The following is a 273,962-nucleotide window of genomic DNA, read 5'->3' as shown; positions in this document are numbered from 1 at the left end:
CTCCCGTCTAATACGGCGCCCCGTTGTTTGGGGACGAGTATAGAGTCCCGCGGAGGGAGCGTGGAATCACGCGCGTCCACAAATGACAGGTCGGGCCTGCAAACGGAGCCACACAGGGTTTCGCAGGGAGCGGATTTAGAATTAATGCTTTTTCACCGCGGAGTGCGATGACAATCGGGAAACAGTTTGGCTTCGCGAGGCATTTATTATTTAAACCGAATAAATCAAGCGTCGCCTTTGTGCACAACTCACTGCCGCAAGAGCCGGAATGCCTCTTTTTTTCAATTTTTTTTTTTTTTTTTTTTTTTTTTTATGTATGCCAACACATTCATAAATGAGCTGATTTGGACGGCCATGGGTGTGAGGATCATGTGCTGCAATGTGACAGACAGTGAATGGCCGGCTGTGTTAGCTCACAGAGGAGGAGACTCGGGGATGCCGTTTACATGAAGGGCCCTCTGTATCTCCGCCGTGCACACAAGTATGCATCTCATTACCCGCCCCGGACTGAAATAACTCCACAGTTCAGCGTTTTGGGCTCCAGGCCTCCTCAGCTGAGCCGTGACCTACAACTCCATGCGCCGACATCATTTGTGATCCCCTCGCCCCGCACGAGCCGCGCCGCGGTTAAAGGAGAAAAGGGCAAAGTGCGAGTCTTGTGGAAAAAAAAGCCTCGCTCATCAGCAGAATATTTACCGTCTGCCGAGGAAACATTGAGAGCGTTATCTGATAACTCGCCGCATGATAAGAAATGAGACAAAAAGTCGTTCATACACACTAACTAGGGTCAGTAAGAACAAGTGCTCGGGGCAAAAGTGTCCTTGAAGGTTTATATAAAGCCTGTAAGATAAAGGCACAAAAGGCACCCCAGTTAATTAGGGGTAGCCATTTTTGCATTTCGGCCCGCTCCTGTTTCTTTGATGGGTTGTCAAATATTCATGCTGTCTCCCAGAGGCGGCTAAAGGTGTCTTCAGCAGCTTTTGATCAGATTCCAGCACTGTGGGGAGGCAGCTCGGGGATCTAATTGGCCCCCCATTAACGTCGCGGGGAATCATACTTTGTTTTAGGTTAACGTTTGCCGATGCCGCCGTCGCCACCGGGCTCGGACTTACATCCGGCATTGGAAGGTCGTCGGAGTCCGCGTGCGGGTAGGGAGATGAAACATCGGCCGGAGACCGCGCAACTTCGACATTATCGACCCGCCGTTGACTCCCCTCCACTGCCCTGATCCTTTTCACCGTTTTGATTCAATAATTCAATGAGAGAAGAAGATTTATCCTTTCATACAAACCGCACTTTCACTTTTGAGTAAACGGCATGGACACTCCGGCTTATAAGCTCAGCAAGCAATAACCCAATGGCGTGATGATTGTTTCGACCTTTGGATATCAGCATTATAATTATTATTATTGCTTTATACATTATCTATACGTCTTATCCTGCCCTCCTGATAGGAGCCTATCACGGCTTTCATCGGGCAAGAGACGGGCTTCACCTTAGACCAGTCACCTGTCAATCACCTGTCAATGTATACAGAGACGTGCATCCATTCACCCTCTCCTTCACACATCTGGACAGTCCGGGGTCTTCAATGAAATGCTGCATGTGTTTGGATTATGGGAGGAACCTGGAGAACACGGGAAAACCCCACGCAGAAGCGTGGAGAACATGGAGACTCCTCAGAATGGAGTTTTTTGCTGTGCGGCAGAGGCACTAACCCGCTGTGCCGCCCTCGATCCCAATATTCGTCTCCAAAATGAACGAGAGGCTAATTTTCTGGAAACCAAACAAAATAGTACCGTCATTTTCAGATTATAAGCCGCTACTTTTTTCACACGCTTTGAACACAGCGGCTTAAAGAATGATGAGGCTAATTTATGGATTTTTTGGGGGCTCACAAGCTTCATGCCGACAAAACATTTAGCCTCGTCGCATCGGACCAATGAAATCACCGTGAAATCCGTGGGCCGTTTAATTCCGACAACGAAGAAGGCGACGTTAAAGGTCTCATTGCGCGGGAGGAAGACGAAGATAGTGATTTTCATCAGCCCTGTTACAGGCACTGTTCGGAAAAAAAGCATTTACATTACATATTCGAGGATGTTACTGGTATGTATTACATAAAAAAAAAAACTAAAAAAATGGTGTAAATATCACAAGTGCAGCCCATATATGTACATATATATTTATTTTGTTATTTTTAGCCGGTGCGGCTTATATTCAGGTGCGCTCAATAGTCCAGAAATGATGGTAAATGCTGACCCAGAGACCCGACCGCGAGTCAAAGCCTGGTTTTCGTGAATGTCTCCCCCCCCGGTGTGTGACGGCCGTGCCGGGGATCACATTCTTCACGTTAGCCGTGCTTGTTAACAGCCTGACAGAAGGGACAAAGGAAACAAAGTGTTTAAATGCTGTGCTTCTAAAAACCATGAATCTCTGTCTGTCCGGAACTGTCAACGTATTCGCTCTTTCATTTGTCAAACATTCACTATTTATGGGAGCTGATAACTGTCTGCTTTAAGGCTCGTGATGTGTTCTCGTCCGGTTTCGCAGCCTCGCCAATTTACATGTTTATCATCCGGTCCATGTGTTCACCCGCGGCAAACGCGCCGATCGACGCGCCCGTGTCCGGCGCCGCCGAAACACCATAGATCTGTTCGGAGACCTCTTCTTCCTCCGCCTCAGCCATGTGACGGAGACCCACAGCTGCTGCGTGGATGCCTCCATTGCTCACTGTCAAAACATGGCACTCTCCCAGCAGCTATTCAGTGCAGAGGCTTACTACCTGGGAGCGTTGCCAGAGACTCAGCAGAAAGATACTGTATGTACAATAGCTGGAGTATTTGACATTAATCCCTCCTCAACTGTATTACATGTGTGTGTATGTGTGTGTGTGTGTGTGTGTGTGTGCGCGCTTTCCCTCCTGATGTGTTTTGATGCAGGCATCTTCTTCCATTTCATGCGATTTGGGTTTCAACGTCCAATGTTTCTGAGGGATTGGATGTTTTGCTCAGCGTTGCCTAAAAAAAAATACCCCACCCCTGTCTTCGAGACAAGACAAGGCGAGATACGAATATTTATAAATTTATAAAAACCCGGCGCCAAAGCTGAGCCACGATTCAAAGATAATTGATCGCGAACCAGAGGCCATTAGCTGAAGGCGTTATTAGCTTTCAGCTGGCGGCGTGTTGGAGGGATCTGAAAGAATTTGCTGAATCTGCCGGGTTCGGGCGCCCTGGTCTCATTGGTGGGCCGCGCTGTGCAATAACCAAGACGCAGATTGGACGGGAAATCTTCACACCCATGCCGAGTAAGGAGGTAAATGGGATTTAAAATGATTAACCTACATAGAAAATGTTAAATGATGAATAAAGCTATGCTAAGCCAGCGCAGCTATTGTCCATATTAAATCTGCACACAGAGTCCTCCCAACAGGCGTGTTGACCTCGGGGGAAAACCCACCATGCTGTTTGTGTTCTTGAAGCTCCCTCTTTCAAGATTTCCAATTTAAAAAAAAAAAAATGGAAGCGAACACCAATTTAGTCACAGCTTGTGAACACGCAAATTTGACAGATATTGGATTGAGGAGAGCTTAAACATGGTTAAAAAAAAACAGATAGCGATGTCTCCAATTAGATAATGAAATGATGTGTCGGGGGCTTCATGTGGGGTCCCGCAGGGATCTGTACTGGGTCCACTATTATTAATTTTATACGTCAATGACGTCTATAATTCGTTCAAGCTATTAAATTCCAATTTATTGGCATATGACACCAATTTACTGTGCTCCGAAAAAAAATCCGGGGCACTTCTGGAAAATAATAAAGCCAAGATTCTAATATTAGTATACCGTAAAACCTTCAAACAAACACAAATTATTATTCAAATTATGTGTTAATATTGAAACAAAAAAGTCATTATGCATAAATCAGAGGTTATTATAGATGATAAACTAAGCTGGAAGCCACGTAATAAATCCTATTCAGATTGAAATATTAAAATAGCCGTGAAATGCTCCCCGTGTCTGACGGTGAACGCATGAAACCATCCTAAAACCAATGTATTAAAAAAATCGGGCAACAAGGATAATCAGCAAGGAACCAACAAACCTATTCATCATAAACTTACAGACCCCAAAGTCCAGCCGTCCGGCGGATTTGAAATCATCTATAAAGCAAATAACACTTCCGGAGAGCGTCCAGAAGATTTAGGAGAACCAGGGCCTGACGATCGTTGCAGATGCGGGAAAGGCAAAACTATGCAAACAACCCTTCGGTTTGCCTTCCGGAAGGAACTTGCTCGCGTTCCCTCCGGCCTCCCGAAGGCCCCGACTATCAGCCAAACACATAAACCCACTAGAGATGTTTCAGTGCTTAAAACTCTGGTATCCTGTTTAACAAGTGCTCTGGACGTCCCGCATGTTTGCAGGTATGAGAAGCTTGCTTGAACCGCAAAGCCCCTTCAACCACATCGGCAGCGGCAGAGGCATCCCCGTACAAAGATCGCTTATTTATTATCCCTAATCTGCAGGATTTATCTTTAGGCTCGGACGTTTGCGGGCCGGTCTGACGGGCCCCGGATACCGCAGGTGTTAAGCCGTCACGGGGGGGGGGGGGGGTTCACCTGCCTGGCGGCTGTCACCTCGGGTCGAAGCCCCGGCGGTTCTCGTGAAACCCCGCGTTCAGCTGTGAGAATTCTCCGGAAAGGTTACGACTTTAAGGCGAAGTTGCAGGTGCGTATGAGTTGCTAATTGTCGGCGCAGCTACCCGTCTACCCGCGCGTGGGCGCCTTTGAAAGGGCGTCGCGGCCTGAAGCTTCACGTGTACGCGCTCCATGTGACGTACCTGTTATTGACACTAAGCATTCAACAGGGTTCCTGCAGGACCCTTGAACCTGAGAGGCAGTCCCTGGGAGCAGCGCTGGAGGGCTGGAGAGTTCAGCGCAGTTAATGTTCAACTCTTTTGATCTCTGCCGAGAAGTCGCATTCCCTGAATTCCTCACCAGCATTTCCAGTGGCGGGGAGACTATGAATGGCTCTATAGAAGACAGTTAACACTCAGCCACGCATTCTTTTATCCGTACGATGGAAAAGCACAGGGGGAAAAAAAGCAGGGTTGTTCCACTTTCTTATTGTCATGTGAAGCCATTTTAATTCACAATTTTCCTGCCAAAATATGACTCAATAACGCGGGGTTTTTTTCAAACTATGTCACAATCCCCCTCGGATAACATTAATCATTACACGGTGAGATCATGTGTTTGTTGTTTTCTTCCTTTCCTTTCCGTTTATTTCTCAAATAATAATTTGCGGAGCCGAACGATCCGGTCAGAGTGACCCGCTTTGTTGAACTCTCGGTAATTGAGCAACGGGTCGCTCGCGTTATCTGGAAAGAGCGGGAACTTTATCGGCGACCTGCGCCGCTGCGAGGCAGCGCCGAGCTCTTGCACGCCACCGGGCGTTCCTGAGTTCCAGCCTCAGACATCAAAGCTGTGGTTTTCCTTTTTTTTTTTTTTTTCAAATGACACTAAAGAGATCACACTGGCGGCGAAACACGTTTGGTAATTTGCTTAAAACGTCCGCCATGTGGACGCCAGACGTCACTCTGAAACTGCGCAGATGTCGCAGCAGAGACAACCAATTTATCAGCCATATGTATGATTCTGCGCCTGGCACGGGGCCGTCTCCGCGTCGCGCCATAAAATGCTAATTGATTGTGTGCGTTTTTTTTTCCCTATCGTCGACTTCACTGTGGGGGGGGATCGACAAATGGAGGGATGAAATCCCAAGCGAGAGTCTGATGTCGGACAAAAAGCGAAAACCTCAAGTAAAGCGGATCTTGGTAGCCTTTTGGACTCTGGACTCGGGCGCCAGATGCTAACTCGACCGTTGGGTTCAGTGCCACAGGCGTCCCGACATAACATTTAGGGTTTTCTTTGTTTCTTAACATGCCGTGTCCTACGTTGGAAAAGATCGGCATGTACAAGTTTGCGTGCGTGCGTAAATAACTGTCGTCAATGGGTTAGTGATTTGCTTGTAGAAAATATAGAGTCGACCAATCTATCAATAAACTCATTAGCACAGCTCCAGATTAAATTTGCGGAGGGCGCGTCATCCCGAATGTCATCTGAGGGGAGGCCCTGCCGCCTCCGACTTTGAGAACACGTCTATTTCTGTCCACAACCCTCCCTTGTGAGGTCGGCGGACGGACGGACGGAGCAGTCAAACACTCAAAGCTCATTAATTTCTACTTCTTAAACTTGACTTAGCGGGGAAAGTGAAAAAAATAATCTGGAACCGGGGAAGTATGGATGAATGTTAATCCTTGAATTAGGAAATTCATCTTTTTGGATCCCGGGCGGCGCGTCCTCGCAGCCGCTTCGCTTGGCTACTTTTGCAAAGCCGTCGGTGGAGAGGTGCAGCAAAGAGGATTGACTTATCGACTTTTAAGGTTGGACTCTTGAGCTGATCGGGAATAAATGACAGTTTGGAGAGGAAGTTCTCCTCAAACCGGGGGTAACGGGGGCACCTCCGCGTCAAAAAAACAAATGGCTTTATACGGCACCTTTATTCACACCATATGGGCTTTTATTTCCTGCGGGCAGTTTGTCAGTTGTTCTGCCACTCAAGCCGCCAGGAGAGAGTATCGAGCATCTGGACATTTGCGAAGGCCCTGCCGGTCGTCCGCAGCCCGAGGGAGAGGGGTCAAACCTGGGAACACATCACCAGACTGGGGCTGGGTGGCACCATTCAGGGTGAGGTGAAGTGGGGTTAGACAAGAGGGGGCCTCTAACGCCTGGCTTTACAGTGACATCAGGGGATTGGTGATATAATCCTCTTACAGTGTACTGTATGCTGTAGTGGGTTGGGTTAACTGTAGATAGACCTCTCCGCTTCTCTGTCCCGCAGAGCCACATGGGCAACAGAGACAAAGATAACTGAGGGCTCGGTGTTTACGCAGTCTGAGATACTTTTGTTCCCCGGCTTCCAACGAAGGATTCAGGAAACGCGGCTAAACCCTTGGCAGGTGCCAACCCTTTGTGCTGCACCTTCTCCATGTAGGGTTTTAGACTTGTACCCGACTTGTCGTTGGGACGTGGATTTAGTCGATACCGTTAGCTTTACGACCATCTGCGTATTAGAACTTCTTGTACTTACAAGTATTCATATGCTCAAGATGCGGTACGGATCATTTATCCGCATGTGATGTATGTAAACGGGTACATACCTTTCAGAAGCGGTCAAACATCAATGCCCAAATACTACCCATGCGTGCCGCAGTTGTCAAACAACACGTCCACAGGAGGGCGGTGTGGAATTCAGAGTTCACTTCTGAGTTTAGCGCAGCGCTCCAGGCGGTGGAGGCCCGAGCGGCCGTTAAAAACAAGAAGTTAGAATTCTTACTCCGATGTCTTCTTCTTCTCTATTCCTTTCGCCGGTTGCACTGGAGCATACAATGCAACACTGCCACCTCAGGACCTCCAGTGACACTGCGCCTTTTTTGGCGTTTGGCTAACGTACAGACGTAAGATGACAGAAGGTTCAGCCTGTATGATCGCTGGAAGTTGAGCATTAATGAGCTCGTAGAGAAACGGTAGTTTTACCTTGGAAACCCTTAAAGCTGCAGGTAACTTTTCTTTTCTTGGAGGACTTGGATTATTTGGAAAGTCTTGTTTGTTGTATGCCGTTATCTTGAAGAAAGTCATCAGAGAAGATTGACTGATGACTGATATGTTGTCCTCTTAGCCAGCTGACTCATCTTGGCTCAAGGACTTAAACAAAATGGAGCTGGCGGGCCATCCCTCTTTCCATTCATACACAAATCAACTTAGCAGAACCTCTTTAACCCACAGATTAAGGCTACGTTTACAGTCTTAAACAGATGTGTGTATGTTTATACGTTCTGGAATTTGTATTTTAGAATTGTTTTAAATGTGTTGCAAGACTTGCAACATCCACCGCATGTGGTTGGAGCAAGAGAACCGTGACAGATGACCACATTATTCACCGCCGAGCGGGGTCGGCAGAAAAGCAAAACATAACTGAAAAGAAGCCTCAGACGATCTGTTGCGATGAAGTTGAGCCACGGGCCGGTGGCTGATGCACAACCTCAGACGGGTTTGGTTGTGGTCTATGCCTAGCATCGACGGTTCCATGCAGACCCTAAATGTATGCAGTGCTCGAACTAAAAGTAGCCCATGATGCTTTCACAGTTTGTTAGTTCACTTTAACCAAAAACCAAAGAGTGAACATGACGCCCATTGCCCTCCCGTGGCAGGCGCGTGTCGGACAGTCGCATCGCATATCGGCAATCGTCTAGTTGAGATAAGGGCTTGTTCACGCTCAACTTTTAATCCGCCTATGGTCGACCCTTCTTTGCGTCCCCGGCACTCATTTCCTGTGTAATCTTGTCTTTTCTTGCGGAGCTCGCGGATGCATAGCCAAACGGTGCAGTGCCAGCGGAAGCAATGGTGGTCAGTGTTATGCGGTATGCTCGAGCGCAACCAGCGCTATCGCGAGGTAGAAGAATTCTCCATCCACCATCGACCGCGCCGCAAAAGGAACGCGGAAATCGGAGCTCGGAAGCGCACTCTGAACTCTGCACCGCCCCCTCATGGATGTATCGTTCATGGACAGTGATGTTTGGCAACTTTTGGAGCACTGGCAGGCGTTGCCTGCGAAAAACTCAACGTACTGTCAAAACATTTGTTCAGCCGGTTTAAAAACTCTGCCCTGAGGACTCCATATCTTGCTGTTCCTTGATGACAGACCTGTCATACCGATAGCATAGAGACTTAATGCAATGAGTCAATTTGCGCGTTCTGACGCTGGAAGAGTTGGTTGATAGCGGCGACTCAAAGCGTGTTCGGGAGACGACGCGGCCCGTATCTACAGCGTTATCCGGCGTGATCTCCCCATACCAAAGTCAGCAGAGTTACAGTCACTATATAAACGCCATCAACAAATTATCCCGTTGGCCCCTGTAATGAAACGTATGTTTACATTATTCACACAAGAGCTCTGCCAAATAAGAATTCTGGCAGCAAACCAGAGCAAAGTAGATTCAACGAATACAGAGGACATGAGATAACTTTCAAAGCATATCTGGAAGGATAGTTTTGCATCTTTTCCACAGCTCCCCGCCTTCGTCTGGGACGATCCCGGCTGGGAGGGCCTGACTCGAAACCTCCTCGGGGTGCAGTCCAAATTGCCGCTGTGACAAAAAGCAATTAAAAGCAGTGGAATTTCATCCAGGGCAATTTCTGCCTCTCAGCAAGAAGGTCCCTAGTTGGATTCCAGCAGGGGGCCCTTTCTGCGTGGAGTCTCCATTTTGTCTCAATTGTGTTTTTGTCCCTATATCTGCACACTGTTGCTTTCCAGAGCGAGGATGGACAGTCTGCACCCCCCCCATTATGAATGAGTGAATGAATAAATGAAAAAAATGACAATTCTATCCCTCATCAAGCCATTCGGTGACTGACCGTGTGTTTATTTTGCTGAGATCCCAGAGGGCGAGCCTGCCCAAACTTAGCTGCCGAAAAGGCCCGATTCATTTCAAAGATTACAACCGTTCACGGTTTTATTTTTAAGCGTCGCTTCCCAGTGCGCGGTTGCAGACACGGTTTAACGAGCCTAGCATTTTCACGAGATATGGCGCGCACGCTGGGAGGCATCAAACTGTGCGGTATGTTATACTTGAGTATTTTAAGAACTACAACATTCACAAAAAGAAAGAAAGGGGGAAAAAAAGAAAAAAAAAAAAAAAACCAAAGCATTGCATCCCCGGCCTCAACGGCTTTCCAGCAATCCTGCTTCAGAGGAACGTGGGAGTGGTGGTGGCGTGGGTGTTGTGCGTGGTTGTAGGGGGCTGCATTCTGCCTCTTTGAGGACTCTCCGCTGCTGCAGCTGCTGAATTTCTCACAGTAGCAATTTCAAGGACGCCAAAATGAATTACACATAGGAGTCCACGTTTGGTAAAATCTCCCCGCCTAATCCGCGCAATCCCGTCCTCCGCAGCTAATTCCACGGCAATTCAAAAAAAAAAAAAAAAAAAAAATGCTACACACTCGCAAAAAACCCGCTCCTGCATTTCCCCCCTAAACCTCTCACAAACACACTTGTGCTGCCTCTTTATCTCCTTTTTACCAAAAAATATTTTCCAACCGTGATCTGTGATTTGCCGGCGCAGCAATTAGGGGGCCCTCGGGGGGGATTTTGAAGCGCGGCGGAGGACGCGCACGCAGGGAAGTGTTACTCAAAAAAGGCGACGGGGAACAATTGCTCCATGATGCCGCTTCTTGACACATCATTATACAGGCTGGTGAAGTCAAAAAAAAAAAAAAAAAAAAAAACACATGACAAGCAGAGGACAGCTATCACAGAGGCTGCTGCGGCGCAGGAGGGTGTGTAATGTGTGTGTGGAGATTGATACCACAGTGTCGTGTGCATGCATGCATGCGTGTGTGTGTGTGTGTGTGTGTGTGAAACAGCAGCCTGTCTGTATTTGCTCCATCCTTCACCCTGCTCTTATCCCACAAGGCCTCGGCGCCTTTCTCCTCTGCCCGGCGTCTTATCGGGGGACGGCTCGTCAGGGACACACGTGCCATCGTTCTGACACTGACCGCGGGTCATTGAAATGCAAACAGGGAACACACTAAACCAAATGGGGTCGAAGAGCGGCAAATATTTGGCCAGGGTCCTTTTTTTTTTTTTTTTTTCACTGATGGAGCCGGCCATGTTTATGGTCGATGGAACAAGGTTAGAGCAGATGGTCGTCGGCATCAGGGAGCTTCCCTTTGAAAGCGTCCTCGGTCAGGTACGGTTATTGATATTCACGGCTCCGAGTCGCTCCGTAAAAGTCGGATGGGGGAGGGAGGGAAAGAAAAAAAAAAAAAAACGGCAGGGCTCAGGTCGGAGAGGCGTATTTATGAAACGTCATCAAACTGCAGGTTCTGAGCGTCGGGCGAATAACAGGAAAGCAGCTCCCTCTATCTACCGGAGGCGAGCCAGAGGCCGAGTGTCCCAAGGAAGCCCGGACGCGTCTCGGCAGGGCGGGCTTGTCGGGGAAACCCACGGCCGGGTGCCCCGGCGGCAGACGCCGGAACGATGCAGATACGAGACTCCTGACTGTTTTTTTTTTTTTAAGTGAGAGAATGAAAGGAGGAGACGGCGGTGCCTCCAGGCAGGAGGGGAGTTATGACACTTTCGGCACAATAAAATGTTTTTTTACGAGAAGCCAGAGGTGCAAAAGGTGGGTCAGCGGGCTTCATCGCTGTAAAACTAAATGAGTTTACAAGGGCGACAAATGAGGGAGAAGGCGGCCGGGGCGTTGTTCCTTTTTCTGGCGTTTCAGTCCGAAAATCAAGTCTTAAAAGCGAGAGGAAAAGAGGTGTGTTTATGATTTAATGCTTATATAGTAGAAATTGCATGAAGCTCTGTGGTCGGAGGACGGGCTGTTTTGCTTTTAGCTACGCTGGAATCCAAATAGAGGAATGTTGTTACACTCCTTCCTTTGACGGGACACCGTGAGTGTTTAATGCATCATTAAAAGTGTGAGCTCTGAACCGGAGAAGCTGAAAGGTTACCACGGTGGAGAAGATTCAGATAAACTAATGAGGAATCGGTTGCATATCGACAGAGGGTGTAACCATGCTGGGAAATAACAATTCATTCATTATCTGCACCGCTTTTCCTGCTGTCTTTGGGGGTCTGGAGTGATCGGGAGGAGGGACGATCAACCCGGACCGGTCACTGGGCCACATTCACACAACATATAGAAACACGCAACCATACACGCTAACACTCACATGTCATAGACAGACATGCAGCAATTCAGACTCTCATTCAATTGACAATTCAGGGTCTCCACTGAAGCCCCTGCATGAGTGAGGAACCTTGAGAAATGCAGGAACTCCCGCCGCAGACATGGGCAGAACATGCAGACTCCATACAGAAAGCCCCCCCCCCCCCCCCCCCCTTGTTGCTAATGGCGCTAATAACAACGCCAGATACTAATATTTATATTTATATGATAGCGCAAACCTCTACAAGCCTTCCAGTGGGGAAGGTGCACCAGAAAGCACCCTGGTACGCCAAGGAACGCCGTGCAGGGGGCGGCCCTCTCGCGGGGAAATTCTCCTGAAGTCACCGCTGCTTCGGTGAGACTATTTGTTTCCCCCCCTGCATCCATTGTGATGTCAAAGCGTTTATTTATCTATTTATTCTCGACGGGGTTAATCTCGGCGGCGCACACAGCGACGCGGCCGAAGCTTTCCTCCAATTTCCTGGCTCTCCAAAGGCCTCGACTTCCTCCCGCCTGCGGGGCTGAATGACACGAATGCGCGTTTCCATTGTTCTGCTCATGAGAACAGGGCCTCGGGCTCGGAGCCGCCGAAGTTCTTCTTCCTCGTTCTTGTTAATGGAGGTGTGCTATAAGTAGGCTCGATGAAAATCTCCTGGCACGAGGCCCGCGGTTTCTCCTCCGTCCACGGCATCTGAATCCCCCGCCGTACGCAAGCCAAGAGTAAGCAAAAATGATGGAAAATGAAATAACAATGTCAGGGGTTCACGTTTGAGACTGTAAATCGTCCTCCCGTCCCAACGCCTACGCACTTTCAAACAACGACAGTGAGAAGAAGCGGATGTCCGAGCGAACATCTCCAGTGGGCGTGAGTGTGTCTGGAAACGGCCTTCGGGCTCTTTCGCGCTCTTGTTACGAACGAAAACAGGTACGTCCATTTAAAACGTGGTCAAACGTCACCGGCCGCATTCTTGGCACGCGTGCTTTACGACGCCACGGCTGTTTAGCAGGACGTCCATTAGAGGGCAGCGCAGAGTTCTGGCTTCTCTTCGGAGGCCCGTGTAGGACGGTAGCCGTCTATGCGTCCATTTAATACAGGAAAATTCTTCCAGGTTATACAGACGCCATGCTATCTTCTTCTTCTTCTCTATTCCGTTCGGTGCTTGCGTTGGTGTACACCGTGCAACACAGCCCCGTTTAAGGCTTCCAGCGCTACGTTTGCTACGTTGGGCTACTGGCTCCGGCACAGGATCACGCAGGAAATGAACGCAGAGAAGCCTCCGTCCGAATGCCGATTTAGCATTGAGCATGGTGGCGACTAGCCACCTAGCATTCTCGACTTTGTAACTTTTCCTTTTCCATGCAGCTTCATTTTACTGACTACATTTGAGATTTGTAAATTGACACCGAATTTGTGAATATAGCAAATATCTTAAACTACCACTTTAGATTTATTGTCTCTGTCCTTTCATACATTCATTATCCAAACCGCTTGTCCGGCACTTGGGGCCACTCGGGTGCTGGAGCCTCGCCCTGCTGCCATTGGACAACCGGACGGGTCGCCAGCCAATCGCTGGGCCTCATATAGAGACACTCACTCTGTCATTCACATTTCATATAGAGACAAACAAGCTTGAGAAAAAAAAGAAAATACATACAACCGTCCACCTTTTCATCCGCATGTCATAAGGAGACGTACGAACAACACAGGGAAGCCGCTTCATTCTGGATTCATCCCCGGATTTCACAATGAAGATCCCAACACCGGCTGTAAACAAAACACGTAGCGGCCCCGGCCCCGGCCCACCACGCCAAGGGAAGGGTTCACGTGGAAATGAAATATAAATTTGGGGGGGAGGGGCGTGGAACGACGTCGCTCGTCAATTTCTGCTTTGATGGCCGCCCCGCATAAAAGCTGAGTCTTCCTCGCAGCGACTTGTTATTACTGTGGTATAAACAAGTAGATTCTGAGGAATGGAAAATGATCAGGAGGTCGGCCAGCTGTAACTATTTTCTGTCATAACACTTCTCCTGTCGAGCTCTCTGTTGATCCAACACCTCACTCCCCGGGAAATGATGCTTTTGACATTTATAGCCACGGCACATCCATCCCTGACGCACACGTTGTTTGTTCCTTGTTTTATTGAACATGATGAGTCAGTCTTTCCCTACTACTGTCCGGCGCGGCCTGGATCCGTAACCATGGTGATATATCCTCCAGACAGTGCCCGCAGCACGATTGATCTAACGGTCGATGCGATTCGACGGTGGCACAAAGGACATTAGTCACAGTTTCTTTTAAAGGCCCGGTCGAGGTGGATCACTGATGAAGAGCTTATTCCTTATTCCGGTTTCTATATCTTAGTTCTCCAGAAGGACCTGTTGGCCATCAACCACGGGGGCCGGAGCTGGAGGTGGGATTTGCTTTCCTGAAGTTAGAAATGTCTGTCTCTTCACGTCATGGAGCTTGTGATCCTCCTTAAACTGGAACTAGATGTCTGAGCTTTGCAGCTCTGACACACACCTGTGGAGCTACACACACACACACACACACACACACACACTGGTGTTGAGTTCCGGCTCACGCTGCGATGCTGCGTCCACCAACAGTTCACAAACGTGCAGAAGGTTAACTGGACACCATGAATAGTCTAGACCAGGGGTGTCCAACTCAAATACACAGAGGGACAAAATTCAAAAAAGGGACAAAGCCAACATTGATATTTTTTTGAAAAAAATCTTCCTCCAGATATAACAATGAACCTTTTCATACGGACCCAAACAAGTTTTGCTTAAAAACTAAATACGGAACAAGCATAGCTTAATACTGTATGATATATAACTTAATATTGCGCACATGCAAAATCCTGTTTTCTGCACAAGTAGCAGGGTGCCAGTATTAGCATAAGGTCACTATGACTACTGTCAACAGAGGAGAGGGCGTTTATGGCTCCTGTTGTGATTTTTGTGCCAGAACACCAGCAGAAAACTCTGGGATTTGTAGAATTAGCAATACATGTACTGTAGACTATACCTGGCCAAATATAAATACAATGCGGGCCAAATTTGGCCCGCGGGCCAAAGTTTGACACCTATTGTCCAGACTTGTGAATGACAGGGTGAAAGGTTAGTTGTCTCCATGTGAGGTGAATGAGAGGGTGAGTGTAATGACGTCTGTATGTGACATGTGAACGACAGAGTGAACAGGTGCTTTTCTTCATATGACTGTGAATGTTTTTGGACAAAAATGAGAGAGTGATTGCTGTATGTCTCTATATGTGACCCTGTGATGGATCCAGCAGGGGTTAGGCTACAAAAACCCTGCCACCCTGACTGCAAGGTAAGCGGTGTTGATGAACGAATGATTGAATGAATTTTTGGCTAAAATCCTTCACGACGCTGCGCTTGCGTCCCGTGAATCCTAGTTTAGGGACGCCGCGGAAACACATCTGACGCACTCAGATTCATTTAAATGCCGGCAACAGCCTTTCATGTCCCTCATGAAAGCCGAGGCGCAGAGGATCTCCTGATGGCTCGGTTCTCTGAAATTCCGTCCGGAGTCATGTTTTCCGCTTTCGCGGCACAACGCGGCTCTGCGTTCTCGCTGCTACATCAGAGGCCGCGGTGTTACAGCCAGACCTGATGAAACTACATCAGCCAAAGATGAAAAGGCCCGCCGGTATGTAGGACATGTAGGGCAGGAGGCGAGCCGGCATCTGCGTCCCGCGGAGCTCGAACGCACCCCCAACCTCCGAGCCTCGGCTTCCGCGTCAGGAGTCGACAACTTTAGGGTCGCGGAGCCCGCAGGTACGTGCTGTGCACGGATAATGAAAAGGTTATCTCTGTATTTTCGCCTTTTTTGCCCAGCATGTCTCTAGTTTTAATATCCATATTTTTGCTTTGGCAGATACGATCATGATACCGGCCTTTCTGCTCGGCTCATGTCTGATGATTGATAAATGAAGAGCGTTTATCCAAAAAGCGAATAAAGTTTTCGTCTTCCCCCGCTTCCCTCGGGGGGTCCGTCTGACCCAGATGACGGAAGAGGGAGCCACCAATCATCACGGAAGCGGCCCTTCTGATCCGTCTGAAGGGTGAACTTCCCTTCCACGGCTGCCTCGTCCAAACTTCCGCCCTTGGAGTTTACTAAAATGATAAACGCGGTGTCTTAAAAAGGCTCTTCTTCCAAACCGGTCTCATCCTGCCTCCCACAACATTTGCTCATTAGATTCTGCAATATCGCTCCGCAGAAATGATTGTGTTTTTACGACATTTGCTCGCGTTGAACCTCGATAGCAATCCCGCCTCCGGTTTGTTTTCCCGCCTCCTTTAAACAAACCCAGACCCGCCTACGTGAGTCCTCGGGCACCTGGAAGCGTCCTTTCTGCAGCAGTGACCTCCAGAAATCACATTTCAGCTTTGATAACTAACAACCTGACAGAGTCACAGGTAGCGTTAGCAATGGAGGTGAATAGCATCCTAACAATAAAGACTCCGGATACAACAATCGTTCATTCGATCATCATCTATATGTCTTAGCTTGTATTTAGGGGCTCGGCTGGACTGGCGCAAATCTCAGCTGTCCACCACAAGGATACTTATAGTGACATCCATTCACCCTTTCATTCACCTTCTCATGAAATTTCAGAACCAGCAAACATTCACCCTCTCACTCTCAAGTCAAATAGAGACTTACAACCCTTCACCCTCTCATTCACGTCATGAAAAGAAACAAACATTATCCTTTCAGTCACATGTCATATAGGGACATTCACACCCCCGGACAATTCTTGTCATGTGATTTTCATTGTGTTGTCATTGTCTGAGTTTTCTGGGTCCTTGGGTATTTTCAGGCTGCTCACTGATGTTATTAATTGTATGTTTGTTTCCCTCCTCCCAGCAGCCCATCTATAAACTGAAGAAAACTGTATTTTTTATCCAGGATATTGTATTGGGTAAAATATACCCAACGTTAGCGATGGTGTTACTTATTTTAACGTTAGAGTTCCAGGGTTACATCCTTTTATTTTCTTTTTTCTTTCCCTGAATCACTTGCAAGATGTTAATTTCAACTCAATGATAATAACAACGATGTCCTCGGTCATCCGGGTCATGGTGAATTCTCAAATCCCCCCCCAAAAAAAGTGAAGAAATGAAAGTATGTATATGGTTTTGAGATGGCTATTTGGTAGAGTGGTCACTTCTGACTTCGGACAACTGGTACTTTGGATCTTCGGTGACTGAATTGCACTTTTTGTAAGTCGCTTTGGATAAAAGGCTGTAATGTAATGTAATGTAATGAATTATTGTCGAAACCTTCTTGTCGTGGCAACTGGACTTGGATTTCTTCACTAGAAGACGTTTCACCCCTCATCGAGGAGGCTTCACCAGTTCACTGGGGAACTTACACCCAACAAGAAGATAATAATGATATATAATTGCGGAGCACTTTCCATCAAAGTGCTGTAAGAGAAAAGGGAAGGGGGGGACCCTGATGAATAACAGCACATGCATTTATTCCCCTTTATTCTGTGGTGAAGGGCTGCACGGGCTTCCAATGACCCATCGGCGTTCACCCTCTCATCAAATGTCATATAGAGACATTCGGCCATTCACTTCCGTTCACACATCGTATCGAGATAAACAAACATTCACCTTCTCATTCACATCCCATAGGAACCTATAATTCACTGTCATTCATCCATCATATAGAGATATTAAACCACTCACTCTCTCATTGACCTGCTGGATTATCCAAGGTCCTCAGTGAACCTCCTGCATGTGCTTTGGACTGTGGAAGGAACCTTGAGGAACCCCACGCAGACACATGGAGAACATGGATACTCCATGCAGAAAGACCTCCCTGTGGGAATCCATGCCGGCAGGAGGAAGCTAACAGTAGAAGGCTAAACACTCAAATCAATGACTTCAGACAATAATGAAGTTGTGTGTTCACAGCAGGTCCAAACACACAAAAGCCTCTTGCAAAGTAAAATTAATCAACTGAATAAAAACTTGTATTTCAGAATTAAGTCTTTTTTTTTTCCCCACCCCCCAAGAGTCGATATGGATAACCCTTTCACACAGCCCCCCCCCCCCCGTACAAAGTATTTTCCCTTTTGTTTTCTTTGGCCGAATTACAAATGTCTGATCTTGCGAAAAAAAAAAAAAAAAAGGAATTCGGCCTTTGTTTGGTTATGGTCTGTAGCCTGTAGTTTTAATGAGGATACCACACACAGGCAGCATTTTAACGGGCTGTTTTAATTCCTAATGATGGGCCTGCCGGGTCAGACCGGATGGCAGTGCGGCGACTGCTCAGGATCGCCGCCTGCCTTCCATCTCCCATTAATCAGCACATTCCTCTCTCGGCTTCACACACTTTCTATTTTGTCCCTATCACTCGCAGTCTCTCTCCTTTTTCCCTCCCCTGTAATTACACCGTAAAAAAAAAAAAAAAACTCCCCGCACACAGTCGAGCGTAGATGTTCCTCAGAACACACACACACACACTGTGGCACTAACCGCACGTTAACACACTTTCCCTCATCCTGTCAAGGTACATAAGCAAGAGGCCATTTCCTCATCACTCTCTAAGTGGTGTTGCTAAGTGATATGAAGGGAGGCAGAGGCGGAGCCGCTCAAACAGACAGCGGCGGCAGAGATAGCCATTAATGGAATATCTTGGGAATAAGTGCGTCTGGGCGAAAGACGAGGGCTGTCGGTGTTTCACTTTCCTGCCGGCGCAAATCTCTCGGTTAGCGGCGCGAGCGGCATCCGGTCCTTCTGCGGATTACGTGGATGGAGTTATGGGAAGCATGCAGGTAATATCCTGTTCCATGTAGCATCATGCGTGACATCACAAATATTTCACAAACAAGACGCATCCGTGCAGATGTCAGGTCCGGACAGAATTTTATTTCCACGGCGGTGAATCACAATGCTTTAAGGGGGCGGGGGGGGTGCTGAACCCCGAAAACCTCCCGGCTCAATGGGGGCGGCCTTCTGTCTCAACCTGTCGTGCTAGAAAACCCCAGATCCAAGCTGTCGCTCAGTGTATGGTTTTAAAAAGAGGAGGGGCTTCGCTCCGGCCATAAATGAAGTTCAGAGTAAGTGTAGCAAACGTTACATTCAGCAACACATTGTAGCATTAAGTGTGTAGCCAGTAAGTTAACGATAGCGAAGGAAAAATGAAAATATTCCGATCTTCATGGTAAATCCACTTAAAAAACGACTTTATTTCTGTAATTTCTCTTTTATTATGTATTTTTGTTTTTTTATACAGTATTTGTACAATTTTCCTATTTGAAGACAAGTAACAAAACACAGGGACAGGAATGGATTTGTTGTGTTTTTATACATTTTAATGATGAAATTTAATTTGATTTACAAAGCAAACTGGATTATGGTCAAATAACTTAAGTGCTTGGAATTGTCTTATTTAGTTTTTCCTTTTTTAGCACTACTAGCGAGGACATTATTGCCAAAACGCCTCTTCCAAACTCCGATATTTTTGAAGTCCGTTCAGTACTTAATCGGGACCGAGGTGAAGATCTATAATAGCTTGGCTGAATGTTGGAGTTAAGAGTTAAGAAAGGCGTTCAGACGGTTGCTACATTTCACCACAACTGCCTGAGAAGGATATGACGCATCTCGTTGGCCGAACAAGGTCAAAAATGGGACGCCGCGCAAAAAAGACCTAATGAAAATCACAGAGATCCAGAGAGGAGGACTCGGACGGCCGGACCACGAGCCGCGGATGAACCTCTATACTTGGAAGTGCAAGGAAGGGGAGCGCGGACCTGGATGCTCCAAGGACAACACGGAGTAGGTGCCTTCACCTCAGAGCTGGAGGAGGCGGAAGATTCATAGCTGCAGGTTACAATGAGGAGGGGTGGAGGAGCACCAGCGCGGCCTTCGGTGGAGGATAAAAACCAAAGCGTGCGTTCGAGCCGTTGTGCCTATTCTGATAAAAATGGCCTCACTCTTATGCAAAACAGGCATTTGTTTTTAAATGCCGCCGCCATGGTGACACGTTTAAACCGAAGCCGTTTACAGCGAGTGGTAAATAAGAGTGCGGATGAGAAAAGCGGCACGGAGGAGCCGTCGCTGAAGACCGACGGCGCTCTGAGGAGCATGGATCTGCAGAGCCGCCGGAGAGAGGTGGCAGACAAACCCCCTCCCGCCGCACCCCGATCTGACAGATGTACCACATAAAACTCAAAGTTTATACATCACCGGCCTGTAAACCTGTCACGTCCTCACGGTATAAATCTCTCCGACGGCGGTGCAATTAGCCCGGGCGGCGGCCTGATACACTCCCGCTCATTTACCCCGCGGAGGGAATCATAAATTCATGGCACCAACCTCCGTTCCAATATCACTGCTTCTCTCCAACGCGTCGCTTCGGCAACGGCCGGAGATCCCCTTCCAATTGGTGGATTGGTTTGCGCGTGATTGGGGGCGAATGCCATCCAGTGCAAAGATATTGTAACTATTTAATTCATTTATTCACTCAATGCATTCATAATCTGCACCACTCATGGACACATTCACCCTCTCACTCAAACACCGTATAGAAATATATAACATTCACCCTCTCGTTCACACATCACATGGACGTTTAACCATTCCAGCTTGGATTCATACATCATATAGACATACAACCATTCACCTTCTCACTCATACGCCATATACTGTAGAGATATATAACCATTCCCGCTCTCTTTCAGACGGAATATAGAGGCGTACAACCATTCATCCTTTCATTTGCACATTATATAGAGACGTATAACCGTTCACCCTCTCAGTCACATGCATACAGAGACATACAACCATTCACCCTTTTATTCACACATAATATAGACATAATCATTCACCCTTTTACTCATATGTCATATAAGTACACAATAATTCACTCTCCCATTCATTCATTTATTCATTATATAGAGACAAACAACCACTCACCCTTTCATTTACACATCCAAACAATTAATATCTCTATTATTATTGCAATTCTTACTATTATTATCATTGTTTTTATTATGAATAGTGGTAGTTGTAGTGTTAATATTAATAGAAACATTATTCATATTTCCGTTTTCCGTATTTATAAAGCACTTTCGACGAAGGTGTAATAAGAGCAGAGGGATCGTCTGACAGGAGAGTCGCTATGTGTTTGTTCAGCAGAGGAAGATGCTCACTTCTTCTCCTGACGACCGGAGGGTCAGTACTTGAAAAAAAAAAACGATCAATCGAGCATCCTCCTCCTCCTCCGCGATCTCACCGTCCCAGCGCAATAAAGGAGCGTTTCCCGAGGCCGTTCATTAGCGCGTCTGGGAAATCAAGCGAAGACAAAAAGGAGACACGAGCGTGACACTTGTTGACGGCGCTGCAAAACAATCAATTACAACTTCACCGCTGATTTCTAGGGAAATTCTTTAACTCGGCAATTATGGCCCAGATTTCGCCGGGAGCCGCGACAGGTGTGACAGTTGGTATCGATCGGGCTTCAAAAGCTCGTGTGAATAGCCAATAGCCATCGGCGGCGCTTAGGAACACCCTCCAGACTGACTGCTGGGAAGCAGGTGGGCGTCAGCTGCCCTCATACATCACACCACTAACAGCCTCTTCTGCAGACATTGGAGGGGGGGGGGGGGGCAAAGGGAAGGGGGGGGGCTGGAGGCGAGAGCGCGGAAAAAATAATGTCAATAGAAATGGGAGAAAAAAGAAAAAGGCGGGACGAGAGGAGCGAGAACAGAGGACCTGCGAAACGGATCAGAATGGAAAGAGGCGAGGCGGTGATGTAAGGAGAAAACGCCGGCTGTAAGAGAAACAAAGGAGTCAGCTGCTGGAGTCGTGCTGCAACAGCTGGTGCCAAAAACAGAGGCGAGGACAAAGCGGGTTCTGTTTGGACTGGAGACGGGCCAGGGCTGGACCGGGTGAGCGGGGGAGCGCAGAGGAGGCCCGCGGCAAGATCATTATATAACCCAGAGGTGAAGCCTCGCAGGCGCGGCGGAGATGCTCTCCGATCCCTCATGACATGGCTCCGGTTTGAAACTCGTGTCAGAGGCGACGCCGCGGAGACAGAGAAGGGCTGCTATAAAAAGACCAGGAGAAGAGAGAGGAGAATTGTGGTTGTTTTAAAAAAAAAAACAAAAAAGAAAACGACTTCGCCTCGGAGGGCTTCGTGCGGCGTGACGTGGTGTAATGGAAGCGGTTGGGGGGGGGGGGGGGTTCGCCTCTTAGCTTGGCGGCAGCGCGGAGCAACGCTCCTTCCTTTTTTATCAGATATTTGACAGGACGCCAGCCCTCCGCTCGTACCGCCAAGTTTGGAAATAGCAATTGTACGGGAGCTCCTCATTTATCTCCGGCTGATGTCCTCCGCGGGGGATGTCCAGCTCCTCTTCGCAGAGGATACGGTTTCACTATCGGGAAACAAAACGCCCGGGAACGATGTGCTGAAGCAGTGAATGGACTCCTCCGAGCTGATCTCCTCAAGGGCCACAGCCAATCACCTGCATCCTTCTAGCTCACAGCAAATCACGTGCCTCCGTCTAACCTTCTTCTCTCACACAAAACAACTCCATGTCCTCTTTCCCTCCAAACACAAACCTCGAGACCTCCTGCCCGGCAGCTCCAACCTCGGCACGCTTCCACCAACATCTCCACCATCCCTCCTCTGTCCATGTCCAAATCGTCTCAACTCCGGAAATGCGCCGTCCCACTGATGGACTCACTCCTGATCCTCTCCATCCTCCTTGCTCCCTCCAAATCTTTGGACCTCAGGGTGTCCAAACCTCTCACCTCCGTCTTCTCCACCGATCCCAACCTGCCTCTCTCTCCTCCACCTCTCCGTTGCTCTGGACTGTTGACCTTCTTTTCTCCCCGCAGCCTCACCCTTGCACTCCCTCTCATTCACACACAAGTTCTGTCCTAGATGTTCCTCCAGCCGCCGTTGTCTGAAAGAGCCCAGACTCCCAACAGTCGGTGGATTCCTCGCTACACCTTCCATGAGCCTGCCGAAGGGCCGGCGAGGAGGACCTGCCAGGACTCGTCCCCGATTGCGCATCGGGGGCTTCAAACATTCTCCCCGTCGCCCTCCGTCAGCAGAGATTTCGCCTCTCAATTATCCTCGATAAGGTGACGTGAAGGCGATGGAGCTGAAAGCAGTCTCAGACACGAGCCTGACAACGTTGTATCGGAGACTCATATAACATTGGTATGTAAACAAATATGTACATATATGTATATACGCAGACATACCCTATATTCATTCATTATCTATAACGCTTTTCCTGTGAGTCAGGGTTCACCCTGGGCAGGTCACCTGTCAACATTCAGTCATTCATTCACAAGTCATATAGAGACAAATAATCGTTCACCCTCTTATTCATATATCAAATAGAGACATAAAGTATTCACTCATTCACAAGTCATATTGGAACATACAACTATTTATGTGTAATTCAGAGACATATTGTCATTCACTGTGATTCATACATCATATAAATACGTACAACCATTCGATTATTCATTCATTCATACAGCATAGAGAGACAGTCACCCTCTTATTCACACATCTGAGAATCTTAGGATCGATGAACGTCCTGCATGTGTTTGGACCCGGAGAACCCGAGGAACCCCATGCAGACACGCAGAAAACATGGAGACTCCTGTGAGGAGGAAGCGCTAACGGCTGCACCGCTTTCCCGCCCTCTCACGTAATAGCCGACTTCAAATGATGTCCGTTTAGCACCTTTCTTTTACTCCCTCTGTTTTGCAGGCGACAGCTGGAGTCGGGCATAAAACACTCAAATGGATAGCAAACTGGGAGAGTCGGCGTTTCATATGCAAAAGTATATGAAAGCAGAAGGGCGCGAGCCGCCCGCCGCGACACTCCATCACATCCTGCCATGATTTCAGAGCCGAATATGACAGTAGCAAACAAACAAAGTCTGGCACGGGAGGCGGCTGGCAGGTGGAGAGACGGACCACGGTAAATCTTTTGTCTTTTGTCCGTGAGCATAATTCACCTCGTCTATGAGCAGAAACCACAATGTGACAAAAATACGCAGGTTCATTTTCCGAAGTGCAAAGTCCCCGCCGTGCATTTGCTTCCTCCTCCCGGCAAGAAGGTCCCCGGTTGGATTCCCGCAGGGGAGCCTTTCTGTGTGGAGTCTCCACGTGTTCTCCACGGGTCTGCGTGGGGTTCCTCAGGGTTCTCCGGGTTCCTCCCAAAACCCAAACACATGCAGGAAGTTCAGTGGAGACCACTGAATGAGAGGGTGAATGGTCGGAGGTCTGGATATGATGTATTGATAAAAAGGAGAAAACGTGTATGTGTCTATGACGTGTATGACTGAGGGAATTATGGGGTTTCTATATAACTTGTGAATGAGTGGATGAATGGTCGAATGTCTCCGCATGAACTTTGAATGACTGAGTGACTGGTTGTATGTCTCTCTAACCTGAATGACCGAGTGAAATGTTGTCTTCTATATAAATTGAAGATGAGAGTGTGAATAGTTGAATATCTACATGAAGTTTGAATGACTGATTGAATGGTTGCATTTCTCTAAATGACAAAGAATGAGTTGAATGACTTTGTATGCGTCCCTGTGACTGCAGCATAAGCAGTGCAGCTCATGAATACATCAATGAATGAATGAAGATCAAAACAGGACATTTTATCGTCCGTAGTAAAGGCCGTCCGAACATCAGATTCAAAGTACTGTCTTAGAGTACAAACCCAACAGACGGCAGCGGCTGATGCTCTTCTGGGGAATCCAAAGGAAAGGAACGGCTTGTCTTACAAAAGAGTCGGAACATTCACCCGTAGAGGCTTTTACTTCATCAGGCGTCTCATTCTACGCGAACCTCACAGTTTCCTCCTTCAAACTGTTCCTGCTGCAGATTGTGCGTCTAACTCGCAGACGTCCAGGAGCTCCGTGACAGATAGCGTGACGTGTGACGTCGCCGGACTTTCTCAACATTCTCTCTTGACATTTCGCCGTCTCTGCAGGAGGCGCTACGGAGGGGAGATAAAGGTACGAGAAAAGACGGCAGACTCGAGCAAGGCTTTCCCGCGTCAACCTTTTAAAGGTCAAATTTAAAGGTCCCACTCACGCTTTAATGTACCAAAAAGACTTGAACGGGGCCGGGCTCTTTTCTTTTCACCGGTCACACCGCACGTATCCTCTTTCGCCGTCAAGTCCAAGGCTTCCGTCCGCAGGGGGACTGGACCGGGGTTGGCTTTCAAAACTTTGCGATGTCATAAATCATTCTTATGGGGGAAATTACCGACGTTTAAAGAGCAGCGGCCGTATCGCGCTGACCGACGCCAGAAGATTTGTAGCCGTAGCTACACGGTCTGGCTTTTCAGGAAGACGCAGAAGATCAACAGAGGACGGTTCTTCTGTTTAGTTGTTGATAAGACCGATTTGGATGGGATATGATAGGATGCACTACTTCCCGCAATATTGACTGTTATTTTATTATTATTCGCCGGCGATCATATGGGTAGATCCTTGTTGTAAAACAGTTTTGTAACCGTTCTCGTAAATATTATTTGTTTGCTCAACCCACCTTCTGCGCCGTGCCGTTTGCTGGCGCAACGCTTGAATTTCCCAACTGCAGGATCAATAAAATTGTATCTCATCTAATCTTAGGATAGGATAAGATAAGACAGGATAAGATAGTCCTGAGATTGTTCCACAGCGGGGAAGTTCCCAACAGTAGCGAGGACAGCGAGGGTAGGAGAAGTAAGAGTTTATGAAGGTGCTGCACAAAAAACACTATATTTTTTGGCTAATTGGATAATAACCCAGTTCAACTGGAGATTCTTTCCTTCCTGTATGACGCCCGGCCGCGGCGGACCCACGCAGAGAGCCCAGCAAATTGCCTTGTATTATTTTTCCTTTTAATCCTTCGCTTTGGTGCGGCAAGCTTGTCACTCATGCAGCTCACAAGCCCAGCGGGCCGGGAGATCGGCTCGTAAACGGCGTCCCTCCGCAGTCAGCCGACTCGCTCAGCTATGCCACAATCCCCCCTTTGTTTCCTTTCACTCTAATGGCTTCTTTATAATTTCTTCCTCTGTTCAAAGGGCACGCAGTACTTGACTGGCTGTAAATCTGTTTGGAGACTAATCTGCCACTACCTACCAGCTGCTCTCCTGGCACTTACCAGGGCCAACATTCCCGTTGCCATGGAGATAACCAGTCATGCCAGTTACCCATAAGGCCTGGCGCCGAGCCGAGCGGGCCGAGTGTAGTGAGCTTGTGTGTGCGCATTCGTCGTTCGCCTGGCTGTATTATTAGAAGTCAAACCTTGTAGTCTGTCAACTGCCAAAAAGGTTCTTGATTAACTGCCATTACCAGCTGTTTGCCAGGCTGGGCTAGTTAAGTGGTTGAGGACTGGACAGTAACCCCCCACCACCACCACCACCACCACCTCCCTACCCACCCCCGCTCCCCTACCCTCCCTCTCTTTTCGGGCTTTGCACAATGTGCACAAAAGGGTTGCCCCAAAGTCAGTTGAACGTAGCCTTTTGTCCAATTGTCTGCCGGCGGAACGCAAATTCTGTGCAATTCATCCCGTCTGCAGGCGCCGGACCCACGGCCGGGAAAACAGAGCGAGGAATGACGCTCTGTTCTCACACGAGTAAAGGGGCGGTGTGAGCCACGGGGCGTGTTTTTTATCCCGAAAATAAATGGACAATAAGATAATATCGGCCGTTTCTCGAACGGAACCGAACAAGATCAAATTTGTTTCCAGGAAGTCGCCCCCCACGGGGGGTACTTTTCATTTTAGATGCCCACAGGAAGTCATGGACCAGGGTGGGGTCCCTCACCGGAGGTGGGATCAGCACCGTCGAAGAAGAAGAAGAAGAAGACGAAAAAGAAGACGAAGATGACCGGGGACGGTTAGTTCATAAGGACAATCTGGCCGCAAACCACCAAATCGTTTTTGAAATCCCATTCTACCGCTGTCAAACCAGTCTGACCATCGTAGCTGCCTCTGAATGTAACGTCCAATCAGCGAACGGTGCCGCTCTGTGGGGAACCGCCACTTTTGGGGGGGCAATAATCAGCGACGTAGATTTTTTTTTTCCCAAAAAACAGGAACCTCAAAGTAGTCCCTATGGTTTCTGGGAGGGCTAGCACATACGTGCTTTTGTCATTCGGCAAATGGAGTCGGCCTTTCTTTTCCAGTGTGTTTTCTAGGTAGCGACGAGCCTTTCGCTGAACGGAAGGATGTGGTCGGGCTGTAGCGTAAGCCAGGTGAGAGAGCGTGTTGTGTTTGTGTGTGATGAAATCACACTCTTTCCTTGACGTCGGCTTGGCTGCATTGACAAGCGATGAGGCGTGCGGGGGGGGGGGGTCATGTATGTTTGTTTTTTTTTCAAAGGACCCTCATAAGCCGCAGAGAGAACGCGTGAGAAAATATGAACGCTGTTGCTGCGAATGCATTTGCAACACATTTGGTCCCTGCTGTTTTGCATGTTGTGTGTGAGACTGTGGTTTTACCTACATGAATTAATCAAATCATCCAATTAGATGGTTTGTGCAGCAGCTTTATATTATCCCCGCATCTGTTTACAGAGGGCGCCGTGCAGAAAAACACAAACGATTACAATTCATCAATTAAATTATTCATTATCTACGCTGCAAACTGCATTGGGGACTATCCCAGCTCTCATTGGTGGAGAGGGTGGGTTCACCCCGGACCGATGGCCAATCACAGGGCCACATACAGAGACGTGCAACCATGCGGCCTCTCATTCACTTGTCATATACAGGCCCACAACCATGCACTCTCTCGTCCACACATCACACAGACAAAAAAACATGCACTCTCATGTACAAACCATATAAAGACATACAGCCATTCACTCTCACGTCATATAATGATGTACAAGCATTCACTCGCTCATTCGCGCACCATAAACGTTTCCATTTCCATGTCGTAAAGTGACAAACCACCACTCTCATTCTCACGTCATATGGGGACAAAAAACAGTCACAAAAAAATAAAGAAAAAAACGATGAAATGAATGTATGAATGTATGTATATGGTTCTGAGATGGCTATTTTGGTCACAAATTGCACTTTTTGTACGTCGCTTTGGAGAAAAGCGTCTGCCAAATGACTGTCATGTAATGTAATGTAATGTAACGTAACATCATATACAACCATTAGAGAGACATGCATTCACCCTCTCATTCAGACCTCATATAGAGACATTCACTCACTCATTTGGGGGACACACACGGAAAACACTCCGATTGTGAGAATCCGACCAGGGACCTTCTTGCTGCGAGGTGGAAGAAACTAACTGCTTCTCCACAGCGCCGTCTAATTGCAATTCACATTAATCCACTTTAGAGTTCCTTCGCCGCTCTGGACCGGCGTCCCTCGAACATCTGAGGAAGAGAGACACTAAGTGTGACTGGTAGAAGGTGAGATTCCTCTCGCACCTCATGTAGAGCGTTTGAGATGAAGGCGCTGGATCCTCACGGTAGAATGAAAGCGGAACAACCGCACGATTATAATTCGGCGTCCAGAGGTTTCTAATCTGGATGTGGTTAAACCTTCACCAGACCCTGGAGAGACCCTTCCATCCCGCTGCTGGAGTTCAGCGGGTGTCACCGGGGCTGCGAGAACCCAGGCTCGGCTGAGGAAAGCCATTACGTCGCCATGCTATTAGCAGAAGTTTCACAGCGGCATCAATTTGCGAACCTGCGCCGTACCTGCCGAGCGTCCGCAAGAGCGATTGAACGGATCTGAGATTACAGAGTTCCATCTTCTAAATGAATCCTCGATTGGTGTGCGTTTACCCGCGCGTTGTGCAGAAGACAGCGGCGGAGCTTGTTAGCCCCCCGGCTCCTGGCCCGGAGCCACGGCGGAGAATGCCCTCGCACGGCGGCCCCCTAATCCCCCCTCCGGCCCAGCCGCGGGGCTCGCTCCGACACCGTGGCCCCGTCTGTGAGGTCCGGCCAATCTCCTACCTCCCGCCCCCTAAAGCAGGAACGCCGGCCCGCGCTGACCAGGTGGAACCCACGACACAAGCCGTCGCTTCCTATGGAGGCTTTTCTTCTGGAGCGCTGCTATAGGCTGACCTTCAAGCTGGAGAAGAATTGTTTTGACTGTAATCTTCCTTATTGTTGCGATCAGATGATAGGAGAGGGAGAAATAGCGCTTGGCAATCAAATATTCCCATGCCATGTCGTTGGTTTGCTGGCGTGCTTCTTTGAACCTTCTCGATTCGCATGCATTCCTCTCCCAATGGGAGCTGTCACTTTGTGTGGACATTGTCCCGTCGGTGTGTGTGTATGTGTGTGTGTGTGCGGCTATAGGGAGCGTCTGATGTCCACTCTGGGCCACTTGTCTATGATGTGAATGGGAAGACAATGAGACCCCCAGTGGCTCCTTCTCCCCGTGACCTGCCCGGGCTCTGATTTGCCTTGGCAAGGGGGACGGAGGCCCGAAACAAAGCCGAAGGAGTCTCCGGCAAAAGGGGTGCAGAGGTCAGCCCCGACGCCCAACTAACAGGCCTCGTCCTCTAGTTTGCGCTCCTAAATGGTGAAGGGGCACAGAGGCGTAGAGACAATGGGATAAAAGGGACCTCCAAAACCATTAAATTCTGAGGAAGTGATGGCCATGAATGATGACAGAGGGTGAATAGAGACTCTTAAGGTGGGAGGTACGCTCCATTAATGACCATGGATGCTCCATTATGGCAGCCCTGGGAGGTAGTGATGAGGTGGTACATTTTTCCCATTAGGCGTCTCTTCCAGCTACGAGACTCTTCCAGATTGATTCAGGAATCCCGCTCGGGCCTCAAAAGACCCCTGCCGCCAAGCTCATCGGAGGGAGGGGGTAACCTGACACCGACCGGGCCCCTCGGAGGCAAGACGAGTCACGTTGCTGTTTGCGTAACGTCAAGCCTTTCATAGTTTCAGCGCGCCGCCGTTGACGGACTTCTCCTTTAATTTCGAGGCGAAGGGGCGAAGGAGGGGGTTTGCGTTTCCGCGGGCGAGGATGCCGACTTACATCCTCCGGAGCGACCGGATCTAAGTTCAAAAAAGATCGCGCCATCTGAAGACATCATACACTACCTGGCAGTTCTGTAACTACTTTAAAGACTCGTAGAAGTTAAAAAAAAAGTTACCCTTTGACTACCTGTTCCATATAAATTATTAGCGAGGCAATTCAATCTTGTCGGTTTTTAATTCCCGGTTCCGTATCACGTTTTCACCACTTCGTGCAAATATAAGATGGCTCTGTGCCGTCGCGTCTCTGGACTTCGATGAACCGCTTCTTTTCACATCTGAAACTTTGCATTTTATTTTTCCATTATTCCACATGATTTGGACTTTATGTAAAAAAAAGTATTGTTTTTATGACAGTTCATGAACATGCACAGTCTTTTAGAACTTTTAAGTTGGATTTCTAGTTAAACAATTAGTAATTAATTTATATCTCAATAAAGTCAGCACTTCCACTTTTTGAATGAATTGATTTTTTAAATTTAGATTTTAATTGATTCTATAGACTTTAACATCACCTCTTTTTTTCCTATTTTTAACAAGACAGTTTAACATACTTATCCAAAGTGTCAGAAATCCATCTTCCTGAAATCGTTTACGTCTGATTTCAATATTTGAATGGTTTGGTTTCCTCCACGGGTTCATCACAGAAACCCTAAAAAAAATGGCACAATATATCAAATACAATCATAAACGCTGGATTTGGCCATTCGGAGGGCAGAGCACGCCAGGCACCAACCGGGCCTTCGGGAGCAACCTTGCAGGGCATCGAACCGCCAACCTTCCGATCGGAAGCCACCAGCCTGTCCCGTCTTGTATGGATTTAATTGCCGGTGGTCGAATTCGGATGCGCTTTTCCAGCGGACGCGTGGTCACACTTGCGTCCGTGACTCGGAGTCTCAGGAATGTCCATGCAAACCCCAAGTGCATATCCATCTTCGCGACACGGACGGATTTACGCGAGTAATTAAATGGCATTAAAAAGGAATCGAGAGAGTTAAAAAACAGGAGCGCTGTTTCCGCTCCCCCCCCCCCCCCCCCCTCCCGGAGGAAGTTCCCGCAAACAAACACCGGCCGCCTCCATCTGACGGCGGAGATGAAACGACGCCGGGCCGTTTAGCGGCAGTTTACGGAAGAAGCCCGTAGCCTGAGCCGCAACGACAGGATCCCGTTATAAAAGGAGTCTAGACTGTAATCAAGCAGTCATAAAACCTTTGATTTAAGAGAGGCGGCCACATGGTCCGCTGTAAATTCTTCGGCTCGGTACCTTAGCCGGCTGCGGCGGCGGCGGCGGCGTTGTCTGGAGGGTCTGACTGTTTTCTGTCAAGATGAAAAATGCAAGTCCAGAGCCAAAAATAGGTCCTCCATCCTGTCAGGAACCGCTAGCGGGACGACATTGTGAAGCGTAGCAGCGGGGGCCCCTGCGGCAGGCAAGATAATTCACTAGTTGTAATATGCTAATCGCTTAGTCCCGGGCGATGGATGGCGTTGGGATTTAGTCTAACCAAGTTGACCGAGCTCTGATTTCCTCCGGGAGACGCTCGAACGGTACGGCCGAAGATCCCGGAGAGGCGCGTCCGCTCATCATGACTCGCGCTACGGTCGCTTACGTCATAATAACAAGCAGAATCTGATGAGTGAGTGAAGAAGATCGACGCGATATTAAGTTGGTTTATCGGGGTAAGTAAATAGGATTAATCCTCCACGAGCACCCAGACCTTTTCGGGATGGATCTGTTTTTGGAAGAATTATAAGCCCGACCGCGGTGGATGTCCTGCTTGTTGCAGGGGCTTTGTTTGGTAATTAAATTGCGAATCTGCTTTTGTGTCCGGTGCACCGCGGCATACGTAATTTAATTTTACATCCATAATAACCCCCCCCCTGCAGCCCCCCAGCCAGGACTGGTGTCACGGCCCCCGGTTGGGTCGGGTCGGGGCGGGCAGGGCGGACCTGCTTTTGATTTGGCGGTAATTAGAGTGGACTGATGGACAATTAGTTTTGTCTAATTTCCAAGATGACAGTGGTCTTCTTCTCACCTTTGACACCAGTCTGACCTGCTCTGCCCGGCCCAGAGCCGGCGGTTTGGGGGAGGGGGTTCTCCGAGCCCTGACGGGTTCCTCATCCCTCAAAGACTCGTGCTGCGTCGACTTGACGGATGACTCCTTTTTGCTTTTTATTGCAAATGAAGCTTACCAACGCTAGCGTGGTTTGGGTGCCACCCAAAAAATGCCGCTGTGCCTTTGTGACATTTGACGAATAGATAACCGCACGAAAAACAGGAAGAGGCTTAGTTCTTCTATTACTGCGCCGCTCTTCTTACACATCACAACTGATAGAGATCGGTTTACACTCGCCGACCTCTCCGTTCTCCTCCGTCATCAAGGTGTTCACGACTCAAATTAGCAAAGGATGCCAAATGACCTCCGGCTTCCTCCCGCGCTCCAAAAACATGCAGGAGGTTCAGTGGTGATCCTGCAAGAGCCAGACATGTGAATGGTTGTATCTCTATATGTGGGCCTGTGATTGGTCCAGGGTGAACCCAGCCTCATGAACCCAGCCACAGTTGGGAAAGAATAAGCAGCACAGCAAATGTGTAAATGAATGAATAAATCTATGAGTGATTGAGAAAGTTGTGTCAATATGAGGTGTAAAGGAGAGGGTGAATGGTTGGATGTTCTCGTCTATCTGGCCCCGGTATTGATCCTTGGTGGACCTGCAAACTTGCCCAATAATAGCTGGGATTGGCAGTGCAAGCTATCTGTTTTCACATCCATCAAAAACGCGGGCGTCCAAGTTATGCTACAAATCATGTGGACCGACTACCGGGACAGCGGAGAGTCTTTATGAATGTTGGGTTCAGATGTCGGCTCTTTCCAAGAGCCTTTCCTGTTGTTGAAAAACACTGCGGCTGAGAACTGACAGCCTGCAAATAAGCCGTGAGTAGGACTAAAAGGAGCTCTGCCGTTATTAAGTGTTAGAACTCTGACAAAATGACAGCGTGCGGCTCCGGAGCGAGGCTGCAGAGAGAAACCCCCCGAATGGGTTGTTATCTCCGACCATATGCCTGCCGCTCTGAGGAGACCAAACCCCCTCGCGAGGCTGGAATTTATTCAAAACGTGTGCGCCTTTCCCTTCCCGACCCGCTCTGCGAAAACATTCAGACGGAGCCACATCTGGACGGCAGCAGCAGCAGCGGCGGCGGCGGCAACGTGCCGCTCATCTGTTTCCGAGGATGAGAAACAGGGTTTAAAGGTTAAGTGCTATCAGCCCGGGATATAGGTTTAATTGAAAATAAAGGAGATCAAATATCCCTCTTAATTTCGATGCATTCAGCAGTTCTCAAGGGCGCAGGAAGGTAATTGGATCGGCAAACCGCGGGAGATCCTGGAAACCAACAAACAACAAGCGACGGACGTTCGAACATGTCGTGATCAGAGACGTACTGTTTGAGGTGCGGCGAGGTACGGCGGGGTCGGACAAACGAGACGAGACGGACGTTTGGCGTCACGTAAACATAAGCCACGTCACGGAGATGAAACATCTGAATGGCGTTCCCCGAGAGAGACGGCGGGCTTGGCTTGCGAAGCGGAGAGATATCCATCGGGTCAAAGATCAGTAGGGAGATCACGTAATTCAGGAATATTTACAGAGATGAGGCGATATCTTGTTGTTTGACTTACACTGCAATCGTGCATCACTATCACCGATGCACGATAGTGACCTCATATCTTCTCCCGAGTCCCTGGGCTCTCATCCAGCAAATTCCAAGGGAGCGTCGTTTCCATTGTTATTTCTCTTATGAATACGAAAGCTATTATTGTGTCATTTCAGCTACTAGGATCCAGCTTTTTAAGACCTTAAAATACCTTGACTTTGACACTTAATATTTTATTCGTATTTCTTAGTCTCCCTCCTTCCTACTATTATCTATTATTGTTATGTTTTACTTGAAACTCTGGCACAACAATTTCCTTCGGGATAAATAAAGTTGTTCTTATTCTCTTATTCTTATTCTGTTTGCGCTATTTCGCTCTCTCTCTTTCTACTCAAAACCGTCCGAGGCAGAAGGCTTGGGAAAATAAATTATACATTTTTAATTGAAGTATATTTCATATGTGTTAATTCCTTTTTTTTAACTTTTAGTTGTAAGATGGAAGATTTTTGTGATCTTGAAATGTTAAATAAAATTATATTTATTATTTTCCGCCGCTCAAAATAACGTCACACTCGCGGAAGCCGGTATACCCGCCAGCCGGTAAAGTCCCGATTTGCAGATGCTGTGCGCAGAAGTTCAGGAGCAGAAGTCCCATAAACCAGGTAAAATAAATATTAATGAAGATATTTTGCAAATATCTATTTTTTATTGTTTACTGACACGGCGATTTTTTCACGATTTATTTTTAAAATTCAGGTCAAGGCTCCACTACACGCTCTGAAAGCTCAAAATGAGTTCATTACATAAATAAAATTTAATTTTCTCCGTAATACTTTGTGAATTTCAGAAGCAACACACTACACACTTGTTTATACAAAGTGTAAAAAGGTAATTTATACAGTGGTACCTTTATTTTAGACGTCAAAAAGTAATTTCGTCTCCCAGTGTTTTCTTTTCCGAGGAAACCGGGTCCAAACGGCTCTTTGGGTGTTATGGGTCCAAGGAGATATCGGGAAGAGGTATGTGACGTCGACACAACCCCAAAGACACATGTCTTTGTTGCGTTGTTTGTTTATGTCTTATTATAACTCGTCACGTTTCGTACGTCTACCTTTTTTTGGCCCGTCACGCGCCAAAACGCTCGGGAGAAATGAAAGCATTCAGTGCAATCAATCTGTTACACAGCCTGAAAACTTTCACATGCTTTTGTGGCTCTGGAGTGGAATATTTCCCCCCCCCCGCCCCCAGCCCCGCTCTGGTTTTGGATGTAACCGTTGCGTGTTCAGTTTGAACAGCGGGGCTTACATCCCATGTGATTCCTGAGTAGCAGCTAGTGTGTGTGGACTGACAGCTGATTGCGCTATGGTTTAATCTTGTTAGGGATTTTCAAAAGTGCTGCGTCCACTCAGATCTGCAGATAGCAGCGCCACGCAGCCTTTGTGTGCAAAATTTCAACACTCCCAAATAGGGGGACAAAGGGCCCCCCTGGTGATGTCATTCCACTGTCAGCAAGCAGGCCTTCACTACAGGCCAGAACAGGACATACTGTGACCATGGCTTCACCCGGCCCACCCTCCGCTCTCCGCCGTGGCCCCTCAACCCCCCCCCCCCCCTCCGTCGCCCTCCGAACCGAGCCACCTCGGCGTGAAGTTCGAGCTTAAACCCCAAACCAGGACGTTAACGGCCTTGAGAAATCGTCACACAACCGACGCGTGGATGTGCGACGATCCCAATGTTCCATGTCACACCGGTTTCCTCTGCTATTCGGTTTCCAGCAGCGCAATGAAAGTGCAGCTGCCCGTTTGGATCAGTTCCTCGGGACCCTATATTTATCAGGACCGTGTCGGCACACATCTCGCTGTCCTTCCACATGTGACACTCACGGCGGAACAGTTGCCCGCGTTGTGTAACAGTACACACCTCGGCAACGGGGAGCTAGCTGTGTTTGACCTGCTTTGCTAAGACGCATAGCTGTTTGTTTTTACTTGCGTATGTATGAGGGTTCACGCTCGCTGTTGTCCCGCTGCACGTGTTGTCACAAGATGACAAAAATGATGGATTTGTCCCTATTTACAGATAAACATACAGCACATGAAGACACCGATAAAAGTACCGGTCAATTTGGATAGTTGTACGACCGACCGGTGAGGAGTCCGCCATCAGCTGGCGGTTTGCGCCCGATCCACTTCAACGTGACGGAATATCCACTAGTTTTCTTTAGGTCATGCTCATCGTGAGGCTTTCCTTCCTGTTACAGAGCTTGTTTAGCGTTGGACCGTTTTCAATATGTCAAACAGTCGGGCCGGATGACCCAAACAAACCGTGATGTGAGACGTAGACCGAGACAAGAGCTCAGCTTTTAAACCTCGGATAATTACATTGTGAAGCAGCAACGTAATCGAAGGGGCTATTGAGGAGATGAACGCGGGGGTAATTCCTGATTCAGTGTACCGGCTTGCCGTTCTTAAAAAGCCCCGTTGACAAATACCGGGTCCGCTTGCCCTGAACACTTCCCCTTTAGGAGAATCCCCATTGCCGCATTTAGGGCCGTTTCTAAAACCAGCGCTTTGAGTCCTGAGAGGGCGAGTGAGTTAACGCCGTTGCAAACCCCCATACGTATCTTGCCAAATTTGGATTTCGATCACCAACGCCACCTCCCTTTTCTTCTCCCAGTGATTGGTTGAGATGGACTGACGACCAATAACTGAATAACTGAATCCTACTCCTCGCTGAACAAACTGTAACTACCAATAAAGCACTATTAATTGTAATAACTGCTACTTCTATTACTTCTATTAGCAACAAAGAAACTCCTGCTAATGGGAGCTTCCCAGCAATAACTGGGTCGGTAACATATTTAAACGGATGAATAGAAATCAAACCAAATCGATAAATCTAGATGTTCCCGTTTTCCTCGTCGATGGCGGCACTTTTACGTCCGAGGCGACAGAACGGAGATACCAACAGACAGACACTTGGAAATGAACACTAAGTGATACAGCAAATACTTCATTATTTATGGTACCTGTGTAATCAAAGTCTACATATGCAGGGCAGCTCCTGAACAACAACAGGAGGACACCGATCATTAAAATTTTATGCTGACGGAGCCGGCGGAGCAGGTGAAGCAGCTATTGATGTGCACGGCATATTTTACCCCGACCCGCAGAACAAGCGGTTACAGTACCAAGTATAGGTACAAATGCATCATGCTATTCGCAGCTTAAAGTCGGCTGTTGGTCAGTGCGCTAGGGCAGTTTCAGAAATAGATGCTCGGTTACATTCTCCACTCGGGATAACATGAAACAACGAGCAGCTATAGGTGTTCGGAGAGACAGATGACATTTTTACAGGAATTCCGAGGGGCGCTGAAGAACCGCCGCCAAGTCCATCGCAAACAACGAGATAAATCTTGGAGTGTCCGCGTGCGAAAACGGTCGGACGCATCTCAGCTTCGCGAATCAGACGTCGGTTTCCACGAAACAGAACATCTCTGAGGTGTCCCCATTTTTTGAGGGGGGGGGGTATCAAGACCCCGGGTTGGATAAGGTTACTGTACATATCGCACGCCATCCCACGGGGACAAATATATAGAGATAAGCTTGTGCCACCGACGAGCAGACACTTTACACCTGGTTTCATATGTACGATAGCGCACACATCCGAGTATTTATGAGTATTTATGGACTTGTACTCGTGTATTTCAATCAAAGGGGCCATCCCTCTCTCACACGCCCATCGGCCGCAAGAATTCCTCCCCGAAACGTGTCGGCCCACGTGGTGTCCTCCTTACGGCCGATTCCTTCCTCGCCGCCGCCGCCGACCATTCGCCGGGCCACGACAAATCGGGAGTCCCGTCGAGCGCCGGGAGACAGCTACGGCGGCCAATGCTGTGAGAAAAAAAACGCGTGATGGATGGAGGGGTACACGGGGTGAACGTTGTGAATGATCCCGGTATGCTCGACAGGCAGCCTTCACCGTCCGGGGTCAGTCGGAGCGCAGCACGAGCTGCCGGAGCGCATTTGTTGCAACACGATCTCGCAGGGGTGCATAAAATGGTCAGGACGATTTGACACTCGGTGGCGAAGGAACAACTTGTGTTATGTGACAGCGCCACAGAAACAATGCTAATGTTCTTACATCCCACCGACGCTGGAAAGGAAAATCACGAATATGATTGGGCACGCCTGTCAATCACCAAGAATCGGCGAGTTAGTAGTTTTACATAACCTCCGTTAAAATCAAATACTGCATCGTTCGACAGAACGTGTCCTTTTTAACTTCTTCAAGTGATTTTCTGAGCGACCCAAACTGCAGGGGTTCCTTAGCTGACCCGCGCAGTAATTAAAAGAAAAACCTCAGAGAGCCTTTACGACTCTCAAGCATTGTCACGTGAGCACTGACTAGCGCAGGGTTGGGCAAACTACGGCCCGCGGGCCGCTTCCGGCCCGTTGGTATTTTTGATCCGGCCCGCCAAAGATCGGTACAGAATTCATACTTGATGTGAATGATTGAACGATTGGATCAATGGACGTGGGAGCTCAAACGGGAGATTATTTCATTTTTGGAGCTACTTGAGAATTTTCCCGAGCTGAGTGACACAGATTGGATTTGTGCTTTAGCCTTTACTGTTGATATACCGATACATGAATGGGCTGTGCGTGAAGCTTCAAGGGAAAAAAACGGTTTGTGCATGAAATGCAAGCAAACGCCAGAGCCTTCAAAACCAAGCTGGTTTTATTTTCAAAGCAAATGTCAGACCACATTCAGACAAATGTCAGATGGGTCTGATATAAGTCTGATATGTGCCGTTAACAAATCCGTTTTTAAAAAAAAATTTTTTTTTATACGTATCGTATCCTGTGCTGACCCGGCCCGTCTGTCAAATTTTAAAAGTCAATCCGGCCCCTGAACCAAAAAGTTTGCTCGACCACTCAAAAACAATGAAGCGAGCACACTACAAGTTTTTCGGGACCCTTATCTAGTCTGTCTTTCTGCGATCGCTTCTGCCCAATCTGTCAATAAAGTATTCATTAGTCATTCTCGATACTGCTTTGCACTGTCACAGAGAAAACAATCATTTTGCTATTGCACCATATACCATTATGATATTACTCACTGACCTTTTGCACTAAACTGTACACAAAAAAACCTCTGCTGCTACTCTCAATATTCAAATTAAACATATTTATACACTTCGGTCTTCATGCCGTCAAATGTCTGCGTGCACTTAATACCTCATGGTGCGCTTGACCGCTAAATTTGCACTGTACAATTATTATTTTGTTAATTTCATGTCACATGAGACATCTCGACTCCTCTGTACGTCCAGTACATGCGGAGAAATCCACAATAAAGCTGACGTTGACTGACTTGGAGTAATGCGGCGTCCCAAAGTCGCTCGTAATTAATGAGCATGTCGCGTTTTTACTTTCCTTTTGCACTGAATCCACATCAATGTTATATACGTGAGGAAAAACAGGAATGATGTTGAGCGGATCCAGCCTGGGGATTGTCTGAATTCTATATTTAAATGCACGGTTAACCCGGAAGGAAGTCCAACCAGATGACTCGAGTTCGGGGCCAAGAAGCTCCTGGTGGAAACTTCCTCTGCACAGAAAGACCCGACACCCCGCGAGCAGCTGCCGTGACGTGAGCGAACGTGGTCGCGTAACCCCCCCCCCCCCCCCACCGTGAAATCCATTAGAAGCAGAAAAAAAAAAAGAAATCCGTGGTGAAACTATGAAGGGGGTGTCGGAGCCTGTCGCTCTGATCGCTGCAGCGGAGAGGAAATCGTCTCAAATTCACTGTAACCAGAAAAGCGGTCGGTCTGATGTGGGTGTTCGGAAAGCAGGCTGGCGTTCGAAAAGAGCATGCAACTTTTGCTTGAACTGCGTCCAGTTTAAGTTTTTTTTTTTTTTTTAATAAAAAATAAACTCCCCGTAGGCATCTGGAGCGAATGATGACATAGCAAAGCCCCCCCCCCCCCCCCCAAGCGACTGCGGAGTGACGGATGTGCCGGGGCCGTCGGAGCGCCGAGGCTTCTGTTTGCAATAAGGCCTCCTTCATTTGTACGGAGCGTTTGAAGTGGAGAAACACACCTCTATAATGTGTTCATTAAAAGAGGTTATTATACCTTTCTCCTCCGAGTTCATCATCCGGGTACTGAGTCACCGGCGTTTTACGCGGGACCCCTGCGCCGCGGGATTGTGTTCTACAAAGAGCTTCGGCCAGGACAAAGCGCACGTTTTCCCAATAAATACGTGAATTTGGTCAGTTAATGATGCCTGCACGAACGGCCCCCGAACACACCAAATAGCCCCTATTGGCGGTTAATTTACTGGAGACGAGCGCCATGCCGAGATCAAACAACTCATTCTCACTTGTTGCACCTTCGCCGCGATGAATTGGATGACCCTCGCAACCCCTGGCATTTTTCTATAAGGGGCAGGAGAGGCCGGAAAAGAGTAGCCCCGAGCGAAGGGGAGGAGAAGGAGGAGGAGGCCGGAGCTCACATGAGGTTTGGGTTTGTAGGATGCTTGTGGTGGCCAATAAATCAGCTAGTTAGTTCTGTACACACACACACACACACACCAGCTGAGAAAACAGCAGATGGAAAGCCAGGTATGTTGCTATAGATGCTTCTTCTCCGTCTTCTTTGGGCTGCTCCCTTCAGGGGTGGCCACAGCCAATCACAAGCCTCCGTCCGACCTTTTCCTTTCACGCGCTTCCTGTCCTCTTTACCTCCCCCCCCCGTGCCCAAACCGTCGCTACGGATGCTAGCGCGTTAAACAGTGCTCGCGATTCGGATGGGAACGTCAAAAATATCGTCAATCCTGCTTAGTAATCCGGGTCGTCTTTACCGCCGTCGCCATGGGAGCAGGTAGCAAAATGCTCGTCCATCTGTTCCTCCACAGAGAGTTCAGTGAAGTGTTACGTGATGATGAGCGTGACGTTGCGGAAGCTGCTGACTTCGTATGCCGATTTGTGTGGTTAGGGCCTTCCTTGCAGATGAAAACGGATGTTTCGGTTCAAAAGAAGTCGCAGGTATCCTTAACGTAAATCTGTATTTTAAACGACTTCATGGCGTATCTGATGGGCTAAAGCGCATTTAACACAACTGTATCAGTTTCGCTTTCGGGGTCCGTGATGCCACTCAGCCTTGTTGATATTGTTTTTAGCGTTTGCGCCAATTAATCCCCGTCACGGATTTCAGTCGAGCTCCTTCGGCACATCTCGCCCGGAGCCTTCGCGGCGGCAGGATTCCCATTAAAGGCCTGGTTTATGTAACAAAGCATGTCTGTGGCCTCCGGCCTTTTCTCAGACAATGAAGACGGCGTATCACGTGGAATGGTGTCTCATTGGTCGGAAAAAAAAAAAGAAAGCTTCCTGTATAGCAACGGCCGTTTGTTTGTCTGGAGTTTTTTGATGTGGGTGAATGTGTCAGGGTCACAGTCAGGAGGTCTCCTCCCCGCTGGCGATGGAGCCCATTGTTGGTGGAGGACCCCCCTCCGGGTCATTGAGACGTGCTAGTCATCTCCATTATGATGTGTGATTAGGTTGTTGTGCCTATTAACTCCTATTATCGGAGGAGCCCTGAGACGTGTGCATGAGGCTGGTGGTTACGGTCGGATCCGCCGACGGCTTCGCGTTTGAACGTCGTTGCCGGATTCGCAGGAAGACGGTTTATTTATCGATTCCCTTATTTATTTTGTGATTATTATTAAACGTCTAAGACTGCGAAATCCCCCGCCGCGGCCGGGGGAGCGAGTTCCCATGTTCGCTCTTTGTTTAGTTTGTTATTTACATCCCCAGGAGTGAATTTGCGGCGATTTGAAAACGGAAATGAAATCGCTTTTACTCGTCTGCCGGGGTTACGTCACCGCCGCTCGCTAATTGAGACGGACGGTCGCTCGCTCAAGGACGAATTCTAATTCCCCGCAGCTGATGTGACGGGGGAGGGGGGGGGACCCGTGCAAGGACCCTGCTGATTTATTTCTTTTCATTGTTTGTGGATTTTTTTTCCCCGCAATTGTGCTTCGGCAGACTTTCAAGGTGTCCGAGTGCTCTTGGAAAGCACGAGTAAGGATTTCTATTGAATACATTCAAGATAGCTCTGTTATTAACCAATCCGCATTATCCCAAAATACAAGCTAGGTCAAACGAAGAGCGCCGCGCAATGCAACCTCGACCCATGAGTGCATCAACTAGGAGTTTCCCCAGATACGAGCCGTCTTTCGATTGATCTTTCGCTTTGTGATTCAAGTCCAGATCTTAGTTAGGAGTGATCGGGATAAACGTTGGACCACAACTGTCCGCATCGTCTGTGAGAAGGCGGGAGATATTTACAGGGATTTAGTGCGGCGGACAGAGGGAACGTTGACGGATGAGGCATCGGAAGATTGGTTCAAAGCCGGTTGGGGACGGTTTGATGAAGTTAATAATAATAATAATAATACATAAGATTTGTTTAGCTCTTTTCAAGGTACACAAAGACGCTTTACAAGTTGACGACAGAAAACATAGAACATACACATAGTTAATGGGAAGAGCTGCAGGTGTTGTAGGTGGTTTGGAAGAGAAGTTATGACATAAAGCGTAACAAAGTGTGCTCGTTACATTTAGCAACACATCGTAGCATTAAATCTAAGTTGAGCGATAGAAATAAAAACTTTCCTTAACCTCCTCCAGTCATCTCCTCCGCCATTAATATCTTCACCCAATCGTCAAGATAAAACTACTTTAATGCTTTACATGCTCATTGATGATGTATTATTGCATTTTATACATTATTTGCTATTTATGAAGTACTGTTTCTTTATTTAAAATCATGTATTAAAACCAGATTTATAGCATTTCAATTCATTTCAATTAGGATTTTTTTTTTTTTTTTTTTATACGGGCGAAAATTTCAGGCTCGGTAACAGAAGGGATTAAACTCCCAAGTCAACACATACTGAATCATAACAACTGGACAAACAACCAAAAGCTACAACCGAAGTAATGTGATCGTGTGCTCACTTGACTCGATGAAAACATTTCTTTCACCACCAGGTGAGAGAAAATGTTCCATGTCGCTGCTCGTCTCTTCGACATAAATATCATCCCTTCGGGTATCTATGTCAAACGGTCTCCACTTGTGTGGCGCTTTTACAAACTGAAAATCAGAGGGAAATTTTAGGAGTTTTACCTGAGTCGTGGCACACCGCCATCATAATGATGGTCAAGTATAAGACAGTGATCTTAGCGTCGTCCTATTTTTATCCCATTTTTTTCCTATTTTTTCCTAGTTTTGTTTCCAGTTTTTTCTACTTTTTCCAATTTTTTTCCCATTTTTTTCCAATTTTTTTCCCTATTTTTTCTTACTTTTTCCTAGTTTTTCCAAGATTTTTCTACTTTTACCTAGTTTCGTTCCCAGTTTTTTCATACTTTTACCTAATTTTTTCCAAGTTTCTTTTTCCATTTTTTTTCCTACTTTTTCCTAGTTTTCTCCCAGTTTTTTCCCCCTTTTTTCCCAGTTTTTTCTACTTTCTCCTATTCTGATGAGTTTTTCCATGTCTTGGACTTACGTCAATATCGAACACAATATTATTACGAGTCTCTCTGTCTTTGCAGTGACGTAAGACCATCAACAACCAGCAGATGAGCTCGAAAAACAGGAATCCTGGTAGACAAACAATCCCCAGAGTGGTATCTGCGGCAGAGATGGTACTTGTTGGCGGTCTGGATGAACGGGAACGGCAAAGGACATCCCGATCAGTGTAGAGCGGATGGTGGAGCTGCGGGTGGAGCAGATCGGCTCGGACCAGGTGAACTCTCCGACGTATCACCATCAAGAGAGGAGGAAAAAGCGATAGCGGGAAATAGCAGATGCTCTGCAGATACCCGGGGAAAACATCGCATGTTGTGAAAAAAATGCTGAGCGAAGATTCAGTGTTTGTAAAATGGCTGAGGCTGACACTAAAAGCGCCAAAGCCTTAGGTTTAGTATTTTCCAAATCTTGTAAAAGTCCTGTGTTGTATGGCTAGTTTTTCAATTGCAGCGCCGCCTCCCGTTCCGGCACGCAAACCGCAGCGGTCCTGCCGCTTCCTCAAGATCGTCTTCAAAGCGCCGCTGTCTACACGTGGGGCCGTTTGGAAGCGAAGACCAAAAAGGAAACAGGACGTCGTCGCGTAAAACGGGCCCTTAAGCTCGATGACGGTCTCGCCGCCGAGACACATGATGACCGGTTTCCCTTCTAGCGGCGGGTGACGCCATTAAACACCAAGTCACGGGCCGGTTTCACACTTGAAGGCCACGGGGGTCACTCATTGAGTTAGCGAAAGAAAAAATGTCCACCCGATCCCTCGGCCGACCTCGACGGAACCCGAAGAATGAGGGTCCGGTTGGCAGGTGAGCGGACGGGCGGGAGGCGCCACATGAATGGAGCGGAGGCAGCAACGGCGTGACGACAACACGCCCTACAAGGAAGGACAACCTGAGACTTTCCATGCATTTGACCCCGGTAAAAACAAAAATGCAATTCTAAGAAAACTCGTACGCGTGTGGGTTGAGGGGTCGGGCGTCCCCAGCCGCCCCCCTCCCTCCCTCCCTCCCCCCCCCCTCCCAGATACCGGAGCTCCCAGCGGGTAGACGAGGAAACCGAATCCCGCCACTGCGAGCTCCCTCTATTTCCTTCTCCGACCGTTATATCTCACACATAGATCAGAGAGCGGAGCAGCCCCCCCACAAACCCCCTTCCCGGTTAGAGCAATCGGGCCCAGACGGCTGCGTTAGCCCGTCTGCGGTGATCAGCAGAAGCCAAGATACCGATCACAAGAGTATTTACCACACCAAATGGTCCGCCGGCCCCGCCGACACCGACTGTCCTTGTTTTTTTCGGCATCTGGATCGATCCGCAGACGCGTCGGGAGTCTGTTCCTTCTCACAGAGAATTCATTAGAGGTCAGACGCGATGAGCCCGCAAATCTACAAATCTATCACAGGTTCACGACGTATCATGGAAACCGTCAACGGTCATATTTGTCTAAATGATGTGTGAATGACTGAGTGAATGGTTTTATGTCTTTATTTGACAATATTTGAATAAACAAGTGATTTTTTTGTTTCTAACAGATGTGTGAATGAGAGGGTGAATAAGGGGTTTAGATAATGAATGTATGAATGAATGAAAGAGTGAATGGATGACCAAAATTAGTTAAAAAAAAAAAAAAAATTCTAATTGGAAATCATACCACTTGAGATGAGTAAAGGTTTCCGATGAATAATGAACTCTCGCTCCACCAGCTGACCCTCAACTGCGACTTTAACTTAAATATGGAGCCTCTCTGCTGCAGCTCCTCCTTTTTTCGAAACGGCAACAGCGGCAATTTTTTGGCAGATAAAGTTCCGATATTCCTGCGCGGCGACAAACATCTGGGATTTGTGGATCCCGAAACGCAGCCCGCGGCCAGCCCGGGGATTCGTTCGGCTTCCACGCTTCCCCCCCCTCGGCGGAAGGTCCTCGTCGGCTGGCAAAAGAAGATTGATTGCGACATCAATGAAAACCACCGGAGTGCCGCGCTCCGCTCCGCTCCGTCTGATGGAAATGCTGTTCGGCGGAGGAGGAAGTCAAGGTTAAAAGGCTCGTGCAGCAGCCGGATGTGGGAGTGGCGCCCGACGACGAGTCCCCCCCCTCAGTGTCTCCCGGATAACAAAGACGCCGCCTCTTGACATTGCCGATCTGCCGTTTATCAAGAATCACCCTGGAGGTTGGTATCGCGAAAGCAAATGTCAAATGGGATTTATTTTGAGAGAAGAAAGCGAAGCATCGGTTTATTTGGCTAATCGTATTTGGTACGTGGTTTCCGATTAGTGGCAGCGACGTTGCGTCCTCCGGTCCCATTTAACTTATATTAAGATATATATCCATCGCCAGCTGCCAGCTATTGAGAAGAGCCTCAGAGAGCTGCAATATAGTCTGAAATGGGTCTGAGGCTGTGGGTTCTTATCTACTTATTTACTTTCTCCCGCGGCGCTTAAGCACCGCTGATCAAATGACCGAGCGGCGCGGCGTTCCCAAAATTCAGAGGAAAGGTAAGGTAAGAGGGTGGGGGAATTGCACCAGCTCTGGGAATCCCTGTTGCACTCTGCAGATACGTGACTGTCAGGACAAGAACGGTGGGGTTTTTCCACCGGCTCGGAAGGACATTTACAGTTCCATACTGTGAGCGGTGCTCAGAGCGAACGCCATGTAATAGACTATTCAGGATCACGCTATTTCAACAACTTGTGGGTGAGCAAGTTGCTAAATCGGTGAGGTGGCCTGCCAGGGAGTTTGTTGTGAATTCCTTTTTTTTGTCTTGATAAGTCCAAGTACCTCAGCTTCACCATTGAATTGGTTCTTTGACTTCATTCGAAAACCGAATCAATGTTTCCGATTGAAATCGGCGTAAATCGCACTGATCCGTTCTGCAGCACCGAACACATGCCACACTCTTTGGAAACTGTTTTATGGGTTTATTTATGGCAAAAATACAGAAAGGAATTAAAGACGACCTTAATTAATACTCTGTTTCTGATGTTCTTTCTCATCTTGCCAGCACTCGTACGCCGGGTTTCCGTCACTAAACCCGCAAAAGTAAAACCTTCTAGCATACTAGCCCCTCGCTAACAGTATCTCCAGCAAGCTGTCAGTCATTAATCCAAGCTGACAACAACTTTCCTTCGTTAATGTCGTCGCCCCTTTAGCCGCATCAGCCGTCTTTAGCGCATCTTTGTTCTTCAGGATTGTACAGATGGTTGACTTAGCCGCGTGCTAAGCTGTGGTCGTAAGCTGATTGTTCGTAAGTAGGGGCGGTCGTAAACCCGGCTTCTACTGTATAATAACTCACTGTTACATTATTTTTAGTCACTATTATGATTTTCTTAGATGAATCCTTCTCCCTCTCCTTGCAGGCGTCCCCGTTCAAGAGCAAAAAGGAACAGAGATTTTCCAGAGAGCGTCTCAATTGCCTGGGTTTTCAGATCGAAAGGCGTCCCGTTTCCAAAAAAGGCTTAGAACTCGCTTCTATCGCCGCTCGTAGCTCATAACCTTGTATCGTCTCCCTGATCTGCTGCAGCATCTCGCCAAGCGTCCACCGTCGTCATTTATTTTTTGAATATCAGAGCTATTATTGCATCACGTTAGCTATTAGCATGTAGCTGGTTGCGCTCCTGGTATCGATAGATCATTTGACCCTGTCCTCGCTAACACGCTAGCTCTAGCTTTCTCTCGCTCCTGCGGGAAATTATGGGTTTCTGTAAAAAAACTTAAATCTTAAAATCTTAAATCTGAATCTGTAATCTGCTCTACATAGAAAGGGTCGTCAGATTTGGTACAGCATTCATAGCGTCTGATTTTTTTAGGGTTCATCTTTCCATTTGTCCAGAAGTTTTCACATTTGGAAATGAAAAATACATTTTTACATTATATATATTATTAACGCTGATCCCAAAACCACTGAAAGGTGATGTACTATGCAGCGTGTCTCCGCTAACACGGCCACTAGGTCAGTTACTCTTATAATTATTAATGAAGAAAGTGATAATTTTAACTTTGGCGGCTCACAGCAGTCGGCTGGATGCTGGCACAGACGCGGAGAATCACCCGGGGAGCAGAAGCAGAAGGTTAGAGCCCGCAAAGAGGTTGGCGCTGAAATATGCCTCTGTTCGGCCTAATGACCCACGGCACAATTAACACTAAGCAGCTCAGCAGGTCAGCGCCACGGATACGGAGGTGTTTATGGGCTGTTGGCCTTGGTTGCCTCACAGACCCCGTTGTGCCCAGCTGATCATCTTCCAGGCTGGAATTGGAGCGCCTCCAGCTCCACACATGTACGCCGCAACCAAACCAAACAGCCACGCGGAAGCAGGGCAGACGCGCCAGAGCTGCGCGCGGGAATCAATGCTCCGATGCTATTTTCATCCCCGGCGTGTGACACACACACACACACACATATATACACAAGGGCGCCGTTTCCTTGAAATGTGTGTTTGAAATCTATTTTTACTCACCGCGATAGTACCTGTCACAATTAAAAAGGTGCGAGGCAGATGTGGCGTCCCTGAATGACAGCCTGCGCCGGTGCAGCCCTTCCCGGGTTTGCGGGGGGGGGGGGGAGAAGCCGGGCCGGCGGCCTCGGCCGACCGGGCCTCGCTGAAAAGCGACCCCGAGGTCGGACCTCCGGGTTTCTTTATCGCGCTTTAGCCCTCGGCTCATGTCTAGTGGAAGACGGCGGTCGTTTGCGACGCCACTGACCCGTTTTCCACCGAGCTCCTGAACCCGGCGGAGGTCAGGAGAGGAAGCCCGTGGATTTTCAAGTCCGCTCGCCCTTTACCGACCTGGATTTCACGGCACATTTACCCCCCGCGCGAACCGCGAGAAGGGGCGATTTTGCGGTGGCATTCCAGTAGGAGGCTGCACAGAAGAGCCGCCAAAATCCCATTTCCTCCCCTGCTCTGCGTGCCGGACCCTGCGAGGCAGGCGTACCTTGTTAACACCGGATTTTAAAACCACACTGTCTCCTAGCAACAACACCGGAGAGAGCTACCAGCCCACGGAACCCACGCCTCCCCCGACCGGCTGATTTTTCGGCAAAAAACTTGGCCGGTGGTTCTGGCGTGCTGGAATTCAACGGCGCCGGGAAAGAAAGTCGGAGAACAGAGAGGTGGATATTTTTGTTTTCACGGGAGGTGCGATGTGTAAACGAGCGGAAATCGCTCTCTCGTAGTTTTTTTTGTTTTTTTTTTTCCGAGCAATGCTCCCAGGTCCTGAAACATCTCCAGGACCCGGGAGTCTGACACTGAAAGGCTTTATTTTTAGCAAGCGTTATTTACTCAAGGTTCTGGTTGGGAGCTCTGTGATCATTTTTATTTCCTGGAAAATGCGTGAATAAGTCCTTTGTTCCATCCACGGCAGTTCCAGTGTTCTCCACGATCTGTTTTAGATGAAAAGAATGGAGCGATTCTTTCGGTGCCGCTTCTTCATTTTTTTTTTTTTTTTTCCCCCCCCTTAAACTTGAATGAAACGTCTTCACAAAGGCCCCTCAGAGACGGGTAGACGATGTACTATCACACTCGCAGACACTCTTGGGTGTCAAAACCCTCTCCAGATGTTTTCCTTGGTGTCTCATGACGGCCAAAGACGACGTATCGGAATCTGGTGTTTGTCAACAGTCGCTGCCGCGACCGCTTTTGTCAAACCGTCTTAACAGACCAGGCTGACGCGCTTCACGACGCAAGTGACGGCAAGGACGATTTGGGGACTTTTCACCGCTCACTTGTGAGTTCTGTTCGTTCACTATCCGTACCGCCTCTTCCGACTGTCATTGGCCGAACGGCGGGGTTTACCCTGGACCCGTCGCCACTTACGGAGGCTTACAAGCATTCACCCTGTCATTCACATACCATAGAGACAAAGAACCATTCATATCTAATTTTTGCTTTATGGACTGCGGGAGGAAACCGGAGAACCTCCAGACAAAAAGGGACTCCCTGTCAGAATCCAACCAGGGACCTTCTTCCTGTGAGACGTAAGCACAAAGCGCCGAGAGCGGCGTTATCACAAATTGAATCGGCATTCAGACAGACCTTGTTTGCCGTAATCCTCCACGTTCTCAGCTAGCAGGTACCGAGCATAACATAGCGAACGAAGCAGTACCGCCGGAAGTCTTAAGGGGCGGCGTTGTGCGGTATGCTCCGATACGAACAAATTATTCGGTATTTAATGGCTGCGCAGACTCCGACGTGAACCCTGACCTCTGCGTCGCCGTCTAGTGGATACACTGCTAAACAACCATGCCGATGTAATGGTGAAGAATGCGGGCGTTGACGTACGACCTCATTTGAAACGGCCATAGCTGTTTACATACATAACCCGAGCGTGAATGAGCACAAAGGTGTCAAAACTTTCAGTCCCGCCGCGTTCTGTTGATAACTACGCCATCGCTGTGTGTGCAACCCAAACACGGTCGTAGTGCTATGATATCCAAATAGCATCGGATAAACATGAAATATGTTATCTTTGGTATTTTGGAGTTCCCCGCATGCACAACGGAAAATATAAAAACATCAATGACAGTTCAGTAATACCTTGATTTGGGAGTTTAATCCAATCCGTGACCCCTGCTTTTGTTGCGTGTTTTTGAATGAGAAAAAAAGTGCCTTATAAATGATAAAATATAATAATATTACATGATAAAAGCGAATGTAAAGAAGTAAATTGGTTTTATGAAGTGGATTTACCTGGATGATCGGAAGATTTTCATTCTGCGTTTTATCCTTAACTGAACTTCCTGGATACACACTTCATGCTACAATGTGTCGCTATATGCAACATGCACTCTTTGCTAAACTTTATGTCTAAACTCCATTTATGGACGGAGCGAAGCCACTCCTCTTTTTAAAACCATCAAACCGTCGGAAACTCTTCCGACGCCTCGTCCGTCGACATTCCCGCAGTTCGAATTTAAATGCAACTTCACGGACAGCGGTGGCCACATCGGCGTCAGAAGCTCCTCCTGCTCGCTCCTAACTCAGATCTGGGTTCAAATCGCAGAGCAAAAAATCTACCGAGTGACGGCCCGTATCTGGGGAAACTCCTAACCCGATGCACTCGTAAGTCGCGGTTCCGAGGTAATAAGGTAATGACCACATCGGACAAATCCAGGAACAGCACATTCTCTATTTTTGCGACGCCCGTGTTGCTGCTAGATGTGAACGCGAGCCCTCCATTCCGGCGTTGGGCCGCCCCCGCGGAGATTAGGGGCCCGGCCTGCTGAATGGAGCTGAGAGGCAGCGCCTTTCTTCCCCTGGATGCTTTCATTCGCGGTTAATGAGTGTAATTCTGGGAAAATGTGCGGAGAAAAACCCTAAATCCGGCAGGGCTCCTGAGGGGATCCGTCTCGGACAAACGACCCCCACAGATCAGTGCACGGCTCGGGGAAAAAAACGGCCGAGGCGTGATCTTATCTGCAGGCGCTGCGCGGCTCCCGACCCCGACCCTCCGCCTGCCGGCTCGGTCTACGCGGAAAAGTCAATTAAAAGAGATACTGCAGGTAATTTATCTGCTTTTGCTGCGCCCCCTCACAGAACCTGGACGGCGGGGAGAAACAATAGAACAGTGTTTAGAACCCGAACCCCTTTCTGAGGGTTGAAAACATCAAAAAGCAGTTGAAGTTGGACGCCGACAGAGGGTTCTGCACGGTTCGAAGGGGACAGCTGAGCAGGCCGAGGTTCTCCAGAGCCCCAGGACAGCTGGGACCAAGAGGTGCCCGGGCAGCGGCGCCGTGACCTCCGAGACCCCGGGAAATAATGAGCAGAGCCTGCGGGGCGGACGTCTGCGCTCTCGGAGCTGTTCCTCGAAATGAGAGGAAGCCGTCACCCCCCCCCTCCGGCCCTCACCTCCAAAGCTCCGTAGAATTGACAAAAAACGCCGAGGGGCAAAAGAACCGGCTCGGCCAGCGGACAGCTGGGCCCGGAACAGAGGGACACTAGGAGGCTCTGTATCTCCAGAAAACAATGCGCGACTGTTGCGCATTATCACAAATAGCGCACCGTCCATTTCCAAACGCTCTGCAACGGTCCGCTGTTGCGCAACAGATATCCAGCGTTCTCAGTTATACTATCTGCAGCCGCAAGCCTGGGGAGATTAGACAGCGGCGGTCTGAGTCCTACCTGACTCGGGGTCAGGGGGGGGGGGCATCTCGGTTCAACAGTCCGACAACACGACTCAGCAGGGAGCGTCCGCCATGAGGACCGGAGAAAAACGTTCCCGGCGTAAGGAATGCTCAAAAGCCCTGAGACTCACTTCGCGGTCGGGAATCAAAGGCTCCCCGGCCACTCCAACGCTAAAGCTTTCATCCGCGCTCCGCCGCTGAAGCGAAGTTTGGAACGATGAGGACATTTTGTACGGGGAGTCCCGTTCTCGCCGTGTTCTCGGCCAACGCGTACGAGCCTCCGGGTCGATTCCCGCGGCGCCCGTTTTTGCGCCGGGGTTCGGCCACACACTCGGGGGGACGTGCGGAGCGTGACCCCCGTCAGCTGGGGATCCCCCCCGCCGAGCCTCCTCCCGGAGGCCGCTCAGGGCCACGTCGTCTCTTTTTCGAAAGCTGGAACGGAGGAAGGGCCTCCTCGAGCGGGAATAGAAAAATAAGATAAAATATTTCTTTAATTTTCCCACGATGGGGACATTTCAATTCACACCGCAGCAAAGTTGGTTGAGAATCTACAAGCAGTAAGATATATAATTATCAGAAAAAAATATAAAAAATAACAATATAAGAAATAATGAATTAATATATATCATATCTAAATAATTCAAAAAAAAAAATAAATGACATATTTAAATAAGAATATAATCAATAAAAACAAACAGAAATACAAATAAAGAATATAAACAATTTATAAATGTGCAAAAGTGACAATTAGCTGCTTACGGCAGCAACACCGAAAGCCATCTGGGATGTTCGTGTGAATGAGCGAATGAATGATGTGTGGATGAGAGGGTGAGGGGCCGTTTGATCGTATATGACGTCTGAAATTTACAAATTGGGTGAATTAGCAACGCACGGTGAGCCCAGGGCTAAACGGCGACCACAAGAATGTGAAACAAAAGCCAGCTGAGCCTTAAATTAGACCCGACCGTGTCGGCGGAGCGGTTTTAAACTGTAAACCTGCCTTTTCACCTACTTCTTGTCCATATTGGAAGCATTATATACAGTACACAGCTCTGTTGCAAAACAAAGTGTTATCTGCATGAGGGTGCAGAACCCTTTGGAGGATGCTTATTATTATCATCTAAAATACAACATTTAAAGCTTTCACTTTTTTGGCTCGCCTCCGGCCCGCCACTTCAACCATTTTAACAATGACAAGAGTTGGTTCACAAAGGCTGAGCAAAGCAAGATCATGTAACTGATGAAGCGCAGGTGAGTGCCGGAGGAAGGGCGGGCTCGGAAGTGAAAATTTAGGTTCAACATAAAACATAACGGAGTCTTAAACAACAACAGATGAAACCGAGGAGCGGGTCTGGCTCTCGCACCTGAATCCTCGGTACGAGTTCCAACCTCGGGTTCTGCTGGTTCTCCAAGCTCTGTCAGATTCTGAACCTTAGAACCCGTCTGTCGTTAAAATAAACAAATCAAGTTAAAAACAGTGCGAAAAAGAAGAAGAAAACATCACTTCAATCTAAGGGAGGGTGTTTTTTTTAAATGCGCTAAACTAAAACTCCCGTGTCAGAGTTCCCGCAGGCCGCGGCAGGACTTCGCTGCTATTCGGTGGAGAATATTTTGTTCATGACCAGAAAAAGCGCTTTAACACCACAGACCCTCCTCAGGCAAGACACTGAACCCGCTTCCCAGTTGCTCCTGATGGTAAGAGCCTCGCGGGGCAGGTGTGTGTGTGTGTGTGTGTGTGTGTGTGTGTGTGTGTGTGTGTGTGTGTGTGTGTGTGTGTGTGTGTGTGTGTGTGTGTGTGTGTGTGTGTGTGTGTGTGTGTGTGTGTGTGTGTGTGTGTGTGTGTGTGTGTGTGTGTGTGTGTGTGTGAACGGGTGACTGAAATCCATTTTACCGTTCAATTTCTGCAGACCCGATCGGTTAGAGCTGCGGCCGATTAGAGCGAAGGGCTCTCTCGACTACACATCGCGGGATGCGCGCCGCTTTTTTCGTCGACATGCACAAACAGAGCAGGCGCTTCTGTGAAATGTCATCGGAAGTCTGGCCGACACGTTTCTTCTCGGTGGAAAACCGTCCGTGGTTCCGATTATCTTTTATGGTAAACAAACAAAGCTGACGGCGTGAGCTGACTCGTGTTTACAGAAACGCTTCTGGCGGCGCCCGGAGTGCCATCCAGTTCTGCCGGGAGCATTTATTTTACTATTCCTGCGCAGCTATTGGCCGGTCCTCAGCATGACCCCGGCCTCTTGGGAATCATCCGCCTGTGGCTGAATGGGGAAAAAAAAAAAGGCCAGATCAGCCGCGAGAGAGATCCATTCCCGTTTCTTCCCTTTTCGTGACTGATCGCATTGGGAAATAATAATCCCTCCGTGTTGACTGACAGGTCGGTTCAGACACGGAGGGGCCCGGTGTGTCCGCCTCTCCCGTCCCGTCCGTCAAACGCGCGCAGAAAGCTGAACCTCGGACCTTCCCGCGGCGACATGTCGGGGCGCCGACGAATAATAAACGCGGCTCCTCTGCAAAAATGTGCGCGGACACGAGTCCTGCAGTTGAACGGACGGATCCAGGCTGATGACGGGTGACGCCTCACGCCCGTCCCGATTCCCCTCCGAGGCCACGTTGAGGAGCGTCTGATGGGTCGGGCAGATAAGGACGCAAAACCCTGATGTGGCAACAGTGACTGTTAGGGTTAGGGAGGCATGTTGTTTGCAAAACAGGAGCACAGGTGGCCGCTCGCCGGAGCGCCATCCGATTGGCGGCGAGTAACCCGCGCGTGAGAGCAGATTCGCACACATGCACAAAAAAAAAAAAATGAACAAATTTGTTTAATCATTCGGCGATTTGATGAGATCCCTTCGGCGTGGGAGTGATTTAGTGCGCCTCGGCCTCGGAGGACGCGGCGGAGGACAGGAAAATTAATCAGCCTGATTGATTTTGGAACGCGACCACGCCACTCCGGGAAATTTAAATCGCGTTTTGTCTTTTTTTTTTTTTTTTGCCAAGTCACCGCCGACCTTCCAGCACCTTCCGCCTCGGAGGTGAAGAGACGTCCAGCTGTTTGCGAACTGCATCTGCTTTCAATATTGATTATTGATAAATCATTGCACAACCATAAAGGAGAAGCCGAAATGAATATCGGATTGTCTCGGGTGATGATAACGGTTATCGTTCCGCAGAATCTCTCAATGAGCTCACATTGATCAGCGATATATTAGCTTGGGGGCGGGGCAGCGGGGGTGGGGAGGGTCCTCCTAGCCCGGTATTTAAAGGGTTACTTCCTGGAATCCGGCAACGCAGCCTCCACCAAAATGAAATGTTTAAAGTGACCCGGATTCCAGAGTGAAAACTACCTCGGACAATACTATTCATTTATTCTATTTATTTATTCATTTATTCATTCACCCTCTCATTCACAAAAATGGCCATTCGCTTTCTCATTCACATCAGACATGCAACCAGTCACCCTGTCATTCACAGAAACAAGCAACATTCATTCACCCTCTCATTCACATGCCACCATGCTGTATAAAGACATGCGTCCATTCACTTATTCACAGTTGCGGGTTTCCAATGAACCTCTTTCATATGTTTGGACTTGTGAGGAACCTGTGGAGAACATCGAGACGTTCACCCTCTCATTCTCACACCATATAGAGACATGCAGCTGGTCACCCTCTCACTCAGTCTCTGGGCTCAACCACCTGCATGTGTTTGGACGGTGTGAGGAACCCAGAGAATCCTGAGGAACCCCATGCAGAACATGGAGACTCCTCACCGAAATCCAACTTCTAAAACAGGGGTCTCAGACTCACGGCCCGCGGGCCGATTGCGGCCCTCGGAACAATATTTTGCGGCCCCCTGCCTGAAATCAAATCTTTGTGTTCGTGCGGCACGGGTGTCTTTTCTCACATGCATCCGGGGGGTTTAAACATTGGGGTTTCAAAAACAAACAAACAAAAAAAAAAAAACAGGCAAGAAAAAAGGGGAAAAAAAAAAAAACTTTGCAATGTACTTTTTGCTTCAAAATTTGAAAAGGAAAATGATTTTTTTGCTAAAGAACCGTCATTGTTAAAATCATCTTTTCTTTTCTTATTTCTATAAAAAAAGACAAAAAAGATAGCAACCCCCCCCGGGAAAATTAAAAAGATTGATTTAATAACCAGAGTACCCTTGTAGACATTATACCTCCTCTTATACATGCTACCAATCAATTTTCTAATAAATTCTAGTGCCAAATTTTCCCACTGTGATAGGATTTTTTCTTTTAACTCAACAATATTTTTTGGGTGTCATTTTGTAATTTCATCAATTCTTTTTGAATATTAATTTTTAATATTAATTTGTCATGTAGTCTTTAGAGAAACAGTTCATGACATTTAAAGATTTTTATTATTTACCTTTTTACCTCCTTTACACTAAAACAAGGGAAAAATTTGGATTTGGTGTTACTTCTAGGTGATCATTTTACTTGTCCGGCCCCCTTGACATGAAATTAGGCTGTATGTGGCCCCCGGACCAAAACAAGTTTGATACCCCTGTTCTAAAATAACAATTAAGGAGCACTGTATGTGCAAGCTTCTAAGAATTGAAAGCAAATAAAGATAATGGGGGCTGCATTAAAAATGTGGGCTCGCCTCTGCAGGGAGGTCAAGGAGACGGCGTTCCGACGGGGGGCTGACAGAAGCGGACGGCGGCGGCAAGGGCGGATCCGTGCGAAGCACGTCTGACTTCGGCGTGAATAAAACATGCGGTGGCATGTCGGCGGCGACGGCCGAGGAGGCCCGCTGCATTATTCATGCGCAGTCGCGGGGAGAGGACCGAGGGCTTGCCATGGTGACGGCGAGGGGTTGAAGGGTGTTTTTGAAGAGCGAACGAAGGAGGGGGTCTTCTACGAAGGGGCGTCTGAAGGTGTGAGGGTGTTGCCAGGCATAAGAGACCACAGAAGGTCGTCCACTCAGCAACTGTGCCATGTCAGTAACTATCACAGACCCCTCCCTATGTCCTCACGCAGAGGGGTTAAACCCCCAGGGGGGGGCGACTACCTTTAACGGCACAATCAACTCAGGAGGTGGAATAAAAAAGTCTGCATGTGACTGATATGTTCTTTCTCGGCAAAGAAAAAAAAAAAAGGGTCCTAAGGAGGCGACGCCGAAAGACCTGGCAGGTCCCTGATGGTGAGCGTGAGTAGATGCGTTGACGGGATGCGGGCGCCTTTAGCGGCTGCCGTGTTATCCTGACCCCCGCTAATCCCAGAGACGGGGGCGGCGGCGGCGGCGGCGGCGGTTGGGGGGGGGGTCGTTGGGGCGGGGGTCTCCCACAAGAGCTGAATCAGTGTTTTCCCTCTGCAGCGCAGAACGGAAGAAATGTGTTCCAGTCAGCAGCTCTTTCCACATTCGGGGGAGAGGCCGGCCGAGCCGCGCCAAAGCTGATGCTACTGCACCACCTGCAGGCCCACCACCAGACCCGGGCTGCGCTCCCGCCGGCTCCTCGGCGAGTCCACGCCGGTTTCCCGCTGACACAAGTTCCCCCCCTCCCATTCACCAGAAGCTTCTTCATCCTCTTAACCTCACAATCTTGATATTTCTAGTTTATCGAGGTGCGTTCATCGCTGAGGCGACTGGCCCTGCGGAGAGGTCAGGGGTGACCTCCTTTGGCGGACCGGGTTGTTTGGTTTTCACGAATATCCCCGGACGCTGAGGTGCTTACAGATCTCGGTTGCGATAGCGTCAGCGTTCGGCGGCTGCGGATTCTCATCTGGGGTGGATGTGAGCGGCGTGGCGTGCTGTGGCGCTGCGCTGGTTGGACACGCCTGGACCCCCTCCTCCACTCCCCTCCACGCTGCAGCCACAGAACGCTGTTCTGTTTTTAGACTAGAAATAAAAATGATTTTGAGAAAAATAAATCAGAGGACATTTCAAGGTCCCGCTTGACTTCGATTACTCCTTTTATCTGTCGTAGCTTATCACAGCATACAGAACATTCATTCATTCGACAACGTTTATCCTGCATTCGGGGTCGTGGGGCTGATGGAGCCTATCTCTGCTGTGATTGGTCGAAGGCCCCCCTGTGGGAATCCAACCGGGGACCTTCTTGCTGGGAGGCAGGAGCGCAAACCGCTGCATCGCAGTTCATAAAATGTGATTAATATTCCCAATACTAAATCCAAACACCAAATACGACAGCCCCTGCTGATATTTCTCCCCTCTTTGCAAAGACAGACTCCGACAAATGTTAAAATCACTGTTTTAACGTCCGACGGCGGACGGGCCAGGGTCACAGTGAAGCACAATCTGCCAATTTCAGCCCTTTTCTGATAAAAAAATGGGCTGCTTGGTGTGGAAGTTCCTCATCATAGTGCATGCGTGCACTGATGTGCCGGAGCGGCGAGGGGTTTCTCCCAGCAACAACCACGTTGTCGTCGATTCTGCGGCTAAAACAGCCGGTGACTTGAGGAAGAACGCAAGGATTAGCCTCAGTGACGCGCTAAAGTTTCGCCCGATGTTGATGGAGCTCCTTAATGTCAGCCTGACTTGTCATTCACGGTTTGGACACGGACAGAGGGGGTTAAGATCGGGTAGAAAGACGCTGAGGGTGCAGAGAGGACGCATATGGATGGAGGGGAAGAGGTCAGGAGATTAGTGGGTGCGAGAGAAGACGGTTAGATGGAGGCAAGTCATTGGCTGCGGCGACCCCTGAAGGTAGCGAAGAAGAAGAAGAAGAAGATCGATCGGCGCGAGAGAGGAGGCTCAGTTACAAAACCGAAGTGAATAAGCGAATACAAAACTATGAAATCTATCATTTTTTTATTTCATTTCCCACTTCACAAACCGCACCTCGGAAAGTACCTTCCACTTTCGAGAGCCGAGGAATTACGACACAAGTGGATGAGCGGCGAAAGCCCACATCTCGTTGAGACCACACAGTGGGCCGGGCCCCCCGTCACAGGGTTATGCCACTCTACGGGATATTACTCAGTGACAGGGTGGCTGGAGGCAAACCTCTGCTGCGACCACAGCTGCACAGTCATCAGGACTAGGCGAGGATTTACGACCCTGCAGTTTGACACAAAACGGTTGCCTCCCTTCAGGACCTCCGTCTGAGGAAACGGCAGCGGGGGGAGGGGCGTTGAGGTCGAGCGTGGACATGACGGTTTCACTCACACACACGCGACCGGGATTTAGAAATATTCATCCATTCATGAAAATCCGACGCTTAACCTGCAATCAGGGTTGCAGGAGCGAAGTTCACCCCGGACCACGAAGAGAGAAAGACAGCATTTCGACTTCTCATTCACACATCAAGTAGAGGTGAACTCATTCACTTGCTAAAGACATACAACTATTCAATCACTTATTCACATGTTATAGAGACATGCCGCCATCACTCAGTCAGTAATATATTAGATGGAGACAATATTTACCGTCTCAATTCATCCTCTCAGTAACTTGCAATAGACCTACAACCAATCACTCACTCATTCACACGTGAGATGCACAACCATTCACAAGTTACAGACGTACCGCCATCATTCATTCATATCAGAGATTATATTCACCCGCCATTCACTCATTCACACATCAGTTCAAGATAAAATTCACTCATTCACTCTTCATGTAGACGTACAACCATTCATCCCCTCATTCAGGCATCTTATAAAGACGTACGCACGTCTTTTATGGATATGCAAGCGTTCACCCTCTCATTCATGTCATGACGGAGCTGGAGGCTGCAGACATGAAGATGTGATGCTTCGTCTTTGGGAGCGAGAAGTTCATCAGAGGTTTGCATGCTGAGGTTTGAGCTGCCAGGTAGGAGGTCTAGAAGAAGACCAGAGAGGAGGTTCATGGATGGAGGACAGGAAGATAGTCTGTGTGAGAGGAGATGGTTGGATGGAGGCAGATGATTGATTGTGGTGACCTGTGAAGTAGAAGTAGTAGTAGTATCTGGGGGGTGGAACTGTGTGAAAGGTTGTAACACCCGTAAATCCGATCCACTAATTGGATCTTCGGGTTCAATTGAGACTCCGAAAGGTGCGATTCGTAAAAAGCAGCCCGACCGTGAACACGCGCTCCCCCGACCTCCACCCAGGCTATTTACGTCCGACGAGCTACGCTTATTTTTACCGTCACCTGAATATCCTGGAGCGCCGTGGCGACGACACCTGCGCCCCGGATTTCAGACGTCTGAAGATACCCATCTGCGGAAGTCTGCAAAAGCACGACAGTGCAGTCGTCGGCGGCGGTGGCGGCAAATGCTCGTCTGTGCGACTGCTTGCAGGCGGACGGCAGTATCTGCCCAACAGACGCAGCTAGTGGCTGCCGCTCAGGGAAACCAAATCCTCCACGAGCCGTTGATGTTTTGACACGACTGATTAACTAAGACTCCCCCCGATTAAAGCAACGTGCAGAAGGAAGTGGGATTTTTTTTGGGGGGGTCTGCATCTGTGACAGTGTGTTTGTGTGTGTGTGTGTGTGTGTGTGTGTGTGTGTGTGGAGGGGGGGGGGGTCTCAGAGGGTAGCCGTTGTCTTTCTGAGAAAAGTGAACTTGTCTCACCCCAGAGACAGATGAGCAATGTGTTAGGTTCTTGTGGTTTTTTGGACAGAGCAGTTCTCAGGGTGCGGGGGGGGGAGTTTCACTGGAATAAAAGAAGAAACTCTACTCAGAAATAACTGACGGTTGTACCGGTTCAACGCGGCATGTGGAAGTTCGAGTGTCAAACTGCCGACGTGGCGCAGAGAACCCGCGCTACCGCCGACGGCGGACGCGGCCTCGGGTCGGTTAGCTGAATTTGCCCAAATGGCTAGAAAGGTTTCTGCACACGAGGCGTTCAAGTGCCTCTCAGAACGCCAGCCCTCGAGAAATCCGATGGACGTCTGCGCTTCTCTTTCAATCGAGCAACGGAGAGGATTCATTTAAATTATTCACAAAACCACCCGCACACGAACGGCGCTTTAGTTTTATCAGAATATTCATTCATTACCAACAACGTTTATCCCGCAGTCAGGCTCGCGTTGGCACCGAGGCCTATCCCTGCTGTGATTGGCTTAGAGGCGGGGCTAATCCCGGACCCGTTTCCTGTCAATCACAGGTCGGACTTAAGCAACACGCACCCTCTCATACACACCCCAAAGACTTGCAACCATTCATCCTCTCATTCGCACATCATACAAACATATAAGCATTCAGTCAATCATTAATCTGTCATATAGACATGCAACCTCTCATTCCCACCTCATATAGAGTCGTGCAACATTCGGTCATTCATTCACGCGCCATGTGGAGAAAACCTGCTGTACAGTCATTCACACCTCGTAAAGAGACATGCAACCATTAAGCCTCTCATTCACACATCATATGGACTTGCAACCATTAACCCTGTCATTCAAAGTCAGACACATTTGCCTTTTCACCCTCTTCTTTACATGTCAGAGCCATGCAGCCATTTGATAAACACACCATATAGAAATATGACCATTCACTCAAACACTGCTGTCATTCATGCATCCGACCAGTCCCCATTCTCACTCACGTCATATAAACATAACCGTTCACTCAATCGTTGATCTGCTCTACGACCGTTCATCCTCTCATTCAAACGTCGTAGAAAAATTCAGCCGCTCTCGTTTATTCGTCGTACAGACTAAAACCACTCGCTCGCCGAGACAGTATTCACCCTTTCATTACCGTCATAGACGTACAACCGGTTGTTCCCTCGTTCACATGTGATATAGAGAAATTCAGCCATTCACTTTAACTCATTCATTTTCGTCACGGAAGCCCTGGCTTATTCACCCTCAGCCACCCGTCATATATGAACATCCATTCGTTCACCCTCTCATTCGGGTCAGACATTTGACTTGGTGCATGTGAAAGCAAGCAGAGGGATTCTGTCTAATTGAAATTTATAGTTGTTTTTTTTTTTTTGGAAACTTCATTTCTTGTTTAAGAAAAAAAAAAAAAAACAGCCTTGAATCTCTCAAATCTCATTCAGCAACAACAGTAGCGTTTCTCCCTGAATGGCAACAAGAGATCACGATGGCGATCGGCTCCGCCAAGCCTTGCGATAAATCTCTGAGAAAAGCAAACATCTTTGCATGAAAAAGACAGACGAAGATGTCAGTTCCTCTTTTCCATTTTGAACCAGAACGTTTTTTTTTTTTTTTTTTTATACGAACTGCTCAAACATACGCAGAAGACTGTCCTTCTTCTGCAAAGAACGCACAGAAAGCTAAATAAACCATCATTACATCCTTGAGTCAGTGAGTCTTTTGTTCTAACATCTCCCCCACGTAGTCACACCTTCACGCTGCTCTCCAGCCACCATGACATCGCGTGATGGGAGTGGAGGAGGGAAGAAAAAGGAAAGAAAAACACCTGAAAGTGACTCGAGGTTGAGTTGAGCACGAGAGCCCCTCCCTTGAACCCCCCCTGGCGTCTGCAGCGGCTGATGCTGCAGGACGAGGAGCCGGGGCCGAGATCCGGGCCCGCAGCAGGAGGCTGCCCGCCGCCCCGACAACAGGCGTCTTCTCTCCGAGTCTGGGATTCAATCAATAGAGCGCCGCACGCCAGCGACCTCCTCCTGAAGGACCGTAAACCCAACCCAGATTAATCCAGTTTATTTCCTCCGCCCGCCTCCTCCTTTTCCACCATCCCCACCCCCGATTCCTTCCCACGTCTGTCAGTGCGGCGTTGCTGCAGAGCGCAGGGACACACCCAGATGCACACTTCATCTGCTCCTCTGTGACCCTGACAACTTCTCTAGTGCTGCAGCGTCCCCGCCCAGGACCTCTACCAAAGCAAAATGTTGGGAGCTCCTGGAATCCAGAGGAAAAAACAAACAAAGAATTTCAAAAAGTCATTTTGCAAAGCAGACATTCTGAGATGTGGAGCCATCATCTGCCTTGTAGTTCAGAAAGAGCAGAGAGGTGATAATTACAAACATTTATTTTACCTCAATTTGAATACATGATTTTTTTTTTTTTATTTAACCAATACATTTTTGATTTTTAATTTTCTTAACTTACTAGTGATGAAGGTAAAACAATAATTTTCACCATCATCCTTTTCCCAGCGGTCAACCATTCACACGCCCTATGCAGACAAACCATTCACTCCCATTCAACATCACAGAGGACAAAAAAACACCTCAAAAACTTGCAACCATTCATCCTCTCATTCACATGTCAGATCCATATCGGCATTCACTTGATCACTGATCTGTCATGTAGACATGCAACCATTCACCCTTTCATTCCCACCTTATTGAGACATGCAACCATTCACATGCCACGTGGAGAAAAACTACCACACATCATATAGGACAAAGAACCATTCGGCTTCATTCACACTTCATACGGACTTGCAACCATTCATCCTATGATTCACACCTCATATAAAAATATAACCATTCATTCAATCATTGCACTCATTTCAACATAGAGCAACGCCCCATTCTCGCTTACACGTTGTATAAACACAACCATTAACTCAATCATCGATTGGACATACAACCATTCACCCTCTCATTCAGGTATCACAGATGCAGAACAATTCACTCTAATTCACGTCAAATAGAAACACAAGGTGCAACCATTCAGCCTCTCATTCACATGTCTGTACAAGGGTGTCCACTGAACATCCTGCATGTGTTTGGACTGTGGGAGGAACCTAGAGAACACTGAGGAACGCCACGCAGACACGTGGAGAACATGGAGACTCCGCACACAAAGGCCCTCCCGTGGGAATCCAACCTTGATGCTGTGAGGAGGAAGCGCTATCTGCAGCACCGCCTCCACCTAAATCCCAACGAAGGGGACCTTTAATTAACTCTGTACTTTTCTAGAAAGATCACCTCGGTGTTTTCGAGCCCGAGCGGGAGGAAATCACAGCCGAGCCGCGCTTGTAGAAAACAAATGTTCTCCTTTTAATTCCTCCAGCCAGAGCTTTGGGCCCGTTCACAGCACGGACTCCCCGTTCCAACCTGATCTCTGCACACATCACAGTTTAGAAGTTTTCAAATGAAAAATACAGCACAACTATGAAAAAAAAGGACATATGCACAAATTAAAATCTATAAAAAATATAAAAACAGTACTCTTAAATCTCATTAGGGACAAGTACCATTCCAACACATCATAAACAACCGAGCAGACAAAATCGAAATCAACCATGACTTTTCTTGTTTTTGTTGTTGTTGTTGTTTTTAAATAGAAGGAAACGACATTTTCATCATGCAGACGACGTATTAAATAACGAATCAAACAAAAATAATATATAATTCTCTATATATCTGTCTCTTTTTAAATTTTCAAGTCAAAGCACTCCCATCCCTCACGCAGGGGAAAAAAAAAAACAAAACAAAAACAAGACGTTTAAAAACACCAGAGAGTCTACGATGCTTTTGTTAGCTGCCACGGTTGCATGGCCTCTTCTTCTTCTTCTTCTTTTTTTTTTGCTTTTTTTTTCTATCATTTTTCATTATCGAAAAACATTACATTTGAACGACATCTTTTTTTGGCACAGAAAAAGACGTTCGGTAACGGCAGTAGCATTTCGCATTACAAAAAGAGGGCGGAGACAAACATTCTGTGCACTGATATCGGTCGGGAGAGGGGCTTCGTCTCCTTCAGCAGAGTGTGAGGCAAGTGGTTGTAGCAGCTCCGTCCTACTGGAGCATGCTCCTGATGGCCTTGTTGGTGGACTCATCGTTCAGATGTTTGGTCGTGTACCTGCAGGAGGTGGGAGAAGATAAGTGCCTACATTAGAAGGATCCCAACAGCCTCTGCCAGAGGCGAGACGCGTTGCAGACAGGAAATCGCAGATGCCTCAAGCCCAGAGAAGCCCGCACACACACACACACACACACACACACGCACGCAACTGGACTCAAGTGCAAATAGGTCAGGAGGCGGCATTTCTGAAATCCAGCTGTGGCCACAGAAGGTAAATGGACGCTGCTGGTTTTTGCAGTTTGACCACACCGACGTCGTCTCGTGCCACCCCACCCTGAGATCCACTGGCCGGTGTTGATAAAGAAAAAGAAAAAAAAAAAAAAAAAAAAAAAAAACACAAACGGAACACATTTTCCCTCCCCGATGGTGAAAAATTATCTTAAAATAATGAAGCAATATTCGCTGCTTTTGGACAGTTCTATGAAGTGTCCAGCTTCAATTCTGTTCCATGGAAGTAGACCCTCAATGGGAACTTTCTAGTTCTGCATTGAGAGACATCATGGTAGGGGCCGCTGTGACGTGCACCTTCAGCTCCACACTCACACTCAAACCACCCAAGAAGATGGAAAAGAAGAAGACAAGGACAACATGGAGGTGGAAGCTGCCACAGCAATCATGGGATAATGGCCAGTGTTATTATCTTTTCCCTGGGCTGCTTCGCCATTAGCTTACTCCGAACTTATGCTGGCCAAAATGTCGATGTTCCTCCGCGAGCCCTGGAAACCCCTCTGAGGCGCAGCAAAGAGAATCTGCTGGGCGGGCGTGGCTTACACGTTCCACCTATCTCCTATTGTACCGACAAAGGACCCTGTCCATGTCCGAATGCAAAAACAGAAACGTCTGGTTCCTGAAAAGTTTCCAGGAGCTGAAGTTGCTACAGTGAGAAAGGGGCCAATGGCGCTTTTTTTGGGGGGGGGAAATGCCCAAAAAACGAGTTCAAAGTGCAAACGTCGAGAAGGAAGAAACTATGCCGTGGGTGTTAAGGACACAAGGAGTCGCTCCATCCTGTCGGCGGGTACCTGAGAGCGTTAAGGAGGCCTTCCACGCTGCTGGGCGGCTGATCTTTCAGGACCTTGATGCAGCCTTTCATCTGTGAACGAGAAAGGCCTGGTGAGCTTTGGTGCGATGCGGAGCTGAGGGGCCGGCGGCGGGCGGCTCACGTCGATTTTGGACGACTTGGCGAACGCTCCCACGGGATGGACGTAGTCGTAGAGGATGATGACCCCGACCATCACCCTGAGGCAGAAGGAAACCGTGTCCTCGCTGGTGAAGCGTCTACGGTACTCCCTGGGGGAGGAAGGCGGGGCGGTTACCCGGGAGGCCGTCCAGAACAAAGGGCCGTTGTGTTTACATCTCTTACCAGGAATCATCCCTGCCTCTCCTAACAGCGTCCTGACATGTTCCCTTGCTAATTCTCTGATTAAGAAAATAAATTCAGCATGCGAGTCTTTAATTTCTACCCTTACGTGATACCTCCGCCTCCCCTGCCTATCTCTGCGCCGCAGCCGCAGCCCTGCTCTACATGGTGAAGAGCAATAAAAAGGAGGAGACGTGAAAGCGAGGCACTCACGGGGTTTCCAGCATCACTTTGCAGACGCTGGCCATCGTGCTCAGGCAGTCCGTCGTGTTCTCGATGGGGAGGTTCTTGTTCTTTGGGAAATATAACAACAAAGACGGGGTTGGTACGCCGTCTCCTCGGAGTTGGCGGCGGCTTTTACCCGCCCGGACTCACCTCTGAGACAAACTTTGTCGTGCCGTCGCTCAGTGTTTTCAGCATGGGCGTGGCGTCGGCGTAAAACAGAGATATCCGATTGGCCAGTTCGTTGTTGACCTCATTCTCGCCCTCCGCCTGAAAAGTCAGCGGAGAAGGGATGTTTACGGGGAGATCAGGTTGGGGTCGGGGGGCTCGACTTGATGCCCCCACGCAGGTCCAGATCATCTGGCAACATCACATCGAGTGCCTGCGTTAAAAATAACCTGCTAAGATTTCTATACCCAGTCCTTTTATCAAGTATTATCATTATTAGTGATAATTAATGATGAATAATTATTAGCAGCAATAATGAGATTAATTAATACTAATACAACTAATAACAATAATCTACGACTACTACTACTACTTCTACTACAACATCAATAATAATAATAAATATAATTTATTATTATTATTATCATCATTATCATTATTATTATTATTGATACGCATTGATACTTATACGAACAACAAATCATTATTATCATTATTGTTGGTAATAATGATAATCTATACTATTTTTTACCAGTATTGATGCACAGTTCTACTACAGCTACTACTACAAACAATAATAATAATAATGATAAACAATACATAATTATTATTAAAAATACCCAAATGCTAACAATAAATTATCACAAATAACAATAGGTTTACTGATTTGTCTATGAAACTGTCATCATTAGTACTGAAGTAATACAAAGAATTATAATGATAATTGTTAATATTGTTATTATGAATAAAAATTATTATCATTATTATCATTATTATTATTATCATTGTTGTTGTTGACAGCCCTGTCCAGCGGATAGCATGCGCATGTCTATGAGAAGATCATTTTATGAGCATCACCATCATCATAGTCATGCAGGTTTAAGTGTCTTAAAAGAAGTTCTGAGAGTTGAACTCATTGATTAGAATTTCAGCCCCCCCCCCCCCCCGTTTCCCAACTGACAAACACGTTCCGCCGTTTTATCGTTCCAGACAGAACCCGCCGTCGCCGACACCTGGCAGATGACAGAGAACAAGGCGTCTCTTGAACGGCTCGATCTAAATTTGCCAGCAGATCCAGACCAGAGTGTTTCCTGCCGTCACTTATTTTTGACGAGAACGCCGGCGGACAGAACGCGAATAGAAACACCAACGCGTTTTAAGAAATCATGAGGGAGCCTGGGAATAAGGACACGAACACGGTTACTTCTGTAGAAAGGAGCAGAACGGAGGACCTTCACCTGGCAACCATCATCACCAAAGCTCTACCAGTCATCTAGCTTTTTGCAAAACCGCGCTTTGATGCTTCTCTTCTCAGTGGTTCACCGTCTACGGGAACATCAAACCGGAAACCTTCCACTCCTGGACAGCTTCAGCCAACCAACCAAAGAAAGACGGGACCGCTGTCGAACAATATGTGCAATAGATTTCTCTACTGCGTCATGACCCTTCCATTAGGTCATATTTTTATACAAAATGCAATATTTTCACTGTCATGTGCAATATTACCTTTCATTTTTCATTATTATTACGAACATAGTAATTCCATTTAATATCATGCGCTATCTTCACATTCATTCAATTGTTGCAATACGTCTCAAAAACACTGGCAATCTTACTTTCCAAATAATTCCCATTATATTGCTTTACATTGCACTTAATGTATCTAAAGCCACCTATATATCAAAAGACATTTGGAAATTATCATCTCACACCTGCTCACATCTAGAGACAAGTTTTTCAGTCTCAGCCATTTTACAAAGAATCTTACAGGGTCATTATTTACAAGACTACGACTTGATTCTTTCTGCATTTTTTCCCCAGTTTGCAATGTTTTCACCGGGTATCTGCAGAGCCGCTGCAATTTCACTCCATCGCTTCTCCTTCTCCACTCGGTCGTGATCCATCGGAGAGTTCGTCCAAGCCGGGCTGTTCCGCCCACAGCTCCGCCATCCGCTCCCCTTTCTGGATGCTCCACACTGATCGGGACACGACACGTTCCACCGGCACAGACCCAGACTTCGTGCTTTTTTTTTTTTTTTTTTTTTACTGCACTTATTCTTGACCCTCCTGAGGGCTCCTGAGTGCTCCGGCCCCTCCCTTGCTTTCCAAGCAGGGCCGTTTGAATGCAAGACTCCTAATGGTGACTTTAATCAACATCAGATCTGAGTATTCAACGGATGACGATGACGCACGCTGCTGAATTTAATCAGGGCCAGAGACGTGGACGCACAGACGGAATACAAAATTACAGGCCGCTGACGCTAAAATGAAGGCTTTGGTATAAAAATAACCCCGGCCGTGGCCAGCGTGCGGCGCGAGACTCCGGCGAACGTATAAGCACAAGCTTTTTTTTTTTCCCCCCCAAATCGTTACATCACCGAATGCGGTAAGTTCGAGACAAGCCGTGCAGATGAACCCCCGGGACATTTCATACCAGCAACAACAACAGGAAAAGCATTGGTTCATCTGGAAGAGGGTGAGACTGGTGCATGGGTTGCTTGGTTTTCAGCGTGATACCAAATGCCACGGCACCGGACAAGCGCGGACTTCGCCCCTGCAAATTCTAAATCGAAAATAAGAACGCGTGCGTGCATACTCCTTTCCAGAAAACACTGATGCTGCACCCTTTCTGGTGTCCTGAGTCAACAGGTCTCGACCTTGTATCAATAAGGATTTAGAAAGCGCATTACAGACCAAAATAGAGAATATATTCAAAAATCAGATTGGAAAACAATGTGCGAATGGAACTCCAATCCTATCCGTGACATACTTCCCTAACTTCACCGAAGCCGAGGGGGACTCACTGGTACGTTGTTGATCCTCATGCGGCTCAGGGTTCTCCTGTAGTAGCTGAAGTCATTCTGAATGGCAGGGTTTGTCATCTGCAGACAAATAGGGGAATAATTAAAAAATAAAAATAAAACAAACAAACATTCAGTTTGATTTGTGGGGAAGCGTCTGTAGGTGGCAGTGCCTGCAGCAGTACGGGACGTCCAGTCCCCGGATCAAACGCGCCGTCAAAACGACAGAATGATTTCCAGCCGGCAAGGCAGAAGCACAGCTTTGGGCAAAAATGACATAAAAAGAACACTGATACAATTCAAATCTGCATCTGCGCTGCTGCTCCCCGGGAGACATTTGCTTTTCTATATAATCTCATTGCACGTCGCTTTGTGCTCAGCGTGTCAACAATCGGGAAACTCTCGTGAAGCATTAAGATCTTCTATCCCTCAGAGATGCGTGTTAGAAGAAGCCGGTTCTCTTTGAAAGCCTGCAAAATATGAATTATCTGGGCACAATGTTCAGCCATTGAACACTCCCAACATGTGCACTCCATATTGGTTATTAATCGACCTGCAAAATTTGATTAGATGATCATTAAAAAAAGGCACCTAATAATTAACAGCCTTGCAGTGGGGACTCTGAAGCCTACATGAATCGCTACATTCTGACTTGTTATGCAAGTTAGTACGTCCTTTCTGGAGGTTTATTTAACCGTCAGCGGACATCATCTGTGTCACTCGTGACACCATTGAGGCGCACCTCCCGGTCACGGCATGGCAAAACATGGCGCGAAGACTCAGTGGAGACGTGAGCATCCCCGCTACGCGCCAGCCAAAAGCCCCCGCCATCACATAAGACGTGTTGTTTCTGATAATTAAAACGAGCTAACCTCTCTGGCCGACCGCAGCAGCGCTCCCTTCGGTGCAGCTTCATTATGTGGCTAATTATACCGGTTTGCGTGTCGAGCCCGTCATTGTCATGGCTGAAATAGCAACATGCTAATCCCGTGACAATGGGCTGGTGCTCGGTGTGTCCACTGTCCTGCAGGAGAGACGGGCGACTTCGCCAGGGAGGGGCTACGCGCCGCAAAACACTCAAACTAGGTCAGGGGCTTGTTGTATGGGTGTGAAAGATTGATGAATAGGCCTGGCATGCCACCTTGCACCCCCTACCTACATGTTTTATCTTGCCAGGCCGAGTCGCGGGCACTAATTGGAACGCTACAGCAGATCGCCCCAGGGGTACCGGGTATGTTTTTTAAGTTTTTTTCTTTTGGTGTGTGTGTGTGTGTGTGTGTGTGTGTGTGCGTGTGTGTGTGTCCGAGAGGCGAGGACACGGAGGAATCAGTTCACCCGCTGTCTAACCAGATGAATGCTCACGCAATTATGTTTTTTGACAAAGGGCAGTCAACCGACAGCCCCACTCTTTTCCTGGTGTTTTTCTGGGTTGCAAATCAGCGGCGATGTGCCCAAAATTTGAGCTGGATAATTTCTTAAGCCTCTTCACGCCATCATTTATAAAACCTCCGGTTCTGCTGACCTCGGCAAAGGACAGCAATGTCTGAACTTTCTGCAAAATACCGCTTATTAGGCATTCTTCTGACATTCACTGTATTCTCAACAGCCGAGCTCTAACAGGATTCTAATTAAATGCTAATCATGTGCTCACTGGCTGGAGTTTAGAATTTGGTATTGCGCAGAGCTAAAAAATCAATTCGAGGGCATCAAGCAGCTTCAGAGGTCCTGGCTCGTGCCCGCTGAGAAAGCGCGGCGTTGACGCCGGCGTCTGACCTTGGAACGTAGGGGCAGAAAAGGGCCTCCCGGGACACGTCAAGGACATCGGGAGATCTTACCTTAAGCTCATCAAAGCGCAGTGTGAAGTGCAGGATCTCGGCGAACTGCTTGGCCAGCGCCTGCTCCCTCTCCAGGTGCTGAGTGGGGTCCTCATACGTCTCGCTGGTCAGGGCTCCAAGGAGGCTGTGCAACGCCGCCTCTGCCGGAAAAGCATCGTTGCGTTACGGGAGAGACGAGACAAAAATACCAGCTTCGTTCGCGCCGCTTTCCTGAGCGGAAAGCGCTCCAGGGTCTCTGAAGGCGAGGGAAACATTCCACCAAACAGCGAGTGTAAACATTTCGGGACTTAATAAGAGAGGGGGTGTGGCACTGCACTTTGGGGAAAAATGTCACTTTTTAGAGCCGTTTATGAAAATAAAACCATTTACAATCAAATCTGTGATGGCAAAGAACCGCGGCAAAAGAAACAGGTAGCATCGACAAGATTCAGAGTGTTTCCGGTCATATATATAGTCTGGACAGGTGCTTCCCTGTACAATGAAATCCTTATTTCGCTGGTCAAGATGAGGCCAGATGGGTAGCAATGAATAAATAATAAGCAATCGCTTGCAGAGAAAACATAAATAGTACAGTAAACCCTCGCTATAACATGGTTCACCTTTCACTTCACTGTTTTTTTTTTTTTTAATGCAGTTTTTTAAATTTTTTTTTTTTTTTTTTACAGTACAGTATGTTGTGTTCTGCATCCTAATTGGCTAAAAGACGGTAGACCAGTGTCAACAGTCTCCACGCCTGGTCTCTGTACAGCTTGCCAAATTTACATTTGCAAATATTCTCCATGACAATACCCACAATGTTGACGAAGCGCCCAAAAGGAAAAGGAAGATGTTAACTATCGCAGAAAAAGTTAAACTTCTGGACATACTGAATGAAGGTAGAAGCTACGCGGCTGTAGGGCGCCTTTAGGGAATAAATGTATATATATATATATATATATATATATATATATATATATATATATATACACATTTTTTTTTTTTTAATGCTTGGGCCTGAAAACAGGCTTTGATCTTTGGTTCCATTCTATAGTTCAGTATTGTATCCTATGATAATTGTAAAAAAAATGAAGCTGACTACTACTGCCTATCGTGGGTTATTTTTGAAATGTTACCCCTGCAATAAACGAGGGTTTACTGTATTAGCAGTGCGTGCAAGTTGGATTCTATGAAAAGGCAGAAAAATAAATTTCAATAATTGAAATACATTCATGATTTGAAGTCTTTTCCAGGTTGCATCAAATATGTGAAAGTGCAGAGACAAGGGAAAAGGGCTCTCGTGCCGTCTACGTGCTTTCACACAGCAGATAATGGGCCGGTGGTAGTGGCCCTAACTGCCCAAGGCCCAGTGCCAGTCTGGGGGTGGGGGGGACAGGCATCCCCGCTCAGATGCAGATGAGACATGGGGCTAATTATCTCACTGGCATGAAATGCTGGGGGTTGAGGGGGGCGGGGGGGTAACAGGATTCATTCGGCTGGGATTACGCTCATTGTTTCGACAGTAAGTAAACACAAAGCCTGCGCCGTGCCTCCACGCAGCATGCCAATGGACCGATAATTAATGGTGCACGAGGAGGGTCCGCAAGAAGACCTGGAGGATGTTTAATAAAAAAAAAATATATGTACTCAGCAACTTTCAAACGAGGCGCCGGGCAGAGATGCAGAAAAGAAACCCGGTTAATGATATGCGGTACCTGAGGAGACAGAGCCTGTGTCTTTTTTTTTTTTTTGTGAATTTCCCCGACAACGAGAAGCGTTTAACCTAGAAAGAGGCGCATTGGGAGAGCCGTCCACTTCGGATCACCGTGAGGGGGACTTCTGGACGGCGGGCAGGGAGCCGGCGTCGCGCCCCAGTAAATTGAGCACATTTGCCAGTCGGTAATGACTTCCATCTGCTTGGCCCGGGCATTTGCAGTGAAGCAGCTGATTAAAAATGGCCTTAGAGGTGCGTCACCCCCCTCCTTTTTGGTCCAGTCAAAACAGAAGCTAAAATAGGGCCGCTTTTCAAGCAGCGCTACTATGCCGGGAAGTCGGGGAATGGCGGAATTTGTGTGGATGTGTGTGTTTGGTGGCGGGGGGGAGCGAGGGTGTCTCAACTCATCAGGTCACGGCAGGGCGGGCGAGCAGAATGCAGGCATGTAGGCGATTCGGTGGCGGGGGGGGGTCGGAGGAGGATGTCGGGACCCCGGCATGGGCAAAAACGTGATTGTATTATGATCTCTGATGACCCGGACTGACTCCGAGGCGGAGCCGCTCAGGTCTGCGTGTTGGGTTTTGTCTGCCATGTTAAATGAATGAGAAATGAGTATTTTGGCTCTAAAATGCATTACCGACCACTGTGATTACATTTAAAAAAAAAAACAAAAGAAAAAAAAAAATTCTTTGCTCCCAGGCTAATATTTCTACAAACAGCGATTACAGAGATACTCCCTCAAGCGCAACAATCTGCATTGTCCTGTCAGCGGTGTAAAATGTATTCGAATTTGGAATCCAAACTAGGAGTAAATGCGTTTTCTGTGCAAAGTCAATTATGTAAGCTACTCACCATAATATCACCTATCTTCTATCCTCAGCTGAGATTAGTCCTGCTCTACAGATTACTCCACCAGCCTGTAGTAATGGACTTTAGCCTCATGCATATCAGATTGGACAGCAGGCGGCCGAGGCCATCGTGGCCCCTGAAGCCTAAAGTCAAGGCAGTGAAATAGAGCAGCAGCCAGGGCTGCGATGTGACCTACTTCATTACATAACCGCCGTCGCCGGGCCGCCCCCGCCCACTGCTCCCATTGACTACCTTCTCCACCGCCACTGGGATTATGACAGGCTACATCCAACCCCCTCTCTCCAACCTGAGGGTCATAAGAAGATCAAGGAGCCCTAAGCCTGCGCCTGCACACTCACACACACACACACACACACACACACACACACACACACATCTTGCATCCATGCTAATTAAACAACCCATTCCCCCCGTCCGACAGAGGTCAGCGTGCCGACGGACACGAGTGTGTGGGGGTTTGCTCACAGAAGGCCGGGGTGCACGTAATGTGTATGTGTGGCACGTCTGCCGACGTTTGCAGCTCAGTAGTCAATACCGCAGATGCACAAAATATTAAGGTCACCTCGGGCATTTGCATCTATAGGGTCTCGTGTACAATGAAACACGGCAGCTATGGACCGCCGTGCTCTCGCAGCTGCAGAACCGAGAGCGTATAAAAATATTCTCCGTAGCTCAGCGCGACACGACGCCGTCTCGGGACGGCGGGGGGTCTCGGTGAGCCAGCCCGAGACACGCTTACCCAATCTCTGGGAGAACTCGTAGAACTTCTTCAGCTTCCCCACCAAGGGGACCACCGCCGCCCACGCCTGCTCCTGCAACGCCTCGTCGCTAGGGTTCTGGATGGCCTGAGAAGTCAAAACACCGGAGGGAGAGTTTTATACAGAGGCTTTTGTTTGTGAAACTCGAGCAGTAAACGCGGATTATACGGAAGTTCTGCTCACACTAGACGAAACAATTCAGATCCTTGCGATCCTCCAGGACGCTAAGTCATCCGCTTTGTGGATAAGACCTGTCTCTTAGTTGCAGGCGTGAGAACCGTGCAACCCAATACGCTCTGTGACGTCAGCGTGTGAATAAGTGCACCGTTATGCCTGGCGCGTTTACGCCGGAATATAAAAATCTGAATAAAAAGTCATCGTTTGCAGGGGAGCCGGATGAGCTCTCCGGTCACCTTCGCTGTCGTCTCACCAGCAGCGCGTTTGGCCGGCCTTGGGCAGAGTGTAACATTTGAGCCCCAGTGCTTCGCTGCCGTACCTCTCTGATCTCCTTCCCCGCTCCTTTGTACGCCTGCAGCTCATCCAGGATGGCCTTGGCGTCCTTGAGCACCACGTCCACCTGCTCCCACACCGCCCGCTCCGCATCTGTGGGCTGGGCATCTGCAAGGGGGGACAACAGGGTCAGGGGGGTACAATCCGGTCCCAATCTAATCCGTATTGGCTCGACATATTGCACACGGTAACTCTGAAAATCGGTCAAATCCTCTGATGTGATTGGAGTTTAATAGGAGTCTTTTTTTTTTTTTTTTTTAATGAAAATCCAAATCGTAAAACACAATCTCATCTTTCCTCCACTTCCCACTTAAGCTCTGCCAGCACTGGGATTTCATGGAAGAGGGTGGGGGCAAAGGGATCGAGATAGGGAAAAACAGAGAGCTCCGGTTAAGGGGTTGGATTTACACCACCAAGACGTGCCAAGGAGATGCTGCGCCGCAAAACCCTTTCACACAACACACCTTACAAAAGGGTGATGACTAACTCCTGCAAGCTTGCGGGGGGAACACCGGCAGCCCCACGCTTACTGGCTGCTTACTGCCAGAGCACAATGCAATCAATTTGCGTTTGGCGTTCATTTATTTTTGCACTGTGGAACATCCCGGTCGCTGCTAAAGAGACGACACGAGATGACGAATATCGGGGGTTGGAATCAGTTGGGCGTGAGGAGGACACCGGTGAGGGTTTCAGATGCGTTCTCCCAGAGAGGCGGCTTGTCGAAAACTGAATGAGCAATTCATTGGGGGGGGGGGGCTTGCCAAGTGCAAGGATTCTACGGCGCTGGATGGAGCCCCACTCAGGGGCCTTGGGCTACGAAGCAGCAGAAGCTCACTGCTTTCTATTTGAAGGGGGCTCTGCTACAGCTCTACCATGATTGATATTCTGCACACACAAGACTGTTCAGAAGCTCAGGTGGTAGAGTTGATTCCTCTGCCTCTAGGAGGAACATAGTGGAAAAGATAAGCTGGGGGGTTGGGCGGGGTGAGGCGGGGGTGAAAAGACTTAAGAGTTGGGAATTTGTAATGTTATGGTAAGATATTCATGTGATCAATATCAGCGGGGAGAGCAATTACTTGAAAAGGAACTCACTTTCAAAATCCAGGAAAAAATTGGGCTCCTGTTCCAGATCTGTGCATGTCAGAACTTTCAGCAGGTTCCCCATGTTACCTGGCGAGGAGAGAAAACAGAAATCGATAAACGAGGAGAGCGCAGCTGAGCGGCGAGCAGCTGGCGGCATCCAGGGAACTTCGCCGGTTCTGCTCAACTGCTCCGCTCTCCCAGCGCGGGGGCGATAACCCTGTGCCCCCTTGGGCCTACAGCTTTCAAACACCAGCGACCCCCCACCCCCCACCCCCCACCCCCATCCCCTGTGTGTGCTTCCTGTAACCCGTCTTTTGGCGACCAGATGTCAAACCAGAGAGCCCCAAAAATAAAAATAATCTGAAAACAATTCACGTAATCTTGGCCATTTCCAAGCAGTTGGATGCAAAGTGGTCCATTTCAGAATCCTCCCTGGGGAAATCAGGAGTTTTACTATTTTTCTGCTGGGTAGATAGCGGTTAGCGCTTCCTCCTCACTGCGACAAGGTCCCTGGTTGGATTCCCGCGGGGGGCGGGGTGGGGTGGGGGGCATTTCTAGGTGGAGTTTCCACATTTTCACCGTGTCTGCGTGGGGTTCCTATGGGTTCTCTGGGTTCCTCCCACAGTCCAAACACATGCAGGAGGTCAACTGGGCACCCCAAACGAGTAAATGAGACAGTGAACGGGTGATAGCATGGCGACCCCCTCCTCTCATCCAATGACAACTTAGGGAGGCATCAGCGCCCACGTGGACCTGAGTAGATAATGGATGGATGGATGGATGGATGGATGGATGGATGGATGGATGGATGGATGGAACGCTCACCACGGGAGTTTACATGTTAAAAAGAATTGTGCCTGTTAATACTTCTATTCCATCCCATGAACTTCCCTGTATTTCTCTGCAAATACATATGAACACACACACACACGCATGCACACGCTTCGTGGAATGAGGATGAAAGGATATTAGTTATTCAGAAGCCACAGTGCCAAACCCCAGACATGTATTGATCTTATTAATGACTTGGATTCCAGCTAGTTAACAGGCGGAGACTGAATTCAATCTTTCCATTAGATTGGTCCGATGACGTCCTCAAGGACAAGAGGAATTTGTTCTGTTCAGACGGAAGAACTTAAATCAGCAGTTTGAATGACTTATTCTTTAAAAAAAAAAAAAAGACTAAATTGTGATTTCTCAATAGTTTAATTAGATTAGAATATTAATCTCTATTAAAATTAATGAATGCACCCATTAGTTTTTGCGGCTCTAAACTAAGCAGGAAGGGCATTAATTCTAAGCCTTGGTTGAATGGGGGCCTGCAGCCTAAGCCTTCCAAAGCCAAGGTTTAATCTATTAATATATTAAATAATATTTGTTAATGAAAAGACTTATTGTTTGGTCTCCACGAGTAGGACAACGACATGACGAATCAACTGTGGATGGCAGGATTGCACCCGTGCAGATACCCGTACACCAACGTCGTGACGAACATAATGACATCCACGGCAAAAACCTGCAGAGTTTAACGTGAATCCTGCAACAATTCCACAAATGCGTCCCATTTTCAGGACCGGAACAAAATCATATGTTTGTGTATGTGTAGGAATTATGTTTTTGGCCTGTGTGGGTGGACGCCGTCACATCCCGCACCTCCGCTACAGCTCCGCCTTCCCCGCCCGAACACAGCAGGCGACAATTTGGCAACAAGATGGCGGAGAGGGGGAAAAAAAAAAAAAAAAAATCATGTTTTAAAGGCGTCAAAAGCCGCTAAAGTCAACGTGGGGTCACGCAGTTTGCTGAGTATAAAACCATGTTCTGCGTTTATACCAAGTGCTCACCTGACATCTGACATTGATGAGAAGCGACAGGGCTCTCTGCTCCGTCATTCTTCCGACTTCTATATAGACCTGCGCTCTGTCAGAAGGCCGGACATATGACATGTCGGTGGTTTGGGACACTTTGCGAGGAACCCGGGGCGGGGGGGGGTTCTGTCAGCGGGGATGGATTTAACCCTCGGTGATGTACGGCGACAGGGCGGAAGGAGGAGCGGCGACGAATTTTAAAAGTTCGACAGGCAGGCGGATGTCGGCCAGGGCGAACGGCAGGTGAAGAGCCAAAGTGACGGAGTGACACGTAAACACAGGTAATGACTCCAGACAGGGAACACACTCAGCAGTCGTGGGCACGACTGGGGGGTCAGCGCTGGGTTTTATAATACATGAGCTGCAGTCTGGCTCACGCTGAATCGTGTCTCTTTTTTTTTTTTTTTTTTAACAAGAACATTAATGTGCTCACTTGCAAGAATCAACCAGTGTGCACTTCTACTTTATTTCCTCAGAATCTCCATCGGTGTTCATTAGCGCATGCCGTGCCCGGGTCAGACGCTCATTCCCGCTCGTGTCCGAGGTACTATAAAAACTCAAATGCTATTAATTTGGATTTTTAAAAAAGCTGAGCGTCACTCACTATGAAGCCGGTGGCCACCTGCGAAGCCCCACCTGCCTTGTCCAGCCGCGTCATATTAGCCTCAACTAATGTGACCTGAATCTCCGGCTGTGCCAACGCCGGCACCTCGGCTCGCAGGGCGATGCAGACAGTGCCAGCCGTGTCCGAGGCCTCCCCCGGTCCTCTACTGCCACCTCTCAGCTGCCTACCGGCCGGGGTCCGGCAGCAGCCGACGCAGACACCGGGAGCCTTGCCCGCCCGGCGCCGCCATCTGAAACGAGGTCATTTTAAGGACAGGGATTTGCGCGGCTGCATTTCAAAGTGCGTTAGAGACTTTCGGAAAGGAGTATTTTAATAAGATGGGATTAAATTTTACATTTTATATCTTAACCTTCCAATTCATTTTCTGGATATTATTTTGGAAAATGGTATGCAGATTACCTGTCGGGGTGGAACATGACCGATAGGGCTGCTCGTATAGATTTCCTATCATCATTCCTGCAGACATAATCCCTCCTATTACTGTTTTTGCACGCAAACCTCAGCTGCAATTTTTTTCTATATATACAGTTCATTGCATTCCATTATATTTATTTAGATGTTGTGTTTTTATGAGTAAATGTTTATTTATCTCTCGAGTTTTAGAAAGTCTCTTGTGCATTTTTATTCTGCAATATATGCATGTGGAGAAATTAACAATAAAGCTGACTTTGCCTTTGAGAGATAAACAACATAATAAATGTTTCCATCAGATCACTAAGCTGCCAGCTGCACGAGGTAGGAGAAAAAGTAGGAGAAATAGAAATATATGCTGGGCTTGCTGATCCCTTCTTCAATAGCTGCGCAGTAACCAGTGGTGCTGGCATGACCCGGGCACGACGGAGAGCGACGGCAGCCTTGTTGTTGTTTTGAACCCCCCCACTGAGCAATCGCGTGCTCACAGCCGGGGAGGGAGGGCTGCTTCTAAGGCCAGGGGCAGAGTCTGACAAGCAGGATCCCGCGCAGCTCTCCTATTGGACGAGCCAGTCTACCCGACAGCTCCCTGTATCCATGGAGGCAAAAAAAAATTGGTGCCATTGAAAAACATTGCGCTGGCCAATCAGACGGCGGCTCGGTGGAAGGAGCAAGTACAGTAGTAGTAGGTCTTGAAAGCGCATGAATATGTTAATATGGATGAGGTAATGCACCCAAAACAGCGGATTAGTAGGGGAGTGAAGTCAACTGGAAATAATGGAGAAATATTTCATTTCGCCGCTGACTGCTTGATATTTAATTCCGTTGGATTTTCCCCGAGCAGCTCGGCAAATATACGTTAGTAAGATGGAGTTCAAACAGAAAAACGACGCCAAGTCAATCGTGCCAGTAAATCTGCACGAATTAAAAGTAATTTTGTAATTGTGGTCATGTTGTGAAAAATAAAATAAAATCTGAAAAAAAAAAAAAAAAAAAAAAAGAAATGCATGATATTATTTTAACTAAAACCACGAGGATACTGAAAAAAAAAAAGAAAAAAATAAACTAGTATATGCAATGACGTGTGCCCGGATGCACAAATACGTGCGGATGTTACTTATTTGGGTGAAGACGCCGAGATGGTGCCACGCCCAAGCAGCCGTCTGACCTTTGGATGCACTGCCTTTTAGCGTCTCCCGGCCCGTGCCTCCTATTAATAAACCCACCCAGAAACCGGCCACAGCTGAAACCGGCACTGCGACAAACGCCCGGCAAGCACAGCTCGGGGGCGGACGGGCCGGCTAATGCAAGGGGAGGGAGGGGATAGTGCTGACATTCCACTACCCGGCTGCAGCATGAGGATCCACGTGCCCCGCTGCTTTACTATGGAAGAAAAACAACGCCCTCCCCGACGCAGCGGCAGAGCATCACGTGGGCCTCGCCGTGGAGAGGCTGAGCTCTGCCTGGGGTGTGCACGGGGAAGGAGGGGGGAAGGGGGAGGCAGCAGTATGCGTGCATGTTTACGTCAAGGGATTATGCGGCTCGGTAAAAGGAAATATATTAGAAATGGATTAATCCGAAATTTTTTTGGAGGGGGGGAAAAAAAAAAAAAAATCAGAGCAGGTAAAAAAAAAAAGGATGCGCTGAGTAGGAGCGAGTGGAAGGGGAGGGATTGTGGAGCGTCACACTGCGGCAAAGGCGGGGAGAGCTAGGAAGCTTTAAACTTGACCTAGATTCCCGGGTGACATGCCACATCGCATTAGCCCACTCAGCCAGACCCGGACCCGCTCGAGCTCGCTGACAGTGCTCCGACTCCGCAGACAGAGAAAATGGGGGAGCACTTCCCAACGGGGCTGGCGTACCCCCTCCCCCCTCCTGTGATATCCCTCCCCCCCCCATCCTCCCCAACACCCTTCACCCAACCATCTCCCGCAAATCCCACTCAGCTGACTAAAAATGGCTTAGGGGGCACACACGGAGAGGAGGAAGGGAGGGGTTTGCCATTTGTTTGTTTACGGGGGGGTGAACTCCATTACCGTGTAGCCACGCCTCTGTACTACTGTGGCCGTGTAAACATCAGCTAATGCCCCCCTCACCTAAATTGTGGCGTATCAAAACAAACGCCAGCACAGGAGGAAGACTGAACCGTTGCAACGGACGAGGGGGATTCTTGAGGTGACATCTTATCTCACGCCGTGCAGGCGGAAAACCCGTTCCCTCCCCGAAAACACGAAGAAACAACTCTCGCATCGAACCCTTCGTAGCCAAAGTGGGGTGAGGAACGAACGCGGGAACGCGGCACTTCGGCCGGAGAGGTAGATCAGAGGGGGGAAGAAAGCGGGAGCGCCTCATCCTCGGCTAAACCCCTCGTTTTAGATGGCATCTGATGAAAGTTGGAAACCATGGCAACAGGCGCATACACAAGAGTCAGCTAAAAATGCAGGCGCCGCTGAATCGGAGCTCCACGAGGAGCCTCTGGGGTGACTCTCCGGTGTCCCCCCGGTCGTCGCGTTAAGCAATCCGAACCGATCATTTCCGATTAAAACAAAATTGATCGGGAGGCTACTTGAAATTGACAGCGACAAAGGCCTTAAATGGCCATTAGGAGAATCCGGATCTGCTTTTCCTGAAAAGAGTCACGGGAGATCTCGGGTGATTTATGCGACCGACGTTTGCCATTCTATTTCCTGCTGCGTCGACGCAACATCTGCCCAGCAAAGGAGACGGCCGCTCTCCGCAAACCCTCCCCGCCCTGCCCTTGAGAGTCCTCCAACTCCTCCAAGATGTTAGCAAATCATTAAGGAGATATTGACCGAGTGTCTACAATCACAGCGGCATGTCCCCGTGGGCGGGGTGGACACCGCAGCGTTTAAAAACACAAATCCATTTCCTTTTCCGCTAAAACAACCCCGAAATGTCATTATGCAATTGACCCCCGCGCCGATGGTGCTCAAACCTCGAACAATTTTACTCATGGCACGCTCCTTGTTGTACAGGTACTTTAAAACAGGCTCCAAATTCTGGGGTTATTTGAAATGATTAAAATAACGCTTGAGCTACACTGAGGGGGAGGAAAAAAAAAAAGTGAAGCAGAATTTTGGGTGGGGCACAGTGAAGGTTTTGGAGGAATGATACTGTCACAGCGAGGAGCTTGGGAGCTTTTATTGGGTATGAGAAGAGTGCCATCTGGAGGATGCAGACCTCCGGTCACACAGGGGAGCAAATCCAGCGGAGGGCCACTCCCAGGACATCCATCATCACCGGACCGCTTTGAAACGCCGGTGATTACATTTAGAAAAGCAAAAGACAAATGACAGCAGTGTCAATTACCTGCTTCAGTAAAGGACTATAATTTGTCACAGAGCTCTGCAGGAAACAAATCATGTCCATCTGTTGGCAGAGGGAGCAGCGGCGTCCTCTGATGCAAGGGCTCCATCTTGTGTCTTATTTGCGAGACAACTTGGAAATGATGAGATTTCACAGAAGTCAAATGTTAAATCTGTGTTCTAGCCACTTTAAACTAATTTGCTGTAATTTTTTTTTTTTTTCTTGCTTGCACCGGAAGCCACACAAACAAACAAACAAAAAAAAACGAAAAACAGCGGCCCGGCTAATGTGAGGGAACCTCACGGGAACCCGAGCAGGAAGTTACAGAGTGTCAGCCTCCGAGCGGCATCAATAATGTACGACCGAGGAGAGGCTTTTAGCTGACATAACAAGCTACTCCGCACATTACACCGCCTTGGACAGATCATGTTCAACCACCTACCAGACAGGAGGGCTGCTGGGGTCGGGTCAAGAACCCACATTTCCGTGCAGTGTCACACATTCCATTGTGAGACACACAAATTATTTGGTGCATTTGATTTAAAGTAAAAAAAAAAAAAAAAAAAAAAGATGGATAAAAGCCCATATGTTCGCAGATAATTGATTGTTATCCCAAAAGCAAACATTTTAAATGCTTTCACCACAAGAACGCTGCGCCCAGACCCACCAGAGGGGGGCAGTGTTGGCTTAAATACAAAACATCAACAGGAGAACCAAGAAAAGCATCACCTCAGGCTACAGCGAGCACCTCCCCTCGGCTTAGCAAGGCTAATCCCTGTGTAAAAAAAACAAACAAAAAAAAAAAAAACCTCTTCTTGCTGCATTAGCTCAGGCCCATTCATAATGGAGCTTGTCTACTGTTTGGCCTGCACTGCCACAGGGTTGTGTACTACTGCGTGATAACTAAAATAGCATGCCATTCAGGCTAATTCAGTGAATGGGTTGACGTGTTACAAGGACAGCTTCGCATTAACACACACACTCTCAACAAAAAGCAAAGATACACACACACTGACTGAGTGATCCTATATATATATATATTTATATATAGGAACCTGAGGCTTAGCCAACAAAACAGAACGGCGTTCCAGCACCGTTGCGGGGCCAATCAAATGATAGTAATGTGTCATGGTAACAATCTCCAAGGAGACACAGAGGAAAATACAACAGGGATGGGCAGACATGCAAGCTAGGGAGGAATGATGGGTGGTTTAATATGGTGTAATGAAGAGTCTTGGTATGAAATCAAAAAAAAATGCTGCTGTTGCTGCACACAGAAACGATATATAAACTTTATATAGCACATTTCAAAAGACCGGCTAATGATGTCATCAAGATAATAAAAAAAAAGCATGGGGATTCAATGCGAGGCATTTCGTGTGAAAGCACAAGAATGGTTTGTGAGTTAACTAAGAGGGGGCTCAGGGCTTGGTTTTGCCATCAGTAGCGGAGGATTTCCTGTGAGGTGCGCAAACCTGCCGTGTGAAAGATGCTAGACATTGACCTCATTACATAAAATCCAAGGGCGGGGGCTTAGAGTACCTATTTTACTCAGCTGCTTTTTGTGGCCCGCATTGTACTTCATTCCTGAGCTAGCGTTACACTCGCATCCGCAGCACGGCACATCCAGACAGTAATAGGCACGCTGTCGGCGCGCAGTGTTCGACATCTGCCTCCTCCAGGGACCGCTGTCATTGACAGGGAGCCCGTGATTGACGGCAAGCCTCTCGACATGTGTGGAGCACGTTTTTACAATTTATGCAAAAAAAAAAAAAAAAGTTTTTTTTTTTCCCCATGAGCTCGTGGTGTTATTCTACTGCATGGCGTAAAATCAAAAATAAAAACCAGACCTCGGTGAAGTATCTTGTGTTACGGGGCATCGCTTGAGAAAAGTAAATCTGTCATTGCTCACGGTGCAGGCAGTCGTCGTTCACTCCTTCCCATCTGTACTCTGCCAACATTAGCATGGAACCCCCCCCTTTGTGTCACGACAGCAAGGGAGCAGATTCATCTGGCGCTCGCAACCTCGCCAGGTGTCAGGCAAAGACGGAAAACGCCGGCGCGGTGATGCTCCGGGTTTTTTTTTTTTTTCATGCTGCCGTTGAAAAGAGCTGGGTCGCATGCATAAAAGCACACATGTAAACATCACTACATGGACTAAATTCGAAGCGGTATACATCACTTTGACGCAGCTGATGGATATCCCTACTGTGCACGAGAGCCCGGCTATCAAAACGTAAAGACAGCGGCGTGCAATCCTAGGTTTCCCCTCGGAGGTTCTCCTTCACGACGCACAGGGAATTTGTTTTCCTGCATATCCGATGTTGTGCGCTCTTGGGAAATCCTGCCGCAGTTATTATTTACTGTTTCACTGAACCCTGGTCTGACTCTTATTCTGAGGCCTCCCTTGGAAACTCCAATCCAACTCACTTGATTTACTCATTTACTTATTTATTTCAAACACCATTCAGACCCCACTCTGACGTGAGGGTTCGGGAAAAAACATGCTGATGGCGGCTGTTGATCCAGGAGCGCTTCCTAGTAGTGTCTCCAAAGCCCGCAGCAGCTGCAGCAGCAGAGGGGCACCAGCAAAGGCTGACTCCTGCTTTCGGGACCTGTAGATTTGGCCCTCGTGATTTATACTAGGGAAGCTCGGTCAGATGCAAAACTTATTTGGGCTTACTTGGGTTGTTTCTATTTCATGAGGGTTTCTGGGAGTTGTCGGGAATTGTCTCTGTAAATTTCAGTAATAAATAAGAGCGGCGGGAGGGGTCTGACGAAAAGGGAAATCCGAAAAAAAAACCTTGAAATTGCGAGTTATGATCAGGTTGCGGCTCTGAATCAACCATAGTAGAAAATGTTTCAACTTCCGTGGAGGAATTCAGGTCCTGTCACAAAGAGACGGCGTGGAAGTTGTTCCCCTGTCTTCCAGGTGTGAGCGCGCCGAGCGGGACCTACCAGCAGAGGAGCTGCACGACTGTGGGGTCAGGAGCAGGGAGGCCCAGCCTGGCAGGTGGCCGTCCCACAGCAGAGGTCAGCCTCTGAAAGACAAGGCCGCAGTGACATGTCACTCCTCTTGGCAAAACTCTTAACGGCACACAAAGAAAACTCAAAGATTAGAAAAGATCGGCAACTCCTCTCAGTTTGTCGGCGGGAAAAACAACATTTCCAAACAAATCATTACTGTAGCCTGCAGGAACACGAAGAGAAGATGGTGATTTTCGGAGCTTTATATCAACAAAAGTATACAACGCACTGGAAATACAAATGCCAGAGCACGCCTTGAAGAGCAGGGTGGTTCCCACGTTCTGCCTACCTTTGGAAATATTCCGGTCTAAAAACCATGGAACAAAACACATGCGTACAAAAAAAAAACACACGCACACACGCAAGCAAGCACACACACACACACAACTTCCTATTGTGTAACACTTCCTCTGATTCAGAGGAGTCTGCTCTTCTAAAGTGACCCAGCCCCTCCGGTAGGTTCTCCACAACCTTTCCCCCGCCATCCGTCCATTCTTCCCCTGTGACTCTAAAATAAATAAATAAATAGAAATCAAAAGAAAACAATAAATTCAAACAATTTCAGCCAATTCCAGTGATCAGAAAGTCACAGGCTCGCGCAGAAAATCACGACACTCGCCGAGCGGCCCTTCGATTCAGAACCTCGGGCTGGTCTCCCCGGCCCAAGTACAAGCTCAGTAGACTGTGAGGCGACTCAAGCGGGGGCACTTGCAGACGCCAGCTCAAGGGGGGGAGAAAAAAAAAAAAAAAAAAAATGCACAGCCACAGCGCCGGCCATGCATGAATGTGATCAGTCTTCATAGACCCTGAGACTTCAAACCCACAAGACCAGTGAGAGTTGCGGGAGAGTCAGAGGAGGAAGCAAACCGTCTCCGTGGCATGATCTAATGAGACACCCTGGCGCGGGTGGTATTTCGCGAAGGGACTCTGGGCGAGCAAGAAAAAAAAAAAAAAAAAAAAAGAACATTTTAAAAAGGCATTAAGTGAAAGCTCGGAGCTGTCGGAAAGTACATCCACTCTGTGAATCTACAAACTCATCCCGTCTTTACAGAGCACTTGTTCTTCATGCAAACTGGCTCCTAATCCAATTGTGCTGCGTGTAATTCCAGGCATCATCTGTGGCCGGGCCATGATGGGAGTCAGCGACGCATCATGCTCCCAGCTGGGGGCCGTGATATATAAGGTCCTCCGGAGGGCACGTGGCTGTTAAGTCACGAGCAGGCTTTCTGCATTTCCATAATATTCTGCTTCAACACGGTACAGACGAGAGGGCTTTTGCAGATGTACGGAAACCGAGTTAAGGGACTTCACGGGCTTCGGATAGAAGATGTGCCCGCCAGCACGGCTGGGCCGATATCGCTCAGTGAAGGAGACACCGCTCCACGACAGTTCTCTCTCAATGCTCTCCTCATTTCCTGTTGTTTCAGATGATTTCCTGCCAAGCGTTCTGCGATCTCAAAAAATATACACTCACAGAGACCGTCACGAAAGGTGTAGTTTCTGTTTGGACGATACCTCGGCAAATTCGGGTCGGTCTGAGGACGGGTGCACAACATTCACGCGGCCGTACAGATTGACCAGGCCGCTCAGATATATTAATAAAACGTATATGGGGAGCCCGCCCGTTCTCAACAACTGCCAGATACATGCCGCCGAGGATGAGGAGTCCCTTTCTTCCTCATTTGATTAATCTCACCTAGACAACCAGCAAAAGCATCAGATTAAAATTATTTCTAGCAAATACAGCAGCGCCAACTTGACGGTATTGTTAAAAATAAGGCGATGAATATTCTATGAGATCCATCGCTCAGAAGTCTCAGACACGCTTATACGGATCACGTACAGCGCCTCCTTACTGGAATCGGCAATAAACTGTTGTAAAACCTAAGAGGAAGCAGCGATCAACCTCATACCGCGGCTGGACAGCAGCAGAGTGGTGAACTCCAAAGTGAAAATAGTGTTTATCGATTATGTGTTGCGAGTTTTTCTGTTCACCCTGTGTCTACTGCGCAAGCTCCATGTCAGCTAATGTGAAGTTTGAAAAAGGAAATGGATTAAACCTATAGGGGGTTGTGTATCAGGAATCCCTCGTGATGCGGGGACAGAAATCTTATACATTCTGTGAGGAAAAAATATATCTTGAGAAATTATGGTGAAGTTTGACTGAAAATACCACCCGTGTGAGACTTGACATAGAAATGGAATAGAAAATGAATGGAGGTGACACTGTTAGACTTTAAACATTTTTCAGTTGATGAAATAAAAACCATAAAAAAGCAGCTTGGACGGATGGATGGATAGAAGTAGCTCTATCTATAGAGGGAGAGATTATTCTTATACTTACATATATACACACACACATACATATATGATTATTAACATACATACACACAAATATATACATGCATGTATAAGAATTAACATACATACATATAACACTTAATCTATACAAACACACACATACACATATTGCAATTAACATGGACTACAGATGGAAATCAGCTATGAGCTATAATCTGATACAAACATCTCTGCTTCTTTGCTTAATGTATTTGTACACTGTCCTAATAAACTTCTAAACAAACAAACAAACAAACATGTACACGCACATAAACATATGCATGTGTGTGAGTGTGGAGAGAGAACATATGTGGCCCCACAAATTACAGTAGAACCTCTGTGGAATGCCATTCCATCAAGAACCTCTCAAACATCAGCCAGCTGGAGCAGAGATGCTCAAGCACCGTGTCCCAAACATCTCTCGTCAGGCTGCACTCCTCCCTAGCATGGATTCAATGTGGTCTAGAATATTCAAGTCCATTACAAACACATGTAAGACTGAAACCTGACCCACACGGGTTCCATCTAAAGTTGGCGTGGATGAAGATCCTGCGCAGGGGTTTTCACAGTCACCCTATCAGGTGAAACCTCCGCCAAATCTGAATAGCCATTCGTGGTGTAAAGCAACCGGCACTTCACAACAAGAAATCAAAGAATGGAGACTGCAAGGAGAGGTTACTCATGTGTGTCTTGGGGGGGGGGTTATAAAAAAGTACACTTTGCAAATGCCTGCTCTGGACAAAAAAAAGAAATGAAAGTATTCTGTTAGAAAAGACTGGATGGATGGCCCGCAGGGGGGAGGTACACGATTGATCCCGCTCTCGTCTCATTGTGCGCAAACCCGAGGCATCACATAAGACTGAAAAGAGGATTTTGAAGAAGACTGAATTCCAACACATTACTCAATCGCGATCCAAGCACAGCCAGCTCCAAGACCCTCCAAGAACCTGCGAACATCAGTAGATAATTTCATAAAACAATGTGAGGATCTGATAGCAAGAGGAGGAGCGATGCTGCCCGTTCAATCGCTCAATGGTACAGATCGGATCTGGACCGGTCTAATAAGGGTTGAGCTTCTTTTAAAAAAAAAAGGGGGGGGGGGGCATTGAGCTTTTACAACCGAGTGACTCAAGTATGTCATCATTTCAGCCTGGATCAGCTCTGGGACAAGAGCAGACACGCAGCCGAGATGGGAGAATGTGTGGCACTGAGGGCCGGGAACGAGGCGGAGGAAAGTCTACGGGCGGCAACGCGGCTCACTGGAATCGGCCACGAAAACCTCCGCAGCTAAGACTTTGTCGAGAAACAACAGGGGGAAGCGCTGGAATGAGTTAATGAGGCTGCAGCTTGGTCTCTTGGACCGAACCGTGTTGTGCTAATGGCTGCAGAACGCTGACGAGGACAAATAAGTCAGAAGAAGTAACGGCATTGTGATGCAGATGCCGATCGATGAGCCTCTGCTCTGCATAGGCCTGAGACAGCGGCACCTGAACATGGAAATATAGGCGGTAGACGGCGAGCGCTAGGGCGTGAACCCAACAGCCAAGTTGGGGAGAAACAGTCCGATAAGTCCTGCGGACACTGCTGAGGTGTTTCCAGTCTTCTGGAAATCGTCTCACATCACCACACACGAACCAATGAATCACTGCCTCGGCTGACAGCGTCGGACAAAACGGAAAACTGACTTTATTGATTATTTTTACACCATGAGATTGTTTTTTAATCTACAACCAAACATTTGGGCAGGAAAAAAAAACATTGCGCAGTAGGTTGGGCGCTAAAGATGTCATGACAGGGCGCTAGGATAACGCAACGGAACAATAAACGAACATGTTTCAACAGCGATTCGACAAGAAAGGCATTGTGCGGGAGCGTCACGGCACGAGAATGATAACACCTGCCCCAGGGAGAAGAAAATGTCTGGGAGGCCAGGAGAAAGTCCCTCCAACTGAGGCTAGGGGAGACGTGAACTCCAGCCGACTGGCTTTTCTCAATACTCTTCATAAATATCCTGTAATTTCAAAAAAAAAAAAAAAAAAGGTCACCGCAGCTTGACTGTTCTCTGGAGGTTTCCCTTGCAGCTCCAGGGTGGCAGATTCAATCTAAACCAGAGCCACATTATGGTAGCCCTCAGGGGGGCCGCTCATTATAAATATTATTTTACCTAATTACCTCTGCATGCATGGCTTATTATTTCTTTTTTGAGTAACTTGTTGTTTACAAGCTCCGAAAACAAACTTAGAGACAGACAAAGGGGCAATGGAGTGTAGAACAATTTCACCGTTTCCATATAAATTAATAATGGTGGGCATTCGGGGATGTGTATTTTGGACAATCAAATCAAAAAGAGCATCAGATTGTATGCCGAAAATCCTCCTCTTCGCAGACTCTGCGGGGCCCCTTGGAATGACTCTCCAAGCCACACCTGTTGTGGACGATATGAGAGTCGTGGAAACCGCTGCTCTTTGGAATTGTTATTTCCAAACAAAGGCGCTCACAGGGTTGCTGTTGACCAACTGTCAACCTTGTCGGCATCATATCCTCTCCAAGGGTGCTATTATTATTATCATTATATAGACTATTAGCACACTATAATAAAGGAGATACCTTCTCCCTGGATCCCTAAGAATGCTTAGATAAATTCTGATTCAGAGTTGAACTTGTTAGTTCCACAACAGCATTCTTTGAAATCGGTCAAACAGATGAGAACAAGATGACTCCAGAGAAAACCATTAATAATTAACATTAACTGCTATGATAGCCGCCTACACCCTGATTTCATCATCCGAACGACAACCTTTATCAGTCCAAAAACCAGTCGATTCAGTGGCTAGAGGAAGTACCTGTTCCGGTGGATTGGACAACGTGGCTATCAAGTGTGCACTATCCTCTCAAGGGGGTGCACAGATTCACACTTCTGTGTTGCATGTCATTCAGTTAAATGACACGTTTTCATTATGACCCCTGGATGTGTTGTTTTCCAGACTGACTGCTCGTCCAACGTCAGTACGGTAAACACCGGAGGCGAAGCAGACAGAGAACCGCGGCCGTGCTGCTGCTCGCATCCCATTTTATTCTGCTGTCGCTTCTTTGTTATGACACGCACGACGCCGACAGGGAAGACAAACAAAACAAGCCACAACAATAGACCATAACAAAGTCAAACATGATGGTGAAATCGTCTAAGTGTAAACTTGTCATTCATTTCCAAAGGAGGAGTTACTCATTGAGGAGAAGTCTTTCCATCTGCTTTCCCTCTGAGGACGGAGAGACGCGGCACAACAAGTCCAAGCGTCACGCAGTCGGGGAGGTGTCACATCTTCCCAACTTTGCTGCTCTGACACCCAATGGAATGATGAGAACCGAAGTTTCTGTCCATCTACTGGAGAGTCATACGAGCCTCCTCAATCGTGTATGAAGAGATAATGACATTGAGAGGACCTCGGAATAACCTTGAGTATTTAACGTCTCCCTGTGACCGATGCCTTTATGTGCATTACGGGCTGGCTCGTATAAACCCAGGTGCGGCTTATCATTGTTGTTCAGGGCCGGCACCCAAAACCACCCCACCCACCCACACAACCGTTGAGACTGTTTGTTTTTGGTGTGAAAATGGGAGGCCGACATTATCCTCTCCCCGTTGCAATCAATTCAAATCTCACCCATCATCTCGAATAGAGGGATTGCAATTATAGCACGCGCTGAACGCGGAGTGAAAGTAAACTTGATCGTTCATATTTTCAAAAGGAGGGAGTTTCAGAGGTTTCTGCTTCTCGCCTTCCTTGCCGCGGACACGAATCGAAAAATGAGAAACCCTTTCACAAACATTACGCCACTGACTCAACAAGCCAAAAACGCCCTTTCGACAACTTTCACATCCCCTTTCAGGATCTGCTTGTAGACAGGACAGGGAAGACCATGTGCCTTCCACGGACGGCCCATACAAATCAAATAAAAACTCTCATTTCATGCGGGAACCCATCCACACCAGCTAGATCTGCAGATGGACTCTACGGAGGCTTGAAGGCTGCCCCAAACTTTGGATCTAACTGAAAGATTTACATGAGAATTACAATTTGTTTTGCAAGAACCTGAATTTAAGATGTTGCCAAGAGCACTGCAATGACTTTATGCCATTTAAAAGTCCTTGGGCCGTGAATCACACGGGAATGAAGAAAAACAGAAGTTGTAGAAATTCATGTCGTAACACTTAAAGAGCAACCTGGGGGTGAAAGTATTTACAAAACTCGCATGTAGCCTTGTCAAATAAATGTCAACAGCTCCCGCTAGCTGCATCGGGTCACTCTGGAGGGATTCCCCACCCGATGGACCACTGGCTGACAGAGAAGATGGATTTGTGCTCCGAGTCTGGGCGTAAGGAGAGGATCGGCGGCCAGCTGGCAACTCAGACAGCCACGCTGCTGCTGCTGCTGCTGAAAACACAGAGGTCAAGAAGTGCTAACAACCAGCGCCGAGTTTGCCGAGGACGCGCCAAGGCCCACATATCAATTGAGCTTCCTCGCTGGAAAAAGGTGAAGCAGATCAGTTGCACAGATCCAGAAAATATGGAAAACTCCTTTGTGGATGAATGAAAAAAAAAAAAAAAAGGGGGGAAAAAAAAAAAGTCCAAGCCGAGCTAACATCAGCGGCATCCAAGCGGAAAAGGAATTTCAAATGAATAAAAGCTGCGATGGGAGGACGGAGTTCGATGGTATTTCAGAAGCAGGGTCATCCATCACGCATCACGCGGCAGGAAACGTCCGAACGAAGGAGATGTCGGCGTGTGGTTAGCTCTCAAAGTGGAGAAGGACTGCCCGGCCTGCAGAGCAGACATGCTGCCCGGAGGCTGGCTTGCTCCGAGTCGGGGGGAGATTAAGGAAGGCAGCCATGCACAAGGAGACAAAAACACCTCATCAAGCCATCAAAAGTCCATCATGTGCCCCTTTTAATCCTGACGCACATTCATGAGCAAGTGGGTCATCGTGGAAAGAAACCTGTACTCTCCAGAACTGCGAACAAAATATCGGATTACCGGCACAGCGACAAGAAAGGTCTTGTCAAACCACAGCTTCTGCAGGCCCCTCTTGGAAAGTTGAGCGTGCAAAAAAATGCAGGCTTGCCTGTAGAAAGACTCCTTCCCCATCTTCCTCCTTTTACAAATGTTGGCAATGATTATTGGGCCTGACTGGATGAAGAGCGGACAGAGCCATGAAAAGCGCTCCAGAAATGTTTCCGTGTTTGGCACGGCAAACGCCCCACTCGGAGGCTGCCAACTCATTGAGTATTGACTAATCTCAATGCTCTGCACAGGTTCGAGTGCAGAAGAGGACTCTTAACCACAATCCAGCAGTGGAACAAACTTCAGTGTTGCAAAAAGAGAGAGCTGGCCATCATCGGAATACAGAAGCTTTTCCTACAACAAGGAAGAATCTGGAACTTGGACGGGAGGACTCATACAAAGATCAGCTTTACAGACTCAGCAACAGGGGATTCCATACTCCCACATAGCAAGTGGGAGCCATTCTAAAAAAAAATGTTTTTTTTTTATTTTAAATCACGGGACGTCTTGAAGTCCCAGTGATGTAGAACACGTCACGTTATCAGCTCACAGCTACAGGAATCAGTATTAGGGGAAAATATCCCAGACAGTTTGGCCCCTCACCGTTCTGAGGATTACAGCTTGTAAGTATCTGATGAGAAGTCACTCCATCAACTGCGATGTACTTTCAGAGAAGTACACCCAGAAAGTACATTTCCCCACTCTGGCAAAGCATTTAAATGCTACTTGCTTGTGCAAACCTAAGTTTTGCAAAAGAGACTTCTGGTGATAAAAAAAAACACCCCCGTCCCTCCGGAAGATACTTCTTCATTATGCACTGATGAGAAAACAAAACTATGCTACACGAGAAACCGGATGAAGCCATCTCCCAGCTGTCAAGTGTGCGCGTTTCCTCCGTGCACGCTCCTGTAGCGTGCAAGCTGTAAGCGAACCAAATGTCGTTTTAATGCAATGACATTCGATAACCCGAGCAAGAAAAGCTAAACACACCTGGGGAGAGTGGATGTGGTGAAATATATGGATGTGTGTGCATCGGGCATGACGCATTCAAAGACCGTCGCCAAAAAAGGAAAACACGCAGCTCGCTGTGTCGCCTCACGTCAGCCTTTGAAAAACCGCTTTTGCGGAAAGGGGAAGTTAACCGTGCACCGAAGGGTGAAATTACCAAATTACAAGCCTTTTTGTTGGCGTTTGTCTACAACTTGTCGTGTTTTTCAACAGGACGCGTTTGGTGTTTCATCGTATATTTTACCTGCCGGGTTAACAGAAAGGAAAAACACCAAAGAAGCTAAAAAAATGAATGGCAGCCGGCGGAGCGGGAGAGAACCCCCCCAGCCGGGACCGCGGACGAACGGCGGCGGAAAAGTTGACGTTTTTGTTTTGTTTTTACCTGGACGCCGGCAGAGTAACACGGGTGGACACCACGCTAGGATCCAGGAGTTGAGGCTCAGAGAAGAAAAAGCGATTTGCAGTTGCCGTTTCCGGGTTGGCGATGAAGCGTCATCGAGACCGTCAGCCCGGAGGAGGGCTCGGCTCGTACCACCGTGGGACGCGGTGGGGGGGGAGAGCACTTCCCCCCTCCTGCTACGCTAGAGATGGTTCCGCCCGCTTCGCTACGCGGTTATGGTCTGTGATTTATTTTCCATCCCGTCTTCCGACGAGTAATATGTTCCACCACTGTTTTTCTAGTTCTCTCTCTGTCAGTTTTAAGACATTTTTACTGTTTAAAATATGTATATAAAAAAATCAGCGGGTTCCTGAAGTACCTTTAAGCAGCAACACGTCGTGTGACAGTGCGACCTCAAGAGGTCGCTGTTGGGGGGCTATCCAATACTATGCTAGTAAGTTAGCCAGAAATATGAACATCCTCTTGTGTAAAAGTGACTTTTTCCACATTTTCAGTCACCTGGTTATCTTTCTTGTGTGGACGTGCCTCTGCCCAATCTCTATATGATGTGTGAATGCCTATATGTCATGTTGGTGGTTAAATGTCTGGTTAATGTATGGCAAATTATTGGTAATGACAGAGTGAGTGGTCGTATGGCCGGTATTATTTATCATTTATTAATCTTTCTCTGCTATTAATCCATCAGGGATGAACCCTGATGGGTTAGTTGCCGTCAACCATCAGTTAGGGGTTCAGTGCCTGGCTCAACAACACTTCGATGCCCTAGAAGTTGCCGGGAATCAAACCAGAAATGTTAGGGTCCAAACCATTCTACCTTCTGCGGCATCCCCCAAATTCATGTTGTGCTGTTACAAATGATAACCATTCATTTATGACTGCTTATCTTTCGTCACAAAAGATGATCATTCATTCATTGATGCATAAATGACCATCTTCGTGAAGGCAAAACATGGGACACTTTTCGCCTAGTTAACAGCGCATTTCCCACTTCATGTCCTGCCTCTCTGACAGGACAGTCACTTGTTTGTTGTCACTGTAAAGCAGCACGATAAAAAGTAAATGTATGTATTCCAAAATCTTAGCATAAGTCAATGACAATATAACTGAAACTGAGTCCCGGACACTGACACAATGTTAGATATTTTTCCCAAGCAGGTGTTTTGGATGAACACACCTGAGTCTGGTTAGCTCCATGATCAGTAGTTTGCCTATAAAGCAACTTGATCGCAGCTCTACCACTTCAGAAATTTAGAGAAGTATTGTAATCAACTTACTAAGCGCTTTGTGCCAATTCTCTTTGACCATGCCAAAGGAGAGGACTCATATCAACGTGGTAATTATTGGCCATGTTGACAGCGGCAAATCGACTACCACTGGCCACCTTGTCTACAAATGTGGGGGTGTTGATCCAAGGAAGCTGGAGAAGTTTGAGAAAATTGCAGCCCAGGTGCGTAAGGGACTCTTACAAAAACCATATGTGATCCAAAACCCTAACGGATGACTTGTTTCTCTAACAGATGGGCAAGAGTTCCTTTAAGTTTGCCTGGGTGCTGGACAAGCTGAAGGCTGAGCGGGAGCGGGGAATCACCATTGACATATCCCTGCTAAAATTCAACACACAGAAATACTTGATGACCATAATTGATGCTCCGGGCCACCGTGATTTCATAAAGAACATGATAACCGGGACGTCTCAGGCAAGACTTTCACAAATTGACTTATGTTAAAGCATACTGGGCCCCTCGGACAGACGTGCGGCCTCACCGAGAAGGCTTACAGGGGGACTTAATGGCATGTTAAAGGCCCCGCTATTGCTTTAACGTGACAGCTGATTTATTTCAGGCAGATGTCGCCCTCCTGGTGGTGTCTGCAGCCAAAGGGGAGTTTGAGGCCGGTGTGTCCCGCAGTGGTCAGACCAGAGAACACGCCTTGCTGGCCTACACTCTGGGTGTCAAGCAAATGATAGTCTGTGTGAACAAGATGGACCTGACCGAACCCCCTTTCAGCCAGAAGCGCTTCGACGAGGTGGTAAAAGGGGTCAGCGGGTTCCTCAAGAAGATCGGCTATGACCCGGCAGGGGTCCCCTTTGTTCCCATCTCTGGCTGGACAGGGGAGAACATGATAAATGCAACTCAGAGGGTAATTCTACAGAAGTCAGCGTTTTCAAAAATCTTAAGCCTGTAAAATTCGCCACAGGTTTATACTGAGGCGACCTCAAATCACCATTCCCTAGTGCCCTTCACAGTTGTCACTTTAACTTAGCAAAATAGCTCAAGGCCATTCTGGTTTCTCCAAAATTTCCTGGCTCATGATGCCACTGGAGTAACTCTGTTATTCCTGCCAATCTCATGGTGTGATCTGTGGCTGCTCTACACAGATGCCCTGGTTCCAAGGCTGGAAAGTCAGAAGGAGGGAAGGAAATTTGAGTGGGAGGACACTGCTGGAGGTGTTGGATTCTGTTCAACCACCAGTGCGCACAATCAACAAGCCTCTGCGGTTACCCCTGCAAGATGTCTACAAAATCGGAGGTAAGATGGTGTCTCGAGATTTACCCGTTACCTTCTTGAGCACCAGGCATCCCTTGGTGTTCAGAAGGTAAAAATACCCCAATTCAGGGTTGCGCTAGGTAAAAGTTTATCTGGCAATTGTTTTGCTACCTCCACTCTTGTTTAATTCCATAGCTGGAGAAGGATTTACTCCACACTGCCAATCCAGTCTTTTGGATTGGAAAACCTTCCTGAAATAGGAAGGTTGCAAATCTATCCTCGTGCAATTGTAGCTCTGACAAAAGATCAGTGTTCATCTAAAAATGGACTTTACAAAATCCCTCACTGCATGCGGTTGTAACCCAAATGCCCCGGTTGACTCTTACAGGAGTTGGGACTGTGCCTGTGGGCAAAATAGAGACTGGCATCCTCAAACCTGGTATGACCCTGAAGTTTTCCCCCGCCCGGCTCACCGCTGAGGTGAAGTCAATCGAGATGCATCACCAGGGGCTGGAGATGGCGTTGCCAGGGCACAATGTCGGCTTCAATATTAAAAATGTGTCCGTAAAGAGCCTCCGGCGTGGGGATGTTGCTGGAAATGCCCAGCAGGATCCTCCCTCAGACGTCAACAGCTTCGAAGCCCAGGTTTGTTCTCAAATTCAGGCCATCTTTCACCTAAAACCTCTTAGAATTTATCTCCTCACCTCTCAGGTGATAATCCTCAACCATCCAGGGAAGATCAAATCTGGCTACTCTCCCGTCTTGGACTGTCACACCACCCACGTGACCTGCCGCTTTGCTGACCTGACGGAGAAGCTGGACCGTCGTACCGGCAAGAAGCTGGAGAACCAGCCACAGGTGCTGGTGTCTGGAGACGCCGCGACCGTCAAACTGGTGCCCATCAAGCCAATGTGTGTGGAGAGCTTCTTCAAATACCCCCCTTTAGGTACAGTATGGCTCCACAGTGGCCACAACTCCTTGTCCCGCCCATTTTGACTTGGAACTTCCTGTTACCGACAGGCCGGTTCGCCGCCAGAGACCTGAAGCAGACCGTGGCCGTCGGCGTCATCAAGTCTGTTGACAAAGGCTCCAAATCGCAGTGCAAAACCCAAATGTGTAAATAGGTTTTCTGGTATAACTTAAGTCACTGGAGTTTGTTATTTTTGGTTAATTGGTGTATTAAATAAAAGTTTGGTGTGCATGAAATACCTGGCTTGCTGTCTTAATTTTTTTTTTTAAATAAACCTGTAAGGGCCATAAACTGACTTATTGGTAGCCATATTCTGCAGCTTTGCATAAACCTCTCACCTGATGTCAGGCAAGGAAGAGAGTAGGTCCGTTGACCGTAAGTTATGACTTACTGTTAGGCTTTTATTTTTGCGGTGCAATGTGACATCTTTAAGCTCAGCAACTCTCTTGGTAGTGTCAAATTTACAAGACCTGACATTTTCTCCAGTTGCTACAAGCAGGATACCTAATGTACATGTCAGATTAGGAGTGAATGTTAAAATTTCAATCAAGAGCTGGTTGACTTGAATTCAAGGGAATCCTGAGGTTCTGCTTCAGCCCGTCCCAATGAATTTTACCCCAACTCCTGGTGCAACTTGGGCCTCTCTGAGGCAGCAGTCTGGAGTTGAATGTTGAACTTTTCACACAGACATCCCATCAACCTGTACACTTTAGGCTGATGGAGCTTCTTATGACAAAGGGGCAAACGCAGAGTTAAGTACAGCACTTTTAATGATACAATGGGGTTTGTGGGGGGGGGGGGGGGTTGTTCCTCAAACATGGGACGAACTGCAAGTCAGTGAGGACTGGGGTGATCATCTGTCAGCACTCCAGCTTTTTTTTTTTTTTTTTCCCAAGTCCAACCTTTAGAAATCTCTTGGTTCACAGGCAAACTTGGTAATAATCCAGTAACATGAAATGATATTACATGATTGGGAAGGGGGTAAAATTCAAGCTCATGGGTGTTTTTTTTTTTTTTCTTTTTACAAGACACTGACATGTGAGCACAGGTTGTGAGATCTCGCGCCTGCTCAAAGTAAAGTTATTGCTAAGATGTCCTCTCGCACTTCCAATACTTGTCAATATAGTGGCTTTGACGACAGGATGACTACTTTTTTTTTTCCTAGTCCTGCTCAATAGTGGCTCTTCAAAACCCTGAGGCGAGTGTCTCGACTGCAGCACTCCATTCCAGTCATTGTTTGTCCATGCACGGAGAGCTCAAAGCACTGTGGAGATGTCTTGCACGTGCAGTGGCGAGTGTAACCAGGAGAGACTTGGTGACCAACGGTGAACCACAGGCTTTGATATTCCACCACACAGCAGCAGCAGGTTTCTATACTGTAAAACAACCGGAACGAGTGTAAACACGCACACACACACGCACACACGCACGCACGCACACACAGCAAGCAAGAACAAGGAGTACACTGAATGAAACTCTTAGGAGAATTAGTGGGAGACGCCGGCCTCTTCGGTCGATTCTGGTGATAAACAGGGATGCAAGACACAAATAGTGACATGACCTATTTCACATTCCATTTTTTTTTTTCTTCTCCAGAAATATAAGCTGATAATTACTTGAGGGACAGTAAAATTAATACAGATAAAATTTTACCTCCGCTGCCCTGGTGTTTAATACGACAGGTAGAGAGGAACGAGTACATGTTTTGTACAATAAAACATGTATGTACACGCACGCACAAATATATATATTTACATACGTATATACACAGTAACAGCATAAACATAGACTTTAGGCAAGTGCTAGGGTTCGAGAATGGCTTGGTGTCAGCCGTGCTATAGGGTTAAGATAATACTGGTAGAGGAGGAATACACACATTCTTTGTACATCATGGATGAGGCATCCACGGCCAGATGAGTCTTCTTGGGTTTCTTCTTTGTTTCTTTTTCCTTTGACGATGCGCGTCTCGTGACGGGAGGTGTTTTTGAGAGCTATTTACAGCGGCTCCCCCCGAGTCAGGGGGAGGCGTAGTGCAAGTCTTGCTGTCAGTCACTCAGGATGTGCACAAAAGACATGGGGAACACCCCCTTTCTCTCCGGATCTCCTTCGATGTGCCCGATCTGCGGGAAAGAACCCACGATGGGAAGCGGGTAAGAGCGGGATCGCCGCGCTGCGTTTCTGGGTTTTTATCTTGAAGGTTTCGGCGATGAACTCACCCACCACTCCTGGTCCTCCTCCCCCGTGACTATGATCACTTCTCCCTCCACGAACGTCAGCTCGTCGTCGTTGTCCGCCTGGCAGTCGTAGATCGTCTTGACGCGCCGGGCTTTGCTCTTTCCCTGGACGTGCGCGCACACAAAAAAAACAAGAAAAAAAACGTATCGTTAATACAGCCGGGCTTGTTCTTGGGATTCCTTAAGTTCTCCGCGCTGATGAAACACCCTGTTGTTTTTCCAGGTCCTGCAAAAATGTGTGTTTGTGAATGTTGTGTATCTATTTGACATGTGAGCGACAGGGGGAATGGTCTCTAAATGTGTCCCTTTGATTGACAGGTCCAGCCCCGCGACCCTGACTGCAGGGGTAGCGTTTTAGACGATTCATTTTATACACGTTGATTCTTTCAGTGAAACCAGCGGCTAATTTAAAAGAGAGAATCACCAATGAAGGTGAAGTAGCACAGCAGGACAACATGGAGTGTTTGTGGATAATCTCTCTGTGTATAATAATAGTGCACAGGCGGGACAGCGTGGTCCTACCGCGTTGATCTTCCTGGGGAGGGGCACCGGTGTCTCCGCCGTCCCAGCCGGGGTCCCGTTGGAGTCCTCGGTGGGCTGCTGGGACGGGGTGGCCGCGTTGGCTTGCTGATTGGGCGACGGTGAGTCTGGCGGCTGCGGCTGCGGCGGAGGAGGGGGCTGCGTTTGTGGCCTGGTGACGGTCTCCGTGGGGGGAGGCCGGGGCGCCGACTCGGCCGTCACGGGCTTGGGCGGGATGTCGGCCAGGTGGGGCTTCGGAGGGAGGTCTTTGAGCTGGGGTTTGGGCGGCAGGTCTCCCAGCTGAGGTTTCGGGGGGAGGTCGGACAGCTGCGGCTTGGGAGGGAGTTCTCCGGGCTTCGGGGGGAGCTCAGACGGTTGAGGTTTGGGGGGCAGCTCTCCCAGCTGAGGCTTGTCTGGCAGCGCCGCCTTCTGCGGGGTTTCGGTTCCCGGCGGAGACTTCTGGAAGACCTCTGGAGGCGGCTTGTCCACAGAGGGATGGTGTATGGTGTCGATCTTCCGCAAAGCCACTGGAGGCGACAAACAGACCCGACTTAGCAACGCCCGTATCCGCTCGCGGGCTCCAGGAGATGGCGGAGACGGTACCTTTCTGAGGTAGTTTGGGGAGAACTCTCGGACCGAGCGTGGACTTTGTGTTGCTTGAAGTACTGCTGCAAGGAGACGTTTGGATTCGCTCAGAAAATCGAATGCGGAAGGGGAACGGGGTCTGGACGGGTCCGGGGTACCTTTGCTGCTGAGGAATGCCTTCGAACTTGTTGGACACCGGCGACATCTTGCTGACCGGCGGAGGGGTGGAGTCGCTCCCTGCAGCATTAGGATCGACGGTGACAAACACATTACTCAGCGCTGCGAAGCAGCACGGCGCCCGAGAGATTAATCTGACATCAATGTGGAAAGTAAATTAACATGCGGTGATGGGTAATTTAAAAACAAAAAACAAAATAAATAAATAAATAAATAAATAAATAATGAGCGAGGCGTCATCTGGCTGAGCTTTCTATGAGCCGGTGTCATCGCTTTTTGTGCAAACTAAAGTGGAATTCAGCGGCGGCGGGTTGTGTGTGTGTGTGTGAGTGCGTGTGTGTGTGTGACCGCAGGTTCGAGCAGCACAGAGGACAAAATGACGACAAGCAAACGACATAAAAATAACAAAAAAAAAAACGTCCATTTCCGACAGTGGCACAAACGAGGGGTTTCTGACGCTAATGAGGTGCATAACAGAAGGGATTTGTCTGAGGAAACTTTCAGAGCCGGGATTCCGAGCCTTACCTTCAACTGTGTTGGATCAATGGTGGTAAATAAATTAAAAAAAAAACATATCTAATCTTTTTTCACATTTCCAGTTGTACGCAGAGCTCCTGTCCGCTGGGATCATTTGCACTAAAAATTCAACTGGTCTAAAATCGGTTTAAAAATGAACTGGTGTTCTTGTTGGATGGATTAAATGAAGACACGCAGCTGCACTAACGATTGCATTTTTTGCGTTGTGTTTATTTTTTGATTTCCTTGTGTGTTGCTTGTCTGTGTTTTGTTTATTGATCGTGTGTAATTATTTATCTTTGAGTGTTTGGGTGGCGTGTCTGGTGGCGGGCGGGCCCCGGACAGGGCTTTTACAGACTCCTCCAGCAATCATTTCTTCTAGGTTGCTTTTGTTATACTGTCCTTCCATAACCTACAAAAAAGTTACACAGACCTGCATGTTTTCTTTTTTTGCATTTAAATTGTTTTTCTCTCTTCTTTTACGTGCCAATAAACTCAACTAAGACGTAAACATTAACTGCCGCGCTTGATTTAAATATTTGATTTTTCGTGATTTTTGAGAGGAGCGGCTCCGCTGAAACCGACCTATTTACGCTCACAGCTTCTTTGAATCCACCATAAACCATAAATGTGCGTCACACCGTCGATGTCGAGAGCTATGAAATGTTCCTCCTTTTTTTTTTTTTTTTTTTTTTGCGTGAAACCCGTCGCCGCCGCGACGTGTGCTTGCGTCTCACCCCCAGTCAAGCCCCCTTTACTGTGTGGGCTGTGACAGAGCGGGCTGGGTGGGTCAGACAGGGTGCGTTTGTGTCCAGGAGGAGGGGGCGGAGGCCTCTTCTTGGACAGGGTGGAGCTGCCTCCCGGTGTGTGTGCAGAGGAGGGGCCGGATGGGGGAGGAGCTGGAGGAGCGATACACAAAACAAATGAGGTGATGAGGTTTCCCCCCTGCATCTGACTGCAAAACCCCCGAAAGAATCCCCCGACAGGTTAAGAGAGGAGGTTGATGAAGCACAGGAGAGGAGGTGGAGCGCAGACGCGTGCAGGTGTGTGTGTGTCTGTGTGTGTGTGTGAGAGAGAGAAAGACGTCGGCTTGCTTCTTTTTGAAAATCTGGAATAAACCAAAGAGAGTTTGCATGAGAACAACGCTGATGAAAGAACACAAAGGTTGGATCGGGAATGTCAAAACTGTATGAACGTGTGTGTGTGTGTGTGTGTGTGTGTCCTGTGACGCTGATAAAGAAGCCGAGTGAGGGCAGGGGAGCGGCCAATAGAGAGCTCAGCCAGAGAGGAGTCAGCTGTGGTGGCGGTTTACAGCACAAGGATGGTGGGATTTTATTTTATTTCCCAACGTTACAGGAGGGCAGCAAAGCCTTTGCCCTACGTGGACTTGTGTGTTTTTCATTAAAAAAAAAAAACGCCACCACCCTGCAAATCTGAGCGGTAAAGGAAGAAACAACTGAGGGATAACTCTATACGGGGAGGAGGGAAGGGGGGGTGGGGGGGACAGCCGAGAAAAAAGGGGGAAAACATAAAATCGGGATATTCACTGATGTATGGTCGGGTGCCAGCCAGTGTGGCGTAGTGCGAATGAGAGCCAAGGAATGCCAAGTGTGGAGCTGAAAGAATAGAGAAACAAAAAAAGAGAAAGAAAGAAGAGCGAGATGAGGAGTGTGGGAGAGGATCCGCAGCATGTCCAAAGAAACAAAATAAAAGAGGGCGGGGGGGGGCTGCTCCCACACAGTTTAACACAGGATGAAATCTTATCCGTAGCAAGCGAAGCAACTAAAAGAACCAAAAAAAGTAAAGAAGAGGAGAGGACTGCGTGAGGTCGGCCTTCGGGGGTGAACTCTTCAGCATCCGTCCAGAGAGAAAGAGGAGACAGTGGAAGAGCACTTGGTTGCATCTGAAGACTTTCTTACTGAGGATTAACATCGGATCTTTTTTTGCACAAAAAATTCCGCTATGTAGCGACAACATTTTTTTAATACATATATTTTAAAGCTGTATCCCCACACTCTTATAAACATTTCCTACATTATTCACACAAACACGACGAGGCCAGATGCCGAATGCATGCGATGCTCAGGAGGTGCAGAATGATGCTGAAGTGGCTGAGCCAATCAGGGCCCGGGATACGGAACACCACGCTCTGATTGGTCACCGGCCAAGAAAATGCTCCTTTAGCATAAAAATAATAAATATATAAAAATACATTTGTACCACAAAAACTGCGGTGTGGCGAAAAATACAGTGCGAGAGGTGAAGGTGACGCGGCGAGGTGATGCCGCTGTACTCAGGAGGGGGGAAATCGAACAAATTTGATTTTGGTAGTCAGTGGTAATGCACAGGTACGAGCGTCATCGATCATTTTTTTTCTTTTGGATCGAACATTTTCCTCCCCTCGTCTGAAGGTTAACGCGGTCAAAGGCCGCCGGCGTGTAAAAGATGGTTTGTTTTTGCGACGCAAGCATCGGCAATGTTTTGAATGACAACACGGTAGCTCTCCTACCCACGGGGAGGAGTGTTAGTTTTAATTCTGATACTGCAGACATAGCAACCCCCCCCGGATTGGCGTGTTTAGCGATGCTAATGACAACATGTGTACCCCCCCCCCCCCCCCTTTCACGGGCTCTGGGAGGATCAGCACCTTCTCCTCGTCTGCATGCTGACAAACACCAATCCGCTGCGGCACGAGTGTGTGTGTGTGTATGTGTGTGTGAGTGACAGCACAATGAGGGGAAAAAAAACTTTGCAGAAAAGTGATTGCGCAGCATTCCCGCGCCCTCACTGCAGCCCTGAGTAAAGATCACACACGGGCAGAAGGTCTACAGCGAGTTTCATATCTATCACACATCGGAAGAGACAGAAATCAGAGTAACGGGATCCGCGGGGCTAATGAGCGCGCCGGGAGGCCACATCTGACCTTTGCCCTGGTTCCTGGGTGGCAGCGGGGGTCCGTCGGCCACGGGAGAGGAGGAGAGGTCGGTGGAGGCGCTGTACATCTGGTTGGTGAAGGCGCTGTAGGACAGACGCTGCTGTTTGTCCCGCTGGCTGATGAATCCCGGCAGGGAGAGCTTGTCGTGGGGGGAGAGGCTGGAGGAGTGGCAGAAGCTCTGAGGCCGGGGGGAGCGGTCCTTCTTGATGGGACTGGGCTGGAGGGGAGAGGCATTTTCAAATTCTCATTTTAATTTGTCGGTTTCCTGTTGGGTACCTCCGTGAAGGACATTCGCCTTCTTTTTTGCAAACATTTTGCCCGCTGCTTTGTGATGTAAATTAAGGGTGGTGATATCTGGTACTGTCCAAGTGTGGCTGGATTTTTATAAATACACAGGAATATTGTCGTTGCACAAATTGTCATTCAGTCGGAAATCGGCGAAAGCTCCTTGTAAACATTTTAATCCGAGCGGAATTCTACATTTTGTGACAGCGGTGGCACGCGTTCGGTGTATCTCATTCATCTTATGTTTACCTTTTATCTGTTCCACTCCACACAACAATACTGCTGAATATTTACCTTTCCCTGATAACACCGTTGCAGCTGAATTAATGTAGACCTGCCAAACAGGTCCACTGCACTTCTCTGTGTTTCTATTGTATTTTTGTATTTAAATTGTTCTTATGATATTTATTGTATTTAAATTGTTTTCATTGTATTTTTGTTTGTAAATCATTTTACTGTTTTTTTTGTAGTTAAAATTTCTTATCATATTTGTGATATTTATATTTTCTTATTGCATTTTCGCATTTAATGTTTTCCTTACAGTTTTTTTTTGTGTTTCAATCATTTTACTGTTTTTTTTGTAGTTAAAATTTCTTATCATATTTGTGGTATTTAAATTATTTTTATTTCATTTTAGGATTTAATTTTTTTCCTTACAGAGTTTTTTCGTATTTCAATTTTTCTAACTTTATTGATTTTCGATGTACCAAGCTACCATCATTATGTTTAATTTCTCCTCAGGGAATAACAAATAAATCAAATAAAACTATCTATCCATCCAAATTTTGAATTTCCCCAATGGGGATCAATGAAGTATTATCTTATCTATCCAATGCAAGTACTTGTTGTGCCAGAGTCTTACTCTGGGATATCCCATCATGTACTTCTTCCCATCTTTTCTGCGCTCACGTCCCTTCATCCATGGACGATATTGACTTCAGATCTTCTCCCGGGTTCCCAGGGGCCGTGGCCGCCCTCCTGCAGCGTCTCGCCGGGAATCCGCCGGTGCTATTTCTTTTATGACTATTAAATAAATAAGTAAAATCTGACGTGTCTCTTTGACGTTAACATCAGGTCGATTGTAGTCATTTATATTCTTGCCCGGCAGTATCGCACCTTCACTTCACGCACGTCTTGGTGCGCTAAGCTCAGCCCGACGATAATATATCGAGATACACAACAAAAGGATGAAAGGGGCCGGCGGCTGCTCCTCTGCGTTTCCGGATCTGACCTCTGACCCGCGCTCCTCTCCGAGCTTCAGACTCATCTCCACTGCGTGGGCCGAGACCGAGACCGAGAGCTCAGAACGCAGGAAGAAAAGGATTTAAATTACCTTATCGTCGAGATCGTCATCGCTTTCATCCATTTCCTCCAGTCGGAGGCTCCACTCGTATTCCACGTGGATGTGGGGGTTGAATTTCCCCTCTGCAGCCTGCACAAGCTGTCACACACACACACACACACACACACAAACAAACTAATGCACATGTAAATGAGCTAACATGCATTTCTATTTTATTCTCCCTGTTTCTGGCCTGAGGATGAATGAATGGGGGAGAAAAAACCCAACGTGCGCCGGTTATTTCTATGGGTCGGTTGTGATGTGGAGATTTTCATGAGATGTGATTGTATTGCGACGCCAGTGCTTTGGTTATTACATTCCCGCCGAGCCGATGCGGGAAACGGCCGCTTTCATCCGCAGGCTTATGTTAGCGTTAATAATAAAACCACAACGATGGTTATTTCCACTCGGCTCTCGCCGCTGCCCGAGGCTGGAGATGGACTTCTTGCCTGCCATCTAGTGTCCGGCCACACATTTGACGCGCCTGCATTCGGAAAAACTGATTCCACTTTCAATTTCAGTCCCGATTAACTAGTTTAAACCTCTACCGAGTCACATTTGCAAGCTTCCATATCGTCTCCAGAAGCCGCCCCGGTGTTTCCCGGTGAACAGCACTTACTGCCTCCTCACACTGAGTGTTCCTCAGTCGCCTGGCAACATCCAGCGCTGTCTCGCCATTTTGATTGGCTGTGGATGCAGGGGGGCGGCGAGGGGGCGGGGGGGAGAGAAGGGGGTTTTCAACAGTTAAGAGTCTGACGTGTAACAAGAACGAGACGATGAACCTCCACATGTGACTCACTGATGTCGGTGGCCGGTTTGCCCCTCAGGAGTAACTTGAGGCACTCGGGCTTCTCGTACATGCAGCAGTAATGCAGGGCCGTGTTCCCCCACTCTGTCTGCTTATCCAGATTACCGCTAGGAAAACACACACACACACGCACACAGGAAGTCATGCCTGAGGCGACGTCGCTGCTTCGGGTTCACGTATTATCGCTCTTGCGATTTAACGTGGAAGGAGGTCCAGTTGCAACCCACGTCCGCGCAACCCACGTCTCTTTTCTGGTGCGAATGCTGGATGTGAAAAGCAAGATGGGAATAAAAAGGCCACGAAAGCCACAGAACCCAATGTGACGCTACAGTATTAAATGATTCCTTTCAGGTTTGTCACGGTTCTGAGGAAGGTTGAGAAATATGCATAAAATAACCACCGCTGAGCATGACGGTATTAGTCAGGGAGACGGATCCGCCGCTCTCCTGCGCGCAGTCGGCGCAGCGGCGGGTAAACAATTGAAAAGAGAGGAATAAATTAAGGCAGGGAACAAGTGCTTGACCCATTTCTGTTTGCCTCGTGGGAATGAGCTGCGCTCGCCGCCACCGCTACACATTTGCCGCTTTGTGTTTCAACGGGGGGGGGGCATTGTTTACGCGAGGCCCGGGCTCCGAGCTGCTCTCGGACACGGAGGTAAGGACGGACTCGCACGGGGCCGCGCCCGCTCCGAGCTCCGGCCGCCGGAATCCTACCTGTTCTGTACGAGGAAGTCCACCAGATGCAGCGAGGTCTGGTCAGCTGTCCGTACGGAGTAGTGCAGTGCCGTCTCTCCGGCTTCCTGCAGGGGGCCATCAAACACAACGGAGACACAATGAGACGATCCGGGCAGCATCCATTCTGGATCCTCGCCCTCGCCGTCTCTTTCAGCACTTAAACAAGCCGCAGTAAACAAAATGGCTTCTAAAAAAATGATATTTCCGCCGGCCCGACGCTCGGATTTATCTCGGTTTGATCTGAGATGCTGCTCGAACTCGTTCTTTATCTGTGATTTCACAAATGGAAGAAACATTTCGAGGGGGGGAAACTGACACATGAAGATCCGGCACCGAGGAAGACCCGTCATGTGTATTTTGTGGCTTCTCTGTTTCGCCGGACGCGTCATTCTGCATCTCCCGAGCAAAGCACGCATTCGGCATCTGGGCCGCGCAACAGGCCGGCGAGCGGGGCGTCACCGCGCCGTCTGCAGCTTTTCAGAGAAAACCGACAGGAGATGATCAGATCGGTAATTCGGCCCTCGCAGCGCAGACGCCGGCGACTCTCCCTATCGCTAATCCACATCCCCCTTCATGCCGCCGCCGCAGTGAGCGCTCGGCGTTTCACCAAAGCGGCACTGCGGCCGTGTTACAAAACTCCTGACCCATTTATGTCACATTAAGTCGGATCACGCCGCTGTTGTTTCTCCGCACCGTATCTTCGCCATCTACCGCTTAGCTTTCATGTGCAAAGACGCAGGATGAACCCCATAAATGAATATAAAAGAGGAAAACGGTGTGTGTGGGGGGTGAAGGCCTGACGCAGATGTTTGAGCTGCTGGATGTCACCACCTGCGGCAAGAGGTATCGCAATAATTTCGATTGCGACAAAATCCGTAACGGGAGAAACCCTGTTCTGCGGCAACGGACGAAGCAGCTCAAGTCCAGGACGTCCAAATTATAGCACAAACCGTGTCAGAGGGATAATTTTAGCCGGCGGAGGGATGTGCCAGGTATGTTTAGCTTTCCTCACATCCCACTCGGGGCCGGCGCCTCCTTTGCGATCCGAAAAGATTGGGTCCAAAGCTTGCCACACGTGTTTTTTTTTACACTGTGGTGGCGTGAGGGAGCGGATACCTGCGTCTCACTGTTTCTGTGGCAACCCAAAGCTGGTGACGCTAGAGATTCACCATCATTTACTTGCTGATGGAGGTGGATGGTCTCGCTTTCCTTCCTTGAAGATGTTTCGGGGAAAGAAACCCGGTCCCAGTTGCTATAAGCCATAGGACATGACAACCATTCCCCTGTTCTTAATCTCGGAGGGGACGTCCCAATTTACCGGGCACTTCCTGACGCCTGTTTTTTTTGGGAAAACTAGAAAATGTAACTATCTTGGGGTTTAAATTTTCATTCATTCATCATCTGTGATGCTTATCTCCCCGCTCAGGAGGCTGGAGCCTATCCCAGCTGTCGCGGTTCAACCTGGATGGATCACAAGGGCCACATATGGAGACATACAACCATTCACACTCCCATTCACACATCATACGGATGTATACAACCCTACTCTCCCACACATGCATCAGAAAGACAAACAACCATTCACTCATTGATTCACACGCCAAACGGAGACACGAAATCATTCACCTCCCCGTTATCACGCCATTTATAGACATACAAAAACTCAAAATTCACGCATCATATAGACGCATACGACCATTCATTTGAGAAACAGAGACACAAAAATTCACTCTCCATTCACACGTCAAACAGACGCATGCAACCATAAGTCACTCATTAGTGTGGTCATGTTTGCACGGTCCACATGTTAAACGTCTTCCAGACCACGTCTGAGGACCTCCGTCTGAGGACCTCCGGACCCAGTCGGTCCCAGTTACTCCGCCACCCATCTGCCGTCACCTCCCCGTTGATGCCTGAACGTAGCAGGCTAACGTTAGCTTCCGCTACTCACCGGTCCAGCCTCTGGAAGGGGTTCCATAAGTTCTACCCCCTCGGCGTACACCTGGATCAGGGCCAGCAGGTCTCTGGACTGGACCGCCTCGAACAGCTCGATCATCTTAGCCGCCGCCGACGTGCACGTCTTCCTCGCAAACTTGTGGTCCACATATTTAGCGTTGATGAACTCCTTCCTCACGGTCCTAAGGCGGGTGACGTTTAAAAGGGAAAATTTAAAAAAAAAAAAAAAAAGAAGAAAAAAAAGGAATTCCATCGGTTGTTTAAATGCAAAACAGTGTCAGTTTCCAGGCGGCTACTTACATGTCACTGGAAGGAGTGGGTTTGGGTGACGGGGAAGGGAGGTTTCCCTCCATGATCTCATTGAAACTACTGTTCCCTACATTCTTGGCCAGCTGGGGGGGGGGAGAGAAAGGAGAGAGTCGGGAAAACGCAGCGGCAGAATTACTCCCAGAGAAAACCAGGGCGGAGCCGCTTCACACGCGTGTCTGCCCTTCTACGACTCATTATCACACGACAGGTGGAAACGTTTATTTCGCCGAGAAGGCTTTCCTGCTCGTGATGAATTACCAAGAGTTCTGAGGTTCCCAGTTTGTCGAGTTCCATCGACTGGATGCGGGAGATGTGTACGCCCATCTCCCGGTGGATCCCGGAGCACTCGATGCAGGTCAGGATGCCCAGATTGGTGGAGAGCCACTTGGGGTCTGCGAAAACATCCATACCGAATTATTGATACACGGGTACCGTCGCCGCGCTAGTGCAGTGTTAATATACTGCTCAAAAAAATAAAGGGAACACTTGAACAACACAATGTAACTCCAAGTCAATCACACTTCTGTGAAATCATAGTGTCCACTCAGGAAGCAACACAGATTCATTTTGACTTGTTTTAAGGACATTACATCAAAGTTGGATCAGCCTGGAGTTTGTTTTTAACACTTTAATTTTGAGTGTGATTCTTATCCAGACCTCCATGGGTTGATACAATTGATTTCCATTGATCATTTTTGTGTGATTTTGTTGTCAGCACATTCAACTGTGTAAAGAGCAAAGTATTTCATAAGAATATTTCATTCATTTAGATCTAGGATGTGTTTTTTAAGTGTTCCCTTTATTTTTTTGAGCAGTGTATTATACACTTATGATACACTCATACGTGTGTGTGTGTGTTATTGTTCATTCATTTTCTATGACGCATATGGTGCACTCAGGGGGGTGTTGGAGCCAAACCTAGCTGTCATTGGTCTCTGATGAACCTCCTGCATGTTTTTTTGGACCGTGGGAGGAACCCGGAGAACCTGGAGGAACCCGCTCAGACATGGGGAGAACATGGAGACTCCACACGGAAAGAATCCGACTAGGGACCTTCTTGCGGCGCGGAGGAAACGCTAACCGCTACAGCTGAAGATCTGTATTGGATGCTGGTGCCGTGTTACACTTGTATAATTTGCAGAATGCAGCGGATCTACAAAATCATATGAGGCTGTGAATGAGGAGAAGCTCCTTGCAGATCCCCATCCCACCTCTAATTCCAAGACCGGCTTTGTGAAGAAACCCTTTTTTTCACCGGGACGTCGTCGCACCAAAAGCACTTGAATGACGCTAAGGTCTCAGGAGACACCCCAAAAAATTCAGCGGACCACGCAGCAGGGTCTGCCGACGATCCCCCCTCACTGCTGAACCAGCTCTAAACCGAGCTCTGCGAATCCGGTCCCACGTGACACTCTCCGCTTTAAGGGATGTTCTTGCACCGATATTAGCATTGATCACCTGACTTTGCTTTAGGGCGTGATTATTGATCGCGGGGGACGTCACAGACATTAGGCTGTACCAGGCGGCTGCATCTCATACGTGACCTTTAGCGAAAGAAAATAGACGTTGACATATGATTTGAAAGCACGGCCGAGTCGGTTGGATCCGTATAACGGCATCCTATGAAGACGGCTGTGTGAGCATCAGCGCCCCCAAAGTGATGGGTCATATGAGCAAAGCAGGGGTGGAAGACAGGCATTTACCCGGCAACGTTTACGTGACACAGCGAACAGCCGGTGACGGATCGCCAAGGACACGCTGAGCGCAGCGAGCGGACGCGTGTGACCTTTAGCTCTGATTAATGCTAAAGCTGCAAAGCCGTGCCTTATGGAGGAGAGTCAGACCAGAGAATCAAATGAGACACGATCCCTTTCCCCGCTCGGAGCCCTGGGAGAGGAAGCTCAAATACCACACCGAGCAATTCCTTCGCAACGAGAACTTTCAACCCCATTTGCTAAGCCTTCGTGCTAGCATAATACTCAGCAAATAAAGAACAAGAATCCCAAAGGACGGAGACACTGAATCCGAATCTGAAGCGCAAGTTACAGGGAAATATGAGGTGAAAGAGACCGACATGGCGGTCCCTGCCCCCCCCCATCCCCCACCCCTTCACCCTCCATGCAGATTGCAGGGATCGGCGAAGCATGTGTGACTTATATAACAATGTGATGTAATGATGTTGTTTCTCAAAGCGCAGAAAATGTCCCCCCCCCCCCCCGAGCATAAATCCTCCTGTTGGAGGTTAGCTTCAGTGTTTGCGTCCACAAAGGAGTGTTAGTGTGTGTGTGTGTGTGTGTGTGTGTGTATGAGTGTCAGATGTGCCTGATGCCTCCCGCGCCCACCCCGCAAATGCTGAGTCTTTGCTTCCTTCGCGCTGGAATGGATCGGGTTCTGTCCTGAATGCTAAAAGCACTTGTGTGTTCTCTGGAGCGCTTGTTTGCTGGGGGATCTGAAGGGGTCGTTCGGTCGCAGCGCGCTTAAAGGACGACAATGTGGCGGGCAATCCGTCACGTCGCCGAAAAATATCAAAAGCGGCGTTCGGCCGGGCTCTGCGGTGACGGGTGACAACGGGAGTGAAGAGGTTTGCCTTTTACCCCGCAACAAGGTGAAAATTGAGTCAGCAGAACCTGAATCGTGCACGAGGCCCCAACGGACACCGGTGATACGCACCCGCAGCCCCGCAGTCGCAGCACACTTCGTTTCCCGGCATTCGCAGCACGTCCTCAATGATGGCTTTAGTCAGGTCTTCCAAACCGTCCTCCCCGCCGCTGGTCTGCTCGCCGCGGAACGCCATGTTCAGGGCCTCCTCCTTACTGTTGGTAAGCACCGAGATCCAGCTGCGGGACAGGAGATGCGCCATAATCATTTACATAATCATTTAGATGATATTTCCCGATTAAAAGCGACGCGATTTTGCCGAGCACGGCCTCACTTATCTGACGGGGCGGGTTTGGAACGGCGAATAATCAAGGAAGGAAATGCTACAAATTTCTGGTTTCTGCTGCGACAGCCTTGATCATCCTCAAAGTGTGTTAACTAGACGCTGCTAATGTTAGCCAGTGATACAGAGAATAACACAACAACTAGTTATTTATGCAACTGTATAATAGGCTCGTTTTCTCTTCCAGTCTTTCTTGGTAATGATTTTCAAATTTTCCAGGCAGCTTCAAGCACCTGATAGCAACACCACAGTACGGCAGAAAAAGAAAAAAATCAATGCCATCGATATTTAATGTAATGAACGTAGCAAAGCGGATTTATAATGTGCTGTTATGTTCTCCCAACTTGGCAGACGGGGGGGGGCATGTCCGCTCAAAGCAGGAGTCTTATGGAACGCTTAATATTTTATTGGAAAATCCTGTGAAGATGTTCCTGCAGCAGGATGTGCGTGACAGGAGCAGCGGGGGAGCGGCAGCGGCGTGCACGCCGTCCCCGATGACTGCTTGGATGCGTTACGGTCGCAGAGATTCTCCAGCGCCAGACCCACTGCAGGGCAGGCGTGTAGATTCACACACCAGATGATCACCATCCAATCGCAAAAAAGAAGTGCCAGAATTAAGGCATCGTTAGCATATTTTTGCAGCTTTTGTGCGATTTGTGCATTACTTATGAGATTTATCTTGAGGGCCGCTTTTATTATTTTACGTGCATTTCACTTCACGCGGCCGATGTGCCGTCAGCTTGATGACGCAAAGCGTTGTTTCATGCAAACATGTTTCTTATCATCATCTTATTTTTCATTTTTTGTGCAGGGTGTTTCTTTTGCTGCAGATATATTAGCCTTCCAAATAGTGGGGAATCAGACTTTTTTTTTTTGCACTTCTGCTTCCATGACGACGCCATCTGAGCTGCGTGTGTGCATGTGTGTGGGTGCTTGTTTTTTTTGTTTTTTTTTCCCAGGCATGGACCGTTTGTTGCATCCCTTCCAAGTTCACCATTAATAATTCCTGGAAATCTGCCCCTCTGCACAGCACAGTTTGAAGGGGTTTGGCACGAGGGTCGGTGGAGTGGGGGGGGGTCAGTGGAAGCCCAGGGGTAAGAGGGGGGAGCGGGGTAGGTGGACGGACGGGCGCAAGAGAGTTCACCGTAGGGTCAAGAAAAAAAGAAAAGATACCACTTTTCTAGGTGTTAATTTAGTTTTATGTGATTTTCTTTACTCTGGATTTGGGGGCAATAAAGCATGAAGCTGTGTTACTCACATCACAAACTCCTGTTCGTCCTCGGCTTGGAAATGATATGTCCGGTTATCTGCTGAGTGCAAAAGACCGACACGTTAGGGAGGCAACTATTCTTTCCACTGCTGCTCCGGAAGGACCAAATGACTGGGAAGAGCTTGCATTTCTTTAATTTTGCCCTGGATACCCGTCGTTACACCACCGTGCGCTTGGAGACGAGCGGCACTTACGTGAAATCAGATCGAAGCACTTCCTGTCCTCGGAGCTGGGCTTCACCTGGCAGGTGAGCAGGTTGAGTTTCACCGGCTGCCTGTTTGACTGCGAGAAGAGATGGGACACGGATGATTGATTTTTTTTTTGGCACAACAATGTTGCATGATGACCTTGATAATCAGCATGTAACGTTGTTGCACGATGGAGTGTGTGAGTGTGTGTGTGTGTGTGTGTGTGTGCGCGCGCTCGGCCCCGGAACCAACCAAAGCTCACCACAGCAGCAACGTGTCAATGCGATAAATATATTTCATCAATTGATTTGGGTTTTTCTAGCTTACGTTCGGTTTCTTCACATCCCCTGGATTCTTCATTAACTCTCCAAAACTTTTAACTGTTTTTGTTTTTATCGCTTCTTTTAAATCTGACTTTTATGTATATGTATAGGGATGTACAGACACCTAAAATAAAATGTATTATCATTATTATTTTTATTATTGCAACAGGCATTATTATGTCATGAAGATCCAGATGGAAGGGTGGAGCTGCCCGGCAGGAGGCCTGAGAGGACGACCGGGGAGGAGCTTCGTGGATGAACGGGAAAGAGGACGGGAAGTCAGAGGAGGATGTAAAAGGAGAGGATAAGATGGAAATGGCTGATGGAGAAGAAAAAGAGACAGCTGTGTTTTTTTTTTTTTCCACCTCAAAAAGCTGCAGTGGAAAGACATTACCTCCGATTTCAAAAACGATTCCAGTCTTTAGTTGCTTATTTTAAACCAGGGGTCGAGAACCTTTTTGACTGGGAAAGCCAAATATCTCTAAATATATTTCATCGAGAGCCATATAGTATTTTTAACGTATAATAAATGAAATACGTCTTACTTTTAATGCAACCTCTGGTGCTGCGTGGATTTGTTCGAAGTGCCGCTTTATATTTGACCGTTTCATCGATGCAATTTTATCATAGCATATTAGACATATCGCAGTTCCAAGCGTAAATTCCTATGTCCACGCAGGCCGGAATGCACGGTAATCATCGGATTTTATTCTTTCCGCCATCTTTTCCGTTACGAGGGTTGACGCGGTTAAACTAGTTGGCTATCTGATAAAATTAATTTCTTCACCTTTACAACGACCCGGACGTGCTCAGAAGCCGATGGTTCCCGACCCGACCGACGCGTGACCCGTGAAATTTATCTTCATAACTAATTTCTGTTTACTTTAAAATGACACAGTGTTATGAAGAAATATCACAAGTATTTTTAAATCAGTTCTCAACTGATTTTTTCCAATCAACTCAAAATTGTCTGGGAGCCATAGGTACCCGAACCACTGTTTTAAACTAATAAAACTCTTTAGAGAGAAAAATGATGCTATCATCATAACACGCAAGCGCACACACACACACCAAGTGACACACACACTCCTGCTCCCACTGTCAAACTGGGCTCTACTCGGTGGTCTGTGAACTGCAGAAAGAGGCCTAGTTGGCACAAGTACGTCCAGCATTGTCTCTTGCCAGTGCTCGGGCAGAAGGAGGGCAGGGGGGTGCAGGGCACGTGCTAATGAAATGCTAACAGACTGAAACAAGCCCCGGAGCTCATCTGGCCTGCTGGCAACCCACCAGGAGACACCTGGGTTTAGCTGCCGCGAGGACCCGGACGACAGCGGACGATTGTTGTGCGGGTCGTTTTGTAACCACGGAAATTCTGACGAAGCACCCGACTTGTTGCTCGGGTTTGTTTTATCATTACAACGTCGAAAGCGTGGCTGCGGGGAGGTATTTCCAAGCCTTAACCGATGGGTGGCGTTTTTGTCACAATTGCTTATTTCCCTCACGCACGCACGCACGTGTCATGGCAGGAAGTAAATTTGTGACAAAACAGCGCCCCCAAAAAAAAAAAAAAAAAAAAAAAAAAGAAGAAGAAAATGTGCTGTTTTTTTTTTTTTGTTTGTTTGTTTTTTTAAATAAATTTCTAAAAATACAAATCAAATTTGTAGCCGCCCGAAACACTGGCTGCTCGACGAGCCCGCGAGTAGAAGCGAGCTGGTTCTCACTGGTTCTAGGTTTTCCCTTTCCTGCAGCTGCGACGGAGAAGCGACAGCGGCGTATACGTGCCAGCGTATACAGTATGTTCACACTGCTTCTGAGATGAGTCACCAGGGCTCAGCGGGGAAGGGGGGGGTGGTGGTGGTGGTGGAGACAAGGTTGCCATGACAACCAATCTATGTCAATTGCACTCTGCCAGCCTCCAGATTGAGAAAGCCCAGTGCAACCTCTCCACATGATGCTCTCCTTTGATCCGCACAATCGCATACTGGGGGGTTCAGGGAGTTCATATTTGTGCACGCTTGTGTGCGTGTGTGTGTGTGTGTTAATGCACGTGTGTGTGTTTTGTACTCACTGTGGCATGAGAGATGGTGAGGATGCCCCCTTTCACTGAGCATTGCCTCCGCTGCCACACCTTCCTCAGCCTGTGCGTGCAGGGGTGGAGGGGGGCATGTTAGCGAAGGGGTGTTCGGACCTCCGTCATCTTTTCTCAATTTAAATTCTGATATAATTAATTACCCGTCACTCTTCTTCAGCAGGTACCCTTTCTTCTCGCTGCCAAACTCCTTGTTCCCCTGCAGCTGGTGCATGCTGTAGCCTCCCTGCTTGCTCTGCGAGTCCTGTGCACACGCGAGTGATACATGCGCACACACAAACACACGAACACACACACACACACACAGGAGACCAATGTCAAACACAGGCGGCGTGTACAGGGGAGCTCCTCATTACACTGCACATGCAAGACGAACACAAAAACACTATTGAGACGCCACAGTCGGACCCTATTGATGCTACGCTAGCAATCACAACTAGGTCGCTCGCGCTTTCAGAACGGACTGAAAACACGGTTTGGATTTTATAAGACTGGAAATGAAAAGAAAAGGTAGAGAATTAGGTGGATGGTTTGTCGGATGCATGCATTTAGGAAGCAACTCGGTCGTGTTCGGACACGTCCTTAAAATCCCATCCGACAACCAGCGCACAATGACCGCATGTCATCGGGCCTCCGCCTGAGCTCTGCAGCATCAGCGGGACACATCTTGGGTCCGGGAGGGAACAAAAATGAGATAAGGATCCGCCACATCCCCAAATAATAAATCAAAATATATACATAAATAAATATCATCATATAGTCATGAATCACGATGAAACTATTTTCAGATTTATGCCGCGAAACCCCATTTGTTACGACGACCGATCGTTCACTTGTCATTTCCGCCAATGCCGATTATCAATTTAATTCCGGATGTTTTTTTTCTGTCCTCTGAGGAAAACGCCCACGATGTAGCAACGGTAACCAAGGGTCTAGCAAAGAGTGCGCTACCGGTTTTCGAAGGCATGCGTTACGAAGCCCTCTAAAGGGCCGATCCACTCTTAACGTCAAGCAGGACGGACAGACACGAGCATGCAGAACATGCGACAGCACTTACTCTTCTAGACTTGATTCCAGACAAGCAGAAGGCAGAAGAAGAAGGGTGGGGGGGGGGAGATAGAGGGGAGAGGTGTGAAAGATCCAGGCCAGGTGCAGGCGGTGGGTGTGAAAGAGTGTGTTTCCTGTCAGTGCACCGCCTCGAGCGGCATACTCCGAGGGTGACTTCTCTAAAGCTAGCGCTCGCTGCAGGGGCTTGGTGTCAATTATGGTGAGGGCAGAAGACTTGTTTGTTAGGGAATGTGCCATGCAGAACACGGGGTAGGGAGTGTGAATATGTGAACCGGAGTGGACGGTGGACACACACACACACACGCGCGCACGCGCGCACACATACACATAGCTGCAGCAGCCTGTGCTGGGTGATAAAGGCCAGGGTGGCAGAGCTGGCAGCATTTGCGTACGCCTGTGCGCGAGGTGGTCGGACAGTGAGTGGCTCTCCACTGAGCAGCCAGTGAGGCACAACACTGGTCACCAGCAAAGCCTACCACACACTGGCTACCAGCATGGTACAGCACTGGGCACTCGCTCTGTGCTGCAGGAGACAAGCTCCGAGCCGAGTAGTGGCCAGAGGAGAAGGAGCCGCCCGGTTTGTGTGAGGCTGTGGTGTTTGAGCGGCGTCTGCCACGGCCGCGTTCAGCTCGGTTTTTGCCGGACGGCACGTGACCTGCCTACCTCCTTCTGGTCCAGCTGGAGGGAGGACTTGATGAGATCCCGCAGGGCGGTCAGCTGCTTCTTCTCTTCATCCTGAGTTTGTTTGATCTGATGGGAAGAATCGTGACGGTGAGGAACAGGAAGTGCGATTTGGTGATTTAGGTATTAACCTACTAGCAGTACCTTTTGCTCACTCTAAGCGATCTCAGGCAAAACTGTTCTCAGTTCTACTACCTCGGTGGTGGAACAAACTTCCGGAAGCAACAAGACTAGCATCATCTCTCTCAGCCTTCAAGAAACAGGTAAAAACTTTTCTCTTTCAGGACTATTTACTGCGCTGATGCTTGAGCTGCCCCAGATCAGGTTAGGCACCAAGTTAGGCTATGCAGTGTGTGTGTGTATGTTTGTGTACGTCTTTGTCAAAAAACAAACAAACAAAAAAAAAAACTCACTAACCCAAGCTTACTGTTCTGTGTATTTCCTGTGCATCTTGTTTTTGCAAGTGTTATTTGCAGTCCTTATGTCCTCTACTGTAAGTCGCTTTGGAGAAAAGCGTCTGCCAAATGTAATGTAATGTAATGTATTAGTTTTAAATGTACGAGGGTTTCGACGACTAGTCAACAAAATTAGTCCATGGCTAATTTAGCAGTTAGTGATGCTATCGTGTTTTTGGCGGTGTGCAAACAACATTTCACCCTGGGCAAGTGAAGAAGCTCAGAGTGAGACATCCATTTGTACAAAATCTCTGATGCACTAGTGACCCAGAAGGGTTCCAAGACATGACGGGGTCAAGAAATGTTTCATTTATATTTTATCGCAATTCTCGAGTATTTGGTTGTTTGTTTAACAAACTTTGTCAGGCAGGCAGTGTAGATGTCGTTGCTGCAATAAGTATAAATAACAGCCATTCTTTTTGCGCAGTTCATAATCTGACTAGTCGTTACAGGAGCAACGATTAGTCCACTGCCCGAAAATGTACAACCTATTTTTAAGAGTTCTTTAGAAACACTGGCCTATGAATGCAGACTTTCAAAATGTTCACTTTCCACCTTGTTGGGTCGCCCTTGACAACCGGGGCAGCTCGAACTGACTGAAATCCAACCGTCCAACCTGCTCGGCTTTAAATTTGTGCGTTCACATTATTACACGCAGGTCTGTCAGTCACTTCCTGGATGTGGATCAGCCTAATTTATTTATCATTGTGTCGTTTAGGACCCAAGCAAATTCAATATCTGGAAAACATTGCCGGTGTTCATGGAGTGAAACCAGATGCGGGAAGGGGGGGCAGGAGCGAGCGTACGGACGGAAGGTGAGTATTTACATTGTACAGATCGGCTGCCAGCTTCTCGATGTACTGCTTCAGCTTATCTGCTGTCTTCAAGCCATCTTGGAAGAAACTGAAAAAGAGAGGTCCGTTACAATTTCTGTGATGTCTGTGTATTCGTACGCTCTTTGGCGGCGAGCCGTCCGTGGGAATTTCTGATCCCTCAAACGTCGGGGTCGAGACGAGGATCGCCGCGGTTTATTTTTTTTAACGTACGGCCCGACTCGGTTCTGGCACCGTTTAGTTTTGGCACCGGGGGAGGATGGGTTGTCTGGCCGAGTCGGACGTGGATCTGTACAAGTGCTTAGCACGTCCCGAAATCCATTACAGATCCGCAGGCGGTGCAAGCTTGAGTTTCGCACGGCAGCAAATCACCAATAATGACCCCGCTCCGCTCTTGGAACGGATCGGTCCCTTCTGTTCATTACTTCCTCCCAGCCATTTGTTTTCTTTCAATCTCTGCATCGACGGCTGTGCGGACGCGTGAGCTGCATCCATCGTTTCGGAACCCTGAGAAAGACCCGCGTTCCTCGGAGGAGAGCGTACGCGCCGCCAACGCTTGACCGAAACCCTGCATTACTAAACATGAAATGCCCTGTGACGGTTAGGTTAGGACAGCAGATACGCTCGCTTTACATTTTCTTAAAAAATGTTTCTTGTGTCGATTTTCACTTTTTAGTGTTTTTTTTTTTATTTATGCACATCGCAAAATCGATTCATCTGACATATTTCAACGCTGTGTGTAATTGTGCACAGATGTGTCTTTGTATCTGCAGGCGTGCACGTGTGGATAAGGGTTTACAAGGAGACCGACCGCTTTCCTTTCGGCTTGATCAAAAAAAAGGAACTAAAAACCTTAAATTACATTTTCAAGAGGCTAGCACCCTTTTTTTTCCATTGAAATTGGACAGTCGCCATGGCGAACTTCAAAATGAAAACATCTCTTTTTGTAAATAACCACCTGAAATGTTTTATTATTTTAGGTTAGTTGTTTGATTGTGTTTTCCGAATTTGATATTTTATTTTGGTAAGAGGATTTTATTTTCTTACTTCCGCCGGAAAAGCGGTTGTATTGCGAGAGCGCTTACGAGAGAAAGTCACGTCATCCTCTATGTGAAGTTTTATTTTTCTACTTTTGATATGAACCCTTAATAGGGCACAAGCTTTAAGGTGGTTGTCGTTTTTTACGTTTTGTTTTCAATGGTAGCAAATAAAACTATAAACTACACCAGCAGTCAAGATCAGTGCAGCCAAAAAATTACGGGGATCATTACACTTTTGATTATTTGCTTCTTTGGAAAACTGAAATCGCGAATACATCAGAACCTTGGCTTAAGAGTGCGTCAACTTAGGCGTTTTCAAAGATCCGAACCATAGCTCAGTTTTTGTTTGTGACTCAAGCCAGGATCTGAGTTAGGAGCGGACGGGATGAGGAATTAACACCGCCGTCGTCCGTAAAGTGGTGTTTAAGGACAGCTGGATGCGCCGCCTCTGCTCGGTAGCCCAGAGAAAATCATGGAGAACCGTGAGGGAAGTGTGTGTGTGTGTGCGTGTGTGTGTACAGTGACGGACGGGATCGTGCCGGGGATTCGGTGGCGGTAACGTCAACGGACGAGGCGTTGGAAGGGTCGCTCAAAGCCGATCAGGGGACGGTTTGATGGTTTCAAAAAGGAGGGCGGCTTCACGCCCTCCATAAATGAAATTTAGACATAAAGCATGCAAAGTGTGCACGTTACATTTAGCAACACATTGTAGCATGGAGTGTATAGACTGTAAGTTCAGTTAAGGAAAGAGCAACAAATGAAAAACTCCCCCAACACCCCCAATTCTTAATAAAACCAGTACGTCTCTTAAATTCTCTGACTTTATGTATTGTTATTTTTTTCTGTAATTTGCAATTGATGCAGTATTTTCCTTATTTAAAAAGATGTCACAAAACTGGGGGGGGGGGTGTCTGGAACGGATTAATAGCTTTTCAATTAATTTCAACAGGGAAATTTAATTTGAAAATTTAGTCACGATATCAGTTCGAGAAGAAATTCGACTTATAAATCCAAGGTACGACTGTTCTTTGTCTGACTGTGTTTCTCTACAGTGTGATCCTACAGCGTTTTCCCGCATTTCTTTCTTCTTTTTGCTCCCCGGGTCAAAACCAGGTTCAACGAATTAAGGAAATAGCGTTTTTTTTATGAAAAGACACGGCTAACCCCCCCCCCCCCCTAGCTTCGCAGCTATAATACGGCCTCTGGATGGTGATTAGAAGAGAGAGGAGATTATTAGCCCGAGCTGCCGGGGAAAGAAAAACCATTTGGGTGTTTTCAAAAAACCGGTGTGAGCAGGTGTGATGCGCACTGACGGGGGATTAGGGCGGTACTTACTTGCACTGTGCGTGGTAATATTTAATCAGGTTCTGGAGAAGGTCCACCCCCTTCTTGGTCTTGATCTCATTCACTTTGATCAGGTACTGGGGGGAAAAAAACAGGCGAAGAGGTGCAGAGGTCAGGTTTAAGGGATTTCTTCGGGCTTAACGGTGCTCGTCGGCGCAGCCGCGCAGAGATGCGCAGGTATCACGTGCGATTTGGAAAGCCTCGGATGTGAAGGCCGCGGCTGGGAAAGAGATGGAAGACGCCCACTTGAGCACATCCTCCATCTGAATGGAGTTAAAAAGGGAGATATTTCATTCCAATTATAAATTTTAAAAAAAAAGAGCGCGCCCTCGGGGGGTGGAGGGGCGCTTTCTCGCTCGGTCAAAACAAGAAGAGTCAAAACAAACGTCTCCAGACATCAGCGCCGCCGATCAAACGTATAAGAGATTATCTTAATCTGAGCTAATCCCGCAGGGCTCCGATCCGCGGGGGGGCTCACAAAGAGCCACCACTTTCAGCTCCCGTCTAACCCCGCTCAGAGATTGAGGCATCGGAGAAACATCCGACATGGTGTCGCAGCTTGGATGCCTTTCTTTTCATGCTCGCGCCACACACTGCAGCTTATTTCTATGTGTGCGCGAGTTGATGTGTGTTGGGCTTTTGTCTCCCCGCGGCGCTCTTTAGACGGGACGGGAGATTATCCGCGTTCTGTCTGATCCTCGCATGGTCTCGCCGCCGTCGCGTGCGTGTGCGTTTGGACCGTTTTGTGTGAATGAGCGGCGATGCACATAATGCGCACGGCTGAGCCCTACCTTTCCACTATCCTTCACCGACAGCTACAGGATGAATAGGTTGAGAGGGTGAAAGCTCTCTAATCTGATGATTGAGTAACATGGAGTGGGGGTGGATGGAGAGACGGGTGGAGGGAGGAAGCGTGAGAGGGAAGAAAACATGCCACGCAGGGAAATGGGGTTAAGTGGGATGAACACATGACTCACTCCGGCTGTCTCGCCCACCCCCTCCGTCCACAGCGGCCCCGCTGACGGGATGTCGATGGTGCGTTTGGGAAATTCTCCGGCATTTTCAAAACATTCTATCTTCATCGGATCGAGCAGACTCCGAATAAGAGTCGAGGATGGCGATATCAATACTAGCCGAGGCTTTGGAGGCCACTGAGAATCAATACGTTCATTTATTAATTCGTTCGCTCTTTATCAATACCACTTAAAAATCTTAAACCTTAAAAAAAAAAAAAAAAAAAAAAATCTCAGCCACTTGCTGTAAATTGCAATAATTTAAACTGTGATAATATATATGTATATATGTTCATAACTGTGCAATATTTTTATTTCATAACAGCTACACGTACAATATTTTTTCATATGCGTGTGCACTCCTTATCTTTCACTTGTCACGTAAGACACTTTATAGACACTTAATAGTTTATTTTTCTTAGGTATTCTGCCTTTTCTCTTATTTTTTTCCTGTTTATACAATTTTCTACTATTCTTTATTATTTTTATATTTTTCTTGTAACTCTGGCACAACAATTTCCTTCGGGATAAATAAAGTTGTTCTTACTCTTATTCTTATCCTGAGATAGACATGCAGCATTCACCCTCCCATTCTAACGTGATATAGACATAAAACCATTCATCCATTCATATTTTCTTTCAGACATATAATCATTCCCTCTTTCACCCACGCGTCATAAAGAGACATACAACCATTCATACCGTCATTCGCATCTTATATACGAGATATATAACGATTCACTCACTCATTCACATATTATATAGACATACAAACATTCACACGTCATACAAACACACAATTATCCAGGTCATCTAGCCGCATACAACCATTCATCTTCTCATTGGAGACATCCAACAGTTAACCCTCTCATTCACATATTACAAGGACATAAAATAATTCACCCTCTCATTCACACTTTATGTATAGTCATGCATTTCATTTCATTTCATTTCAAATGTCATTTTTCAGCTCTTAGTGGACCAGCACACCCAAAAATGAAAATCTCGTTACGGAGGCCGAGCCCCGGGTCAGGAGAAGGCTACGGGATTCTTTCTGGTGGGAAAAAAAACACGGTGGAAGGCTGGCAGCTCGCAGAGATGGACCGGCTGTGGCGGCTAGTGATATCTGTGAGTGTGTGGGCGCCTAGAGCTGCAGACGACTTCCAAAAACATGGCGTGCACCATGTCTTGGGGCTTTAAGAGGCCGGAATAATCAGGAGCAGCGAGAAGAGACTTTTTCAATAGTTTGTTTCATCAGTGTTTTTTTTTTTTTTTTAGCCTTTGGAAAACATGTGTTCCTTCATGTCAGCGCGGCGCGAGGAAGAAGCCGCACAGTTTCTACGGTCTGTGTCAATTAGCGGTGAACACTGTCACTAAATTTCATGTGGAAATTCTTTTAACATTTAGGATATACAGCCTTTCACCTTTTAACTAACATATTTTTATAAGCATACAACCATTCACCCTCTCATTCACAGGTCATAAAGAGAAAAACAAACATTCACTCTCATTCACACGTCATATGGAGACATAAAACCATTCACATGCCATATCGACATACAAAAATTCACCCTTTCATTTACAGGTCATATAGAGACGTACAGACATTCACCCTCTGATTCACTCATTTACACATCATAAAGAGAGATACACCGCAGACCTCCAAGTGTACGAGTTGTGTGTCACATATAGAGATATACAACAATTCACCCTCTCATTCACACATCATATGGAGACATACAACCATTCACTCACTCATTCTCTTAATATAAGATAAAATTTATTGATCCCCATAGGGGGAATTCTTTTGTCACAGCAGTGTAACATTTATAATGTCAATAAACAATTAGAAGACAATTAGAAAATTGCAAAGGAAATATGCAAATGAATAGACAGCAGAGAGAACAACAACATCAAGGATAAGAATGGACAACAGAATGCAAAAAAAAAAAAAAAAAAAAAAAAAGAAGGCATGACACGTGAATGGGCGAGGTCTTGAATGGGGTGAGATAGTGAGGTTGCATAGATGCACCTCCATTTAGAGTTGTGTGACAAAAAGTCATTCACCTGGTTATTCCCATATCATATGAAACCATACTACCATGCATTCACTCATTTACAGGTCATATAGAGCCATACCGCCATTCACCCTGTCACTGCACAGCGAAGAATTACTACCAAACTGGATGCCGGCTAACGGGTTTTGTCGCAAAAGCGATGAACCTGGTTTTTCCTGTTCAATCTGATCACGTTCCAGATTTGTTCGGAGCAAAGAAAGCCGCCTCTCTGGTGCTAAAAAGATTGAAAACAGGTGCAAAACGTGGGCAAAAAGATCTGCCATGCAGAGCGGCAGGGGAGGGCGAAGGAGGACAGCAGCGCTTTTTGTGGTGAATAATTCACACAAGCAGCAGCAGCAGCAGCAACAGTGCACCAGCCATTGGTCCATTATGTAATTCCCCCCCCCAAAAAAAAAAAAAAAAATCCTAACAGGATAAAACAGTGAACAGTGCGTAGGTGTCGCCACCCACCACCAGAGAGGATTTTGGCGAAGCGTAGTGAACTCTTAACAGTTTGTTCTGAATTCCCGCGGGCACATGCCGAGATCACATTTGTTTTACACTTAATTCCTGCTGTCGCATTTCTTCTGCGCACGGGAAAAAAACCAAAGAGGCTGTCAGAGCAAACACCTTCGCGAAACATCAGGGAACATCGGGGAACGTGCACTCGTTCTTTAAAGTGCGTTCTTATCTAATCGCCGGCGTTGTAAAAGCCCGTCCTTGGAAGGACAGCGAGACGACAAAGCAGGAATGCAGATCCTGGTTTACGAGGTTGAGCTCTTGATGAGAAATAATAATAGAATAAAAATAGATGTTTTTATAGAGGGGCGCTAGCGGGTAGCGCTTCTGCCTCCCAGCCAGAAGTTCCCAGGGGTTGGATTCACACAGGGGGCCTTTCTGTGTGGAGTCTAAGTGTTGGGTTCCTTCAAGTTCTCCGGGTTCCTCCCACAATCCCAAGACATACAGGAGGTCCAACGGAGACCAGTGATTGTCCAGATGTGTGAATGAGTGAGTGAATTTGAATCGTTTTTATTTAAATGTGTGAATGGGAGGGTGAATAGTTGCATGTCTCTTTATGACATGTGGACGAGAGAGGGAATGATTGTATGTCTATATATAAATGAGAGGGTGAATGGCTATATTTTTCAATATGATGTGTGAATAACAGAGTGAATGGACTTGCTTTCATATGATAAATGAATAAGAGGGTGAATGGTTTTATGTCTATTTGCGTGATGGTGAGTGACGATTGTGCGTCCGTATGACTTGTGAATGATTGTAAGTTTCTATATGATGTGTGAATGACAGAGTGAATGCTGTACGTTTCCATGTGATGTATAAATAAAAAAAATGGAAGGTTGCGTTTTTATATGAAGTGTGAATGAGTGGGTGAATGGCTGTATTTCTCGATATGATGTGTGAATGACAGAGTGAATGGACTTGCTTTTATATGATAAATGAATAAGAGGGTGAACGGTTTTATGTCTATTTGCGTGAAGGTGAGTGACGATTGTGATTGTAAGTTTCTATATAATGTGTGAATGACAGAGTGAATGCTGTACGTTTCCATTTGATGTATAAATAAAAAAAAATGGAAGGTTGCGTTTTTATATGAAGTGTGAATGAGAGGGACATGTGACATGTGAATGAAAGAGTGAATGGTTGTGCTTTTATATGAATGTTTATATGTGTTTATGTGAGTGATGATTTTATGTCTATATGACCTGTGAATGATTGTAAGTTTCTATTCGATGCATGAATGAGAGAGTGAATGGTTATATGTCACTCCTGCGACCCAGAGTGCAGGATAAGCGGGGTAGATTATGAATGAATGAATTAATATTTATAGAGCACTTTCCAGCAAAGTGCTATACGGGGAAGAGCGGCTCAGTGTGCAAATCACTACACACTGTCACCCGGAACAAAAAAAAAAAACAAACCTGTCTACAGATGTTACAACAGACAGGATATAAGAAAAAAAAACGCATTGAGATACGTGTTGCTTTTTGCACGTCTGTCAACCCTCGACTATAATCACACATACCAACTGGCACTGTTTCTTACGGCACACATTATTATCAGCTATAAGAATAGCGCTGAGAAAATATATTCGTATTTTCCTTCACTATACCATTTGCGCGGCATCTCCATCACTGCAAGGTGAACACAGCGGCACCGTTATGCCATTAACCAAAACAGATTTATCCCACACCGAACCCTCGGAGTGTGCGTAGGCCAGACGGTGTTAAATTATCTGGCGGCGGAGGCTGAGCCAGGTTGTTTTTTTGTTTTTTTTAACCCCTCTTACTGATAAATTGAATAATCAGCAGCGGGGAGACGGCAGGGAGAAGTAAATGGAGGGACGGAGGGATGACACACATGCAAACAAAAATCCTGAGATTTTTATTGCGCTACCTACCTCGCACATCTGGAGCTGGAACAGACGACGCTCCTTTTCCATCTCCTCAGCGATCTCGGCCCCGGTGATCTCAGTGCGGATCATCCCGTGTTGCTTGGCGTGCTCCCGTTTTTCCTTCTCTATTTTTGTACTGACGGAAGGGGGAGAGACACCGGGCTCAGCGTGCACTTTTTAATATGTTTAATGCATCCCGTGGACGGATCCCCGAACGATAACGTGACGCATTATGAAGTGGTTTCCTGTTTATCCGTGAACGGGCAGAGAACCGATATCATCCACTTACAACTTGGCCTCGTAGTCTTTCCACGCCTTGTCAAAGGGCTTCTTTATGTCCTGCAGAAACAGGAGAACCGGCATCAGCAAACGACAGCGAGGTCACGACAGGGACAAAGTCATTTGCAGTTGGATCTCCACCAGACCAAGTGCCTCTCTCTCCCGTTCCCAAATTTATGAGTGAGCGACCCCCCCCCCCCCACCCGCCCCGCCATCACCAAGGGTTCGTGACCCAGTTGCATCAACCAAAACACAAAAGCTGTGTTTATTTCTGCAAGATTTACAGAGCGATCTTTTATACGGTGTAACCCCCCCCCCCCCCCCCCCCGCCTCCCGCCCCTCCCTCCTTCCTTCCCCTCTCCGTCTCTATCGACATGCACACGTGCAAAAGTCGAGCGACATCGAATGGCGGGATGTGCTGACCGGGCCTTTGCCCCCGCTGCTGAGTGGAACGGGAGCTGCTTTACGGTAAATCTCACCCCTTTCACGCCTTTCAGATCTCCCTTGAGCAGCGAGTCTAAGGTGAAGATCACGTTGTGGCTGAGGCTCTGAAGCTGAAAAAGGACACAGAAGAAAGGGGGCGGGGGTTAACGCACTTCCTTTTCACTGATCGAATTTCATCACTGCCCACGAAATTCCACGAAAAGATCACAAAATACTTTCACAATCTGAAGCTGTGTGCTTCCTGTGTGCCCACGCCCGGACGGGCTCAGTGCGCAGTCCCACCGGTCACTGTTATTGTTCATAAACTATTGAAAGTGCAACGATGATCCACGCTGGGGTTGCACTCTAAAATGCAATGAACTGTGCAAGTCATACATCTAGAAGTAAAGTACTACTGCTTGACGATACAGTATCTGTAACCCATTTCGAAAAAGAGTTGGTTAATTATTCATTCATTGCTGCTGTAAGCAGTGAGTGTTTGTATTTTTTATGTTTTCTGATGTTTTTGTATGCCACGGTATTAACTTTAATTCGTCCTTTTTTTTTTTTCCTCTGTTTGCCAGCATAAATGTTTGCGTACGGAATCAATGTTTCCGAATGAAATCCGTAAATCCCACTGATCTGTTACCGTTTTGATGGGTTTATTTGTGGCAAACATACAGAAAGGAATTAAAGATAGCATTAATTATTGCTGTGTTTCTAGTGTTCTTTCTCATCTTGCCAGCAGGCATTTCTTTCACTAAATAAGCAAAAGTAAAGCCTCGCAAACGTTATCTCCTGTTATTCATCCAAACTAACAATAACTTTGCTACTTCTTCTAAGAATTGAGGCCTTTCCTTCGTTAACTGGTGGCCCATTTAGCCACATCTACCGTCTTTAGCGCATCCTTCAGGATCATACAGACGGCTGACTTAGCCGTGTCGTAGTGCTTGGCGAGATCTGTAACTCTCACGTTTAGCTATTCTTTCCTTCTTCACATCGACTGTAATTCTTAAATTCTTCTAACCGACACTATCGCTAACACTTTTAATCTTTTTTGCGAACCATAATGAGGATAATCTACTGAAAAAAAAACACAAAAAAGCATTATAACAGGAGAACACAATGATTAAGGATGTAAACAATGCGGAGTGGCATGCATGACCGCCACTACGTTGCTATGCTACAACGCCACAACATGGGATACCCCCCAAGTTTGTGTATTTGTGCGTTTGCGCACCGAGGCTTGTTTGCAGGTCGACTCAAAAACCCGAAATTTGTTTGTGATTAGCGGAGTCACCCTGGATCGATCACAGGGCCACTTGGGAAATTTAAATGGTGAAAATAATACAAATACACATGTAGCGGGTATGGAGCATCTTGTTTCATTGCATGTTCCTGGAAAGGTTTAAGCTGCTTTTCAGCTCTGGTTGAGATTTTTATCAGCCGGTGGGGGGAATCATCCGCCAACCCATTTGTGACGTAAAAACTTTGGATGGTTCATGTCTTCTCATAACAGAATGTGGTAGCTTGTCGCTTGGTGCAGCGAGATGCTACTGAAATGACTTCGAACAGGCAGCTGTTTATCTGGATCTATAAAATTGACGTGCAAATCTCTCAAACGTGCCGCATCTCTGTGCAGATGTTTGACCTGGACTCGCACAGTTTGTATTCCATGCAGGCAAGGTTCTTAATATTTCATTAGCTCAACCAAAAAACTAAAGAAAACACAGCAGGAGGAAAAATCAAATGGCGTAGCCCGTGTTAAGTTCCGCCGAGCTGCTCTAACCGTCGGAGTAGGTAAGGTCATTCACAACTCTACTAAGCATTTAAGTCTCTGTTGTTGTTATTGTTGGCCGGGCCAATAGACAGAGAGCAGCAGGCAAGGAAGTAAACAACACTTAATGGGTGCTAATGTGTTTCTTAAGTGCCTGTCTTGCATATGGTCAACATCAAAAATCGATCTGCTGGCCGCTTTCCGGTGTTATCTAACGGACTGTCCTGGAAACTGTCGGCGTGTCTTTTCCCCATGCTTGAGTATGCAACTCTCAAAAGAGGAAACAAAAGCTAGAGGAAAAAAAAAAAAAAAAAAAAGAAAAAGATGTGGCGCGGGTAAATCCATAGAAAATGCGCATTTATGGCGATGACACATGCAGAACATCGACGAGGACAAGCAGAGTCGGTCAATACTCATTTGCGGCGCCGGCAGCCCCGGGACAGACACGCTGGATTCAAAAAGGACGCCGTCAATAGAATTCTCAGCACGAAAAAGACAAAAAGGGGATAAGGAGATCCGGACGGGAATGGAAAGAGATATTTTTTGCTTTTTCCTGGAACAGGCACGCCGCGTCAACAGGTATGTGATTTATGTTTGTGGACACACACACACACACACACACACACACATAAACACACAGTGCCGCCCCAGTGTATTTGCAGAGGCTAATCTCCCCGCCAGCCACACAGGAAGAAAAGCAGCGAGCAAGGACTGCCCTCGTCTTCCCACTGAAATCACAGATGATTCAAATAGGGCACATTATTCTGCAGGAACGTCGGGGGGAAATCCGCGGCGCGCAGATAAGGCCCGCGCTGCGGGGAAAATGCACGGCCGAGAGAGAGATCTACAGTTCTACTGTCCGCCTGCAAATACGCCGGTGATTTTTTGGAGAGTGAAAAATGGATCGGCGTGATTTCGCAGAGAAGGAACACAAGGGTAAAAACAACACGACTTTGTTTGAGAGGTCGTGCATTCACGACCTCTTGATCTTCTCCCTGACAAACCAAACCGAAGCTACGTAATCCTAATCCCGACCCCTAAACCCATTACCGGCGTGAAGTCAGGAGAAAAAAAAACAATCTCTGTGGAGAATTTCTCTCTTTTCCAGGGTTAAAGGAACACGTGGGGGACCTTTCCGAGTCCTGCACGTTGAGCTGTGCTGCCGTGGACTCACCAGATTCTTCAGGAGGGCGGACAGCTCCTTGGTGAGGGACGAGAACTTGACAAAGGCTGTTCCCAGGTCCGGGTTGTCCCGGCTGATGAAGTTGCTGCCGAACTTGTCCAGAGCCTGCGCGTAGTTCTCCTCATTTTGGACATGGTCTGTGACAAACGGGGGGAAATTAGCAATCGCATCCTTAGCGGTCTGCAGCTAAACTGTGTCTTTAAATGAATACACTCCAAAGCGTCACAAGAAGCTTTTGGATTATTTTACATTGTCAAAAAAAATCTCCTTCTTTATGTGCTGCTGAAACATAGAATGTTTATGTTATAATAATGTGTGCAAAAGGTAAAAACTGCCATGCACGCCTGCTTTTATCGGCCCATTTCATCGAAAACCAGGTGTTTAGGTCATTGGAAAAGAGAAAAGGGACGTAGAGAGAAGATGGCAGACCAGGAGAAACACCGGGCTCTGTTGTCCACGGCAACAGGTGAATACCTGGGCTGCAGAAACTGAAAGTTTCTGCAGAAACTGAAAGTTTCTGCAGCAATTTAAACCTGAGTCTGTTGAGTAGTTCAATTCCAAGGGTACAAGTTTTAGCAGTAGTAAGTTTGCCACCTCACAGCGAGAAGGTCCCTGGTTCGATTCCAGTGGAATCTCCAGGTTCCTCTAACAGTCAAAAACGAATGAATGTTTGGCATACTAACATGTATGCATGTGTTAAATCAGCTTACGGCTGAATAAGTCGTTCATTTTTAGTGGAAAACGGGAAGTCTTTTCATAATTCCGCCCCGTTGTGCCGTATTAAACATGAAGTCATAGACTCGAATATGTGTGTGTGAGCGCGTGTCTGGGGGTGACAGGTGCAATGACATGTAATACGTTACACTCAATGCACACACTGTTTGGTTGTATGTTGCGCGGAGAGAACAGCTATAAAGTCTACTTATATGTGAACTGGTCCATGGCGACGGCAAAAACAAATAGAATTATTATCTTACGGGGCTGTTGGAATATACCTGCTCGAAACTTTACCAAAAATCTAGATCAATATGGCGGCGAGCGACAGAAGAGGAGAAACCTGAGACGCGGGTAGTTTCCGAAGGCCGACGTAACTAGATCCGCGCTGCCGCAGCACCGAAACGAAGCGAGCGTAAATTGTGACGGCAAATGCGGCCTTTCAGCCGTGTTTTGGGGGGTTTTGGTGCTCTAATTCTTGCATAATGTGTGAGACGGCGGTTCGAGGAGGAGACAGGTGGACGAAGGCAAAGCGAGGTGTGATCCCCTGCTGCCGCTCTGCACGGGACCAACATGCCAAGGTTTCAGACTAAACACAGACGCTAAGTCGGAGCCAACGTGGAGCATTCGGAAAACCGTGCCGCTCCAAACGACTTATTTTCCAGAGATAATAGAAAATCCTGGTCCAAATTGAGAATCGTGGAGTAAACACTTTTTGCTGTGGAGAACAAACAAAGTTTTTTTCTTTTTTTTTTTTTTTTTTTTTTTTTTTTGTGCAGCGCGTCTACCAAACTGTCAATTTGAGAGGGAGGAGGCTCCTCTTAGAAGTGTTTAGTGGAAAATTACTGGAGATCCAGAACAAACTCAGGTGTTGGTTTCTGGGACAGATACATAGACAAAACACCATCTGTTTTCCAGACCCGAACATTTCTTTTTTTAATTTTTTTTTATTAAAGATATTCAAGAAACCCTGGACTTTCCTCGAGGGGGTTTCTTTTGGACGAAAGCACACAAAGCCATCAAGGCGTTACGAATTTAGATAAAGGCGGTCCCACCTTGTCCTGAACTGTAGATGGCCTTGACTGACTTCTTCACCTTCTGCAGGGAGGTTCGGTCCTGGTCCAATGCCTGAGGAAAAGGGGACGGCAGATGCGTTTTTTTTGAGTTGTCCCGTCCATCGTGGACACGCAGATAATGGTCACATTCCAAAAACAGAAACGACATTTAAGGTCCCCCTCCCCCGTCTGGCCTATCGGCGCAGCCGTTCGGGAGGGATTTACGGCATTAAAAACAACAATATTTGCTGAGTAATTCAGAACACGCGTTCTTCATAACGCTAATGCGGGCAGAGAGCTCGCAAAACAGGGGCTGACCTGAATGTGGCACAAATCATTATTTCAACACTGCTGCCTGCTGGAGAAAAGCTTTCGTGCTGGCTTTCGCTGTTTCCATTTATTATCATAAACTATTAAACATTTGAAGGCGAGGAAAGGTTTGACGGGTCGCGTCTTTGTCAACTCGATATATTGTTTTATAGTCCAACATCGTGGCGTGTTTGATGATAACATATTTCTGTTGTGCTTTTCTTGAAGTATGTTGAAGATAGAGCCGTGCCAGCGTGACCACTAACGCCCGCAAACACACAAATTAAACTCTCTTTATGTGGCTCCATCACTGGAATCACTCTCCGCCGCAGGAAAAAAAAAAAAAACACGGTCCTCTGAAGCTGCGTTAAAACAATCCCGGTCATTCATTCACCCGAATCACCGACGCCTCAGGGACCGAAGCGCGGCCAAGGATTAGACCCGATTCATCACAGAGCCCAGGTCAGATTCTAAATTGAGGGAAACATGTTACGGGGTCACGACCTCCTGACGCCAGACGCTCGGGCCTGTTAAACGTCCTTTCTGCGGTGTCTCTTTCCATTTTGGTTCCATTAGCTTCCTTTCATAAGTTTTGAATTCTACTTCTGTATTTGCCGGGCTCCTCTGATCGCTGGTGTTTCATTAGCGCGACCAGATAGCGGATGAATAATTCATTTCTAAGAGTCGTATCATTACGATCCTCAGATTATTCCTGTTATGGATTAATTTTGATGTCAAAAAAGGCGGCTGCCGGGGCAGCTTTTTTTTTTTTTGCAATGTCCAGGAACTGAACATCACATCCCAGAAAGGATAAAGTGTTTTCACCCACAGCGCGTGGATAATGCAAAAACACGTTCACGCTGACCTGCATCGGCGATCCGACTGAAGCGCGGCACAGCTATAATCTAGTGATTACACTCCTGGTGGGATTACCGCAAACCACCTTCATAATTATTTTCCTGTCTGTTATTACTCCCGCCGAGGCTACGTTGTCCCTCCCCTCCCCTCCTTGGGGTTTGTTTGGTACGCTGTCAGCAAGACTGCACTAAAGCTAACAGTGAGACATCAGATGGCTAGAAACCCATATTCTAGAAATTCCACTCTCACATAGATGTGAATTCAAAGACGGCGGACTGCCAATAAATTTTGAAGGCGTATTACAAATTGTCATAGGTGACATGAATCACTATTTCATTTACAAAAGCTGACTCACGGCTAGCCGCGTAAATCGCACGGTAATTTCAAAATGTGACACGGGACATCTGGGCTTTGTGGAAATGCACTCTGACAAAAGGTTTAAACCCTTCCCCTTTCTGCCCGCGGGGGGGAAAAGCGAGCCACAACTGCCATGTTTTGCTCGTAATGGATGATAAACACCAGCGAAGCGCCATTACAGCAAGGTCAGCCGGTTAACACGCACACACTACGGTAGGCTAATTAAATTTCACAACACAATTAAGCCATCCTCGGCCTCCCCCGGACAATTTTACAAGACTTCTCTCTGATTATGGCGGCAGAAGTTTGCTGCCTGGAGGGGCCTTCCTGCCACAGCCGAGCCCTTTGATGGCCCAGAAGCTCTGCGCCCACGCCGCCTCCTGACGCAGCCCTTTCGCCGTCTGGCCCCCGCAACCATCCGCCGGTGTGGTAATTACGCGTTCGTATATAATGAAATTCAATACGGGGCTGTACTTTAATGGGCGCTGACTAAGAAGCCGAGGTTAACCTGCAACCTCTCGGCTCTTTGAAAACACGAGTCTCGTCATAAAGCGGTTTCCAACCGGGGGGAACGTTTGTGTGTTAAGTGACAGAAAAACCTCGAGGGTTCCTAACTTGAGCATGAGCACATCGGATTGTTCGCTAGACGTCAACAAAAACGCCATGTGAAACAGCAATGACTTCCAGAATTGCAAAGCAAAAACAACCCTTCGCTAAGAAATACGACCGAGAATAAGCCGCCAGGTGAAATGTACGAGTGAGGAAACAGCTGCTCTGCGGGACAAAGGAGTAATCGGCATTCGGGGGAAAGGAAATGCACCGTCGTTTTATTTCCTTCTGACTAACTTCTGAAAATACATGCGCGTCGATTTGGGCGTGAACCTCAATGATGGAAATGTGGAGGTGTCAATGCGAAGGAACTCCGCAGGATTTTGCAAGTCACGCACTTCTTAAAAGGCCGCAGCTTGAGTCGTTTGCAAAATATTTGGACACGAGTCCCCTCTGTGTCATGAGAGACGCAGCTAAACCGCAATTTCTTGGTCTGCGACGAGAATGAGAAAACTTTGCTTAAAGCCACCGTGCCTCTGTCTAACATCTCCACACTACTCAGTGATACTTGGTTTCATTTCTGTGTTTAGCAGTATAATTCATATTTTTTTCACTGTGTCAGTAGATTACATTATAATGCAATTAAATGCATGCAGGATGATACATGAGGAATAAATCAATTAAATATTGCAATTTAGATATAGTGGCAGCTTGTCAACTCTATTTTTATATATGTTTAATGTACCCTTGTATACATTAAGTGCAACCAAAATAGAAAATAGGAGCCAGTGGAGATAAGTTGTAATTTATGAATCACTTCCTCCAGAATGGGTTTGGAGATCTTGCTCATCATAAACAAATGATTGCAAGTGTTATTTGCAGTCCTTACGTCCTCTATTGTAAGTCGCTTTGGATAAAAGCGTCTGCCAAATGTAATGTAATGTAATGATTCGGCCGGCGCTTGTAATGCAGGACCACCGAACCTCTATTTCGCCCGTTAAAGCGTCCCGCGCTTGCCCTTTTAACCGCTTCCTGTTTGAAACCGGGGTGACGGATGCTCGTCCTCCGGAAATTTCCTCCTACTCTTCGCCGTTCTGTCAGATCTGCAGACGCGGGGGGGGGGGGGTCGTTTCTCTAAAGTCGCGCATCTTTTGGTTTCCAACTCGGTCTCTGTCGCGCTCGGCGGTCCCCACTGTGTTACAGATGTTACATTGACATTTTTTTACCATTTCTAAATTTAAATTTGTAGTAAGTATAGTTATTAAAATTTTATATTCTGTGATAAACCCTTCGTGGTCATATTACCCCTTTTGTTCGCGTGATGTTTGAATAGGTTGAAGGTTTTTCGAAAATATACCCTTTGAGCTAAACAGATTTTTATATCCTTTGAAGTGACTGTATTTTTAAACCGTCCGCTTCCATACCGAAACGCTGCAGTTCCTTTCTGGGCAGCACTGGCGAGGCTGCAGCTGGACGCCTCCGAAGCGAATCTGCGCTTTTTCAGATGTAGCGCCGATCGGGCCGAGGAAGACCCGAACACCGAGCAGCAAACTGACCTTTGTGGCGGCGAGCAGCTGGCGCCGCCACTGCAGGGTCACCAGTAATCCACTGTGTCTGCGCTCGGGATTAATTATTCATCATTACCCTGAACGGTTATGTGCATTTCTTTTTTTAAACAACACCTCCGATGCATGAACTTTTCGCTCCGTCAATAGCGTGCAGTTTACTTGTTACGGCATTAACTTCAGAATCTTAGTAGCGATACAATAAATACACAAAATGAGAGAATCTTGTCAAAATATCAACACACTGGGAAGGATTTTCATGCTGCCTGTGGCAGATGCGACTTGCAGAGTTGGACCTTTTATGGCCATTTTATATCAGCCTTTTAAAAAGGGGGAAGGGGGAATCAATGAAATAGCGGTCTTGGCACACTGTCTTTGCAAACCCTTGGCAACAGGCAAGAATGCATCCAAACTGTGCTCACTGAAAGGCGGACAACTATTGAATATAGTCAAAGGGTTGTTTTGATCCGCGGCAACCAATGGCAAGGTCCAACTCGACCCCGGGGGATTAGCGAGGGCGACAATGCCAAAACATCTGCGCTCGCTTGTCTCTCCACCCAAACACTAAGTGATGTATACAGACAATTTATTAAGTGCTCCAAAAAAAAAAAAACAACAAAAAAAATAGGCAAAGACTCGCGCCCGTTTCATGGCTTTGTGCTCTTCCCTTGAGAAATATCCATCGTCCACACGTCACAATGCTTTTAAGATGAAGGTTGTCAGAGACGGAACCAGAAGAGGTGAATGGAGGGGAAGTAAAGGGGCGGCGCCGCTGCCTGGAGACTATCTGCGCATTTCTACATATATCATCAGTCATTTAACCTGCTACGTTTTCACTTTGAAATAAAGGGATGGTAATAACGGGTGAGTGGTTTTTCTGATGGGGGTTGTCGAGCCATTCCCTGTCTCTTTTAGCTCCGGGTGAATCGATAAACTCTGAACGCCGACTCCATTTCGCTGGACGGCGAAAAACCATAATGGACCTGGGACGGGGGCAGGGGGGAGCGCGGAGCAGATCCTGCAAAACACAAGCATCGTTCCATTTGCTCCCAGAGGGTCGGCGTTGTCGTCGTAAGCGACGGCTTCCGAGACTGGCGGGGCGCTAACAACTGGGCCTGGAGACTCGAGGAGGTTATTCCACTCCGATAAAACCCCATTTTCAAATGCAAGCCTCATACCTTTAACTCAGGACCTGATATTCACAATAGCGAAGCCCTGCACAGCTGCGTTGATACAGTGCAACACAACATTTGAACTTACTGCGTTGGGTTAAAAATTTGTTTTTCTAGACGTTAGCATTTGGCTAAACAGACTTTTTTTTTAATTGGATAAATTATGTGACAGTTTATGCTGAGACAAAGCAAACAATTGTCTTGTTTTGACTCCTTTTCAAATAATATTATTTAACATGTTTTTTTTTTTTTTTTTTTAAGGATTTTTACAAATCAAGTGGTTAAGATCAGTGGTCAAAAATCAGTCTGGCCTACCTTGTTTGTTGGTTGCATAAATTAAAACAAAAGTATATTTCAACACGATAGAGGGGCGCGACTTGAAGGGACCCATTTAATCTTGCGGCCGATATTTTTTAAACACCGGTGCACGCGGAGAAGCGAGCTCCTTCCGTCAGCGGGGTAACACAAAACCCCCGAGGTATGCCTGAACTCCGCCGAGCAGCCCTTCAACTCCATGTGTTTAACAGGGTGTTTGCTTAAAAAAAAAAAAAAAAAAACTCTTTGACATTTTAAATGAATGTTAATGGAGCCAGTGGCAATGAGAACAGTACCCGGCAATGTGTGCAACTAAAATAAACGCCATTCAAAAGAGGGTAAAGGTTTGCTTTCCTGGTGCGATAGAATGGGAACGCCATCAGCGGTGCGAAAAAAAAAAAACTGATTCGGTTAGCCGTCTATTTTTGTTAGAATAACACGACTCCAAAAGAAGCGAATAATAGGGCTGAGTGCGCGGCTCCCGAGCAACCACACAAACACACCCAGCCGTCCCCGGGAGGTCAAAGCCGCTGAGGAAATTGGTGGTTGAAGTGAGCGGGCATGACTGACTGAAGGTTGTCTCCGCTCCCCTCTTCCTGCCCCGGGCCTTATCCTCCCTCAGCAGCCCGGCCGTTTCCCCTGCAGCCGTGCTTTGTGCGGGAAAGAGGAAGCGGCCGGGCTTGTCGACGTCCCGTCCCGGGTCGGCGGCAGTTCGTCTTATGACACCAACTGCTCTCTTTTGACAGCTGAGGAATGAAAACAACGCGCCGGCTGGTCGGTCGGCCGGTGTTATTCTAGAGTCCCGCTTTGTCGATTCCATGTCAAGCCGGTCCGTTTTCTACTCTCCTCCCGGAGTTCACCCTTTCCGCCGTTTTGATTTACGCTCTGCTACTATAACCCCTGCATTTGGCGACGAAATTTGCGGTTGCCAAGGAGACGCGATCGGGCCCTCTCGCGCACCGGCTCAAAATTCCAAAAAAGAGTTGGCGAGAAAAAGCGCTCTGACTAACCAGCCAGCTCGCTGTGTGTCAGCAGAGACTCAGCTGTGCCACTTTGGCAGATCTGACTCTTCACCCAACCAGCAGCAGACGCCCAACCTCTCCGACTCGCTAATATGCCAATATGCCAATTAAGTCCTTCAACTTAAAAAAAAAAAACAAAACAGGAAAGAGCTTGATTACGAAAGGACTTCCCACGAGCCAAGAACCCGACCGAAAAACATCTCGGGTGATATTTTTAGAGCGAACAATGTGTTTTACCTCTTCCTCTTGTACAAAACGGCCACAATTGTACACAGAAACAATGCATTCTAAATATACACACATATACGTAACAATTTTATCCCGAAGAGTCTGCTGACTATCCTTTCCCCTCAAAGTCATGTCGGAACGAAAAGCTGGTCTCAAAATGGTCCGCTTTTCTCTCCGTCGAGTCTGTGTGACATGACTCAAGCAGGAAGGGCGGGGAGCCGTTTTCATTGGCAGGAAACAAATGCACATCCCTTTCTCTGGGCCAGCAGCCGGAGAAGCCCTCGGCTCTCCGAGCGGAATGGGAAAAATGAGGAGGATGTAACATTTCCAAAAGCAGCCGAGGTCAGATGGCCCATTTCTCACACACGGCGCCGCAGAGCCGTCCACCGCCGGCGGTTGTGCTTAAAAAGGTGTCCGAGCCGAACGCCACGGCGACTAGAACGGCCGAGGAGAAGCAAAAAGACCTCCTCCTCAGATTGCTAAATGAAGGAGAATCCCGTCCACAAACTCTAAGGCTAGATGATTCCCTTAACCCGTGGTATTTGATGGACGGCGGAAGGTCTTTGTCGAGAAGCATTTCTTTTTCACAGCGTTTTTCTTCTTCTCACACACACCTCCGGCCGGCGCCGGTGGAAGAAATAACTCGCTTTCTTCCGACTAAATGTTCCAAAGTTGTGCGGCTGAAAGCAGCCGTGGCCTGGAACGATGACGCGACAGTTTGGAGCGGATATCTTGAAGTCAAGTTAGTTGCAGGGGAGACCTGCAGTCTGGTAGGAATTCCATGAATATGAGTGAAGCTTCTGATATCCCAGCTTAGCGTTTCATAAGAAAATACAGCAAACTAAAGAGTGACTGGAGGCGTTTTTTGTGTTGCGGGCATGCACTTCCTTTTCTGCAGCGTAACTCCCATGTGACTGCTTGTTCATTCGTTCATTATCTACACCGCTTATCCTGCGGTCGGGCTCCCAGGGGGTGCTGGACTCTATCTCCTGCTGTCAGTGAGCGAGAGGCGGGGTTCACCCTGAGACGCTCGTCAGTCACTTCTAGCGACCTACAACATTCACCCTCTCATTCGCACGTCATATAGAGACATACAACCATTCGTATCATACAGATATACAACTGGTCACTCCGTCAGAGTGACCTTTCACCCTTTCATTTACACGTCATATGTGATGTACAACCATTCGCTCCCTCAGTCACAACTCTCATTCACATTTCAAATAGACATGCAACCATTCATCTTCTCATTTATATTGAGACATATTGAGACCCTCATTCACATGTCATAGAGACATAAAACCATTCACTGTCATTCATACACAGACATACAACCACTCACCCTCTCGTTCATGTCATAGAAAGAAACGACTACCTCATTAATGCTTCACTTACAGATTAACAAACATTCACTCACTCGCTCATTCATTCATTCACTCACACGTCTGTGCCATTGAGGGTTTCCAATTAAACAACCGCATTACTGGAATCGAACCCATCGGACGGCCCAATAGTTCAGCGGCCGGCCCAAATGAACTTCCACAAGCAATATTCCTCTTCCCTTAACCCTCCCAGGCTCAAATTAAGTTGTAGTTGCAGGAAAAATCTGATATTTGGCTGTCGCAAATCTGCAACATCTGCCTGGAGAAGGTTAAACCCCTGAAAGGTGAGGTCTTCACTTGTCTTCACTCCCACCCGACCAATCAGCCGGCTCCTTGATCCAGGAAACCATTGATGGATTAACCGATGCTGGAAATAATCGACCCACGCCCCGCCGAAAACCTCTCGGCCTTCGTCGGGCTCTCGTCAGTTACCGCTTTTCCAATTACACATGGTCATGAGCCGTCCCCATGAATAAAATATACTAAGCTGTGCTGAGTTGCGTGCCTCCGCCCGCTCCATTGAGCAGCCTGCATTCACTCTGGAAAAGCCAGCGGCGAGGATGACACAGACACGCAATTCATACGGAGCACTTAATGTCTAAAAATATTATCTTCCGCTGATTGTCGACATCACGGCTTCAGCGAGGGGGGGCAAAGCGGTATGTTAGCAGAAAAAAAACGATTCCAAAATAGGAAACATTCATTCAGGTTCGAGCGAAGGGTTCAGATAACGGTCGCATTGTTGGGCCTTCTTAAATTTCCACTCACACTTAACCATCGGAGGAAATATGTTGAAACGCAGATCTGTGACGCTGAGAGACATTCAATGACGTATCCTTCCACAAATCACCTTTCTCACCTAGTCTGATAAGTTAACCTCAGATGACTCCACTTTTACCCTTAATTAAATCATCCAAAACAATTTTTTTTTTCCTGGTTTGAGGTTCTAGAAGTACTTTCTTTCCAACATTTCAACAAGAAAATGCCGCATTTTATCTCTAAATGTGGCTGGCACCTGCTGAGCGTCCCACGGACAGACAGGTCTCTGTGCTATTTTGATAAGACCACACACACAAACACACACACACACACACTCACACACACCAGATAAATGCAACCCCTTGAGGAGAAACGATGCTAGTCTTTCGTAGGAGGCAGTGTCAGGTTCACACGTGGTTCTACAAACTGCCTGCGGCCATCACGCCCGCGCGTGGTGCCGCCTTCCAACTCTGCTCAGCTAACATTGGACAGGCCGTACCTTCATCCGCATCGTGTTTACCAGCAGGGAAGTCATTTTTCACCAGAAACAGCTGTTAAATTATTCTTCCACGCATCTATAAACAGCCTCCGACGGGAGAATAGTGGAAGGAACTCACGATTGGATGACAGAAGAACCACTTCCAATCCGCTCGTCTTTCCGTAAGAAACAAACAGCTGCTTTTCCGATTGTTCCATCCGTTCAATGTTTCACGAATGACGCGGCAAATTAAACGTGAGCGCACACGTCTGTCGCCGTCTGGAATTCTGTCAACGATGTCACTTTGAGGACGTGACGAGGAAAATCAGATGGACGCGGGTCTATGTCACAGGACGGGCCCTTAGATCGGTCTGTTTGACCGATAGAACAAACTTTTAAAAAGGTAATCCAATCAATTATTGGATTATAAAATCATTTGGACGTTACAAAAGGCAGCTGTCCAGGGAAACAGACTTTTCCACTCCTTGATTTTCTCCCAACCAGAGGAACACCAGTCATCTCATAAGTGACCGTGCTGAGCCAGTGACTGGAGGTGTTTACCAAGCATAACGATATTTTGTAGGGACAAAGAGACACCAAAAAATTTGAAATAGACAAAGTATGTTCACAGTCAAAGCAGAATAATAACTCTAATCCCAAACATTCATTCATTATCTTCAACGGAGATCCTGGGGGTTCACATCCAAACATTCACTCGTCTTAGCGATCTAGCAAACGGCATGTTTTTCAACTTACATTTCCGCACAATAAGCCCTGCTGTCGGGAATTGAACCAGAGACCTTCTTGCGCTGAGGCGAAAAGGCTAACCACCGCACCATCCTTCAAACATATATATATATATATTTATTTATTTTTATTTTTGTGACAATTTTTCAATGTGCAGTCAAGCGCTCTTGTCTTGGTTGAGTCCTCCCGAGTTTAAAAAGAAATACAGTTCACCCCAAAAAAAATCAGGAGAAAAGTATCAGGTGTAAAGTATCCACTTCTAACCTCCATCCTTAAAAGTCCTTCATGTTAAAAACAATAAAGAAATAAATAGCTTCCTCCTAAAACCTCTGACAGTAAAGGGTTTACATCACCCAGTTATCGGGCCATGATTTTTGGAAGCAGACAGCAGAGTTCTCATGTGTCATGATTTGGCACGTTGAGCAACCATTCACTTCCAACATATTTGAAAGAGAGCCGACTGTTGTGTTCAGGAAGTCACACCTAAGTAATCCAGACGGATCAACTGTAATTGTGTATTCTTTCCAGTGTTTTTTCCAGTAATTTACCCCTCCCTCCTCTTAGTGGTGACAAAAAAAAGAAATGTTCACAATCCAGATGCCTGCAATGTAATGCAAAATATGTCAAACAATCTGTAATATGACCTTCCCAGAACAAGGAAGGAGATACCAAACCACCAACCGTTATCGTCCGGTGTTTCTCGGCTGATGGCAGCCAACAAGGTGAATATTGCTAAATATACGTGTGGAACACCAATGTATTTTTGCCTAAAAACAACAGTGCAGCAGCTGGTTCGACCAACCGGGGGACCACTGGATCATTTGTGTTGGACGTTGTGGTCCAGCGTGGTTGCTCTTGTTCCCGACAGCCGATTCAACAAGTGAACACAGGTGCTGAAAAGACAATTAGTAGAGCCGGAGCCTCGCTTTTATTTGACCGGTCACGTCTGTGTTTTCCCGTGACTGGATGAAAAACAGCCTTTCGTTAGAAATGCCGTCAAATCGTTAAACGATGACTAACGACAAACACGTCTTTTTATTCTCCGCATTCAATTACCTCTGTAAAAGATAAGCTTTCAACAGGAACCGAAAGCTGCCTTCAATTATATAAATCAACAACAATTACTGAAGCACATCTGGTTGTTTGAGTTTTTAATACCTTAAATAAAACCCTCCGAGTGGACGACCGTTATCACTGTTGATCACTGATCGGCTGGTCGGTCTGGCTAACTCCACTTCTGACAGCTAGCGGGAGAAACCTTCGTTTCCAGGACACCGCCCGGTCGTGGGTCCTTGGACAAAGTCTGCCAGGTGGTTTACGGCATTCCTTAAAGCTTTTCCACATGACTCTCAAATTTCACAGTTTATGGGACTTCACCGGGCGGGAGAACAACCGCACCGCAGGTGTATCTGCTCGGATCTGCCATTTGGACGCTCGGGACTTTTAGAGAAAACCTACAAAGGCCATCGGCACGACACTGTAAGCTGCTGGAGAGAGTTCTTTTGCTGTGTTAAAACTTTCTTACTCCGATATTTTTCTTCCTAGTCCCGCGCTGCAGGAGTCTTACCGGCCAGCTAGTTTTTTTGGCATTCTTGTTCCCAGATGGACGAAGCAACAGATGGATAACCTTCTTGGTGAGGTGAAAGGAAAGAAAACAGGGATGTGAGGTTCATCGGTGATGTTCTACACCTCTCGGCTCGCCTGGTTCCGCCCCGTCCTCCTCCAGAGCTTTTACATACCGCATTAGCTTCATGGATAGCTGCCCAGGTCGTTTGGATAATGAGCGCGTATGGATTTTGCGATTGTTCCTGTTGGAAGCCTGACAACTGTTCACGATACGGACACTAATCTAAATGAAAGATAAGGGATTTATCGTCATATTAAGTACAGTTTCAGAAAATAATCTGAATCGAGATCATTCCCATTACCGTTCTGCAAATACAAAGCTCTGTCAGAGGTGACCTACATGAGCTTAGAAGTGTCTAACATAAAGGACAATATGTATAAACACCAGCATGACATTATTTTGCAAACACATTTGAAAAACTAATGCAATCTAGCTACTTAAAATGTCATTTTCAGGGTAAAAGTGTCGCGTCCGCCACATTGACAAAACCCCCAAATCACAGAACGACACCTCGGAGGACGCCATGTGGTACAGGACGGGGAAATCGGTCAATAAAAGCGCATTGAAACGCGGGTGACTCTCCTTTAAATCTCTCCATATAAACACTAACAAGCCTCCGAGCCATTTTCTAATTTGTTCCGTCTCACACAGCAGGAGGTGAGGCTGTGTTGCGTTGCTTGTTTGTCGCTTGTTGGGCGTATGTGGGTGAAATCTGATAATCGGTCTGTGGGCCACAGCTGTTGGCCCACCATTCCGCACAGCTGCACTGCATATATCATCAAGGGCTATTAGCCGCCAGTGGATTAGCCCCCAGCCACACTGCTCTGGCACTCTGATCCCATCTTCTTCGCCACATCGAGGCGAGGAAGAGTAGGTCAGTTTTCGCATCTGTCCGCGGCGTTCCTCGCACACATAGGTGGGGTTTAAATCTCCCGACGTCTTCGGCTATTGTAGTCTCAGGCAGCGGCATCCGTGCAGCTTCAGATTACCCCCATCCCACCCCTCAGTGTTGCAGAAATCCATTATTTCCATAATGAAAATGGAAAGATGAAAATGGAAAGATGAAAAACGGCTACAAATATGCCAGTCAATCAAAACAGCCAGGATGGCTCCGTTCCAGTTAAGCTGCCTTGACAACAATGTAAGAAATGGCAGTAAGAATAATGACTTGAAGGTTCCCATGATAGAATAACCCGAGTCATTTCATTCTGAATTCACTGACAAGTCCTGAAATCAGCAGAAACTAGATTTTACCATGGCTAAATAAAGCACTTAAGCATTCACGAAAGCACTAGCTGCTAGTTGTTAGCAAACAGAGCCATACACCCAAGACACATCAGTCAAAAATGTCAAGATTTCAAATAATTCCTCATATTCTGCAGGTTGTTTCTGGACCCCTAATCACACCCTGTCACACAGAAGCCTGATCTAAATATCAATTAATTCATTCAGATGGAGCCACCAGCATGCAAAAATAGACTGCACTCACATTTACAATGGGTGGATGTACAATGCAAGAGCAGGGAAGAAAAACAACTGATCCTGAGTTGGTGGCTGCAGCCCAAAGCCGCAAGCCACGTGACAAATACAATGGATGTGTAAATGGCCTAAAGAAACAGTTTTTGATGGAAAAGGCATTTCTCACTGTGGGTGGTAATTCCCGGGAGACATATTTTTGTGAATGACATTGACTTATGAAATCTATCAACATGCAGCACTTGGTTTCTATGCCAAGATGTAAATGCAGTTATATTGGTTTAATGTTAGCTTTCAGATCTGTATGCATTCAGGGATAACTCGCCGGCTTGTAACGCTTTTTTTTTTTGTTTAAAAGTGCAAACATGAACGTGTTTGTTTGTGTTCTGGGGTGTTGACTCTATGGATTAATATGTTAAAAAATGTATTTGACGTCAAGGGACACTGAGTGCCGCGCGGTAATCACAAAGAGAACAAGAGCGTGATCCCGATTTGGCCTTTTGATGAAAGAGGCACTGAAGCTCGATTTAGTAAGTCAGTCAAACGTCAAACTTTGTAATTCCAGGATAGGGACGGCCCTTGTTGGTCGATCTATAAAATTATGACTTATCAATGGGACATCCAAAGAAACAGAGGAGCATTGTATTTGCACCAAAAAAAAAAATATTTTGGTGGCCTGGCCAAAGTAGTAACGCTATAACAATGATGAGTTTGTTAGCAATCTGTAAATGACTTGGTCACTTGATTTGATGAGGTCGAACTGGAACAAAACGTCATGTGAGTTAAAAGCGGCAAGAGATGAGAAAACACGCTCCCCATTATCTGACACCTTCTGATCCGATGGTCCCGGGACACGAGGGACAAAGGACGGAGACAAAGCCATAACTTCCCAGATAAATACATTTGACGCAGCTGTGCCTCTGTTGCCGTTGTTGTGGAATGAAACCTTAGATGGCCTGCGTTCACTTTAAGTTATGTAAAAGCCAAGGACGATAAAAAATGAAAGGGGGGAAAAAAGACAAACAACTAAAACATCTCAAAGGTTTGAATTATTCATTGTTTTTGCCTCATTTCTGCCAGGGCAGTATGAGCAGCCCAAAATATCAAACCAAATGGAGCGAGGACGGGGGAGGGGGCTAATTAATGAGAAACTTTTTTTTTCTTTTTAAACAAAACTCTTTATTCATATTTACACCCACCAGACTAATGAGAGTTGACATATTTTGAGACTTCCTGGGTGACAACACGAGCACCCGCTCTCATGGGTTTCCGAACACCAAAATAAAAAGCGATAACCTTCATTATCTTATTATGACTCACGAGAACGCTGGGAGAACAGGCGAACATGTCGTCCATTAAACCGCTATATGTTAGCAATCTTACAATTAACTCTTTGTCAGAAGAAGGGGTGTGACATGTGACGGTTTTAATGGGTCACACGATGCGCCAGCTTCATTTTTGGCCTCAGGTGCCGACGTTTGCTTATAATGAACACATTCAGCGCGTGCTTCCCTATTCTTGAGGATTCCTCGCCATATGTCGGTACGTAATTGAGCAAAAGAATCATCTTGGCAAACGACATGGGGTTCGGGGTTGAGGCCTTCGCCGCTCTTTGAATTATTCTGTTTCTAGAAAAGGCGTTTGTTTTTGTTGTGACACCGGCATGGACCAGAGATTCCCAAATAAAAGCTTACTTGAGCGCATCACAGATTTCCATTATCAACCACTAATATTACCAGTATTATAAAATCAATCATTTTTGAGAAGCTCTAAAGGAGATGGTGGCCAATACGGCGGCCTCAGGAAGTTCAGTGTCTTTTGTTTTGTGCAGTCCATCTTTTTTTGTGCTGATCAGAGCACTTCCTGCGGGGAGTCCTTCAGATGCCTACCAGAGTCGAACAAATAATAAAAGCAACCGAGAGATAACAGATAAAGCAAAAAAAAAGGGGGGGGGGTGCTTGTCTCTTGTGCAATTTATCACTTTCAGTAAGAAGTTTAATTCCCAGCACCTTCCCTGCAGCACCAATTATGGAAAGCACACCTCCACTTTGGGAGTAAATTGCATCCTGACGAGGCGCTGAAGAAGATAACGACTAATTGTACGTAAATTGAAACATTTAACAACCCAATTTTTCTCTTTTATCACAGTACATCCTGAGCTTTTTTGTCCCTTTTTTGTACAAAACTAATAACCAATTCAATTGGACTTTCTTATCTGAATAAAGCTTTTTCAGGAGCTGTATCACGAAGACCGGGGGACATGGCAGGAAGAGATGTAAGTTCTCCCCCCCCCCCCCTCCCGTGCATAGCACTGGACTTCACAAACAGTCTTTGACTGTCTTCAAATAGCCAAGCGATGACTTCAGGCAAAGGTTTTCACTCCAATATAAATATGCGGTGATTTGGAATAATTCCCCTTGTTCGGTTCCTTTTTTTAAGCACAAGATGGGAATCGGATTCTCTGAATAGTAGCTTGAAACGCTTGGAGTGAAAAGGCTTGTTACGTAAATGCAAAAAAATATAAAAGGCCTCTGCCTATTAGGTCGAGCCCAGCCATGCTTGAATAGAATGACTGTGAAAAGTCAACATTTCTCTGGTCGGGGCCATGTGATGTGGTGCGAGAGGTATGCTCAAAGGAATGCCGATGCAGTGAGGGTTTCCCTTGTATTACGCTGGTGGCTCTCTGTGGGTTAGGAACGTAAATCCACTGATGCTAAGTACCATCTGTGGGGTCAGGAGATAATACCTGCCCCCACGGGACATTAAAAAGTACCTGCTATTTCTTTAGGCGACCAATAACTTGCTATCACAGTGACGGTCGTATCATCGACGAATGGGCCGTTCTCTTGAACCGAGAACCGTTTGGTTAGTTACTCAACTCAATGTTTAGCCTTTTTGATCTTTGGTAAGAAAAGTGTATTTCACATGCAGTCCCCTTTGTCGGTCAGTTGTAGGCATGACAATATATTTTCTATGACTCATAGCTATGAACACACCCGAGTGTTTGGTCACCGGGGCGATATGGAAAGATCGACGTCAATTAGGAAAGAACTCGACTAACGCGAAAGATCACCCAAGACGGTCGCCCGTGTTGGCATGCACCATCACATGAACATGAGTGTACCCGTTCCCGGCACTGGAACGACAAAACAAATCTCGCTATACCGAAGAATCGAGTACTTTTGCAACCGGGGGGAGGAATCTTCGACACAAGCACTCATCATTTCCGGGTGGACTCTCACTTTTCATAGCAAAGTCTAAAGTCCATAAACATGCAGGAGGTTCACTGGAGACCCTGAATTGTCCGGACGTGTGAATGAGAGGGTGAATGGTTGTGTGTCTGTCTCTGTGGCCCAGTGACGGCGGGCTACCGGTCCGGGGTGAACCCCGCCTCCCACCCAGTGACAGCTGGGAAATACCCCCTGCCATCCTGAGTGCAGGATAAGCGCTGCAAATAATGAATGAATGCCTTTTAATATGATCCAGATGGAATTTTATCTGAAATAATGGCATTTGCACTTCGCATTACATTTCAGCATTAGCAATGAGTCACTATTTTTCAGTATACACATTTTGATGGAATTATATTGTATTTTCTTTGTAACTTATTTGACTATATTCCTGAATATGTTACTACTGAGGTTCATTGACTGGGCTCAGTGTTTGGTGTTCCCTCTACTGCACGTACCGCCCAAATAAAGCGCTCCAAAATAACTGTTGCACAATATAAATATACTGAATGAGAGAGAAGTCCCCAGAAGTGCAGTACCGGCATGAGGAAGCGAGGCAAATCTACAAACGGGTAACCATAACAAACCTCTGATTCTTCTTAGCATGCTACAATTCCAGCCTTTAGCTCAAAGTACAGGCTCAGTGCTGCCAGCATGTCTGCGCGCCATTAGTCCGGTAACATAGCAACAAGATTATCATTTCGGAAAGCAAAGCAGAGCAGAGATGCTTGCAGAAGGTCTCGGGGCTTTACTCGCAGGGCAGGGCTACAAATCCGAGTTTATGTGGCGAATGGCACCGGAGATTAGGTCAGGTCAATTCCCAAAAATATTGTTCCCCTTCTGGGTCCGACTACGCATGGCAGGCTGCTCGGGGACGGAAAGATAAGGAGGAACGAAGTGCCAGAGCTTCAGACGGAGAGCTCCGAGGGAAACACAGAACAAAAACAACTTCACACCAAAGCGTGCACCAAAAATAAAATCCTAACCAGGGACAATTTCCGGTTTGCCACAGAGAAAGGCCTTCATCTCCGAGACCTCAGACAAACAGCCAGGTTATATTTAAGGCTTTATCGCTGCATCTCGCCGCTCATTGTTTTCTGCTATTTTGCGCCGGTCCAAAAGTAAACAGTAAACACCTCTGACTGCAGATCCTCTGATACTTTTGTGTGGTTCTGCGGGCTTTGCTAATTACCGTGAGGCGACGGATGTGAACAGGACGCTGCTGGAACCCATTTCTGTCCATCTTTGCACCTCCTGATGACTCACGCAGAGAACGACATCTCTCCTGCGGTGAGCTCCCTCCCTCAGGTTACACCATTAAATATTCACTCTGTCCCCTTGAATAATTTATCTTCTAAACATACTGGGGAAATGACTTGGTAAAAAAAAAGGGGGGGGTTACAGCTTTGAGTTTTGGGGGACAGAAATAAGGGCTCGAAGACAGACACGGGGCAATTTAAAACGACAACTCTTAAGGCGATTTCCCATCTCTCCCTTGGGCGTGTGTGTTTGTGTGTGTGCGTGCCGAGACACACGGCGTGTCCAAGGAGGGTGTCTAATTTGATGAAAAACACACTAATCTATCAGCATTCATGGAATTCAGCTGATTGGCTGCTTTCAATGTATTTCCACAAGTTGCATCTACAGGGTGTATCCCTGCAGGCATCTCTCATTAACCTTGGCCAAATGTTGAAGGGACATCTTGCCTTTGTATAAACACCGAAGAGCATTTTGCTTTTTTTTTTTTTTGTGCCAGCATAATGGTCTTCCCTGTCATGTGATCGCTGCAAAAATTCCACAGCGGCTACTGAAGCCCAGCGCACATGGCCGCCCTTCCAACAGATGTTTTTCGTTTGTGCTGCAGTCTCTCAGTTGAGGGGCACGGAGCCAGAGAGGTGATTCATGATGCGAGCCTTTTCCTTGTTAGAGTCAGCAGACAGAAAGTGTGCTGCGGGTGGAGGATAAACACAGCTCTGGGTCTGTTTTGGTACATTTTATATTTTTATGACATTATAAACTGGTAAGAAGAGACGGACGGCAGCGACTTAGTGCTGCACTCGCTATTAGTGTGTCGAAGAGGACAGGAGTCAGCAGTCGGCCAGTTTTGTTTTTAATTAATCCCGCTCCAGTTACCCTTAGCCTTGTACTTCCTTGATTAGCTTGGTATAAATACTGCGGCTATGAAGCATAAATAAAAACCCAGATCCGTTCAATGTTCCCGTCTAACATGACTGACGACACCAAACGCTGCGAGCGGGAGGGCAATCCAACCTGAGACTAAATGGGTGTCCGAATGGGAAACGGGGTCACGCTGAAGCGTCGAGAAGAGGTGTGTGTGAGTGTGTGTGTTCCCCTGGATAGATGCACACTTTAAAAAAATTAAAAAAAACGGGGTCAGGAAGGACGCCGGTGGATGTTGGAGGTGGGAGACACGCAGACACACAAAAGGCCCACCTGCGTGACCTGATTACACACCAATGACACGATGAAAGGCGACACGGCAGCAGAGAAGGTGATGCCGTGCCTTTCTGTGCAATGATTCACTGCAGTGCGCAGAAAGTGATGTTTTTAAAAGAACGGGGAGCTGGAGGGGGAAGGGGTGATCTCTGTAATCCTTTAACAGTTAAATCCAGATCTAACTGCCAGTGACTGGAGAAGGTCTATGTCTCTGTCACACACACCGCTGCAGCCTGGGAGCATGCTCTGAAGCTGCGAGTTATGTAATAGTGAACAGAGAGCTGCAGGCCCCGGTGCACATCCTCCTGTTCCATCACTTTTGCATCAAAAGGCGCCCCAACCCCTCTGTTGTTTCTCTATCTGGCAAGAAAGAGCGGCGGACTGGCAACACCAGTTCACCTTCACCAACACTCCGCAGGGATATGCAGATGTCCGGCTCGGTGCAAAATCCCCAAATTCATATTCGTGACATGGGTGAGCGTGAAGTGCATCAACAGGTCCTGGTATTATTTTCATAAATGATAAACTCACAGGATGCACTGACTTGAAAATGCTTTCGGATATCAACTAGGTTCAGCTTCTCGGGCGTATTTGTTCTTACAATCAGCAAAAATAAAATCGACAAAATGCAAAGCGGTGGGTGTCGCTTTTAATAGTATTGTTGTGAGACGGGGGGGATCTGCAGCTGACACCGGGGCCTTACCTCCTCCAGGACGTTCACGGTGTTCCTGCAGCTCTGCAGGCGGGTGGTGAAGCTTGACGTGGTCGGCGAATTGTAATCCTCCGTCGTCTCCGAGAGAAACTCGGACACCGATATTTGATCCGGCATCCTTCAACGGGGAAAATGCCCACCGACGGTTTGGTAGCGAATGCACGGAAGGACAAACACCATGTAAGAGGTGAAACGGAGGAAAAGGAGGGGGAGTCCGGTGGTGGCGGAGGACGAGGAGGAGGAGAGGAGGGGGAGCAGATTCTCCTCGCAGGAACTACGGAGATGATTAAGACGTGTCTCTTCTCGAATGACTACACTGTCCCCCCGGGGGCCACGGGAGCAGGGGATTACCTAAACGTCCACGTTCCTGGAAAGGATGTCTGAAAAGCTACGCATTTATAAATAGTGTCACTCCGGGCTCCGGCTAAGCCTCGCAGGGAAAGCCGCCGTAGAGAATAGCGGATGCCCACATTATGCTCTACAGATGTGCAATAAGCCTGGTCGTCGTTAAAAAACTACCCCCTGTTTGGTATCTATCATAGTCCACGGTCGACGGAGGTCATCTCGAACTGCGGCGGGGTCCCGTCTTCGTTTCTTGAGCCGTACTTTGGCGTTATTGTTTTTTTCCTTTTAGTGCGAAAGGTTGCAGCAGACACATCCAGAGCCGCTCTCCCCCCTTCGCTCGGCCGCGCTCAAGCTGCCCACGGAACCAGTCGTCATGTCGGTTGTTGAGGAAGCGTATCAACTTCCGGGGAGCTTTTCAAAATAAGACGACAAGGATGATTTTTCTATCGACGAATGTTTCATCGATAGTACTCGTATTCGGGTGATACGATGTCGCGAGGAATCTTCAGTAAAATATCGACGTTAAAAAAAGGCGAAGAAGTTACGGTTTTACGACTATACGCCCATCGACGCTTCGCCGCTAAGATGTTTTATTTTGGAAACTGGAAAGTCACTTCCGGTATTTCATCCGCATCAACAGCAATTTGAGGCAGCTCGCTCCCACCCGCCTCGACTGGGTGACGGGGACGAGGAGACACTGCGCATGCGTGCTGTGAAATCTTTCACTGCGGAGAAAGCTGCTCGGCAGCGGGCCCGTTATTGTAAGAGAAAACAACGCCAGAGATAAACACCACTTTATTAAACGTATTTATGACAATGCACTGGCTATCCCAAGTCAAATGTCGTGGTTGAAGCCTCAGCCCTGTGTTTGACCTCAGTATTTCCGCATGACAACCATCGTGGTGATCATTTTATGGCACCTGAAACTTGTTTTTTATAAGATTTGCCATTCATTATCAAGGAGGTTGTCAGCAAAGAATATTGAGGCGTGTTAGTTTTTCCATTTCAGGTTATACTGATAAATTTCAGTTGTGTTTAAGTGGCACGTTGTCCAAACTTTACCGGCATATAGCCAATTTCATGCATTGTTCGGTACATTTCCATGATCCTTGACCTACATTTGAAATGAACCGACATCAGCACGACAGATAAATCTGACACTGGTTGTCATCCGCACCGTTTGAATGTTACTATATTCATCGAGTCATAGGTTTTGTCAGCAGATTGAATATAATTTAGGCTTTGGATCTCTGAAATTACAGGGTAGATCCCCAGTGTCTAGTTCTGGGAGAATATATGTGGTTGAGCTAATTGACCTCTTAAATAGATTCATTCTCTCTGAGGGAGTCAGTTGTGCTACCACTGAAATAAACTTATAGTGCTGAACATGCTGTTCAAACAACCTTTATGATGGTATGAAAAAGCTGAATAGAAGCTTCCTACAAAGTCACATCAGTCACTGGATCTTTTCCAAAAAACTTAAGATTTTTAAGGTTATCATATACATTTTTAATATCAGCCACTGTTTTTCTTGAATGTGCCCACTCAAATAAATTTTGAGATTGTTTTTTACTCCCCCCCACTGTAGTGGAGAGTTAGTTTACCTTTTGTTGCGGAAATCCTAACATGAAGCGCCATCTTGTGGTTTTGGTCAAACGACTTCTTCTCTCGCAGTATTAAATTCAGTCGCTCAAACCTGTTGTGAAAAATGTTTTCAGACGATTTTGACACTATATTTAGCCTGTTGCAACATTCACTTAACATTGAAAAAGTGAATATATGTAAAAGGCATTAAACAAAGAAAGTAAAAAAACAAGCGTGAATAACAATAAATCCGGAATGGCATTGTAAAGTCAGCACGACCCGTTATTTTGGTTATTTATTTATCGAAATAAATACAATTTAATTTTCAGATTAAAATCCAGATGAATTTGACTGTTTTAATGTAGTATGAGGCGGTAATTCCTTCCGATTTAATATTATGAATGTAAGTAGGGTAAACCTCACCAGCTGATCCCCCTTTGCAGGATATGTCGTGATACCACAGATTAAAAGGTTAAATAAAAAATAAATCCCTCACCATGATTAACTATATAATAGAAATTAGCTAAAAATAATAGATATACAACAATTTCCTTCGGGATAAATAAAGTTGTTCTCATCTCATCTTATAACTAAGGATTTTGAAATAATCATATATAAAACCGATATCATAAAAAAATAGATCTAAATCCAGTTATCTCTTTCGTTGTGGGCATTGTACCACTTTATTTATCTCAATTTATCAATCTCTTAATCTTATTTACCTATCTTCTTGCCAGGGCTGGAAATAGCACAAGCAATAACGATGATTTTTCGATTTATGCTCCTTTTATTTTGAAAGGGTCTACCGGAAGTGACCTCACACCACCATCAACCCGCCTGTGTTAGCTATTTGCTAAAAACCAGTAAGGTGCTTTAAAGGCGGCAGGGCAGCCGCTGTTTCTCACGAAAGTCCTTGTCTTAAATTTACTGACCAGAAAAGTAAGACATTATATGCCGAACTCTAGAAACGCTTGTCATCCGCCGCCCAACCCCCAGAAACAGATTTGCCCTCAAAAAATTGTGCGTGAAAGAAGACGTAACTGCGCAGACTGAATGGCCGAAGGTTCCGCAGGTGACTTCACGATCTTTCTCTGTAGTTTACAGAAAGTGTCCGTCACGGAATCTGGTTTGTACGGTGCTAACGTCACATGCTAGCCAGGCTAGCTCTTTAGCTAACCAACATTTCGGTCTGTACGTCTGCTAACGGTCATGGTACGTTAGCTAACGACACTTGACATCAACCAGGATACTTAACTTTTTTGTAATGTAGTTTGCTTGGCTAAAGATGCTGTCTGTTTTGTTTGAAATCATTAATGTAACGTTGATATGAACTTGCAAAGGTTCCCTGCCTGTCATGTCTACGTTAACCGGATGGCGACGTAACGAGGTGTGATGGTGAACTCCGAAGGCCAGGATTACCTGAATTCATGGCATTTTCGTCTGAATTTCGTCCACACACTTCTTGAAAACCACATTTAATAATTACTGCTCTGTGGCCTAATGGTTTCAAGTGTTTTCCTCTGTCTTCTTTTTTTTTCGTTTAAATCCTCAGTTGCAAATTGTATCTACAATAATGCTGTTATTCCCTGTTACATGTGACTGGGAAATTTACAAACCTACTTGTCAGAGATTATTTATTCATCCCGGGCTGCTAGCTGAAATATGATGCAGTAAACCGATACCGTAATGTTTTAGATTCTGCAATCATTTTGTGAAGCATCCCACTCAATTCAATTTAGTCATTTCATATTGCAGATCTGGATTAAACACACTAGAGTCAAATGACATAAAATCTAATGCCAAGCTCAATGCTTAACCATTAACTATGAATTGAAATTGTTTTGCACTGGTGCAATTTCACGGAAATATAATGCGTTTAAATTATGTAGTCTGTTCTAATTTGTTTAACCGTAATATGTACTTGTGTATAGTTTTGGTCGCAGTACTAGTGGCTTCAGACTTCAGCTCTGTGATTTTTATTTTTATTTTTTCCTTAATCTTTTTCTTCTGTTTTTAGACCCGCCTCACCTCAAACCAGAGGGCACGTCATATAAAAAACAGAATCAGTACAAATCCAGAAGAGGCCAGCCCCGACACAACAATGACAGGAGTGCGAGCAGTAATGATTATGATCCTTTTCAGCAATACGGACATTTCAATCAGGGCTTTGACCCTCCTTTAGGTCATAATAATTCCCATTATGCGTTCTATAAGCATCCTCCCAACCATGGAGAGGAGTGGACCAGAAGACAAGGCAGAGGCAGATGGGAAGGACATAGAGGTTTTAATGGGAATTTTAGTGGCTCTAGAACACAATGGCAAAAGCCTGGACGTGACTGTGCCAGTGGCCACAACCAAGGCCCAGACGGCTACCAGTCAGTTCCACAGCCCATGGATGGACCTGAAGGGCCAAACTGGCGAAGAGATGATGTTGGTAGAAACTGGGAACATACCAATGGAGAGCAGGATGGCCTGACTAAAAAACCTAGGAAGTTTAACAAAGAGCACAGGAGAGAAAACAACAATAAGGGACCGCAGTTAAAGGAGAACAAAACAGGATTAGAGTATCAGTTTTCAGAGGACAGTAAAACTGAGAAACGTCTTTCAGAAATGAGGGAAAGGGGTCAGAGGAGCAGGACCGGTCTGGAGTTAGAGTCCCAACATGATGCCCGCCATCAGAAAAATCCCGGTGAAACTAAACGACGACAAGGTCCAATCAAGCCATCTAAACCATCCTCTCAAGAGGAAGCAGGCCTCAAGGGTGGGGCCGCTTTCCAGGAGAACCTCAGCCAAGGCAGGCCTTCCAGTTATCATCGAGGCAATGCAGAGAGAGGCCCTGGAAAACAGGCGGGTGCCCATCTCAGAGCACAGAGAAGACCGTACCATCAACACCAGAGGACAGCTCAGAAGAAGTCCCATAAGATGCCAGAGAGCAAGGAAACACAGACAGGTTAGACTCTAACATATGAACCTTATCTCAAAAAGTAATCACTTGATCTGTCTAACCACTACCATATCCTCAGTATTGTGCACAGATGTTGGTCAATCACATGCTTTTAGCACTTTACGGAATGAACAATTCAAGATTTTGACCATGCTGTCGATGGCCTCTGCATTCTCGCAGCCATACTGCAATTTAGAATCTATTTGGCAATTTTTGTAAAAGCTCATCAAGTCTGAATTGTAAGGCCAGCGTCTCCTGAACCACTCTGCAGGTTGTCTAATTGAACAGCTGTCCGAGGAGAAGTACGAGTGCATGGTGTGCTGCGACGTGATCCGCCTCATGGCTCCGGTGTGGAGCTGTCAGAGCTGCTTCCATGTCTTCCACCTGAACTGCATCAAGAAGTGGGCCCGATCCCCGGCCTCTCAGGCAGACGGTACCATGCCCAAACACCATTCTACATGTTCAACTGCTCTCCACATCTACTGTAACACCGCCTGGCGGGATTCCATTATCAATAGTGGTGTAGTGGCGGCTGGATCTGCTCTTTTCATGTGCTGACTGTGGCCCTGTAGACTAAAAGCTGCTGTGCATTGACGTTCCTGCTGCATCAGCACTGCATTGTAGTGGAGCGAAGTTGTTTGGGGACCAATTGTCCCCACCAGCATTCCTTCCATAGAGAAGTACAGAATATTGTATTAAAGGTTTAAATAAAGTTCTGTTGCCTTTCAGATTCTGCTCAAGGTTGGCGCTGTCCCGCCTGTCAGAACGTTTCACTTAAACACCCAATGTCGTACACCTGCTTCTGTGGTGAGTTTCATTAATAGAGGTAAAACATAATGATTGTGAGTCATTTAATGACCTTACTTCGCAGGGTTGTAAAATCTATCTGCCACGCAAACATGTTTAAAATCCGAGCTGAGTATTTTCTTATCTGTGGCCAGGTAAAGTGACAAATCCAGAATGGCAGCGCAGTGAAATTCCACATAGCTGTGGTGACATGTGTGGGAAGAAGAGGAGCGGAGTGGACTGCAAACACCCCTGTAACATGTGAGTGAATGAGTGTGTGTACACACACACACACACACACACACACACACACACACACACACACATATACTCATGTATGTATCTCTCTCTCTATATATATATATATACTGTACATATGTGTGCATGTGTGTTGAGTTTTTCATTGACATTTCATATATGATGTTGATGTTTGAGAAAAGCAGGCAGCTTTCAGAGGACAAATCTGATCTAATGAATCACCACTTCATGTTGTCCGTTCTGGCACTTTAAAGGATAAAGTGGCTGCACACTGTTTTTCCTCAAAGATCAGATTCTGTCACAAACAGCTGATTTATTGGGACTGTTTGACTGAGTGCTTTCCAACTTAAGCAGTGCTAAAGACAGAATGTCAGTCCTTCCTTCTGCAACTCGCGACTCCTCCAGCTATGCACCGCAACAGAAATTCAGTGTGTATTGAAACCTAAATGTACTTATCAGTTGTAACCCTCACTCATGACTCTGTAGTTGACTGTTTGATTCACAAAGTACATTCTATGTGCTCTCCAGCTTATGCCACCCTGGACCATGTCCACAGTGTCCTGCTTTCGTAACAAAGTCCTGCATCTGTGGGAAGACCAGGTGCTCTACCCTCACCAAATTAGCATCCGTCTCTGTGTACGGTTTATGTTTGGTCACCGTTTCCTTCTGTACATGTCATTCTTCTCGCAGTAAGCCAATGCGCTGTGGCCAGGCCGCCGTGCTCCAGTGCGATGAAATATGCGGCGCTCCGCTCAACTGTTCTGAGCATACCTGCTCACAGGTGTGCCACGGCGGACTGTGTCAGCCCTGCCAGCTGCAACTTCAGCAGGGTCAGTTTCAAAACAAACTACTCCCAAGGAAATGTATAACAGACAGCCATTATGTTTCTCCTCTCAGTTACTGTTTACCGCATGCTCAATTCAATTACATTTCTCTAGTTTGCTACTGTGGAGGCACAACTCGAGACGTCCTGTGTGGCACAGACAAAGACGGATTTGACGGTTCGGGGCATTTCTCCTGCCAAAAACTCTGCGGAAAGTAAGATCAACCATCGTGTTTAATTGTGGTGACAGTGTACAGACAGCTCACACTGCTTGCTGACACTTTGTGTAATACTGTGCCGTTAGGATGTTAAAGTGTGAAGCTCACCAGTGCCAACAGGTGTGCCACTGTGGTCCATGCAATCCGTGCCCTCGTTCCCCGAGTCTGGTGAGCACTTGTCCCTGCAGCCAGACGCCGTTGGCCAAACTCCTGGAGCTCGGCTACCCGGAGCGGCAAAGCTGCTCTGATCCCATTCCCTCCTGTGGAAAGACTTGTAACAAACCCCTGGCCTGTGGCACTAATGGTAAGCAAACTGCTGTGTGTGATAATAGGCCCACCGTCCCATGGGAACACTGAATTTCTTATACCTTTTAAAGCCCATATACTTCCTCATTAGTATTGTAAAGAAATTACTGAATCTACACTTACAAAATAAATAAATGTGGACACATTTATTTCATGTTTTTATACATTATTCATTGTTTAGACTTGATGGAAAGAGCTGAAAAAGCCTGGAAAGTAACGTTCTAACATCTCCGCAGCTCGCGTAGAAATATTCTTGATGGACACCCCATCAAAATGCTTGTGCAAAACTAAAAACGGTATTTGAGCAAAACAGAAAAACTATCCTGTTCTTGTGAAGCTGACATCATGATTCCATGGTTCTGGACGAAATACAGCCAATTACAATAAAATCCACGGAGAAATCTAGAGGAGATAAACAGAGCTGTGAGTAATAGTGAATGAGACACCTCTTTTGCTCCTTGAGTTATTCAGAAGTCTTAACCCACGGGAGACTTGGCTGATAGCTCAGCTTTAGCATCATGTTTCTTCATGCTTGTGTGTGTCTTTGAAGTATGTGTTTTTGTTTTGTTTTTTTTTCTTCATATATATAGTTTGGCAGCTGTCCTTCAGCTGCACATTTTTAGGTTCCCCACTGCTTGAATGCAGTTATTTTCAGAATCCAAGTTGGTGGGCTTCCCTTCGAAAAGCTTGAAACGAGGGCTGTCCAAACCCAAGCTCTCTGAACTTGCTTTGTTTCCCTGAATTCCCTGATGACTTCTGAATCCTGAGATTTGATCCAGTAGTTATCTGGGATACAAGCCACAGTAACCCAATATTGCTACGTAATTGCAGAATACTTTAAATGCATGAAATAGAAACAGTCTGCCTCAAGGCATTAGTTTCTTGCTCTTGGAACAGTCGGGGAAAAACTCCATGTTCCTTTTTTCATTATGTGCGACGGCTGTACTCAAAAGATTCACTTTTGATACCTTATCTAATAAATCTAGTTCTCTAACTTTTTCTACATTATCAGGGCTGTTGAAAGAAATATTCACTCTGCCTGCAAACAGTAATAATGCATCCTGTTACTCATATATTTGACAGCAGAGGTCACTGTTGCTGCTGCTGGAGATAGTTAGATTTAAATCCTTTTAAGGGTGCATTTGTGGTATCATAGGTTTGATTGGGGGCATATTGGGTATCAGGCTGGAGTGATTTGATTTAATGTCAAAAGCACATCAGATAGAAGCAAAAGAAGCAGAGCTCACTTTTCCCACCAGTTAACTGAAATGCACTCCAGACGTCTCAAGAAAACCCATCGACTTTTTTTTTCTTTCTCCCTAACAAGGAGATCCTGTCTTTTCAAAGTTCACAGCAGACTCGCAAGCGTGGGTTTCCAGCAGGCCTTGCCGCTTGCAGCGTCTCTATGATAGCTGGAAGGGAAAGTCGATACACAGCTACGTGTCGGGCTCAGACAATGTGAGTGGAAGGTCTCCTCCTGACCACCATGAACTGTTGGTCCAGGTAGCAGCAGCCTCCCCTCAGCTGCCCCCTGCACATAGGGCTCAGATTTAAAAAAAAAAAAAGTTGAATTAGCTTTTGCGTTTGGCGATCTAGTTGTCTCGCTGAGGAGATACCAGTGGATCTACTTGAGATTATCCATCGTTCTTTGACAAAAAGGCAAAATCACAGAGCTGAGATGTCACACCTAGTCTGTGTGAACTCCATTGTTGCAATGACTTATCCGGAGTAAACAAGAGGTCAAGAAAATAATTATTACCATTTCACACTATACCTCTATCTTTTTTTTTTTTTTTTTAATCGTCACATAATGCCTTTAACTCCATTTCCATTTTAGTCTCCATCTATTGATTCACCTTCCCCCCTTATCTGCTCCATGCATCCCTCTGGATGTACCTGCAGTATGTATATGAGACTTACGCCATAACTCAAAGTGCCTGGCCTGATATTTCAGACACCATCCACATGTGTGACAAGCTGTGTCACGAGGGCAGCTGTGGACCCTGCTCGCTGAACTCTACCATCAGATGCAGATGTGGTTCCAAGAGCAAGGTGGGTAGAAACGCCGCAACAGTGTTGCCCTTCTTTTTTTTTTTTTTTTTTCCTGCCACAGTCACTGTCCTGTTTTTTAACACTGAGCAACTGAAACGTGTGACTTTCAGGATGTTCCGTGCGCCACGATCCAAAAAGAAGGTAAGACCTGAACACATCCATATGAGATTAGTCAGATGTAACATTAGGGCTTGGAACGTATCAAATTTTTTTTTACCCCTTTTGTCTAGATGAGCTCGTTTTCACATGTGAGAAACGCTGCAACAAGAAACGGTCCTGCGGCCGACACAAGTGTGGCGAGCTATGTTGTGTTGTGAGTACTCAGTGTGTTTGTATACTTTATAGCCGCGACTCTTCAGGAGTATGAGAGATTCTCCTTGAGAGCAAGGAAGAGCTACGACATAGATGTTCTGTGATGATACACAGAAAAGAGCATAAATTGGCATTTGATATCAATTGTAATTGGTACCCAGTCTCTTTTCATCACTCCTGGTTTAATAGGAATGGAGATCTGGCTGGTAAGCAGATTCTGATTTCCCAGTCGGTGTGAAAGGTGGCTGTTGTAAGGCGGGGCAGGGCCATTTGTGGTCTTGTTAATAATTGCACCCCGACCTTATACGCCATCTGAATGTGACATTAAAATGTAATTGTAACGCTTGAGGAGCGGCGGCGATCGGATTAAAATCCGGTGATCTAAAACACATCTGACGTGTCTGATCGAAAGAGCACGCGTCAGTAGGAGCTGGTGTGACTGCACTCTGTCTCTTTCCATCCAGAATCTGGATCACAAGTGCCCCCTGATCTGTGGGTACAAGCTGAATTGTGGCCTTCACCGCTGCCAAGAACCTTGTCACCGTGGAAACTGTGAACCCTGCTGGCAGTCCAGTGAGTCATAGTCATTTACTCCTGTCCATTGCTATATTTATGAGTCTCAGAAGTACCACGTTGTTATTCTGTTCTTGAAAAGAAACTAATGGGAGATTTGCTTCATTTTTCCCATTTGGTATGATGTCTGGCTGATGATGTGCCATGGCGCCCCCCATTTGTAGGTTTTGATGAGTTAACGTGTCACTGTGGGCTCACCGTTTTGTACCCTCCCGTCCCCTGTGGCACGAACCCACCCGAATGCAAAAACCTCTGTACCAGAAGACACGCGTGTGAACACCCCGGTGAGCAACCGTGCCGCAGTTAAATGCTGTAAATAAGAATATAGTCATAATATTTCTTTCTTTTTCAGTGTTTCACAACTGCCACAGTGAGGAGAAGTGCCCGCCTTGCACGTACCTCACTCGGAAATGGTGTATGGGGAAGCACGAGGTTAGGTTTTCGAAGCTCCCATTTGCATAAGTAATTTTCCGGCTTTGTAGAGCTGATGAATTTGAAATGATTTTTTTCCTCCACCCGTAGCAACGAAGCAACATCCCATGTCATCTGCAAGACATTTCTTGTGGCCTAAGCTGCAATAAAAAGCTGCCATGCGAAATGCACCACTGCAGACGGATCTGCCACCGGGGGGAGTGTTTGGCAGGGGACATCTGCCGCCAGGCTTGCACCGTGCCGCGTCCAGACTGTGGCCACCCATGTTCTGCTCTGTGTCATAAAGGCAGCGACTGCCCACGCACCACCTGCGCCGCTAAGGTACAGCACGCCGCTACGGACGGCAACTGGACCTCCAGCAACTGAGAAGGAGGTTACTAAGTGTTTCAAGATGATCTTTTTTTTTTTTTTTTTTTTTTTTTTCAAAAACATGGTTTCTGGAGATGTTCTCTCAGACTTGGATGTTACTTTTGAGGGAAATAACTTATCACCCTGATGAAATTCTACAACAGTCGAACGCACTTTATTGGTATGTATGAAAAATATGTCTGATAAAGGGTGACGTTCAGCAAAGCTTGTTCTTTTTGGCCACATCATAGCTACTGACAGTAGATCCTTGCTGATGTCACAGTTTAAATGCCAAAAACATTTAACTTGTGCGAGTAATGGCACGACAGTCCATCAAAATTCACAAATAAAAGTTCCAGAATTTCTCACAAAGTGTTTCAAGTTTTCAAAGAAAGCAGTCTCCGACAGTAGATCCTCGCTGATGTCACAGTTTAAATGCCAAAACATTCAACTTGTGCGAGTATTGGCATGACAGTCCATCAAAATTCACAAATAATAGTTCCAGAATTTCTCAAAAAGCGTTTCAAGTTTTCAAAGAAAACAGTCTCTGTGCTTTTCTTAGGTGGCGCTACAGTGCGACTGTGGTCGAAGAAAGGAAATGGTGGTGTGTACAGAGGCAGCCAGTTCATACCAGAGGTCAGTCAAGCTCTTCTTGGATTTTGATTACTATCATTTTCGCTATGCAGTTAAGAGAGCCCGGCTTTTTCCCGCTGTGCAGGTACGCAGCCATCAGCATGGCCAGTAAGCTGTCCGACATGCAGCTGGGCGAGTCCATGGACATCGGCCCGCTGTTCACCAAAAAAGAATTTAAACAGGCCAGGTAAAGCAGCCGTCCAAACGCCGAGTGTCACACTTACACTCCCGCATCCTGGTTAAGTTGACACATGAGTAACCGCTGACCCCCAAGTGGATGCCTCCATGCACATTTACAGCTTCATGCAGGTGCTTTCAAATGACTTTTAGACAAAGTGATGATGCAACAGCATAACAATATCTGAGTCAATGTTTTTGCATCTCTCTGTATCATGTTTTTTTTTTCCCAGCTGAATGCAACAGCTAGCTTTGTAAATAACTGCTTTATCTATTCTTATTAAATTGCTGTATTTTACTTCATAATCAAATATTCAGTGGAGTTGAGGGAGGTTCATGTTCCAATGTAAAATGCCTGATTACAAGATGTGCGCGCAAAACAATTTTAAGGAGCAAGCCATTAAAAGGTCATTGTTTGTAGAGTTTAGTGTTTTAAATTGTGCTGCATTTAGACCCAATGGATATCCTTTTAAAGTGACAACTTGTGCGTTCATAGATTAGCACAAGGTTCAAAAAATCCATAGTCTTCATCATCTGCACAAGATGCAGTTTTAACTCTGACGTATAAGACGATTAAACTTGTCTGCCGCCGTAGAAGTGAATGAGGCCTGCAGTACGCGCAGTACCTGAAACTGCAAAGCAAAAGCTGAATATGTGGGTGTTTTAAAAAATGACCTAGTTTGTCTCCTCAGGCTTGAATGTGATGAGGAGTGTGCTGCATTGGAGAGAAACAGGCGGCTGGCAGAGGCTTTGCAGATAGACCCTTCCTCTGACCCCTTTAACGTCCGCTCCACCTCTGTCTACAGCGACAGCCTCAAAGAGGACGCCAGGTTTGTGTTGTGAATATTCTTTTCTTTTTCATAACAATCCATTGCACTTTTCTGTTACAGTTTCCCTTTAATTTGTCCAAATCTGTGTCCTCCTCCTCTTTCAGAAAAGACTTGAAGTTTCTTTCAGGAGTAGAAGAAGAGATAAAGAACCTCGTTGATCTTGCTAATAAGGTAAGATAATACTGTGAATGTGTATGCCATTTTTTTTCAAGTATTATGTATTTATTTTTAATTAAGTTGACCAGACCAAACCTTAGAAGTAGTGGTGCCTCATGGAGTACGGTGCGAATGTGAATTCAGTCCGGGCTCCTCCAGTTTTCTGGATTGTTTGATCTGTCTAGTGAACCCACCAAGGTCACCAGGAGTGTTGCCTCAGGCTTTGCGCCAGTTGTAAAGGATTGTTTATCACAACTGGGACCTCCTTTCAAACAATATGCATTGTGGGGACAAAGCTCACCTGCCTCTAATTCAGCTTTTGAACAAGCCGATCACAGTCTTTTTTTTTTTTTTTTTTTTTTTTTTCCCTCCACTGTGCAAGCCGCACTGACCTCATCTGCCCTTAGTTTTCCTGTGTGGGCTGAAAACTGACCGGCTCTAAGATGGCTGTTATTTGAAATCGGCCATCCGTGCACTGCCAAGGCCAAAATATGTAAACCTTAGTACACCATGAAAATTGGAGTTATGAAAACCTTCACTGTTAAGTATTTCTCTCACCGTCGCGCAGGGTTTTTCCTCACGTTTGCTCCGATAGTTTCAGAAAGATGGCACGCTTTGTCGGGCGGTCAGACCCGGCTCGTCCAAGTCGCGCAGGAAGGGATACGAGGTCAGCGCTCTGTGACTGCCAGGCAAGGTTTTTCAAATTCAACAGGGAAATCTAAAATTCCCCTTTAGGCCCTGATTTGTGTTTTGTGGGGGGAGGGGCCGTGTTCCCAAGACCGATGCCAAAAGTTGGACACACCATTAAATATTAAACACTTGAGAATTAAAATTCCTCCTAATTGGATTAAGAAGTGGAAAAAAGATCCGGGCGGTAGTGGCCTTTTTTTTTTTTTTTTTTTATCTGAATGCAGTCCCAGCCCAACCTGTCACCGGCAAAATGAGAAACTTTGCAAAAAGATCCTTATTTCCATGAAATGTTGTCCAGCTGAGTTTAAATTGAGCAGCACGAGTTCACGGCACAGCTGTCAGCCTGCCTCCAACCCAAACACCTGATCCGATCCACGTGGCCGGAACATTAACTTCCGAGACACTTACAGACATTTGCGACGTCACTTGAAGGTCAGCAGACCAACAATCATTTTGACGTGAGGGGATGTATCGGCGGTTGTCGAGCCGGCTCTCACTCCCGCCAGATAATCTGCATTCTTCGCTGTCAGCGGTTTTGTGAGCAACTATTTCCTCTCAGCCAAACTATGCCGCCTACCGTCTACATGAAAGTGCTTACTGTAATGTCCACGGATTATCTGGAGTAATTAGCTCATGATTCCTGCACAGAGACTCGAATTTAGTTGAATAAATGTCTTTTTTTTTGGAAGATTGAGCAACATTGAAGAGATGCCAAACAATTCATTCAGTAAATACAGCCTCCCTCAGTCACTTGATGATTCTTATTTGTATAAACTTATCTCCATCGCATTTCTATATATTTGGGGGGAAAAAAAAAAGAGAAAACTTTGGGGAAAAGAACTGTATGATACATGAATCGTAGAATATTATATCACAAAAGGATATGCAAATTCCTAAAGTGTGTTTCTGTGCTAGACGCAAATCCAGACGGAGCTGGCGTTTGTGCATTAGTGAATGCACATGAACACATGAATGAACATAAACTCCGGCTGTCCGCAGGGAAAGCAGCCCAAGAGGACCCGCTGCTTCCAGCCCATGAACAGAGAACACAGGAAAATCGTCCACGAGCTGGCCGAGGTCTACGGCGTCGAGAGCGTCAGCTACGACAACGAGCCCAAACGCAGCGTTGTGATCACAGCGCACAAGTAAGACCTATCCAGGCCGGGAGGTCCAGGCCTGCCGGTCAAACACGTGTTTGGATAACGTGTCCTCGCATTTGTTCAGGGGGAAGTCCTTCTGTCCGAAATCATCTCTGACGTCGCTGATCGAGCGAGAGACGACAGCGAGGGCTCCCGTTCCCATCGCTCATATTAAACAGCACAGTAGCAAGTAAGGTTCCGGCTATACCTCGATTTCTACGTCAAAATACGTGACCTCTCTATTAAGCACTAGGTAAAAAAATACCTCAAAACAAATGAATTGCAAACCAAGCATTCCAGTGCTTGTTGGATTATACGGCATTGAAATTCAGACAATAACCTAGCTATGGATTTCCCCGACGGCTGCGGCATGAGATTTTCCATTGACTCCTTTTCGATGAAAGGATACATTGAGTGGCGACGGGACTCCCGTGAAATGCGCGTGCAATTCAAATATAAGCGTTCATATTTCAGTGACTTCACAGTGGCCGTGTTGAAATTCACACTTGCCAATAAATGAAACGGTGCACACTGTATAACACACTGTACTGACGCGCTTAAGGAAATGTGCAATCGGATCCACTGATTTGACCCCACGCATCATCAGAATGACACAGGACATCGGAAAGACGGTTCTCGCAGTAACGCAGTCACGTCCCGCACCGCTTTCATTTTAACAACCAGTACCTCTTCAGATACGCGCCTTCGTAGTTTTGATCACTGCTGCGCCCTCAGAACCGTCTCCCCCACATTCTGCGTGTCGCTCCAAAGAAATTACGGTCACCGTGTCTTGCTTTTAGTCTTCCGATTGTCACCTTGATGATAGTTGACGTTTCTCTCGCGTCCTCCTGCAGGGTCGCCAGCGGAACCACCTGGTCCAAGCTGGTGAAAGAAGAACCCGTCATCGATTATTTTGACGTCCAAGACTAACGAAGAGGACCTTTAAGGCGGACTTTAGAGCAGCGCTCTACATCTGCCAACATGTCTGCAAGCTTTATTTAGCCGGGATCAATAAAGAGTAATAAATAAATAAAAGCTGCTCTCGCTGCCGTGGAACACCCACTCTTTGAAATGACGATGCTAGAATCAAACGGATCCTCATCCAAGTTTTCTTCTGGAATAAAGACATAAGGTTTGATCAAGACGTGCGCGGAGTGTAAGATGGGCACATTCATTAAAATGCTTCCGGGGAGTCGACTGTCTGTCTGTGCCTCTTGTTGTCTGCAGCTTCTTCATCAGAGCAGCTTTAATAAGTGGGATCCTCTTCACCGCAACGAGTTGATCATCAGGGAAATGAATGCATCTTTTATTTTTTCCGTGCGGTTCTTATGGCTGTGATGGTTTTCACATCTGCCGGTGTTACATCCCAGCTTTTTTTTTTTTTTTTTTTTCATTGAGTGGGTGGGCAGGAGTGGGCTAAACCGCCGGAGAGGTTTCTGTCTGAAGCAGCTGCGGCCAAGATGAGCAGCTACTCCTCACCGTAGAAACTCCTGAAAGCCACACTTGAGACGAGGAGCGTTCTGACCCGAGGCGGGTCTGGGGGTTCCGCCCGAGCCAGGCGGACCGGTTCTTGACCTCGGTGACCCCTCAACCCTGTCGGTAGCCAGAGGACTCCAACTTGAATTACTTCATTTCTTTTGAAATCCGTCTTGCATGTTCTCCCCGGGTTTCCTCACGCAGTTCAAGAAAACGCAGGAGCTTCCCCGGAGACCCTAATTTGCTCAAAAATTGTGAATGAAAGTGAGCGGTTGCATGTCTCCATATGCGGCCTTGTGATCCATCTCCTTTCTGGGATCGGCTCCTGCACCCCCACGATAAGCGGTACGGAGAATTCATGATCGAATGACTTGCACAAAGAAAAATCTCAACAGAGAAACAATCATTCCGTGCGGGAGCTGGAACGGGCCTTTCGTTCTCCAGACTTCCCTTCAAAACATGTGGAAAAAGTTGTCCTTCATTGGTATTATATCACCATCACTTTGGATCAGGACCGGCTGGTACGTGAACACAGCACAGGAAGAGGCGAGAACATCCCAAGTTGTTTTATTTTATCCAAATTGTGCATTAAGGACAAAAGTTTCCCTCCGTGTCAGCTGACATTGAGACTCCACACCTGCCTTTGTGTTGTGTTTAGGGTACATTTTTCTCGTGGTAAACGACAGTTACGCACACCGGAATACGTTTTCAATCGCAATTAATCAGTTGGAGCAACACGCTACTGGAAACCCTGCTTGTTTTCAGCAGGGATTCTCTGCAGAAAAGAAAAAAAAAAAAAACACAGAAAAACCCGTGTTAAAAACCCTTCGTTCGGGTCCAGTTTCCACTGCCTGCTCTTTGCAGTAAACAGGTTGCTTCTGGCTGCACGGCGAGGCCTCCTGCACCCCGCAGGGGGGGGGGGAGAGAGGGAAAAGTCGGTCTTTGTTCGCAGAGCCGGTCGCCGGACGGAGCAGCCAACCTGTAGTCAGTACTCCACCGCCTCCATCTCACCGTCACCCCTCCCAGAAATAATAAAAAAAAAAAAGCGAGAGCCGCTCAGGAGGATAATTTGCTGACGCTCCCTGGCGCCGGCGCCGCTTCATCATATCAACTCCCCGGCGGAGACCGCGCCTGCGCCCCTGCGCCCTCCCCGCGCCAGGCTTCACCAATCCCGGCCCGGGCTCCATCCCCGGCTCGGTGTACCGAAGGCCGGTGCCCGACAAGTCGCCCGAGCACGTCCGGTAATGGGGGAGCTCCGCGGAGAGCGTCGCGTCTGAACGGCCCCGCGGAAGTTGAGGAAGAGCCAGGGAAGCGGACTCACCGGACCGGACCGGACCGGATCGGACCAGAGACACCGATAGACCGACCGATCGACCGGCCGTACGCCGAGCCGGCCGGGAGGCGCGCAGGGATGGAGAGAAAGGTAACGGATCCCGCGGCGCGGAAGCACCGAGGAGCCACCATTTACAACTCTTATTGTGCACATAGGCGTTTTTTTTTTTTTTGTTTTCTTTTTTTTTTATTATTTACCCCCCCTTGCCCTTCCTCTTTTTTTTTAATTTATTGTGTATTTTGACCCCCCTCCCTCCCTCCTCCCCACCTCCGGCCGGTGATGATCGTGCACCTCGGGGCGCCTCGATCCGCATGGTGCACAATGTCTGAGAGGGCTGGGATGCGGCTGGAGGATCCGGAGGGGGGGGGGGGGGTCTAAAGCTACAGTACCCCTACTCACACCTCCCTCACCCCCAAAATTCTTGGATGCATCATCACCCCGTACAGTTGCACCCCCCCCCCAACCCCCAACATCACCACGGTTTTCCAGGCCGACGCAGACGCCAGCTTGTTAACCTTGACTGGTGTGGGAAACAGACACTTGAGGAGTAAAAGGGAAAAAGGGGTGATGCACGGAGGAGGAGAAGGAGGAGTGTGCGCCATCCTCTCTCCTATTTTACGCATGCCTTTAATTCCTTCCCCATCCACCCCCCACCCCCCTCCTCCACCTCCTCCCTCGACTCACCGCTAGATGTAGGTCTGCTGCTGGAGCTCCACAGTAAGTCTGCAAATGTGTTTTGGATTTTGCAGGAAAAGAAAAAAAAAAAAAACAAAAAGTTTCAATTTCAGTGTTAATCTACTGGAATCCGGGGCTGAGCTTCCCGCTGAGCCAGGGGGAAAAATGACGTGCTTTTTTTTTTATTTTATTTTTGCTGATGTAAAATGTTGTTTTTGCTTGACGTGAATGTAAGAATGTATGAGAATAAGAAAATGTTTGCAAGGTTGTGTGTGTGTGTTTGTGTGTGTGTGTGTGTGAAGGGCCACGCATGACTGCGTTTGGAAAAGGGCCCCGTCGCAGCACCTGAGGAGCCGTCAAGGCCACGTGAAAGTTGAAAAGTATCACCGAGCTACAGATGTCATGTGACTTTCCGATATGAGGGGACGCGCTCGTCCGCGAAACAAACAGCTGTGTGTGTCTGTCCGGGGTGTTTGTGCACGTGCCTGGCTGGAGCTGGGCCCGGGGCCTGAGGCGTGGGGCCCGGGGCCAGCGTGCAGGCCGAAAGCAGCCTATCGGAGCTTTGACTCGGTTCTGATTCAGCTGAATGTTTGCCGCGAGGATGGACGACTGTTCGGTCTGGCCGGTCTACTTGTATTTGCTGTTGGTGTTTTTGGAGGGTGGCACGGCAGTGCTTAGAGCCTCCTCACAGCCAGAAGGTCCCTGGTTGGATTCCCACAGGGAGGCCTTTTTGTGTGGATCGTCCACTTCCTCCGGGTTCCTCCCACAGTCCGAACGTGAAAATCCAGGATTCAGTTATACGTTGGCTACCCGATGGTTAGCGCTTCTGTCTCACGACAAAAAGGTCCCCGGTTCCATTTCAATTCTGTGTGCGGTCTCCATTTTCTCCACGTGTCTGCGCGGGGTTTGTCCGGGCTCTTCGGGTTCTTCGCGCGGTCCAAACACATGCAGGAGGTTCATTGAAAAGCCTACTTGAGGGTGAATATATGTGGTTTCAATATGACTCATGAATGAGTGAATGTTGTACATTTATCTCTATATCTCTTTTGTGTGAATAGGAGGGTTCATTTTTGCCAGTGAATGGTTGTTTGCCTCTATATGACCTGTGAATAAGTGAATGTTGTATGTCTCAATATGAAATGAACGAGAGAGAGAATTTTTGTCTGTTTGTATGGCGTGCAGGCGAGAAAGTGGATGTTTTTTTTTTTGACATGATGCGAGAAGGGCGGCGCGGTGGTTAACGCTTCGGCCTCAAAGCACCAAGAACCCTGTTTGAATTCTTTACCTTTCTGTGTGTTTGCATGTTCTCTGCGTGGGTGCCCGCAAGTGCAGGATAAGCGGCCGAAGATGGATGATAAGTGAACAAGCAAGCGGTCGGTTGTATGTCTCTATATTACAACAATGAGAGGGTGAATGATAACGTCTCTGCATAACTTTAGAATAATCGAACGCCGTATTTTTCAATAAGACAGCCGATACGAATGGTTGTATGTTTCTAAATGCCAACGACGAGAGAGTGAATGGTTGTTTGTCTCTATATGACCTGTGAATGAGTGCATGTTGTATGTCTCGGTGTGACATGTGGATGGTCCAGTACGTGTGCCAGTGATGGATCCAGGGTGAACCCCGCCTCTTTCGGTGATCGGTTCCACCCCCGCACAGCGGGGGACCGCATATCATCGGAATAGAAAACGAATGAATGACTGAGAATGAATAGGATTTGAAACCGCTCTAAGGATTTGAATCGGCACCTAAATGTGTTCCTTTTAGTAGGACGTGAATCGGACGTAGTTTTCAGACGCGTGCGACGCGGCGTTTAGCTCATCCGTGTTCTATTTGCATAAAGTTTCACTTCCCCGCTCGCACAGCTGCCTCGTTGTTCAGCGCTCATCTGCACACCGGGAGCCGCCGGCTCAGGGAAGCACAGCCTAATGAGTCGGGCCTTAAACCCGCATTCTTTCAGACTCTGTGATTGACAGGCTGCTGCCACAGCAACCTATAAACCAGGATCAGGCGGCGGGGATCTATATCCGCCTCGGCTCCGCCCACTCGATCCGCTCTCGCCGGTGTTTTATCCGGCGTCGCCGACCCTTTCGGTCGGATTTCTGCTTCCTGTTCGGAGGCTGCGTGCAGAGTGGCGGGTCAGGAAGGTAGCCTGAATGTCTTTCCTCTCCAGGCAACTGGGAAAATAAACACAGCGGGTGGAAAACACTGGATCTGGACATTCAGATCAGTCACCGGGCGCTCTTCGTTCGAGGCGCCTTTTCCACGACGTGGCGAACCTCCCCCTGACTGCGTCCGGGTAAAATGGACACCGACAAGTCGTCCTTTTTATTCTGCTGCTTTTGGTGTTTTTTTGGCCCCGGCGCCTCTCTCCGACCTTCAGGTGAAGACGCATAAACAACAAGGCTCTAATTTGGAGTTAAAAGGGGAACAACGCCATTCCCGTGTAGGAATCGCGGCTGCGGTTCAACGCTTCTCTCGGTTTAATACGAGCGGTAGTTCCTCTGCAAACGGTTCGGGGCGCAGCACGACTTGTTTGGGCTAACAAAGGAATACTTCCAGGTTCATCTCGGGTCATCGGTCTCCTTGGTTGGATTGTGACTTCATAAAGCATCGGTTGGGTGAAGGCCGCCGTGCACCTCTTTTTTGAAGGTGAAGAATGCGTTGTCATGGTTTTTAAAAATCGAAATGTTCAAACCGCGAGCAACCCGAGCTGAACGTCTTACCCTGCCCCCACTCTCGAAGGCTGCTCAAGGGCGAGTCTTCTAAATATTTTTTTGAAAACATTTTACTCTAAAAATGAGGCTGTGGGCGGCACATTGGCGCAGCGGCTACTGCCTCCACCTCACAGCTAGAAGGGTTGGACTCCCTGCTGTGTGGAGTCTCCCAAAACCCGGGTTTTCCTCCAACAGTCCAAAAACATGCTGGGGATGCATCGGACACATATGCACGTCTTCGCATGAGGCCCTGTGACCAACTGGTAACCAGTTCACGGTTAAACCCCGGCTCTCGTCCAGTCACAGCCGGGATAAGCTCCGGCCCACCAGCAACTCTGAGTACGAAATAAACCAAAAAAGGTGATGAATGAATGAGGCTTTTTAAGGTACGGGTCTGCCCTTGCTGCCCTCTGCTCCTTGCAATCCCTAAGACGACGCTGTTTAAAGTAACACATTCAAGGGTTCAAAAATCCTCAAAACTACTGGGCGTCCAAAGTCCTTCATATCGTCCAAAGTTTCCAGTCTTTTCTTGCTAAGCTAAGCTAAAGCGCTGCTTTGGTCGCATTACCCAACAGACAAGGCAGACTATTAAAAATAGATGGAATATTGGCCCCTAACCTCTCCTTCCGGCTGCTCATGGATTATTAACGGACGTAGTGACTGAACTTATGGACTGTGGTGTTTGCAGATGACGTGGACGTGAGTCGCTGTGAGAGAAGAAGAAGGAGGAGAGAGATGATTCGCCGCGGCGTCTGTTTGCAGATGATGTTGTGATTTGTGCCGAGAGCAGGTGGAGGAAGACCTAGAGGTAGAGGTCTGAGCTGGAAAGGAGAGGGATGAAGACATGTTTAGGACTTTACCAAGGGTGAACGGTCCAGAAAGAAGGAAAGAGGACACGGAATAAGATGGCTTGACAGAAGAAGGAGGCAGATGATTGGCTGTGGTGACCCCTGAAGGCAGCAGCCCAGAGAAGAAGAACTTCATTTCTTTCTTTCTTTTTGAGTTTTGACGATGTTACGGCTGAACTTCCACGTCCTTCGGCTCCTCACATTCAGTTAGACACACACACACACACACACACACACAAAATCTCCCTCCATTTCAATAATTCTTCCATCATCACATTTTTGCCGGCGCTGCGTTAACAGCACCCAAACCACGGCGGCTCCTGAGAGGTCTGAAAACTTGCAGTCAGCATGTGGTTGATTTTAGGGTTTTGGGGGGGTTGGAGGGAGGGTTTTAGGGAGGTTCAGGGGGGAATATAACCCTCAACACGTTGTCGACAAGTTCATCGTGCATTTCGGAGGTATTAATTCCGGGTCCGGCCCGCAGATGAGCGCCCCGGAATTAATACCTCCGAAGAAATATTTTTAGATTTCATTAGTGATTCCCGTCACGCTCCCCCTCCCCTCCGCGCGAAGCGTGCGCTCTGCCAGATCTCAGCGGACGGTCGTGTCGGTGTAGCGTCCGCGGGCAGCGCGCTCCATCCCATCCGCCGACGCCTCGGTCTGAAATAGCTGGGTTGGAACCTGCAGGCGTGGATGTTCCCGGAGCTTTTAGCACGCGAGGAGCCGACGCTCGGCTCAGTTCGATCTGCCCGCCGAATGCTTGACCTGGCTTTTTAGGGGACGCCGTGCGGAACCCCATCCCCCATACCAGTTATTCCTATTTACCCCGTCCGGTGGAGTCTCGCCAAATTCCCGTTTTCCGGCCCCGGAGTTTCTCACTGCTGTCGAGCTGGGAAGCCGCACAAGTTTGGCTTTGTCTCCTGTATAGCAGGTCACCCAAATTAAATGTTCCCCCGGCTTTGTGCTCGGCGCGCCGTGCATGGATAAATGGACAATAGAGCACTTCCCTTTTTAGCTGGGAAGGAATGCGCCAGCTCAGTGGCTGCTCGTCACCCCCCGGAATTGCGCTCCCGACGAAAATCAAGAGAAAACTCTCGATCGGAACGAAATAGCGGCAGAAGAGTTTACTCGAAACGTTTCTAAGACCGGAAGGTTTTATGACCTGCCGACAGAGAGGACGATTATGTGTTCTGTAGCCTCAAACCTGAAGCCAAGAAGAGGAAAAGCAGCCGGGCTGGTACTCTGGAATCACGTTTAGCTTTTTATACAAAGACCAATCCTCACGATTCCCTCCTGGAGGTGTTCCTTCTGCACGTCAGCTCCATCCGACAGATTTCCACACTTCCCTGACTTGGATGGAGAGCCTTTAAACACCTGACATCTCAATTTCAATTTCGTATTGAAACATTAAAACAGGGCGGCGCAGCGGTTAGCGCTTCTGCTCAGCGCACTCCATGTGCACGAGTCTCCACGTTCTCCCCGTGTCTGCGTGGGGTTCCTCGGGGTTCCTCCCACAGTCCAAATACATGCAGGAGTATCATTGGAGACCCCGAATTTCCGAGATGCCTGAATGGGAGGGTGAATGGTTGTCCGTCTCTATATGTGTCCCTGTGAGCCCAGCGTCGGCCGAGATAGCCCGCCACGCTGGTTGTCGACCCATATTTCCCACTTTCCTTCCTGAAATGGGAACCCATCAGCTTCTCCTCCGCCCTCTCTGCAGCTCTGAACCACCTGCCCCAGGGTGATAATTGGAAGTTTCACCAACAAGCATCTGCAGGACCCAAGGACCAGCAGTTGCCTGTATATTTGTTGCTAAGCAACACCGAAGAGCCAATTACCTGCCGGGTGTATTGTCAATCGGGAGCACCGTCAGACTCCACCTCGCCCGGATGCAGGGTTAGGTAATCTTGCGTTGAGAAATCTCCGGTTTCGACAGGGGCGTCAGTTCCCCGGCTCCTCCTTTGTACGTGGCTCGAGCGAGGGACCGAATCCCCCCGGTCGCTCCCGGCGGTCAAGGTCGGCACCGCCGCCATCGCCGCGAATCCGGCGTTTGAACCCGAGTTCTGCCTTTTTTGTCGTCTCACAGGGAGATCATAGATTTCTAGCTCGCATCGGAAGCCGGTCACATTTGTCCTCTCCCTCCCGGGTCCGATGTGGTGTTGTTGAATTGTGCCACAGAAGCACCCGCGGTGTGTTTTCCCTCCGTCGCTCTCGATTCCGCGACAAACTATCCGGGTCCGAATGGCGCCACGGTTCACCGAGCAGCCAGTTGACCCATTTAGATGCCGACACTCAATACCGCGCCGCGGCGTGTTGACGACACGCGCTCGGAAAAATCTCCCGTTGTTGCCGTTTTCTCATCGTAAATCCATATAATCTCCAAAATCGATGGCCGTCGCTGAAGAATATATATTCACTCCTCTTGAGGGGTTGTCGGATTGTCTTTCACCTGCTTGTTTTATCAGATTAAAATCCAACCGTGAAGGTTTTCAACGACACCTTCACCCGGTTGTTTTTATTTCTTTGCCGTTTCTAACTTGGTTTAAGCGGTCGGTGTCCGGGGCCGAGCTGACGGCGGCCGCATCCTGCATTTTTTCGCCGACGGTCTCTCCCCCCCCCCAGTCCCCCGCCGAGCCGGATTTTCATCTCTCCAGAGCCTCCGCCTTCGGGCCGACGGTGCGCCGGACACGCAGGCGAGGCCGAGGTTGAGCGGGAGGAATGTCAGGTTTGTTTTTCGTCCCCTCGGATTTATACCTGGTGGCTTTGTTCCCGCAGCTCCGGCCGAGAGAGATTGTTTTCCCCCGGATATCTGCGTGAAAGCCGATCCCGACCGAGGCCCGGGGCCTCCTTCCCCAACCGGGGGGGAGGAAGAGGAGGAAGAGGAGGAGGAGGAGGAGGAGGAGGGTGGGTTTCTCTTTGGCTCTCGCTCTCTCCCCTCGGTTCACCAGCCGCTGCTCCAGTTTTCAAGTCACTGCAGTCTGCGGTGCCCTCGCCCGATTGGCTGCGAGATTTCGAAGCGAGGCAGATTATCCCGTTGTCATGACTACAACAAACAGGAAATGCCCCGAAGCAGGTAGTTCTTCAGGCTGGCTGCGTGTCTGCTGCGGGGCAGATGGGCTTATTTTATCCCACAAAAAAAAAAAAAAAAAAAAACGCCTTGTTTTCATACTCCGGTCCACTCGGCCTTAAACACCAGGTCCACCCTCCGGTCTTTATCTGGAGCGTCTTAGCTTAGAAGCTTAGCAAACCGTCAGAACAAAAATATCCACAGGGGCACTGTGGCTCCGTGCAACCTACTTCCTCGCCTCTCGTTGTGAAAAATCTCACCGACCGCAAGATATCAGCAGACTGTAATTTCCATCCGACGCGGGAGGGTTCGCTTCTCCCCGTTACGTACTCGCGGCCGGCGGAAGCGTGTCCCGGGCGGCGCTCGGGCCGAATCCGTCTCGGCCGAAAAGGTGCGGGTCTCCGGTCGGGGGTCTCCGGAAGCCGCTGTGTTTTGTCTGCTTTTTTTTTTTTTCTTTTTTTTTTTTTTTAAACCGAAGAAAAAGGGAAAGAGAGGGGCCAGGCAGCGGGAGGGAGTCCTCGGTGCGGCCCGTGTTCCCCCTAGTGCGCCCCATCTGTCAGGGACAATAACACTGACGAGTGCAGGTCGGCCTTCTCTGGTATGTAAACCGACAAGGTACGTTCGTGCGGCTCCGCATTCGTCTTCTTTCGCGCTCCTCGTCTTTTCCCCTCCTCGCCTCGGTGTGGATTTATTTGTTTTTTCTCGAATTGCGCTTGGTTGTTGTGCACGGCCGGGAGACACGGTCAGGCCTAAGTCAATAAACCGGAGTCTGCTGGCCGATAATGAACTTCATATTCCATGCCTCTGGAAAATTATAGAAATATATTTGCGTCCGTGCAGGGGTCTCTGCGGGGGCTCTTTTGAATATTTGCTTTAGCATGCATGCATGTTCTAGATATGTTTTCACACCACCAAGGCGGAACCTCCAAATCCTCAGGGTGACTTTGCGAAATGGACATTTATGGAAAAAAAAGGAAACGCTTCCAAAAAAAACACATTTTAATACAGTATTAAAATGATCTCATTGTGAAATTGTCAACAAAGGAGAGAGTGCCAGATACTTTGTAATAATTTGGCGGTCGCAATTATTTCTTTTCTGCAAAAAGCGCAGGACACCGCTTTCATCCTCTGATCGATCGATGAGGTTTATTGATTCCCAATTAACAAAGCGGCCCCGATTGTACCACGTTTTTTTCACCGCGTGCTCTGCACCGCACTCTTGTGGCCAAATGACGACATGACAGATTACAGAACGCGCGCTAGGTGACGCTCAGAGGAGGCCACACGCATTCCCGCATGTGCGACCGAGACATCTGAATATTGAAACACCGTATCGCCGCGTCCCATCGGCCGTCACTGTCGTCCGGAGAAAACGAAGTGGCCGAATCGAGGCCCGGACTTTCTGTCCAAATGAGCGACACCCGGAGGGCCGGCTGTTTGCTCCCCCTGTTGGTCGCTAATTACAACCGCTGCTGCTCCCTTACCCCCTGTCCGCCCCCTCTACCCCGGCTGCTTCTCTCTGGGACATTACCATTTGGTGAGACTGACTGGCTTTGGTGAGGGAGACGGTGGGGGTCCTGCAAGGGGGTACTCCTCCGCTCGAGGTTCTGAGCCGACGGATCCCTTTGTTATCGCCGGACTCCCACTTGCCGTTGCTGGAGAAACAGGGATTTGCCTCCGTGTCTATATTTGCACGGTCGGGACGCGTAATGTTTAGCTTTAAGCCCGAGGAAGAAATCGCAACGCGCACCCTTGTGCTGGCGCGTGACTGATTTACTCGCAGCCGTCGGTGGTGTTTTCCTCTGCGGTATTTTCAAGGTTGATCGACCGCGTCGACGGTCGCTTCTTTTGACGGCTGACAGACGGCAGGTAGAGCGAAGACGTTTCACCCCCGAGCTTCGGGTCCCCGGTCGTTCCTCGAAGCTTCCGGCGCTGAATAAACGGCACCTGCAGTGCAGCCGTCCCGACTGTAGGTGTCGCCGACAGGCTGCCGGCTGGAAAAAGGGAGGGCCGGCGTCCGCTTCGGCAAAAAAGTCATTCTAATAATTGAGGGCGAAGGAAGTTTGAAGGATAAACGTCGCGACCGCGCGGTTTCCCCGACGCTCGCTTTCCGCCGCTTCCGAGGCATCTCTTTGGACGCCCCTGACGAACGTCGCGTCGCTGAGAAGGTCGTGACCTTTGGTCTGCGGGTCACATCCCGACTAACCAGCTGTCCACACAGCTATGAGGACGGCACGGCGCTTCTTAAAGGCGGCGCCGCAATCCGTTTGTTACGTAACGTTCCAATGCCATGATTGAAGGACGCGTCTCCCACCTTGCCGCTGTTTATTATTAACAACCCCGCCGACGGCTGCGAGTCGGAGGATATTTTTAATTCGACTTTAAAACCCCTTTTCTGACACTTTTCCTGGCGTTTTCCGCGCTGACAGTTTGCCTCCGTGTGTCAAAAGCCAGGCCCCTTTTGAATCTCACCTCCTTTGTCATTCAAATCCCCTCATGAATATTTCAACCCTGTAGATGTGACGGCTGCCAGGCGGCGGCGGCAGAGGGGCGGCGGGGGGGGGGTTTGGGAAAGAGCAACTGGACGCGTGAAACAGTCATAATCCGGGATGTCCAACGGGATCTCGACCCAAAGACCACCGCCGGGTCTTCGGATGCGTCCGTCCTTGAACGGGTTATCAACGTTTTCCGCTGTTTTCGGGCCGGAGAGGCTGCATTCCTGCATTCTGAAAGGAAAGGTTTAAGGAATGAGAACAGAGTCCAGCGTCCGGGGGGGGCACGGCCGGCCTGTTGGTTTTTTTCAGTTACCCTCCCACCTCGGGTGCACAGCGTGCACGCAGCCTCCGGCCCCGGAGGTGCGGCTAATGAGGCAAGAGGAGGAAACGCTCCTAACCCGTGAATGCACTCTGACAAAGGCCAGCGCTGAAACGCAGGAAGCGAATCCCCCTTCCTCCCCCCCGGCGCGGTCAAGTGGCCCGTAAGCACATTAGCTCTTTGCCCTCCAACCCTCGGCGAAACCAACTGCGTTCAATTAGAAGATAATCACCGTCTCCACACGTGCACGTGTATTAATGACATGCAGCGTGGCCCCTTTAAGAGCCAAATTTTTTTTTTTTTTTTTTTTTGGAGAATGAGCCCGGACGCGGAGCTCCGTGTTCCGACCGTGGCCCCCGGGTCGGTCGCGGCGGGGGGGGGGGGGAATCTGCGGCGGCGGAAGGGCCCGGCAGACCCCCCGTTCTGATGGAGCCGCAGCCTCAACGCTCCGCTTGTCCTTATCTACCAATGGAATGCAACAGCTGTGCGGGGGAGAGGCAGAGTGGGCTGGCTGAAACCCCCCTGCCAGACCCCCGTACAGCAAACCCCCGCCGCCGCCGCCGCCGCCACCGCCGCCGCCACCCCCCTTTAAGCGACATTCCGGGCTCCTGAAAGGCAGCTCAACTAAAAAGTGAGCGAGACACACTGAGAGACTCGGCAGGGCTGCTCCACATTCAAAATAGTGGGAGAGGGAGGGAAGAGAGAGAGGGAGGGAGAGAGAGAGAGAGAGAGAGAAGGAGAGTCAGGGACAGGCAGTGCTGAAAAGGAGAGCACAAAGAGAAGGAAAGTGGAGCAGGGGAGGGGAATAGGAGGCTGGGTGAAGGGAGAGGGAAAGACAAAAGAAGGAGAGGGGAGACATAGCAGGGTGAGCAGAGGGGACGGAGCAAATGGCTACGGAGGAGACGGCGGGGGGAGCCAGGAAAGCCACCAAGAGCAAACTGTTTGAGTTCCTGGTCCATGGAGTGGTGAGTGGCGCTGTCCGTCATTCCCGTGAAGGGAGCTGGGCTCTGGCATGCATGTGTGTGTGTGTGTGTGTGTGCACGCTTGCGCGTATGTGTGTGAGTGTGTGTGTGTGTGTGCATGAATCGGCACAGCAGCAGCAGCGGCAGCGGCGGCGCTCTGTGTGTGAGAGATAGCTGGCCATGTGAAGGTTATTTCCAGCCCCCCTCCTCCCTCCTCCTCCTCCTCCTCCTCCTCCTCCTCCTCCTCCTCCCCGGATCCCAGCCTGTTAGACCAGAGAGGACGGGAAGTGGAGCAGCGTGGATGGATGGATGGATGGATCTGGAGAAGGATGAGGAGCAGGCGATTTCTCACATCAAAATGGATAATTGTAGATGGGAAGGCTGAGCGGCGGCGGCGGCGGCGGCGGCGGCGGCTGAATGCAGCCAGCTCCCCCTTTGGCTAGCATACTGAGCATGCTTCCCTGGGAGTCACAGACAGAGGAAGGGGGGGGGGGGGGGTCGGATGACGAATCCACTCACAACAACACGCTCAGAGTAGCCTTCCAGGCGGCGTGCCGTCCGCCGCCTGGGAGGATTTGAACCTGGAAGGTCACCAGATAATCGGACGTAGTGAGCGCAAACGGTCCCGGGCATCGGCGAGGAACAATCGGCCCATTCATGTGTCGCCGGCGTGAAATGTCAGGTCAAGTGTTGCTGGTGGCGAAGAGGTTAGGCGGCTGTTGCCGTAACCCCCGCTGACAGCGGAGCGCGCCCGGGCTTTGTTAGGGCGACTGGCGGAGCCCCAGAAGTCCTCTCACGGACTCGAGTTAAAGTTTCAACAGATGTGACTTTGACATTCGGGCCGATCCAGGTGTGGACAAACTCTACGATCGGATCTCCAGCCTCCGGTTACAAGCGGTCCGAGAAGGTCCCTGGTTGGATTGTGTGTGGAGTCTCCACGTTCTCCCCGTGTCTGGTCCGGGTTCCTCCGGGTTCCTCCGACGGTCAAAACACATGCAGGAGGTTCATTGGAGACCCTGAGTCGCCCAGAGGTGGGAATGAGAAGGTGAACGGTGTCTCTTTCTGCCCTGGGATCCACCGGTCCAAGATGAACCCTATAAATCTAGAAAACGAATGAATGAACGCCAAATCCCGTCTATATATATTGAACGCCGGTCTCTGAACCGAACAAATACATTGAATGTAAAGAGAATAAACGTCACAACGGCCGAAGTGGCCGAGGCGAATTTCATTATAGAGGAGCGACAGTCATGATAATTGATACGTGTTCGTTTTCAATGACGAGAAGCCCGGTCAGACGGGCGGAAAAATCAGGTGGACGATATCGTCTTCACGCCGCCGTGGATGCGTCTGCCGCTCCAGATCTCCAGCGGCGCTGCAGTTTGACTCCAGAGCGGCTGGAAAAAGCAGAGCGACCGCCGAGTGTCGCGTTCACGATGTTGTCAAGATGCACCGGCAGCGTAAAACCGCTTTGACGCGGAAGTTTTCCGATAGAAACAGAGGGCTCGGACAATGACATTCTGTTTCTCCCAGCTGTGCGAGGAGGTCCGTGCACCTTCTCGCACATGGAAAAAGGCCTGGTTCTCTCACACCACGGGGGCTTCAGGTCATTTTGTGTTTTTGTGCTCCCCAAAACAACCAATGCTCTCCATGAAGGCTCCATGTATTTGTTTTCCTGGTTCTCGAAGCATCGCCGTCTTCTCCTCCTGTTCTTTTTCACATCCTGTCATTTTGGTCGCCTCTGATCAAACTAACGCGTCACATTCCTTCTTATTTGATTTTATCTATCAATAGAACCCCCACGTATCCGAGAGCGACCGCGACCGGTCCATCAAAGTCCTTGAGATCGGTAGCTTTCTTCTACGTTTCTACCCACGTCGCTGCGCTCTGATTCGGTTTAGCATCGCTGACGTAAACACGCAGAGGACCGAGCCTTCGCTCCATTCCCCGCATTATCCCGTACGTTGTTGCGGCGCTCGCAGATGCGTAGCCAAACATGGCCGACGTAGCGGTACCGCTCGACCGGAGACGAGCGAGACAGTACGGCGTGGGTAAAACCAGGGAGACGAATTCTCTGTTCACGTGCGACGGAACCCGGAAGTGAACTTGAACTCTGCGCCGCCGCCTAGCGGACGCCTTGTCGAACGACCGCGACGATGTGAAAATTGCGAAATCTGCGTACCTCGGCGTAAATGAGCCTTAATCCAGATCCCGCATGTCAACCTGCAGCTTTCGGGACGGGATTTCATTCATAATTCACCTTAAATCTCGCCGTTCTTCTCCCCCCCTTAGCAACTGTTGATGAAGTGACCGTCCGAACTCGGCATGGCTTCGGCATTGAGGGCGCGGGGAAGGTCAAAGAGTTTGTTTGGTGATCTTAATAAGCCCGGAGACCCGGATAATCGCGAAAACCAGCGTGAAAAAGTTGCACTTTTTAGATTTAACTCCGTTTTAATCAGCGCCGCCGCCGGGGCGTCGAACCCCAGCGGGTGGATTTATAGAGTGAGCGAAGAAGAGCTATTGTGTCTTTGACAGGAGCGGTCATCGGCGGGGCTTTGGTGCAGGATCCCTGCACACGGAGACAGACTTTAGGCAACAATGGAGCGGTTGATTGATGAGGCCGATGAGCGCGTCCTCTCAGCAGACCAATTAACCTTGATGAGGCTGCGGCCGCTCCAAGCCAAATGTTTCCCTCTGCTTATTCTCCTCCTCCTTTCAATCCCCCCTCCACATTTCAAGATGGAAAAGTCTTGTTAGAAAACTTGTGGCAGATTATACTTGTGGAGAAATATTTATCCTTCGGGTCGGCGAGGGGGGATTCGACGGCGGCGAGACAAGTTTCTGATGCGTTTTGGCGCATCCGGAGGTCGCCGATGGAAGCCCGGCATGTGCGAACATTGTTGAGGTCACTGAAGGTCGCGGTGGTCTCGCCTCCCACCGGCGTGTTTGTTGTGGAGGTGGCGTTTGGGTGGGTTCTTCCTCTTTCTCCCTCATTATCTGCTCTTCCTCCCCCTGACTGGCGAGCGTGGAGGTCAGCGGGGCGTCGAGAGATGCCCGGTCGTTGTCATCTGTATGTTTTCGCCGTGGCGGATGAAATCGTTCCACCTCGGTGGATTTTTTTTTTCTTCTTTAAAAAAAAAAAAAAAAAAAGAAGAAAGAAACATGTAATTACAAATCTACACCGGCGGCGTTGCGGCTGGCGGCGCCGAGCCGTGAAACATTGAGAAATTAGCGGTGAGAATAAAAAAAGATATGAAAAACCACTTGTCTTTCCGTGCACAATGCGCTCCTCACTCTGAATAATCCCCAGACCTTGCCATGATCACTTTTTATTCAAACGCCAAAGAGTTTCTCCACAAAAAACATCCACGCGGCGCGCTCTGCGGATTATTAGGAGTAACAGGGATGCGGTTTATTTATTTACTTATTTATTTCTCTTGCCGGCATTAAAACTTAATGTGTTTTTCAGTGATGTGTGCGCCGCTGTTGACTTTCCGTTCACCTTCGGTTTGTTTTGCGTGCAGGCACGAGTCTCGAGACAGACGTCTGAAAACCCCGAAAACCGCAGGGGGGAGTAAGACGGGACGGGCTCTAACCAGGATGGCTGACGAACAATAAGAAATATCTGATGCCGGACACGGAGGGGAGACGTCCAGTTCGCTGATTGAAAAGGGGGAGGGAAAACACGGAGACTTTCCGTTTGGTCACATGGGGGGAATCGTCGTAAATGCGACGATCGGTCGGTTCATTCATTCATTTGGATACGGATGCTGCTTATTCTGCAGTCGGGTTCACGGGGTCCGTCATTGGGCGAGAGGCGGTTCCACCCTGGACCCGTCAGTCACAAGGCCGCGTATGGCGACTATTCACCCTCTCACGGACACGTCATGTAGAGACACAACTATTCACCGTTTCATCATATAAAGACATACAACCCCAGACCGACAGCCATTCACTCCCTTGTTTATACATCATACAGAGGCCTACAACCTTTCACATGCTCTTAAATAGAAACATACAACCATATAGTTGCTCTCAACTAAGCCATAAGCGGTGCAGATAATAAATGAATGGATGAATATCTCGAAGATGTCCAAACGTTATCTCCTGATAACGTTCTCTGCTTTTATTAGACTTCAGGGTTTCAGTGAGTGGAAGCCCAAGTGTGACGACCGGCAGACCGATATGTTTAGAGCGGTTTGGGGATAAGTTTGGCCCCTCTATCCCCCCCCCGACCCTCTCCCGCCCAGTAGATGCCAGCGCATTCTCAGATTTCCATCCACATGGCAGATTTGACCGGCTGTCCGGCCCCTAACCTCCGGGGCCCAAGTGGAGTCAGATAATAGCGTCGGGTTCCGCTTGTTCTCTGTCGATTCAGGGGAAACTATCTGTTCTTAAAGAGCTCCCAAGTAGCCAGACCTCTGCCCCGGTGTGTGTGTGTGTGTGTGTGTGTGTGTGTAGGCTGTTATTGTCCGGCTTACGGAGGGGAAAAAAGAAGGGGGGTGACAGCGGCACGTGAGCCGGACGCCCCAACCATATGTCGTTTTATCCCCTTCCCGTTTGGAGACCCCTCCCTGTCGCCGTGACACCCACCGCCACCCGGCCCCCCGCCGGCCGAACCCCCCCCTCCCCCCCCCCCCCCGTCCAGAGTGACAGCGGCGCCTGCTCGGCCCGGTGCTCGCCGTCTCTTTCCTCTCCACCTTCTAATCTCTTTGTCGGCTGTGAACCTGCTGCGGCTCCTCCCGCCCTCACCCCGGTTTATCGCTCTTCTTTGTTTGTTTTCTGTTTTAAGAGCCTTTTTTTTTTTTTTTTTTTCCCCTGCGTGTGCGTGTGTGTGTGTGTTTGCGGACAGTCTAAAGATCAAATCTGATTTGTGTACCGACGCGGCCCCGATCTGCATCTAGAAGTGACAAACAGCCACCCGAGGGGACAAAAGTCCCCCGTTTGTGTCCAGCTTCAGTGTTTCTTCAGGATTTCACCGCTCGCTTTCTGAGCCGCAACCTTTACCCGGATCCTCCGCTCCTTTTTTTTTTTTTCCCGAAACAGTTTCGCACATTGCTGGACTCTCACAGGGATTAAAATCGCGAAGAAAAGATTGTTCACAATTAATCCGGCTGTTAGATTATGGATTACAAATCGTAATTTAGTTCTTTTAAAACCCCTTTGTACTGATCCTTAAAAAAAAAAAAAAAGGCATGAAATGATACGTTCACAAGGACGGTGTCAGGGAATTGAAAGTGGATTTAACCAATCGCAGCTTTTCCAATGCAGTTCCAGGAATTAGCCTCTTCCAGGGGAACCTGGTTCTACGCTCAAAAACCAAACCGCCCTAGACGAAAAAGAGGAAGACTATGTGGACCATAAGGAGAGCGAAGCTTAAGCGTTCGGGGTTTTGCATGACGGGAATTGAACCGTGGACTATCAGATGGGTTGAGGTGTTTTTGTTTTCTCGCCATGTGAAGAACCCCGTTAGCCGTTAGCTAACTCCGCATTCGCTCTGGGCGAAAATATCGACGTTCCTCTGTCAGCCCATGCAACCCCTCTGCGGTGCAGCAGGCCAGAAGATGCTTGGACCTCTTCGGCGCTCCGTTTCTCGCCGTTTCTGTCCATTTTTTGCCAAGAAAATATCCGAGCAGAGACCACAATACCCTTTAATAATGGCAAGATGTATCTGATAATAGAAGTGGCTTATGGGTTCCACCAAGCACCGATGGAACCGTAAAAAGACCCTGCCTCCGAGTAGGAGCCGAGATGTTTGGAGGAGCTAAAGGTCCGTTGCCCCTGGTTCCTATGCGATTCGAATCCACTGCGAAATGGTCTAATTCCTGAAAAGGTTCAGAGAAAGTGAGAAAGAGGCTAACGGGTCTCAGACACGTTAAATTAAATATGTTTTCATTAAAAGTTCATGTTGCCTATCAGCGTCACCGTGCAGATAGTTTATTTCTTACCTCTCTGACCCCATGGGTTGATTAGTATTAGTTGGGTGAGTTGCCAGAGGAGGTAACCTGTTGTAAAATAGATACAATAATCACATCCACGCAATCTCCCTGAATGCTTTACTTGATTCATCCAGCGCAGGCAAGGCGCCCCGCAGCCAATCGTTGTGCGCCATGAAGGTTCCCGTGGGTGCCTTGCGGTGCCTCCGCCTTCCTAAAAACACACGGGAGCTTAATTCAAAACTAGATGGGAGTAATTTTATGCCTCATAATGTGTCTAACCCCAGACTAAACCCCGCCTCTTGCTCCAGTGACAGCTGGGATCCCCCCCCTCCTCGTCCTCGCCTACGGGATAAGCCGCATAGATAATGAATGATCCATTCATCTAAACCCCATCGTCACGGCGGCAACTGTCACCCGCCGCGATGGTGGATGAGATAACGGTTTGGTGGATAAACATAACATTTACGTTAAACCTGATGAAAGGCGGCGGGGGGCGAAGCTCCGATGGATCAGAAATCCGGTCACGTTGATCAGCGGCAGCTGGTGTGCAGAAATGAAATAAAGAAATTCCAGTTCTGGTCTCATGGTGAAATCTTCTCGTCGTGGCAACCGGTTTTGAATTTCTTCACTTGTAGATGTTTCACCCCTCTTCCGAGAGGCTTCGGAGCTGAAGAAATTCAAGACCGGTTGCCACGACGAGACGATTTCAACACGAATTCCCCATGACCCGGGTGACCGAGAACCTCCACAGACATCCAGTTCCGGATGTTTCTGTTTTAATTAGAGGATTATTTACGCGGTCTTTGTACGGCCCGGCGGGTGGAAGGGTGCGGACGACGGCCGCCGAGCCCGGCCGGGAGCAGCTGCTGCGGCCGGAGCGACGGCCACAGGTGAGGGTTGAGCAGTTGTTCCCAGGCGTCACGGCCAGAACCGGGGCTTCTGACACTGTTTGCATTGTTCGGCGGGAGTGTGTGTGTGTGCGTGCGTGTGTGAAGCAGTGGGGCGAGAGGCCGTCATTTGATCCGCTTTTCTGCATGGGGTTCGACACGTTCGCGTTTAAACCCATGCAAACATGCTCCCTGTCATTCACATATCCCACACGTGTCATTCCCTTCCACGTCAAACGGAGAAATTCAACCATTCACTCTGTCATTCACGTTCAAATGTCCTCCAGAGGAATTCAGCAAGTTATCGACTCTTTCACATCGTGTGGAGACGGACAACAATTCACCCTCTCATTCAAATGTCTTGTCGGTATTCAACCGTTCGCTCTTATTCACGTCATGTGGAGTCAAAGGATATTTCACCCTCTCATTCAAACACCATATACAAACATTCACCCTCTTATTCACACGTCATACCGATGTCATTCTCTTTCACATCTATTCAACCATTCACTCTCTCATTCACATGTCAGATGGAGAAATAAAACTCACTTATTCACACACCATTTGGAGACATGCATTCATTCATCCTTTCATTCACATGAGATATAGAGACATTCACTCTCATTTCACATCATATGGAGACAAATCATTCATTCTCTCATTCATTCACCGTGCAGACAAATAAACATTCACTCTCTCATTCACTTTGGATAGAGAGACATTCACCCATTCACCCGCTCATTCCCACGTCCTACAGAGACAGTCAACAATTCATTTATAGAGAAAAACAATAATTCATTCTCTCATTCACGCCCTCTCAGGGACAATCGTTCACTCTGTCATTCGTGCCATATAGAAATACAACATCACACCTTCTTATTCACATATCAGATAGAAACATAAAACCATTGACCTTCTCATTCACACACCAGACAGAGACAGACTGAGAAGAAAAACATCTTTCCAAAGCTGAAACTTGTCAGTCACGTTCACAGACAAAGTCAAACAAACCAAAAGCTGAAGTAAGTGAACGTTCTAACGCGGGGAAAAGATTCCCATTGTTAGAATAAAAACGATAAAATAAAAGGTTGGGATTTGATTGCGACTATTTTTATTTATTTATTTTTTTCACAGAATCTGTTACCTTTTTTGCAGTCGTATCCAACAAAGACCTTGAACTCCCAAATCCTGGGCTCTTCATGTTTTGGGTAAAAAAAAAAGACAAAAAACTTATGTTGCGGTGGATCCGGTGGGTCCTGAAATATGTATTCCGGTTGACGTCGTGGTTAGCGCTTTTAGCTCACAGCAAGAAGGTACCCGGTTCAAGTCCATCTGCGGGGTTCCTGTGGGTTCTCAGGGTTCCAAAAACATACAGGCAGTTCATTGAAGACCCTACATTGCACCCAAAAGGGTGAACATATGGCGTGTGAAAGGTTGTGTATCTCAGTGTGATACATAAATGAGACAGTGAATTGTTGTATTACCTATCTTTGCTGTCATTGGACGAGAGGCTCTCGGCGACCCTGAGTGCAGGACTAGCGCCGTAGCTAATGAATGCATGAATGAATATGAATGATACCTGACCGGTCCCCCATTTCTGTCTCCACCAGCGTCCTGGCATGCCGTCCGGAGCGAGAATGCCCCACCAGGGAGCCCCCATGGGCCCCCCCGGCCCGCCTTACGGGGGGAGCCCGGCGGTGCGGCCCGGACTGCCCTCCCCCGTGATGGAGCCCAGCCGTAAGAGGCCCGCCCCCTCCCAGCAGGTCCAGCAGCAGCAGCAGCAGCAGCAGCAACAGCAGCAGCAGCAGCAGCAGCAGGCGGTTCAGAACCGAGCCAGAAAGTGAGTCCGTCCGCCGATTTTCCGACGTGAACGACGGACGCGTGGCCCGCGTCGTCTTGCGTGTGTGTGTGGAACGGTCCAGATCGGAATGATCGTGAACCGATCGATAACGAGATTTTATCAACAAGCAAAATTGGAAACAGACACAGTTTGGCCGATGCACAAAAAAGCCAAAATTTTTTTTTTTTTTTTTTTTTTTTTTGGACAAATTTCTCAGAATATCCCAACAGGATGTCAGTGTGATGTTCGTGTGATTTCAATCGTCATCATCGACGTGCAATACCTCCCTCCGAACCAGGGGAAAACATGTATTTTATAGTATAAACAATAATAATGTCTTATGATAACAAGGAAACAGAGGTATTGTACCTGTTTGTGTATGAAAAGACTGTGCAAAAAAAAAAAAAAAAAAGTCCCTGCTAGTAAGGTCACGGATTTATTATTATTTTTTTCACAGAAGCGCTGGAATGTTTTGTAGATGAAGAAACGAATGGGTGGCCGTGAGATTAATTGACAGCCATTGTCATGAAAATTTAATCAACGCCTATTAAAGATGGATCGAGCCGAATTAAAATCTCAAAGTTGCTGCAAAAAAAAAAAAAAAAAAAAAAAAAGTTGGCCTCACCTTCACAAAACTGATGGTTTATGGATTATTGATTCGAATATTATTAAATGATGCTCAGCTCTTTAGGGACCGCGTTTAAAGACAGGCGGTAGCTCCACAAACACTCCTGCTCGGTCATCTCCTCATATTTAACAGGCCGACTTCCATCCCGGCTGCAAACTGAAACCATCGACGTCTGATCAACTGTCAGTCGGCCGTTTTCAAGCTCCTCGGCCTTGATCGCCGGCCCACGCGGTGACACAAGAGCGCGTCCTCTTTGTTTGCACACACACACTTACACCTACTTCTCGCGCAGGATTTGAACGCCGGGCACACACCCGTTTGGACGTTCGGAGGCGAGCGGCGCGGCAGGCATGGTCATTAAAAAGCCGATCAATATGCACACTCCGTAGACCTCCGGCTCTCTCTGTCTCATCCTCGCCGTATCTGCAGCGCGATTGATCCACTTGCAATTAAGCGAGCTTGTCGAACAGGTCGGGGGGGGAAACGTCGTCCGACGTCCGGGCCTCCACCTCGGGCGCGATCGATGGCGCAGGGTGACCTGTCCAGGTGTCTCTTCCGCTCTGTTGCTTACTGAGAGTGTGCGTCCTCTGGCAAACAAGTTGGCGTCCCCCGTCCCACGTCCTTCCCCCCCCCCCGCGCCCCTCCGCCAGGGTCGGACCCACGTGGCTGCCAGCTGAGCGCGAGCCACCTGTGTCTGCAGTGTCATTGAGACCTTCTGCTCCCAGCAAGTTGGTGCTAAAAATAGAATTCCGTCTCGGTGTCTTTTGCATAAATCTGTTAGCGGCGGGTTTTTTTGTTTTTGTTTTTTTTTTTTGACTGGTTATAATCCCCCCCCCCCCATGCCTTTTCTGCTTGTTTTCCTTAAAGGTGACGTAGCCTGTGCGGATGGTAATGTCAGATGCTAAAAATCAAGCCGCGTGAGGAATTAGCCCTTCGGGATAATTGTTTTTAAATATCTAACTAATGTCTGCTAGCGACAATCAATACTATCGCGCTTGGAAAAATAATGTTGCAAAGCGCCTTGCAGATAAATAGCATGGTAAATAGCATAGCGATGCAAAAGAAAACAGAACCGTGACGCACTCAATCCAATCATGAAAAGACCTTGTTTGCTCAGTGCAGTCGGCCGGGGTCCGCAGGTCAGCTGGAAGAAAACACTTACTTGTTAAAATGTCGATAACAAGTCCCGTGGATTGTTTTTAAGCGGGCGGATATTCGTTTACGGAGACAGACATCGCTGTGATGTCTTTTCTTGGAGCGTGACGTTATCCTGCGTCGGGGATCGGCTCTGAGCAACCTTCCCTTTCGCGGAGGTGATGGACGCGCTGACAGATGAGGTCGGACGGGAATCTCCACGGACGCTGATGTTTGCGGATGACATTGTGATGTGGAGTAAGAGCAGGGAGAGGGTGGAGGGAGATCTAGAGAGGTGGAGGTCTGATCCGGCGAGGAGGGGGATGAAGGTCAGCTGCAGCAAAACACGCTGCATGGAACGGTGAGGCTACAAGGGGCGTCCTGAGCAATGGATCGGGTGAAGAAGAGGTGGAGAAACGTGTGCGAGAAGGTTGGAACGGGTGGAGAAAAGTGTATGGAGGTGAGGACAGGCATGCTGTCTGGTTTGGAGAAGCCGAGGAGAAGACTGGAGGCGGGGATGAAGATGTGAAGGTTCTCCTTGGAAGTGAGCAGGATGGAGAGAATCGGGAAGTCCATCAAAGAGACTGCAGGTGGTAGATGTTCTGGAGATAAAGTCAGACTGAGGTGGTTTGGACAGAGGAGGGACGGTGAAGATCTGGGTGCTGAGGATGGAGCCGCCAGGTAGGAGGTCTGGAGGAAGATGGAAGAGGGCGTTTATGGTTGGCTGTGAGCCCTGGAGGGAGCAGCTGATGGTAAAAGGAGACAATATTCAGGTGCCAGGTCTCAGCATCTCAGCTGCTTGGGTCCTCACAGTTTGGCTCCTCGCGCTAAAATGACCCAATGAAAAAAGAAAATCTCACAGGAGGTTCAGATTTAGATGGAGTCGATCATGCCGTCGCTGATTACGGTCGTGAAATATCGCGGCAGAGCGAACCGCAGTTCACAACTGCACACAGAATCTACGAGAAGATAGAAAAACAGTCGACCGAGTCCTGACGGTTAGCTCTTCTTTTCCCCTCCGGTCTGCGGGTCGCCGTGCATCGACCCGGCCATATGTAGGTGAAAGGTCAACTTTGTCAGAAAAAGAAAACAAACGAGGCTCAGAAACGATCGCGACTGAAATGACTCTGCGGGTCTTCTCTGTTTGGTCCGGATCTGGGTTCGATTCAGAGCGCGTGTATTCTCGTGATCCTCAGTGTGTATGTGTGTGTGTGTGTGTGTGCGTGACATTATCAGTGTGTTGTCTGTCTGCGTCCTCCGCATGATTGTTTTGGTTCACCGAGAAATGGCGTCAAGCGAGTGCTCCCCCCCCCACCCCGCCCGCCCCGCGCTGCACGTTAACGGACACAGTCACGTGACCGTCCTTGTCTGAACGTCGCGTTTGCACCCGCTGACAGACCCTTGAACTTCACACACATCCAACACTTGCAGACAGATAAATGGGCAGAGCCACCTGGAGCGTCGGCCCTCTCCGCGTGTCTCGCCACAACTCTAATCGGACAACCTTCGAATCCCCACCGATTCTTAGGAAGCCAGTTGGATTCCCGGGAGCCAATGAGATGCCGGCGAGGCAGATGGACATGAGAGAGCCCCAATCAGATCCCACGCTCGGATCAAAGTAGGAGTTCAATCTGCTGCATGTCCATTTTCTTTTTAGTCTCTCACCTGAGCCCCAGCAACCCCCTCCCCCTCCTCTTACCCCCTCCACGGTGAGCCGGATCGGCCGCAAACTCCTTCAGGCTCCCAGCTGACACCTGAAATGTAGTGGTGCATGCTTTGGACTGGAGCATGGCATGATGGGACCCCCCCCCACCCCCCCCCCCCACCCCTCCCCCCGCGGCCCCAACTTTTATTTATTTTTTCCAGCTTCAAGAGAAAAAGTCAAGTAGATTCAAACCGCAGTCCGTCTCTGACCTTGTGAAATGGCAGGTGTAGCGATACAGGTTTGTGTTTTCCTTTTCAATGAACCGCCGGATTCCGCCCCCCCCCCTCAACCCACAGGGCTCTCCCCACCTTTCCCTCCGTAGCCGCCTTGTTGGTGTATTTCGCATGCCGATGTAACGCTTCCTCACACACAGCGGGAGATACTCGATAAGCGACAGACCCCCGCGATTGTCCCGGCGATTGAATAAATGCGGATTGTGATATCGGCCCGTGCCGTCGGGAACGCGTGAGGGTCGGCTGCGGAGGATCCCACGTGAGCGCGCCGCCGTCTAATTCCTGTACTTTTTTTATTTTCCTCTCTTAGCTGAATTTATTACAGTATACCCTTGTTTTTCGCGGGGATTACGTTCCAAAAAGAACCCGTGATAGGCGAAATCCGTGAAGTAGAAACCTTTATTTTTTTGTTACAATTATTAAACAATTAAATTCTCTATTATACATTGCTGCTGTCGGCCTTATGTTTTTTTCTTCCTTCTTTATGGAACAAACGGAAGATTTATTAATTCTGTAATGCCGACCTACAGCCACATAGCTTTTACCTTCCCTTAGCATGTCCAGAAGTTTAACTTTATCTGCGATAGATAGCATCTTCCGCTGCCTTTTGGGCCCTGCCGCAGCTGCTTTTGTCGGTCCAGAGCGTTTTGTCAACATTATGGGTTTTAGGGAAACTCGAAATTGCAAGGGACTTTGCACGTACGTAATGTAAATTTGGCAAGCTGATTTACGTACGTGTACATATTAAACTGCAACGTTATTGACGCACAGGTAGAGAAGATGCGGAGTGACTTTTTAGCCAATCAGAATGCAGAACACGATGCACGATGCAAATCCGTGAAGTAGCGAAACCGTGAAAAGTAAACCGCGTTATAGCGAGGGATCGCTGTAATTGGAAAATCAACGATTGGCAGGAAATCGACAAGAAATGAGAAGCTGCGTTTGTAATTATTGCAGTTTCACGTTTTACAATCAGATGGGTGACTGATTCCTCCCGTTCCGACGCAATGTTGTTTTTTTTATGTCTTTAAGGACAGCATAAGGACCCCTGGCTGAGGTCATTCTTATGGCCTCTAGAGGTCAAAGGTCAAAGTCCGCTGTGGCTCGCTGTGGGGTTGAAACAGCTACTAAGGCTCCCTTCACATCTGATCGGACCGCTGTTCCTCACTTTGTATCCCACAAGTATTCAATTTTATCTGCATTATCTGCACATCTGTGGGCCGCAGACACTCATCTCAGCAGACTGCTCCGTTTCAACCGAGTTAACACGCTCACGCTTTATATTTATTTCAATTTTGTAATGCCGCTAATCAATCGCCGCTTGTAGGATTTCACTAGACTCGGCGCTTTACATTCTGATTCTGACGCTCCCTAAAAGACCTTCCCCTCCTCCCGTCGCCGGGGCCGTTGACCGCGGTCCAAGTGATTTAACTCGGCGCGCTAATCCCGGCCATCAGCGGGGCAGACGTTTTTAACTGATAATTTTCGAACCATTAATAAAGCCCGGCGCACAACTGCTGACCGCCTGTCCCGATATCACCTTCAGGCGAGGGAACCCTTGCAAACATCTCGGAGTTTAAGGATCCTGCACCCCAAACCTGTTCATATATGATTATACCGTTTGTTGGTGCGTTAATGTTACCGCTGTTACGTGACAACTTGAGCTAAGCTGCTACTTTTCCAGGCTTTTAACAGCCAGGATCCAAAATAGTCCTTCATAGATTCGCAGATGAGATGTGCGAATGGATGGAAAAAAAAAAAACACCTTGCGTCACTACGTGGCGCCCCATGTAGGATCATGCTGCTGTATGGTTGCCAGGGGCAACCCGAACCCAAAGGTCATAGAAGCTGCTTTAATCAATCGGTTTATTTTGTCTGTTATTTATCAATCAGGTGTTGTGGTGGGATGGGTCATCTGTTTTAATTGTTTGGTTTTTTTTTGAGCTTGTTTATCTATTTCAGACTTTATTTACTGACTATATTGGCCAGCGTTTAACACCCGATGTAACCTTCGGAAAAAATACATAATGTTTTTGTAAATATGATAGTTAGACGGTAACCATGACGATGGTGTGGATTTTATTGGATGAAGCCAGAAAACACACGGAACATTCAGGAAATCAATGTCCTATGTGTTGTGGCATTTCATCGTGTCGCATCCACATTCAAAACCGCTTCAACTTCGTTCAATCGCGTTAAAAATTGAACGTAAAGTTCTCTTTCCGGAGAGTCTGTGAGCGGAACGATGGAGGAACCCCTCGGATAACATGGGGTCTACCTCCCATCTCGACGTGGCTAATGTGCCCATCCCGTGCGGTGTTGTCGCCCGCCTCTCAGCGACAACACCGGGTGTGTGTGAGCGTGTATGTGTGTGTGTGTGTTTGCATGAATCCGGGCGACACCGCACGTTTCACCACCCTCTCTCCCTTCTGTCTTTGCCGCTGAATTCTGCAGGAAGCGTGTGTGGAGTGCGAAGGGGGCTGAATAGTTAAGTATGAGGGGGAAAACATAAACAAAGATCTGCACACAGCAGGAAACGTCTGGGATTCATGAATGAAAATATGCGCATGCACACACACACACACACACACACACACATACATGTGCACATACCTCTATATATCTGAGACAATGCATTCTTAAAAGCTCTTTCGAACACACATCCTGCCAACACAATTGCATGTGTGCATGTGTGTGTGTGTGTGTGTGTGTGTGTGTGTGTGTGCGTGTGTGCGCGCATGAGTGAGTGAATACATGATGTGAGATGCATGTGATGACACTTTCCTGGCCGTCGGAGGCCTCCTCTCCCTCTCCAGGTGGACTGCTGCATTTCAGAGAAGCACACACACACACACACACACACACACACACACACACACACACACAGCTGGGACGCCAGGGTGCTGGATATGGCCCAGCATTTTAGCAGATGGCCTGGGTGCTACGCTATCAGTCACCATAGTAACATGCTCTCTTTTTCCTCTTTCCCTCTGTCTTTCTCTCGCTCTCTCTCTCTCTAGTGCTAAGAGAAGGAAAATGGCAGACAAGATTCTTCCGCAAAGGGTGAGGCTGCATATTTTTTACCTTTGTTTGCTCCGGTTGTGCGTCGCTTCCTCCGTTTGTTATTATGATTTGCATGACGGAGAGAGAGAGAGAGAGAGAGAGAGAGAGGGGGATGAAAAAAAAAAAATGGTCGGTTTCGACGGCACAGGTTGATGCAAAGGGCCGGATGATCATGTACTGTTTCTGAAAGATGTGGGGGGACCGGGAGGGATTCGGGGGTATTTTTCTTCAGGGTTCATTCCGGCGGTGGGTTTGGATGGCGGCCGGTTGATTTAAATTGAAATAGCCGGCTGGATGTGGCGGGGTCGCTATCGCGAGCGGAGCAGAAAGCGGCGTCGGATTCACCGCGCTACCACAGGTGAGTCTGCGCCGACTGAAATTGTGATTTCTCAGCTGCCCGGCGCCGCGCCGTAGCCCCGACACATCCCAGCCGGCGTGTGCAGGCTTCCCCCCCCCCCCCGCTGATGTGGCGGAGGCTCTGGCTCCGCCGGCGTCTGGCCCGGGTCTTATCCCGTAACACAAGCCAGACAAGGAGATAGTGGCGTGCACGGCTGGAGTGCCACTCCACAATAATGAATCACGGACGGGGAATGTCTGCCGCCCTCCGAAATGCGGACGGAGACGAGATGCAATGAGTTGGAACGATGAAGTCAGCCACTAAGAAAGACGAGGGTGAGAAGGCGAGGGCTCCGGCGAGCAGAAGCCCCGGTGGACGTTCGGCAGTTTGCGATGGTCGGCTGAATATCTCGCAGCTCGTCCAGATCCCCCGGGACAGAGGCAACGGGCCGGGAGATGAGGGGGTTCTGAACCGGAGCCTGACTGTCACCGATTAAAAAAAAGAAAAAAACACAGGGACGATGCTGTAGAGGAAATCGAGATGTTGATTCTCCAGTCTGGTCGTCTGCTTTACCGACCAAAGGATTCCTGACACGGCGGCGCAGCGGTTAGCGTCCCCGCCTCACAGCCAGAAGGTTCCCGGGTTGGATTCCCACAGGTGGCCTTTCTGTGTGTGGAGTCTTCATGTTCTCCCCATGTCTGTGTTGGGTTCCTCGGGGTTCTTCGGGTTCCTCACACAGTCCAAACACATGCACTGAAGACCCTGAATTGTATGTGTCGATACACATACACAGGTCCAGGGTGAACACCGCCCTTCGCCCAATCACAGCCCACCGTGTAGCGGTGTACATAATGAATGCCGTCATATCAGAATCAGAATCATCTTGTAAAACAATTGGTAAAGTCATTTAATTTTTTTGCCGAATTCAACATAAACCTTACTTTTTCAGTTTTTTTGTGTTTTCTGAGAAAATTGAAAAAATTACTTATTTGAAGAAGGCTTTGATATACACACGTATGTACACTGCTCAAAAAAATGAAGGGAACACTTAAAAAACACATCCTAGATCTAAATGAATGAAATAATCCTATGAAATACTTTGCTCTTTACACAGTTGAATGTGCTGACAACAAAATCACACAAAAATGATCAATGGAAATCAATTGTATCAACCCATGGAGGTCTGGATTAGGAATCACACTCAAAATTAAAGTGTAAAAACAAACTCCAGGCTGATCCAACTTTGATGTAATGTCCTTAAAACAAGTCAAAATGAATCTGTGTTGCTTCCTGAGTGGACACTATGATTTCACAGAAGTGTGATTGACTTGGAGTTACATTGTGTTGTTCAAGTGTTCCCTTTATTTTTTTGAGCAGTATATATAGATAGATAGATAGATAGATAGATAGATAGATAGATAGATAGATAGATAGATAGATAGATAGATAGATAGATAGATAGATAGATATTGCCTGGGGGAACTGTCTGCAGAGTATGAATCCTTAAACTGAGATCATTCTTGATGATATGGAGATGAAGTTGAGTGAGTGAATGAGTTTGGTGAATACTTAAACAATCTAATAGATCAGACTCACCGGAATTGTAGCCAACTTTTTAAATACATCGCCTGTACAATCGCCGGTTGAGAAATAGCCTTCAAAAAAGACCGCGGCCGCTGACAGAAAGCTAACCTGCGCCTCGTCCTCTGATAACCGTCGCCCGGCGGCCGATCACACAAGTGTAACCTTTGTATCTTGAGCAGATCCGCGAGCTGGTCCCCGAGTCTCAGGCCTACATGGACCTGCTGGCGTTCGAGCGCAAACTGGACCAGACCATCATGCGTAAACGCGTGGACATCCAGGAGGCGCTGAAGAGGCCGATGAAGGTACCAGTGACTCGCGCTTCGCCGGCACCGACGCTCCTCGCCGTAGATTCGACAGAAGCCTGTCTTGACGCGCCGTTGTTTCCCTGTGCGCTTGTGTCAGCAGCAAAAGCGTAAATTGAGGCTTTACATCTCCAACACGTTCAACCCGGCCAGACCCGACGCCGACGACTCCGACGGCAGCATTGCGTCGTGGGAGCTGCGGGTGGAGGGGAAGCTGCTGGACGACGTGAGTGTTTGACCTTTCTTTTTCAAACGCGCGCCGAGAACGAGGCCTCCGCAAAAGCACGCGACTTAACGGCGGGGAGGAGAGGGTACCCAGGGAGAAGAACCAAAGTCAGAGGATTTAAAGTAACGAGTCCAGAGGTGGAGGAAATGAAACAGCTGGAAAGAAAAGAAAAGGTGGAGAAGACAGAGGTGAGCGAAGCCATGGAAGAAGACAGGAAGCAGAGGAGGTTCCTCTGGGAGTGTGAAGGACATCCAGATCCAGAGAGACAGAACATGGTAGATGTTCTGGAGATGTGATAAGATAAGATAAGATAAGATAAGATAAGATAAGATAAGATAAGATAAGATAAGAACAACTTTATTAATCCCGAAGGAAATTGTTGTGCCAGCGTTACAGAAAAAATAACAGTAATAAATAATAAAAAGAAAAAGGCAGAATTAGAAATAAAAATAAACTATAAAGTGTCTCAGTGAAACTATAAAGTGTCTTAGTAAACAAGTGATAAAACTATAAGTGTCTTAGTAACAAGTGAGGTAAGGAGTGCACAATAGTATGACAAAAGGAAAAATTGTAGTGTAGGTGTTATGAAATGAAATATTGCACAGTTCTGAATATTGCTGGTTTGAATATGATGGTTTGGACATGAACGGAGGAAGGATGGTGAAAATCTGGGTTGAAGGATGCTGAGGAGGTCTAGAAGTTTATGAATGGAGAGAATGGAGAGTTAGTCGGTGCGAGAGAAGAGGATTAGATGGAGGCGGGTGGAGAAGGATGAGAAGAAGTTCAGATAACATCATGACGGAAAGCTCGTGAAGGGATGATGGGCGGAGGACAGGTCGCAGTCTGATGTACCACGAAGGAGAGGATATGTGACAGCCAGATGATTCCCAGATGTTCACACGGCGAGGTGTGCCGCTCAGCCCAGGAGCTCTTTGTCCTCCAAAAATAACCCAGATCACAATCTTCCCTTTTAGTATCAAAGTGTCTGATGTGGATCGTCAGACGTTTTCGGGCGGGAAACAGTCGGCGGATCCGGAATCCTGACGAGTGATTGACGCGCGAGAAGCCGTTTCTCCTGCGCCGAAGTTCTCGGCAGGCTGGGCGGGGCCTCCGTTCTTCCGCCGCAGTTTGGCTTTGCCGACCATGCATACTTTCTGGTCGCGCTCGCAGGAAGTGGATCCTGAGAATGTCTGAGACTTTCCTCTGATTCCCACTCAGCCCCCGCGCTTGTGTGTGTGTGTGTGTGTGTGTGTGTGTGTGTGTGTTAACCGAGTGTCTCTTGTGTGTTCCGCAGCCGGGAAAGCAGAAGAAGAAGTTCTCCTCGTTTTTCAAGAGCCTGGTGATCGAGCTGGACAAGGACCTGTACGGTCCCGACAACCACCTGGTGGAGGTCAGTTCAGACAAGATGGCGGCTGAGGGTGAAAGGTCACGGACACAAAAATGTTCTCACGTGAACAGTAACTCCCTGGCTTGGGAGTTCGATTCGCTCCGTGACCCGAGCTCGCGACTCGATTGGCTCGTATATCGAATTAAACCTCCCCGTTCAAATCGCTTAAAATGCTATTAATCCGTGTTTTTAAAGAAGAAAAATGCACTTTAAAAATAGCAAATAATGTATAAAAAAAATGATACATCTAAAATGAATAAAGCGGTTCAATTAAGTGTATCTGCCTTGAAGATTGGATGAAAATGCCAGCGGCGGAGGAGTTTTTCATTTGTTGCTCTTTTTTTTACTTACTGGCGACACACTTAATGTTACAATGCGTTGCTAAAAGTAAAGTGCACACTTTGCTACAATTTACGTCTAAACTTCATTTAGGGGCGGCGTAAAGCCGCCCCTCTCTTTAAAACCATCAAACCGTCCCCGACCGGCTTTGAGCGACTCCTCCGACACCTCGTCCGTTGACCTTCCCGCTGTTTTTCTATGATTTTCCCGCCGAAAGCAGCGGCCACGTCGGTGTCAAACGCTCGTCCCGCGCGCTCCTCACTCAGATCCGGGCTCCGATCACAGAGTCACAGAGCGAAAAAAATCCACAGAGCCACGGCTCGGATTTCGGAAAATTCCTCGGTTACCGCGCTCGTGAACCCGGTTTCCGCCGTGCACGTGAATTTCTCAGCGTCATTCCGCTAACAAAGATCTGACATCAATACTAGCAGGCTGGAGGTCCGTCCTCCTGGATGATCTCATGCGGATTTCATGTTCAAAACGGTCAAATCCATATGTTGGATTTCCTCGTCCTTTCCCTTTCTCAATCCGACTTTGGGTTCTTGGAGAAGGCGAGGAAGAGCTTCTAGCACCATCCAAGATCTTCATCAAGTCCAGCTTTAGGAGCCATGTGAGGATCACAATGATTGATGATTCGTTATCTCGGAAACAAGTTGTGGGGAGCTTCTTGATGATGTCCAGACTCAGGAACTCTCAAACTTAAAATGAAGCTGGCGGCGGAGGAATACATTTACGCATGAGAGGGACCCGAGTGGAACGGCGAGGCTGAAGGAAGAAGAGAGGAAGAAGGCGGAGGATGTCTGGGGAAAACCGTTGTGGTCGATAAAGGAGTATGGAAGGAAAAGGTGAAGGAGATGGAGGTGAGACACGCTAACGTTCACCCTCATCTGGACAATTCAGGGGTCTCCGGAGAACCTCCTGCATGTGCAGGAACGCGGAGAACCCTGAGGAACCCCGTGAAGACACACTGAGCCTCCACGCAGAAAGGGAATCCAACCACCTGCAACTGAGTGTTGTATAATCCGCATTGTCGGATGTGCAGAGTCTCCGCGCGAGTCCTTTGTGAAAGAGAAGAAATGAAACGATCATGTGGAAAAGTGCAAGTTCGTCAAAATTGAATGAACGTACTTAACGATTTCCCGCCGCCGCCGGCCGCATCCATTAGTCATAAACAGCTTTTGTGCGGCGCGCAAATCAATGTGTGCGTCTGCGGGGCCGCGCAGTCAGGGTCGACGACGGCCTCCTCGGCGCTCGGGTGGAACATGGAAAATGGATGACGGTACGGCGGAGTTGGGTCAGCCGACCCCGATGCTCCTCGCGTCACTCCCGGAAAAGTTCCGCCACCTCTTTCCACCTCTTATTATTATTTTATCTCCGCGACGACACAAAGGGGTTTTTAGTTTCCGGTGCTGCAAGGTTGTTTCGACGCGCAAGGGGTGAGCGGCGGGTAAAATCGTGTTTATTAAAAACAAACAGCAGCTGCCCTTCGCAAAATCTATTCACTCCGGAAACACTTTAGGGAGGTTTGGAGTGAAAATTATGACTTCTCAAGGTCCTTCCTTTTGAGAGGGCGTTTTTTAACAAGGCACTCAGGTGCTCTGCTTGCCGTCTTCCATCAAAACACATTTCTCCCTGCCTTGAGGAACAATCAGAGCTTAATCTGCTTGCAGTCATCCATTAGTTGGAGGAAATGTTGCTTTCTGTTCGTGCCACGAGCCACTCTGTGGGGCGTGTTTGGGGGTCTTTCGTTTGTCTTTTTTTTTTTTTTTTTTCCTCTTTCACATTTCTGATCGGTTAATGGCGGCGGACACGGAAGCGGCGCTTCAAATGCAGTTAACGTCGTCACCGAGGAGGCCGCCAACAAGGCGTGACACAGATGCTCGCCGTCTATGACGCGGGTGTTCACCATACTCCTAATAAAGCATTAATATTTCTGCTTTTACATTATATGGAGCTCTTATATCCGAACGCTCCTAAATATCTCCAACGCCGGTGCACCAGAACTACACTGTGTCAATTTCACGTGATAGTTTTTTGCACGTAAGGGTGTGAAAAAAATGAGTTTTAATGCGACGCAAGGCTAATCAGTCACAACTTCTGTAGCAACACACTCTTTATGATGATCTGCAGAGGCCCTGCATTCCACACAGGAGCATTCGGGGAGGAAATCTCAGACAGGTCCCGGCTCCATGTGTGCAGCCTTCTGCCTTGACGGAGAAGGAGAGAGGGATGTGATAGAGGCAGAGGGGGGGATGAGGGTCGGGAGGAACAGGAACAAATATCTGTTACTTCAATAATTGCGTTAATATTCGGAGAAGGAATAACAATGGTGGACGCCCGGCGAGAGTTGCAGTAGATCAAGTCACGCCCACCGGGAACCTGCAAGATGAGAGAGCCCAGGGACTCTGGAGAAGATCTGCCATGCTCTTGATGAAGGCACGCACGTGCAGACAGGAAAGGACGTGCACCATGGGATATCCTCAGGCAGCGTAAGCCGATGACAGCATAACTAGGGGCTAGCCTAGCGCTAACTATAAACTTTGTCAGAAAGAAAGGTTTTAAGCCTGTTCTTGAACAAAGCGATGGTGGATGCAGATCGGGAGAAGGTTCCTCAGCAACCGGGTGCACCGGCTTTTTTTTTTTTTTTTTTTTTTGATTTTTGCAAAAAAGAAGGTTGTTCCAGCAGGAGTTAGGGGTTCACAGGTGGCGTCGAGGCCTCCGGCTCTGACCGTGTCGCTCTCCCTCCTCAGTGGCATCGCACCGCCACCACTCAGGAGACGGACGGCTTCCAGGTGAAGAGGCCGGGGGACGTGAGTGTGCGCTGCACTCTGCTGCTGATGCTGGACTACCAGGTGAGGAGAGCCGACGCCTCCGCGGCCGCAGCGCTGTGCGTGAAGGATTGGGCTTCTCAAACCTGCACTGGAGCTCGAACTTAAACAAAGTGTTGAATTTGACAGCTCTCAGATATTAAAATTTAATACCCACATGAATTTCAAGAAGAAACATTTAGTCTTTTTCTATTATATCCTGGTTAATTCCTGGTTTAATTCTGTATTTTATTGCATTTCTTGTATGTGTGTGAGTGTGTGTGTGTGTGTGACAAATTTACATTTAAATGCTCTTTTTGTTTACGTTTTCATATGCTCAAGTTAATAGTTTTTTTTTTTTAACATCACACTTAAAATCGTAATGACCCCTTTCTGTGTGTTTATTTTAAATCTCTATATTCTTTCTATTAATTCGACAGCCAGGCTCAAGAAGCACAAGGCTGCGGCTACTGTTGCCGCCACTAGGGGGCAGTAAAGAGCGACTTTATTTGTCCACCTGCTCTCCCTCCAGTGGCCCTTAACAATAAATCCTGTGTTTTCAGTGAAGTTCATCAGAATACAACTTCCCCACTCAATAGTCCATTCCACTTCCTTACAGACAGAGTATTTTTACTTTTACTGAAGTACTTTCTCCACCGTCCATCAGGGCTTCGCAAACAACGGTTTCCGTTGGTCCTGCAGGGGGGATGACCGTTTTGCCTGGAAATCCTACTGCGGAGTAAAAAAGGATATGTTTTTTTTCCTGCAAACATCATTTTAACATCATTTCCTCCATCCTCCATCATTTACTCCAACTAGACTCCAGAAAAATAAAAAACATAACTTCCCTTTTAAAAGAGCTGTTTTTGGTGATATTCATTTTTCTGCAAAGGAACCTGCACCTTTTTAGCTTAATAGACATTTTATATATTATTTGTTGCACATTTGATAGAAACACAAAGTATTTTAATGCGACGCCATCCTCTCCGCAGCCCCCCCAGTTCAAGCTGGACCCCCGCCTGGCCCGCCTGCTCGGCATTCACACCCAGACGCGCTCGTGCATCATCCAGGCCCTCTGGCAGTATGTCAAGACCAACAAGCTGCAGGACTCCCATGACAAGGAGTACATCAACTGTGATAAATACTTCCAGCAGGTACGCAGCTAGTGTCCGTCGGTTTCACACCCCGGTTTCAATGGCGGTTTCAGCGGGATTTTACCGACACGTTTTCTCGCCCCCCCCCCCCCACACACACAGATTTTTGACTGCCCTCGGCTGAAGTTCTCCGAGATCCCCCAGCGCCTCACCAACCTCCTGCTGCCCCCCGATCCCATCGTCATCAACCATGTCATCAGGTAAAAGCCTTTCTCAGGCCCGCTCCTTCTCCTCAGACATCCGATTCCCCGGCCTTCAAGAGTCAAGATTTGAAATTGCCGTTGTGCAGGCACAATTACATTTTGCAGGGAGAGCGCCCGGCTCAAAGTATGCACATGATTATAAGTTATATACATGGTGTGTAGGCATGATGTGAATACAAATGACGCGGTATACACATCCAACCAGGTCTTGGTGAAGATCACCTCTGTGATGATCCTCAGTTGAATCAACCATTTTGTTGGTGAGCGACCTGGCGCTCGAGAGCCGGTCTGAGTGGGTTAGCATGTAGCCGAGCCCGCAACCCGCTCCGCTTGCCCCGTTTTTGTTTACGGTGCCATCTTTGTCTCTTCAGCCACGGCGGGAGCAGCAGTTGTGCGCTGCAGCTCAAGTGGGATAAAGTTCACTTTCGTAACTGAGTGGAGTCTGGAATTTATTCTTAACTCCCAACAGTTCACATCTTCCGTGCTGGATTAGCGCATCCATTAAAGAAATCCGGAGAAAGAACACCAAAATAAACAAAGAAAGCCAGGAGCCGCTGCATCCGTCTGCACCGCCATCTTGCAGGGACCTTGCGGGGATTACACTTTTTTTTTTTTTTTATTTCATGCAGATATTTCATTCAAACTTTAAATTGTCAACCTCCTCCCGTTGCGACTGGTCCATCGGGCTTTTTCTGCAGGGATGATGAAACTTTGCAGGTGCAGAAATGTGCTCTGATTTCTCATGTCACCAAGACACGCCGCTTCCACCATCATCATTTCTGCAATATGGCGGCTATGAAATGATGACATGAAACCATCTGCTGCAGTGTGTGCGTGTGTGTGTGTGTGAAGACGCACACCCCAAACCAGCCGGCAGGTTAGACTCACATTTGTGTGCTCTATGTCAGCGTGGACCCCAACGACCAGAAGAAGACGGCCTGCTACGACATTGACGTGGAGGTGGAAGACCCACTGAAGAGCCAGATGAGCAGCTTCCTACTTTCCACCGCCAACCAGCAGGAAATCGCCACACTCGACAACAAGGTGAGATGCCAGGCACGGCAGAGGAGACGCCGTTGGAGCTCGTCGCATATTTGAGGGACCCTTTGTTTCACTGTGGACGTTTCTTTGCAGTTAACCTTAATTTGAATGAGTTTTGAGGAACATTGCTCACCCATTTCCTTTGAGTTGAACTGGTTCCCGGCCCGAGCTCGTAACTCAATTTGCTCATAAATCAAATAAAATTTTGAAATGAATTGAAAAATTTGAAATGAATTGATTGCAGATGATATCGTGATGTGGACTGAGAGCAGAGAACAGGTGGAGGAAAATCTAGGCCATGGGGTGCCCACACTTTTTCGCCTCGTGAGCTACTTTTCAAATAATAATACATTTTCAAATTGTGAAAATGATCGACCTCCACTGAAAATACTGAATATATATTTATTGATATATCTACTGAGTGTACTTAACACAATAAATGTTTGTGGATCTTGCATAACTGCATGAACGCTTATGGCACACTACAACACTTTTGTAGTAAATACCTACAAAATACTTTTTTGGTAAATACCTTATTATTGATGACTTGAATGGAGTCAGCTGCATAATTGAAAAATGACTTCTGTCCTGACAGCCGGGATTTTAGTTCCTTCACCTTTCTCCCTTTTGGCTCACTTTTCAGGGGAGAAGTCGGTGCCGTGGTTTTTATGAACGGTCTGAAAATGCCGCTCCACATTTCCCTTTTTCGGTAGAGCAACGGCAAACCGGCAGATGAGGCAAACGCACTTTGAAAATGACATAGTAAAAAAAAAAGTCCACCTCCCATTCCATATGGAAGTGAGACATTTTATTCTTTTTACTCGGTCCAGCTCCCCAACTCATTTTTACACCCATAAGTTTAGAAGACATAAATTGTAGGCTAACTCGCTAGCTTGCTAAAGCACGCCGTTATGTGCACATGTGCAGTGACGCCTGTGTCAGAAAAGGTCAGATTGGACAGACCGACCAGAAATTTCATAGTGAGGAGGATAGGCTGACGTCTACGTTTTAATGCCACGCGATCTACCCACATTACCTTTGCGATCGCGATCAATGTATTAGGCACATCTGATCTAGAGAGACGGGACATGTGTGTGTGTGAATTAGAGGGATCCAAGTAAAACGGTGAGACGGGAAGTGGAAGAGTTTAGTAACAGAAGGTCACAGTCCAGAGCTAAACAAGTGGGTGGAGAAGAGAAGGAAAATTTCATGTGCAGGCAGGTTGGAACGAGGGGGAGAAGATGGAGGTGAGGGCCGTCATGGAGTTTGGTTTGGAGACACTGAGGAGAAGACAGGTGGCAGAGATGAAGATATGGAGGTTCCTTTTTGAGAGTGAGAAGGATGGAGACGATCAGGAATCACCTGAAACACATGTTAGATGTTCTGGAGATAAAGCTGCACTGAGATGGTTTGGAGATGGACATGGTGGAGATCGGATTAGAAGGATGCTGAGGTTGGAGCTGCAGGGCAGGAGGTCTGGAGGAAGACCAGAGGGGAGGTTTAGACGGAGATGAAGAGGACAGGAAGTGAGTTGGTGTGAGAAGAAGATGAAGAGGTGACGGTTAGATGGATGCAGAAAAGAAGAAGGTGTTTTAAAGCAGTGAGTTGTACTGAAAGTTACATGTTTTCCTCCCGCGTTCATCCCAGATCCACGAGACCATCGAGTCCATCAATCAGCTGAAGATCCAGAGGGACTTCATGCTCAGTTTTTCCAGAGATCCCAAGGGCTACATCCAGGACTGGCTCAAATCCCAAAGCAGAGACCTTAAGGTTCGAACACGTCCTGAGATGTTGGATTTGAAGGTCCCTCGACATTGAGGACACCCGCCGTTTAACTCTCGTGTTTCCACCGTGAGCAGTTGATGACCGACGTGGTGGGGAACCCCGAGGAGGAGAGGAGGGCGGCGTTCTACCATGAGCCCTGGTCCCAGGAGGCCGTCAGCCGCTATTTCTACTGTAAGGTGAGGAGGCGGCGTCTCAGCAGGTCATGGAAAAACATCAGCACATTCTACCGCACCCAGAAACACACACTCACCTACCTGTGTTTTCCCTCCTTCGCCGGCCCGACAGATCCAGCAGAGGAGACAGGAGCTGGAGCAGGCCTTAGCTGTCCGCAACACCTAAGCAGAGGCCCCGCTGGAGCTCTGCTTTCAGAAGCGTGTGTTTGAATGTGTGTGTGTGTGTGTGTGTGTGCCCATTCTCGCGGTCAAATTCAACAACGTATGTAGCAGAAGAGAAGCGTCCCGGTCCGAAAAGGGGGCAGCAACGTTGAAGGGTTTGATAGAAATGCGCAGAAGTAGTCGCATTTGGCGTAGATCTCTGCAGGAACCGTCTGCGCGCGTGCAGCTGCACGGTGGAGATCCAGCCCCTGGACTACGGGCATCTGCAGACTTCTTACCAAACCAAACCCCCAACACCCTCTGTAAATAAGTCCATAGAAAGCTGCACGGTCGGCACGTGCTCTGTTGGAGTCAAGTCTTCATACTTTACGTTTTGTCTCACTGTTTTCGTGATGGGCTTCATTAGAGGAAAGGTATGAGTGTGTGTGTGTGTGTGTGTGTGTGGGCATCCGTTAGGAGAATGTCTCTTGAGTATTTAGATCAATTTAAACGCACCAGCAAAAGATGAGTGTGACGCTGACCGTAAAAAAAAACAAAAAAAACAAACAAACAAAAAAAAAAACAGAGGTTTGTCTCTCACCCAGTGTTTCCCAATTCCACGTCAGTATTACAGCAAGGACTCGCCATCATCGTCTTGTGGGTCACCGAGAGATGGACAATTTGGACCCGGACTCGTTCCCTGTCCCGGTTCCGTCCCGGAAGTGTTACCAAAGTTTCCAGGGGCGCTAGAACGCCGCCGTTTAACCAGAAACGGGCCAAAGTCTTTAGCCGGGTTCACAAGGAAACCGTCGGCGAGGTTGCTTTTCGGAGCCAGTCGTCTTTCAGAGAACCCCCTCCATGAATCCATCTTTTCCTTACCTCATGCTTTCAACTGATCCTTCATCCGTGTGAGTCCTGGTGTGTAGAACGCAGTCCATTTCTACCCTTTTTGTTTTTATTTCCAATGATTTTTTTTTTCTTCTCTAGAGATGTGAATGTAAATATGTGTTTTTTTTCCCCCTCAAGAGGTTCAAATGTACATTATATAAGAGTCTGGTGTGTGTGTGTGTGCGCACATGTGTGTGTGTGTGTGTCTGTGTGTGTGTGTGTCGGGGGGTTCTATTGGTGTTCTATCTTGATCGGTGTTCTTCATTTCAGTCGCCCCCTGGTCTGCTGTGGGTGCAGGATAGACCTTCAACACTTCATACTCGGGTCCCTGTAGCGGTTAATTCATCGGTATTTAATTTCCAATTAGGCCTTAAAAGACACAAAAAGATACAAAAGTGATAATCAACACTTGCTCCTGTTGGTGAAGTAAGAACCAATGCTTAAGTTCTTGTTCGTCCGGCACTTTCATGGAAAGCGCTTCATGAATATATTCAGCATTATCATAGCATTTCCAATGCTGCTGGGATAATTGTGTGTTAATGTTAATTAACTCACCGGATATTGCAAAGTAGTTAATGAGCATGCGTTAATCCGAATACAAATAGCAAATGAGGTCATTAAAAGGCTTACGGTGAAATAAAAGTAAGACTCATCAAATGAGTTTATAAGGATATGATTAAGATTAATGATTTTTATTATTTTAATTAAAGCTCTTAAACCGGCATACAATGTGTTTCTTGTAAGCACTTTATATCTAGCATACTTTGATGATAATTTTGATAAAAATCCAATCAGGCTTTACGACCCGTTTACCGTTACAGATGTTACCACAGACGCCCCCCTCTTCCCCCTCGGTCTTGCCGAGAACTCCGTAGTCGTGACACAGAATAGACTCTGCACCGATTTCATTTTACACCTTTTTTATTGACACTTGTATGTATATGTTGTAATGTCAGCAGGGTCGCCCCCCCCCCCCTCCTCACGGTCAGTCCTTAGCTGGAGCCTTGTCGGGTTTCTTTGCACTGTGCTGTATTTCTATGTCGGGACTCTCTTCATGGCTGGACCCTGTTTTTGTTATCCCAGCATACACAAAGTGATTGGATGGTTTCACAACGATCTATGCATGCTCCATGGACTTTACTGATATATCTGATGAACCAGTGTGTGTGTAAATATAAAGAGTTGGCATCGCAGCCTGTGGGATAAACACGGGGTCCGTCACCTTTGTTCAAATGCCTTCTGGTACTTTTTTGCCAAAAATAATATGACCTACCAGCAACTAACTGTAGGTGTTTTTGTTTTTCGTTTTTTTTCTCTGAACTGTGTTTTTTGTTACTAGGACAGGACTCTTAAGTTATATTAACTGAACTCAATAGGGGAGTAATATTAATTATTGTTAGATTCTTAGTCCTGTGTCTGACCCTGAGTGTTTTTGTTGTATGGCCGGGGTCTTCACATTGTTGTCATGCAGTCACTGACTCACTAGCACCCTCTTGTGGAGGAAACTCGAAGCTACGACACCTGGGTGACAATTTGTGCACCTCAGTATCAGAATAGTCTGACAAAAATGTTTAAGAAACTACTGTGTCTCCTGTTTCCAAGCATACGGTTGACATGTCTCACTCCCTGCATGTTTTTCGGAGAGGGAGAGCAGCTCTCTCGTTCTGTTTACACTGTCGTCAGAGGATTACAGACAGGTACTGCACGGTTGAAGTAATACTGCGTACCTGAAGAGTAGATTCGGAGAAAAGGGAAAACAGCTGTGACATTGTGAGACAGCCTGGATGTAAATAAAGAAGCGCTTGCCAAAGTTTGTAAATGCCACGATGCGTTAAGTCTTTCTTTCTGCTTGTGAACAACCGCAGGGCACGAGTAGTGGAAAACACAGTAACTACTCCGGGATTTCCTCTCTGGGTGATCACATTTGTACTGATGCTCTTACAGCATACATCCTATTAACATGTCATATTGCCTTAGTCAGATCTTTTAAATGACTGAATATCTTCTAATTGTGACCTTGTGTTCGGAAAATAATCATTCTGCTGTCTAGGTGCCTGCTAAGAAAGAAAATGGAAAGTGGATTTTCACTGATATCACAAATGTGTGTAAAGCTTTGTTTAGCGTCATCCCAGCCTCCCGGCCTATTTGGGAGACAGTTAATGCGACTTGACTTGATATGAACTGCTCATTTTATCGCTTGTTCCTTAATATTTATTCATCGGGATGAGTTTTTGCGTTGGTAATGCCCGTCTTAAGCGGATGTGTGCGGCATGTATGCCAGAGCACAGGCCGCACCTTATTACAAGATTCCAAAGTGAGATCTAAATATACTACATTCATATATAAATATAATTGTACGGCTCATGCTTGGCTAAAAGGGCACTCTCATACTCGGCACAAGCAAGTATTGGTTTTGCACTCGCGGCTCATGAGCAAGGCGTTCATCGGGGTGGAGGACAGACATTTTATTGTTCCCTGAGCTCGCCCCTTGGAAGCAGGTGGAGGCCTTTCCATAGTGTCATGCGGCGCGGCCGCAGCCGAGCCTGCGCCTCAGAAAGAGGCCCTTTCACTCTGCTCCTCCGCTATTCTCCTGAGACGACCCTCACACGGAGCCCTCCTGTGGGTGGGGGGAGGCCCGAGGCCGGCGGTGCCTCGTTCTCGCCCTTCCCCGAGGGAGGAGGCCGTGTTAAAAAAGACATTCAGCTTTATTTAACTGCGTCGCAGCGAAGGTTAACCACCTACGCCGGGGACGGAGCTTTGGCGAGGTAGACGTGACCCTCCCTCTGGGCGCCGGGCCCCTGCCCTCCCCCAAGAAATGCATCCAAAACACTCGGCAAAATCCAGGGAGGCCCAGGCAGGGGTGGAGAATTAGAGAGTTAATGCGAGGAGCCGAGGTGGTGCGGCAGCTTCGGAACAAACTGTTCACTGCCTCCGGCTCAAGCTTCGTGGCCGTCCCCAGACACTGCCGGGTGAATAAATCGGAGAGGGAGAACGCCATCTCAAGTCACCGCCGGGTTTTTCTACCTTTGCTTCGGCTCTCAAGTGACAAAAGCAGCGTGAGATATTCTGCGGATTCACGCCCTGAGACAGCAGCAGACCCGGAGTAGTAGAAATGAACAAATGAAACAAGAAATGCCACTCTTTAATATCTCTTTTTAAAAAAAACACCTCTTAAAGAAAAGGCAGCCGATGGCTTCATCTCATTTCCAGTTTTGTCTTAAGCTTCATTAAGATAAGACTTCTGGCTCAGGGTTTTTCTTGACCGGATGCAATTTTAAACATTTGGAAAAAAAAAAAATGGTTTTGTTCTTCTAACATTTGCAGGACAGGCATTGTGTTCAGGTCCCCTAAGGACGTCAACGGCAGGAATACAAGTTCACAGCATCTCAGAGATCTGTGTGCTGACTGTGGTCCAGATAGCTCTGTGAATCATTATTGATATTCACCTCGGCGTGACCTGTTCAGACTCTGACTCCTCAGTCAGACGTGCTCACACAAACGGAGGGCCATTTCAGTTGGGGACGCAGGCCTGAGCTTTCCCACGTGTGCGTTTGCAAGACAGTTCTGCCCTCTGAACGATCGCCTTCTCCGTAAAAAAGGGCGACAATTTCAGTTATTATATCGCTATAATAACTGTGATAAAATAACTTTAGCTCAGTCATACTTGAGTCCAGTCATTATAGGAGAGATTTCAACATCGTTACAATCCCGTGCCGCCCCAGAGGCCCACGGTTAAGTACTGTTGGCCTGCTCTTGCTCGAACAGCGCCATTGCAAGGTGGGAACGGGACCCGAGCCCCTCCAGGTTGCTGAGCACACAGCGGTGATAGATATCCTCGCTGAGGCGAGGGTTGCATGCTCGCCGCACGTATTTCTGGATCAGCGCAGGCTCGACGGCTCGGAACACATGCAGGCCGGCGTAACGGACGAATATGTCGTATACGTCCATGCTCTCCAGCATCTCCTCATTGTCCAAGATGTCGGCCGCCATCTTGGTCCGAGTGGTCATGTAGTCGGCGTTGTAAAAGCAGGCCTCGTCGAAGACACGGCGGTCAAAATGGCCGTCTCGCAGCGACTCGGACGTGAAGGAGGAAGCGGCGGAGGGCTGCTGGTCTCGGTAGACGACGGCTGGGCTGTACTCCTGGAAGTGAATGGGAAAGAAGACCTGCCAGTTGCTGATGGCGTTCATCCTGCAGCGGTTCAAGAAGTCGGCGTTGACCTCCGTCCACACGCTGGCCAGGAAAAAAAGGGTGTCTACTGGGTGCTTCTTGGAGATGATGTCCATCAGCTTAACTTGTGAGGGGACCTCAGTCTTCACACTGATCCAGGGGATCTTCACATCTGCGTAGCGCTTCTCTACTTCGCCAATCATTGCCTTGATGCCTGCAAACACGTCCGTCTGGCTAACCCGCTGGGCATCAAAGGGGTCGTAGATGAACAAGAACGTGAGTAGCACATTGTCATGGGTGTCCAAAGTGTTCATCACGTACATGTCCAAGAAGTTCCCGACATAGTCCTGATCCTGGGCCGTAACAGGTAAGATAACCTGCACTCGAGTCGCCTCAGTCACATAAGGCATTGGGATGATTTCAACTGCACTTAGGGGTCTCAGCAGGTTCACTCGTTTGGCAATCACCTGGCTGTGGCCCTTCTGGGTGTAGGCCTCCAGAGCCAGGTCAAGCACGTACTCCATACCGCGTGTGGGGTCGAAGCGGCGGTATCCATTAAGTAAGCGCCGTTTGCGGAAGCGCAACTGGGGCTGATAACGCTCATTTAGACGCTCCACGGCAATCTCCAGGACCGCGTTGACATCAGCGCGGTCAGCTCCCCTCATCTCACACTTGGGGGAGCTGTCAACGCAGAAGTATATATGTTCTTCAGTGAAATACTCCCAGTTTATGACCTCAAAGCGGGTTCTGGGTTTGAAGGGAGGGTTAATTCCGATAGGCCATGTAACCCCAGCCTTCCCCTCCACCGTCAAGTCACTTAGGTTGTTGATCTGCATCTGGTGAGTACACAAATAGCATGAATAGTGACGTGTTACTGATATGCAACATAACATCCTTTACTAAAAACAACTTTCAAAAGAACTGTCAAAAAGTGTTCCAGTCCATAGTTGCTTTGGAAATATGAGATAATCTGTAAAAATGTGCTTCTGTCTCTTCCCTCCCTCTTATATAGCCTGTTTCCCATTAACTCATCCCATGGCAATACAAAAAAATAAGTGGACCACAGAAATTATTTAGCAACAGCCTGGAATCCATATTGTAACTGGATGGCACATTGTTGAGTTTTTCTATTGAAATGACAGCAGTACATTGTGTTACCAACCTGCAGATGTTGGATCTGTGTGTAGGTCGATTCCAGCTCAATCTGGCTGAAGCGCTTGTGTAAACGGTACATTAGATTGGGTTCTGATACTGGATGGACCGTGAAGGCATCTTTAAACTGTGCACTGTCTTCACGCTCCGGATCAGCGTTTTTCCCCAGTTCAAAGTAATGATAGGTCATCTCCTGCCAGCCAAACACAGAACAAATGAATGACACAGGATTTTATGCATAGCTGTGTTTCTGTTTGCTTCCGTTCTGTGTTTACCTGGTGCTCCTCTACACAGCTGAGCCCCAGGTAGTCGATGATACATCGACCCAGCCACTCATCAGGTCTCACGCTGAGGATGTCGTTTCTGCAGGTGTCCAGGTGGGGCTGCAGACGGGCCAGGAGACTGCGAGACAGAAGGTAGCCATAGCCCCCATGACAGTAACGTGCCTTCTCCTCCCCCCCGATGAACTCCTCCGCTCTCCCCATATACAGGTCCTGACCCGCACTGAGGTGGCCTACGAGTTCTGACAACCGCTCCGCTTGCATGTATGTGTCGTCCTGGGCCAGGAGGAACCAGTCATAGTCTGAGCCGTAGTGCTGATGGAGGTGGCGCACCGTCTCATACATCAGCCACACAGGTCGGTCGTCCCCATGGGCGATTACCGTCATGCCGTGAGGCACCTTGGGGCTGCGCAGGCCAGTGAAGAAAAAGGTTCGGTGGAAGTGGTGGGCAACTGTGCGGTTGACGGCCACAGCCAGAGTGTTGATAGTTGCTCGAGAGGTTAGAACGCCAACGAGTAGCCGCTCTCTGATGCCCAATTCGGTGTGTATATAACGTGTTCTAGAGAAAGACAGAGAAATTTAAAAGTGTTGATGAGTCGGGCTTGGAAACTGTCAACACACCATGCAAACAGATTTTAACAAATATTTTATCACAGCTTAAATTTCATTTTCATTCTTTCATTTTAGTTTAGTATTCCTTAGATTAGCACTGTACGCTTTTTTTATTCTGTGTAGAATAACGCTGTGGAAGGAACTGGAGTTTTTTTTTCAGTGCATCAAGCCCACCAGGGTGCACCCACTCTGATCGGCTTAAGAAATTCAAGTGATTTGAGACAACTATATTTACACATGCAGAATCTTCGCTGCGGGCCACCTACTTTGTATAGCCCACTTAGATTATGGCAGGAGAGACTTAAATTTAAGCCTGTTAAGGAGAGAATTGACAAACAAATCCTCTGGAATCAAATTGTCTCAAGATACTTAAAACAAATCATGTCGGGCTTCCTGATGTTGATTTTGATTCAACCATCTCAAGACTCAGCTGTGACCACCCGTGGTGTATTTGGTCACTGAAAGCTTGATCACTGACAAAAATCTCTACCAACTCCTTCCACTCCATTTGGTTAAACCAGAACACAAAGCTGGATGACTTGACTTCCGAGCTGACCTGAGGACCTTCTTATGCGGCTTGTTGGGGTCCTTGTGATAGGGAACGATCCGTGGCTGGAAGTCCTCCTCCCCGACTCCATCCCTGGGGTCCCTCTGGGCATCTCTGCCCACGAAAAGTTTCCCGTTGCCGATCTCATCCCCACAGGAGTCATCCGTGTCTCCCTGTTTCCAGGAAACCATCAGGAGACTAAGGCTGCACCCCAGAGACAGCCCAAGGATGAGAGGCAGTGCAGGCCTGCAGACGGCCAAGAAGGACGAGAGACGCATGTTCGCCCCGGAGCGGATCTGGACGGGTTAGACGCCTCTACTGCTGCGGGTCATGGAAACCTGTGACCTACCGGGATTTGATTCACAGATCTGACTTTACTGGCATTTACCGCCTATCTCCTTAACGTCACCTGGCGTTAGTCAGTCTGCAATAACACTGAAAGGGGCTGTTTTCAAGGGATCCGTGAAATAGGAGTCGACCGTTGTTTTTGTCTTTTATCCTTTGAGTTTCACTTCAAGCACGTTGAGCGTTAAAGTGGCGCAGCTGGCGTCATAAACTACTTTATCCATTGAGAAACGTGTTTTTTTCTTTAAAAAACAGCTGACTGTTTATCGCGCATTAACAACCCCACTACAGAAACAATAAAACTGATTAACGGTGTTTATTATCGCGGTAAGTCAGGACGTATCACCGTTACATTACCTATCGGCTAATAGGAAGTTAATTAGCTAACTACATTTGGCTAGCGGTTACGCTGTTTGCTACTTCCAAAGTGGGTTGACTAACCTACCTTTCAGCCAAGTGTCACCTTGAGGGGATAAAACTTGATATTATTTAAGCCAAAATAAAATAAAACAGACATAAGTTAAAAGGGAACCTAGAAGAATCTCCCGCGTTGTGCGCAATTAAAAATTGTCCAAAAAAAGTAGCGTCACGAGTCCGACGAACCCACATCACTAGACAAGCTAGCAGGCTAGCATCGCGGCTGTTGTTTTAGAGCAAACATCTCGGTTAGCAGAGACCGCCTGCGTTATTGCTATCGAAAAGTCGCAAACGATGATCGTACACGCATAATCCATTCGTCGACTTCCTCAAAAAGAATTGAGCGCTACGTTCGCACCGTTAACGTCGGTTGCTCCCCCGTCCAGTCCCTCCTCATCCTCATCCTCTCGGACTGACTTGGCAGCGGCTCCAAGGCTGACTGGTTCGCCCCGCACTCCGGGGGAGCGCCGAGATCCTGACCACCCGTCAGGAACATCAGCCGCGGCGCTTTTTTAGTTTTACGAGATCGTCAATATTATTTGTCTCCCCTTCTCTAGTTTTGCTCATTGAGACGTTGAAGGGGAAAATAAACTATAGAACACTTTTATTTTTTTTTTCTTTTATCTCCTCTCTTCCATTTGACCCCCTTGCTGTTGTATTAACGTGTTGAAGTTGTAAATGGAAGGCTGCTCGCTACTGCAGTCCTCAGAATGAGGGGGCGGGGCCTATTCCTTTCGCCGCCCTTCATGACCATATATGGTCAGTCTGGCGGTCCGGGTAACGTCTACATCCACCCGGCAAAAAGTGGACACGAGACGTCGATGTGCTTCTGAGGTCGCCAGTCCGTATTCCAGGTAAAAGCGACGTCTGTTGTGTCTGACAACTTCGGTTCTAAAGGATAATATTTAGTCGAGGCTGTTTAAATAAGCACAGCAGTGAAAAACATTCGACAAGCGCCGAATTTGGCCGCTTTAGAGGAAGCTAGCAGGGCCTCGCTCAGGGTTAGCTTTAGCGGTTCGGGCCTTGATATTGCCGCAACCGTTGTTAGCCTAGCCTTGGGGGGCTAACGCAGTTGACCAACCTGAATCAGAAACGTGATCAATTCTGTTATAGTGTCTGACATACCTATTGTAATAAGTTGCCGCAAGTCCTCCCAGACCTCCACTGATTAATTCATTGATAACCGCCACATCCTACTTGGTTAATCGGCTCCAGTTTTTCCGCTAATAACCGGCCTCTCTGGCTTCGTGGCTAACATCCTCAGCCCAACGTGCAAGCAGGTGGCACCGGGTGGACCAGTGTTTCTTTCGTCTCTTAGAAAACATCCCTCGGAATTCTGTGTTACTTTTAAACGGACTCGGGTTTAAGGAAATCGTCATCACTCCGCTGCACCGGCCTATGATACCACTTCATCCTTACCTGCACTGTGATCATACTTTACTTATGCAATAAACGCCGCGCAGACCCGATGCAATATTGATGGGTTTGACCCCCCCCCCCCCCCTTTTATCAATCGACAGCCATTGTCAGCCATGCCATCAGATCTAGCCAAGAAGAAGGCAGCGAAGAAGAAGGAGGCTGCCAAAGCCCGCCAGCGGGTCACTAAGAAGCCGGATGAGGTGTATGAAGAGGGCGAGCAGCCAGAGAGTCTGAGCAACGGGGCAGACTGCAACGGTGAGGGGCTTATACCCGAGGTTATTGAGGGTACAAACATTCTTTCTGTTGCATCTGATTTGTAATTAAATCTCTGCAATGTACTTGTCTTAAAGATACCCATAAGCCACTGGACACCATAGGTAACAATAGCCTCATTTTTAATAGGTATTGCCTGTTTGACCAAGGAGCTGGATGAATTTGAGCTGCGGAAGACTGAGGCAAGGGCGGTGACGGGTGTTCTGGCCTCTCACCCCAACAGCACGGATGTCCACATTAGCAGCTTGTCCCTCACCTTCCATGGGCAAGAGCTGCTTGCAGATACCAGCCTTGAGCTCAACTCAGGCAGACGCTATGGCCTTATTGGCCTTAATGGCACAGGTAAATTGTTGTCTTGATGCACCTTTTAAACCTCAGCCACTGACTGCACTTTCTTTCAGTCCAAAGATTATGAAACATCCCTGGGTGTGCTTAAATACATTTTGTTCATACTGAGTAACTGTGACCGCAAACATTATTTGAAATCTAACCCTCCAGGAAAATCCATGCTGCTGTCAGCCATTGGGCATCGTGAAATCCCCATTCCAGAGCACATAGATATTTATCACTTGACCCGGGAAATGGCACCCAGCGAGAAGACAGCCCTGCAGTGTGTTATGGAGGTGGATCAGGAGAGGATCATGTTGGAAAAGGAAGCTGAGAGGCTTGCCCATGAAGACTGTGAGTAATGTGATGCACCATACACTAACCTCACGCTTAATCTCATAAATGATCCAAAACAGTCTGGTTATTGCAGGTGCTCTGACTCAGAGTCAATGCTATTGTTGTCTTTGCACAGCGGAGTGCGAGAAGCTGATGGAGCTGTACGAGCGCTTGGAGGAGCTGGATGCAGACAAGGCAGAGGTGCGAGCTTCCCGGATCCTACATGGTTTAGGATTTAGCACTGCTATGCAGCAGAAGAAGCTGAAGGACTTCAGTGGAGGCTGGAGGATGCGAGTTGCTTTGGCCAGGTGAAGACTCCGATGCTCCTCCATTACGTCATTGAATTTCAGAAAATCACATGATTCCCTTGACTTGTCAACTATAAATGTATTTGTTAAACCGCTACTGGCCTCATGTTAACTGCTTGGACATGAGCAACCAGTCTTCTCATATAACCCTGTAGTCTGGACCATGAGCAGTGGGGAAACCGTCACGCTCACATACCATAAAGACAGACCTTGTACTTTTTTAGCATGTACATAATAGTCTTACAATGCTCAAATTTTGTTGTAGAGCCCTCTTCATCAGACCTTTCATGCTGTTGCTGGATGAGCCCACTAACCACTTGGATTTGGATGCTTGTGTATGGTTGGAGGAGGAGCTCAAATCGTAAGTCAACACCTGATTTTTATAGTATCCCCAAAATTTTGGTTAAATCATAACCCCCGTGTTTGCTCTTTGTAGGTTCAAGCGAATCCTTGTGCTCATCTCACACTCTCAAGACTTCCTGAATGGTGTGTGCACGAACATCATCCACTTGCATCAGAGAAAACTGAAATACTACACGGTAAGTCTGAGCTTCGACTGCAGTGCAGTCTGTGATATCATAAGGCTATATAAGGAAACTGGGGGTGCGCTGCTTCTACCGTCTGTGTTCAGCCTCCGTGGGATGACCATGCAAATCTATTTTTATTTTTAAGGGTAACTATGACCAGTATGTGAAGACCCGAGAGGAGCTGGAGGAGAACCAGATGAAGCGCTTCAACTGGGAGCAGGACCAGATAGCACACATGAAGGTAAACTAGGCTCCCCGTGCGTTGGAATAGTTTCATGGCAACCATCAGTCAGTTTGTGATTCAGTAATATGAGTAATTTAGTGACTCAGGTGGGAGCTGATATGAACTTTCCTCTGCTGGGGAATGAGTGAGAAAAGTCTGATAGTGTTCATAAACAGCGGTTTGCTTTGTTTAAAGAAAGATGTGTCCTTGTTAAACTTCTTCAGAATTACATAGCCCGGTTCGGTCATGGCTCAGCAAAGCTGGCACGACAGGCACAAAGCAAGGAGAAGACTCTACAGAAGATGGTGGCATCAGGCCTGACTGAACGTGTTGTGAATGACAAGGTATGAAGCAATGGTCACTTCTGGTCCAATGAGCATCGATACAGGGCGGCTGCTTTAAGTCCCACCCCGTTCCCTTATTAAACTAACGTCTGAATATTTCCCACAGACTCTGTCATTTTATTTTCCTCCCTGTGGGAAGATTCCTCCTCCTGTTATCATGGTTCAGAATGTGAGCTTCAAGTACAGCGACAACACAGTGAGTATACCGACTGTTTGATAAAGCTGGAGCTATTTTTCTTTTTTTTTTTTATACATATAAGGGTTTCATTTTCCTCCCCCTCCATGTAGCCACACATATATACAAACCTGGAGTTTGGTATTGACCTGGATACCAGGGTGGCTCTGGTGGGGCCAAATGGTGCAGGGAAATCCACACTGCTGAAGCTACTGATGGGAGAGGTGGGTTTATTCTGTTCAAAAGCACTTAGCAACCCTCTGACATTTCAAGCGCATTCATATTTGTTCTTGGTTTCTCCTTGTAGCTCCTTCCCACCGACGGCATGATCCGCAAACATTCACATGTGAAAATAGGCAGATACCACCAGGTACAAAACCTAACCCTTCAGGACTGATTTCCAGAGTCCATGACCTTCAGCTCCTGATGGACCCATTTCAACAAACCTCTTCTTTGTGACAGCATCTGACGGAGCAATTGGAGCTGGACCTGTCACCTTTGGAATACATGATGAAATGCTTCCCAGAGATCAAAGAAAAAGAAGAGATGAGGAAGATCATCGGCCGCTATGGTCTGACAGGAAAACAGCAGGTTCGAGAGGATCACTTCCTACATAATGAAGTGTGAATCTTAGTTGATAATGCCCAGTTTGGGTGAGTTTGACTTCATTCTTTTGAAATCTTGCAGGTCAGTCCGATCAGGAACTTGTCGGACGGCCAGAAGTGCCGGGTGTGTTTTGCCTGGCTGGCGTGGCAGAACCCTCACATGTTGTTCCTTGATGAGCCCACAAATCACCTGGACATCGAGACCATCGACGCTTTGGCGGATGCCGTCAACGACTTCGAGGGCGGCATGATGCTGGTTAGCCACGACTTCCGGCTCATTCAGCAGGTACGTGGGTCAATCTACAGAGTTGTCAACAATAGGTCGAGCCGATAAAATTCGACACACCTGACTCTTATGGCTCCCACCTAACTCCTTTCTCTAGGTGGCCAAGGAGATCTGGGTGTGTGAGAATCAAACCATAACCAGATGGAGCAGGGACATCTTGGCATACAAGGAGCATTTGAAATCAAAGATTGAAAAGCAGCAAGCGCATGACATCTAATGCAATACCACTCTGGGCCACTCCTCTATCTTGCATCATGGATTTGACCTGCAACGCCCCCCCCCAACAGGATGAGCAGGGTTTGCATCGCAGGAAAGCGTTCTTAATGAGAACTGAAACAATCTGTTATGCATCTTATCAGACATGTCTCGTTGTACATGTTCTACTGTATTTCATTTTGGTTTGACAGTGCTGCACCATGCTGATCCTGACCCAACCTCCACCCTTAGCCCATCACTTCACTGTAGGCTGCACTCTGATTGGCTGATTTCCCCTGAAGCAGCTCAGTGAATTTTAGAAAGCATTCCATTGCGCTGTCTTCAGAGGATACTTTTATTTTTCCAAATGTTGTTTTATCCCAACATGTCTGCAGCAGCTTTTTGGTCATTGATATTTAAAAGTTGACTTTTTTTTCCCTGTGTAAAAGAGCATTTCTGCCTTATTTAACAATGTAATGCAATAAATTTGTCTGAATAAACAGAGGATAAACTGAGACACTTAGGTTAAGAAGACTTTATTATTCAATTTGAACTTGATAAAGTCCTGTTTAAAACCAGTTTCATGGGGGTGGGGTGGGGGGGGGTAGTAAACTATAATACAATTCAACAAACAAAAGGACAAATCAGAAGTTGCTTTGGATTTCACCATTACTCTATATCCAATGTCCTGCCCATCTTGATGACTTGTCCAAAAAAATGTTTGCGTAATTAGCAAATGTTAAGTATTGAGGCATTTCAACTGTTCAGTGCAGTTCAAGAGGAAACCCTTCATTTTTAATTTTTTTTTTAATGGAAATCAGTCTTTGTACTTCTCAGTCTTATTTTTTGATTCACATTTTCCTTCAGTCACCAACAAAGCAGGACTCCACTGCCATAAGTAAACAACATTCAGCTAGATTGTCACTTAAGTGTTAATCCTTTTCAGCGTACATTACCAGTATTAGTACATACTTTTAGCAAAATTACCATGTCATCTTATGAAAGTTCCTGATTACAAAGTTAAGTTTCTTGCTTTTAAAAACTGGTAAGATCACATGAAACTGCACAATTCAAAGCAAGAAAAAAGGTCCAGTGCCTTGAGACTAATAAAGGTCCATGACATCACACGACTTAGAGCTGGTGATGTGTCTGACAAAATAACTAAAGTTACCACTTGAAATGGCATTCTTGATTCTGCCGGTTGCAATAGAAAAGGAGGGTATGTTATTTTTGTGGATCTAAAGCTGCTGACGTGGTTTTCAACAGAACCCGCACCATTGAACATCATCAGTAGTGGTAAAAGCGGGTAAGAGTTCCTTCTTGGTGATTCTAATGGTTGAAATGAACTGAAAGTAACTGTTTTCTGGCCACTAATCAACCCTATCTGGCTTAGAGGACATTTGGAGGTTTGGACTATTTTTGCGTATAAGGAAGTGAAACTGATTTTGAATTGTGTCCACGCCACCGATGTGGATTTGAAGTGAGGCAATGGGAGTATGATGGAAATGTAGACTTAAACAAAAGTGCTGCTTAAATGAAGGATTTCTAACCTTTCCTTTTAAATGTTGTAGTTTTCTATGGCCCAAACTACATTACATGCACGCCTACGGGCCAGATAATAGCTGTTGCCTAGCTGTTCTATTGTTTCTATAAGATTTGCAGATCTTTCCCTAGAGGGGGCAAAAAAGTGAGTGCAATTAAGGGGGTCGATGCGCTAACAAAAATGTATTGCGACAGAAATAGAAACAATTTAATCATGGTAAAAGAAGAGGAAAGAACGAACTTCTTGGTGAAACCGGTTTACAGCGTGCAGTTAAAACCAGAGTAGCTGTATATGAGTGGAGTAGTAATATGTATCATAAACATGAATGTAGAAGATGCCGCCTTACAAAAGCACCGTGTTTACAGCAATGTTCTCATCAGACAGAAAAATTAACTACAGTTTTGGTTTGAGTCTTAGGTCGGATGAAACCTCGATAATTTTGTATTATGATGAATAGAGGAAAAAAAGTAGACAGAAATATTCAGCTCTGAGGGGTAACGTGGCAGCAGATAGAACATGATGACTGGTGATGTGAGAGCTGACAAGTAGCAGAAGGACTTGAGATGAACATCCCGTTCCCCAGGATCTTAAAAAAAAACTTGAAATGTTGAGATTTTATTGTTCATATAGAAGAATGGCAAAATATTTAAATAGAGGAATTCAAGACAATGTTCTCCAAGATTGGGTATTGGGTGGGTATTTCAAAACCCTTGAAATGACTTTAAATTAATGAGTTCTAGTCCTCTGAAGCAGGCAGCCTGTGTGTTCAAACAGCTGTAATCCCTGAATGATTAATACTGTCAAACAATGAATTTAGATATAGTCAATACTTTAGTCAACCTTTTTTTTTTTTTTTTTTTGCTTCATTTCAAATCCGTAGTGATGTTTTCCAGATGGGCTTAACTGTATTTGGCGGTTAGAGCACATTTCCACCCTTTTCACAGTCTTGCTCGGTGCTCCCACCAGAGCCGACCAGAACTAACGCAGGCATCTCCGACTCAAGAAGCTGCTTGCCAGGTTTTAAAGCTATTATGTTCATCTGGTGAGGTTTTCCCACAGATAAAAGGTTTAACCGTTTGTCTTTAAATAGCAATTTTTTTTTTTTTCCTGCGAAAAATAAATGTCCTACTTTTTACACACACGGCTCCCAGTTAAGGTTCAACTTGGTAGTGTGCACGATTGACAGATTAGTGGCACCAGCTACGGCTGAAACAGTGCAAGTAGGAGTGTGTCTGCCTCTGCTGTCTTGGGGCTGTTGTGGTGGCAGCCTGTCAGTGGCCACTAGGGGACAGCTGACTCACGTGGCCAAGTTAAATGGACCGTGGACCGGCCGGAGGGTTACTGCTCCTCGAACTCCTCGTCTGAGACTTCGTCCAGGGGAATGGTTCGGGTGTTACTGGCCCGAATGCTACTAATGTTGCTTAGAGACAGGAGGTTGGCGATGCCCATCAGACTCACACCGGTGCCATCCAGGTTCACCTGAACAAGATGCATGTGCCTCAGGAACTTCACACCTGGGGGGGGGGGGACAGGAAATGTCGATAAAGTTTATGAAACAGGAAATCTTCTGATGAGACAAACACAATACAAGTCTTGGACTGCGTGTTGAGCACCTCACCGTGATCTGTGATCCGCGTGCGACTGAGATTAAGCTTAACCAGCTCACTGCAATGGATCAGCCCACGCTTCACTACTGTATCTCCTATCTGAGTGCTGGCCAACCCCAAAACCTGGAAAGAGGGGAACCAATATTAGTGCAAAAGTATTTCAGGCATAGCACCTCTTTAATAGAGAAAGACAAACTGAGACTGGCGGTACAACCAGACACAAGATCTGTTCCCTTTTTCTTAAAAGTCCCTAAATTGACGCAAACTAACATTCAGATTTGTCTGTCGAAAGAAAGTTCAGCATTTGCTGTTTATAGATGGATGAGACATTATTCAACCCTCCCTCCCACATGCATTGAGGACTCTTAAAGCAGATTAAGATAACATCCATAAATATTTGTGCTGTCTCAAAATCTGCTTTCATCACATGATAAAGGCGTAGAAACAACTAGGATGACAATTTGACTGCGAGGGGCCTTAAAGCTAAAAATGTCAAAGCATACGTCCATCTGTGATCAGCCCCTGCTCCTAATATCCAGGATGTACAAAAATATTCCTCAACACAAAAAAAAGGTGCAATCAACTTATCATTGATAATAAAAACAGTCTGGCTAAAGGCACGGATGAAGAAATGATTTGTTTAATCTCTCGGCCAAAAAGACCTAAAAACATTCAGTTTAACTTTCCAAAGTCACACTGAACCCCTGGTAAAGATTTTGCACAGCGTCTCTTAAAAGAGGATTAGTTCCACCTTTAACCCAGGATTAATTGGCTCAGAGCAGTCCAAGCATTTGATCTCTGCCGCAAAGAAAAGTAGCATGAGCAGTAACTGAGTTATGTCTGGCACGCATAGAGTGGCAAGCGCAAAACACTGGCAAAAATAAATCGTCTTAAAATCGCGACATCGAGAAAATCAGCGTAGCTTGTCAACAGAAGGTCACCTGCAGGTGCGGCAGACGGGTGATGAGCTCGGCCACTCCTCGGCTGGTGACAGCTGTTCGATCCAAGCACAGCTCCTGCAGCTGAAGCAGGCAGCGCAGGGAGGGAAGCCCTGCGTCCGTCACCTGGGTGTTGCTAAGTGACAGCTTCTTCAGCCTACACAGAGTATACACAGCACTCTGGTCAGTATTGGAGCTGTAATACAGCTACATATATAAGAGGAGCCCTGGGATGTATTCAGGGAACCTGGTCATGGTGAAGAGCTGGCTGACTCCCTTGTCAGTGACTTGTGTGTAATCTGTCAGGTCCAGCTCGCAGAGCAGGGACAGTCTTGATAGGAATGAGAGCCCGCTGTCCGTCACCGAGTGGCGCCCAGGGAGGATCAGCTGAGTCAACTTCAGTCCTGAAAGGAAAAGTTGAAATTCAATTAGAAATTGAATCCAAGTGGAGACCAATCTTGTTTTTTTTATTCCCAGAATGTGTATTTTCAGTCAGTTAGTCATGGTAGCTTAAAATTACTTAACTATAGACCATCCCAAATACAAAAATGTTGAATTATTAGAATCTAACCATACTATGTATAGATTGTTCTACTTTTTGATATTACTTCACATCTATTAAGTGAAAATTAGCTGAACAGTGTGGAGCCCCCAATGGATGTTCACTTCCGCTTAAAAACAAAGGAAATTCTGGTTTAAATGACCTCTGCATGTACAAACCTGAGACTATCTGTAGGGCATTGTTGCCATCCACAACAGGGATGCCTGCCAGGCTGAGACAAGACAGGACCGGGTGCGAGGAGAGTTGCACCAGCGAGGCCTCCGTCACGCTCGTCCCATCCAGGTTGAGAGTCTGTAGGTTTGACAGCTTCGCCAACGCTGAAACGTCCTGAACCTGGAAAAGAGCGTCTTCTCTTTAGCTTTATCATAATACATGGTGACATTATTCAGATGCGAGACGCGCCTGTAAACCCCAGGTACCTTTGTCTGCTTGATGCTGAGGAGTCGTAGCTGAGGCACGTAGCTGGGCAGCACCGCCAACGTGGCCTCAGTTACCGCTGTCTGGTTTAAGCTGAGCTGAGAGAGGCAAGATGGAGCTGACTGGAGATAAAGTATCATCCCTGCATCAGTCACTTTGGTCTGGTCCAGTGACAGGAAATGCAGGCTCTTCAAACCTTGACAACACAGCAATAATGAAAACACAAACAATAGTGTTGTCACTGGTTGCATACAGACTATGCATGCAGTCTGGTAAACACTCGCACTTCCCTGTGAAGTATTGTTATGTAAATGATTAGAAGATAATCTTGCAGTAAAAGTCGCAGGCTTGATCTGCTCGGGTATTTGAATGTGAACAGAGTCCAACCTGTGATGTACTGGAGACAGGAGTCAGTCAGTTTGCTACAAGAGGCCAAGTTGAGGTACTGGAGTTTGACAAGGCAGGGCAGGAACGACAGCCCAGAATCTGGACAAAGCACATGAACCACGAGATAATTCAAACATCGGGACACATAGAAAGCTGAGAGAAGACACTGATGTTTGAAAAAGCTGTTGGCTAATTCATCCCGCGATCGCATAATTTACCAGTAATAAGAGGTGAATTGACCAGACTAAGATGTTTGAGAGCTGTGAAGGCCCGTAACTGGCGCAGGAGCTCATTTGTAGAGTAAGGGTAGCAGTTGAGGACAAACTTCTGCAATGGACAGCCAAAAAAGAGCTCCAGGGTACGTGGACGCAGCAGCCTCTCACGGGTCATGTGGCTGAGCAGAAGCTCTGCCAGCTCCGGGGTCAGGCCTGCCAGGCTGCTGCTGTACTGCATGCTGGGAGCTGAGGGACAGGCAAAGACAGAGGTACGCTTGAGTGTACAACGGACGAGCGCAGGTAAGCTTCTAGTCCTGTTGCATTTTAACACGGTCTCTCACCGGTCATGAGTAAGACGGTGGCACGAGTAGCCAGGACGCAAAGCGATGGCACCGTGGGCGCTCGAAAGGGTCTTTTAGGGGGTAATGGCTGTGAGGAGTGGGGGTCATCTTGCTGGGCGGCTCTTTGTAGACGCTCCACAGCAGCCAGACCTGCAGCCACCGGTGCCACCTGATCTTCTGCTTCTGCCTGATCCTCTTCTGGGGCCTCCCTAAGAAACACAGACTGAATTAATACAGCATTTTAAAGTACTCGCAGTAACAGCTTGTTCATTTGTATCCTTAGGTTGAAAGGAAGAGAAAACTCTAATTTTCACAAAACTCCTCCGTGCTCACCAGACATTCCTCCTCAACGCTTACCTCAGTCGATTGCCTTGCTCTGGCCAGTGGTGCCTGGGCTCAAATCCTCCACGTACTCGGTTCTCTGGGAAGAAAGGCAGCCTCGGCATTCCTGGAAAAATAGTTGCTGACATCAAACCCAGAGAATACATTAAGTCACAGCAGTCACTCCCCAACTGAGCATGTTTAAGCAGATTTCCAGTTCTCTGTCTTGACAAACGGGTTTGTTTGTTTTTTTTTACCCACCTCTGATCAACATTTTACGTGCCAGATCTTTGACTCTGTACAAACTAACTTCAAATCCAAATGTGGCCTTCACATATACTGGTCTGAGACACACGTGGATTACTGTAGCACCACCACAAATCTTAGAGTACTGTATGTGATTGGCTGGCCAGCTATGAGCAGAGAGCTGCCGTCATGGTTACAGCCACTGTGCATTGCATATTTGACAGAAGGGTGCATTAACCTACACATTTCCTAATCCTAATCTTTCTTTTTTTTCAACACAACACACATCAGTGGGGCACTTGGTTTAGCGATCTGTACACCGGGAAGCTTGTGTTACCCTTTGACATCAAAATGAAAGAGAGTTACTCTTGTCGCTTCAAATGAAAAGCAAGAGTCATCTAGTTTCCTTTTTTTTTTTTTTTTTTACAAAGACAAATAAAAAGTTCCACGGTGGAGATACAAGTTTGGACAGCGGGATGGAAAACCAGGCAAAATTAAAAGAGAGGGAGCAACGGCATGTGGGCAAGAAGAGCCACAGGGAGCAGTACCATTAAGCAAATGTAACGGGTCTCCCTCTCCTTGTCCCTCGTTGAACTCTCTGCCAACGGCTTCTTCTAGGTCCCCTGGAACTAACCTCTGGCCTCGCCCTGCAGGACAAGAATTTTATCCATCACATTGTGGCCACTTGTTGTAAAATGATATCCATTTCTTATTCCACTCATGCGGCAGTGCATGCATATAAATGAATGCTGAGGAGAATGTTGCTCATATGCAAGGTATGACTCAAGCTATATTGAATACCCCAGACGTGTGAAGGGCCACTCAGAGGACTGACACCAGGAATCCCAGCATTATTAACTGCTTCTTCCCACAGCTGGTTGGGTAGAGGAGGGGGTAACACAGGGTCTTGCCCTCCTGGAGCCTCCTGGATAGGGATATTTAATGGAGGAGGCAGTGTACATGGAGCTTGTTCGCTCAGCTCTGCCACCGGTGCCGTGGCAGGGCTGGGGGGATCTTGAGGAGTCTCTGGAGGAGTGGTTTGAATGCACAGTGCGGCATTTGGTGTGAGTCCAAGGGAACGCAGGGAGCAAGCAAGTTCTGCCTCTCCAAAGCGTTTACGTGGGAACCCCTGAAGGAGAGAAAAGGTGGGTAGGGAAGGGTGACGTCCACTGATGTGCTCCACGACGCTGCTCAGAGGGGCGTCAGCTGGGAAGCGTTCTCGCATGGACTCACCAGACGGCAGCCGAATCTGCAGCGAAACGGATTTGAACCGTAATCTGTAATGTATCTGTGTTTACCTCACAGGAAAAGAAATGCAGGTTTCTGGTGCTTTACCATGAGGACACAGTTATTATCCACATTAGTCTCAACCTTTCCCCCAAGTCTCTGGCCTTGACCACTCAGGGGAGACGTCTCTGGGACAGCGTTGCCGGTCTGAGTCTTCTCCTGCAATCTCCTTCGATCCTCCGCTATCCGTTTCAACACCAACTCACGCTCCTGGCAGACCAACACACATAAAACTAATGCTGTTCCATAGATATACTGGACTGATGAAATAGACTTTCCTCTGGGAGATTAACTGTGACACTGTCAGAGCTGTACTGTTACTGCTGCACTAACTGTTAGCTCTGGTCCTTCTTGGCAGTACTGCTGACCTGTTTCTTTTGTCTTCGTTCCGCCCTGGCCTCTTGAGCGACACGTTGTCTCTGCTGCTCTTCAAAGTCACTTTTGTCCAGTTTCATGCGGGACTCCACTGGTTGCAGGCCTGGATTGAGGGTGAGCGACTGTGATGGTCTCAGCTCTAACGAAGCACTTGCTGTGTAGATTTCAACAAAACAAAAACGCTTGATGAACCACAACAATTCATTTAACCTCATATTGCAATATAGTATCCGATGCTACTGTCATATTCTTGGTCATTGTTAAACCCCTAAGCATTTTACATTTCTCCAATTGTGAAATCAGACTGTTTGGTGCCATGCTTCTGACATTACCCAGAGGCGTGAGTGACTCTGAAGCTCCTTCCGATTCTTTGGGACGGTTGAAAGCGGAAAATGCTGTCTGAGCTGGCTGAGAAGACTGCTTGACCAACCTGTGCCGTGGATGCTGGCCTTGTAACAACCTAAAACCATAGTACAAATACCACAGTCTATTTCAGAGGTCTTGATTGTTATATTATCTAATCACTCAGTCACGATGCACATCTAAAAGTTACACATAAAGTTTAGACTTAACTATTCGGTGAACGTACCACTCTGCAGCGTCCAGCACGGAAAAATGACCTGCCTGAACTGCAGCCTGGATTTGATCCTCTGTGAAGCCCATCTCCCCAAGGGTGTGGAAAAGTTCCCCAATAGTCTGCAATACAGTTTCCAATCACTGACCGGTTTACCAAAGATAACCAAAAGCCTGTGTAGTGCTATTTTCTGAGAATGCACAAACATCTTATATGGCTTTCTCTTTTGTTGCTGAATTCATACTGCTGTTTCCTTGTGTCACGATTCACTCAATAAGCTGCCTACTCAAAACAAAGACATCCGTTATTATCCTTTTCTTCATACATTATTAACACTGGGGTTGATGATTATAGCGTGATTATAGCCCTCGACTTTAACTATCTTAACGAAACCTTGTTTAGGCAAGGACAAACAACATCTCAAAGCATTATTTTCTGTCTGCTCTTCTATGAATCTGACGGTGCCACATTTAACTAACATTCACTTTTGCTTTTAACGCCTTCCTTTATTGACGACAAGCAAAGTTTGTAGTAAGTCAGCTTTCGCAAACATAGACTCGTTATTTAGTAAAAAATGACGGAAAAAATGCATCTCTTTAACGATTGAGATTGTGACTTAAATGGTTTTGAAGTCTTTGGACGGTAAGGATTGTCAAGAGGCGTTAGCCTGACAGCTAACAGTAAACTGACGATCGTAGGCTATATGCTAAAGTAGCTAGCACGACAATTTCACTGTGAACTACAATATCATGAAAATAGCTGTTGGATTATCAGTGGCTTACCGGAGAAGCAGAAGAATCCATGCTGACGATACAGCCTTATGATGAGGAATTCCGAGTCAAACTGATATTAACTGGCAACTTTGTTTACTTCCTGGAAGGCTGTCCAGCGCAGCCTCGTATGCTAGCAGCGCTGACCTCTCACCCCCACATATGCGGACTGACAGCACCACAAAAACAATGCGGCCAACTAACGCCGTGGCACAATATTCTCTTCACGATTAGTCCAATTTCACAAACCCTGCTTCTTGCCTTCTTAAAAAAACTCGAAAACTTTAATTGCAATCGACTTTTTAATATCCACATAGAACGCAGATAGCTTTCTTTTTCTAAATCTTTTGCTGATATATTAATTAAACGGAAACTGTCACTCCGATGAGACGCGATTAAATAAACCAACAAACAACGTAAACAAACAACGATTTAGAGCAGACTGGGTTATATAAAACACAAATACATGAACAAGTACAATAGAAATCACTAGTTTGTGTTAATTGCTTTAACAGGTGTAACTCCCGGCTTCAATTGCAGCAAGACATCAACAGAGGTCGCTCACACTCAGTCTGTGCAAGGAGCCCCTTAGACAAATATGTGTGTGCTTACATACTACTTTATTCATTTTATCTACATATACATTTGTTCTTTTTATATAGTTGCTTATATTTATCCTTCCTCTATGTCCCTCTAGGTTTAACAGAGTATATCTAGTTATCCAGTGACAATACATATCTTTTCCAATCCGTGCTTTGCTGATGTACTACTCTCAAAAATGGTAATACATGAATCAAGTGTTTTGACTGCTCAATTATTCCTTATTTTCATAGTAATCACTACAAATTTATTCTGTCTTGACTTTTTTGCTTGCCAAAAAATGCCCCATAAATTAACAGTGAGACAGAGAAACACATATGATAATATATCTTCCGATATTGAAAGTAGGGTGTTAAGAAACTTAAAACTGAAATCTAGCCAAAAGATATGATGTGAAGATGTTGTGCCACATCACTATTTTTTTCTTCACTTTTTATTCCACGTGGAAGGAAAAAAGATTGGATGCATGATCAGGCCACACGTTACGTGACTTGTGTGATGAAAAACTACATTAAAAACCAACTCATTTCCATCATTAACAATGAATAACATTTCTGCGGATATTTCCCGTGATCGAAGTTAAGGTTCCTTTGCCAGTTTCCGTCTATTCAAGCTTGCTTGGTCTTGCTTCTAGCTTCCTTCAATAAGGTTTTCCATTTCAGAGAAGCTGATGAGCATCCTAACGGAACGAGTCCGCCCTCTCAGACCGGCGTGAGCTTTCTGCGCAGGCGCGGTAACTTCAGTCTGGAGAAAATGACACCAAAAAAGTGCCCGAAGTTATTGAGTTACACCGGAAATTTACAACCGCATTTTCAAAATAAAATAACGCGATGACGTGTCAAACAGAGCAATGAGTAGAAAATCCCGTGATATCACAATTTGGGGTGTTTTATTTTTTGTAAATGCGTCTAAAATATGTTTTCAGGATTTTTTCCAACACGGATAGATTTGGACATTTATTCGTCAAACCGCGATGATTTTACACTCATACCGGATATACAGCGAGTTGATTTATTGTGCAATTGACACCCGGTCGAGCAAGTCATTCAGCGAGAGTTTGAGGTGAGTACCAGGTATCACAGAGAACAGAAAAAAAAAACAAATCAGGTGTGATTTTTAGAATTTGTCAGGTTTCGTGTCTCGAAAAGACCCCTTTTACTGTGAAACGAAGATGTTTCGATAGCCGTGAACGGGTTGTCTTGCGGACTTATTCGCCCGTGAAGGAGGGCGATGCGGATAGTTAACGGCCGCTCATCACGCAGCTGTGACTTGGCTCTGATTAATCCGCGCTCAATCGCCGTCGTCCCGCTGAGACGTTCAATATCGGGAAATAAAATCACCGACAGGTGGGAATGAAACAACAGCGACGAGGAGGAGAGGGAGGTGGTTGTGGACAAGTCCTCCGTCCATCCCCCTAGCAAGCTAGCGGTGACTCGTCTGGACATTTAGCGGGGGTATAAATGTGACACCCATGCCGAATGACCGTCGGCTCCAGTCTGTGTTGGAGCTCTGTAATTTTAGCATTTTCTCCCGAAATGCTGCGTTCAGGGACCCGGGGGTGCGGTCGGGCGTCCGCCACTCCATTCACTTAAGAACTCCCCATGCACACTTGCACGCCTTTTGTGTCTGTGGTCATAAGGTCACATTTATAGAACAGAGTTGCAACTGTGTGGTAATTTCAAGATTAAAATGCACATGAATATTTTCTTTAAAGTTAATTGTGTCACCAAGGACATTGTTTGATTACTTAATCTTGTGTTTGTTTTATTTTATTTACCCCCCCCCCCCTTTTTTTTTTTCTTTTTTTTTTTAAAGTCAGACAAACATGACCTTCAGGGGAGTTCGGGGCCTTCAGGGAAAAGGGTTTGCTTGTTTTATTTGTGAAATGGTCTAAATGACAACTTGAGTCAAGAGTAAAGTTGCACAGTACCCCTGAAATCTGAACATGAAGGATGTGGACTAGACTCGATTTGTCTACACTGCGTTTATTATACCGCACGCTCAAAGGCGTAAATGCATAGTAATCTGTCTGTATTATGTCCCAGCAGTGAACAAAAGCATATTTTTACACAGATGCTCGAGTTACATCACCTTGTATACTCTTTGACACTCAAAATCCAAAGTTTATTTACAGTGATTTGGCATAAAATCCAATAACTTCTGTCATCTATGAGCTTTTGACAGCCTTCATTTCACCGACTTTTGAAGTAACAAACGGCATATTTGCCGGGGGGGAAAGAGTCGTGACTACAACTTACCTGTGCTCAGAAGTGCATGTTTATAGAAGAGCACAAAACTGAACGCAATTATGACATGACCTGATGCAAATCGATCATGTTTTTTCCATCCGTGTGCTATCTTGGAAGAAATGTAACGTCTAGTAGAATATGCGGTGCATGTGTGATTTGAGCTCAGGTCGGCTTCAGCACTACCGGTAGCGTCTATTAATTCCTCCAGGTCATCGTGTCCAGGTCTCTTTAAGCACAGGCTCTAGTTTTGTCACATGGCTGATAGATGTCAGGGCATAGCCTCCAGCAGGATGGAGGAAGGATGTGTCTCTTGTGCTGACTCACCAGTGCCATCGTCATGTGCTCTTCAGGTCATCGGAGCAAGAATGTAACTTTGACGCTCAGGTGATACTATGTATACATATTTAAAATTAACCCAAGTCAAATACTCCACTAGGGCATTTTTTCCCTTGCAAAATCCAACTATTCCAAGGACTTGTTAGATAGCAGAATCTCAAGTGTTTGTCCTTGTGAATACGACCTAGTCCTTTCTCTGAAGACGAAAAAAAAAAAAGTCAAACTCAGATTCCATAGCAGTTCATCTTCTTTGATAAGTGCTGTGCTTGAATCCATCAGCCAGGTCTATATTATCTCTGTGATCCTAGTCTCAGCTTTTACTTGTTTTCCTTCGCCTCAGTGGAGTCTGTCAAACAGACTTATTGTGAACTGATTTGTCACAAGTGGAGCAGTGTCTCCACATTCCTGTTGCGAATCGCTTGATCATGCAGAAAAAAGAAAGGAAGAGTTAGATAATGTACCTTTTTTCATCAAACGCATTGTCTTTGCACTTGACGGTCATTTTATTGCTCTAATCCTGTTTCCCTGACCTGGACACGCACTATAATGGACTTGCAGTTTAGTCATGATTGATAGTAAATCAGTCTAATACTGTTAGCTCCTCTGACTGTAGCCTACTTAATTACCAATTACATTAAGCAACTTTGCAGGCCGGTTGGACCCACTTTCTCATGCTGAACACCATTCAACTGTCTGCAGTTTGTCTCTTTTCAACGATCAAATTAAATGGAATCAATAAAGCCCAGGCCTTCATACTGCCTGCTCTGTTGTCGAGGTCTTAATAGAGCACTGTCTGCAGCATTTACTTATTTCTCAGGAAAGTGATAGCTGCCATGTTGAGTTTGACTGTGGTATGAGAGTTTACATCTGTCTTTGTGTTCTGAAAGAGAGGGGCGTTGATTTATTCCTCCCCCGCCGCAGTCACATGAGATTAATTGTAGTACAATTATTACCAGTCTTGTTGGTCAAAGCTTCACAATTATCATGAACTGTGAGAACACTGAGATGCGCTTTGTCCAGTTGGTGCAACCTGAGCAGCCGCGCTGCCCCCCCCCCCCACTGCAAAGGTGAACTACGTGGGATCCGTCGCTTCAAAGGAAGTCTTTAAAATATTTATTTAAAGATAATTTCATGTGACAAAGAAAGAAAGTTTACATTATTCTGAATAAAAGGTTTTAATGTTAAAACATACAGAGCGCAGAAAGAGTTGTTTTAATTTTTGAAAAATATCTCAGATGACTATTTCATGAGCAGCATTGTGATGCCATTCAAGCTGTTATAAGGAGATTTCTGTGGATAATTTTTACTTGGCAGACTCTGTAGATGTGGTCACACACATTGGTATCAACGTACACCTTGGTCGGAATGAACAGTTCCCAGATCACTATTTTATACATAATTCAACGGATTACTTTATGGCTGCATTAACAGCTTGACGTCACTGTTACTTATCTGGTTAGATGTAGGCCAACGTGAGGTTAAATGCAAAGGTCTTGATTTAGAATGAGAAGACAGGCAAGGATATTGTTTTGTTTTCAACCAATCAGAACGGAGTGCCTTCCAGCGCTCGCATGATTACATTTGCACAATGAAGCATTTTGATGTTTAAGCACAACACTGTTTTTATTTTTGTGATCCCAGCTAAAATGTAGCATCTGTCTCATGCCTCCGTGCCAAGATGTTTTATTTTTTAAATGCTGAAATGAATGGTATTCATTTGAGGTCTTAGAGGTCCAGAGCAGCTTATCTTTACAGAATTATTAATAGTATTAAATGTTGAAATCAGATGTCATTTGACATTTAAATCCATCCAGAATACCCAACAATTTCTTTATGTTGGATTTTTACTTTAGTTGTAATTAGTAATGCTTTGGTATAGCTGCACAGTCAGATATATAAACGGAATGTCCTACTTCTTTACTTTGTAATAAGCAGGTTTCCGATCGGTGCAGCACATATTACCCAACTCGTAAAGTTGTGAAAATGTTTGCATGATGATTTTTTTTTTTTTTTCTATCCAAGGACAATAGGTTAGCGTTAAATATGGCATTATGTAAGCATTAATCCCCCTGCACCCCAAGACAGGTGCTGTCTTAGCTGTAAGCAAAGCCACTGCTGGTTGCAGCAACAGATGGGATGAAGCGCTGGATAAAGATGGGCATACATTGGCTGTGTGCAGCTGTTAGCCAAGCTGGAAGTATACCAGTTACTGTGTTCACATAACTGCACATTCATGCTGAAGTGTCGGTTCCTGCCAAATCCTCTGTGAAGTTGGCGTGGCCACTGGGGCATGAACACTAGAGCAGGGAGGCAGAGAAGTCTGCATGTTGAGAGGCTCAAGACCTGCAAAGCTATTTCTGGTCGACGCTCTCAGAGGCAACTGAGGGCGGCTATCAACATACAACACCATCAAATCCCCATAGAGATCCACAAACAAGGCAGCTGTCTGGGGTGAATGGCTACATCAGGCTCTGCCTTTGCATGAGGGGGCTCCTCAGGAGATCCAGCCGGGCGGGAGATCCAACTAGGCTTCTGGTGAGTCGACAGTTCCCGCCCGCACTGCTGCGGAAACTTGGAAATGAGGGTACTTAGTTAGCACTTGCAATAATGTGTCAGTGATAGACTGAACTATTAGTCTTAAGTGGTATAATGTTTTATGCTTCATGTGAAGGTTAACAGCCCATTGGACTGATTACAGTTGAATGTAATGGGACAGGACACATAGAGGACTGACAAGTTAAAATAGGGGATTATTCTACACAGGTACAAGATATAGATATACACATATTGCTCACAACGTGTCAAGTGAAACATGAGCTAGCTTGGGTAAACTGCAAATTTATTTGTCACTTATTTCGGGGTTGATTGAGTTATCAGAAAATGAGGCTGAGACGGAACTGGTGGCAATTTATCTGAGCTGTACTCTGATGAAAGTGGCATAACATCTGGTCCCAGTTATGAAATGTAGTGTCATTTCCTTGTACCTGCTTGATCGCCGGCCTTCATGTAGCTGAGCGCAGTTGTCAGTGGATAATGCTATTTTCAGTGCAATGTTGGGATTGTGGAACACCCCCACCCGACTTTGAAGTCGATGTCTATTTTAGCATGTGTCAGTCCGACCGTCCGTCCCCCCGCCCCAAGACATGCATGTGACGCTAGAGTGAGACAACAAGTATATCTCGCTCACACACACACACATACACACACACACACACACACACACACACACACACACACACACACGCACACACGCATGCACAAACCTTCTGGAGTTGGGTATTTCTTTAGCCTTAAGGCTCATATATAAGCTGATGTGGAATGTGGTACTCGATTGTTTGGCAAAGGGGCAGGCAGCTTGTTTATATCCAAGCTCTGTTCTTTGTTTGCTGCAAAACACAATCGGGTACCTTCTATGACTTTAGGTTGGATTAATTGGGTAATAGGTTTGATTTCTCAGTGATGTAATGAGCTTTTCCTGCATAGACTGGTGCACGCCAACATGTTCCTCTTTTCTTCATCAACTGTATTTAAAAATATATATATAAATGTATATTTAACATGCAATATTTGAAGATGCACTTCAGCCAATTCCCAGTTTTGTGCAGTATATATACATTCACAAATGCATAAATATCCTGTACAGTTTTACAAATGTGCTCAAAACATGCAGTTTTAAGGTGGATTTGCACGGTTTATTTTTGAACTTGGAGTACAAACTATTTTGAGGCATTCATGTAATGCCAGCGATATTTGGACATTTTTGTATTTGAGAGCATTGATCCTCTTTATCAGATTGCCAAAGCAGTGGAGGTTCCTGGGGAAAGTGGTTCAAAGGCCCCTAAAGAAAAAAAAGAAGAGTTGCTTAATGGAAACTAAGCAAATGACTCACTGCCACCCTTTTGTTGCAATCTCTTTCATGGTGCCTCGACTGTTCCATGTTGAAACTGTACAAAATGGTAATTTATTAAAACATTCCAGAGGGCAGAGTGCTGGGATTTAAGGATACAACATTATATTTGGGCCTCTTTTATGGCTTGCCCATTTCCAAAGTGCCTGTTTTATTTTTTGCATCTATTTCAATGCATTTAGACAATGTTTTTGTCTGTCGGGGTGTCGTCGTCAGAGTGAGAACAGGATTTTAGAAAGCAATTTAGCTCCTTTTATCCCCTGGGCAATTGGCCTCCAAGTCAGAATAATATCAAGACTTTACTTTTGTCACTATTCAGGATTTCTCATCATTGCTTTCCTGCAAATTCATGTCAGAGCTCTTTTGCTCTGCGATGTCCTTTCCTCTGGTCAAGGTCTCTTTATGCTTGTGTCATCAATTCTACCAGTTTTCCGTAAGTGACAAAGTGTGGAACATGATGCTGCATTTCAAGACAACACCGGTGAAATCTAAGCCAGACTGATTGGGACGAGAAACATTGAGTCCATTATACTGTTTGAAAGTATATTTTCACTTAATTCAGCCCTGTTAAATGGGCTTAACCGATGTTTGTGTGCCAACAGGTTGCATGATAAATTTGGAGCTAAGCACTGGCTGTATGGAGAGCAAAGCAGAAACGTGATTCTGCTGCTAAAAAAAATATAAAGCCATACTGCAGTAAAATGTATGTGAGTTTGTGTGTGAAATAGTGGATACCACTTCTGAGATATTATTCATCTGCTAAGATATTTGCAACTGGTATCACAGAGTTTCAAAAGGCAATCGTGCTTTGAATCACTGAGTTAATAGAAGCAAAAGACAAAGTTATTGGCTATTGGGACTGAAGTATCTTTTTAAGATGGTGTGTGTGTGCTTGTCCGTGTGTGCATGTGTGCGTGTGTGTGTGTGTGTCAAAAATAGATGCATATTGATGAGTGTGTATGAACGTGTTGAGCAGCAGCCACTGAGTCAGTGTTGAATGGGTCCTGGAGTCACATGGCTATTTGTCAGCAGGCTGGAGGAGGAAACATAATCCTGAGGAGGAAGGCTGCTGTTATCAGTCCCTGGCCGTTGGTCTGAGAGTGTGCTCCGCTCACCGAGAGGCTGAAAAGCACATGCTCCGCAAATTCTAACTTTTTTTTTTTTTTTCTGTCTGTTTCCCCCCCCCCTCATTCTGTTTGTTTTTGCCCTGCACTCTGACCAGCACCAGGTCTGTCTTCAGAGTTCACAATTGCACTACAATGTCTGCGGTGGCTTCTCTGCAGTAAGCAAACAAAGGTATTGTAAATCGATCATCTCTTCTTTTGCATTCCTTGTCATGTTTTTTCAACTTACAGTTTTATCTCTCTTTTATTTGCCTGTTTTTTTTAGCACTGTGATTTATTCTTCTGCACATTTTATGCATGGCTTATCCTCAATTAGGTAACCTCAGAAGTTTGATCAAATTTAACAGGATTCTTCTTGCCGGCATCGCTTGTTCTCCACATATATACAACCTCAAACCATGACCTGACACTTTGCAGTGAACTGTCGATAACTTGGCATGGTGCTTTAGGAAACTAAGAAAGAAAAGCCATGACACATTGAGCACGGCTGCCTAAACAGAGTTCTAATTCTAAATCCGACTGTTTGAAGCCTTTTTGCAGGATGTAAAGCTTTCTAAATGCTTTGGGAATCCAACAGAATTTCCATCAAATATATTCACCCATGTTCACAAATATATTCACAATCTAAGCTAAGCTCTGCTCATCAGAGGACAATGACGTCTGTCATTGTTAGGATCCACAGCAACGCTCATAATGTTGCAGCATCATATTTTGTTTTGAAAATAACAAAAAGGCTGAAAGTGTCCTCCCTTGGGCTTTATCTGACTAGACTGCGATTGTTTGTGACCGAGACGCTTGTTTTCGGAAGGCCCGTTCTTTAATGAAAACTCCAAGCTGCCGCCGTCCTCCCTGTCATTGTCCAGCTCATAAGTACAGGCGTGTCTGTCAGCTGAGGTTTGGACATTATGGCCGCGCTTCTATTTCTAGGGAGGCATTTTATTGGTGGCGTGTCTGTTTTGCCGAATTGTTCTTTAATTACACCTTCTTGATAGGATTTGTAGATCGGCATGCAGCCTGTGGTCAGCAGTCAAGTGCCAAGCTGCTGACCGAAGGCGGGCTGGGACCGGCAGCCCTGGCAGGTGACCGGGTTGAAACATGTGGGTCCGTGTCACCACTCTGTATAAGGCTCGTGAACAAAGTTCACGAGCTCCGAATCCGCTTCGTGTTTTTTTTTTTTTTCTTTGCCCGTTGCAATTCTTAATCTTTAATTTATTTTCAAACTGTAAAGTGCTTTTGCAAGCACCGTATATCTAAATACAGCCCTGGCATCTTTGATTTCTATTTAGCCTGAAAATAAGAAGGCTGGTGGGTGTTTAGTGCTAAGCTCTGGGCTCGATGGCTTCGGCTCCTGAGCTCTTTGTCCCAGAGTGCAGTTTAACAACCTGTTCATCAAAGGACACACCTCCCTATTTTAATTTGGCTTAAAGCTCTAAAACAGGAACAAATACAAAGTCTGATTCGTGTGCACTTTCTCCCCCTTAAAAGGACCTGAAACAAGCTTTGCATTCCTTTTTCCAAGAGGGAAACTGTTCTTCTTATGGAAAGCAAATATTTAGAATGTATACAGGACATTAAGAGCCAATTATTTACAAAATATTAGAAACATTAAGAATTATGTCTCCCCTCTAAGAGCATTAAATCCCACAAACCGCTTACTTTAGATAGCCAGAATTATGAGAACATGTCAAACTAGTATGGGGTGACATTCTTGTCACAATGCTACAAATTTCAACATTTTATTACACTCACATTTTTCAGACACTTAGAGGTTTGTAAACTCAATTGGGTTACGAGGTATTAGTTGATGGGGAAACTCCAAAACCCTCTCTTTGAATATACCTTCCAAGGGTTTTCATTGCTGAGTTATCATGGATTTATTTTTTTGTCCAGGGAGATGGTGATGACCTCAGTATGTTAGCTTTTTTCTTTTCTTTTCTTTTTTTTTTTTTATGAAGTCCATATCAAATAAATCTCACACAGTTAAGGACAATGTTTTGTCTTTTTTTCTATCTATCTGTCACGTGATTTGCACAACAATCCAGAATGAGCCTGCATCATCATATTGAACTGCCACCAGGCTTTTAAAGTGAGATGGCAAAGGAGCTTTTGTTTAATTTCATAATGTCTCTTTTTAAGAGCTTTCTGAAATGTCTTTTTAAGAAATGAGACACGTGAAGATCCAAAACTAATTCCCGAGATATAATTGTAATTTTAGATGAAGTGGCCCTGTTGCAGGAGCAGCGTTTCTTGAGTGAAATATCAGTCTCAATATTCGTACGGCAATGACAATGACAGTAACCACCTCATCCTCTGTAACATAGGCAATTAATCAGTGATGTCATGGGATGACCATTCATCGTTTTCAATCGACCCAGACTTCAGTTTTAGCTTCTTCTGTTCTCTTTCTCTATACCTGTATCATTATGATAGTTCACATCCCACAAGAATTTAGGAGAATTTCTGTTGTGGCTCTCTTTTTCCTGTTTTTAAACTTACTTCCTCCCAAAAGGGTAGTCTTCCAAAGCCCTTCTGAGCACAAATCTGAGACTGCGACAATGCGTAGCATGGAAGTGATCTCAGGAGTGAGAATCCACTCCATCGCAGCACGGGAACATCTTTCAGTCAAAACAAGTGAGAGAAATAATTTTTGCCTGTTTAGCATTTCGTCAGCATTTATTCGTCGACTTTTTGAGCATTTCTTACATAACGGTCAACCAGTTCCTTTTAATAAACTCCTTGTAGACCGCAAATGAAAAAGCTTAGGTCAACTTAAATCATGCTTGAAAGAGGAACTCCCTGACAGAACCGCCCATTTTTTTGTAATTTCTCTGTCCCGATTCTTGCTGGTGCTGGTGGAGGTGTTACAGCCATTCCTTGGAGTAGATGGACTGGTTCCCATGGTTTTCTCTCAGGATCCCTGGGTTCTGTAACTGTATCCCTGTGTAGCTGGCCCTGCTGCCTCCACACTGGTCGAGTTTAGGTTTACTGAGAAAGTGAACTTTAATTGTGCAAAGGCAAACGACGTGTATTAGATTCAGACCCATATTATCCGTATTCCAGGGATTGCAAGGTTTAGGAACTTTGAAAGTCTGAATATAACAGATTAGCATTCTGCCAGGTCAAAAGCACGATCTGCCCCAAACCCCTTTGTTGCTGTGTGTCCCCATTTCCTTTCTATTTGTTGGCTAATGTCTTTGTTCAGTCTTCATTTAAATGCAGGTTCATGCTGTCCAGTTAACTGTGCATTGCATTGGAGCTCTTACAATACTCTACACTTGAAATTAAACGTACTTTCTCATTGTCAACAAGGTTATTGATATGATTGTGCTTCGGCGACAGGGCCTCTTATCGTCACTTTGATAACTGTTGTCAGAAAGCCAGGTTTCCTGTGGCAGAACATGATTCTGTGACACAGAAAAGTAAACCAAAAGATGGCCTCTGCTTCTCCTGGTCCGAATCAGAACCACTCTGCCTGCAATTACGCTGTTTGTCAGACACTTGCAGTAAAACAACACAACTACAGTGTGTTGATTGCAATATATCAGCTAACAGTTTAACCCCCAATTCAGTAATTTAGATTGATTACATTTTACTTTCAGCCAACAATGGGCTTGAACTTTGTTCCTATGACATTTGTCCTCTTATTTAAACAGAGCCTCTGTATCCAACTGTCCCCTTGCAATCACTGCATCTGGACCATTGTCCATGGGTCACATAACATGAGAGGTAGAAATCAGCAGAGACGCGTGCCACAGCTTATCAGAGTCCTTTGCACGGTAGCACTATGTTATCTGGCACTTATCTAACTCTAATGGTTAATGACCTTGAGTAGCAGTGAAGATGTGCCTCAGGGCTTGAAACCGTGGATTGCAGAGAGAAAAAGAGAAGCATGTCAGTGTTTATAATAAGTGTGCTTGTATTTACTACGTCATAGGTTGCCATATTATCTTGAACATAATGTTCTGTCCTTAGGGAGAACATTACGTATTCAATTCAATGAATTACCATTTTTTGTCAAGTGTCGGAACAGCCAGTTTGAGGACGGTCAGCATGTCAATTTGTGTGCAGATCCAAATCCAGGATCATTATGCATATTGTATGTATGTAAAAGCGGTAATAATAAGAATAACAGGTGAACAAGGGCAACATGGAAATGAAATATTCACAAAATATATATATATATATATGCTATTATAGAAATTGTATGCACTGTTTACATTCGTATTACCCAAAGTGGAAGGTATTTTATCCTGTGCAAGGCTGCTGGATCTGTTATTTGGTCCGCCCACCACTAAGATCTAGACTGAAATACCCCACAGCTGCTTGATGGACTCTTTTGTTGCGCTCCTTTATGGCAGAGGAACCCTAATGTATGGAATGATCCCCTGACCTTTGACCCAATTGCCACCACGAGTATAACATTCCTGAGTCCTTTTATTTTATTTTCTCTTTATTGTTCTTTTGCATTTTGTGACCTTTCAACAAATGAAACAGTCATTCATTTTCTGTGCCGCTTATCCTGCAGTCAGGGTCGCGGTGGGGCAGAAGGCTATGCATGTCCATGTTAATTTGCAGAATCATCCGCTAAGTTACTCAATATCTGTGATACCAATCCCTTGCCTGTCTGGCTGCATCTGAAAAAAAACAGCCAACAAGTATCGTCTGTTAATACGGTAGCAGTGTACCTGTGAACCGAATTCTTTGTATCACAGTACTCTTAGTTGAGCTTCATTCCGGAAACAGTTTGTCAACTTAAGATATGTTTGATACATGTCTTGGCATTTGATATTTGGTTGGATATTCTTTGCACTCAATGGCTTATGGCTATGATCCAAAGACTGGGTTGTTATTTTTCATGGTGCTTGACAGGCCTTCATTATTTTTATATTAAGGTATTGCTTGTTTTGGCTGCTTTCAATCACCCGTCTAGTTCAGAGAGAAACGCAAGCAATTTTTTGGGCCGAGGTCGGCTCTGTCATGTAACCTCCTCAGACTGAAGAACAATGTAAAAAGGAAGGTTCAGCTCCAATACTGTTTAAATAATCCCAATGCAAAGACGTTTTGAAAGCGAGAGTCACCACAACAGCAAATCTGGGGTTTCATTTCTGAAATGAATGCACTGAATTAAAGCCATGTCCTATTTGCAATACATATTAAAACCATATTTCTCCTCTCTTCTCAAGAAAGCACCGTTATTTTCATTGCCTTGTGTTTCAAAGCCCCAGCCTGAACTTGACTAATTCCCCTCTCTGAATTTTTCTCCAGGTTATGCTGCCCAAAAGCTGTCTGAGTCCCAGTGAGAAAGAGAAGGGCTAAAGCCACACCAATTCCAAAGCAGCTTTCAAGAGCCTCTCCAGCAGCAACTCCACTGCGGAGCCATGAGCACTCCCAGCGCTCCCAACCAGATTACAGATGCTGTGGCATCAGTTATTCACAGTGTAAGTTGACATGACCGTATACATAAATACCTCAGCCTGCCTTGTCAGGTCAAGTCCCAACATCACAAATCACATGACGAACCCTCATGCGGCACACTGGTGACCTGATAGACAAACTAGTTGAATGCTACAAGAGGAGGATACCACGGTCAAACTAAGTCCATACTGGCCTACTGCATGATGTTGTACCCTCCTTATCTTTATGCAACCCCAAACATGTACTCCCTGCAAGAAAATTAGTGCTGCATCAGCTCCTTTGGTGGAAAAAAAAAAAACATTAAGATCTGTCAGGCACCCCTGCAGAGAAAATAACCCTTTCCTCAACTGAAACAATTTCCTTCCTCTTTTATTTGATTTTTTTTTTTTTTTCTCTAAGTCAGTAGGGATTGCTAATGTTGTGAAAATAATGCTTGTCTGGCACATAATGAAAATCATGATTAAATAGCTGCCGGTCAGATTCCTGTAAACAAGACTGACAGAGCCTGAGGGCCGAGTGGTCTTTCTGCCAAGTGAGAAGCATTTCTCTCCACAAAAGGTCCTCCACAAGGTTGATTAAGACGTTTAAAAAGCAGAAAATATCACAAGCTCAAAGGAAAATCCACCCATGAATAGTCTCATACTGCTATCATCAGTTTTCCATGCTCTCTGGAACTCTGGAAATTATTGTTTTTTTCTGCATTCCAGAGATTAATCTGTAAGCACGGCATCTTCTTTTAATAATTTGCCTACCTTTTTAAAACTGTATGTCTTTTTTTTTTTAACCTCATTGGGCACGATGGATTTCACATGTGCGGCGGTATAGCCTTTGTTGTGGGCCGTGTGGGGAGGTACGATGAAACTGAGAGGTTTTAAAGCTTGTGGGAGAGATTTTTCTCACGATTAGCACTTTTCATGATTTTCATTTATTTGCATCAGAGTTACTTTGTTCTTACTCAGCTGCTCATCACTTTAGAAAAAGTGTGCTTTCCTTAGCATTGCATTAGGTGTCCGTGTTCTTTTAGCACTTTTCCTTTTCAGCGTTGTGGAGTTATTTGACTATGCTATGTTACCTGTGAGGAATCCGGAAGGGGGTTGTTACTGTGCAGAATCAGAGGACTTTCTGTCCACGCCTTGACATCATATACGGTCAAAGGTCATCATGTGTATAAAACACATACTTATCGAACCATGGAATCGTGCTGAGGCCAAAATTGATTTTTGTTTTGAATTCAATGTACAGCACAATTCTATTATGGCCCATGAGCATTGCTGCAACCATCTCCACTATCAAAGTCCCACAATGCCTTACATTTCCTTCTTCTACAGAGAGCAAAGGTGTTTAAAAAGACAGTGAAAATTGGAGGTGTTCAGTGCAAAGTATCCAAACAATGGTCCTGTTGTACTGAAAACATTCACTCAAACAAATGGAAATCTAATTTTCTCAATGAGAGACACTCCTCAGTCTGACCACCAGGATGAGTAGATGACACATAGTGAACGTCAGAAACAGGCATCAATACTAAAACTCCTTATTTCTGTTTATTTAAGATAAAAACAGTTAGGGGGGCACATTGGATTCGCAGAGATTTCTATTATTCAATTTAAAAAAAACCTACAATGGATTCGTCCATCCATCCGTAAAGTTCTTGTTGAACTCTTCAAAATACATGTTTCAGTGTTATAGGTCCAACTTCTCTTCAATGCATGGTGTTTAGATTGAGTGAATTATGGTCCAAAATTATGGTATTGAAATAGATATGAGAGTGTGCGTCCCTCCAATCAGAAGGTTGGTGGTTCAATTCCACCTCCTTTGGCACTGAACCCCAAGTTGCTCCCCATGGCTTTGATAGAACTGTGGCAGCGCTGCCGTGCGTGTGTGTGTGTGTGTGTGTGTGTGTGTGTGTGTGTGTGTGTGTGCGCGCAAATGGGTGAACATTATCTAGTGTAAGGTGTGAATGTGTCATATAAGTAGAGAACATTTATACGTTTTACCATTTAAGGGTATGGATTCGGGCAGAGCAGACTTATGATTGACAGGTTTGGTCAGTGAGTGTCTCACCCAGGACCACTCCTGGTTTCTCCCAATACAGTCTGCCAAAGGGCCAAAATCCATTGGATGATGTCATTGTGTAAACAGTCAAGGATTCATCCACCTTACAGCTAAATTCTCCAAAGGCTGTGTATTTTCTTTAGTGATGAGTATCTATCTTCAAACCTCCTTATAAGAGGTCCCCCTGCAAGTTGACCTGAAATTCAGTGATAGTAACAATATCATGAAGCTAACGTCAGGTTTGCCATGTCATAAAAAAATTTCTCACCAAAGATAAACACAGCTCTATGACAATATCCGAGCAGTAATAGGTCGTTTTCTAGGCTACAACCAGGTTAATTATTATCTTCTTAGCAACGTGTCTGTGTTAAGGTTGAGATAATGGTTGGATTTCCTAGTCCCAAGACTTTGAAACCAACTTCTTCCCTGACCGCTTTCTTTCAGGTCATGTGACAAGGTCTATTTCAGAGGGTAAATAGGTGGTTGCCCTTTTTTATAAACATTCGCTTTGTTACGACTTCAAAAAGAAGTGAGTCCAGTTATTAATCTACTGAATAAGCTGTATCAATACCGGTTTGCAATTGGATGGACTATCTGTATGCACTCAAGGTAAGTTTAGCATTTCAGTGTTTCCCTAAGGCTTGAACATGTGAGGTGCAGCTCTTGTACGGACCGGTCGTTACTTTTGCGAAACTTTCCCAGTAAGGCATTGCACACCGCCCCAAATCACACAACCGCTCAATGGAGACTGACTTTCGATCTTTAAGCAAATTGAACCTCAACTCTGAATTTGCCCTGGGTTAATATTCAGTCAGGTAGTTGTGCTTAAGAGACATGCTATTACTTTGTCACCCGATCAATGATGTTCCACATGCAAGAGACATTGAGGGTACTTATTTCCAGCTTCACCTTAAATATGTTACTAGTTAGTCTCCCTGTTAATGTTTGTCATTGGAAAACTGTCAGCATTCGAACTATTGGCACACATTTTTTGAATTTTCTAGAGAAAATAACAGAAAAAAGGAAACCGTAGTATATAAAGGAAGCTGCTATGGGGCTAATCCAGTGACGTTTCAGCAGATCGCGCACTATAACCGACGTTGTGTTTGACGATAATATGGTGTTTGTTTCCTTGTGGCAGCATTTCCTTCTTCCATCTGTCAAACAGGTCAGAAGCCAGGTCATCGGGTTGCCATGGAATCAGCATTTTGTAATTTTTTTTGCTTCAGAAGATTTGATGTGTGTCCATTACTTCGAAGCATGTACTAGACATGTTCTGGATTACTTCATCATGTTTGACATCATTTATCAACGTGACGTGAGAGTGAGATGAGGATAGTAAACATGGAGCTGCAATCAGATAGCTTCGTTGATCACAAAGTCTGGATTCGGGAGACTGGCACCGAGCCCTCCTAAGAAATGTTCCTCAAGGTCAGTGCTCCAAATTTAGGAGGTGTATCGCTTCCATTGACTAGAGGGCTGCGGCTTTCCCCAAATACTCCACTTGGAAGAAGTGTAACTGTATATTTGGCTCCAGTTACTTGATTCACTTCATGCAAAGCACTGAGTATCCCTGCGGTCATGGTGTAACGGCTGTCTGAAATTTTCTTACAGGGCTGTAAGAAAGTGCTTTTGGACAGTAAAAAGACAAAAAAGCACTTGTGAGGCATGAATAGTCTTTACTCCAGGAGGTCATGTCTAATACAAGCCCAGGCATTATGAACACATTTTTGTGTTTGCACCAAATCTGTCTTGAGTGGATTTTATTGGTATGAGGAATTCTGCAATTTGGATATTTGGCCGTATTTTGAAGACATTGGCCGCAGAAGCCAACAGGATTAGGTCTCCAAAGAAAGTGGGTGAGAATTTACTGTATTGTGTTACTGCTTAAGGGGGGCGCTTTTGTTGTTAGTCCTATTAATAAACCAAGCATATTTCCAAAAGACTGAAGACAAGGCATTCCGCTATGGGAGCCTCTTCACCACAGTTTAAAGTCCACTCATCTCGAGCATTTCAAACAGTGGTTTCTTTTCTGTCTGATCGTGACATTTAACACCTCTGTTTTTGTTGCACTGAAGTACCATTAATCCCGTTTCTGCGTCTTTTTAGAATATCTTCCTGATATCTAGTTTGAGCCGTGGTTCAGCCCGTCACACGGACATTCTGCTCTGACCTCCTGCTGCGATCAAAATACTGATATCATGAGTCAAGAGAATTAAATGTTGCCCTGTTTAAGGTTGTCAATACTTTGGGATGTACTCCACCCTGATGCATACAAGTCTTCTGCGCAAAGACAAAGCTCAAGGATGTGTAGCTAATGAAACATTGTGTGCACATAAGCCAAGTGAAGGGATCAATATCCAATACAAGTTTAAGCTAAGGTTTTCAGGCAGGAAATGGAAACAACCGAAAGGGAAAAAAAAAAAACCTCTTTAAGCTGTGCATCTGTGCACAACAAAGATCTTTTGTTCCGTAAACTGGGAATGTGTTGCATTTGAATCTCCTTTCTAAATATCAAGGACTCATTAGCTGCACCATGTGACCTGATCACAACAACATCTGCAGACTGTCTCCCATCCCCTCTCTGAATGCTGACGGTGTGGGATTTGAGCCTATCTCACCACGTAGATAATCCCCTGCAGCCTCCTTACCTACTGTTAGGTGTGACTTCATTTCACAGCGCAGTCTCCTGCATTGTCCAAAGTACTTTTGCAAAACCGCGGTTAACTTTACCACCCGGTGATAAATTGAAGTATAAGCATTTCATGCATCACTCGTAAAAACTGAAGCTATTACAAATGTTCTTTTCGTGCGGTCAAAAATCTTATTGGGGTCTATCATTTAATGGAGAGCTTCAATACACAAATCATGATCCATGACTTGGTTTAGCTTTTGGGACTTTAGTGTTTACTAGTCAAATAATCAACTGCAGATAAGTCATGACAGTCCTTTTTCATGTAGAAATAAGTCATTAGTGAGTGTAGTTTTCCCCGGATTTGGCAACGATTTCATCACATTTCATACCCTTTAATTTCTGGACACGAAGTTTGTCACGGTTATCCTTTTCTAAACGCGTGTTTGGGAAATCGTAGCGTGGCAAGCTGTGATCCATTCGGATTTCCCTTCAAGGTGAATTGATGAAGAAAAAGCGCCTCGGTCAATATTGCAGCTTTATGTGCCAAGTTAAAATAAGGAGATGAATGTCAACGTCAGGTTTTGTTCCTGGCTGTTCAAACAAGGTTTGTCCTCTCAGTCGGCATTTGTCCTCAAAGCGAGAATGAGAGTCCTGTTTATTTTGCCGCGGCACAATGGGCAGAACAGTGAAGGTGGCCAGTTGGCTGATAGGACTCAGATTAGGAAATCACGAGGCCATGATAAGCACAGCGAGAGGGGTATCTCCGTCTTGCACTTCTTATTTGAGGTGTCGAGGTGTAGCGCGCCAGTGTCGACATGCTTTAGAGCACTGATACTTGTTGCCATCAAAAAAGCCGATTTCCATTAAACCCAAATTGCCATGAGCAAGGTAAGTCACTAAGATCCTCACCGGAGACAGCACATCGGTGTCTGTCAAACTGTCTTTCTTTTTTTTTTTTTTCCTCTTTGTTTTTCTCTTTGTTTTTACAAGTTTCTCCCCCCGTCTTGTTTTTGCACATGATCTTGGTCGTGGAAAATTCTCTCGCCTCTTTGAGAATCCCTCGCACATCTCTCCTACCTCTTGGGATTCACTGTGAAACCATGATATGAACGAGGGCTTTGTAAAAATAAACTCCTGGATTGTGTAGCTGCACTCCGAGGTATGATACGCCAGTGACAGTTCTGTATATCACGCCGATCACTCTTGCGATGCGAATGTGAGTTAATAACTAACTGCATTTGTTTTCTTTTAAATAGCTAAATTGCTCTTTGAATAGCGAAGGTGTGCTTCGCTGCAAAAGCGTCCTCCTTAATGTTTTAAGTGCTGAGTGTATTTGGTGTTTAACAGGTCACGGATGTAAAAGTGTGGCATCGAAAAAAAAAGGCTTTGAGCCATTTGATCTGTCAGCGGGGGAAAAAAACTCTATATAAAGAATTGAACCTTGGGTAAATATTGAATGTGTACCTAACAGGCTGGCATGCCTCTCACTTAATTCACAAGAATCTGTGGTTGTACAAATCAGTGCAGGGTTCTCCGTTGTCACTTGTGTGTGACATCTCAAGCACAGTGCGGCTGGCGGGGTCGTGAGAATCAGAATTTGGAAAATTGTTTTTCCCCCGCTGCCTTCCGACATGGCTCCATTTCTGAAAATTCATCCGGTATCATAGACCCAGGATGAACTTCCCTTTCCAACCCCCTTTTTCTTGCACCGATTGATTAAATTATTTTTCCTTTTCAACTCGGATTAAGCCTCCGAGTGTAACCCACGCTATTTAATCCTCTACTTCCCCCAAGTAGGTTTAATTTTCAACCATATCAGTTGGTTTATCTGCCAGATTATTGCCAGGATTTGGCAACAAGCAGCCTGACATCTTAGTGGTCGGGTCAGAGCGCGGCCCCGCAAAGAGCACCGTTTTTGAGAGGCTCTGAAGGATGACATTGAATTCGAATGTCGAAAGGCCGGAGTGGCAGACGTCACATCTGCAGTGGAAGGAAAGGTCATATGATCTCAATTTCCTGTGTAACTCTCTTTCAGCGTCGCAGTTTTCACTCCTCACTCTTTTTTTTTTTCCCCCCAGGAATTTACAAAAATATTGTCATCTAAGTCATTCTGCCTGAGGGGAATCAAATATTACTTTCAGCAAAGACCAGGATCCTCGGCTGGAATTTTGATCAGAATACTCTGTCATCTTATTGTCAGCGACAATGAGCATTTTCAATTTCAAAATATAGCTCGATTGGTCAGTCGAGTCCTTTATGAAGTCTCAAACTACAATTTATTCACCCCGGTGTGAATGTATTTCTGTGTTCATGGGGTGGCTGTGGCTCAGCTGCTAGAGCGGGTGTCCCTCCGATCTGGAGGTTGGATTTCAGTCCCCGGCTCTTCCTGTCTGCATGCTGGAGTGTCCTGGGGCAAAGACTCTGGACCCCTCTGTGCCCAATATGGCAGCGGTGCACCATCGCTGTTTGACTGGGTGAATGTAATCCAGTGTAAAGTGCTTTGAAAGAGCTCTTTAAGTGGAGAATATTTCACAGAACTCTCCAAGAAATGAAATGGGACTTTTTCTTCAAACCATAAAATGTCAATTTCAAATGCACTCCGAATTTCAAACGGCAATTGAATAAGGAAATGAGTATGAAAAAGCACTAACCTGAAACAAAGCAGGCGGAAGAACGGTCAATGTATCTTCACATGCTTCCAGCTGCTCTCTGCAGCATGGAACAACACCTAATACTGTATGTGAGTAGCATGTTGGTTGTCCTGAGAACCACCTGCCGAAGCATCAGATGACCCATTGTCCCTGAGAGCTACCCCAGCACACACCTCTCAACCCAAATCACCATTCACATTACTCCAGGCAAGCCTTGTCATAACATCCCACCAGCCGCGCGAGGTGCAGCAGGGTACAGCGTCCTGCTGCAAGAAAACAGATCCGCTATCGTTCACATGACTGCTGTCACACCTCAAGCATGGGAAATGACTAACCCGGCGAAGCACATGGCGAAGGTGCATTCGGAAGACCGATCGCATGAGAGGGCCTGTCAGGCAGTGTCTGACCAGCAGCGCATTCAGAGATTCAGAACCCCCTCTAGTGTTAGTTTAAGTCCATGACAGACAGACCCGGTTTTTGTGAAGAAAACTCATTTCCTGTGTGGATGCAGCCTCCTTGAATACCAAAGCAGTGACAAAATTCATGATCGCATTTTTAAGAACCAAATGTATTGAAAGTAAATTGGTCACGTAGGCCTCGGATTCCTCAAACCCAGGATAATTGTTTGATCTCGCCAATATTTTACAAATACATTATCGATGCCACGCAATGCTTTTCAGATATCACACTTAACTCTTTACCAACTTAAAATGGAAAACTACTCCTATCAAGATAAGTTAAAGTGCCTGTGGCTGTTGTGTGACTGAAGAGTCAGTCAATGACATCACTTCCTTCACTTTTGCACCCAATAAATGCTGCGATAAAATCAATGTTGATAACTTATCTGAAAAGCTTCCTAAAAATATTTGTGATTCAGGCGAGATGTTTGAATTATTTATATCTATTTCCGAATAGTTTTTTTTTTTGTTTGTTTGTTTTCTTCCTAGAGCGGGAAATACTATCCAAATATTTTGGTATGTGAAAATTCCTTTTTAAATGTAATTTATTTAAGAAGGATTCAATATAATGGGCCAACAATAAACAATCGCATAACTAAAACAAACCCTGATATAAAACATTTCCTTGCATTTTTGCAGTTTCTCTTTGATTTGCTATTCCATTCTAGTATTCTTCCTCTCACACCCACCTATGTCTCTACCAATGCTGCTGCTAATATCCCTGGACAAACACTGCATATTTTGCTTTACAAAGCTGGTGCCCTACTTAAATCCTAAAGCCAAAGTGGTCTCTTACTGATTGCAAAGGGCTTCATTGCATTTTAATCAAGGTCCTTGATTCAAAAAAAAAAAAAAAAGTAAAAAAAAAAAAAAAAAATCTAAACCAAGATATATAACATAAACTCCATAACACCTGATTTAGATCTTCGGTATGTATTTTTTGTTCCCATGGTTTATTTGCTGCTTGTTTTGCAGCCAGAGGCTCCTGCTGCCTCAGCATTACATGGGAAAACGGGCCCAGAAGAGGAGGATGATGGTGACCTGAACAAAGCTCTGGGTGTCCAGCGCTTCCAGCAGATCCTCAGCCCTGCTGCTGCCGTACCCGATGAGCAGCACCACAACTACCATGAGGAAGACATCGAATGTGAGTACGCCGCCGTAGGAATTCTCCACAGGGGCTTTGACATGAAAAGCGGCTGATATTGCCGCCGATCTCGCCCTCAGATCACCGTCACTCGTCCCACCACATCCACCGACCTCTATCCAAGCTACCCCCCGAGGGGCGCAGGAAGAAAAGCGGCAAGAAGAAGAGAAAGGACAAAGATCATAAAAGCAGTCACATTCCCAGCAGTGGAGCCATAGAGGAAGGAGAGGACGAGGAGGAAGAGGATGAGGAGTTGGAGACGGCATCTGCAGTCTCTGACCCAGAGAAACCCAAGGATGTGGAGGTAAACGTCGCCTTCTGAGTCGAGTCGCGGTGGCTATCGGGGCAGTCAAGAGCCGCGCTTGTCCCTACGACGAGACCGAATCTCCTGTAAACCCCCCGCCATGTGCATCTGACACCCAACACGGCCGCTCGTTGCTGCCACGTTATCATATTTTCCTTTATGAATATTTTAGGACAGCCTCAATCATTCAGCAGTGAGTTCCATATTTAGTTTGTCAGTTCAACTATTAAACCGTAATGTTGCGGAATTATCTTGCAAATTTATCTTGGATAATTCGCACAAAATCATCGGCTCAGCCCTCTTGCGAGCAGTTGTTTTGTTTTGTAATATGTTAAGCTATCATTTTAAAATCGATCTGCACAGCCAGTCTTAGGATTTGATAGTCACGGTTGGAGCGGGATAAAAAGTCCTCTGTTTTGTTTTGTTTTGTTTTCTTGCGTGGTCTACGTCGTCTCACCCAAAAGTTTGTTCCTAACAATAGCAATACCTTCAGCCTTTGCATTTCTTTTTACAGTTCTTCGTCTCGGATGAAGATCAGGTCACCTGCGCGGCTCGAGAACTTGATATTATACCGCAGTCTGGTGTGGGAGCAGATACCGAAGATTCAACATCCACGGAGTGAGTCAGCCTTTTAAAAGATCAGAAAGCAGATTCCAGCACTTGCAATCGAACCTCTTTCACGATTGCCCGATGCGCGTTTTCGTCCCGCTACCGAGCTGCTTTCGCAAAGCGACGTTCTTCCGATTGGCTCGAGCTGCCTACGCTCATGTCAGTGAGGCCCACATTGTACGTTACCATGTCTCAGGCATCCAGTGGGCCTGCTGGGCAGGATCCATTGGACCCCAGTAATCCTCTTTGAGATCCATATATCACCTGTCACTATAGAGGAGGCAGAACACCTCAGCAGCCCCGAGCTCCACCTATGACATTTACTTTTCCACACAGTGAGCACTGATTCTGAGCAGGGGGGACATTGAAGATGCGCGCTTCGCTGCGGTTCTGTCCTTCCGAGAGCTATCCCGGCGCAGCGACTCGTATTTATGAAAGATCCCGATAAGCAGTTGAATATACATGACCAAATAGATTTTTGCAAGACTTTGGACATTTTCTCTGAAAAGACTGTGAGTATCCGGAGTTTGTATTAATAAGGTTTGCACCGGATCTGACTCAGCTCAGTGTCTTCTTTTGCATGGAATACCTATTGTAGAATCATGTAATCCAGAGTTTAGTGTTTGTCTGTTTTTTTTTTATCATTCAGAACTGCGCGGCCATTCTTTTGACACTTTCACCATCCTTCAGCGTTCTTTTCCTCTTCTTTCTCATCTAGTAAGCCAGACTCACAACCCTCCAGTCCCTCGCCGCCATCCGCACCCGCCGAGCACCCAGCGCTGGCCCGCGTCTCTTCCACCGGCCGCAGCTACGATCTGCAGGACCGCCGGCGCACAGGCAACATGACGGGGGCTGAGCAGGCCAAGTACCAGCGCATCCCCACTGACGAGAGCGAGGCCCAGACGCTGGCCTCCGCCGACCTGGACGGCATCAAGAGTCAGTACCTCAGCGCCGTCCCTCTGTCGTTTTGATGCTCAGATATGTGCTTCTCGTACCAATTGTGTCTGCGTGTTTGTATGTGCGTGTGTGTGTGTGTGCCCGGTGTGTGTGTGTGTACGTGTGGTGTGCTTGCATATGTGTTCCCTGGAAGGAATAGATTGTTCCAAGCACCTCACAGGGGCATTATAAAAACTGCACTTTCATTCCCTTTGCTTGTGTGGCACTGGTGTTTTGTTAGCCGCACTCTTTGAAGGTGAAGGCCAAAGTTGTTTTGTCAATTTAAAAGATTGAAAAAAAAACTTTGTTTAGCCAATTGCTCAATGTGCAAAAGGATCATTTTTCTAGTTTTAAATTATACACTAGTAAAAATAAAGGAAAATGAACAAGTGGTTCAAAAAGAGTCAAAGGACCCACCATGGGATTTCTAATTGAAATTAATCATTTTTAGCTCTAAAGAGAGAAGTGGAAAACAACTGAAGGTTTTCTTCGAGGGTTTTCTGTTCGCATTTTCTGTTCTTTCCGCAGTTGCTCTCGCTGTTTTGCGTCCTTCGGCTCTTTTTTGCCTTCTGGATATTTTATCCCCGTAGATTCACCAAACAATCAGGTATTCCACTGTACCGTGGAATCAGCGGGGCAACCTGTCTGTGCTTTAGTTTCTCTGGAAAAATAGGCGTGTTGGGGCCATCCCAGGTCCAAATTGTGGCTGGCGCCCCTTCTCCCCCAGGACGCCCCTGCTTAGCGTACGAGTGAGTTCATGGTCGGGGTGATGGATGTCAGGGAGTCGACCCCTCAGCGGTGAACAGCAGCTTATCACAGAATGCGTCAGACAGGCCTACATTATTAAATTAGCTGTTCCCGCTGTCAGCTGAGGCTCCTGGAACCGGGCCAGAGCCAGCATGGTAGTTAATTGTAAAACCTGGACCTCAGGTCACGACCTAGAATAATTAGTGGAAAGAAACAAGGGGATGTCTAGGGGTGCGCGGGGGACTTAAAGGTTAAATAGAGGGATTGGAGACGGAGGATCAGGCTTGAGATCGTTCAGATTTGAAGACATTTTTGGAGCTTAGTGACAGAGTCAAGCCTCGCTGCAGGTTCATCATCATTGTCATTTTTCCTCCTGGGAAAGTGTCTCTGGCTACTGCTCAACAATAGGAATTATTACATCACCGTTCCTCCCCTTTTGTCCGACCTGAGCAAAGTTATTCCTCTTCTCGCTGATGCATTCTGATGGCTTAAGCACCAAACAGGTCAGGTGCCGGTCATGAATCCCTCACCGTTTGTCAAAACTCACGCACGTCGCACACTCCAATTTAAGCAAAGAGGGTGGCGGCGGGTAGTCGGAGAGTCGTGCCAGATCTAGACCTCCACCCACCTCAAATCCTCCTTGTCCTGCGGGAGTCCAGTCGGGCCTCACACGCCTGCTAACACCCCTCGCACTTCGCATCACCTTCACCATGGATCTTTTCAGCGAAGGTTGAGGAGCCGGCGCATTTAAAACCGGATGGAACAGCGTAGCGGGTGATTCGTATTTTTTTTAGACAAGTGGACACATCGATGAAGAACATCCAAAGTTTCACAGTTTGCTACATACGATGTACAAGCTCTGGTAAAGGTAAGTCAGCGGGTGTTTGTGTTCTTCGTCGGCTTCCCTTTTTATCAACTAAGAAACCGAGGCAAAGCGATGTCTTACTGAGTGGACTGGCATTCGCCCGGACGTTCTGTTCTTTAACGCCTTGCGCTCTTTGACCCAAGGTCATCGTTTCGAAGATGTCCCCGGTGTGCGTAGACACCTGGTCAGAAAGAGCACCAAAGGCCAAGTGGTGCACACTGGCAAGGACCACAAGGAGCCGACCACACGCAGCCGCAAGCAGGACAGAACCCCCCATGAGGTGGGATTCACACACACCCACACACTTTCACACACCTGTAGGAATAAATGCATTTTTTGGAACATCTGTGCTCAAAGTACAGATTAAGGAAAAGCAGACACGACAGGGGTTTTTTTTTTGCTTTTCCGTGTTCAGTTTAAGCGAGCTGTACTTTCACAGCCTGAACTCTAAAACCATTTGCATTTCAATTATTATTATCATTAACAATAATCCAGTTCTGTTTACTTGGATGTAAATCAAAGGCAAGTCGAAGCATTTCAGCTAGTTGAGTTTTTTTTGTTTGTTTTTTTTTTAATTTCTAAAAATGACCATGTTTTTATGTTTATAAATCGAGGTTGTTTCAAAGGGGCAGAAAAGTCCCGGTTCATTTTCTGGCCTGGAAGTCGTGCTGAAAATACAACAACCTTTTAAGTCCTGGGATTTTTCCCCCTATTGTCCTTTCATTAAAATTAGCACTGCCCCCTCTGTTTGTGGGGTGGGATGGGAGGGGTCGGAGGGGGGGGGGTGATTAAAAATGGATGAATGAGTTCTTTCCTTTCACACACGGAAAGGTAAAAAGAGGGGAGCTTTGGTAACCGGACACTGGCAGCTCCTCAGAGAGAGCCATGTTTTATTAACACGCACACATTCACATACACCGCTATGAGCCCCTGGCTGCCCAGGTAAACAACAGCTCTCTGTTAGGTGTGTGTGGTGGGAGAGTTACCTTTGAGCGCGAGTGCGTGCGTGTGCGTGCGTGTGTGTGCGTGTGTGTGTGTGTGTGTGTGAGGTCCCGTCCATTGTACCACTGTCGGTCGCATCAAAATTTGAGTCCTTTCCCTACACCATCTCGCTTCTCCAGCCGTTACCGGTGGTTGTTTACCGCTCTGCCTCTCGGCCAGAAGGCGTCCTAGTAGACATGAGCGCCAGCCCAGTGTCTCAGTACAAGAAGGTGAGGCCGGTCGCCCCGGTCAGGTTTGACCTGTGTGAGCGTGATTTCACAGGCATGCCGCGGGTGTATTGCTCACGACGGTGAATGGGAGGAAACTTTTTCCGGATGGTTTTGGGACTGTCGTTGCAGAGGATTTACTGCTGACTGACCAGCATGGTTTGCAGTAGATCAAAATATAACCAATATTTTGAGTTTTGAGAGATTCCTGGCAGGATATGTTTTTTTTTCATAGATTTAGTTGTATTTTACTGCATCACCGCCTCCCACAAACACATTTTAATGCTGAAAAAGATTCAAGTGTGGCGTGCTTTAAATACCTCACCTGATCGTCTGGTAAGCATGAAGTCTTTTTTTTTTTTTTTTGTTCTTTTCATGTTAACCTGCCTGATAACCTGCTGTTCACGTGCCAACTGACAACATTCAGAGCACCGCTCCGTCCCGGCACCTTATCAGTTATATCGGCTGCGTCTGAAATGTCTCCGCATGTGGTGATGCTCGCGAATAGGTGTTTGTGGAGCTGAACGAGCTGACCATGGACAAGAATCAGGAAATGCAGTGGAAGGAGACGGCCCGTTGGATCAAGTTTGAGGAGGACGTGGAGGAGGAGACGGACCGCTGGGGGAAACCGCATGTCGCTTCACTGTCTTTTCGTAGTTTGCTGGAGCTCCGGAAGACCATTTCACACGGTAGGGGATGAAAACGGTCGTGCATGCCGCCACTTTGAATGTGAAAAGTGGAGCGTACACCTCGTGCGGTCTGGCACGTTAGGAAAATGCTTATTGTTTATACCATATTTGAAGGTCCAGGATATGAATTCATATAAACAGGGTTCTGCACAAAGTCCAACATGACCCACAGTTTTCCCAACACAAGCACTGGTTTGAAGCTTTGAGTAGCTCTGGTGAAAAAAACAAGTGCTGCCACTAAGATACTCAAAGCGCCAATAAACATCGCTGTGGTTTTAAATGAATAATGCAAAGTCATTTTTTTAAAATAACTTTAATTGGGGGAAAAGGTCCAGAAATGCATACATTAAATACCATTCAAGTATTTGAACTTTTTAAAACTGAATCTGAGTCGTGTTTGTCTGTCCCCGCACTGCTGCAGGTGCCGTGTTGCTGGACCTGGACCAGAAGACGTTGCCTGGCATTGCCCACCAGGTGGTTGAGAAGATGATCATTTCTGACCAGATCAAAGCTGAGGACCGGGCTAATGTCCTGAGGGCCCTGCTGCTTAAGCACAGGTGACTGGCAGCACTGGACTGCAACAAACATGCCCGCGGGGATTTCAATTTAACGGATATCACCTGTTGAGTTCACTTCCTCTGCCGCCCCGAATCCTGAAAGATTAAGCTGTTTTTTGTTTTTTTTTCCACTGGTACATTTTTTTCCCCCTTAGTGAATCTGACAGAGCTCTTGACGGGTTATTTTGGCGGAAAAAGAAACCATGTTACCGCAATACTAAGAGCAATTACGACACTGTTATTTTCGGTCTTGGGTTTTCTGTCATGAATCTTTAATCACCCTCAACAACATTGTGTCATAACATCCTCACCAGAAAAGTTTGATTATGATCAGGTGGAAAGTCCTCCTTTTAGGTCTTTTAAAATGGATTGGGCAAACAACCAAAACACCCGTTTAGGTTTATTATGCTAACTAGCTTTGTGACAGGGATATAATAGTGGACACGGGTGGTAAAGTTAAAATGTCATTTGTGGTATATTTCTGAGCCTAAGGGTCACTTTTTCCCTCAAATCAGCAGTTCTGCATGACTCGCCACATGAATTCCGTCATTCTTACTTCAACCCACCCTTATTTACATGTTGCCAAGCACACAACACGCTCGCTCACATGTGATCGCGTACGCGCACACACCGGCAACAAAGCGAATGGTAATGCAGAGTTTTTTTTCCCAATAACACAGTTCTTATTGATTCTGTTAATTGGAAACTTGTTACAAATCTACCTTGTAGAGCATACGTTGCTATTATGCGGGATATTTATCTTTTTTTGTCGCAAGAGACATAAGCAGCAGAGGTTGCTCAGCTCAGAGACATACGGTTTTGCCGGATTAACAATTTGGAACCAGTTGTCAACTGAAACCGGTTATTGTTTCCTATCTCTAAAAGACGACTTATGCAAATTAAATGTGGCAGGTACGTAAATGATAAATGTTGATACTGAAATGACTCGATAAGTGCTTTACTGTGGTGGAACCTGTAAGAATTATCAGCAAGGACGTCTTTTAAATTGTCTTTTTCCCTATTGCTGCTCCCCACTACTAGGTGGCTTCATGCCTGGTCGCTGCCTCTCTTCCTTCTCCTCACCCTCTCTCTCCCTCTGCCTGCCTCCCCTAGTCACCCGAGCGATGACAAGGAGTACAGTAGCCCCTTCCCTAGAAACATCTCTGCTGCCAGCCTAGGGAGCTTAATAACCCACCACCATAGTGCCAATCACACCCATCCACCCGAGCCATCAGTCACAGATCCCCTTATGGGCACTGTCCACAGCACAGGGGACATGGAAACACGCATCGACGTGGACAAGAATGACGTGCAAGTACGTATTTATTTCTTTTATTCATACGCGCAAACATTTGGCGTTATTTCTACAGCGTGCGCCCCGTGTTTTGATTTTTCAGCAGAAGGAGCCCACCATCGTGTCCGGCATGCATCGGTCCAAGTCCAAACATGAGCTGAAGCTGCTTGAGAAGATTCCGGAAAATGCGGAGGCCACCGTTGTCCTCGTGGGTGAGTCGTCGTCGTCGACCAACACCACACAAGCCGTCGCGCGTCGGATGAACTCGGGAGCACGCGTTTTTCCGTCCCGGGCGTTGGATTGATGAGTGTTGAATCTACCGTGTCGTGGAATGGCAGGTTGTGTGGACTTCCTGGAGCAGCCCACGATGGCGTTTGTGCGGCTGCAGGAGGCAGTAGAGCTGGAGTCGGTCTTGGAGGTCCCCGTGCCTGTCAGGTTCCTCTTTGTTCTTCTGGGACCCCCCACCACCAGCATGGACTACCACCAAATCGGACGGTCTATATCCACACTTATGTCAGACAAGGTGAGCACGGCCTTTTTAAAGATGCACCATCCATTCCAGAGTGAATTAGCTTAGACTTGCGTATCTGGAGAAACGCCGGGCGAAGGTCTGCCGTTATTGCGCCAATGTTTGGTTTTGATTTTTGTCCGAATTGCCGTTCAGCAATTCCACGAGGCAGCCTACCTGGCGGATGAAAGGCAAGACCTGCTCAATGCCATCAACAGCTTTTTGGACTGCAGCATCGTGCTGCCCCCATCAGAAATGGGCGGCGAAGAGCTGCTGCGCTCCGTAGCTCGCTTCCAGCAGGAGATGCTCCGCAAAAGGCAGGAAGTCAAAATGATGGGCGAAGAACCCAAGAGCCTGGAGGAGAAAGGTAGATGTCTCCGCTGACTCCAGAATTGATATGTTATTTCAAATCAGGCGAATACCCTGCTCTCTCCCGGCCCTCAGAAGCCCTCATCACACCTCTCAAGAAGTCAGACGACCCCTTGCAGCGAACCGGACGCCCTTTTGGGGGGCTGATACGCGATGTACGCCGCCGCTACCCGAAGTACATGAGCGACTTCAAGGACGCCCTGAACAGTCAGTGCATGGCTGCCGTTATCTTCATCTACTTCGCCGCCCTCTCCCCAGCCATAACATTCGGAGGTCTACTGGGTGAGCAGCGTTTGGTAAAGTCAAGATGATGACACAAGTTCTCCGAGAATGACAAGGCCGATTTGCTTTCTGTCGATAGGTGAGAAGACCGGTGGTCTGATCGGTGTTTCTGAGCTGATTATTTCAACTGCAGTGCAGGGTGTGGTCTTCTGCCTGCTGGGAGCACAGCCCCTTCTGGTGGTGGGCTTCTCTGGACCCCTCCTGGTTTTTGAAGAAGCCTTTTACAGTGTAAGTGTTGGCGAGATATATGATTTTTTTTTTTTTTACAGTCGGTTTCTCAGTTTTAAAGTAATCCTCCATAGCACTACTGCAGATATCTCATTATCTGCAATGAAAGAATACCTTAGGTGGTGTGTATCAGGAGCTGATGCACATTTTCAATGCATTGACTGTGAATTTTTTTTGTTTCGGTTGAACATGAGCGGTTTCACCCAACTCCCGAACGACTCGTTTGTCTTGAGACCAGCTTCTCCCGAGCGAGAGAAGCTTTTTTTAAGAAATGTTTTTTGAGGCTTCTCTGCGTGTTTTTAACACATTTTCCTGACTCGCGGCAGTTCTGCACAGCCAACAGCATGGAGTACCTGACCGGTCGCGTCTGGATCGGGTTTTGGCTCATCGTCATCGTGATCATCACCGTGGCCTTTGAAGGCAGCTTCCTCGTGCGCTTCGTGTCCCGCTTCACCCAAGAGATCTTCTCCTTCCTCATCTCCCTCATCTTCATCTGCGAGACCTTCATTAAGCTTGTCAGGGTACAACTGAGACTTTAAATAACAACTCCTGATTACAGAAAGTTTTTGTTGGCACGCCGCTGTGTTTGCGTCCCTCACGCTAAACTGAACGGACTAATCTTTGGATGGTATTCAGAACCAAGGGTCGAAATGAGTATGTTTTTCTAACAAGTAAACCCAAAATCTTTTTTGACTGATTGGCCTTGAAAGTTAAATGGATTGAGATTCAAACTATTATCCGGGCTTATGATTTTGTAGGGTCCGCTATTTGTGGAAGTTTAAGACTATTAAGACCTGAAAGATGTTTGGCTTCCTAACAAACTATTTTCCCTCTGGAAAGTGTGTGCAAGACACCTTAAAGTGTGAGGCCTGATAAGCACTGAGGGATCACAGTCTAGTTGTCATCTTTGCATAAACGTCTGCTGCGTAAAGAAATGTGCGTGAATATAATCTCTTCTTTTCCTATTCATTTCTCCGGAAAGATTTTCAAGGACCACCCACTGAAACGCTGTTCGCTCAACACGACCGTGTCTCCGAACGGCACTGAAGGGGAAGCCTCGGCGGACAACGTCTCCCTGCAAGCGGCCAACAGCACCGAGATCGGCGTCGGGGAGCCGAACACCGCGCTGCTCTCCCTGGTTCTCATGGCCGGGACCTTTTTCATCGCTTTCTACCTTCGCAAGTTCAAGAACAGCGCCTTCTTCCCCGGAAGAGTAAGGACTCCGACGCCTTGTGATAACCTGTTTCTCCTTCAGCATAGCTTTCATTTTACGGTCTTCCAATAAAGGGCAGAGTGAGAACTTGCATCCTCGTGATCGACCGGTTGAGAGATGAACAGATTCTGTCCGAGCCGTCTCGTCATCACCGCGTCTGAATGTTCATGCTCACAAGAAAAGTCACTATAAAGTTTAATTCCTTCAATCAGATTGTCTTCAAGACCGGGTCAATCTTCCGAAATCCAAACAGCATGCAGGTGTGTTAACATCCCTTCCTGAGAAATGGAAACTTCACACTGTTTTTTTGGTTCTTTTTTCCCCTCGGAATAACAGTTAACTGACAGATTGATATTTCAGTGACCCTGGAGCTTCTGTCCTCTTAAGAAATTACTTTTCAGGCATTTCTTAGTAGGGCTAGATCTCATCAGTGCATCTCGACCCTGTCGGTGTGAGAGCTCCCGAAGCCTAGAAATCTGTGGCTGAGAACTGTGATTTTAAATGTCGCTATCAGTTAGATTCCATGTTAAACTCATGGAATGAAAGGTGCAAGAAAGGTGCTGGCAAATGATATTCTGCAACTGAGGGAAAAAAAAGTCAGGCTCTCAGTAAAAAAAAAACCAAACTAAACAAACAGAACGCGACATTACAAAAACAGACAGAAATTCGAAATGTCTCCATCCAAGGTTCGATAAAAAAAACAGATTCTAGCCGGAGAGACGATTTCCATCTGCAGTCCCATGGAAAAAAAATTGAAAAGAATTAAAAGAACCTTTTACCCAGGCTAGAGGACAACAGCCATCCAATTCATCCATGTATTGATTAAAATGTGAAAGTGCCGTGCAGCAAATATCCAAAATCATATATTATCTGTTTTATATCACCACCTCAGTACTGGACTGAAGTGTCAGCAAAGTGCTAAGAAAGGATTCTTCAGGATATAAATGTTTGTCTTCCAGGTTTTAATGCCTTTGTTGACACAGCTGCTAAACTAATTTCACTTTTAGACGAAATACTGTGGGAATTTGTCATCGACATACGTCGCGTTCAGTTCATTTGGGTTTCTTTTTAGGAGGACACCTGAGTGCCTCGAAGCCGCGTTTTCCAACTAAATCACACTTTCCTAAGAAAATGCTACACCTTGGATTTCCGAAATGAAAATCCGTTGTGAACAAACGCTTTCCTCAGAAATCCAAAACAGATGTCGGGAGTCATTGTTGAGTCTGAGCCTTTGCACTGACTGTAAGACGCTGTTGAGATTTTGCATTGCAGGTTATCTCCCAAAGCAGACCGCCGTTAGACACGTGTAAGGAAACGGTAGTAGATGTTCGGAAGATTTAGGACCCGTCGCTTTTGTCTTCTAGGAACGCATGTTCTCAAAACCGTTTTTTTTTTCAGTTACGCAGGATCATCGGAGACTTCGGGGTGCCGATTGCCATCCTCATCATGGTGTTGGTGGACTACAGCGTGGAGGACACGTACACGCAAGTAAGTCTGGGTGAATTTGATGTGAGTGCCTGTCCTCGACTCCTTTGCCGAGGCCGGTCCAATCCAACTGACTCTGAGGCTTGAGGCACCTGCTAAAGCAGTGTTTCCCAACCACTGTGCCGCGGCACATTAGTGTGCCGTGAGAGATCATCAGGTGTACCGTGGAAAAATGCCCACTTTCACCCGATTGGTCCGAAAATTATTTATCCAACGCAAATAATGTGTCTTCCTATGTCTATGTGGGCAGCGTGCCCATTCCATGGCAACGGGTGGTGAATTAACCTGTGTGTCTGTGTATCAGAGGGATTAGTGACGCCTTACATGATACATTTTTAAAATAAAAAGTACTTGTATCTGCGTAAACAAACGGGCAGCATTGTTGAAAACTACCGAGACGAGCGAGAAAGCAGTGAAAGCTTGCTACAAAATTGCTGAACTCATCTCTAAATCCAAACAGCCACACGTCGTAGCAAAACATTAATACTACCGGACGGCAAAATCATTGTAGAAGAAATGCTCGGCTCTGGCGTCGATAAAGAAATAGCCCGAGTTCTCTCAAATAATACCATTTCCAGACATATTGATGACATGTCTTCAGACATCGTAAAAAGTGTTCTGGAAAAGTTGCACATCAGTGGGAACTTTGCATCGCAACGTGATGAATCTACAGATATTAGACACATTAGATTTCACACTAAGTGAACTGAGACTACGGTTTCATGCTGATTCGTTAAAAAATGTTTTAGACATATTCATTAGGTGGCGTGCCGTGGGATTTTTGGAATGTAAAATGTGTGCCGTGGCTCAAAAAAGGTTGGGAAACACTGTGCTAAAGATCTCCGCGGTGTCCTCCTTGGACTAACCTCATTCATTGCTTGTTTCTCATTGAGAGGGTTGAGATTCAGGGCCCTCAGAAGATCATCCTCCCTTAACAACCGCCTGGATATATGGGCCCCCCACTACGGTGCTACTAATGACCCATCATCTATACCAGCAGCTGCTGAGGTTTGGACTCAGTGCAGAGCGAAGCCCAGAATGAGCCCACATGTTGAGTGGAACCCATTCCTGTATTCCCCAGTCAGTTTGGGAACACATAACCATGGCTTTCCTCCTTGTCACATTCCTCTCACCCACCTCGAGCGCCGTCTTGGGGCTTGATGCTCCCCAGCAATAAGGGTTCCTCCACCCAGAGCCTCATTTATTTGGACAATACTTGTCTTACCTATGAATAGACGATGCAACAGAACTCACACTCCAACTTAAAGTGTTAAATTCCCATTTCCTGTCTGTCAGAACTTACAATATCACTCACAAGCCAACAAAAACAGCATATATTAGTAGGAAATGCTCTTTTAAATTAACCTGCCTCACCTCGACTTAACTCAGCCGCAGATTTTCCCGTTCTCTCCCTCCAGAAACTGAGCGTCCCCGAGGGTCTCTCCGTGACCAGTCCTGAAAAGCGTGGCTGGATCATCAGTCCTCTGGGCAGCAATGGCGATTTCCCCATCTGGATGATGTTTGCCTGCTGCCTGCCGGCGCTGCTGGTGTTCATCCTTATTTTCATGGAGACTCAGATCACCACGTGAGTAATGTCGCGCGAACCGTGCCCGAGAGCGCCGCGCGTTCTCGGACGTCGATCTGATCTCTACTCGGACGGGTTCGTTTCCGTCCCCCGCAGCCTGATCGTGAGCAAAAAGGAGAGGAAGCTGGTGAAGGGGTCCGGCTTCCACCTGGACCTGCTGCTGATCGTGGTGCTGGGTGGCAGCTCGGCTCTGTTCGGCCTGCCGTGGATGGCCGCCGCCACCGTCCGCTCGGTGACGCACGTTAACGCCCTGACCGTCATGAGTAAGGCGGTTGCCCCCGGCGACAAACCCCGAATCCAGGAGGTTAAGGAGCAGAGGGTGACGGGGCTGCTGGTGGCCATCATGGTCGGTGAGTGCCAAACACCGGGGTAGAAAGTCACTGAAAGATACCAACGCATTATTGGGTTTTTGCTGTCAACAAATGAAATGTCCGGAAATAAATAAGAAAATTAACCCACGCTGTTTCTCTGGTTAGTGACTTAAAATGATTCAAAACCGTGTTAACACTCCGTCTTCTGAGACACTAGATTTTCATTGCCATTTTCATTGTTTGTGACAATGTCACCGTCAATGTCAGTTATTTTTTTGCTTTTTTTTTTTTTTTTTTTTTGTGCTTTCCCCCTCCCAGGCTTGTCCATCGTGATCGGCGACCTTCTCCGTCAGATCCCCCTGTCTGTGCTGTTCGGTATCTTCCTCTACATGGGCGTCATGTCGCTCAACGGCATCCAGCTCACCGAGCGAATGATGCTGCTGTTGATGCCACCAAAGTACCACCCGGACCACACCTACGTCCGCAAGGTGGGTGTCGTGGGGAAATGTGTGTTCTCAGCTACTCGTTTGAAAGAAAAAGTAAAGAGGGATGTGTTTTCTACCGCATTTCTTCGGTTCCTCTGCTTTCGCAAAGTAACGACAGCATTTTTAAGCATAACCGAGAAGGTGCAGCTGTCCAATTCTTTGACTTTTATTTTAGATAAAATTCAGAGATGCTCCCAGGAGGTTCCTGTATGACATCTACATGATATTGCAATCTTCTTCTTCTCCTTTGGGCCGCTCCCTCCAGGGGTCACCGCAGCGAATCATCTTCTTCCATCATCTCCTCTCACACCAACTGTCCTCTTTCTATCCATCCATAAACCTCCTCTCTGGTCTTCCTCAAGACCTCCTGCCTGGCAACTCCAACCTCAGCATCCTTCTACCCGCATCTTCACCATGTCTCTCAGTCTGACTTTATCTCCAGAGCATCTAACACGTGGCGTCCGTCTGCCGGACTCCTTCCCGCTCCTCTCTGTCCTCCACATCTTCATCTCTGCTTCATCTCATGATATTCTAATCCGGTCACGCTAAGTTCAGAAACGGCTCAAATAGGTCGGTCAAATCAAATTTAAGCTCAAACCAACTGCTTCACAACTTCTGCCGCTAAGGACAAGTTTGAAAACCTATTGTGATGATTTTTTTTTTCCATCAGCCTCTCTGCCGTGATGTCTCTTACCCACCGAATGCTGTCGTTGTTTAGGTGCGCACGCTCCGCATGCACCTTTTCACCTGCATCCAGCTGGTTTGCCTGGCGGTCCTCTGGGCCGTCATCTCCACCCAGGCGTCTCTGGCCTTCCCGTTCGTCCTCCTCCTCACTGTCCCCGTCAAGATGTTGCTGCTGCCTCGCATCTTCACGCCCAGAGAGATGGCGTGTGTAAGTCCGCCACGGGGGGGCGCTCTTGCCGCAACCGCTCTTGATTTTGAATTCCAAGTCCGCGGGGAAACTGCAGAATCCGCCCTCGGTCTTCTTGACACCGTTGTCCTCGTTTTTCCAGCTGGACGCCGACGACGCAGAGCCCACGTTCGACGAGCGAGAATGCCACGATGAATACTCCGAGATGCACATGCCCGTGTAACCAGCCGCCGGCTCCTCCCCGCCGGACCGCATCTGTCGGAGAGAACGACGTCCGGCTCACAATGAACCCCCCCCCGTACTCGGAATGGCGATTAGATCCCACACTGCCGCCGCTTTTCGTCCTCGCCACCACCCTCGCCGAAGGCGCGTCGGCCTGCTCGTCGCCATCGTACGCCGATTCACGGCTGAGCTGTCTCTGACCTGCCGGCCGAAAGAGACGGAGCAGCGGTGGAGGCGTTCGTCTGCGACACCGGGAAGGGGAAGCTGGTATATTTTGGCAGGGGAGATTCACAATCAAACCAAATCAAAGTCATGGTGTTTCATTGATCATCTGCACACCGATTGTTGTCCCGCCCTGGAAGGTTGCTCTGATTCACATTGATTGTGTGGAGAATATTTGGGATTCGGTCCTTTTGTATTCACAGACTGATGACTATTCCTTTTTTTTTTTTTTTCCCCCCCATGGCTGTTTTTATGCTCACCAAGCGCCTTACGAAGGACATGTTTTATCGACAGGCGTTTTTACTCATTCTGTCTTTGGTTTGACAGCCGATCACTTTCCCCGCCTCCCGACGCTCGTAGCACTTTTTAACAAACACCAAATTCGAACAATAACCGATTGTTTTCGTTTCTTCTCCTCCACGTCTTCCTGAATTCCTTCTATATTAACGTTTTAGCTTGCATCTTAAAAATACCTGTGATTGAGTAATTTTTTTTTTTTTCTTTGTTTGTAACAATGCATTTTGTTGTACTCAAATGCAGCACATGAGACAATAGCTGAGCTTTTACATTGGATTCTCTGCTCGCCGGGAGTTCAGACGTCAGTCTCTATTTACCTTCAGGAGCAAACAAAGGCTTCGACGTTGCTAATATCCTGCTACGCCAACCCCAGGTCACCATTTTCTCATCACACATTTGTAGTTTTAATGGCGTGATAGATATGCTTTAAATGTCTCGACTCATGTTTTGGGCACTAAATGTAGTCGTGTGGAGTTTGGAGTCTCACCCCGGTGTGTTTGGTTTGTGGGAGTAGCTGTAATTTATTGGTTTGTTTGTTCCAAGTGCCAAATGTGTCGTGTAAATAACGCCGTGGTCAAACGAGCTGCAGTCCAGTCATCTCGCCTCCGCTGTAGGTTAACACCGCGCGTCGTCCGTCGCTCTACATTCCTCCGTTTATCAGAAAGCGCCCCGTTTCCACTCAGCCGGCCACGGGAGCTTTTCGGTCACGTTCGACCAAACTTCGACGAAAAGCCGCGCAGACGATTTCGGTATCCGTGCATCGCTGAGAAGAAAAGGATCATGTGTATCATTTTTCTCCTGTCTGTGTTGTACCGGCGTGAGCCGCGTCGGTAGCTTTGAACACGTCGAATCACACGACTTTTAAGTCCTCCGTCACCCGCAAGCGTATATTTTCACGTCCGACGCTAATCGCTTCAGGAACTCGTCCCGACTGCCCGACTTTATGTTTTTGCGATCTTGTGCCTGTTTGGTGTGACAAATTTGCACAAAATCTCAAGTGCCTGTGGGACCACGAGGCGATCAGCAGCGACTACCCGCTCTGTTTGCAAGGAAGGCATACATGTTACAACGATTTGCACTTTTAAGAGAGCTCATCAAATCAGACCTCTTTCCATTATTTATCTTTTGCAACATGAGGCATTATCGCTTTATATCAAGTTGACTTGGGATTTTCAACGTCCACGCGCATTTGGCTGCATCACGGCCGCAAACACGTGGGGATATTTATGAGTGGACGGTGAGGTCCGGTGTCAGTTTTCCCTTTTACCGTGCCTGCGGACGGAGTGGAGGTGCTCTGTGTTCGTCTATATGTCCGTTGAAATCATGAAGTGCTGAGATCTGTTGATCCATTTCAAAAGCAATATAAAGTCCAGTAGGCTATTGCTGATGTTCCCTTGTACATTTATGGTTCAAATATTGATGGCAAATAAAAATATTTTCTATTTAACCTGGCTCTGCTCCTCATGTGTTTTCAATTTTGTGGGAAAAAAAAATTTGATTCAATCGATATTTTATTTAAACCCACTTCTACTTTGTTCCATGTAAACCTACCATTTGCCGCTGCTGCGTAAAACAAAGCAAACGTGCAACGACCGCAAAGAATCTTTGCAAAATCGATTTATTGAACTCAAGCCCACCTCCATCTAGTATGTCTGTGTTTCTGTCATATGAGGGAAAAACAAATTTGAAGCAAGGCCAGAAGGCTTTTTTGCAATGTCGAGATATATCATGCTGAAGTCTGGAATGTAAAACTGATTTATTCACACCGGTCATGAAAGTGAAGAGCTGAAAACCATCTGTCTGAGATTGAAGCTAAAGTTTTTGCTGCAATCTTAACTTAAGTAAAATGCCAGTCTCTGAGATGTTGAGGAGGATCTCATTCACAAACTCTGACCAAAACACTTGGCTGCAAAGGCAGAATGTTTTTCCCGGGAAAAAGAGGGCTGGATGTTCTCCCTCTCCGCACAGAGGGGGGTGGTCTGTTTGTGCGCGTCCCATTGTTGCAGAGGCAGCAAGGAAGATGGCTACGTCTCTGCTGTTGTTGCTCGCCGTGGGATTCTTCTTTTTCTCTGTAGAAGCGCAGGAGGCCTACAACTCTCTGCCGGAGACCCACAGGAGAGGAGTGGATCTCGCCCTGGAGAAGCTGCACTCTCACGCCGGGATTCAAAATCACTTTCTGTTCTTCAGAAGTCTGACGCAGACCAACACCGAGGTACGTCAGGCCATGTCTGCTCGCTGTTAGTCACTATTAATCATGTCTTTCAGCTGTGGCTTGTTTCTGAATCCTGGAACAATCTCGCATCAACGGAAAGACTTCTGTCAAAGAACGCAGTGGAAGTTAATCTTGCCTCTTCCCCCAGGCCGGTTTCGAAGTGAACTTCGTCTACCATCAGTTCTACTTGAAGGCCACTAGATGTCCGAAGGGGACGGCCGACCCCGCGGGCTGCGGCTTCAGGAACGACCGGGTCAGTGCCGAGCGTGCGCGTGGACTCGGCCCGCCGGCCGGGTGAACTCATTCTGACTTGTCCCGCCGCCTCTGTCTCGTGTGCGTCCGTGCAGCCGCTGATCGACTGCGGCCTTTGTTACAAAACATATCGGGGGGAGATTGAACAGGAGCCCAAACCGTACATCCACTGCATCCACAAACCAGCCCTGACAGAGGTCAGTCCGTCCCCCGTCACATCCCTTCTGCTTTTATTTGTGCGCGAAATCCGCAAACCCAAACTGGGGGAATTTTCCTCTGAAATGGCAGGCGATGAAGACAAAGAGGATGGAGCACTGCCAGCAGATGGCGTACGGCGTCGGGGCCTCGACCATCCTGGCGTCCAAAGGCACGGAGTGAGCGGAGACGCCGCTTGTCCCGTCCGCCGGTCATCCTGCAAATGTCTCAAAGCTGACTTATCCATATGCTACCCAATATTCTCGTTACACTAATATGTGGCGCAACAATGTAAGACTGAGCGAACAAAATGAATAAAGTTGATTAATTGTGAGCTGTCTTTCCCCGTCTTTCATTTCCATCAGGTGACCTTTGTTGAGATGCTGCCGGGAGGCATATTTATAAAAGAATCATCATCCCCGCACATAGTTCAGGGGTGTGTGTGTTACATTACACGCCTCGTTAGATACTTGGGAAACGTTTCCCGTAAGTGGCCCATTTTCCTGTCGGTCCCTCGGGGCGGCCTGTAAGGAGGACTCACCCCCCGGCCTCCCCGGGGGGCCCTGGCCGACCTTCCTTCTTGTTTCGGGACCAAACGCTTTGTGTTGCACAACAGGCTCATTTCCAGGAATGTGGGATAGAGTCTCCTTTGTCGTTGCAAGTACAAACAAAGCTGTGATTTCACTTCTGTGTTTTAGTTTGTGTTGCGGGAACTCCCCCTGCTGAGAGTGGGTTTTGTCAAAACATGCCGTGATCTGTTTGGTCAGACAGAGGAGGTTGCTTCCTCTCAGTCCAGGGTTCAGACCGTCGGAGGAAGATGGCTGTTTCGCTGCCGCTGCTGCTGTTTATCAGCGCCGGAGCTTTCCTCGGCCCCGCCGAAGCCCAGGGCCTTTACGACGACCTGGACAACTACAGGAGGGGGGTGGATCTGGCTTTGATGCACCTCAACTCACACACGGCCGTGCAGCAACATTTTCGTTTTTTCACGACTATGAGAAAGGCCAGCACTGAGGTAACCCAGATACCACCTCTTGTTTTATTCAGGGAACTTCAGACAAACTGCTTGTGTGCGTACGTGTGTGTGTTTGTGTGTGTGCGCTTTTCAATTTCAATTTGGAAAAATTACTATTCATTTTTTTTTCCATCCATATTTTTGATGAGGAACTGTTGGAGGACTTCTACGTCTCCATTTATAGACTTTATAAACAGCACCGGGGCTGTGAAATTACATATTAACAACAAACAAATGCATAAATCAGGTGTATGTGTAAAGAAATACCGACCTAATTGTAACAAAAAAAGAAACTCTCACATTAATTTATTGATTTCATTTGTTGTTGATGTATCCGCTGGTGTGGACCCGCCAGCAGTACGCCTCTGACCCTCTTATCAGTAGTTTACATGAATATCACAAGCTGAAACTGAGTTCAAAATCCAACCTCTGCTGCTAACTTACTGAGTGTGTGAAAGGTCTAATACTTCATTCCACAAGCCTGATTCATGAAGCTTCTGCAGCCAAAAGGGAGGCTGATCCTCTCAGGGCTTCACGTAAACAGGTTTATGCTCCCGGGTAGAATTATAAAAAAATGTTGTTTTTTTTTTATTCCAAATTAAGTTAATTTGATTATGCGTCCAAAATATATATGAAACTGAAAGTAAAAATTGCTAGTTAGATGAGAAACTTGCCACAAAAACACCCATGACTCTCTCATGTGGTGAAATTTGGTATTACACGCGCATGAGCTTGTTTAGTGCACGTGTATGTCATATGATAAAAAACCTGTATATAGTATCATAATAAACCTGTATATTTCCAAGTGGTGATGCAGAGCCTAGAGTAGGTCGCCGATGACACTTCAAACTCAAACTTTATCATGAGTGGGATTTTATTGCTGTCCGTACCACTTTTTATCACCCACTTGAATTGCTTTAAACGCCCCAAATGAATTATCGATATATTAAAATAGGTCATAAAAGCAATCAATTCCAGGTGCAATCTCCCTGAGGATTAAAATGGTCTTTCCCCAACTGTGGCTTTGCTTTGCAAATCATATTCTTATGATCTTCCTGCAGGGAAACAGAGTGGGATACTTCTTCCACCACTTTTACCTCAAGCCCACCAGGTGTGCAAAGGGAACGAGCGAGCAGGATCCTCAGAGATGTCCTTTCAGGAATGACAGAGTGAGTCTTGTGGGGTTTCTTTTTTGCCATTTCTCACCCAAAAAAAAAAAATCAGGGGCATTGCAATGAATGCATTCTGTTTTTCTGACAGCCATTGATGGACTGTGCGGTTTGCTTCAAAACGGTGGACAACCAGATCGAATCCAACCCCAGGCCCTACATTCACTGCATCCAGAAACCAAGGCTAACACCGGTGACCTCAATCAGCTCTGCTTTTGACGTTCTGTCTTAGTAAAGAATGATGATATCTATACGAAGATTATGCTTAACCATCACTTTTGGGGAAATGATCCATAGGCTTGGAGAAATTGAATGATGTTGTAATCGGGGTTCTCTCTTCTTCCAGGCGATGAGGATATCCAGGGAAGAGCATTGCGAAAAAATGAATTACAACAGCGGGTCTGCCACGCTGCTCGCAATAACCACCGGCTGAAGAAGGAACAGTGAAAGAAACGACATGTTGTGAAATAACATGATTCATGAAAACAGTACTTCAGAGAAATGCCAAAGACGTCCGACTTATTACTCTATAGATAACATGAATGTCCCTGTTACTGTGTCTTTACCCGGGGACTTTCTGAGCCATGACATTAGAAACTAAATGGAAGTGAGTCCGGGAGCGACATGTCCAAGATTCAAGATTCAAAGTGTTTATTGTCATATGTTCAGTGTGGAAATTTGTTTCCCTGTACAATGAAATTGTTACTTTGCTGTCTACAGTGTATTTGGATTTGTATTGACAATAAATAGGTAGTGTAAACATTATGACAAAAATGAACCGTGTTGGCAGTGCAAGCAAAACAAAGGGGATTTATTCACATTCTGTCCAAATTGAAAACAACTCAGGAGAAAAAAATCAAAGAACTGGTAAGGAGATAATTGATCACACACACACATATCATCGAACACATTCCAGCCCCTTAAATATCTGCATCAGAAGAGTCTTCGTCAAAATAATGCTTGTAATGTTACATCCAATAAATACATGTCCATTCTCAATGACTGCATGCTTATTATACTTAGATATTCATTATTTCCATCATTATCAGACATATCAGTTTCTGAAATTCACATCCATCCATCCATCCATCCATCCATCCATCCATCCATCCATCCATCCAACCATCATTTATGCATGTCTTGAAACACTCAAAAATAACCCAATGACAATGAAAAGTCCAAAATGTATATATCATTTTAAATTAACCTACAGTGCTTTATAACTAACATTTGAATATGAGAATACGAATTGCTTAGTGGATGTATTTTCGTGTATGATTCACTCTGAATAGCGCTTAAAAACACCCAAAACATAAAACA

At 47.0% G+C, this 273,962-nt stretch overlaps 11 protein-coding genes across 42 annotated transcripts; 7 read left to right on the top strand and 4 right to left on the bottom strand.

The window, feature by feature from the left end:
• Window positions 1-63,091: 63,091 nt before the first annotated feature.
• On the bottom strand, window positions 63,092-93,355 carry cyribb (CYFIP related Rac1 interactor Bb). 2 transcript variants are annotated; one of them, XM_086150985.1, is made up of 12 exons: window positions 93,262-93,355; window positions 84,404-84,486; window positions 75,227-75,304; window positions 74,121-74,242; window positions 73,606-73,711; window positions 70,307-70,446; window positions 68,475-68,552; window positions 65,656-65,772; window positions 65,494-65,573; window positions 65,084-65,210; window positions 64,943-65,013; window positions 63,092-63,920 (listed from the first exon to the last, which is right to left on the bottom strand). In XM_086150985.1, the coding sequence occupies exons 3-12, from the start codon at window positions 75,297-75,299 to the stop codon at window positions 63,857-63,859; spliced, it is 978 nt and encodes a 325-aa protein (XP_086007111.1). In that variant the 5' UTR covers window positions 75,300-75,304; window positions 84,404-84,486; window positions 93,262-93,355; the 3' UTR covers window positions 63,092-63,856. The 2 variants fall into 2 exon arrangements, with proteins under 2 accessions (XP_086007111.1, XP_086007110.1); XM_086150984.1 differs by lacking the exon at window positions 93,262-93,355 and having other exon boundaries at window positions 84,404-85,228.
• Window positions 93,356-93,357: 2 nt separating this feature from the next.
• On the top strand, window positions 93,358-96,971 carry eef1a1l3 (eukaryotic translation elongation factor 1 alpha 1, like 3). 5 transcript variants are annotated; one of them, XM_086150983.1, is made up of 8 exons: window positions 93,594-93,712; window positions 94,592-94,726; window positions 94,797-94,976; window positions 95,122-95,418; window positions 95,657-95,807; window positions 96,154-96,410; window positions 96,477-96,711; window positions 96,786-96,971. In XM_086150983.1, exons 1-8 carry the CDS (start codon window positions 93,707-93,709, stop codon window positions 96,887-96,889), a joined length of 1,365 nt encoding a protein of 454 aa, XP_086007109.1. In that variant the 5' UTR covers window positions 93,594-93,706; the 3' UTR covers window positions 96,890-96,971. The 5 variants fall into 5 exon arrangements, with proteins under 5 accessions (XP_086007107.1, XP_086007109.1, XP_086007105.1 ...); XM_086150981.1 differs by lacking the exon at window positions 93,594-93,712 and adding an exon at window positions 93,358-93,497 and having other exon boundaries at window positions 96,154-96,711; XM_086150979.1 differs by having other exon boundaries at window positions 96,154-96,711.
• Window positions 96,972-97,487: 516 nt separating this feature from the next.
• asap1b (ArfGAP with SH3 domain, ankyrin repeat and PH domain 1b) lies at window positions 97,488-152,212 on the bottom strand. 10 transcript variants are annotated; one of them, XM_086150977.1, is made up of 29 exons: window positions 151,516-152,212; window positions 132,282-132,354; window positions 130,504-130,649; window positions 127,609-127,683; window positions 127,140-127,189; window positions 126,857-126,986; window positions 121,359-121,444; window positions 118,978-119,053; window positions 117,678-117,764; window positions 116,090-116,190; window positions 115,926-115,995; window positions 113,541-113,628; window positions 113,335-113,383; window positions 111,806-111,972; window positions 109,394-109,527; window positions 109,127-109,218; window positions 108,822-109,008; window positions 106,850-106,935; window positions 106,128-106,243; window positions 105,948-106,015; window positions 105,320-105,427; window positions 103,690-103,918; window positions 102,314-102,382; window positions 101,471-101,665; window positions 100,232-100,310; window positions 100,092-100,156; window positions 99,492-100,015; window positions 98,952-99,074; window positions 98,664-98,855 (listed from the first exon to the last, which is right to left on the bottom strand). In XM_086150977.1, the coding sequence occupies exons 1-29, from the start codon at window positions 151,639-151,641 to the stop codon at window positions 98,781-98,783; spliced, it is 3,474 nt and encodes a 1,157-aa protein (XP_086007103.1). In that variant the 5' UTR covers window positions 151,642-152,212; the 3' UTR covers window positions 98,664-98,780. The 10 variants fall into 10 exon arrangements, with proteins under 10 accessions (XP_086007096.1, XP_086007098.1, XP_086007093.1 ...); XM_086150970.1 differs by lacking the exon at window positions 101,471-101,665 and having other exon boundaries at window positions 97,488-98,855; window positions 113,335-113,386; XM_086150972.1 differs by lacking the exon at window positions 101,471-101,665 and having other exon boundaries at window positions 97,488-98,855; window positions 100,092-100,153; window positions 113,335-113,386.
• Window positions 152,213-154,238: 2,026 nt separating this feature from the next.
• Window positions 154,239-167,322, top strand: nfx1 (nuclear transcription factor, X-box binding 1). The gene is made up of 23 exons (XM_086150939.1): window positions 154,239-154,525; window positions 155,471-156,403; window positions 156,669-156,830; window positions 157,127-157,204; window positions 157,339-157,444; window positions 157,970-158,041; window positions 158,132-158,271; window positions 158,380-158,479; window positions 158,569-158,786; window positions 160,743-160,840; window positions 160,951-160,981; window positions 161,071-161,153; window positions 161,617-161,725; window positions 161,890-162,009; window positions 162,078-162,157; window positions 162,248-162,478; window positions 163,068-163,141; window positions 163,224-163,325; window positions 164,008-164,145; window positions 164,250-164,316; window positions 165,991-166,136; window positions 166,216-166,320; window positions 166,985-167,322. The coding sequence occupies exons 1-23, from the start codon at window positions 154,507-154,509 to the stop codon at window positions 167,058-167,060; spliced, it is 3,288 nt and encodes a 1,095-aa protein (XP_086007065.1). The 5' UTR covers window positions 154,239-154,506; the 3' UTR covers window positions 167,061-167,322.
• Window positions 167,323-168,450: 1,128 nt separating this feature from the next.
• Window positions 168,451-209,638, top strand: smarcd3b (SWI/SNF related BAF chromatin remodeling complex subunit D3b). 12 transcript variants are annotated; one of them, XM_086150956.1, is made up of 14 exons: window positions 168,451-169,029; window positions 188,462-188,691; window positions 191,982-192,071; window positions 195,412-195,454; window positions 197,555-197,677; window positions 197,778-197,903; window positions 199,198-199,293; window positions 202,380-202,481; window positions 203,429-203,590; window positions 203,693-203,790; window positions 204,702-204,837; window positions 206,482-206,604; window positions 206,694-206,795; window positions 206,905-209,638. In XM_086150956.1, exons 1-14 carry the CDS (start codon window positions 169,018-169,020, stop codon window positions 206,956-206,958), a joined length of 1,497 nt encoding a protein of 498 aa, XP_086007082.1. In that variant the 5' UTR covers window positions 168,451-169,017; the 3' UTR covers window positions 206,959-209,638. The 12 variants fall into 12 exon arrangements, with proteins under 12 accessions (XP_086007082.1, XP_086007087.1, XP_086007088.1 ...); XM_086150957.1 differs by lacking the exon at window positions 168,451-169,029 and adding an exon at window positions 176,496-176,847; XM_086150958.1 differs by lacking the exon at window positions 168,451-169,029 and adding an exon at window positions 176,496-176,864.
• A 1,308-nt stretch (window positions 209,639-210,946) lies between these two features.
• On the bottom strand, window positions 210,947-216,022 carry chpf2 (chondroitin polymerizing factor 2). The gene is made up of 4 exons (XM_086150952.1): window positions 214,591-216,022; window positions 213,417-213,981; window positions 213,152-213,334; window positions 210,947-212,825 (listed from the first exon to the last, which is right to left on the bottom strand). The coding sequence occupies exons 1-4, from the start codon at window positions 214,857-214,859 to the stop codon at window positions 211,554-211,556; spliced, it is 2,289 nt and encodes a 762-aa protein (XP_086007078.1). The 5' UTR covers window positions 214,860-216,022; the 3' UTR covers window positions 210,947-211,553.
• A 79-nt stretch (window positions 216,023-216,101) lies between these two features.
• Window positions 216,102-220,875, top strand: abcf2b (ATP-binding cassette, sub-family F (GCN20), member 2b). The gene is made up of 15 exons (XM_086150951.1): window positions 216,102-216,197; window positions 216,864-217,017; window positions 217,165-217,377; window positions 217,534-217,716; window positions 217,835-218,006; window positions 218,272-218,367; window positions 218,443-218,545; window positions 218,679-218,774; window positions 218,981-219,100; window positions 219,207-219,296; window positions 219,389-219,499; window positions 219,583-219,645; window positions 219,738-219,866; window positions 219,963-220,166; window positions 220,264-220,875. The coding sequence occupies exons 2-15, from the start codon at window positions 216,876-216,878 to the stop codon at window positions 220,381-220,383; spliced, it is 1,842 nt and encodes a 613-aa protein (XP_086007077.1). The 5' UTR covers window positions 216,102-216,197; window positions 216,864-216,875; the 3' UTR covers window positions 220,384-220,875.
• Window positions 220,876-220,884: 9 nt separating this feature from the next.
• On the bottom strand, window positions 220,885-230,115 carry LOC147231815 (uncharacterized). Its single transcript, XM_086150950.1, has 17 exons — window positions 229,957-230,115; window positions 229,190-229,296; window positions 228,933-229,060; window positions 228,594-228,754; window positions 228,274-228,435; window positions 227,740-228,187; window positions 227,487-227,585; window positions 226,729-226,819; window positions 226,372-226,580; window positions 226,034-226,276; window positions 225,816-225,914; window positions 225,431-225,624; window positions 225,170-225,344; window positions 224,697-224,853; window positions 224,453-224,606; window positions 223,523-223,634; window positions 220,885-223,418 (listed from the first exon to the last, which is right to left on the bottom strand). The coding sequence occupies exons 1-17, from the start codon at window positions 229,975-229,977 to the stop codon at window positions 223,243-223,245; spliced, it is 2,736 nt and encodes a 911-aa protein (XP_086007076.1). The 5' UTR covers window positions 229,978-230,115; the 3' UTR covers window positions 220,885-223,242.
• A 1,465-nt stretch (window positions 230,116-231,580) lies between these two features.
• slc4a2b (solute carrier family 4 member 2b) lies at window positions 231,581-267,357 on the top strand. Of its 7 annotated transcripts, none has more exons than XM_086150942.1 (25): window positions 231,581-231,606; window positions 238,259-238,332; window positions 243,426-243,598; window positions 252,347-252,515; window positions 252,596-252,819; window positions 253,334-253,437; window positions 254,147-254,364; window positions 256,120-256,256; window positions 257,098-257,187; window positions 257,693-257,873; window positions 258,295-258,430; window positions 259,544-259,745; window positions 259,828-259,936; window positions 260,063-260,247; window positions 260,389-260,599; window positions 260,677-260,883; window positions 260,963-261,111; window positions 261,438-261,632; window positions 262,094-262,324; window positions 263,723-263,812; window positions 265,228-265,394; window positions 265,491-265,744; window positions 266,024-266,193; window positions 266,909-267,082; window positions 267,204-267,357. In XM_086150942.1, exons 3-25 carry the CDS (start codon window positions 243,539-243,541, stop codon window positions 267,282-267,284), a joined length of 3,744 nt encoding a protein of 1,247 aa, XP_086007068.1. In that variant the 5' UTR covers window positions 231,581-231,606; window positions 238,259-238,332; window positions 243,426-243,538; the 3' UTR covers window positions 267,285-267,357. The 7 variants fall into 7 exon arrangements, with proteins under 7 accessions (XP_086007068.1, XP_086007067.1, XP_086007069.1 ...); XM_086150941.1 differs by lacking the exon at window positions 231,581-231,606 and adding an exon at window positions 235,555-235,664; XM_086150943.1 differs by lacking the exon at window positions 231,581-231,606 and having other exon boundaries at window positions 238,182-238,332; window positions 259,831-259,936.
• Window positions 267,358-269,782: 2,425 nt separating this feature from the next.
• LOC147231813 (uncharacterized) lies at window positions 269,783-270,795 on the top strand. The gene is made up of 4 exons (XM_086150948.1): window positions 269,783-270,014; window positions 270,163-270,267; window positions 270,362-270,463; window positions 270,555-270,795. Exons 1-4 carry the CDS (start codon window positions 269,823-269,825, stop codon window positions 270,642-270,644), a joined length of 489 nt encoding a protein of 162 aa, XP_086007074.1. The 5' UTR covers window positions 269,783-269,822; the 3' UTR covers window positions 270,645-270,795.
• A 415-nt stretch (window positions 270,796-271,210) lies between these two features.
• LOC147231812 (uncharacterized) lies at window positions 271,211-273,641 on the top strand. Its single transcript, XM_086150949.1, has 4 exons — window positions 271,211-271,473; window positions 272,535-272,642; window positions 272,734-272,835; window positions 272,989-273,641. The coding sequence occupies exons 1-4, from the start codon at window positions 271,279-271,281 to the stop codon at window positions 273,073-273,075; spliced, it is 492 nt and encodes a 163-aa protein (XP_086007075.1). The 5' UTR covers window positions 271,211-271,278; the 3' UTR covers window positions 273,076-273,641.
• Window positions 273,642-273,962: the final 321 nt, after the last annotated feature.

The sequence above is a fragment of the Fistularia commersonii genome, chromosome 8, assembly GCF_037954325.1.
Source record: "Fistularia commersonii isolate RoL2024-O1a breed Wild chromosome 8, RoL_Fcom_v1.0, whole genome shotgun sequence".
In the NCBI taxonomy this organism is placed as follows: Eukaryota; Metazoa; Chordata; class Actinopteri; order Syngnathiformes; family Fistulariidae; genus Fistularia; species Fistularia commersonii.
Note: the sequence above shows the minus strand (reverse complement) of the source record. Positions and strands in the feature narration are given on the sequence as shown.

Excerpts from the sequence above, each read along its gene's own strand:
- smarcd3b (XM_086150954.1), top strand. The coding sequence starts at position 179,951 with ATGGCTACGGAGGAGACGGCGGGGGGAGCCAGGAAAGCCACCAAGAGC. Across the intron at positions 192,072-195,411 it reads GATCCCACGCTCGGATCAAA|TGCTAAGAGAAGGAAAATGG; the intron begins GTAGGAGTTCAA and ends CTCTCTCTCTAG. Across the intron at positions 203,791-204,701 it reads GTCATCAACCATGTCATCAG|CGTGGACCCCAACGACCAGA; the intron begins GTAAAAGCCTTT and ends GCTCTATGTCAG.
- slc4a2b (XM_086150942.1), top strand. The coding sequence starts at position 243,539 with ATGAGCACTCCCAGCGCTCCCAACCAGATTACAGATGCTGTGGCATCA. Across the intron at positions 259,746-259,827 it reads TGGACAAGAATGACGTGCAA|CAGAAGGAGCCCACCATCGT; the intron begins GTACGTATTTAT and ends TTGATTTTTCAG. Across the intron at positions 265,395-265,490 it reads ATGGAGACTCAGATCACCAC|CCTGATCGTGAGCAAAAAGG; the intron begins GTGAGTAATGTC and ends CGTCCCCCGCAG.
- LOC147231815 (XM_086150950.1), bottom strand. The coding sequence starts at position 229,977 with ATGGATTCTTCTGCTTCTCCG. Across the intron at positions 229,297-229,956 it reads TGGATTCTTCTGCTTCTCCG|ACTATTGGGGAACTTTTCCA; the intron begins GTAAGCCACTGA and ends ACTGTATTGCAG. Across the intron at positions 224,854-225,169 it reads TGCCCTACAGATAGTCTCAG|GACTGAAGTTGACTCAGCTG; the intron begins GTTTGTACATGC and ends TTTTCCTTTCAG.
- LOC147231813 (XM_086150948.1), top strand. The coding sequence starts at position 269,823 with ATGGCTACGTCTCTGCTGTTGTTGCTCGCCGTGGGATTCTTCTTTTTC. Across the intron at positions 270,015-270,162 it reads TGACGCAGACCAACACCGAG|GCCGGTTTCGAAGTGAACTT; the intron begins GTACGTCAGGCC and ends CTCTTCCCCCAG. Across the intron at positions 270,464-270,554 it reads ACAAACCAGCCCTGACAGAG|GCGATGAAGACAAAGAGGAT; the intron begins GTCAGTCCGTCC and ends CTGAAATGGCAG.
- eef1a1l3 (XM_086150978.1), top strand. The coding sequence starts at position 94,583 with ATGCCAAAGGAGAGGACTCATATCAACGTGGTAATTATTGGCCATGTT. Across the intron at positions 95,808-96,153 it reads AGATGTCTACAAAATCGGAG|GAGTTGGGACTGTGCCTGTG; the intron begins GTAAGATGGTGT and ends TGACTCTTACAG. Across the intron at positions 96,712-96,785 it reads CTTCAAATACCCCCCTTTAG|GCCGGTTCGCCGCCAGAGAC; the intron begins GTACAGTATGGC and ends TGTTACCGACAG.
- chpf2 (XM_086150952.1), bottom strand. The coding sequence starts at position 214,859 with ATGCGTCTCTCGTCCTTCTTGGCCGTCTGCAGGCCTGCACTGCCTCTC. Across the intron at positions 213,982-214,590 it reads CCGCATAAGAAGGTCCTCAG|AACACGTTATATACACACCG; the intron begins GTCAGCTCGGAA and ends GTCTTTCTCTAG. Across the intron at positions 213,335-213,416 it reads GCTGTGTAGAGGAGCACCAG|GAGATGACCTATCATTACTT; the intron begins GTAAACACAGAA and ends TTTGGCTGGCAG.
- asap1b (XM_086150977.1), bottom strand. The coding sequence starts at position 151,641 with ATGCCGGATCAAATATCGGTGTCCGAGTTTCTCTCGGAGACGACGGAG. Across the intron at positions 100,016-100,091 it reads CCCCAAACTACCTCAGAAAG|TGGCTTTGCGGAAGATCGAC; the intron begins GTACCGTCTCCG and ends TGTCGCCTCCAG. Across the intron at positions 98,856-98,951 it reads AGGAGGACCAGGAGTGGTGG|ATCGGGCACATCGAAGGAGA; the intron begins GTGAGTTCATCG and ends TCTTTCCCGCAG.
- LOC147231812 (XM_086150949.1), top strand. The coding sequence starts at position 271,279 with ATGGCTGTTTCGCTGCCGCTGCTGCTGTTTATCAGCGCCGGAGCTTTC. Across the intron at positions 271,474-272,534 it reads TGAGAAAGGCCAGCACTGAG|GGAAACAGAGTGGGATACTT; the intron begins GTAACCCAGATA and ends ATCTTCCTGCAG. Across the intron at positions 272,643-272,733 it reads GTCCTTTCAGGAATGACAGA|CCATTGATGGACTGTGCGGT; the intron begins GTGAGTCTTGTG and ends TTTTTCTGACAG.
- nfx1 (XM_086150939.1), top strand. Across the intron at positions 158,272-158,379 it reads CCAGCTGCAACTTCAGCAGG|TTTGCTACTGTGGAGGCACA; the intron begins GTCAGTTTCAAA and ends ACATTTCTCTAG. Across the intron at positions 162,158-162,247 it reads GGTGTATGGGGAAGCACGAG|CAACGAAGCAACATCCCATG; the intron begins GTTAGGTTTTCG and ends CTCCACCCGTAG.
- cyribb (XM_086150985.1), bottom strand. The coding sequence starts at position 75,299 with ATGGGGAACCTGCTGAAAGTTCTGACATGCACAGATCTGGAACAGGAG. Across the intron at positions 73,712-74,120 it reads CGGGGAAGGAGATCAGAGAG|GCCATCCAGAACCCTAGCGA; the intron begins GTACGGCAGCGA and ends TTGACTTCTCAG. Across the intron at positions 70,447-73,605 it reads CGAGTTCTCCCAGAGATTGG|AGGCGGCGTTGCACAGCCTC; the intron begins GTAAGCGTGTCT and ends CTTTTCCGGCAG.
- abcf2b (XM_086150951.1), top strand. The coding sequence starts at position 216,876 with ATGCCATCAGATCTAGCCAAGAAGAAGGCAGCGAAGAAGAAGGAGGCT. Across the intron at positions 217,378-217,533 it reads TATTGGCCTTAATGGCACAG|GAAAATCCATGCTGCTGTCA; the intron begins GTAAATTGTTGT and ends CTAACCCTCCAG. Across the intron at positions 219,867-219,962 it reads GTCTGACAGGAAAACAGCAG|GTCAGTCCGATCAGGAACTT; the intron begins GTTCGAGAGGAT and ends GAAATCTTGCAG.